At 38.8% G+C, this 288358-nt stretch overlaps 9 protein-coding genes and 4 long non-coding RNA genes across 15 annotated transcripts; 3 read left to right on the plus strand and 10 right to left on the minus strand.

Annotated features, from left to right (window-relative positions):
• Nucleotides 1-61521: 61521 nt before the first annotated feature.
• On the plus strand, nucleotides 61522-84609 carry ywhaba (tyrosine 3-monooxygenase/tryptophan 5-monooxygenase activation protein, beta polypeptide a). The gene is made up of 7 exons (XM_026167310.2): nucleotides 61522-61689; nucleotides 69920-70080; nucleotides 72258-72398; nucleotides 77779-77902; nucleotides 77998-78161; nucleotides 79513-79608; nucleotides 83901-84609. The coding sequence occupies exons 2-7, from the start codon at nucleotides 69928-69930 to the stop codon at nucleotides 83955-83957; spliced, it is 735 nt and encodes a 244-aa protein (XP_026023095.1). The 5' UTR covers nucleotides 61522-61689; nucleotides 69920-69927; the 3' UTR covers nucleotides 83958-84609.
• Nucleotides 84610-97383: 12774 nt separating this feature from the next.
• On the minus strand, nucleotides 97384-107457 carry tomm34 (translocase of outer mitochondrial membrane 34). The gene is made up of 8 exons (XM_026167312.2): nucleotides 107219-107457; nucleotides 105573-105722; nucleotides 102651-102750; nucleotides 102201-102353; nucleotides 101428-101600; nucleotides 101070-101217; nucleotides 99774-99900; nucleotides 97384-98016 (listed from the first exon to the last, which is right to left on the minus strand). The coding sequence occupies exons 2-8, from the start codon at nucleotides 105700-105702 to the stop codon at nucleotides 97915-97917; spliced, it is 933 nt and encodes a 310-aa protein (XP_026023097.1). The 5' UTR covers nucleotides 105703-105722; nucleotides 107219-107457; the 3' UTR covers nucleotides 97384-97914.
• Nucleotides 107458-109000: 1543 nt separating this feature from the next.
• Nucleotides 109001-123249, minus strand: LOC113022179 (protein-glutamine gamma-glutamyltransferase E-like). 2 transcript variants are annotated; one of them, XM_080301708.1, is made up of 16 exons: nucleotides 123093-123249; nucleotides 120707-120877; nucleotides 117903-118157; nucleotides 117642-117760; nucleotides 117096-117224; nucleotides 116664-116841; nucleotides 115165-115300; nucleotides 114282-114391; nucleotides 113871-113986; nucleotides 113602-113728; nucleotides 112674-112948; nucleotides 112165-112339; nucleotides 111896-112059; nucleotides 110907-111040; nucleotides 110700-110758; nucleotides 109842-109979 (listed from the first exon to the last, which is right to left on the minus strand). In XM_080301708.1, exons 1-15 carry the CDS (start codon nucleotides 123115-123117, stop codon nucleotides 110734-110736), a joined length of 2139 nt encoding a protein of 712 aa, XP_080157834.1. In that variant the 5' UTR covers nucleotides 123118-123249; the 3' UTR covers nucleotides 109842-109979; nucleotides 110700-110733. The 2 variants fall into 2 exon arrangements, with proteins under 2 accessions (XP_026023100.1, XP_080157834.1); XM_026167315.2 differs by lacking the exon at nucleotides 110700-110758 and having other exon boundaries at nucleotides 109001-109979.
• A 6767-nt stretch (nucleotides 123250-130016) lies between these two features.
• LOC145428868 (uncharacterized) lies at nucleotides 130017-131043 on the plus strand. Its single transcript, XR_013909202.1, has 2 exons — nucleotides 130017-130734; nucleotides 130816-131043. It is a non-coding gene; the product is annotated as an uncharacterized LOC145428868 (long non-coding RNA).
• Nucleotides 131044-139153: 8110 nt separating this feature from the next.
• On the minus strand, nucleotides 139154-144185 carry LOC145428869 (uncharacterized). Its single transcript, XM_080301709.1, has 7 exons — nucleotides 143953-144185; nucleotides 143573-143709; nucleotides 143358-143451; nucleotides 142761-143093; nucleotides 142398-142572; nucleotides 142184-142308; nucleotides 139154-141985 (listed from the first exon to the last, which is right to left on the minus strand). The coding sequence occupies exons 2-7, from the start codon at nucleotides 143707-143709 to the stop codon at nucleotides 141659-141661; spliced, it is 1191 nt and encodes a 396-aa protein (XP_080157835.1). The 5' UTR covers nucleotides 143953-144185; the 3' UTR covers nucleotides 139154-141658.
• Nucleotides 144186-144380: 195 nt separating this feature from the next.
• Nucleotides 144381-147096, minus strand: LOC145428872 (uncharacterized). Its single transcript, XR_013909203.1, has 3 exons — nucleotides 146850-147096; nucleotides 144813-144912; nucleotides 144381-144513 (listed from the first exon to the last, which is right to left on the minus strand). It is a non-coding gene; the product is annotated as an uncharacterized LOC145428872 (long non-coding RNA).
• Nucleotides 147097-147171: 75 nt separating this feature from the next.
• Nucleotides 147172-175437, minus strand: LOC113022178 (protein-glutamine gamma-glutamyltransferase E-like). The gene is made up of 27 exons (XM_026167314.2): nucleotides 175402-175437; nucleotides 174946-175218; nucleotides 174554-174653; nucleotides 172840-173016; nucleotides 171278-171532; nucleotides 170995-171131; nucleotides 170773-170901; nucleotides 170025-170202; nucleotides 169244-169379; nucleotides 168342-168368; nucleotides 168194-168276; nucleotides 167908-168046; nucleotides 159842-159963; nucleotides 158445-158615; nucleotides 156783-157037; nucleotides 156523-156641; nucleotides 155550-155678; nucleotides 155126-155303; nucleotides 154703-154838; nucleotides 152492-152601; nucleotides 152245-152360; nucleotides 152004-152130; nucleotides 150036-150181; nucleotides 148977-149151; nucleotides 148672-148835; nucleotides 147953-148086; nucleotides 147172-147480 (listed from the first exon to the last, which is right to left on the minus strand). Exons 1-27 carry the CDS (start codon nucleotides 175435-175437, stop codon nucleotides 147333-147335), a joined length of 3900 nt encoding a protein of 1299 aa, XP_026023099.2. The 3' UTR covers nucleotides 147172-147332.
• A 2482-nt stretch (nucleotides 175438-177919) lies between these two features.
• ccndbp1 (cyclin D-type binding-protein 1) lies at nucleotides 177920-187878 on the minus strand. The gene is made up of 11 exons (XM_080301710.1): nucleotides 187657-187878; nucleotides 185736-185795; nucleotides 185413-185492; nucleotides 185103-185184; nucleotides 183751-183847; nucleotides 182845-182918; nucleotides 181315-181391; nucleotides 180738-180997; nucleotides 180390-180450; nucleotides 178816-178862; nucleotides 177920-178480 (listed from the first exon to the last, which is right to left on the minus strand). Exons 1-11 carry the CDS (start codon nucleotides 187736-187738, stop codon nucleotides 178372-178374), a joined length of 1029 nt encoding a protein of 342 aa, XP_080157836.1. The 5' UTR covers nucleotides 187739-187878; the 3' UTR covers nucleotides 177920-178371.
• An 85-nt stretch (nucleotides 187879-187963) lies between these two features.
• LOC145428871 (H-2 class II histocompatibility antigen, A-U alpha chain-like) lies at nucleotides 187964-194496 on the minus strand. Its single transcript, XM_080301711.1, has 4 exons — nucleotides 194299-194496; nucleotides 191616-191873; nucleotides 189687-189968; nucleotides 187964-188483 (listed from the first exon to the last, which is right to left on the minus strand). The coding sequence occupies exons 1-4, from the start codon at nucleotides 194357-194359 to the stop codon at nucleotides 188362-188364; spliced, it is 723 nt and encodes a 240-aa protein (XP_080157837.1). The 5' UTR covers nucleotides 194360-194496; the 3' UTR covers nucleotides 187964-188361.
• A 14945-nt stretch (nucleotides 194497-209441) lies between these two features.
• Nucleotides 209442-213097, minus strand: LOC145428866 (uncharacterized). Its single transcript, XR_013909200.1, has 2 exons — nucleotides 211858-213097; nucleotides 209442-209767 (listed from the first exon to the last, which is right to left on the minus strand). It is a non-coding gene; the product is annotated as an uncharacterized LOC145428866 (long non-coding RNA).
• A 13567-nt stretch (nucleotides 213098-226664) lies between these two features.
• On the plus strand, nucleotides 226665-260555 carry pmepa1 (prostate transmembrane protein, androgen induced 1). 2 transcript variants are annotated; one of them, XM_026167316.2, is made up of 5 exons: nucleotides 226665-227272; nucleotides 256514-256668; nucleotides 259187-259240; nucleotides 259352-259707; nucleotides 260095-260555. In XM_026167316.2, the coding sequence occupies exons 1-5, from the start codon at nucleotides 227176-227178 to the stop codon at nucleotides 260405-260407; spliced, it is 975 nt and encodes a 324-aa protein (XP_026023101.1). In that variant the 5' UTR covers nucleotides 226665-227175; the 3' UTR covers nucleotides 260408-260555. The 2 variants fall into 2 exon arrangements, with proteins under 2 accessions (XP_026023101.1, XP_026023102.1); XM_026167317.2 differs by lacking the exon at nucleotides 226665-227272 and adding an exon at nucleotides 253959-254222.
• On the minus strand, nucleotides 229214-232261 carry LOC145428873 (uncharacterized). The gene is made up of 3 exons (XR_013909204.1): nucleotides 232122-232261; nucleotides 229940-230041; nucleotides 229214-229346 (listed from the first exon to the last, which is right to left on the minus strand). It is a non-coding gene; the product is annotated as an uncharacterized LOC145428873 (long non-coding RNA).
• An 18299-nt stretch (nucleotides 260556-278854) lies between the features above and the next one.
• Nucleotides 278855-284281, minus strand: pck1 (phosphoenolpyruvate carboxykinase 1 (soluble)). The gene is made up of 10 exons (XM_026167318.2): nucleotides 284117-284281; nucleotides 283362-283644; nucleotides 282654-282838; nucleotides 282076-282279; nucleotides 281631-281818; nucleotides 281314-281476; nucleotides 280974-281198; nucleotides 280521-280652; nucleotides 280300-280395; nucleotides 278855-280051 (listed from the first exon to the last, which is right to left on the minus strand). Exons 2-10 carry the CDS (start codon nucleotides 283583-283585, stop codon nucleotides 279594-279596), a joined length of 1875 nt encoding a protein of 624 aa, XP_026023103.2. The 5' UTR covers nucleotides 283586-283644; nucleotides 284117-284281; the 3' UTR covers nucleotides 278855-279593.
• Nucleotides 284282-288358: the final 4077 nt, after the last annotated feature.

Consider the following 288358-nt stretch of genomic DNA (forward strand, 5'->3'; position numbering starts at 1 on the left):
CAACTATGAAAACTGCTGTTTATGGTATTTCTTGGAAATTAATTTGATGTTAAAGAAGTTGTAAACTGTTGCACATAAAATAGTCACAAAAACGCAAATGACTGCCCTGCTTTTTATTTACACTCAGCACAACTGAGTAAGAGTAAGAGTTTTTTTGATATTGTGTAACCAAGTAGGCTATATTATCTAAACCTAGCCATGCAGTTTTCATTAGTTACTGTGACTAACTTGTCATGAAGAAGTTGACTATGCAACACTTTAAACCTCTGGGGATCACTTTCAATCACACGACAATTGCATAGGTCAACTATTGGGAGGCAACCTGTCTCCAAAAAAAAATCGCGATTCAGGACTCACAGCAATCACTCTCACCCAAGGTTTGGCTATAATTGCTAATGCTAATAATTGCTGATTTATAAACACAGACAGATTCCCAGATTTGCATCAGAAGGCAACAGCTTGCAGTCTTCACTGATTTATCAGTTATTAGCTTATTATCACAAATGGATTGCAGGATTGAATTGATGAGCAACTTGACTCCATTCGATCACAAACAGGCCACACTGAGAGGAAACTGATTCCATCTTATAGCCGTTTTACTGCATCTCGAGACACCAAAGTTGTTTTGAACACAACAACTTACTATGTCTTATTTCAAAGACAATGCCAATGAGCTGCACTGCAATAGTCACAAAAATGTGGTCATAGTGCAGTCTCAGTCTCTAACCACTGTTTTGCCCGAGTGTGACTGTACCATATATGCCGGACCCTAAACATATAATTTTTTATAACCTCAACTGAACCACATAGTTTTATTACCGAAACCTAATCAAACAGGTTGGGTTTTGTTTTGGGGTTTTTTGATACAGGTGCCCAAACCTAAACGTGTAGCAGTGGCGTTTTCATAAAGTAAGCCAGACAGATCATAGAACAGATGGGTATTCTGTATTTTGACAGTTTCCTGGATGTTGATGAACTCTGTCTGGATATCTTCACCATTCTGCAATGCTTCCTGGCTCGAGAATTGTTGAAAATGACTATAGTGATAATAAAAACAATATATTTACCGTTTCATGACAAGGACTCAAAAGAAAGGAACTGTTTAAGAGCTGTAAAAGAAGCAAAACCACACTAAACACCTCAGTACTGTGTATTAATAGCCTCCTTTGGGCGACTGTTATTATTTTGCAGAAAAATGTTTCCTGTCACTATTATGTGGATCAGTATGACTGCTGCAGATTGTAAAAGCTAAGCTAACTTTAAAAACATTAGAATCATATTCTGTAATATTTGTTTGTATGACAGGTTTGTAGTTTTTCCCAGAAGGACTTCGTACAGCTAAAAAACAAAAAAGAAAATAATAACAACAACAACAAAAAACCTATTCCGAAATACATGAAGGTCCACACACAGCACAGCATGTTCTATGTGCTTTGGACAAATTTAAAAGGGAACTTTGCACAAACTAAATGTATGGAGAAACTACAAGAATGTATCATGCAATGGCAAAAGTATGCAACTATGTACTTTCTGGGCATATACATACTTTTTTTAAATTTCAGAATGGGTTATTGTTTCTATGCTTCTAATAGGCTAATGTTAATATAAGATTGGAGTAATATCTCTGCAAGTTGGTCTTGACAGTGCTTAATTAAATTCTATTTCCCTTCTTGCATTTTCATGTGTATACGACTGGAAAATCCCAGTTCCAAAAAACACATGCACACCTGTGTATGTGTGATGTGCTATTTTTTATTTTGAAATTACAACTGTTAACAGTTAACTGAGTTATCTATAGGGACTGAAAATAATTATCAAAATTTAATGCTGTTTTTTACATTTTTTCTGTAGAGATCTCTAGACAGTGCTTTCACAAGCTTCCTTATTGTGGCTATCCTGTTAGCATAGATTTCATTGCTGTTGTCCTCCACATTTTATTTATTACATTAGTTTGCCAATATGTCAATAAGACATGCAATCTGTCCAGCTGAAGTCACCTGAAGAATCAATTGCACTGACAATAAATGTTTAATGTGAACAATTTAAATATTGTTTTTTTTCTCCACATGTAAATTAAAATTGGACAGGCTACAATTGACAGACATGTCTAAAACACTAATGAAATGAGCCCTTTCGGAGCTTGTAGAGTTTTTAAACGAATCCATTCAAAGGAGACAGGGACAAAAACCAATCTAAAGATATTGGATACTAAAGTGCAACCTATGGGAGGGAAAAATACATTGCACTTAATGATGCTACAAATAAAGAGTTTATTGTGGAAAAACAGCAACAAGAATGTTTTTCACGTAGCATGAAGTAAAAAGACAGCATGAAGCTCCAATATAAAGGTGAGCATTCACATCTGCCAGGCGAAAATTGAAATGGACAGGTCAGTCGATATCAACCAGATCCAAACCCCTTGTATGGGCTTTCTTTTTTTAAATCTTTTTTTTTATTTTTGTTCCTCTCGCTGTGTTTTCTTCCTGCTTTTGTCCTTGTTTTATTCCTCCTTCTTTTTCATCTGTCCCTTCACTCTGCCCGTCTTTGTCTCCATACTGTGCACCTTTTCCCTCTTCCTGTGCAGCAGAAAGACAAAGGAAGGAGGCAATAGGATGTGAAATCCATGTTGCTTCACAGAGCTCCATTCATCTCTGTGCTCCTATAGTTAAAAGCCATAGGGGACACACACCCATAATGAAAACAAACAACACACTGCAGTGACTGAGTCACACAAGTACACAACTCCACAAAGGCAAAATGTGGTGAGTCATCTTTTTTATGTGTAGAAACATAAAAAACTGAAACGATACACAGATGTGCACACAAACACGAATACAGTACATACACACATGCAGCCAGTGGCTGGCAGAAATGATCAAGTTGTTTATGCAAAAGACACCAGAGTTCATTCCACAATGTCAGTCAGACAAATGACTGGTCAGAGAACAAGGGTCACTAATTTATTACACCACATTCATGAAAATGTCAGAAGTGGCAACTCTGATCCGAACAGCTCCTGTAAACACACTGATTAAAGGAAAAACACCTACTTTCTGGAGAGTAAACTATTTGCTAAAAGTGAATTTCATGCAGTCGGTAAATCTTGGCCGAGTAGATAAACAAACATTACAGTGTCCCGAGTCAACTTATATGTTTTTAGTAAATGTTTGTAGGTCTTTCCAAATAAGGATGATGATTCTTCGCTCATTTTTTTGTACTTTAATCAAATTATATTCTTTGATATATACTTTGATATACTCTTCTTATTCTTCATTGACCTTATTCTTTTGCCAGTGTTTTCTCTAAACATCTATTTCTCAATTTATGATTTCAATAGCAAATAGGCATGCTTCATTTTTCGTATTTATGATCCATCTTTATATCTTTTCAATTCATTCATTCTGTATGGCAAACCTTGGTAAATTACATTTCTGTGATTCATTTAAATACCATCCTCCCTTTTTTTTTTTTCAGGGAAATTCCTGCAAATACAAATGTAACAAGGCCAGCTCCAAAAAAATAAAACATCTGCCCACACTTTTTAGCCTTTTCACAGAGCTGAAAGTGTGCCTCTTTATTAAATCCTGACCATTGTTTTTATAAGTCAACAAACAAACAAACGGTTTTGCACTGGTGCAGGCTGTGGAGGCTGGCCTGGAGTAGGGAAAGAATAGATTTGACTGAAGTCCTGAAACTGTCATGTGGCTATCTGAAGATAGTATGTTGTATTACTTAATTGGATATCATAAAGCATAAACAATCTGTCATGGTCCAGGTGAGTTGGCTGTAGTTCACGCCTTTGAGCGGAGCATTGTCATTGCATCTGCTTGCTCACCTGGCAGTGATCAAGAGCTGTCAACAGACAGTATTTAGGACCAGCGTCCTCATCCAATACCTAATCTCTGTTAGTAACAGGTCTCTCTTTGTGCCTTACTTTTCATCCCTACAATTACTTACCTCTTCTTCCTTGTGCCCTCAGTAGTTCCTGGATTCCATCATGCCCACCACCAACAGCTTGCACCTCTAACTGGACGCTGGCCACCTCTGCTTCCAGTTCTCTGGATCTCACGTCACCTGCCTGCCTTCACTGCTCTGGATCACTGGACACTCACCCGGCCAACAGTATTTTTCCCCCGAAGCTCCCCTCCACTCCGCCTGCCAAGTAAGAGATCAGTTTGAGAATTGCCACTACCTCGTTAGCCTTCTCCCTGCCATGCCTTTAATAATATCTCCTCTCCCTCTGTTCACAGTGCCGCCCGTTCGAGACCTCCATTCTTAAGTAGATTCCCCTTGAGCCTTAGTTGAGCCCTCCATGTCGAGGCACCTTTCCTTGTATCATTGTTTCCTTGTATCATTGAGAACTGTACCCGGCCACCTGTGACTGAATCTGCTCATGAGTCTGCGTCCACACTCTGGTCTCCGGGCCCCAGTGTGACACAATCTACTGATTCTGAGGGGATCCAGTGGGAGGCACTCTTTGATTTTTAGCTGCTGATGTCATAATACTGTTGGTCAGTTTGTGTGAACTTATTTTCACATTAGGAAAAGCTGGCATGTGCAGTTTTGCATTGTAACTCTCTCCAAATTCAACTTGTTTATTTTAACTTAAATTTAACTTTGTTTATTTAGCCAAGACATGCCAGAAAAATAGAGAGTCAAATTACTGTGGTAAGTGATCATAAACAACCTCACCAACCCTGTATTAAACTTTTTTTTTCACTGCATTTTTTCAGGTCTTCATTCATGTTTTCATTCTCATCAGTCACTTCTCACTTTATAAAGGCCTCTTTACTGTAAGATGTCTCTGTCCTTGTGTGCTCTGCTGAGTGTATTGTGTCCAGTGAAGTGCACTGGTATCATGTTGACAAGCACTCGGCAGCTCGCTGTGAGCATGCTGTCCAAGCACGCCTTATCACAGGAGCATTGACCTTTTACTACGAGTACCTGCCTCAGCGTCTGTGCCCGCCTTTTTCATGTCAGTGCCTGTCTCTCTGCCTCCCTGCCTTTTCCCTCCATCTGCTCCTCTGTCAGACCCTCTGCCTTCCTTTCTGCATTTCTATTTGTTTGCAGCTATCATCAGCTGTGTTTACTTGTATCACTTTGAGTTAAGATGTATATACATGCAAATAGCTTTACTATTCTTAGTATTATTATGTTTTTTTTAAATATCACTATCTTGTCTAAAACAAATTATCAAATTATCTGAGAAGACCAAGTTAAAGAAACATTTATAAAAAGAATGACTCAATTTGATTTCAGCTGGACTTTGCTATAATGAAATAATCAAAGATCAGGCTACATCCAGACATATTTTATTCTGGGGGATTTTTGGCTTTTCTATGAGTTTTTGCCTTCCGTCCACACACAAACAGCATTTTGGATCACTGAAAACTGAGTTTTAAAATTTAACTTCTGCCAGGGTGAAGATTTAACTGCATTTAGTCTCACAACATCAAAGGTATGGGCAGTTATGGTACATGAACTGATTCATATACAGAGCATTTCTAGCCTGTTTCAGTACTCAGGGTGGTTTAAGGCGTCATCTCTATCTGTTGCTTTGGCATGCTCTTGTGAACGAGATCATCCATCCATCCATCCATTTTCCTCCGCTTTGTCCGGGGCCGGGTCGCGGGGGCAGCAGCCTAAGCAAAGAGGCCCAGACCTCCCTCTCCCCAGCCACCTCCTCCAGCTTATCCGGGGGAATACCAAGGCATTCCCAGGCCAGCCGAGAGATATAATCTCTCCAGCGTGTCCTGGGTCTGCCCCGGGGCCTCCTCCCGGTGGGACATGCCTGGAACACCTCACCCAGGAGGCGCCCAGGGGGCATCCTTGTCAGATGCCCGAACCACCTCAGCTGGCTCCTTTCGATGTGGAGCAGCAGCTGCTCTACTCTGAGCCCCTCCCGGATGGCCGAACTTCTCACCCTATCTCTAAGGGAGAGGCCAGCCACCCTTCGGAGGAAGCTCATTTCTGCCGCTTGTATCCGCGATCTCGTTCTTTCGGTCACTACCCACAGCTCGTGGCCATAGGTGAGGGTAGGGACGTAGATCGACCGGTAAATTGAGAGCTTCGCTTTTACACTCAGCTCCCTCTTCACCACGACGGACCGGTGCAGCGTCCGCATTACTGCAGCTGCAGCCCCAATCCGTCTGTCGATCTCCGGCTCCCTTCTCCCATCACTCGCGAACAAGACCCCGAGATACTTGAACTCCTCCACTTGGGGCAGGAACTCATCCCCGACCCGGAGTGGGCACTCCACCCTTTTTTCCGGCTGAGAACCATGGCCTCAGATTTGGAGGTGCTGATCCTCATTCCCGCTGCTTCACACTCGGCTGCGAACCGTTCCAGTGCGAGCTGGAGGCCCTCACCCGATGAAGCCAACAGAACCACATCATCTGCAAAAATCAGAGATGAGATTCTGAGGCCACCAAAGCGAAAGCCCTCCGCCACTTGGCTGCGCCTAGAAATCCTGTCCATAAAAATTATGAACAGAACCGGAGACAAAGGGCAGCCCTGGCGGAGCCCATCACCCACCGGGAACGAGTCCGACTTATTGGCAGCAATGCGAACCAAGCTCTTGCAACGGTTGTATAGGGATCTAATGGCCCGTAGCAATGGGCCAGACACCCCATATTCCCGCAACACCTCCCACAGGACACCCCGAGGGACACGGTCGAATGCCTTCTCTAAGTCCCAAATGTCCAAATGAACGAGATCATTGTTTGCATTTTCATATAGATTCAGATCATTTTCAAAAACTAACTTGGAAAATCCCAGTTTTAAAAATTACCATTGTATGTGTGGATGTAACCATTTTTTGTTAAATAATAAAATTGTAAAATGTATTATTTAAAAAAAAAAACGTGTTAATATCTTGGAACTAGAGAAGCGCACAGTCAAAGACCATGTCCTGAGCAAAAAATCCAAAACCTGGTTTGTTGTTAATAAATTTATCCACACTTCCCTTCTGTCAGAAATATTCTCTGTCCACCTTTGATACATATATACAACATAAACATTAGAATTTTTCATTTCTTTTCCATAGGCACCAGTACTGGTCAGATTTCTCAATTTCTACTCTGGTTAAGAAAGAACATACAAAAGTACTAAAGATACCATGGGCCAATGAAAAGACTTCATAATCCACCCTGACTGAACCTTGACCTGGACAATGTGATCTTATTAGGGCATGAAGGTCACATCCATCCCCACTGCTTGGCTGCATGCCCGACCCAACCAGGACGTTGCCAAGGCAACTGCGAGTTGCAGCAACCACGTCAGGATCAGCTGACAGTGATGTGAGATGACAAGACCACCCTGAGAGGAAGAGAGACTGAATGAAAAAGGGAAAATCTTTAAACAAAAAATTGAGCAGATGATGACAATACCTATCGGCGTATATTCATAATGTCATGCTGCAAGATGAGAGAAAAGCTGATGGGAAAAGATGGAACTGGAGGGAGAGAGAGACAGGAGACGAGAGATGAAAAATCACAGGAAGGGTCTTGTTATTGTTCTAATTGGTTATTTTAAAAGTGCTCCATAATAATACTTTCTCAGTGGATATTAACACTGAAATGTTTAAAAGTTATGCAAACCAGGATTAAAACCCTTCTATTCTTTTTATGATTTTGTTCGTTTCTCTGTCACACATTCACATTTAGGTATCTTGCTCCACATGTAAACGCAAGATTATACCAAGTTTCCCTCATTTTACTGACTAACTTTTACTGATTAAGCTTGGGAATATCATCATCAGGAATGCTTCTTTACATTACGGGAATTAACAGTTAAACAGGACAGGACGTTTGCGGGTGGTACTTTGGAGAATTGTACCATGAGACATGCAACAAACATATGAAAACAGGAACTTCCAAAACTTGGACTTGCTGCAGAGTTGAACCCAATAATTTCAGTGGTTAAACGAGCAGCTGCTGCAAGAAATTCACAGATGAGTCACAGATGCGAACGCTGATGTTTTTTTCTTTTTTTGTCCCCATGGAAATTCTCCAGTTTTACTTTAATTTAAAGCTTTGTAAATTTGGTTCTCAAACCTGCCTTTTGAGAACCTGTGAAATGGTTCTCAAAAGGCATCTGGTCAGTGGGAACGAGAATGCCTCGTGGCAGTTCAGAAAACATTCTTGAAATTTAATCTATTGATCCATGTTCAAGGACACAAATACAACTACTTCTAGTTTTAAAGGGCACAAATGCCCATCTTAAGAGAATCGCAGCTTTTTCCCGTGTTCATGGGTGGCATACAAGTGAAGTCAACGATTGGTTTGTCTAGTCCTAAGTTATGAAGTCTAATACTGATTGCTTTTGTCTTTGCCTTTGTACTGTTTTGAAACTGGATTTGAAGCACAAAGGGCTTATCTGACTGGAAAATTGAGATTAGTCCACCCTAGGATCATAGCACTAAAAGCAATGGTGGAGGTCTTAAACAGTAGGAAAAACTGTAAAACGTATGAAAATACAATTAAAAGTCAAAAATCTACATCCTCCTTCCCATTTTTTAAAGCTGTCCAGTGGGCCAGATTGGGGTTTTTTCTCGGTCCACCCTGATTTAAGGCATCAGTCATGCAGGCCTGTCAGCAGTCATCTGGCAACCAATAAACGCAAAAGAAAAATATGTAATCCCTGGCTGGTTGCTAATGGGTTTTGGCTGTTGCTGTTGAATCGATTGCTAAAGACCCATTAATTCCTAGAGACCAGCCAATAACCCCCTGGTAACCAACTACTATAGTCCATGTTCAGTTGGCGAATGGTTGTTGCTCGTCACTAGCAAGAAATTGGTCACAAAGAGGTACAGTGCTGCACTGAAAACCTCTTTACAATTGCACTGATCACCAGTAGTTTGTATGTAAGAATTCATGACCAACTCACAGAGCAATAGTAAAAGTCAAGCCTTTTGAAAATGTGTTGATTGCACTGGTATGGGAATGCTTAGAATTTAAAGGGAAACAGGCTCCATTTCCACTTTGAGTGAGATTTTTCCAAATTTAAAAAAAGCTTGGAGAGTAAATGGCAAGTATTTGTAGACGGGTTGCACCTTCCGAATCAGAATCAGAATCAGAATCAGAAAGGGGTTTATTGCCAAATGTTGAGCAGGTTTACAACATTAGGAAATTGCTGCGGTGCTTCAGTGCAAACATAGTGTCATAAATAGCACTTAAATAGACATGAAAAAATAAAAGTAGGGATAAGAATTAAAAGTGCTACGTAGAAAGATATGTGCATGAGATATACATGAGATATATACATGAGAATAAGAATTAAGAGTGCTACGTTGAAAGATATATACATGAGTGCAGATGGTGATCAGTGCCAATCATGGAATGATGCAGTGAACACAGCATAGGGTCATGTGTTAGTGGCGGGAACAGTCATAAGGTTGTTGTTCATGTGTCCAACAGCAGAGGGGAAGAAACTGTTCTTATGGCGAGGGTTCTGGTGCGAATGGACCGGAGCCTCCTCCCTGAGGGGAGCAGGTCAAACAGACTGTGTCCAGGGTGAGAAGGGTCAGCTGAGATCCGAGCTGCACGCCGCAATGTCCTGGAGGTGTACAGGTCCTGCAGAGATGGGAGTCTGCAGCCAATCACCTTCTCAGCAGAGCGCACAACACGCTGCAGTCTCTGTTTGTCCCTGATAGTGGCTCCAGCGTACCACACGGTGATGGAGGAGGTGAGGATGGACTCGATGATTGCAGTGTAGAACTGCATCATCGTCTGTGTTGGCAGGTTGAATTTCTTCAGCTGCCTCAGGAAGTACATCCTCTGCTGGGCTTTCTTAATGACGGAGGTGATGGTGGGCTCCCACTTCAGGTCCTGGGTGATGGTGGTACCCAGGAAGCGGAATGAGTCCACAGAGGTGATGGGGGTGTCAGTCAGGATGATGGGGGGGAGTGGGGCTGTGTGCTTCCTGAAGTCCACAATAATCTCCACTGTCTTCTGGGCATTCAGCACCAGGTTGTTGTGGCTGCACCAGGACACCAGACGTTCAACCTCCCTCCTGTAGGCAGACTCATCCCCGTCCGAGATGAGTCCAATAACGGTGGTGTCATCTGCAAACTTGATTAGCTTGACAGACTGGTGGGTGGAGGTGCAGCAGTTGGTGTACAGGGAGAAGAGCAGAGGAGAAAGAACACAGCCCTGAGGGGAGCCGGTGCTGATGGTCCGGGAGTCCGAGACATTCTTTCCCAGCCTCACATGCTGCTTCCTGTCCGTCAGGAAGTCAGTGATCCACCGGCAGATGGGATCAGGCACATTCATCTGGGAAAGCTTGCTTCGGAGATGGTCTGGAAGGATGGTGTTGAAGGCAGAGCTGAAGTCCACAAACAGGATCCTGGCGTAGGTTCCTGGGGAGTCCAGATGCTGCAGGATGAAGTGTAGGGCCATGTTGATGGCGTCGTCTACAGACCTGTTGGCTCTATATGCAAACTGCAGGGGGTCCAGGAGGGGGGCCGTGAGGGTCCTGAGATGGGAGAGAACTAGGCGCTCAAATGACTTCATGACCACAGATGTCAGAGCCACGGGTCTGTAGTCATTTAGTCCAGTGATTCTAGGTTTCTTTCCATGCACACTTTGGACAGCAGCAGAAATTTGCTAGCAACCAAAGCAATCACAAGGAGGTTTTTGGACCATCAACCTCTTTGTCATCAATTACACCTAATGACAGCCAGCAACCTGTAGCAACCACTTGCCAACCGGCTGGAAAATATACGTCTTTTCTGCAACCAGCCAGTCACCGGGTAAATTCTGGTTCCTAGGCCTGTGCGACTGAGACCGTCTCTGCCTCCTCAAATGTGTTCCCAACTCTGCCAAAACTCACTAAATATCTTCGAAATTGGTCGCAAGACAACTTCAACTCTTTTGTCTTATTCAAAAACATCATCAACAGCAATCATCACTACATTCTTCCGCAGTGCATTTTTTGAGGACAATTTTTTGTTTGTTTTTTTTTGCAAAAACACATTTAGTGTGTTTATACATTAACAAACAATTTTGCATCTGAAAAATTGAGAATTTTGTGTAAAAGCATTATAAATATAAATTGTTTTTTAACTATTTTATTTTTGCTTTTGTGAAAACACATAATGTTTGACCTGTTAACACATCTTACAATCTAGAAGAAAGTGCAAATACTGCAAATGGGTATTACTGCTTTGCAACATACATATCTTGTTGGCCTACAAAAAGACACACAGTCACCTTCAGGTCCAGTAGTTAGACCTAGGGCATACCGTAGTGGAGACTTTACCTGTATGGACAGGAATGGACTTTGACTGTGCCCCTTCTTTTAAAGTTTATGGATTAAAAGAACAACATGTGAGCTATGAGAATCTGGGTGACACACACACACACACACACACACACACACACATGCACTGACGTCAGTCTGTCGGTCTTGCTGTGTCCCTGGGGTTCATCCACGAAGAGACAGAAGGCCTCGCAGTGAGCGGTAAAGACCTCCACTGAGCTGCTGCCGTGAGCGTGTGTGTCTTTGTGTGTGTCTGTGATAATGAGAATTCACGAGTGTGAGACAAAGATCCGCAGAAGGCTGTGTTTATCCTTCTCTTCCTGTCACACCATGCTTGTCTGTGTGTGTGTGTGTGTGTGTGTGTGTGTGTGTGTGTGTGTGTGTGTGTGTGTGTGTGTGTGTGTGTTCATGCGCAGGCAAAGGGAAGAGAGATAAAGATGTTACATAACCGTGTCATGATGGATCACCAGGTAGTACTCTGTTCATGTGTGCGTACCTTTGTTATTGTAAGCTCAAAGGGGGGCAAATACATCTACATGCTCAGAAAGTAAAACCACACTACTGTCCTCCATTACATCAGAAAGCCCAGGCTTCAGTTTTACAGGCATTTATTTTAATCTCAGGATTTTTCAGTATTTCCTCATGACGTTAAAAACAATAGGCTGAAACACTTATTCTGGTGTATTTATTTTGTTAGCATGAAAGGTTTTGGATAATCATCAACATAATCAGTATTATGTTGATCAGTAATCTGTATGTTGATTATGATCCTCTTCACCTTTTACTAAATGTCCACTTTTAATAAATAAGCAAGAGCATAAATGCAAATAAATAATTTTAAACCAAATTACTCCTTTGAAAACACACTCTTTGTGAGATGAGAATTGAGAACTTAACTCTAACAGTCCTCTCTCTGTCCACCGTATTCTCCATCTATTCCATGCACGTTTTTTCTTTTTCCTTGAAGCTGTTTCCAAAAGAAAGTCAGTCCCCATCGACTCATCTGTTAAAATAACTAACATTATAATTTAAAATAGCATCTTTACAAACTGGTGCAAAACTCTTTATAGAGTTTCCCCCTTTAGTAGGTCAAAAGAGTGTAATTTAGGGTATGGACACTTTGATAGACAGGCTGCTGGAGCCAATCAGCATCTGCAAGCCTTCACCTCTGCTTATTGGAGTCAACTCTTTAAATTGATTTTCTTTGTGAAGTAAAGTTCTGCTATTTTGTAAGCATTGCACCCATTCAGTTTATGGGTGCAGATCGCTAACCATGCTAGTGTTATCTGATCATTTAGCACTCCATCCTCCAAATATGGTAAATTTGTCTTTGCCAACTCTAATAATGAAATTCATCTCTTGTATTGTTTGGAGTAGAACTTATTCCTGCTGATGTTAATCCAGTACCATTGTGTAAGAGCAGCATTCTTTTATATGATGAATAAAAAAATAACCTGCGTGTACAAGATAATAAACTGCTCCTACAATTTTTATTTAATAAACTAATTGTTCCCACAACATCGCTCAATAGATTTAAAATAACTTTTGTGTCCACAACTGCAAATTCATCAAGTCGATAATTAAATACAGTATTGCCAGTATTGTCGATACTGATACTTTTATCCTTTAAAGGCAGCTTATGTAGTGGAAAGCAGTGTGTCATGATTTATGAGATTAACAATCATCAATTTGTAAATTCTGAACATATTTTAATGACCACTAAACTGTGACTTTTTAAGTTTTTACTGTATTTCGAAACAGTGTGTTTTGGGGACCTAGAATGTAAATGTGCCTGTCTCTAAATCACTTTGGGTCAGCTTCTGCTGTTTAAATGTTTTGTAGGCTATTGTTAGAGATTTACAGTTAACAAACAAATAAAATCGATGCGACTGTCATCACAGACAGTTTTCATAGTGCATGTTTGAGGGTTTTTTTTCCATTTCTAAAACAATAAATAAATAAAATTAACACAATTCAGTGGGCTACATACTGAATTTATTATTAATATCAATGCTGGCACTGGTATCAATACTATTGATATTTGGATCAATCTGACCCCCTCTATTCTACACACACACACACAGAGACAATAATAAACCAGAGAGAAAATGAGAGAATATGACTGAGTTATGGAGAATCTGTAAATTGTGTTATCACTGCATCTTTGATGGAGCATTGAACCATGGGAGCTGAGCAGCTTTGTACCAGCATGTGATGTGTGCAGCTGTTTGTCGCGTGTGTGTGTGTGTCCCAGTGGGTGTGCAAAAATAGAGGTGACACTGATTTGTCTTTGAGGATAAGGCATTCCTTCCCACATGGCTGTATCTTTATTTCTCATCCCTCGTCTCTAACCTTTACATTTCCTGTTTTTAATCTCTCCTTCTTCCTCTCCTTTTTTCCTTTCCCCTTCCTCTCTCCCACCTACATATTCTTACCTTTTCTTCCACTAATATCTTTGTGACTCTTGTCTTCCTCATTCCATCTTATCCCTCATCACAATAAAAGTGATGTGTTCAATCTCACAAAAACATGAGATGGGTAATTTGGCTATGAGTCCAAACAAAATGGCCCCTCCTGGGTGTGATGTACCTCCCTGTGAAACCGGAGATTGACGCAGGAGTTAGCAACAGCAGGATGGCAAATCAATTGTTAATCAGTCCGGGCGGGGAGGCCGTTGTGGGTAATGGGAAAGGCAAAGGGTGGGGATTGTTCAGAAGCGTGTGATTACTGTATTGATTTAGTTCAAGGGAAGGAAGAGAAATTAGAGTTTTTAATGGATGATGGAGATTATGTTGTAGCTACTGGTAATTGACTGTTCACTTGGGGCAGCATCCCATCATTATCCAGGCAAATTTACCACTTTGGCTCAGCACACACAGTGCCTTGAAAAATCATCTGCCACCTTCCTGATTACTTAGTTTTTACATATTTGTCAGATTTCAACTTTTAAGGCCGTTAGCGTAATTTTAATATCAGACAAAGAAAATCAGAGTAAATAAGTAATCCTGTTTTAAATGATGATTTTATTGATTATGAACACACACACACCCCTCCCCCAGATATATCTAAACCCTACTTGGCTGTAAAAAAGTAATTGCCCTACAAACCTAATAACTGCTTGTGGCACCCTCAGCAATAAGAACTGCAATCAAGGTGTTTGTGATAACTGGCAATGGGTATTTCAGATTGATGTGGAGGAATTTTGGCCCACTCTTTGCAGATTGTTATTAATTCAGCCATATTTGAGGGTTTTCAAGCATGGATGAACTTTATTTTAAAGCAATTCTAAACCATCACAATCTAATTTGAGTCTGAACTTTGACCTAACCACTGGAAGTTTTGATTTTTTTGTGTTTTGGGTAATTTCCTGCTGCATGATCAAAGTGCACTTGAGCTTCAGGACACAAACTGATGGCCGGACATTCTCCTTCGGGATTTTCTGGTAGAGGGCAGAATTCCTGGTTCCACCAATTACAGCAAGTCATTCAGTGTGCTGAAACCGTAAAGCAGCCCCAGACCATCCCACTACCACCACCATGTTTGACTGCTGGTATGATGTTCTTTTTATGAAATGCTGGTGTTAGTTTTAACAGGGCCTGAACTTTCTTGAAAGTTTAGGCAGTAGCCGCATTGATACCAATATGTAAAGCACCAAAAGTTTTTGAAGCCGTATGTCTTAATCCAGATGTTCTCTGAGCAGCCCTTGTTAGCCTCCATGAGGCTTAAAAGGGCTGCCAAAGTAATCTGCATTTAATAAGACAGTTGTGTTTTTAACATGTTTCAATGCTTTGTATCTTGTTCGATTTAATGTCAACAATCCCCTAAAAACAGTCAGTGATCACTGTCAGCTTCTCACGGTTTTTATTACCGCTAATCAGTTTAAAGCTCAGTTTTTAAACCCTTACGATGTAACTAGCCCAGCCCATGCAGCAGCAGTATATTAATGACTAACCTTGTATTGTGGATGGATTATCTCGGTGGTTCTCCTGACTGACGCTTGGTCCGTTTACAGCATTGGTCCCCAGCCCCCGGGCCTCGGACCAGTACCGGTCCGTGAGTCGTTTGGTACCGGGCCGCGAGAGTTGAGGCTCAGGTGTGAAATGTATAGTTTTCAGGGGTTTTATCGGTTTTCAGCGTTATTTTGTTATCGTTTTTATCGTTTACTCGGTTTTCCTGGGTCTTTTCACGTGTGTTATGAATAAATTTTCTTTTTTTCGGTACCGGTACTAGTTTTATTTTGTTGTATTTATCCGCGACACCTTAAAGGCCGGTCCATGAAAATATTGTCGGGCATAAACCGGTCCGTGGCGCAAAAAAGGTTGGAGACCGCTGGTTTACAGGATCCTACCATGCGATTGCATTTGCCCCTAACCATTGGAAACCCTCATATTAACTTTTATCAAGTGGAAAAAAGTCCTCCCTACGTTAGCATTCGTCCTCCAGCTTTACTGTTTATGTTATGCTAACATGGCTTGTCGCACTAGCGATCACGTAGCACTTCATTACATACCAGCTAGCCCAGCTTCAGTAACCCTACAAACGTCACTGCTGTTTACATTCCTGTCGTCATTTATGTTGGAAGTGATAGCAGAGCTGTACGTTTTCATTTGATAAATTGATAGATTGAAGCTAGCGAGGTAAATCCCTGCTAACGTCTAACTCAGTTAAATGTCATAAATTCCATTTTCATGGATGCCTGGATGTTAAACTTAATTGTTACACCTGGCAGAGCAGCCACACTGATCATTTTATTACAGATGAACAAATTTAGTCAGTTTTTAAACTCTGAGTAATGCTGCAGTGATCATTTGACTTTTGCAGCAGAGTTTGGGCCCAGACATGGCTAATAACATCAGACTCAAAGACGGATAGTGCTGGTCTACCAATTCGTAACCAGGTCACTAATAGGCAAGTTAATTAATACGCTTGCTACACTTTAAAAAACAACACAGGTTAGCTGAACGAAAGCACCTATACTACCGACAACCAATACACGTCATCGTCCCAGAATGCATTGTGTGCGAAAAAACATGGCTGCTCCGACGGATCCAAAATAGTTTTAAACAACAAAGATTTAATAAATAACAAAATTTTTTAGTTATTCTAAAGTATGTTTTTAGTGGAGATAATTTGTTTTTTTGTTTTTTTTGTTTTTTTTTTTTGTTTTTGTTTTTTTGCCTGTCCCATTTGGTTCTTTAGCCATCAGAATTGTTGTCTGAAGACCAACAAGGATACCCAATGGATTTACTTTGCCAAATGGATCATCGTGGCATTGCCGTATTGGTCCATTTGGTCGATCTTTGTTTTTATTATTTATTATATTTTATTTTCAGATGTTACAGACGGGACAGACATGAGTGAGGGATAGGAAAGGGAGAAAGAAAGAGGAAGGAAAGGAAAAACAGAAGGGGAGAGGGACAGTGAGAAAGGGGGGGAGAAAAAAAATAAAAATCTCCTGGATCACCTGTTGAGAGAAGAATAGAAAACAAGCAGAAAAAAAAAACAAAGCAACATACTAAACACAACACCATCGCATTAATCTAGCTAAGTGTAAACAGCAGTAAATACTAAATATTCAATGTTGTTGTGCAGCACGCAGGACAGATGTGCTTCGAAGTAGCAGCCAAGAAAGGTGTAATTTGGGTCTACGAGCAGTGAACACCCGTGTGCATACCTGTGTGGATCCGCGCGCTTGCATTCCAAAGGTTTCTCCATGTAATGATCTGCTAGGGAGTGTGTGGGGGCCACAGCCCCGTCCTCCGGGGTGTGAAGCGGGTATGGAGGAGATCAAAACTCCAGACATCCAGAGGCCCCCAGAACACAAGAGACCATGGAAGACCAACAGAGGGGCAGCCGCGCCACTGTTCCAGTAAGAGCTGAGGAGAGTCCCCGATGAGGGCTCACTCAGCAGCCGCGGAGCAGAAGCCAGGGGGAGTTGCAGTGACGCGCCCATGAGCTCCGCCGGCCCCCAGCTGTGCCTGAGTGACCGAGCCCCAGGCCGAGAGGCCGGGGGCACCCAACCTCCGAAGGGGCCCAAGCGAGCCCTAGGCTCCAGGCCCCGATAAGCAGCCGCCAAGGAGTGAGCCGGTGTGTACCTGGACGCCCACCCCCAGACACAAAGAACCACCAACGCACCGACACCTGAGGGAGTCCGCCACTGGCAGGGGAAGTGGTGGTGGGCGGAGATAGGCCTAGTGGAGATAATTTGTAACATATTTAGAGTAACTTGCCATAATAGTCGGGGTTCCCTTTAACATGTTTTGGGGTTTTTTTCAACATTCTTTGCATTGTATTCAACTTCAGCACTTTCTCAGTGTTTTTTCTATTTGCTGGTATTATGGTGACCACTCAGGGCCTCTATAAAGTAGGTTTGAATAGCTTGTTCCCTTAATAAATGAAATCACAGTTTTAGAACTAAATTTGTTTTTACTTGGGTTACCTTACTACTATTAAAATTTGTTTGATGATCTGAAACATTTAGATGTAATTGTAAAAGAAAAAAAAACCCTGGGAAACCAGGAAGGGGTCAAATGCTTTTATGTGTGCGATATACAGCAAAAATTGTTGCAGATGAAAATTCTTAGGAGCTGAGTTGATCCATTGGTCCAGGCTAGCTGTTAGATTTGATGCCTGCTTAAATTTTCCCCTCAGGTTTCCAATGACTTTCCTCTAGTGACAACCTGAATTGCTCATTCATTCTGTTGAATAAATTAACATCTACTAGCAACATTTGGAAAATTTAGATATTTGTAGGTTCCAAGTTGATGAGTTTTCCTCTAGCACTAGCCTGTAGTCATTCTCCAGGTGTCAATTAATGCTGTTTCATGAAAGCCACTTCTGTGCATCATTTATGCACAACATGTCCTTTGGCAGTGGAGCTTGACTTGAAGGGTTATGCCATAGTGAGGTCTGTCTCACAACTTGTCATTTTTCACCATGCAGGGTAATTGTTGTGAAGCACTATATTTTACCCTAAACCAACGTCTTTGTTATTATTAGTGCCTAAATATAACCACCAAGTAAAAGTTAAAGTAGAAAGTGAGTACAAGAATCAACAAATCAGAAAATGAACAAGAAATCCCACCCAGATGCCATCAACAGTCTTCAGGATGACAAAACTGTGGTGTATTACACAGGCTGTGGACATCTTTAAAATGAGAAAGTTAACTCTCGCTGGCAAATTCTCCCTGCACAACACAAACTGATGCACAAGAGCAAATTGTCTGCAAAGGAAAGAGACATGTGGCATCTAAGAAAAATGGAGCTAGTTGTATTTCATCCCAGAATGAAACACAATGCTAATACTTCAATGAGCTCACCTGCTTTTAGTGAACTAGCGCAATGATCATTAGATTGCCTGTTAAACACAATCACATCCATCTCAGGATGATTCTTCTGACTCTTTTGACTTGAATTTTGAGACTTTTCTTCCACTCTCCTCATCGGGTCAGATGATGGCAAACTGTTGCCTCAGAGAAATGCAAGTATTGTTCTCTATGTACTATCTGATGCATTTTGTTTAATGTATGCACTTTAGCTATCAATTCCAAAATGCAATGTGCTGTTTACACAGTAAAAATATACACAGAGCTTACCTGGCGATATGGCTATCAGTGATTATTCAAAATCATAATCATTAATAAATGGGCCAAATTTCAATCTACTGCTACAGAGTTAACTAATGACTTAGCATCATATGGGGAACAATTAAAAAAAAATCCTTAAGCTATCATCTGCTGAACCAGTCTCTTGGGGCAACAGCTAACATTTTCAAGGTTGAATTGATAATATATTCTGTTGTTGCATTGCGGCTATGAGTTTGTTTCCTTTCCATCGGTCAGTGTCTGATTAATGAACTTTTTCCCCAAGTGGCTCATGAGATATGAAATCTTTGTTACGGTGTCAAGATTGCATTTCAATCAAATGTGTTTCTCTTTTGCTCTCCACATTGACTGTTTGTAGGGAACCAAAGTCACCATGATCACAATTTACAAAACCTGCTTGAACTACAAATAGACTACAATCAGAAACCCAAAGAAACTGTCTGATACTCAAAATCCACTATCAAGTCCCCAAAAGTAAAAAGGTAGCACCAGCATAAAACATCAGGAAAACAGCTGACAAAGTTCAGTCTCACCAATATGTAATATAATTTGGCAATGCTAATGTTTCGGCCATGTAGCACTCTGACCAAAATCAACTGGTGAAACCTTATTTAGCAACTGTTTCTCTTGAGTTTTGTGTGGAGTTCATTTGGGTGAATGTACTTGGAAAGCACATTTTCTTGAGAGACTGAATTACCAGAAATCCTGTCCCTTTTGAGCTTTCCTCACTATTGAAGTCTCACACCATATATTTATTAAAGGGATAATCTAAACAAAACAAAAAAAAAAGCCCTTCATCATCTGTATGCCCAGTGACAAAGGAAAGTGAGATCACTGGCCCCTGGAGGACTCTAGATGTCATCTCTGACCAAGGATGTCAAGTGCCATTTGCCATCATCCTCTGTTTTTTTGGTTATGTAGCTGTGTTTGCAGGCCAAATGTGTATGGCACAGTTCCATGCTGGCCAGATGTTGCAGCAGCTGGGCACAGTCCATCCTATCAAAGGTCCTGGACATGTCAGCCAGCAGCACCCTCACCATTGTTTGCTGTCGCCAGTAACCAGAGTAGTGACCCTTCAGCACCTCTAATGTGTTTATTTGTTAAACTCAAACACATCTTTGTTGTGTAGCCATGTTTGTGCCTTAATAGAGAATATATGAGATGGTTTACGTGGGTATTTGACTGCCCATGTCAGTGGGTGTACATGTGTATTTGGAAATGTTAGTAAATAGTTCTGGTCTTCCTTTCTGCGCACAGAATACCAATCAGACATTCTCAAGAGACTGCAGGTTCAATTCCTCCTTCCAGCCTTTTATCTACTCCATCACTCACTGTGTGTACCTGTGTGTGTGTGTTTTCCGAGGTATGTTAATAACGATATTGTGTCTCTGCAAGTGTATGTATGCATCCAAAGGCAAGGGAAAAAGAAGAATAGCAGGATAAAGAGTAAATGGAAGAAAACAGTGCAAGTGAAAAACAGAACGGTAAAGAAAGACTTGAGTAGGAACGTGAGATAGCAAAAAGAAGAGTTGCTTCTAAAGAGTAATGGGTTCTCACATTTCCATTAAGAGTTGTTTTTCAAGCCATCCAAAAATTGCCTTTATGGTTTCTTCTATAGATCGACCCAAACTGAAAATCTTGTAAAATAATTTAGTGATGCTGTGTGACTCAAACTGAAATCTTTAGAGTATGAGTGCAGCATTGCAAACACATACAGTTTTAGATTAGTTTACCAAGTTAAGGTTAGCAGTGCTACAGCAGCAGTCCTTTTTACCTGCAGGTTAACATTTGGATATTTGTGCAGCACAGTGATTACATGCCAGTTTTCTCTGACACAACCAACACAGAAGCACCGATTTTCTATATCAAAATACTGCAGAACTGTGCTGGTTAGCGCTGGTTAGCACAGCTGTCACCTATCTTACTTTTCACCTTTCACAACTAACAATCACAGGGAGACATGCCGCCAATGTTCTAGTGATGCAGAACTGCTGACTGCTGTTATGGTTCAATTTAAACAAATGAATAATTCATTTAAATGACCAGTATTTCCAACACTGACTACTGATTTAATCATCTAGTCAACTATTTGCAGACACACGCAAAGATTTTCATCAATAATATGTGAAATGGTCAGTTGAATTTGTACACTGAATAAAAAGTACATCATGTTCAGGGTTTGTACATACATGCTGAATCTCTGCCTCTGTGTATGTAATTATTTCACAAAATGTCAAAGAACTACATTTGGCGAGAGCAGCCGGTTCCCTCTGTGAATAACTAATGCCATCACCACTCACCACGGGTGCTGCTCAGCTAGGCTCTTACACAAACACATAAGCTGCACTGACTGTAGAAAAAGGTGCAATACTGCCTAAAAACTTAATGTAAGACAACAGCACAAACAGACGATGTAATTCATTCCTGTCATCAGCAGATGAAATTTAGTTTAGTTTATCCAGTTTGAAACCAAAACAAAGTAATCAGCCCACATACTTAAGTATAAACTTCATTAAAGTGTTGACTTTAATTAACAACAAAAATCAGAGATTTTGCTGATGAGACATAGACTGAAATGTTAAGTTAGCGAGTAGCCTACTACTGTTACAGTAACATTTTATTAGCATAAGCATTTAATATTAGCCATTGCAAACAATGGCCACTTTCCAAACACAATAGTAGTTTTTTCTGTACCATGCCTCCTTCTTCTTCAACAAGTAAAAAAAAACCTAGAACATTGCCAATAATATGTAATTTTTTGCAGTTCCTCACGATCTTCGTGTATTTGACATTCTGCATTTCTATTGGTTGCGCAAATGTTCATCACACTGTGCCACAGACACGAGTACTATGGCACAGAATTATACTCGCTAAGTAATGCAATAAATACACATGCTCAGTAACACATTTACACAAATGGACTTTGCACTACTACACATCCATCTGAAACTGATGTCTATCTTTTATCAACAATGTGCGATCCACACACCTGGCTTTGTATTTCCAGCATCTTGTTAGCATAGTTGTTAACCTCTGCCTGTGTCTCTTGTTCTGTGACCAGTCCCATGAAAATGAAAAGCTACACCTGATTTAAATGTGGCCATTCTCAGCACCAAGGTAATTTTCTCTATATTCCTGAACAATTTTCAGCACCATTACTATTTTTACATTGCTCACTGAAAGGCCTCTCATATGCCCTTGCACTGTAGCTCTGAAGGAGAACGCTGGATGTCCTCCAGTGTGTCAAAAAGACGACCTCAACTTGTTTTTCATTTTTGGAAAAAGAACAAAGTTGCAGGGAGTTTAATGTAGCGAGTGCAAAGATTGTGTTAATGTGACAAGAAACATCTGGATTTTCAATGCAGTGAGCTAGCATGCTGGCACCGGCCACAACTTCTATCACTTCCACCAATGACACTTAGGACATTATAGCAGAACACTGCTATAATATACTATAATGTACTGTACAGCCTCACCATGCAAAACTTATAAAGAGTAACATGAAACAATTGAACACAAACTTTTTCTTGGTGGGAAATCAAATAAATGTAAACCATGTTAATATATTAATATATACAATTAATATATTAATTGTAACAAAACTGTTTTGGCCGTTTTGTGCTTTTGCTACTACATTGTACATTCTAATTCCGTTGTTTTCATTCTAATTCTGTTTTTTGTTTTAAACTTCCATTGTTTTCATTCAAATTCTGTTGTTTTGGGTCAAATTCTGTTCTGTTGATTCTAATTCCGTTGTTTTCATTCCAACTCTGTTCTGTACATTCTAATTCTGTTGTTTTAATTTAAACTCTGTTCTGTTCATTCTAATTCTGTTGTTTTCATTCAAATTCCATTGTTTTGATTCAAATTCTGTTCTGTTCATTCTAATTCTGTTGTTTTCATTCAAACTCTGTTCTGTTCATTCTAATTCTGTTGTTTTCATTCAAATTCCATTGTTTTGATTCAAATTCTGTTCTGTACATTCTATTTCTGTTGTTTTCATTCAAACTCTTTTCTGTACATTCTAATTCTGTTGTTTTCATTCAAATTCCATTGTTTTGATTCAAATTCTGTTCTGTACATTCTAATTCTGTTGTTTTCATTCAAACTCTGTTCTGTTCATTCTAATTCTGTTGTTTTCATTCAAATTCCATTGTTTTGATTCAAATTCTGTTCTGTACATTCTAATTCCGTTGTTTTCATTCTAATTCTGTTGTTTGTTTTAAACTTCCATTGTTTTCATTCAAATTCTGTTGTTTTCATTCAAATTCCATTGTTTTGGTTCAAATTCTGTTCTGTACATTCTAATTCCGTTGTTTTCGTTCTAATTCTGTTGTTTGTTTTAAACTTCCATTGTTTTCATTCAAATTCTGTTGTTTTCATTCAAATTCTGTTGTTTTCATTCAAATTCCATTGTTTTCATTCTAATTCTGTTGTTTTCATTCAAATTCCATTGTTTTCATTCAAATTCTGTTCTGTACATTCTAATTCCGTTGTTTTCATTCAAACTCTGTTCTATACATTCAAATTCTGTTGTTTTCATTCAAATTCCATTGTTTTCATTCAAATTCTGTTGTTTTCATTCAAATTCCATTGTTTTGGTTCAAATTCTGTTCTGTACATTCTAATTCCGTTGTTTTCATTCAAACTCTGTTCTGTACATTCAAATTCTGTTGTTTTCATTCAAATTCCATTGTTTTCATTCAAATTCTGTTCTGTTCATTCTAATTCTGTTGTTTTCATTCTAATTCCGTTGTTTTCATTCAAACTCTGTTCTGTACATTCAAATTCTGTTGTTTTCATTCAAATTCCGTTGTTTTCATTCAAACTCTGTTCTGTTCATTCTAATTCTGTTGTTTTCATTCTAATTCCGTTGTTTTCATTCAAACTCTGTTCTGTACATTCAAATTCTGTTGTTTTCATTCAAATTCCATTGTTTTCATTCAAACTCTGTTCTGTTCATTCTAATTCTGTTGTTTTCATTCAAACTCTGTTCTGTACATTCTAATTCTGTTGTTTTAATTTAAATTCTGTTCTGTTCATTCTAATTCTGTTGTTTTCATTCAAATTCCATTGTTTTGATTCAAATTCTGTTCTGTACATTCTATTTCTGTTGTTTTCATTCAAACTCTTTTCTGTACATTCTAATTCTGTTGTTTTCATTCAAATTCCATTGTTTTGATTCAAATTCTGTTCTGTACATTCTAATTCTGTTGTTTTCATTCAAACTCTGTTCTGTTCATTCTAATTCTGTTGTTTTCATTCAAATTCCATTGTTTTGATTCAAATTCTGTTCTGTACATTCTAATTCCGTTGTTTTCATTCTAATTCTGTTGTTTGTTTTAAACTTCCATTGTTTTCATTCAAATTCTGTTGTTTTCATTCAAATTCCATTGTTTTGGTTCAAATTCTGTTCTGTACATTCTAATTCCGTTGTTTTCATTCTAATTCTGTTGTTTGTTTTAAACTTCCATTGTTTTCATTCAAATTCTGTTGTTTTCATTCAAATTCTGTTCTGTTCATTCTAATTCTGTTGTTTTCATTCAAATTCCATTGTTTTCATTCAAATTCTGTTCTGTACATTCTAATTCCGTTGTTTTCATTCAAACTCTGTTCTGTACATTCAAATTCTGTTGTTTTCATTCAAATTCCATTGTTTTCATTCTAATTCTGTTGTTTTCATTCAAATTCCACTGTTTTGGTTCAAATTCTGTTCTGTACATTCTAATTCCGTTGTTTTCATTCAAACTCTGTTCTGTACATTCAAATTCTGTTGTTTTCATTCAAATTCCATTGTTTTCATTCAAATTCTGTTCTGTTCATTCTAATTCTGTTGTTTTCATTCAAACTCTGTTCTGTACATTCTAATTCTGTTGTTTTAATTTAAATTCTGTTCTGTTCATTCTAATTCTGTTGTTTTCATTCAAATTCCATTGTTTTGATTCAAATTCTGTTCTGTACATTCTATTTCTGTTGTTTTCATTCAAACTCTTTTCTGTACATTCTAATTCTGTTGTTTTCATTCAAATTCCATTGTTTTGATTCAAATTATGTTCTGTACATTCTAATTCTGTTGTTTTCATTCAAACTCTGTTCTGTTCATTCTAATTCTGTTGTTTTCATTCAAATTCCATTGTTTTGATTCAAATTCTGTTCTGTACATTCTAATTCCGTTGTTTTCATTCTAATTCTGTTGTTTGTTTTAAACTTCCATTGTTTTCATTCAAATTCTGTTGTTTTCATTCAAATTCCATTGTTTTGGTTCAAATTCTGTTCTGTACATTCTAATTCAGTTGTTTTCATTCTAATTCTGTTGTTTGTTTTAAACTTCCATTGTTTTCATTCAAATTCTGTTGTTTTCATTCAAATTCCATTGTTTTCATTCAAATTCTGTTCTGTTCATTCTAATTCTGTTTTCATTCAAATTCCATTGTTTTCATTCAAATTCTGTTCTGTACATTCTAATTCCGTTGTTTTCATTCAAACTCTGTTCTATACATTCAAATTCTGTTGTTTTCATTCAAATTCCATTGTTTTCATTCAAATTCTGTTGTTTTCATTCAAATTTCATTGTTTTGGTTCAAATTCTGTTCTGTACATTCTAATTCCGTTGTTTTCATTCAAACTCTGTTCTGTACATTCAAATTCTGTTATTTTCATTCAAATTCCATTGTTTTCATTCAAATTCTGTTCTGTTCATTCTAATTCTGTTGTTTTCATTCTAATTCCGTTGTTTTCATTCAAACTCTGTTCTGTACATTCAAATTCTGTTGTTTTCATTCAAATTCCGTTGTTTTCATTCAAACTCTGTTCTGTTCATTCTAATTCTGTTGTTTTCATTCTAATTCCGTTGTTTTCATTCAAACTCTGTTCTGTACATTCAAATTCTGTTGTTTTCATTCAAATTCCATTGTTTTCATTCAAACTCTGTTCTGTTCATTCTAATTCTGTTGTTTTCATTCTAACTCTGTTCTGTACATTTTAATTCTGTTGTTTTAATTTAAATTCTGTTCTGTTCATTCTAATTCTGTTGTTTTCATTCAAATTCCATTGTTTTGATTCAAATTCTGTTCTGTACATTCTATTTCTGTTGTTTTCATTCAAACTCTTTTCTGTACATTCTAATTCTGTTGTTTTCATTCAAATTCCATTGTTTTGATTCAAATTCTGTTCTGTACATTCTAATTCTGTTGTTTTCATTCAAACTCTGTTCTGTTCATTCTAATTCTGTTGTTTTCATTCAAATTCCATTGTTTTGATTCAAATTCTGTTCTGTACATTCTAATTCCGTTGTTTTCATTCTAATTCTGTTGTTTGTTTTAAACTTCCATTGTTTTCATTCAAATTCTGTTGTTTTCATTCAAATTCCATTGTTTTGGTTCAAATTCTGTTCTGTACATTCTAATTCCGTTGTTTTCATTCTAATTCTGTTGTTTGTTTTAAACTTCCATTGTTTTCATTCAAATTCTGTTGTTTTCTTTCAAATTCTGTTCTGTTCATTCTAATTCTGTTGTTTTCATTCAAATTCCATTGTTTTCATTCAAATTCTGTTCTGTACATTCTAATTCCGTTGTTTTCATTCAAACTCTGTTCTGTACATTCAAATTCTGTTGTTTTCATTCAAATTCCATTGTTTTCATTCTAATTCTGTTGTTTTCATTCAAATTCCATTGTTTTGGTTCAAATTCTGTTCTGTACATTCTAATTCCGTTGTTTTCATTCAAACTCTGTTCTGTACATTCAAATTCTGTTGTTTTCATTCAAATTCCATTGTTTTCATTCAAATTCTGTTCTGTTCATTCTAATTCTGTTGTTTTCATTCAAACTCTGTTCTGTACATTCTAATTCTGTTGTTTTAATTTAAATTCTGTTCTGTTCATTCTAATTCTGTTGTTTTCATTCAAATTCCATTGTTTTGATTCAAATTCTGTTCTGTACATTCTATTTCTGTTGTTTTCATTCAAACTCTTTTCTGTACATTCTAATTCTGTTGTTTTCATTCAAATTCCATTGTTTTGATTCAAATTCTGTTCTGTACATTCTAATTCTGTTGTTTTCATTCAAACTCTGTTCTGTTCATTCTAATTCTGTTGTTTTCATTCAAATTCCATTGTTTTGATTCAAATTCTGTTCTGTACATTCTAATTCCGTTGTTTTCATTCTAATTCTGTTGTTTGTTTTAAACTTCCATTGTTTTCATTCAAATTCTGTTGTTTTCATTCAAATTCCATTGTTTTGGTTCAAATTCTGTTCTGTACATTCTAATTCCGTTGTTTTCATTCTAATTCTGTTGTTTGTTTTAAACTTCCATTGTTTTCATTCAAATTCTGTTGTTTTCATTCAAATTCCATTGTTTTCATTCAAATTCTGTTCTGTTCATTCTAATTCTGTTGTTTTCATTCAAATTCCATTGTTTTGGTTCAAATTCTGTTCTGTACATTCTAATTCCGTTGTTTTCATTCAAACTCTGTTCTGTACATTCAAATTCTGTTGTTTTCATTCAAATTCCATTGTTTTCATTCAAATTCTGTTGTTTTCATTCAAATTCCATTGTTTTGGTTCAAATTCTGTTCTGTACATTCTAATTCCGTTGTTTTCATTCAAACTCTGTTCTGTACATTCAAATTCTGTTGTTTTCATTCAAATTCCATTGTTTTCATTCAAATTCTGTTCTGTTCATTCTAATTCTGTTGTTTTCATTCTAATTCCGTTGTTTTCATTCAAACTCTGTTCTGTACATTCAAATTCTGTTGTTTTCATTCAAATTCCATTGTTTTCATTCAAACTCTGTTCTGTTCATTCTAATTCTGTTGTTTTCATTCTAATTCCGTTGTTTTCATTCAAACTCTGTTCTGTACATTCAAATTCTGTTGTTTTCATTCAAATTCCATTGTTTTCATTCAAACTCTGTTCTGTTCATTCTAATTCTGTTGTTTTCATTCAAACTCTGTTCTGTACATTCTAATTCTGTTGTTTTAATTTAAATTCTGTTCTGTTCATTCTAATTCTGTTGTTTTCATTCAAATTCCATTGTTTTGATTCAAATTCTGTTCTGTACATTCTATTTCTGTTGTTTTCATTCAAACTCTGTTCTGTTCATTCTAATTCTGTTGTTTTCATTCAAATTCCATTGTTTTGATTCAAATTCTGTTCTGTACATTCTAATTCCGTTGTTTTCATTCTAATTCTGTTGTTTGTTTTAAACTTCCATTGTTTTCATTCAAATTCTTTTGTTTTCATTCAAATTCCATTGTTTTGGTTCAAATTCTGTTCTGTACATTCTAATTCCGTTGTTTTCATTCTAATTCTGTTGTTTGTTTTAAACTTCCATTGTTTTCATTCAAATTCTGTTGTTTTCATTCAAATTCTGTTCTGTTCATTCTAATTCTGTTGTTTTCATTCAAATTCCATTGTTTTCATTCAAATTCTGTTCTGTACATTCTAATTCCGTTGTTTTCATTCAAACTCTGTTCTGTACATTCAAATTCTGTTGTTTTCATTCAAATTCCATTGTTTTCATTCTAATTCTGTTGTTTTCATTCAAATTCCATTGTTTTGGTTCAAATTCTGTTCTGTACATTCTAATTCCGTTGTTTTCATTCTAATTCTGTTGTTTGTTTTAAACTTCCATTGTTTTCATTCAAATTCTGTTGTTTTCATTCAAATTCTGTTCTGTTCATTCTAATTCTGTTGTTTTCATTCAAATTCCATTGTTTTCATTCAAATTCTGTTCTGTACATTCTAATTCCGTTGTTTTCATTCAAACTCTGTTCTGTACATTCAAATTCTGTTGTTTTCATTCAAATTCCATTGTTTTCATTCTAATTCTGTTGTTTTCATTCAAATTCCATTGTTTTGGTTCAAATTCTGTTCTGTACATTCTAATTCCGTTGTTTTCATTCAAACTCTGTTCTGTACATTCAAATTCTGTTGTTTTCATTCAAATTCCATTGTTTTCATTCAAATTCTGTTCTGTTCATTCTAATTCTGTTGTTTTCATTCTAATTCCGTTGTTTTCATTCAAACTCTGTTCTGTACATTCAAATTCTGTGTTTTCATTCAAATTCCATTGTTTTCATTCAAACTCTGTTCTGTACATTCTAATTCTGTTGTTTTCATTCAAACTCTTTTCTGTTCATTCTAATTCTGTTGTTTTCATTCAAATTCCATTGTTTTGATTCAAATTCTGTTCTGTTCATTCTAATTCCATTGTTTTCATTCAAACTCTGTTCTGTACATTCTAATTCTGTTGTTTTCATTCAAACTCTGTTCTGTTCATTCTAATTCTCTTTTTTCATTCAAATTCCATTGTTTTGATTCAAATTCTGTTCTGTTCATTCTAATTCTGTTGTTTTCATTCAAACTCTGTTCTGTACATTCTATTCATTTCATTCTAATTCTACTCTTTTTGTTAAAATTCTGTTGTTTTCATTAAAATTCCGTCGTTTTCATGTTAATTCCGTTGTTTTCATTCTAATTCTGTTGTTTGTTTTAAACTTCCATTGTTTTCATTCAAATTCTGTTGTTTTCATTCAAATTTGCTACTCATTATTCAAAAATGAAAATAAAATGTCTTAGCATAAAATAAGCAGAATTATTCTTATATTTTAACTCACATTTATGATCAGATACAATACATTAGAATTAATAAATCATACCACATTAAATGATCAGAAACAAAAAGAAATCTGCCAATTTCCTGTTAGGTCATTATTATTTTCACTCTGAGCTCATCTGATCCTCTAAAGAGGGTGAAAACATAACAGCAAGCAAACATGACACCTCCTATGTGGCAGCTTGTAACGGCCCACACATCGAATGTCTGACATCACTGAGACGCCATCAAAGGCTATGATGCGCAAACATGGCTGTTGTAAAAAATGTGTGAGAGAGACATTAAAAAAAATAGCAAGATTGTGTGTTGCCTCTTTTCAGTCAATAGGAGACAGAGGAGACGCAGGCACAGATGGAGTAGAGAAAGAGAGCACCGTTTGTTTGCTTTGTTGGTACGTGACAGGATGCGCTTTTTTCTTTTGTATATTTGGCAAACATTAAATACCAACAGACTTTATCAGAGCTAAAAATTCAGCCTGGTGAGTAAAATGTGCAACAGCAAGGAAGTCTAAAGATAAGTCTTCTTTTGGTAAACAGTCCTTTTAAGGTTGTGGAGCGAGTGGCATCAGCGCTCCCTTCACAGGTTTGGTTACCTGTAATGGGAACATGTTAAGCAGTTTATCATGTCAGTAACATTTTGTGAAGTGTTATGTGTTTACTGCTAAACAGTTTACTGTTTACTGCTTAGCCCTCCTGCTAAGTTTGGACCACTCCAAGTCTCATTATGACTCCTTGCATTTGTAGATTTGACATGGGACAGCTGCTTCTCTCTATCAATACTTTGACACTTTAATTTTATTTTGGAGAAGAGGGCCAAGTCACAGGGAGCCTATTCTGGCAGATGGGGCAGATTTGATGCTTTTTGTGTAGCCAAAGAACTTTGATGAGCAGCGTGTGAGTAAATGTTCTCCCTCATAAACCACGAAAATTCACAAAATTCATGGTGCGTAACTCTGTGAATGTCAAAACACAACAAGCATGCTCCTGGTACAATTACAGTCTTTTATGTCACTCATTGGTTAGTGAAATCCCATTTAGTATTTTGGAACTGAACATTTTGACTGTTAGTTAGTGTTAGTGTTCGGGTAGAGTGGCCCTGACTAGGAAGTCAAGGGACACTGCCCACTCATGTGGTGGCAACTTTAATAGCAGCCAAAACTGTTCATGTTGAAACATTTTTATGTGCACAAGAGAGCTGGTCAGACTGATTAATTAACTTTGCTTTGGATACAAGAGATTAAGTAGGCAAGTTATTTGCATAATGTATTTGTTATAAACTGTTTCATAATGAAATAGAAATGCTGTTTATAAAGAGTATTGGGATGTGAAGATAAGAAGCAGAAAAGTGTGTCAGCCTCTCTGGTGCTTGGCAGACTTGTGCATTGTCTGTTGGTCTAATTCTGTAGCTGGCAAAGGATACAAACAGATTTTCTCTCCTGAACCCAGCAAATACCGACTGGATCCACACACAAAGTCACTTAGTCACCTTTGTGCAAAAATAAAAAGAGAGAAACTTACAAAAAATGGACAACTTGCACAATGTTCAAACACTGAGAAGTGATATTTTGTACAAAATTATCTGAATACACATCACACGATAACTCAGTGTGTAAGAGTGTCTAGGCATGCACGCACCAACGCACGTTTTCAACCTGATCCACTCACATGTCAGTGCAACCATCATTAATTAACAGATGTTCCAGGTGGAGTACAATGTGTGTGTTTCTCTGTGTATATATGTGTGTGTGTGTCCTTTTGTTCAGTTAATGAGTCTGTCTACTGTACTGCAGGTACAAAGGGACAGCAGGTCCTATAGGGGCAGAGGAACATACCTTCTTGTCAAGGACACAGATGCTACCCAGCTGTTCCACTTATGTTGGAACACGAGCACGCACACACACGCACACACACGCACACAAACAAACTGTTAAAGCCTTTTTTTCTTGTCCTTTTTTTCAACTTTTACCATGTCATGGAGCAGATGACCTGTCCAGTGATCTTTTGATGCAAAATCCATACTCAGAACAGCATGTGACCAATAGTGGGAATTTTACTACTAATGACTAACACGCCAGTCTTGAATTGCCAAGAACTGTGACTGAAATGAAGCGACTGAAATGTGCCACTTACCTCAGACAGGTTTTTTTAGTAACTGAAGGAAGGCCATTATATTCATCAAATGAAAAATACAGAAAATCACAATGTCTTACTAACTTATAAGGCAGGGGGGACAAGCATTTTTTTTTTCTACTCAAGTGAAGATGTGATTACAATTTATACAACCAGATATCAAGAGGTCGAAACATCTCACCCGGGAAAGCGAGACATACATCAGTGGTGCTGAATCAGCAGTAGTGGAAAATGCTCAGGTTCCTCCAGTTTAAGGCTTGATTACTACAAGCTGGATGATAGATCTCCAGGTCCAGCAGCCCTACATACGCAAGGTGCACTCGAAATTAGTAAATGAAATATGCATTGTTTTACATATTATATTATGTTCGATAAGAAACAACTGCATTTACAATGACACTGGCACACACAACCATTCATATACTTTAATCTGAACAACCCTAATGGGGAGATGGAGCTAGTCATCCAGGGAACGCAATTTGTAAAGATCTTTCTTTACACTCGGGGTCAACTTGGCAGCGATTTCTGCTGCTAAGTCGACCCCAAGTGTAATATTTGTATTCTTTTAATGATCTTGTTGGTTGGCCCAAGAGGGATTCCTGTTGTCTGGTCAGCACAAAGCCTCTATGCTACACTACCCAGGCCTGCGCCCTGAAGAGATCACTCCTATCTCACCACCAGATGAGAGCATGATACCAAAGAATGTCAGGAGTACTTATGGAAAAGACTGTCATGCTGAATTAAAACCATACTGATTTTGATTTTCCAAGACCACCATGCCTTGAAGATGCCTACTGCACCTCGAGCCCTAATAGCTACTAAAGGTTGTTTTTTTTTTACTAAAGTGTTAAACTACTAAAGGTAGTTTTCTAATAAAGGTTTTGTTACTGATCAGTAAGCCCATTCTTTTTACCAAATGTCCTTTGGTGTTGGTGTTTTGACTCTTCAGTTGTAACAGTAGTAAGACTAATGTCACAGGATCATTTGCCTTCACATGGTTAATGTGCAGGATTAATGTTGTTAACATCCATTAACAGCAACGTTGCCTGAACCTAACCAAATAGTTTTGATAAAAAATAACCATCCAAATAATGTTTATAGGTACACTGCATATTATTTATTAATAATATCGCCCACCTAATGTTCATAGATGATTATGAGTTAGATGGTTAATAATTGATAGATGGTTATCAGTTATTAACCAATTAGCAAACTTTAAAAAAGTGAAGTACAGAAGTACCAGAAGTAGTTATTATAATTAGTATTGGCCATACCAGATTATAAATTGGTCACAGTCTCACTTAGCATCACACCTTGTGAACAACTTCCTTCTTCATTTGGATCACTCCTTTGCACATACAATACAATTCCACTTGCACATACTTACAGACCTCAGATTTGTGCTGAGAGAAAACTTCGGCGTCAAACTGACCCAAAATATTATGGAAAAAGCATTTGTTTCCAGTGGAAGAGTTCACATCTGCACAAACCTAAAGGAAGCACATGAGAAAGGAGTATGACAAAGACCATCCTTTATTTTTTGTCAATAAGTAGCGTAGCAGTAACATTACATCATCAATTGATTTTCATGATTAACTTACCTGTGTCTTGTAAAAGTTCATTTGCACCAATGACACTTTGTGAATTGAAGTGGCACAGGGTGGAGTTAGGACATGTGGAGTAGACAAAAGATACAATAAAAGGAGAAAACAAAGCAGAGAAAGACCCAGAGCAGCATGATTTGTGTGTGTGTGTTAGAAGCATTACTGTGATCTAGTGTCCCTAACACAACATAAATCTGTAAAGTTGGTTTCGGCTTAATGTATTTCCCGCCAAACACACAGGCGCTTGCACACAGGGCTGCGGGATGAATCTGTGTGAAGCACAGAATGAGCAGGTTGGACAGCAGATGACTGATGATCTCTGGGAGCTTACAGAGGCTCAGAGCCACACTGTGCTGTGTAGCTGTGTGATTCAGGTACCGAATGTGAGGGAGCAAGAAGAGCGCAGACGCCTTTAACATCACAATGAGACATTGTCATGGTGACGGCTCCATCGTAACGTTTCTACATGTTTTGGGCCATCTCCCATGCATGCCTGTTTCTAATATTTTCTGTAATTTCAGGCCCAGTTATTCCATCATTCCCCATTCACTGCATTTTAGCCAGACAGCACACCTGTCCCTCATTCCTGTCAGTCACTTAGTTCCCTGCCAGAGTGTATGATGAACCATCATGGCATTCCAGCCTTTAACGATGTTTGACTGCTTACTGTCTGTCTAATTTTAGTCATGGTAGCAGTATAGCTACTGTAAGATCTATCAGTACAGACCATAGGCTGTATATAATTAGTTCCATATGTTTCCAGTAAATTATGCATTATTATTTTTTGTAGTTTTGCTTCCAGATACCCCCACAGTGGATTTCAAATCAAGCAATTAAGCTGTGATTGAAGTGCAGACTTTCAGCTTAATTCAAGGGGATTAAGAAAATTATTACATTATTTGTTTAGGTTTTACATCTCAGGGATCGTTTACACCGACATCTTTTGGAAATGGAAGGTACAGGTACCCAAAGCTAACTTGTCAAGCACAAAGTTGGCCTGACCTAAAGCATAGCCTGCTTTATCATCCTTTTTGACTTTTGTTAGGTTCTCATTTGTGATTGTGTTTCAAAATGACTAAACACCTATCAGATTTTCACTTTAGTGTTAAACCAAAGCATTCGGGGCGATTGTGGCTCAAGAGTTAGGAGTTCGCCTTGTAATCGGAAGGTTGCCGGTTTGAGCCCCGGCTCGGACAGTCTCGGTCGTTGTGTCCTTGGGCAAGACACTTCACCCGTTGCCTACTGGTGGTGGTTAGAGGGCCCGGTGGCGCCAGTGTCCGGCAGCCTCGCCTCTGTCAGTGCTCCCCAGGGTGGCTGTGGCTACAATGTAGCTTGCCATCACCAGTGTGAGAATGTGTGTGTGAATGGGTGGATGACTGCATATGTAAAGCGCTTTGGGATCCTTAGGGACTATTAAAAGCGCTATATAAATAAAGGCCATTTACCATTTGAATCATCAAAATGTGAAAAATTTAAAAAAAACAAAGATCATAAACTTGGTAAATCTTGTACCCACGAAGCTGATGTTAAAATTTCATCCCACAGAAGCTTAAAGAATAAGTTCAGATAGATTTATTAATTTTAGAAGTTTTTCTCTCCACTTCACTTAAGTATAGAAAGCTTACACCTAAATAATTCATCACCATCATCCTTTCAGGATACAATATTCCTCCTACTCTGGCTTAGTCAAAGAATTTGCTTTCACCGCGGACAGGCTGAGAGCCAAAAGATTCAGCAAAGAATCATAAACAGAAATCTCTCTCACCACCTTTGTGTCACTGAGTTTTGTAAAACTACATTTGCTGAATAAAAACCCAAAATACTCACTCATTCTTACTGTCTGTTTAAATATTTTAATTGACAAACAAGGCAGAATGAACCCTTTCCTGAAACAAAAGCTTCAAAAGAGCAAAAGGGGAAAGATAGGAGGTAGTTGAGGGCTTTGTTATTACTAACTGGTGGTTTGGTGTAGTCGCTGACACTAATTAGCAAGGGTTGACAAAAGGCCACGGCTTGGGTTAACATACATCATCTTACAGCTTTAAAAAATATTTTACAAAGCTTCAATTCCCGGGCTGTCAGGTTGGCGGGGACGAGGTCCACCTGATCTAAAGGTGATGACACCACTGAACATTTGACATGCACTTATTAACACAAACATTAAGTTTTAAGTTTAATCATAGTTCATAGCAAGAGCTTGCACAAGTTACTCAAGGGCCTTGTCTCCCACCGGGCAACTTCCAGTTTCTTATCCTCAGATAATCCCTTTAATCGTAAAATCTTTTACATTTTTGCAAAGCATCGAGCTCAGGTTTTAACACTTCTCTGAAGTCGCTCTCTAGTATCCACCGCTCCTTTATGTCAGTGCTTCTTTGTGAATATAAAACATGATCTCTGCAGAGGAGAATCATCCCCCAGTGGGTGAAACAGTGCAGGTGGCTTCGGCACCACACCACAAATAACTCGCAGGTCGTTGTCGTTTGTTGGCGTGACATTTTCATCGTAAAGGTTAGATGTTGCAGATGTTGTAGGATGCATTCGTCTCATAGCTCTTCTCTCTGCTCTCCTGTGTTCTTGTGGTAATGCTTTTCATTCCAGTGTGATTTGTGAGATGTGGCAGTGGCGATAAGACTTGAATTATGTCTCCGGTTGTCCTCGCTTCGATTGAAAATGGTTTTCATAATGCTGTTGTCATTATTTGTTTAAATCTTTGATCTTTGCTGTAGTCCACATGTACAAGTTATGTAATGCTGATAGAAGACAGCCAGACTATGCATCATTTGACCTGTTACCTAATGTGTCCTGGAGTGAAGCATTGTCACAATATATGTCCTGGACAAGGACACAACAAGTACAGTATTAAACAAATCCTATACTTTGTCTGAATTCTTTAAATGATTCAGCATTAAGGAATTATGGAAACTCAGTCGTCTAGTTTATTTTAACACCTTGAAATAATTTTCAAGTAAAATAGTATCATACATAAGTATAAATTTGCAGCTAAGGAAATACCTAAAGTACAAGTACCTCAGTACTGTGCAAACTGGATATTTTTCAGTCTAAACAAAAGGTTGCAGTCTGTGGAACTGCTGCCTCAGGATTTTGATCATGAGGTATTTCTAATTTTGGACAAGCAGCTCTAGCCCATTAAAATCTTTTGTGCCTGCAGGCGGCTTCTCTCTGAGATGGATTACTCTGTGAGGTACGCTGCAGTTTACATGCCTTCACGCAGATATTCAAAAGTTTTAACCGAGTTGTGCTCCTGAATATGCTGTTATTTTGTTTGAGGTGTCAGAATGGACTTTAATGCAAAGTTATATCTTATGGAATAAACTCCATATGCTTTTAACAGTCATACTAGAAAAACTAGCACTGATGCAGGTGTGACAGCTGAAGACTCCTAAGGACACAGTAAATGGTTTATCACTGGGAAAAATCTTTTTTTTTTTATATGGCTGAATATCATACATTTACCTCGAGAGGGTTTTAAATCTTTACAATATCCTATGTCCTTAGATTCTTGATTCAAATAGGGACAAAATTATATTATGTAAATTTCCAGATTCATATGTTTTTCATGGACTCTACTAAAGTAGGTTTGCATGATTCAGAGTTTTTAAAACATCTTTATTGTATCTTGTACTGAGCCTTGATGCAGACCGTCAGTTTAGCCTGTGTCTGAAACAAAATGTTTTAGCTCGTCTTCCTTTAAAATCTCTCTCCGGCTGCACCATATAAACACAAATATAACAGAGATATCCTCTCCTCTCTCAACGTACAGGTCTAGGAGCAAAAACCATTGCCTGAAGCCTTGCTCAAGGGTTAAACACTATGTTTTGCAATTTTGGCTGTGTGAAATTGAAATAAACATTCACCATTGTAAATAATGTACATGAAAGGATACAAGAATAAAGAATGATAGAGAACAAATATTAATATTCTGACTTGTCGCTTGTTTGTTTCTATGTGCTTGTCAGTGATGAGTGTAACCATAAAATGAACCACACTGCAGAAACACTAGTAATGATAATAAAAACTTTTAAAAAACAACACATTAAAGTATCAAAAGTGCTCATTAGGTAGTGTCCCCTTTGGTTTTATTTCTGTGTATACAAATATTAGCTATTTGAGATATAATTACACTATCAAGCATTTCAATTATGTAGCCAGGTTACGTTCATCATATATTAGTTTGGAAAGAAAAGCAGTTATTCCTCAAACAAATCTAAGTCAGGTTACACTGAACTTTAAGTTGGGTTGTCAGTAAAGATTCTTAGAAGTCTTGAAGTAAACATGAGTATGTGTGTGCCAGGATGACCTCATGAAGTGCAGCAGTCAATTCCTTTTAGGACGTTTTAGCCTAGTTTGGAGAAAAAGTGGGGCGCGGCCTCAGACAGCATTTATATAGAAACTAGAACTGAGACTCACAATTACTGCTGCTTCTTCCCCTCTCTATCTCTGACTGTGTCCCTTCATCTTTTTCCGTTCTTCAGAATCTCCTCCCTCTGTCCACATATTTGGCCATCATTTTGTCTAATGTGCTTGAGAAAGTGATTTATGTTTATGAATCGAGCTAAAAGTGCAAGGATAGATTATTTGGAAGATGTGAACACGATTTATGGAGATCTGAATCAGACAAACAAGAAATTTAACTCTGGTTCAGCTTGCTCTCTTCGTGCAAAAGTAAGAAACATTTTGTTAAATAGGCAGTATATAAACCCACAACACAAGCCTGTAGTGGAGCCTGTACAGTGTACCATAGGGTGTACTGGTGTGTGTAAGTAGGGAGTTTTTTATCTTTTTCTCTTCACAGGAAGACTAGAGTGAAGATGGAAGATGAGCTAGGAGCCAGACCAAGTGAAGTAAATACAGGAGAGCCAAGCCTAAGCTGCGGCTCCTCCCAAACTTTTTAACCAGTCCTATCATGTTCGTACCATCATATAAAAACTCACCCTTTGTGGCACCCTTTGTCTGGTTTGATGGACAGAGGAAGATCCATGACGCCGTGTTAACTTGAACCGTCATCCGTTTAATACATTTTGAAAACGTATAATTTGAGTTTTTTATCTTCTCTCAAAAAAACCACCACAAACAAAAAGGCTTTAGTAGTCACTTGAGCTATAAGGATAAGCAAAAAAAGATAAGCGGGAGAGAATGGATGGATGGATGGATGGATGGATGGATGGATGGATGGATGGATGGATGGATGGATGGATGGATGGATGGATGGATGGATGGATGGGTGGATGGATGGATGGATGGATGGATGGATGGATGGATGGATGGATGGGTGGATAAATGAGTGCCTTGGTCAAGTATCAACATTTCTCCAAGACTGTTTCACGGGAAGTTCAGTTCACTTTCTTGCATTGAGTGTCCATTGTGAGCACTTGAAAGGACTCATTAACTCTTCATGCGCTGGGACATTCTTTTAGATTGGTCAGTTTAGCTTTGTTTAATATTCTTAGGCAGACATATAAGGAGGAGACATGGCACGCAAATAATCCTGAATGAGGCCTGCCCTCAAAGAGGTTATCAATCTGATTATCTAGATCTTAACTGTGTGAGCCTGCACATATCCCCCTCCTTGTTGTTGTAAAGCTTTGAGCTTTTTCTTGGATCGGTTTATGTCACGGTTCTGGGTCCGTTGGACCCAGTATTTTGAGTTTATTATGTTTTGGTTTATTTCTGCTTCATGGATTGTTTTCTTCTCGTAGTGATGATGATGATTATTATTTCTTGTTTCTGTTTATCCGTGCTTAAGGATTTGTTCTCAGTTATATCTCACGTTTAGTTTAGTTCAGATTCCATGTGTCATTCTGTCTGTCTCTTAGTGTAAAGTCTGCATGCTTGTTTAGTAATTCATGTTTCCTGTTTTATTGTGAAAGTCTTTGTCTTATGTTAGTGTGTGCAGCTTAGCTCCCCCGTCTCGTTAGCCCTGATCTCTCCCAGCTGTGTCTCCCTCCTGTTGCCGATTCCCCCGTTACTACCCTGTGTATATAAGCCCTGTGTTTTCCCATGCTCAGTGTCGCGTCGTACCCTCAGAATTGTGCCTGTGTGTCCTTGGTCTCAGTGTTCCATCCTCACTCCATGTTTGTTTTTCTGCCAGCAATAAAGCTGAGGTTTTTTTGAGTTTCAATTCTGTGTTCGAGTCCTGCATTTGGATCCTCATCTCTGCCTGCCCGCACACAGAGCCCTGACAGTTTATCCATACCATGTCATTTTTTTCAGGGCTCTCAGCTGATCAGATCCAATTTGTAACTTGTAGCTAACTAACTTGCTTTTCATCCTTATTTTCAGGCAAAGTCAACAAACTCTTCAAACTTTTGTTCTTGAATTTGAGGAACTCTGTACATGTAGTCCAGCTTTTTGTGGAGATGTACATATAGTTTTTATCCTGCATTGACCCTCTTTGCGTTTAGAGCCCAGAAGGCTGAAACTGAAAAAAATAAGAACTAAAACTGTCCTTTAAATGTGTATTTCATGGATGTATAATCCATCGGATTCTCCTTTGTGTTAATGATAGAGTATTGACAAGTCTGTTAACTTACATAATCTGCATTTTTTTACAATATAATACAATATAATGTATGTAAAATAAATAAACTTTCCATTTACTTTTTTTTATTACCACATAATGAATTTTACCAATTGCCATTTATATACAAGATCATTTCTAACACTGTAACATTTATTGAATAGATTTTGTAATTTTCACATAGTAATGCTCTAAATGCCTCAAAAAGAAAAACTGTTATAAGATATTTTTTTAAAGCCACTAAAAAAGTGAGGCTTCATTTGCTTGTCCTCATTTGGTATTACTGGGGGGTTTTCAGAGGCCATGGGGCATAACTGAAGGAGGGTCACCTTTAGTTTTTAGCCCTGACCTTGGAACAAACGTCCCTGCAAGGAAGATAAGGAAAAAATAGTTTCTATCTGCTATTAAAATATGATACTGGCTGAAGCTTTTTCACACATGAAGAACTGGGTCAAGTTTAAAATGAACATAAGAGTGGGCACAAGTGCTTTGAGCTAAATGCTAACATGTTCACACTTATAAAGCAAATATGCTGTTGCTAGCAGTGCTCAACTTGCTGATTTACACAAAACAAAAAGTACAGCTGAGGCTGATGGTGATAGTAGACTTCTGAAAATTATGGCAAAGTAAACAAAATAAATGGAGGTGAAATAAATGTAGTTGCCCTCAATAATGACCCATATGCATGGCTTCATGCACAAATCAATGAGTCATCAATATTTTGTCAGGTACAGTTGGAGTTTATCCCAGCTGTCACAGTATAAAAGTCAAGCTACAATCAATCCAACACAGCAAGACACACGGCCACACACTCTCACATCCATACCAACTGCCAATTAAGAAAAAGCATGCCTTTAAGCTTCATCAGTTTCCTTCCAAACAGACAGGAGATAAAAGCTACACTGAGAGTGGCTCCTGCTTTGCTTTGAGGTCAGTGCTATCCTCCATCTTATATATGCATATATATATATGTTTAATATGTTATCATAATCACAATAACGATAACTGTGAACAATAAGAAGAAAAAGAAGAATGACTTCACTAACACAAAGTATAGGCTACTTTTACTACCTCGACCCTGTCACTAGCTGGTGCTTGGGGGAGCATGTACCCTTAAACTACCTGTAGGTTGCTTGGAAAAGCAGAGTAAATTTTTTTTTGCCCTGGGAAGTAGTCAAATCATAACTCCCACACAATCTTTAGATGACTGTCCCACTGCTCCGTATGCTCCTCATCTCAGGGGTCCATTGTGTTTTCTGCTGAATCAACAGGATATCGGCTCTATATTCTGATTTCCCAGAAGGCCACTGACACTGTTTTGATATTAAGAATCTCGCCATGACATATTTTGTAGGGAAGCGGTCGCAGAACCTGAATATTGCTTTATTTAGTCATCACTTAGAGACGCTGTGAATTCTATAAACACAGGAATGCAAATTAAGGCCTACAAGACTGAGATTTTCATGTTTACCTTATAAGGTCTAAAAACTGTGCCAAGCAGTAGCTAAGTAAGACCTTTTTCCCTGCTGTAACTGAATTAGTTGAAATAGCCTACGTGGCTTTCACAAAGTATATGAATTTTGCAGAAACCATAAGCTGTGGACCTGTTTTAATTTTACCTAAGGTATAAGAGATGCGAGAAGTTTTTTTATCTCTCTTTTGTCACACAAGAGTTCCAGAGTCTCAGATGTGCTGAAGACTTTTTATTGTCTGAAGTAATCATCAAAGCTTTTTCTTCTGCAGCTGATGTAGACCATTAGATTGCAACAGTACCTTCAGTTTATATAAACAAAGTTATTGTGCCAAGTATGCTTTTTGGTGTAGTTGGATTGTGTTCAGCACCAATGTTTTCTTTCTATTTCATAAATTATTCATTTTACATAAGACAAATAATATGGCTACAAAGAGCATAAACTAGGTCCAGGACTTTGACACCACTGGCCTTTTTTTGTGTAGTATTCCTCATATTATACTATAAACTGATAGTGACACAAATGGATTGCCCCTGAAATAAGTATAGCACATCAAATGTCCCCGGCCCTGGGACAAGTCTGTTTACAGCCAGTGTTTAAATGATAGAACCAGCTTCAGCTTAGCTTGCTCAAAGCCAGTGTTGCATGTATTTCCAGTAAGTAATTCCAACATAACATTTTGCTGTAAAGATATCGCATATTTTCAGCAATGCAGTAATGTAACACGTTCCTGTAAATGGTAAATGGCCTGTATTTGTATAGTGCTTTACTAGTCCCCAAGGACCCCAAAGCGCTTTACACATCCAGTCATCCATCCATTGGTGATGGCAAGCTACATTGTAGCCACAGCCACCCTGGGGCGCACTGACAGAGACGAGGCTGCCGGACACTGGCGCCACCGGGCCCTCTGATCACCACCAGTAGGCAACGGATGAAGTGTCTTGCCCAAGGACACAACGAGCGAGACTGTCCAAGCCGGGGCTTGAACCAGCAACCTTCCGATTACAAGGCGAACGCCCAACTCTTGAGCCACAATTGCTCGCTGTACTAAATTCAGTTATTATTAATTGATAATTAATTGCTTTAACTCAGCTCCATATGTCCAAAAGGAAACATGACCTTTGGACACACTAGATCTGTTTACTTCCTGCCTGCTTTTCACCAGTGGAAAACTAACCTGCTAGGACCTCTCAGTACCATACCCAGCTGTAAACATGCCCAAACAACTAGAGTAAGACTCAGTATCATCTCTTAATTACTTTACTGTTCTTGTTCGTGGAGGACCCTTGGCTCGATACTAGCCTCTTGTTCATTTTACACTGGTAACTATAACAGAATCATGTTATGGTTGCATATTAAAAAAAGCATATTAAAAATATATTTTTACACAATATATGTTGGATATATTTTGCACAATGAGTTGCTGAGGTGAATGCTGTGAAGAAAGTGAAACTTCATGTAGACATTGTATAAGTAACACAATGTCATTGAATTCAGCCATTTTTACTGCACGTTTTTTTCTTTGTGGTGATTATTTTTTTTATTTTAAAGAGTAGCTAAGAGTGCTGTGAACTATGGATGCAGAATAAAATGGAAAACAAGGTATGATGTGACTGTTTCAAGGCTGATCGACATTCATTCAAGACTGAAACTGGTTAACTAACTGGTTAAGTTGGAAGTTAATAGAAAAAAATATTATAGCTTGTAGTCACACAGGCTTAGACACCTATCAACCACTGGTTGCTAGGGAAAAACAGCCTTATTATGTCCACCTACTATGTGGGATTATCTACATGTTGACAGCAGCAAACTTTATAAAGAGTGTTTTAATAACCCTGCTGCTCTGGTCTGAAGGGCACTTCTGTAAGAAGAAAAAAAGAACATTTCTCCTCAGAAAACAAAGGAAAGTGCTTAATTTTTGAACTAATTTCAAATCGCATTTATTCTTTCCCTGGTAATAAGAATTTTCGCCTGGACTTTTATTTATTAAAAAACCTATCAGATCTCTTATGTTCCTGTCATGATAATATACATATTTATATTATATAAAATGATTAGAATTATTCCTGCATTGATGGTGATTCTGGCCTATTTACTTAGTGTATATAATTAAGCTTTTAATAAAAAAAATTTTACCTACCCCGTGGTTTTGTGATTTATGTGAAGCAGCTGTTCGAACACTGCTGTGCCCCTTTGGAAATAATTAATTCTATCTATCTTTGTATTTTCATACCCTTGTCAGAAACAGAGAAGTTTTCCTGCACATGGATCTTGTTCATTTTGCCCACTGATATCTGTCATTTTAACCATGTTATCCACAAACACATAAATATCACCACCACAATCACCCTCCTGTGGGTGCTTTAATATCCTGCCCTGTTTTTTGTGTACAGCCAGTCCCAAAATAAACAGGGACCTGCTGCTTGTTTGACTCATCTACTGGGAAATAACAAGTTTTGTGGTGCCAGAAAGCTGAGCTGCAATTCAAGCACAAGTTGCGTGTTTTCTTTTGTCTTTTGTTTGTTTACATACATGTAGAATGAATGCATGTAATCCATATAAACACATGCACCAAGAAATGTACAATGGCATCACATGAATGCTCATGTAAGCAAGCACAAACTATTTCCACATAAAAATACTGCAGAAAGATGAGCACAAGAAATGCTTTCTCAATGACAGCAGGGTCGTGTGGGGCTAGTGTTAGATGCAAAGAGAGTTTATTATGCACATAAACATACAGTGTATGCACAAGTACACACTTCAGCACCTTGAGTCATCAAAGAAGTAATAAGCATCCAAAACACAACAGGAATTGCACTAATCCCCTGTTCTCCATGCTCTATAAATAACTGTTCTGTTCTTTTTAATCTGAGGAAGCAAGCAGGAGCCATGAAAAGAGGCAGGCTCCTCAAAGGATGGCGCCTGCATCACTGGAACGACTGCTCAATTCCTGCATTCTTTAAATTTTTACATAAGCACACTATCATTGCTACCCATGTTCAGGTTTTTGGATGTGTTTGCACATGAGACCATTGTGTGCTTTGAGCAAAGAGGAATAGGCCATTATCTCAGTTTTAAATGCTAACATTCGAATACCCAATTCATGCTTCAGACCAGACCGGTTTCCCTAACTCAAGTTACGTATTATTTCCTCAAGCAAGATGAATCATTGAGTCAAGATCAAGTCTTAAGCCCAAAGTTCTTATTTTTTCATTTCTCAGTATTACTGTCATTAAAAGCTGCCCATGAGTGAAGATAGCTTGATACAGCACTTATGCAAAACATGGTTCTTATCAGCTAAAAGCTGTACATAGTTTTTATTTTTCCTTTAGCTGGTAAAGTATACCTAAGAGTAGTAGTACCTACATATGTATTCATTAACACATTCATTATTTTTATTCATTAAAATTCAAAGAACCGTATCCAGTTTAAATGTGGCTAATTTCCTCTCCTTAGGTACATGAGGTACATACTGCCTCATATGAATAACAATGTAATCACCTCCCTATAAGCTGAAGTTTTGGCAGTTTGCTGGTCTGCAGAATTCCAGTGTATGTTAACACAATGCCAAGAAAGAAAGCAGCAATGATCTTAGTATGTTAAAGTTTTTAACAGAACACTTGGAATGAGATGGAATAACTATAACCTTTTTGGGTTCTGTTTTGCAATGTTGCATTTACATTTCTGGATCAGTGTCCTTTGAACGCACAAGACGAGGGCCTCTTGTCATCAAGTCAACCATAAATTCCTCCATATACCAAAGTATACAGAAGAGTCAAATCTGAGGCCATATTTCAGGAAGCTAGAGTTGCCCAACTTTGGGACGTTTAACAGGATTGATTGAAAGCACAGCGGCAAATCTATAACAGAAAAAGAATCAGGATGTTGCAATGACCTGGTCAAAGTCCGCACCTCAATCTCATTCAAATGCTGTGACAGCACCATAAAAGAGGTGTGCATAAACAGAAACTGAAAATCTAAATGAACTGAAGCAACATTGTAAAGTAGAGTGGACCAGAAGTCATCTCCGGATGTGAGCGACTGATAAGTATTATAGAAAGTGGTTATTTTAAGTTATTTCTGCTAAAGCTGGTTGTACAATACGAGCTACTGAATGATGGGGTGTACGCTGGAAAGTGCACCAGAGATGGGCAGTAACGCGTTACTTGTAACGCGTTACTGTAATCTGATTACTTTTTTCAAGTAACGAGTAAAGTAAGGGATTACTATTGCAAAATCGGTAATTAGATTACCGTTACTTTCCCGTAGGAACGCTGCGTTACTGCGTTACTAAAACCGTGATTTTTTTTGCGAGAATGTCTCATGACAGTGACGTAAGCAAGTGCGACGTTGGTGACAGCAGCTGTGTGCAGATCAACAATGGATAATATATCGAGTGCGGGAGAGAGTATGAGCGTGCAGCGTTTAAAGTGTGGAAGTACTGACCTTACTTTGAGTTTGATTCCATAAAAAGTGACAAAAACATTAGCGTCCATCGTGCGTGGGAAGAAAACTTCTTTTTACAGCGAAAAAAACCCCTAAACTTCCGAGCAAGCACCGAGTAGCTACGACGTGATGGGAAACTCACAGAGACACTCGCGCGGATTCTTCAACTGACCGCAGCACACCTACACCAGGGTAACCCTCCGCCTACCCTGCTCCTGCTTTACAGGTGAAAATAGAGCAAAAGGACCGCTGAGTCTTTGACTTTATTTATTTTCTGCTGTGTTTTACTTGCATCTGTTTGAAAGAGTGAGTGAAAACACAAAAAATATTTTATTTTATGTGCTGGAATGTGTAGAAAATAGGTTTAAATGTTAAACTAATTTATTCAAGTCAGAGAATGTTGCATATAATTAAATGTTTTGCTTGATGCATAAAGTTAAAAGATTAAAACTGATAAAACAAGTTAAAAAAAGAGACTTTTCCATTTGATTACATTTTGTATGATGGATTATGTAGAAAAAGTAGAATTGGGCTGAAAGATCTATCACTTTATCACCTCTTCAGGTTGTAAATCGTGTTTTTAAAAAGTAACTAAGTAACTAAGTAACTAAGTAATTAATTACTTTTGAAAATAAGTAATCAGTAAAGTAACGGGATTACTTTTTGGGGGGAGTAATCAGTAATTAGTTACTGATTACTTTTTTCAAGTAACTTGACCAACACTGAAGTGCACAGGGTCACCGGTGACTAATCGGTGCACTGATCAGCATATGTAATAATGAGAGTGGCAGCATGCTGAGAGGAGGACAGACGGGTAAAAAGTCAGCTGTGTGAATAGAAAGCAGAACATTATGTTGCATTGTGATATGCAGGACACACATGCTGCATTATACCACTCCGAGGTGACCTCTTCATTACACGTCCCACCTTCTCTGACTACCTCCAGAGTGAAAAAGTTTAACTCTTGCGCATAAATTTCATAAATTGCGCATTTTCCTCTGCTGAAAATTCACAAACCGTCACCTATTACTGACCTATCATAGAGTAAACCGGAAAGCCAGATCATCCAAAACAGAAAACTATTTTTGTGTGTTTTAAACAGATCATAATTAGAAGCAAACCAGTTAGAAAAACTGTGTCTGAATTATGTTGAGGAATGTTTTGCAGAAATAGTACCTCCCACCTTGCAAAATAAACACCACACCATCAGTGAATCTCTGCAAACACCTCGGTATCTGACAGATACCTCTAAATATGTTCCAACACAAATAGATGCAGGTAATGTAAAATAAATTTGGTTTGGATCTGAATAGTTTAAAAAAATTCTCTAAATCGAGCTTAATTGGCGAACATCTATCAAACATTTAATGCCTAACGTCTATCACAAAAACTTTGACAGACTGCGAATAACTCAAATGCAGAGACAGTGTTTGGTTTTTTTAAACTATGAACAAAATCTATACCAATATGCACAACTCATTCCTGATGAAACCGCCATCCATCGTTCTCTGTCAAAGTGAGTGATATCCAGACTGAAGGCTGGATTGTCCAGTTTAACAGGCTCTCTCCTAGGACTTTACCCCAACATGTGATTCAGGTTCTGTTCTGCAGCTGCAGACAGAAAAAGTGAGCTTCCAACGACATATTCAAAACATGTACAGTACGTACCAACGCAAACACAATTTCTTTTTTAAATACACAAATAGAAAATCTGCATGCTACCAAAACTGCATATCTATTTCATTAGCAGTCTTTCTCTAATCATGTTTATGTTTTTTGATTTATCACAGCTTTCCTTCCACAGGATGATGCCAAACCTTACTCTAACAGCAAGACTCTGGGAAGCTGTGAACACAGCTGTCTGATGCTGAGGACTAATTCCAGCACACACCTCTTAAAACTACAGCTTAAATTGAAAATTCAATTTGTTTATAAATAAAGGAAACAAGATATAGCACATTTTAAACTTGCTAGTTTGAAAATTGTAGCGCTTGTAAATATTTCTAAACCTAAGACAGACCCAAACTTATTGTCTCTGCTTTCAGACTGTATGGGAAACTATACTAAGAACCTGGAAAAACATGAAATATAAAAATACAACCAATTTTGTTTCCATAGAGGACAAAAACAGTCCAGTCTTTTTGTTAAAGATGGCAAATCTAGAATCTGCATTTCAATTGGAAATATGTTTCATGCCCAAGCAGATACCTGCAAACTAAATGTTGGATATGTTTTGGTGCACAGCAAAATCTCCAGTGTTAAATTAACACTGGAGAGTGTCTATATGGGTCCACACCTCTGAGTGTTAAATACAACACTGTTGAGTGATTTTCTAACACTGGAAAATAACTCAAAATGTTAGAAATATTCCAGTGTTAGAAAATCAGCACTGCTCAGTGTTAGCCATTGTTAATCTTCAAAACTGACTAGGTTACTTTTAAACATATAACACTGTCAAAAGTGTTAATTTAACACTCAACAGTGTTGTATTTAACACTCAGAGGTGTGGACCCATATATAGACACTCTCCAGTGTTAATTTAACACTGGAGATTTTGCTGTGTGCAAACTGTGAGACAGGCCAAAAAAAGCACTCTATTTATTCATATTAATGTACACATATTGTCATGCTTTTTCGTGACAGAACAAATTTGTAAGTATTTTATTCCATTAGGATGTATATTTTGTGTTTTCAGCATGCATGTTGTGTGGAAATAGATGTGACCAAGAAAACAGAGCTTTGAAAGAAGTGGCAACCAGCGTTGGGTGTAAAGCATTATTGTTATTACACTACTTTAGTTACAAAGTTTTTTCTCTTATCTACACCAGAGGTGGACAGAAAGAAAGAAAGAAATCAAATCAACATGTTTTTTTCTTCCTGAATACAAATGCAATCATCAGCTGATTTTAGTTCATGTGCTCCGAGGACATAAAAGGTGGATTTGTCTGCAACTTTTCAGAAACAGAGATGTGGAGCCCCCCTGCTGGAGCGGGGGGGCTAGGAGGAGGAGTTGGCCGTCTGACTGCGGTCTGGAGTGTGGGGCCTTCCTGCTGCTGCGGATTCGGGGCGGTCTGCCTCCCCCCACCGCAGGGAAAAGGGTAACACCACCTGGGTCTGGGTGCAGTTCCCCCCTCCAGGGGCAAGGGTACCTAGACCCGGTTTGTAGAGTACGCTTGGGGAGTGTGATCGTGTGTACAGCGTCTCTTTATGTCTGTCTCCACGTTGGTTGAGTGTGGAGTAAGTGCATATGAGAGCATGAGGGTGGGAATGGATGTTTGTATCTGTGTGTGCCTGTATGTCTGTGTCTATATGTCAGGTTGGGTGTCAGGCGCCACCTCTCTGGGGACATCTCAGGCCCTCCAAAGTTTGGAGGCCTATCTCCCCCTACTACCACTTCCCCTGCCAGTGGCGGACTCCCTCAGACATCGGTGCGTTGGTGGTTCTTTGTGTCCGGGGATGGGCGTCCGGCTCACTCCTTGGCGGCCGCTTATCGGGGCCTGGAGCCTGGGGCTCGCTCGGGCCACTTCGGAGGTGGGGTGCCCCCGGCCTCTCGGCCTGGGGCTCGGTCACTCAGGCACGGCTGGCTGCCGGCGGAGCTCACGGGCGCGTCACTGCAACTCCCCCTGGCTTCTGCTCCGCGGCTGCTGAGTGAGCCCTCATCTGGGACTCTCCTCAGCTCTTTCTGGGACAGTGGCGCAGCTGCCCCTCTGTTGGTCTTCCTTGGTCTCTTGTGTTCTGGGGGCCTCTGGATGTCTGGAGTTTTGATCTCCTCCATACCTGCTTCATGCCCTGGAGGACGGGGCATGAAGCCCCCCCCCCCCCCCCCCCCCCCACACCCTCTAGCAGATTATTACATGAAGGAACCTGTTAAAAAAAAACAAAAAAAATAAGCGCGTCCATGCTCACAGGTGTACACACGGGTGATCACACCCACAAACTACACCCTTTTTGGCTCCTACCTCAAAGCACACTGTGTTCTGTTGATCTTATGTGCTGCACAATAATGTTTAATATTTAGTATTTACTGTCATATTCCCATATATCATTGTGATGTTGTTTATTCTATTACTCTTGTTCTCTTCTGCTTGTTTTCTTTTTTCTTCCTCAGCAGGTGATCCAGGTGATTGATATATGCATTTTTTTTCTCTGCCCGTTCTGTTGGTTTTTGTCTTTTGCCCTTCTCCCCCGTCCCTCTTCTCAGCTGTTTCTCTTTCCCTCTTTCTTTCTCCCCTTCTTTCCCCCAGTCAAGTCTGTCCCGTATTCAGTAAGTGAAAATAAAATAAACAATAAAAGGTGAATCAAATGGACCATTACGGCAAGGCTGGGATGGTCAATTTGGTAAAGTAAATCCGTTGGGCATCTTTGTTTGCCTTTAGACAACAATTCTGATGGCAAAAGAGCCAAACGGGACAGGCAAAAAAAAAAAAAAAAAGAAACAGAGATGTGGATGCTACTTTTATTATCATTCCACAAAAGGTCAAAAGTGTGATGGTTAAGTGGAAACTGCACCCAGAACAGAAACAGCTGCCAACAGAACTGCTAACAGAAGCATCTGCACAGATAGCATGCTAACACAAAGCTAGCCAAAAACCCAGAGCGACGTTAAAGCTGAGTGAATGCCGAACCCAGCCCAGCAGCCAGAGCCTGAATTTCAGCAGGTATCAAACTGATGAGCAGTCAGTCTTGCAAATGTAGCAAGTAACGAGACAGTAATGTAACAAGTAGTGCAATGTCATACTTTCTTTGAGGAGTAATTAAGCAATGTTATGTATGTAATTACTTCAAAGAAAAGTAATGGTTAATGTGTAATACAACCCCAACACTACTAGCAACCTTGTGTTTAAAACCAAGCCATGATCTTTTTCTGAACCTCACAAAGTCATCTCTAACGCCTAAATCTGACGTTGTTTTTAACGACATATTTCTAATTAATAACATATTTAAAAAGTCATACAAATGATATGTGAAAAGCTGTGACAAGCATGACTCAAATCTGGGTTTCTAGTGTTAGCAGTGAGATGATATATGCCAACCCACTGCTGCTTCTTAAAGTGGACTGTTGGCCTTGGAAACAAAAAGGAAATTTCTGGCACGACTTCACTTACTCCCAAGGTGCATGGAGAAGAACAATAGTCTAAATAAGTTGAAGCTCCAGCAACATTGCATTACTTGACTTTTCCTGAACACTTGGGACTTTGGCTCTTATCTTTGGAACCAGGAAAACAAGAAAGAGGACAGAAACTCATGTGTGTATGTATTTTGACTCAGCAGGGATGATATGAAATGAAAAAAAAAGTTGAGCATCATTATTTGGAAATCAATTCAGAATACATAAGCGCCTTACAGAATTTTATATAAATACATGTCGGCCTGTTGGTAGAAAGGCAATTTCTCCTATGCTGTAGAAAAAGTATACATTGTTGCATAGAAAGCAGCAAATGAAATTTCTGATGTCCAGAATTTTTTGCTGCATGACCCCCAAACCACCAATTAAATGTGTTTACACCAGTGCCCACACAAAACCTACATCCATACCTAAAAGTATAGTCAGAGTTCTACTAATGAACCTCGAGGGTTAAGTAGCCATACAGTCCACTCTGAATACATAAAGGTCAGATAAATAAATATGTCTGATCTGCCTGTCTATATATTTCCTGTCTTGTCTCTGTTCTTTTCACCTTCCACTCCTCAATCATGTCTTTCCTGTTATTTTCAAAAAGCTGTCACCTTAAGACCAAATGGCTTTGAAGCCAAGTGGTGACTCCATTGATTTTCAGTAGATCTTTCTACAGCTTGGAGCCCTGAGCTAGCTTTATAGGACTTCATAACATATTTATAAAACTCTGTCAGATTGATTGAAGACCAGCGAGACTGGACTCCATCAATGGAAGTCAGCTCTCAGTCACTTTTCTGGATTATAGCCACAGCAGAGGCTGCCTCCAGCTGGAGTAAACCTCGAGATATTTTTTGTGCTATTCACCTTCTTAACCTGATAAGACTTTAAGATCCAATTACAAATGCATATTAAACACCCATTATGCACACAGCATTGTTTTAGATTTAGATTTTACTTTAGATATCAGTTAACAATCTTGGTAATTATTGGGTTATTGGGTTACTGAGAACCTTCACAGACATTGGGTTATTAAGTTTAATTTAATGGACAACTCCACAATTTGATCATATCTTCAGTGTGACCTGAGGTACTGTATGAAAAGCATGTAAAGCTAGTATAAAAAGATTATAGCTGGAAATGGTTTTATATGCTCCGTTTAAGTGGTTTTGTTGGTTATGACTTAAATAATTAAGTGACCTGAAAAGAAAGCCAAGCAGTCTTTTTTCGTGTCTCCAAGGTTAACTGAAGATCCCTAACACACAAACACAAATACACAAACTGCACTGCAAAGAAAATACAGAGTAGAGTGTGAAACAGTGAACATCTACCATTTAAGTAAATTACAGCTGATAATTTTATTTTAACTTTTTGTCTCCATGGGCTAACAAATCTTCAAAGAGACATATTGTATGCAAAATCTTAATGGGAATGTTGTTAGAATAAATTAAAAAGTAAGCGTTTGATTTTAGTTTCAGTATATGATTTCAGCTGTTAATAAGTCCACCAAAACATTAAATGGAAAAGATAGAATAGAATACGGTAGAATAGAATAGAATCTGTCTGTGCCTCCTGAATTCTATTATAAGTTCTTTTGTTTGAAGAACATTGAGTTTCATATTATTTTCTGAGGACCAGTGAGACAAGTTATCTACCTTTCTCTTGTACCCTGTCTCATCATCTGGCCATGTTTTAATGACTTGGGTGCATGGAGGAGTTTGTTTCCTGAGGAGGGTGTAGGCAAGGATGAGGAGCAGAGAGAGGTGGTCAGTTTGAGGGGTATCACTCTATAGGCATGCTTGATGTTGCTGTATACATGGTCCAGTGTCCTGTCCCCCCTGTAAGGACACTTAGCATGTTGGTGGAACTTGGGGAGTACAGATTTCAAACGTGTCTTATTAAAGTCCCCAGCAACAATATGGACACCCTCCAGGGTTCTCTCTGCTGGTTACTGATAATAAGCTGGATGTGGTTCAGAGCTCAGCTGAGCTAACGTTAGCATTGGGGAGGATGCAAACAATGGTAACTATGGCTGCCGTTAGCTCGCGGGGTAGATCAAAGGGCCTGAATCAGTCATTCCCAATGCGTAATATACCAACAATTTGTCACGTCCCGAAGCGTTCCATGAGAACGCGGAAGGTGACCTTCTGCGTTCCTATGCTACGTGCCAGATTGTGGATGAAATCAAATAGAATGACGCTCCCGCAGTAACACACGTTCCAGCCGTGTTTTCCAGCCCTAACCCTAACCTTATCCCTAACCTTAACCACCACCTTAATCGTGTTAAATAGTGTTTTCCAAAGCAATTTCAGTAAAATAAATTTACATGTGTAGATTAATTCCAAATGGTTCTCATTTTTCCGAAGTCGTAACATAGGGACGTGTTGGGTGGCTGAAAGCGTAATATACCTACGGTTTGTCACCTAGTCTAAAATGTTGCACTTTGGGAGTGAGAACGTGTTGCGTTGGCCTGCACTGAATGAACATGGCTTCTAAGTTCGGTGAGCAGTGATGGTCTGTAATTCTTTACCTTACAATATAAAGTGCCTTGAAACAACTATTGTGATTCGGCATCTATAAATAAAATTGAAATCGATCGAATTGAACTTACATAAACATACTCTAAAATAAAATGAGAGAAGATGAGAAAGCAATACTTCCACACATGACACAAGCCCTTGTCTCCATGGATGAACGTGCTATGCCTTATAAGACATAATTATAAGTCACAGTGATTTGTGCTTGATCCCCAGGGATCAATAAAGTATTCTGATTCTGATTCTGATTCTAAAAGAAGGCTGCTTTTAAGGGGACAAACAGGAGGGAGAATGATATGGCAGTATTTTGGAGAATGGCTTATTATCCTCTGCCGGATAATGAGCCCAAACACACCTCAAGGCTTTATATTGGCAAGTAATGCTGGAATAACATGAGTACCAAGAGCAGCCTGAGACTGCATACCTATGCCAAATCCAACAATTACCTCCACAGCATTCATGAAACAAGTCATGCATGTTGTGGAGCTAATCAGGATCCAGATATCCTTCAGGATCCTGAATAATTTTCTTACGAACATCAAAATAATGTCTCCCAGACTGACTTAATAAGTTAATGACTTCTAATTTGGGCTGAGCTATACCTATGTAGACTTTTACATCATTGTAAATATATCCAAAACCTTTTGAGCAATACTAATAAGAAACAGCAAAGAAAACATTGGACAAGCAAACTAGACCAACTACCTAACTACCTAGAGAAGGTTATTTAAGTTAAAAAACAAACAAATGTAAAATATATCCACTAGTGGTCTTAAATACATAAGATTAATTCTGACAAGTTTACCAAAGTATGCTACATCCAATTTCAAGGGATTTCTTATGGTACACATTTATATTTTGAACACATTTATAATGTAAATTAAGGTCTTTTGTCTAAGTTTTCAAAAATGAAAGTTACCCTCTTGGTTGAAGTTATTAGTTCTCCTAAAACGCAGCATCTTAAAACAGGAACTGCCTCATTTCGAAACAGACGGTGGATGAGTGGATTTCATTCAGACCTGCCTTTCCAAAATGAATATAGAACATGTTAAAAGACTTCCTGCGGAGGATGATGATGATCTAAATTTAATACGCTTTTAGGTCACAGCAAACTGCTTAAGCTGTCAGGGAAATGACAACCAGAACACATATTTAGTATCTGTAGGTGTTTGACAAAAGCTTATTTGAAAGTTCATTTCCTGAACAACCACTTCTGTGGAAAATATATAATAGATGGATAGAAACAAACTCCTTAGCGATGAATTTTAAATGTATTTGCATTCACAGATATTTTGGGTGAATACATAGCAGCCGTTACCCTAATGTGGTATAGATTACATCAGTAGAATACGAGCAAAGAAAAAAGCATAATACAGTACAGCATAAAGTTGGACTTTTTTTTCTCAAATGACGCAAGAAAATGCCTTGAAAATTATTCGATGTCTTACATAAATTTTTATGAAAGCTGCTATTTTTTTACGTACCTGTAGATTCCACTGCATTTGACTCAATTTTAATTGCCTGGTCTTATTTTTCTCTCTGGCACTTTTTTAATTTTCAATTTTGTAAATGTCTGAAGAAGAAATGATGGTATGATAACCAGCATTTTCTTTGTAAGAGAACAGACCATGAAGAAGAAACTCCACTGATCAGGCTGAATCAAAATAAAACTACCAAGAGTCTTTACTGTCATCTAGTGGCTGCTACCATGACCTACAACACATGAAGGCAGTAAGAATTAATTCGCCCTCAGTCTTGAAATGTAAGCAAACAAACCTCTTGAGATTTGTTGTTTCATTTTATCCCATTTAATTAAAAGCTGCTGCTTGGCTGGTATTGTTTCCACCTGATAAGTTTCATTAAAAAGTGCTGATGCAGACACTGACTTAGAAATAACATAAAGGTGCACGCAAAGCGCTGTTACATCAGCCATTAGCAGAACAGAAGAATATCTGATAGTAGGACTTTTTTTTTAACTAAGCTTTGAGAAACTTTTTTTTCTCCTTCTGTTATACATTGTTTTATAACAAGTCTTAGGGAAGTGTTGCCCAACTTTGCCTTCAGTCATACTCTATGACATAATTGTACATAGTTCCTTTAAATCATTACAGATATTTATAGCATACTTAGAAAGTGCAGTAAGTACATCTGATGTATGCAAATCCAAGAACTGATGATTTATAATATTTATAATTCATCTTTTTTTATTAACAGGAAGAGGTGGCATATGCATATTCAAAAAGATGGCTGAGAAAAAAGAAGTGGATTTAGAATTTTCCCCTAGTTTAGTGTTTTGTGTTTTCTTTTGTGTATCCCACAACAAATAGGTGGAGAAAGGGGAAAACTGAGACATTAAAAAAACATTAAAAAGCAGAAAATGAAATGCCAGATAGGCAGAAATGGTCTGACCTCTTACTTTTTGTATCCCTCCCAAAGTTCAAACAAAGCCTATCCCCATGACTACCAATAACAAGTATATTTAACTAGTGTGTGAACATATAATGTGTTCAAAGATGGGTGTGGTTTTATCAGATTGTTTTTTCTGTTGGGGAACTAAGAAAGGTAGCCCAACACACACTGATTAGGAATTGGAATAAAAGAACTCTTCCGCATATAAAGTTTACATACACTCGTCATGCACATGAACATCATGAATGATTTCTTTAAACTGTTCTCTTTCCAGGGTGGGATGATCATACAGCATACATCTTTAATAACTTTAATAAAATCAGCACACAAGTTTGGATTTATTTTGGATTTTCTCTAATCTACACACAATCAAAATGACACATACAGGCTCAAATATTTGCATACACGTCTAATAATATTTGGTTAAATGTTTCTTAGCAAGTTGTGCCTTGCTAAGACGTTTTTGTAGTCATAAACAATCTTGTGGCATAATTCTGGTTGGATATTTGACCATTCTTCTTGGCACTGAGAATGTGTACAAATTTTCAATAGGCTTTGGTAGCGCCATTCTAATGTTAGCCCACTTTATCGATTTTGGAAAACAGTTTTAATCTGTGTTTGGCCTCATTGTCCTGTAGGAACACCCACTGGCATCCAAATTTCAACCATCTAGCTGTTGATTTAAGGTGAAGTTGAATAATTTGGACATAAAAGGCCTTCTTCAGTATTCCATACACTTTGTGGAACATACCATTACCGCTGGCAGCAAAACAGTCACAGTCCCAGAGCATGACGCTACCACCGCCATGCTACCACCGCCTGACAGTTGAAACCCTCACCTTTATCTAGTTCTCTTGTCATTATGGCCAAATAACTCAATCTTTGCCTTGCGTGACAATGAAACTTCTCCAGAAGTCCAGAAATCCAGAAGAATTTGGGGTTAGTCTGCCTTGTTCATTATTCCATCCACTCTGTACCAGTACCGCTGGTATCAAAACAACCCTAAAGAACGCTGCTGTTGGTAGTGGTAGCATCGCTCTTGGTACAGTGTTCTTAGGTTTGACAGCCTCACCCTTACAAACACACCTGCTCTCATTTTGGGCAGATAGCTCAACCTTTGTTTCCTCAGAGTGTAAAACCTTTCTCCTGAAAGCATTTCATGGTCATATTAAGGACCCCACATCTGGCAATTCTTGAGTAGAGTCTTAGGAATAATGTTACCAAGTTGGTAAGGCAATTTCTGTAAAGTTGATTTAAAAAATGTCACTCTACATTTCCAAGATATCCAGTTGCTCCTCCAGAATGATGGTGTTCAGTTCCACCTGCCTACTCCTGAATAATTATTTAGTGCATCCAGACAATACCAAAGGCACAAAATCAACACGTCCACACTGCAAATACTCTGAAAAAACACAAATACAAATTCCTGGCAGCAAGACAAACGCAGAAATAGAGGCAGAGTGACTGCACACAGAAATCCCCAATGCAACTATGAAGCAGCATGTTTGAATTGACATACAGTTAGCTGGGTGGGCTATTGATCTGAATATTGATCGACTGAAGGGTGTGGTGCTCCACTACTGCTGTGCTTTTGGCCAGACACTCATTATGGTAATATTAAGGAGTAAATCATTGTCATGCAGCCAAAAAAGTATATTAGAAAGGGCTCCACTGCTGATATGTGAACTTTATTTATATATTTATATCTTAAATCTGTTTCCAGATGTTTGACTCAAGGCCAAAATTCTTGATTCATTTAACAAATTAAAAGGCATGACCGAAAACCTCCGTGAAAGTTTAATGTAATTCAGAACTTCAAACAATCAAAGCCTTGTTTCCCAATCTTTTGAAATTCTGCAATAATTATGTATAAAGCGCTGATCTTTCTACCTGCTTTTATTGAAAAAGTATTTGTTTTATACTTACGTTTTACTGCAGAAACCTTGAAACACCATGGACAAAACTTTGAAACAACACTTTAGGAAATAAGGCTTGCAAAATTGTCTTTGAATATATTTTTTAATGTTCTTACATATGATGTTCTCTGTAATATTCTTCTGTTTTCTGCTTATAATCTTATATTTCTTTTAATGTGAACTGATTCTTTATTGGTATTTATTATCCACATCTGATCTGCATCTTTTTCTGTTTTAACTGTTTTTGTTTTTATAAATGTGCTATATCAATACATTTTTTAAGCATAGCATCTGTCCCTGCAGTTGATGTTTGATCAACTCAAACTACAGAAACATACAAAAATAAATGTCTTATGTGTTTACACCATTTTACTGGGTCTTTTAATACCTCTTTTAATAGAACAGTGGGAGCTGAGGGTTCAAGATGAAAAGAGGGCTCTAGTTCCTTTGTCCGTTCTGATCCTTTCCTGAGGCCAAGGGAACGTGAGATGCAGGAGGGCAGGCAGGTGTGGTTCCAGAGGTTTGTCTTTGAGTTGGGATTGCAAGACCGAGCAGACCAGTGTTGGAAAGCCAAGTGAGTAAACAGGTGAGTTGCAAATTGTGGACCAAGGCCGAGAAGAACTCGAGACAGAGAGACAGCACAACAAGTGCAAGGGACAACTAGATGCTGCAGTGCAACCATGGGGATCCAATTTACCTCTGCAGGCTCAAGCTGATCCTTCAATGCTGCTCCTTGATTGACGGAGGATAAAAAAACATTTGAGTTTGGTAAGAGGCAAGAACCTGACTCCGCCCAAAGGGAGGAGCCCAACTCAACCTGGACCCAGAGAAAACGCTCCTTCAACCAAGACCCTCATCCTGGACCATGACATACTTGTAACTTGATGGCTTAAATGATTGGCAAACTCATTAACTCATAAACTTTCTGTATGCCAAACTCCAGAAGCTTAGTAATTAGAAGAAAATTAAGATGTCTAAAAACTCTCTGTATGAATATCTTTTTACAAAATAATATAAGTCAGTTGAAATTCTTAACACTTTATCAACTAGATTACAAGAGCTGCTGGTTCTCTTTACAATTATTTTATTATTATTATTATTATTTTGCCTCCTCATTTGGACAAAGGGCACTGTAAAAAAATAAATAAATCCATTGTATATTTGAAGTAAGTTACTGGGAGTCCGAGTGCTGTTTCCAGCAACTTGCTAGTTTCATTTACCATAGATATCATAATGCATTACACTATGTATGATAATACAAAAACATTTTAATTTACTATATTTTCACTATATTTTATGTTACTATATTGTATTGTCATTATAATATTATTAAATTAATATTAAATCATTTAGCCTATAACCATATTCTAAATTAAAATGTCTAAGCAATATGTATAGTAGAACTTTTAGCAAAGCTGTTAGGAAGATGACAGCATCCTTGGCTCAAACTCATAAATGACAGCTGCAGTAAAAGTTTGCAGGCATATTAAAGATTCCCAGAGAAAAATTCATCCTGACTAAAGTAATGACCTGACTTCTTATCTGGCTCCTCAGGCAGGTTAAAATGTTTTTGACAGACACAAAATTGGCTGTAGTTCCCAGACACCTAGTATCGCAGTAATTTTGCTACTTTTCTAACATTTTTAATGTCTCAGCAATAACAGCTCCCAAATTTGGGATCTGAGTAAATATCAATAAAATGTCAGCTAAAATTGCATGAAACATGATGCAGACATTGATGAATGTCGTTCTACATTAGTTTCCAATTTCTTTATTTTAGCATTTGAATTCTGCTCTCCCCAGCATGAACTGTATACCATGAGCCTGATCAGGAAAATAACTGCAAAGCACCAGATCTGTTACATGCAGATATTACAGTTATGCACATCCAAGCTGTAGTTGTCAGTGATGATGTCACATATTGATGATTCACACTCTATGAAACATCAGTTTACTGCTGACTAATAGTTTATTGGTCTCAAGCACTAGGGAACCAGTCTGCTGTCAATAAATATTTTTTCCATTAAAACAAAAAAACAAAAAAACATGTATTTTGTTAAGCTGATCAAAGATCGTTTCACCATTTATACTGGAAATGCAGTTCTTAAACACTTTTTACAAAAGTGAAATGATTACTATCCAAAATTAAGGACTAAGGTAAAATGTATGTAGTATATAATGTGAATCATTTTTTGATTCATATTCTATTTGTTTTTTCTGTAAGCAGATGCTTGTACCAGCTGGTAAACATATTTATGTCTTCTTTAATGGCTGCTTTGGGCATCTTAACATGGGACTGTGTGGGTATTAATAGAGAAACTGTAGTTCAGCTTGGTAGTCTGTTGGTCATTCGTGGGAAGCTAAAAATTGCCTGTCAACCTGAATAAAGCATCAGTTGTCAGATGGGGGCATAGTGCTCAATATGTATGCTCACTGGGATAGTCTTACATGTGCTGATGTTGGTCTGTTAGCAGTTCACGGAGAAGAGCAAAGTTACAATTGTTGTTATAATTGTTAACAAACATGTTCATCAAATAATACAAGCAGTAAACGATAATAACAGAATATAAAAACAATACGCTCCATATAATACTTCAATCTGCAATAATTGCTATATATTCTATATAAACAATATATTATATAGAATATATAGTGATCTTGACATCTTGACATACTTCAATCTGTAATAATCACTATATTTTCTATATAATATATTGTTTATATATGCAGATTGAAGTATTATGTGGAGCCAAACTGTGCTTATAAAGCATTTATCAGATAACTTGAATGGCAACTTTAAGGGGTTAAAATAAGCTTTTTGAAAAAGATAAACTGGAATACTAAACCGTCGCTGATGTTACTTTACTTTATTACCATTACTTCAAAAAATTAATCACCTCTCATTTCTACCAATTTTGTTGCTTTTTCAAATGCAATGTTGTTTATTATTCCAAGTAAATTATAGTGAATTTGTTTTTTTTGTTTTTTTTAATAGTTTTGTTTGATACAGTTAAAGTGTATATTGGTCCAGTTAATCTTGAGATCCTTTCCATGGTTGTTAACAGAATTCTTCCAAAAACTGAATTATTCCTTTGAAATCAGCTATTCAATTTTTTGGGATTATTTTGTAAAATAGAATAACTGTTACTGTTTGCTCTATCAATTTTATTTTTACCGATAGTGGAATTAAGGTTTGCTTTTAATCATGGAATCTCACTTATTTTTCAAATTTAAATGTCGACCCAATATGTCTGAAAAAAAAAACTGATATGGCTTATAAAGATTTGGATATCTGATCAGAAATGATTAAAAACAATGCTGTATTATCTGCTAACTATGAGAAAAATAACCTGATTTGAATGCGTGTGGCTATTAACAGAACTGTATTTTGTGGAACTTGTGCATTGGTTTCATTTTTCAGTTTCACCTTCCTTGGGTTTGATGGGCCATATGTTGATCCTTTGAGACAGTTTATTGACTGGTGATAGAGGTTAAGCCATCAATGAATGAATGAAGAAGATATTGAAGACATATAGCCTTCATCTTGACATTTTTTATATATATTGCGGATAAAATATATAGTAAAAGTAGATGAACAGTATACCTGATGATCTACTGCTGTGTGGGTGGTGTACTGAAAGAAACAGGACTCCTTGTTACAAAGTATAAATGCTTGAAAATAATAAAAATAAATAAATAAATCAGTGTAACCCACACAGAGCTGTGTCAGCTGACACGACGGCGAACTCAGATACGACAGCAGCAGCCTCAGGGAGACAGTTGCCACGGAGACCGACGCACGTCATCCTGTAGCGGTTGCCATGGCCCTCCTGACGTCAAAGCCCCTCGCAAGATGCTTAGGAAACCCCCTGGCGCGGTTGCCGTGGATACTGGCGGGGGGAGGGGTGGGGTTAAGAGGAAGCGGAAGTGTCAGAGCAGGCGGAAGTGGTACTGCCCTGAATACCCTGAGCAGCGAGCGGAGGACGGCTTGACAAACTCACATCGTTGAGAGAATAAAATCGGGATTCCTAGTACATCTTAAATGTGAGTTCACCAGCATATTACTCGATTATCGTCTTATAGACAGTGTAAACACAGTCTTTCGTGGAGAGGAGCAGTCCGAGTGGTAGCCCCATTGCCTGCCTCTGCGGCGGAAGGTGCCTATTGTGGTCTGGGGCTGGGGGCGAGGGTTTAGGCCGAGAATGTGGCCGGATAACGAGAAATAATCCATAAAACACATATGAGCGGTTGCCTCTGCTCTCTATGCAGTTATTATACCACTGATCTTTAATTTTGAAGGCCCAGAATGAGATCGATGCATGCGCGATCCGCGGTCCCGTGAAAGGGGGGGAAGCGGCACCAAGTTTGGCCATTTTGACAGCTTAGCAACCCCAGCCGTCGCGAGAGCTCAGACATTTTAGCAGTCAGTGCTAGCTACATGGCGCCGCGGCTAGCGACAAACTAAACCGCAGACGCTATCTGCCATATGACGATCGTAATATCTGGCCTCATTATTCGCAGCATGGACTGGAAAAGACATCGCGATTATGGATTGTCTTTAAACGAACTCCGTCATGCCGTAGTGAAACGATATGGAAGCTAACCCACCCTCCATATTCCTTGGGAGTCTCCCCTCAAATTCGACTTAATTTCAAGATCTTTCGATTTTATGTAGCTCGATTAGGATAGTGAAGACATAGAACTAATTAAACATTAAACTACGTAGATTATTTGGCTACCGGTTTTGGTGTAACCTCGTCGGCGTTCAGACTGAACTGGGTCAGATCCCCTTAGCGGGCTAGGCTAACCATTAAAGCCAGTAAGCAGCCGTACTGTTTAGCTTCCATGCTAGCTGGCGGTAATCTAGCTCTCCATCTTAAAATTCCGCAGGGGAATGCGACAAGGAGGGCGTAACTGCTAGCAGGCCGACTCAGCGCTGTTACCTCAGTATTCGTGCCCCGAGGCCGTTTTTAAAAACGTCCGTGTCAGACTCTTTTTGTCGAGATTATGGATTTTACTCGGTTGGGCGTGTGTCGGTCCAAAGCTGAAGATGGTGTCCCTCGATTTTTTTTATTTTTTATTTTTTTAACGATAATTGTTTAGCTAGGTGGTTCAATAACAGCACGGCAAATGCAAAGCACGTTGGTCGTGTGCCAGACGATTGTAGCTTGGACTGAGTTGGATCAATGTCAAGCCGATGTGTAGCTCGCTATGGCGGTAAAGCAATGCGTCATTAATGCGCTTGTAATCGCGACCAGCGGCATTTTACCTAATGCTAAGTGCTAACTCGTGCTAATATGTCATAACACAGCTGTGTGAATTACGATGCACGATAGACCTGGCAATTAAATTGAGGCGGAGCCCCGTTTTAGTGTTTGTAGGTAATGCAAGCCATTACATAATATCTATCCTTTGTATATATAAAAAATAATAATAATGACACGCCTTGTTAGGTAGGAGTATCGTTTCTACACACAATCAAACAGTAATGAACCATGTTTGACACACCTGGTACAGAAATGATCCTCACATCTTCCTAAACAAGAACAAAAATTGTCCTATTTTTTATATTATTTTTAATTAATTGGTTTTAATAAAATGTCTATAATATCAGACATTGTATCCAGTTCCCATGACAATCGCTACAAAACCCAAGTTGTTTTCAGAACCCTACATTCTTAACAGAATCAAATCATTTCAATGTTATATCTTAAATTCTACTATTAGTATTTTAGTTTTATCAGTGTTATTGGAGAGTACAGTGAAGATTAAACAGGAGTGGAGGAAGACATCAGCAAAGGGTCTTGGATTGGACACGAACCTGGGTCCTGGGATATGGTTGCCTGCTCAAACCACTGAGCAAAACTGGTGTCTTGAATCAAATTTTGATGAATTATGAAGTTAACATTACTTTTGTTAATATGCATTATGTTCGAAACACATTAAACAAAATAATAGCCAGGAACCAATACTGCAGTCTGTGTCCTGGTGTCTCATCAAAAAAATAAAGTTGCTTTCCTGTGGTGCGTGTTAATACAAGTACATCAGCATCTGGCACCTGAATAGGAGATTTGGTAATGATAGGTGGTGGTGGTGGGGGACTTCACCCTGCCAAACACTGTCACCACCTAAATCATGTGTTTCTGTGACCACCATCAGTGATGAACATTAATTCATCAGTTTTATATATCAATTATGATTTTGGTTTTGTGATAATTAGGATAAAAAAAAAATTCTGCTATGAGGCTCTTGTTTTGTCTTTTATTATAAATCAAAAACAAGTTTGACCTTGTTTGCTTTTTGCCCCACCCTAAAACCCTAAAATCACTGTTTAGATCAAATTCAGCCAAGAAGACTGGGTGACCATCGAGATGATATGAAAGTTCTAAAACGTTTGTGCAGGTGAACCTTTTGTTGTATGCAGGGTTTGACTCTCTAAACTTGTAAGCTTTTGCCAGCATGCTATCGAATTGTCGGTTTGTCATCGACTTCAACTCGCCGTCGCTCCACAAACCATGAAAGTCCTCAGAATCCACTGCAGCCTTGGCTACCTCTTCCTGTGTACAATCTCAGGCGTGTAGACACTACAGCCTGGAGGTGACTGGTGTTCAGCTTCCCACGAGATGATCCTGTGTCCCTGACATTGTTAACCTTTTTATAAAAATTATAATTATATTTAAAGTTGCACAAATCCTGTTATAAATGAATGATTTCTGTTATAAATAACTATTAGACAATTAAGATTATAGTAAGAGTATAGTTAACTCAAATATTCATGATTATTATTTTTTGCCTTAATACGGCAACCCTGTCAGGACCCACTCTGCAAAATGTTGCAGCTCCTTTGGCTTAACTTTTGAATGCCATTTGAATACATATTTTTATTAAAAACATTCAAAGTTTTTTGTATGGATTTCACACTTAAAACACCAGTCGTCATATATTCTGATGTTGGTTAAAGTGGGATTTGCCAATGTAAAACAATTATACAATTATATTACCCATGTGTCAGCCTCGACAAAACGCTGGTGAATCTAGAGGGATCACATTTTTCCTTCAACAAGTGTCCTGATAATGGACTGAATGGGTTTCTGAATTTATAATGATCATAATGGTCTCACTTTTTTTTTTTTTTTTTTTTTTTTTTTTTTTTTGGAAAACTAATGGAACTGTGCTCAGCATCAGCAGATAATTGATTTCTGCTTGTTAGCCTTTGAATTGGCGCTCGATACGTGCTGTTGGTGCGCTCCCTGTCAAGAGGCCTTTAATTACTCAGCAGAAGAATAGGAGTGGCCGTTTAGTTGTGAATGAATAGCTGAAGGTTTGTTAGATTTGTCCGCTCTCCTGCTGTGACGTTTAGAGGTACTCATTCCTTTCATATTTTCACAGTAGTTGTTGTAAAGATAAGAATCTGGTATTGAATTTTCTTTTAAATCATCCCTATAGATTATATTATACATTTCCTAGATACTGTATTTAGGCTTTAAGTGTGTTTTTTGGCAGATGCCTTTCATTTATTAACAAATACCAATTTTCAGACTGGCAGTTATGATTGCTTACAACTAAAATACAAGTGTTAGCGCCTCACGCTAGTCATTTTTTAAAATATTATTATTTATTACAGTTTGTAAGTTTAATAGGAAACAAATTGACTTACTGTTTGGTTGACTAATAAACATAAAATACCTTTTTTTTTTTTTTTTTTTTTCCTGGAATCTGAGCTCCATTCAACAAAAAAAAATGCTAACAAAAACCTAAAATGCTTCCTTATGCATAATTGTTTGTGCTTATTCTTAAACATAAACAATTAAAATGACTGAGTGTGCAAAGAAATCTGCATATTGATCGGAGTGAATTAAATTAGGGAAAGCGTTAAAGCAACTAAACCACTTAAATGTAGAAGTAAAAGAGGGCTATTTGTTTCCACAAATGCCTCAGCACCCTCTGGTGGCAGTGAGGTAAACTGTTACATGTTTTTAATATCATAGATTAAGATTTGAAAAAAGTACACAGAATGTTGCCCCAACTGGGTTATTTTCTTTCTTTCTTGCTATTTTTTTTTTTTTTTTTTTATATAAAGAAAATACTTATTAGTAGAAGACAACCTCAAGTGTCCTTTGCTGTGACAACACACTGTTCTTAAAACAATGTCATTCCTCATGTGAAAAGAGAACTAGTAAGGCAGGCTACCTGGAACTTTGAAGGCGCTACTTGTTTAGATTGCTGAGATAGCTTCTGTGTACACAGTGTCCTCTATTGTCATGTGCTTTACCAGTCGCAGTTCAGCAGTAGGGTTGGCCTGAAGAAGTGAGAGTCACTGCTGGGGAAAAAACCAAAATGACATAATACCTTGTACCACTGGAAGAACTGCTAAAATCACTGTACCAAAAATGTCTGTATTTTATGGCTTAATTCTAAAGCTAATAGACATTTTTGGACACATTTGCATATATATGGCCAAAGAATTCTCAAGAATTTATTTTTTTTTTCTTTTGGTTACACATTTCAAAACTAACTAGAAAAAGCCAGTTAAAATAAATGAGAAATACTATACCTAGGCATTTATCAAAGGAGGAAAGATTCAAAATTAAACAACATATTTTTGTATGTGACTATGTGAACCTGTTGGAGAATAGCGGTTAATTTAAAGGTTAAATCTGAGTTAAATGTTTTCAGTCAATGAGGTTTGAACCAGGTGTGGGGGCCCAGTTTTGCGTCAGTAATGAGCGTCTTTCAAAGTCTGATCTTCACAACATATTATTGGAAGGATATATAATTCCCCGTACAAGATGCATGTAGCCTCGATGTCACCCAGCAGTCAGTGAAGCCTTGAGCTAAGCGTTTTTGAAACCAAATCTTGGGATCGAGGGGTAGATGTGAAATTGGTTGCGTGACCTTTTCATGAATCACAAGGTAGGCGAGCTCTAAGGTGCCCTGCCTTGTCTTCCTTTTTGACACCAGTGGGGATGGTAATTTGCAAAATTGATATTATCCTGTTTTAGAATGGTCTTGTAGCTAGTGATTGAGAATCTAAACTCATCGGGAAAGTTTTTATTGAAGTCACTGATCTGGCAAGCTGAAAGGTCAGTTACCCATGAGCGTGTACACAACTGGACTTCTTTTTGCAGCTGGACCAGTCGCCTCCTGCTGGTCATTAGAAGGAATTCAGGTTAAAGGAACTTTATCTTTGGGTGCTTTTTTTCAAACCCAGGATTTATATTTATATATTCCATAAGATTATTATAAAAAGAAATCGAGCATCGTTAGAAGTACTCTGATTGTTAGGAGCATGAGACACTGAGTTTAATAGACGTCAGAAACGAACAAAGACTAGCTTCTAGTCTACCAAAGTCGTCGTCTTGTTTTGTTCACCAGAAGACTTCACAGAAGAAAGCTGAACAACAATGCTTTGCACTTTTCCTCATTGGGATGCATTGAGGAAGCTACTTCTGCCCAAAAACTGCTCTGTTGCTGTCTAAGAGTTTGCTAAAGCCCCCGTGGATGAACCACAAAGACTTGTTTTTTTTATTTCTTTTTTTTGTTTAGGTTTTTTTTTTTTTTTTGACTATTGAGAGACAGAGAAGAAGGAACATAAAAACGTAACCTGTAAAAGTAGGGCTGCCACAAACGATTATTTTGATAGTCGACTAGTCACCTATTATTTTTGCGATTAGTCGACTAATCAGATCATGCGTCTATTGGACGTAAAACTACAGCTTATTGCACCAGCAGCATCTGCTCTTATATAACTATCATTAGCTTACAGCTTGAACTGTTTAAGGTATGTGCTAACTAAAAATAAAGACAAGATGATAGTTTATTAAACTTTTAATGAAATTTGCAGATTGTCTCGAAGTTTAATAAACTCGGCCGTCTGTTCTTTCTATGTAAAATGACAGGACACTGGACTAAATTCTCTATCATTTCACACTTCTGTTTAATCAGTTCTCTGTTTGACATTTATTCAGCTGTGTAAAAACTTGCGTAACGTTAGTCTCAGCCAAACCAATTTACTGAGGAACAAATAAAACTCTGAAAAAGCCAAACAATAACATTTTTAAATTATCTGAGCAACTTATATATCACGTTTAACCTGAAGTGAAAGACCTCGGGGGTTTGAAAATGATGTGCCGGGAGTTCGCTGTTCTCGCCGGCTCTAGTGAGCCTCTAGCTATCGAGCTGGTGGATAACAGACGTCTCCGAAAAAGTCGGAGCACCTTTGCAAATATGTGATGTCTTGATAAACCGAGCAGAAGTTTGCACAGCTACATTCTCGCCTGAAAATATGTTAACAGTTTATTTTGTGACCCAGAAAGAGTAATAAGAGTAATATTAAAACTAAGCAGCTGCCGCCATTGTTGAAAACTGGAATTGGCTGAGCCGTGCTATGAATTCTGGGATAGGTTGGGCCACGAAGGATAAACCCGACCCATCCTTCAAATCTGGGGACGCATTTGGGGGAGTCTTCGAATTTGGACAGGCTTCGCCGCGTCGCTGTAATGTAATTGGCCTACAAATGCGGCCTCCGAAGGATGCGGCCGCTAAATTAAATCCTAATGGAACAATGAGTTTTCAATTGGAACAGAGGAATCTGAGGAAATCTGTCCACAAACAGGAATTGGGTCTTCCAGCAGGACCACCCCCAAAGCACAAGGTATCCTATGCCCTCCCCGTCCAAAAAAAAAAGTCAGAGCTGTTGTGTTAAGTATTTGAAGCATACAGTTAGTGTATGGAAACCCACTAACAACCCAGCATTGGCGCTACTTTACACAGGAATGTCTTTTTTACCGCACAAAAACCGGTGTTACTCGTGAAATGGAACTGTCTTGGGAGAATTGCTTTTGACCAGAAGAAAGAATTCAAAAATATGTCCACGCACGCTTAAAACAAATCTCCTAGAATGGTAATCTCTATCTGATGAATAAACTGTGGCAGTTACCAGAAAATTACTAACCACAGAAACATGCCACAGTTTGAGAATGTTGGGGAGAAATAGGATCTGTGCTGATTTGAAATGTTGATCGACAGTTCCAGACTGAAATCGGTGCCAAAACTGTGTCGACTAGAAGTCGACTCGACAGGCCGAATTGTTGACAGCAAGGCCTAATTGTATCTTCAGTGAGTCATTGTTGGAAAAACACATGAAAAAGTCCAAGTGAGTGCTAAAAATGTTTTATAGGCACCAGATCTAAAGATACTTTACAACCTGCTCTTTAATTTAAAATCTGAGCAGTTGACATAAAAGCCAGTGTTAAGCAGAAAACAGCTCAGAATAACCGAATAAATTCAGATGTCTGTTTTTGTGGCCTGCTTTCATCTTTGATATTGAATTAATGACAGTAATTCTCTTATTAGACTAGAACTTGGTTCAGAATGAATTTGAAACCATTTTAATGATGTGTTAATGACATCAGATCTGTCAAAAAATAACTTGTAAATCTCAGATTTGGTTTTATTTATGGTGGGAAATGTGAGAGAAGTACAGTAAATAAAAGTCCTCTGCTTGTGGCATTTATCATAGCTCATATTTTCTTTGCCCTCCATAGGGAAACCCTCTTTCACAGCGAGGTGAGAGGTCAGGTAAGCTCCAAGGATGCTAAAACTGAAAAGAGAGGTAGTTTTGAATTTCCCTCTGGTAGATAACTGCTGACGGAGCTAAAACTGTAGCAGCTAAGGCTGCTTTGTGTATAAATGTGTTTGTACATTTTACTGTTGCCGTGATGGTGTAGTCGTGTTTTCCTTAGCAGTTTAAATGTGTAATGGTTAAGTGCTTAAAGCTCATTGTGGCAAATCCAAAGTGTGATGGTGTAGATATAAAAGGCGATGATGTGGCCTACTTAGACCTACAGATTCATCTGGAGAGTAGAGCAGCCCTCGGGGATGAAATAACGGGGAGCAGCCATTTCGCTGCAATTGAGGTTTTGACATTTTATGAGACATTTTATTAAGTCTTTGCCAGTATATCCAACACTCTCGTATGTGACGTTAGGATGCGCTAAGTGCGATGATGTGGATTCTCTTTGCTAGTGGGTTGACCAGCTTTTTACACGTTCCTGTTTTCTTGCAAAGTGGCACCTGCAAGTGCAGTATTCTAGCTATCACATCTGCTATTTCTTTCAGCTTCTTCGATATGTTCTGCTCTTATTAAAAGCGCTGATTTCCACACCTGTTTCTCACAAGCTCTCTATCTCTGTATAGTTTCGCTGCCCATTTCTGGTCATAGATGAAGAGCTGCAGCGGTGAAGTCCTAACTCTGGTCTCCTTCTTCTTGCAGTCTAAAAGATGGATAAGAGCGACCTGGTGCAGAAAGCCAAGCTGGCAGAGCAGGCCGAGCGCTATGACGACATGGCGGCTGCCATGAAGGCTGTGACAGAGCAGGGCGCAGAGCTCAGCAACGAGGAGCGCAACCTGCTCTCTGTCGCCTACAAGAACGTGGTATGCTATCAGTCTTATCATTTGTGCGTGGGTCGTTTTGATATTCTTCTTCTCCCCGCAAACCTGTAGATCCGTGACTCCCAAAGTGTCGGCCACGGCCCCCTGGTGAGCTGTGAAAGTATTACGGGTGGGCCGTGAGAGGTCATTTACAATGAGTATACTATTATAAATTCAGCTAACTGAAAGGTTGATACGATTTTGCTCTTATTATTGATAGGAAAATGTCACTTTAAAAATAGCTTTATTTTTTTGGATCCCCCTTATTATTACAGAGGTTGCAAACCTGCCACTGCCCATCATCAGTGGTGACCTGTGATTTCAATGAAAAGCTAGATGACTATAGGAATGATTAATGGTTTTCCTTTTTATCCTTATCACTTATCTATGCTGGATAAGCATAGGAAATTGAGAATTTAACAGTGTATATGCTGAGATTTGTTTTCACTGGCAACACTGTTGGATTACAAGTATATTTGATCTGCTCCTGCTCTGCAGTGAAAATGAAAATTAATATTTTGTCAAAATTCTTCAAAATTTGATCTTTTGATAGTAAAGGTTTGTAGCTAAAAGCCCAGATGTACTCCTGACCATGAGGCTTGTTCACTTCAAATTTCAATTTTTATTTATTTTTTTGTTATTTATTCTCCTACGACTCACAGTTCAAATAATAGCCTTGGTCTTTCCAAGTTATATGATATATGGTGTTGAGTAATCACCAAAATACTGTACTGACCAAATTAATTGTGATTGTAACTGCGATATTCAAAACTAAAATGCCGATAATAATGGATTAATTTGACAGATTGTATCATTTTCTGGAGACATTACACTCGTAGTGTTAATGAATTCTTTTGAAGTAAAAATCTGTCATCTTTTGCAAAAGGAACCATAAAATTCTGTGTTATGACTTTATAGAGGAGTCTCTTTGTTCTCATGTTTAGTTTGTCACCACAGCACATTATACAAGGAAAGTGTTCTTTGACCCCATATGATCTTAAAAGCAGAAAGAGCGCTTTCACAGCTCAGCGATAACAATACATTTATAGCACCTATGTCAGCTATAAACGAGTCCCTCCCTTCAGTCCTCTGTTTTTAAATCATTCTCAGAGATTTATTTGGAAACCTTTACTGTAAAAGTTTTGGGTGGCCGAATATTTTTGAAGTTCAGCATAGCCATAGTGTAGTCCATCTTGGCACGAATCAGTCACTAAAATGCCAACTCGTTCAGCTCTAAGACTGTTCTTAGCTGTGCATTTTACATTTAGTGGTTTTTATTTTTTTTCTGTAAAGATTTTGAAGTTTGAAGCACAAATTATGTAAGAACAGCCAGAGGCTTTCCTGCACTGCCGCTCTGTTTATCATTGGGGTTTTTCTTAAAGCTTGCCTGCACCAAGTAGTACACAGTTCAGTTGATTTTGCCTGCTTCAACAGCAACTGCAGCAAAGTGGATAGTATATATGTGTTTAGTTCGGACGTAGGAAATAAAACACTGCAGTTCAGACTGGTTTCGTCTGGTTTTGCAGTTAATTTTGTGAACTGTTATTCAGTGACAGACTTGGAAAAAAGATATTAATTAATAAAACGATACAAGACAATGAAGGTGGGATAAATGGAAATGAAAAGCAAAAAAGAAAAAGCAGTATTATTAGCATTATTCATCTAATTTATTTTCAGTAATCTCATTTCAGCTCATCAGTTTTGATGCTGTGATTAAAAAGACTTGTGATTTCTAACATTTTAGAATGACATTAATGACTTTGTGCCCTGATGATTTGTTGCAGCTGTTGATGTCCAACTATGTACCAAAACTATCCAAAATCAACCCTGAATATTTGCATTTTTAATCATGGTTACTCAGATGCCCGCATCAGTTGATGGGCAATCAGCATCTGCTTCAGATTCAGCATACTCTGTGCAGATATCAGCCTGTGCTGCAGCCTGATAGTCACTTCTTCAGAAGAGCAAATACACGCCACAATGTGCAGATTGAAACCCAACATATCAAGAAAATGCACAGGCATCTGTTATGTATGGTAATGCTTTAATCAAAGGTGCATTGTGGCCCCGAATAAACCTTAGATATACTTAAATTCATTCTCATTTAGTTGTAGATCAGATGCAGTAAGATGCTGTTTTTTAATGTGACTCCTTCTGGTTTGCATTGTCTTTGCTAATAGGTGGGGGCACGCCGTTCATCCTGGCGCGTCATCTCCAGCATCGAGCAGAAGACGGAGGGGAACGAGAAGAAACAGCAGATGGCCCGTGATTACCGCGTGAAGATCGAGGGTGAACTTCAAGAAATCTGCAATGACGTGCTGGTATGAACAAGAGTGGGGCAGAGAGGAGGAGGGTGGGGGACGAGGAGTTGTGAAGGAACAGTGAAAGAAAGGAGAAAATGGATGGTTGTGATGATAGAAGGAACGGCAATACTTAAGAGAAGGCAGAAGATGGTGAAGGAAGGCACACTGTAGTTGATCCCTTCTGGCTGTCACATGGTGCTACTTGTGGAGATGGTACCGGTAATAACGTAGCTGGCAGCTGTTGAGAGAGCTGCCAAACAAAGCTTTAATTTTCTTCTCGGTTTTTTGCTTTGCTGCCCCACTTGGCACATTTGATTAATTTTATTTGTGTTCACTTTTCTATAGAAGAAGCTGTGCACGCGCACGTGTGCTCCAAAGGGGGGATGGTGTGGGCAGATTAAGCTGTGTATTACCCCCCCATTGTTCTTAAGATGACACAGCTTGCCCATTTAGCAGTGCTGTTAATACTGCAGTGCCAAGTGACAGTAACCGTGCGTACTCCCAGCAAATTAATATTGAGCGGTAACCCCATTGACTAGACACCCTTCTTGAATCTCACATGGACTTTGTTCTTGCACAAGATTATTTTTATGATCTTGTGTGAAAAAGTTATGCATAAATGTTTAGCCAGGCAGCTTCATATCAGTTACTGCGTGTTTCTTTCTTCTGAAACTCTTGACCACTGCGCAAAGACATCATGGTCCTGCACAATCCCAGGGAGCTATGCAAAGTGTTTCTCAGATAAAGTACTTGCAAGTAATCGTGGTAAAATGCCTTATGAACGTTCACGACAAGAATGAAGGTCATTAGTGTGCTAATTTAATGCTGTAGGGTTGTGCCACATCATATCGTACATGATAATACCGGTACAAATTTTTACGTGACATAAAAAGGCTATATAGCACTATCATTGCTATAACAATGCCTTGAGTTTACAGTCCCTCGAGTTCAACGACGAGACAAGCCCAAGCATGTCTAAAAGCAAGAGTTGTGTATCAGTTTCTGATGATGCTTTTTTTTAAGGTACTACATGTACTTTTTACCACTTCCAGCAAACCACCACACTTTGCCAAGTATGGAGGAAATGTTTCGCCGCTTGAGGCAAAATTCCGTCAAGCTAAATATTCAAACAGTTATGTGATACTTCAAATTTCCAGGGAAAACACTAACTGCTTACTTTTGTGCTTACATTTGACTTATGCTGTATCATTGGATGTAATGCTGTGTCACTACTAGTGCACTTGAATACTGCCCGTTTCAGTAGAGTCACTCTTCCAATGAGCAAGTGTGCTTTTATACAGCAGTTACCTGTATATGTTAGGGGTGCAACGATACAGAAAATTCACGGTTCGGTTCGATACTTTGGTGTCACGGTTCGATTTTTTTTTTCGATACAAAAAATGTTCATGCCTTTTTAGTCATTTATTAAAATTATAAATATATATTTTAATTCAAAAGTACAGTTTTTAAATGTAATGTTGCTGAAACAAATATAAATATCTGATTGAGAAATCACTCATCTTTGGAAAAGAGAGTTTATTACAGAGAAATGGCTCTTTCCAAAATAAAAGCTATACTATACGCTTCTTCTGGGCTATATTCTCAGCAGCATATTAAACATATCAGGTCCCCATAAGGAGAATCATGTGCTAACGGCTGTCTAAATGACTCGGGTAAAGTTTGTAGCATGCGTGCTTGTTGTTTTTGTCTGCTTCCGCTTGTCTTTGCACTAGGATGATGTCGGTGTAAATGTGCAGTCATATTCGTTGTGTTCCCACTAGTGCTGTCAGCGTTAATCTGAAATGACGTTAACGCCACAACACGGCAAATCTCCGTTAACGAGCTACCGCGGATCACCCCGTGCGTGGGGCTGGATGGCGTCAACACCTTAACCAGCAAACTGCACTAACGCAGTAGTTCCCACCAATGTAATTGAGCATTGCGTGGCACATCCGACATACTGTTTTACTTTTGTCCATGGCGCGCTTACCTTCAGGGTCATACTTCACACGAAGACCAAAATAGTTCCAAACGCCAGATCTGAATGAGGGTGGGGGAGGTTCAATTTGCCATGTTGCAACGAGCTTAGCTTCTGTCTTGCTAGTTTGTGCTGCGCTCAGTGGATCTGCGCTCGACAGTGCAGCCTAGGCGGAGTAGGCGAACGCAGATCCACTGAGCTCTCAACACAGACAGCATCGTCAGAAGAAAAGTTGATAAAATAAATAAAAAATTTTAGTATTGTTCGATACATATGCGTACTGAACCGAAAGCACTGTATTGAACGGTTCGATATCGATACATGTATCGTTGCACCCCTAGTATACATGCAGGAAATCTTCCTCGTGATAATGTCAATGAATACAATTACCGAATTCTGGGTCATTTTGGTTCAAAACCATCAAGCTGAACGATGTGAATCAGTTGAACGACAGTCCATATGGTGCCTGTAAAAGAGCAAACACAGAAGATACTTTTGGCTGCTCCCAGCAGGTAGCTCCACATGTTTGATTTGGCAGTTTTTACACTGGATGCCCTTCCTGATGTAACACCAGAGGGATTTGTTTCCTCCCAGCATCTTTTACTTTTTAGGCAAACGAACTGGAATAACATTTATTAATTTATCTATTTTTTTCAAGTTACGGCTTGTCCCACTTCTTAAATATAATTTATAACAACCAAAGTGCATATAATAACAAAAGTGACCTGTGAAATTGTACCAAACAGAATCAACCCAATATACTGGGTATAAGCCAACTGCTGATGTTGTTTCAGCAGCCCAGAGTGAGTTATGTTTCCATCACACTCCAACCTCATAATTTATTGTTAGTGCAGACTTCAGATAAAGGATGGCTGAAGGAAAATACAGTAATTGTGTCTGAACCTGAAGTGACCTCATAGGCTTCAAGTATCCTCATTTGTTTTCATTTTCAAACACTTGGAACGTTAATACTTTTGCCTCAACTGGAAAGTACTTTCGGTGAAGCTTCCTGTATAAATAAAGGCCTTACTCAGCTGTTCAAGTGTCACTTTAAAGGAGCTGTTAAAGTGTTGTGAGAAATTACAGTTGTTTTTTGTTTTTAAACACTTGTAGCAATAAATATGACTTAGGCCTCACTGTCAGGTCCTGACAAGGCTAGAACATAAATTGCTCAAGGTCAAAGCAGCTCAAATTTTTTAGCGCATGAGCAGACTTCTAATAATATCTTCAAGGTCAAACCATCTTCAAGCCTCCGCAGTGATGTGGTGCTGTAGGAATGATGGGAGAAAAGGATGGGTAGAGACATGCTGTCCTTAAAGCAGCAGGAAGCTTGGAAGGGGAGAGCTTTGATGCATCCACGGGATGGAAAAATATGTCAGTAACCCTGACCTAGAACAGCGTACCACTGGATCATCATATCGCATCATATTGGCTCTCCAAGAGTAGTGTTTTGTTGTAAGCTGAAATATGAATTCTGCATTTTAAAATTAGGTGTATTTGTTGCTAAAATAAAACGTAGGTAACCTGATTTAGCAACTGCTGTGGGGAGTGGACGGGCGTGCTGCAAACTTGAAATGCGGAATAGACGGAGCACTCGCTAACCTTGTGCAAAGTCATCAATAGCCAAAGGCTTGCCAAAAATTACATGTTGTTCTTCATTTTGTTTTTGATGCTGAACTTATCCACAGTCACTGCTCAGTTTTAGTTGGAGCGCCAGAAGAAAAACACTTACTGGAAAATCAGCTTATTTATTTATTTTTTTTAAATTCAGTTTTGTGACTTTTTTTTTCCTTTTACAGGAACTACTTAAAAGAGGCAAATCATTCTTTAGTTGCTCTGTCATCTCGAAGTTATCAGCTCAGGATCACATGTAGGCATTTCCTCGCTGTATTCGCTCAGAAGTCAAAGCGCCGAGTGCAAGTGACTAAAGTTAAAATGGCTACCGCCCCTATATCATGTCTACATGACATTCCCAGGACAGGTTACTGGAGTCAGCAGATTAAAACAGAATCATTGTAATCACTGAAACAAAGCTGACCTCAGTGAGGAAGAGGCTCTGGGGTAAAGTGAGAGCTATCACATGGTCAGAGTAAAACCCTTCTTTAAACGATCAGATGAGGACAGCAACAGCGGTATGAACCGTGACACACATGCTTGAAGTTGGTGTCACCCCGGCAGCAAACCTGGCTTTCTCTTCTTTTCAGACAAAGAACACATTAATAAGCAGGTGGCCCAAGGCACTGGGACACGGCTTTATTTCTTTCGCACAGAGGAGTCTTATATATGTGATAATACAGAAAACACAATTAATTACACCCACCATGCCCATATCTAGCTCCACTTTTTTTTTTTTTCTCATGCTTTAGTAGAATGGCTTCGCAGGATTTCCAGCTCAAAATAATCCCCATCCGTGTTACCCTCATTTCATCCTCTTCTTTTTGACTCCAGCTGGTCTAGCTCTCCTCCTCCTGATTCTGATTGGCTTCTCCTCATAAATAGGTTTGAACATCAGGTGGGCGGGGCTTCTGTACTCACTACCAGAGTGGTGGCGATCGTATGAGGGTGGGAGATTGCCGCTTTTATTGAGATCACACAGAGGCGAGAGGAAAAAACCGAAGTGAAGTTGAGCATTTGGCTCACATGATTACTTGTCCAAACACTGACCTCATCATGGAAACTTTGAGCACTTTGAACATTCGCATTTGTAGCAGTACAGTATATGACAGCTAGTGGGGAAAAACATCATAGCTCAGTAATATACCATGCATATTAAGGAATAGCAGTGTTCTTAAAATAAATCTACTGGATAAAAATGAGCGAAAGTACGGGTGTTGAGAGAAGTAGACCTTTTGATGTATTCAGACAAGTCAAACTTTTTAAAGGCTTTACAGTTTTCAAACATTAGCAGTAATTTTTAACTAAAAAGAGAAGCTGTCTTCAACAGAAAATCTATCTACACACACACCTGGAATGGTGGGATCAGCAGAAGCACAGGTAGCCATCAGGAAATGGTCAGATACAGTTACCAGTAATCCTGCATTTGAAAGGTGTGGATGGGGGTAGTGAATTTCTAAAGCTATTCGACAAGCACGTGTAAAGAAGCGTCTGGCAGCTTGATGCTGTTAGTGATTGCCAAAGGACTGCCTCCATCCATTATTTAAATGTGTAGGATGGGAGAGTCAATTAAATGAGTGTAATTGAGGTTCGGGTGTTTACTCTTTAGCTGTTGGTAATGGTGTTTGTATTCATCACATGTTTGGCTTTAGCAAAGGCCGTAATGCAAATAGACTGAGAAATATTAGCAAAACCCTCTGTGTTCAAGGTGTTTGTTTACTTTCCACTCGTGTGTCTTTATGTAATACTCAACCTGTAATGTCTAAGTGCAAAATGGAAAAAAAACTTGTCATCTGTCTGTTTCAGAGCCTGCTCGACAAATTCCTCATTCCCAACGCATCTCAAGCGGAGAGCAAGGTGTTCTACCTCAAAATGAAAGGAGACTACTTTAGATACCTGTCAGAGGTGGCCTCTGGGGACTCAAAGAAGAGTAAGTAGTCTGAACGAACCTCTGATATATTTAAATGGGAAAGATTGTTTACCTTTTCACACAGCACGTGATAACTGGTCATTTGTGTTGTGAAGATACGGTGGAGAACTCTCAGATGGCCTACCAGGATGCCTTCGACATCAGCAAGAAGGAAATGCAGCCAACACACCCCATCCGGCTGGGCCTAGCCCTCAACTTCTCCGTCTTCTACTACGAAATCCTCAACTCGCCCGAGCAGGCCTGCTCTTTGGCTAAGCAGGTTGGTCTTTAACACTTTATTTACTCATGTACGATGGCTGAATTTGCATTTTTGCCGTTTTTATTGAAATGCAGATTAGACAGGTGGTCCTTCCTCCACTGAACAGTCTGTCATTTAACAGTCATAAGACACATGGAGTCTCACCAGCTCCTGAGCTCTTCCTCCCAGACAAATACAGCCATTTACTGCTAAAACCAAATTTTGCTCTATATACCACTGTTATTTTGAAAACTAATAATCAGGATGCAGTTGAAATGCAGATTATCAGCTGATTTAATTCACAGTTGAAGAATTGGGGGCTAAAATATGGAACCAATGACTCCATCAGCACTGGGTTTCCTCTTTTATGATCCTTTTCGGGCCTTTACTCTCAGTCAGCCATTTACACAGTATTCCCCTTCTTTCTCCTGAGTTGCTTTTGAAGTATGCTTTGGGTCATTGTCCACCCATTGTGTATTGCTTAGCACACAACAGTCAAACTTTGCTGCATTGGGCTGAATCTGAGCAGAAGGTCTAGCGTCCAAGTGTGCGATCGTTCAGAATGTGGATTCTTCTCTTTCCGCCTGTGGTACAGGTTATCTCTGCTTCACTCGTCTGCACTCTTCCAGAACTTGCCTGGCTTTTTTAGGTTTGCTTGGGTCGGACTGACACAATTTAATCAAACGCTGAGCATGAGGCTCCATGCAGACGCCCACAGCAGACTTCAAGTGAACTTTAAATAACAAAAACAACCACTCGTCCACGATATCTGCGGCTGGGTGTGTGCTTCCTGTACTCTACAGGGCAATGGTCTACAAACCTCTGTATTTTCTCCTTTGTGGTCTTTTCCTTATTTTTTTGACTGGGATAATGAAATGTCTACCTTCTGGAGAGTTTTCTATAGTTGGCTTTTTGGTATGAAAGGTGTTTTTTGCTATTGAAATGATTGAAACGATCCTGTGATCATCCACCATGGTTGTGATCAGTTTCTTTACATTTGTGTCCCAGCTATCTTTCAGTGGATTTGTTTATTTTGACAGCTGCTTTCAGCACGTTGTTGGTTCATAGCAACAGCTTCCAAATATCACAATTGGCAACTGCAGATGTTTTACTTGCTTAATGGATCAAAGAAGCATCAGAGAAATGGCTCACACCTGTCCATGAAACACCGTTGAGTCAAGTTCAATTTGGTCCAGTGCGATTTATTGGAGCTAATATTAAAGAGCTGTCCTCAATTTGGATATGCTATATCTTTCATATAGCTGTAATTCATACATGTTTTTTTGGGGGGGGTTTTTGTTTTGTTTTTTAAGCTTGTCTCAGTGAAAACAAGTTTTCAGAAGGAAATTAACCAGTGAACTTCTCCCTGCAGGCTTTCGATGAGGCAATCGCCGAGCTCGACACCTTGAACGAGGACTCGTACAAAGACAGCACGCTGATCATGCAGCTACTAAGGGACAACCTCACTGTGAGTATACCTGTGAACAGGTGTCGTTACTGAAACTCGATGAGTTTCAGGATTAGAATTAGAAATAATTAAAGGTCTCTTAGAGGAGAGTGGCACAACTTGTAATTGTTGAGTGTAAAACATAAATGCGATGTGATTCACAGACACTGTTATATCGGGTTTCCTGTTGGGTATGGTTGGGACAAAACTCTGCTAAAGCTCAAGAATGCAAATCAGAGTTCACATCAGTGTTTCAACTCCAGCTGCCATTAAATCCTGTTTCACATTTTTTTTTATGTGTTGGCCAACAACCGAGCACACAGCACCGATATGCAGCTTGCAGCCACTTGCCAAGGTTTTGCTCTACTCTCTTTTCTTCTGCCAGGATCCGATGGCGAAGAACAACAGTGTCGATGACTGATTCATCATATTACCATGATCACAGACTCACAGGCTGCATTAATTTAATGCTACCTGCCAGCAGGATACTGATGATTAGAAGAATATGTTGAGTGGAATTGTTTTTCATTCATATGCAGCAACGTTTACACATTGCTGACTGTTGCACATCAGCCAGCAAATTTAAGTCTTTAAGCTTGGCCGTCTAGAATCCACAAATAAAAATGCTGAAGTATATTTGTGTGCACAATACACATACTACAGCATTGCTTGTTCTCTTTTAAACTTATAAGAGTCACGCTTACCAGGGATGCACCAATCAAGTGTTTGTAGTTCCGATCTGATACGCTGGCTGGATCGCCTGCTACAGCCTCTTCCTCACAGTTAGGAAAACGGATAATTAACACTGGTATTGATTGTACCTCTTCTTATTTTTAACACGGAACCAGGCTCCCCTTGAACAAGTAAATTTACTAAGTTTTTGTTTGTTTGGTCTTTTTTTTTTTTTTTTTTTTTAATTTAAATTGAGCAAATGAATAAATGAGACCAAGCCACAGGATAAATAGAGGAGCATAGAGCTGGTTGGATGAATTGGCTCTCTATCACAGATATCCGGTCCAGTTTTTGTGTTTGTATCTGATCAGTGCATCGCTAATCCGGCATTTCTGCCCACTCTGTGTTTTAAGTGATATACCAATCAGCCACAACATTAAAACTACCTGCTACCTATTGTTTAGGGCTGCTTCGTGCCACTAAAACAACTCTGAACCATTGGAACATGGACATGAGGTTGTCCTGCGGTATCTGAGAGGTTGGCAGCTTATCCTCTGGGTCCTGTGGGTCGGGCGGTGGGGTCTCCGTAGATCCGGGTTTGTTCTAGTTCATCCTGAAGATGCTTAGTGGAACTGGACTCTCTCTTTGTCGTGTTCCTCGGGCAGTTTTTGCTGCTTCTTCTCCTTCTCCTCCTCTTGTCAGAGTACCCTTTCCATGAGAGGTGTGCTTGGTCTGCAGTAATATTTAGGTGGGTAAGTGCCTATCAGCGTCATTCTGAGATGAATGCCAGGACCCAAGGTTTTCCCAGAACAAGGATTAGTGGGAAATGAGACTTTGTGGCTTTAATATTGTGGCTGGTTAGTGTACAACCAAATTTTTATTTCAAAGGATTATTTTTAGGATTCAATAGTTGCAGAAATATCCAAAAATAATTGTAAATCTGCAATTGAAGGAAATGGGTTAAAAATAAAAGAAATAAACGATAAGGATGAGATCAAAATATATATGAAAACAAAATCAAATGGTGTCATGTATGTTGATCTGAGCTGTTATTTATTTATTTTATTTTATTTTTTCTTAAATACTGGGCCTTGGTTCAGACCACAGCTGTCGAACTCCAGGCCTCGAGGGTTGGTGTCCTGCAGGTTTTAGATGTGTCCTTGATCCAACACGGCTGATTCAAAAAGCTAAATTACCTCCTCAGTATGTCTTGAGGTTCTCCAGAAGCCTGGTAATGAACTAATCATTTGATTCAGGTGTGTTGACCCAGGGTGAGATCTAAAACCTGCAGGACACCAGCCCTCAAGGCCTGGAGGTCGACACCCCTGGTTCAGACCTTCAGTTCATTTTCTGTCTAAAACAAGCTGCTTTAGCTCCTCTCTTTAAGTTAAAGTTTTTCCAATTGTCTGCCCCATGCAAACAGAAGGTGAGCTTCTGTGTTACTAGCCAGAGATGGTTCAAGGTTCTTTATTTGTCACATGCATAGTTATACAAGTATAACACACAGTGAAATGTAGATGTGTGCCTCAGAGCAGTGTTTCCCAACCTTTTGAAGCCACGGCACATATTTGACATTACAAAAATCACACGGTACACCACCAAACAAAGATGCCACAGAAAGCATATTCATAATTTTCCCCGTGTACCAGGTATAGTGGACTTGGCTTGACATGTCCCCAGTATCCTTTTTTTTTTTTTTTTTTTTTTTTTTGGTTTTGTTTTGTGGACCACTACTCAGGCTATGGCCTTCATCTGGGCTAAATTTCTTCCAGGACCCGGGTACTTTCTCTTTTCAAATATTTATCTGTTGCTGTTAAGCGCTGCGTTCACAGCATGACTATTATGTCATTTGTTCTCCGTCGTCTTGTTTTGCTGGCAGTTGGCAACCCACTTAGGCTACGTTCACACTGGAGGCGAAAGCGCATCAAATCAGATTTTTTTTTTTTTGACCCTATGCGACCCATATCCGATCATGCTATGACAGTGTGAACGGCACAAATCCGATATTTTCAAATCCGATTTGGGTCACTTTCGTATGTGGTACTGAATCCGATACATACCCGATGTTTTAGAAAGAGACTGCTGTTTGAACGGTCAAGTTGCATTAAATCCGTCTTTTACATCACTGACACAAGACAGACGCTAATTATCAGCACTGGAGAAGACATCACGAACGCTTCCTGGCCATCCAGTGTAGATGTCAGTGAAACTGTTGGGAAGACAACGTGAACATTTTATTTGTACTGTATAATCTGCAGATTCTGACAGAAATCTGCAACTATCCTTTGAAGCACCGCTCCTCTCTTAAACAGCAATAAGGATAATTATTAGTTTATCTACATTATTATGTAAATAACAAAATAACTTAAGCAAAAATTGGGAAACGTGAAGTCCGAAGTCTTTATATTAAGGGCCATCAGTCAAACAATACTGTTTACTCTGGGTCTAAACAGAGCGCGTTGTGTGTTACATCTTCTTTCGCGCATGCGGGCCACTTTGAGCGTCCACACTGGAGGACGTTTGCTGTCGCATTTTATTTGCAGTGTGAACGAGCAGACAAAAAAAATCGGATTTGATCAAAAAATCGGAATTGAGCATCAAGACCTGCAGTGTGAACGTATCCTTAGCAGATCGTTGTACTGCCCTCTAGAGGAAGAATGTAATTGTTCTGCCCGTTACTCACGCTGATCGCTTAGAGTACTAATCAGGTGGAACCAAATAATCTTCCACAGCACACCTCATCATTTTCAAGTGGTTGGGAAACACTGCCTCAGATGATCCGATAACGGGTATCCACTCTCTTCGACATCAGTACAGATCTCCAAGAGAACCACTCTGAGTGTTTATAGCAGCCTGGCGCCTGAGCTTTTTCTTTATAGGGATTACTCTTACATACCAAACCTCGTTATTTGAAACGCTGGCCATGTTTAATTAGAAGATTCACCATTTATATTTATCACAAAGGGAAAACCACCTCAAAGGTCACCCTTTAAGTTTGGGAGTGGCTCTTTCATTATCAATTGGTCATCAACTCGTTGCAGCTGGTGTTAGTGCATTTTTAAGCACCTCAAGTGTACTTGAATGAGCCCTAATACTGTGGTTCTTTCAAGAAGCTACAATTAAGTGTAATAATAGAACAATTCTTGGCAGCCACAAAACTCAGAAGTAAATGTTTTTGCCTTCAGTAAAGAATGCTGTTCTTTATGACTCTGTTTTTGCCCTTGAACTGTTATTATCATGAGGGGAGCTTGACACAGGGATTTCTAAAACCGTAATAATGACAAAAAGATTGCACTGAATAGATTCCTGCTCCTGAGCTGCACCGAATCAGGACTTGTACGTTTCCCCCTTGCAGATCTGTGTATTTATATGTAGCAGCTATTCTGCTGCAGTATATTCACTCCTGGTTGTTGAAAAGCTTTCTGGGAAGTGGAGTTGGAGTGAACTGGACTGGAGGAGAAATGGTGAAAATAAAAGCAGATGAAGATGGACTACCAAAAATATCTCGACAGCATCACGAAACACTTGTTAGAGATGCTCACGCTGAGTGTTTGAAGATGCTCAAACCTTCTTTTGTACCTCGCAGTCTGGAAGACGACACTGAAAGATGTCTCTCTCTCTCTTTCTCTCTCTCTCTGCAGCTGTGGACATCGGAAAACCAGGGAGATGAGGGTGAGGCCGGCGATGGAGAGAACTAGAGCGCACTTCACTGTTAACCCATCCCCACACTCTTCTTCCTCTTCCTCCTCCTCCTTTTATCTCTCTTCCTCTTTCTTCTCTACTTCCTCCTCTTCGTACACATAAACGACCCGTTCATTCCCTCGTCCCACTTTTTCAGTCCCAGCCTCCCGACTTCCCTTCTGTATAACCAACAGCATGAATAGTACCTGCCCTTCAGACAAATATTAAAAACAGATATGAGAGGAGGACCCCCCCAGAAAACTACTCTTTCACCCCCACCATTTAATCCATCCCTGTCACCCTCCCTCGATCACGGCACTCCATTGCAGGCCAGCAACTAAAAACCACTGGCCAGTCTAGTCTTATAGCACGCGGGGAGGGTTTTTATCCAGAACCACCAAATAAATTAACGTCTCCTAGAGTCGACATTCGCCTCTTATCTTTCTTTCTTCATTCCACTCTTCCCCTCACTTCCTCCTTCCTAACATCTCAGTCCCTTCCCTCCTGACCCCCACTCCTCTCTCTAGCGAGTTAATGCATTTATATAGTTGTCCATTCCTTCTGTTTTGGCTTTTCTTAGTGTACTGGCAAAAAATGGCTGGTTTTATTCCACTTTAAACAAAAACAAACAAACAAAGGTTATTAAACTGTCCATTTATTTTCAACAAACACTGTGATTGCTTAGTTTTTCCTCCACCTTGCCACCAAGAGCCCTTGTTTGATGGCAAAATCGATATTGAGCTGGGATTGGGGGGGGTGGGAGTGGCGGGTTGGGGGGAGGGAGTGGGAGTGGGTTGTGTGTGTGTTTCGGGCAGCAGTGAAATTCTGCTGAGGTTTATACAGAAGGGTCCTCCTTACAAGGCTGTATTGTGACACTGACGAGTCTAAAGAGGGGGAAAAAACCCCAAATCAAAAGCGCCTCACCTGCCGCATAATCAAACACTCACCTGCTTTTGTTTCTCTATTTAACAATCCCTGCACTGGGCTTCAAAGAAAAATGATTTGGATAATGATTAAAAGCAAAAGCACATACATTCCACCTTCACGTTTGACTCAATTTAGGATATTTTCCACCGCAAAATGGGACGACCCCAACCCACCCTCCACCTGCTCCTGAAATCCACCTCCTGTCGGGTGCTGTTGAACATCGAGTACTACTGTCCCCCCCCTCGGTTATAAACATGTTCATTTATCTTTGCAAATGCTTGTTTTTTTTCTTTGTCTTTTTAATTACTTTTGTGTGTTTGTATAACAAATCAAACTAATCTTTGTGGTTTTTGGAGACTGTAAAATTGTAAAACATTTTTAGAGCTTAACTGTAAATCTGTCTTTTGGAAAACAGAACGGTTTTGTGGATCTTGTTCGTTGAACACATGCTTGCAGAGAACTTTTGAAGCCGTTGCAGTCAGCTGCTCTTTCACGCTTGGGCTTTTTTTTTTTTTCCCTCTCCTTTCACCCAGTCACTTTTTTGTTTAGTTTTTTTGGTACTTATCCCCTCACACCATCCCCGTCCCAGACCCCTCGCTTCCCTCTGCGCCCTCCTCACTGCTTGCACGGGCAAGTTCAGACAAGTTCTCACTTGCTGCTGAATAGTGTGATCAACCAGCAAGAATGCACGCTTTCATTTATCGCAGTACAAATCTGCTGCCGCAGAAATTGTGCACTCTGTGGACCGACACTTAAACTCACTGCTTCCTCATTTCTTACCTGATCGTTCCAGGTGAGCTGCAGAGGAAAAAAATATCAGTAAGATGGACCTAAAAATACAAATCGGACTTGATTGTGAAATTCTGCTAACAACATGCAAAAATATTTGGCCTTTTTAAGCTCGAAACTAAAATGAGACTTGTTAGAGATGTAAACAAAGGAAGCATTGTTTTTAAATGTCACCTGTGGTGCAGTTAGAGTCCACAACAGGTGCACGTGTGGGAGGGAGAACACGTAGTTCGGACCAGTTTTGCTAAGCATGCGTATATATGCCGAGGCAATCTAAAGATCTGTCCACTGCATCAAAAGGAGGCAACGCTCAATCAGCAACTTACGGTACATTTTCTAGCTCATTTTCCAATCTCACTCCTGGTTTTCTTTTCTGGCAAACGTTTCCTCCCAGTTTTTGCAGTCCAATATCAATATACTGTTCGCGCTCTGAAGCAAGGCAAACCCCCACAATTGACCCCCGTTTTTAGACTGAGATGTGATGAAATATAGGCGGACGTCAGCTAACCAGAAATCCTGTTTTTGTTTTGTTGGTAGCGCTGCCCCCCCGCCCCCCGCGCTCAGTGTCACAATAACCTTGTCATCAACCATCTCGACATTCCACTCTGTAGGTGTAGAGAAGTCATACGTCTCAATGTTTTTGTTTTACTTTACTTTGCTGGGGACACATGTTTTCATGCACTGATGTTTAAAAGGTTGGAAAAGCAGGAAAAAAAAACAACCCAGTTCCTCCCTCCTGCCGCTCTTTTTCTCGTTAGCTGAACAAAAAGGCAGTTATTCTACGCTTTTTAAGGAAAAAAATGATCCCATGCAGTAGTGAATGTGGCACCGAGCCTGTCTGTATATCTGGTATCTGAAATCATTTTGTTTTTACTGACCAGTATTCTGCTTAAAATAAAAAAAAGGAAAAAAAAAATAACCCAAAAAATAACAACAACAAAAAAAGTTTGCTTCTGTGACGGTTTTATTGCTTAGCAGCGCACGTGGTTGTGAAAATTTAGAGTTAGCTTCAGGACACCTATAAAAATGAGAAAATGACAAAAAAAGAAGAAAAAAAAAAAAAAAACACCCTTCGATACCCCCCCACCCCACACCCCTCCCTGGTTATTGACGTAATAATAGATTTGTGTATGTCTTTTAAAAAAAAAAAAATTCCAACTCTAGTTTCACCTTACATGTTATAAACAGGACAAAATGTAAAAGACGATTTAAAGTGAAATAAAGGTTTTATCAGTTCGAATCGGCCCTCTTCTGTTTATTATCACCAATGGCCACATGGTTTTTGTTTGTTTTGGGGGTTTTTTTGTTTGTGGAGTTTTCTGATTAAAGATGAACGCCGTCCAAGATGTCACATCTGGGAGTTAGTGACAGCCAAAGTCAGAAACGAGTTTTAAAGCACAGTTGAGGCAAAAATGCAAATATTCAGCAGTACAGCAGGAGCTCGCTGTATTCTTCTGCTTTTAGAACGGTCGTTTGTAAAATAAGGAAGCATCAGATGTTTGCTGTCTTTATGAGGTCCGAGTAACTATAGTTGGAACTTCTGCCTCTGATGTTTTTCTCTTCCCTCTACCTTCAGCCATAAAGGTTTTTCTTTGGTGTGTTTAGATATCAACGGATTTGCATTTTATCAGAAAGAAACGTCAGCTCAACGTGGCTTTGATTAAATTGTGGACATTAAGCATCACACCTTTACAAACTCTTATCGAGTATCCAGATCCAGAGACTCAATCCATGCATGGCTTGAAGGGAATTTTCATCAGCATCAGACTTTTTATATTCAATTTATATTATTTCTCGTGTAGTGGTTCACTTCCTTTATAATTTTGCTTTGTATACATGCAGAACATAATATGACGTAACAAAACTCCACTTCTGTGCATCCCTTACAGTCATCTGAATGATTACCACAGCCTGATGTAGCCACTGTGTTGAACTGGGCATTTTGAAGCCTCAGTGTTGGGATTTTGGAACCAGAAGTCGCCATGTTTAGTTTATTTCAAGGCTATTTAGCAAGCTGCATCGTTACCCTGTGAAGGTAGGATGTGAAGACACAAGTCAGCTTTTTTGGCTAAAAAACAGACTCGTAAAACACTAGAATTTCACTCGGAGACTGAAGCACAAGGTGAGTCATAATTTTAGTCAGATAACCAATTAAAAATGCTCCAGAGGTCTCCGACAGCTCACACGAATAGGTTACATTTGGTTCTATGAAAATGATGAAGGGGAGGCCTCTCAGATACTGATGACTTACAGCTGTCTGTGTCAGGACACTTGTAAGGAAAAGTAGCCCCACCCCTAACCCCAATATCCAGGTGCATGAGTTATTGAAAACATTGATGACTGGGGCTGTACTTTCCATGGAAACCAGAATCACTTTGTACCAGCTGGCAAACATCTTTTTTTTTCCCCCCATGTGTGTGACGTGTGTGTGTGTGTTTGAGATAAGCGGATGGATGTTGTTGTTTTTTTTTAAATTTGCTCTTCACTGAATATTTATGGTAACCTCTGAACACTGAGTTGTAGGGATTTAATCAATCGGTCTATGAGAATGGGGGGGAAAAACCTTACCAGATTAAATTGCCAAATCTCGTGATTAAGATGTTCTTCTATGTATCATTCACTCAGGCCTATTATGACATCTTGCATGTCTGCACGACACACTGTATAGCCTCTTTTACATCAGAACCATGATCCTTCAACTTAACTTTCACTTTGTGAAGTGGAGGAGCTCGGAGGGAGCTGGGTGGGGCAGGAGAGAAGTGAAGATGTCTGTCCAGAAAAGACTTCCAGGGAGTAATCTAAGGATGTTTTCACATATGTACTATTTAGCAGTGGCGTGTCCAGCGGGGTGGACACCCCCCCAACCAGACTGGCCACCCCAGGTGCCACCCCAAAGGCAAAACAATAAAATTCAATCAAATATCAAATGTACGATTATGTTTTCACGGTGAAGCTCAGATATCCGAGTGTAAGTGAATGCAGCATTGGCTTCTGCGCTATGTGCATCAAGTTAGCAAAGGTAGGAGAGCCAAGCACGAAAGACGGCACTGCACGAAACAATTTTTCGGTGAAAGAAAATGAGGACAGAATAAATGTCCCGGTAAGTAATATTAAGTTTGTTGAGTTTAGTAAACTAAGGTGAAATTAGAATACCAAGGAAAAAATTACACTTAAAGAATTATTGCAGCCGTCGAATATTTCAGACAGTATGCTACTGAGGGCAGCTAACATAAGAGTTATGAGTTATAAGATATAATCTAAGTCGTAACATTGCTGTATGGAGCTGCAGATTTGGTTGCAGGTTAACATAGCTGGACTGGCCATCGGGCATACCGGGCATATGCCCGGTGACTTATTTTTTATTTTTTTTTGTAATGGCATGAACAATGAGAGGTGGTGGATTGGCCAGATGCAGGTCGATGTGTAAAAATAACTCAGTTGTTTGATGGTGTCTATGGCGGGGCTTCCACAGAGGCCAGCAGGTGGATGAGGGAAGGGGAGGCAGGAGGAGAGCCCCGAGGCGGCCACCAGTCCGAGTGTCAGGTGAACTGAACTTCAGGTAAGAAGTTATGACCTGCAGTCTATCTGGGTCAGATATAAACCAAGTTTAGGTGGAGTTTATTTTTGTTGTGCTGACTTTTTACTGTCAGTTACAATAACTCGTACTGCGTTCTAGCCAGCTTGACGGAGTTTTTATACAGCTGGGTGGGTGCTATGATGTTACTGATAGTGAACTTCTCTCATTCTCCCCCCTCCCTCTCCTGTTGCTACTTCAATCATGAAACTGATCAATGATCAGCTGATCGGCTTTTTTCTCTTGTTTATTTATCGCCCACTTTGCGCCAGAAAGGAAACCAGCAGATGTCGCGCTAAACAACAGCAGCACGTTTAAGCTTGATCAGCTTTTGTTAGAATTTATTTAATATTAATTTCTAGTATCAGCTGATGTTGGCTGGAGCCACAGCTGTAAACCTGCTGGTCATGATGTCGGTTTGGTTATGTGGTGAGAGGGAAACATGAAGATGAAACCAGGAGATGTCCTTACTGGATCATCAGAGCTGAACAGATGATGGAGAAACAGGTTTACCTTTTAGGTGACATGGATGAGTTGAAGGGAAGTTATGAACTGTTTCTGAGAGACAAATAACACCAGGATCCTTTTTTATGTAGCTGACAGCTGGTAACTGTGCAGGGGCGGGTCTAGGAAAGTTTTGCCAGGGGGGGCCAGGTAGGGCATTAACAGGCAAAAGGGGGGCACAAAGAAATACCTTTCTTTCTTATTCTCATTTAAAATGTCTCGCTTTTATTAAATAATTATCTAAATCTTACAACCAAAGTTTTTATCTGATGTAAAATGTATAGAAATCATACATATACCAACAAGACGGTGTACATATGGAAAAGATATATATAAATTTTATAAAGTTTGTATCTGTCTTGTGTGAAACTTATATGAAAAGCATACAAGAGTAAAAACAGATATAAGATCCCTTGAAAGATTATATAATGAATCTTGTATGTTTTGGATACTAAAACAACATATGAAAGTAATAAGAAAGTGGCCACTTTCATGAGTAAATCATGTAAGTTTTTACTATTTCTTTTCCATATGGGACTGTCACAACAGCATTTGTTTTCATTCAAAGGCTTTATGGCTTTAATACCTGGTGGGCCGGTCTGTAGTCAAAATGCCCGATTTTCTGTCCCAGTCCAGCCCTGCAGGTTAATACTGGCAGTGTCACCATGCCAGCTGACTGTATTTCATCATCAGCCAGTGTTGTTCTTGATCAATATTACCAAAGTTTACCATAAGGCAGCATAGAAAGTATTTACTTGCTTTCAGGTTTCATTCAAATGTTAGTCTTTTCAGTTGTTTCCCCACTTTTTTCCTGTTTCAAAATCACCAGTTTGTGAGAAGATTATCTTCTTTTTTTTAACAGGCAGATAAAGTTTTACATTGGAATTGGCTAATTTGTCAATTGTTTGTTACAAATGTTCGTATTTTAATATTCAAAAATGTTTTTCCCAAAACATATGTGCACTATATGTCAGTAAAAATACTATGCAAATATTGCTGTCCTTGAATACTGAGTAAACACTGACAAAGCACTGATTGTATCTCTTGTACTTTATCAACACAGTATCTAAAAACTTTGCACCATAGTGGTTAAAATCTCATTCGAATAAGAGTTAAAAGCGCATTCGGTTATTAGGTTTATAGGGTTATTGAATTATGGTTAACGGTTGGTAGGTCTGTGAAGGTTCTCAGTCATCCAGGTCATCGTAGTCAAAGGAGCTTGCAAGCTCCTTTGATTAACGGTTGGTAGAATTTTTTTAAACTTTATCTGCCAATTACATCTGCCACCCTTCTCCAAATCTGTGCCCCTACCTGGCCCCCCCAACAAAAATGTTCTAGACACGCCACTGCTATTTAGGTGCTTATAATTGATCTCTGCTTGGTTTTTGCTGTGGGATTAGTTAATTTGTGCAAATGCCATCACAATATCTGGGTCAACCGCTCGGACTACAGAGCTACATCTCCAGAGAGTTTATTCTATGGTGAGAACATGATTCAAGCTCAATCTGACCTGACTACCAGGTGTACACTGCAATCTTCCTGTAAGCTGGTATGCTTTGCATTCTGCAGCAGAGTAAACAAACTATAGCAACTATCCTGGTGCATTTAGTTTGCTGGAAATGGTCTCCAAATAAATATAAATCTTAAAGGAAAATGTTCTTGTTACCACCCTTTTTCATGTGTTTACATTGTTATATAAGATGAATGTTCTCACGTGGTTTGGATGAGGCCACCCTTGGAGTTTCGTTTAAGAAAAAAAAAAAAAAGCTACAAGTTTGCAGATCCATCAGCTGATTCAGATCGAATGAGCAATGGGTGTTAAAAGACCTTGATCAAACAAACCTGCCTCTCCCTGAACCTGGATCTGCAGGTTTCTTCTGGTTAAAATTTAGTTTTTCCTTCCCACTGTTGCCAAGTGCTTGCTCAACAGTGGTTGATTGAAGGTGCCTTGAAGGAGCTGCTGTCATGATTTGGCGCTATGTAAATAAAACTACTGAATTGAATAGATGTACAATGTTGGTACAGGATCAACATTTCACCTGGCCAGTCACGTCTAAGCGTTCAGGTAGCATTACCCAAGAAGCTATTAAGAACTTTCACTAGGAAACTAACATGACTAGCCTAAATTTGGCTAACAAGAAAACGATGATACAATTTTTTTTTTTTTTTTTTTTTGTATAAATTAATAAAGAAAACATCTGAAATGCTTACCAGAAGAGTTTTATATAAACAAAGGGGTTTTTCCCCTCCACATTCCAAGATATGACCGTTGATCCTGGACCAACATTATGAGGATGATGGAGCCTCAACACCAACACGGGGATATCAAATAGACCAGTATAGACTACATAAAGCACATGACATCACTTTGAAATGTTTATAAATTTCACATCGGTCTCACTGTTTGAAATGTATTCTAAAACTTTTTGAATTGGAAAAGACTGCAAACGTAGCACCTCCACTTTATACACTGAAACAGCCATCTATCTGGAAAACTTTACTATTGTTATAGTTGCCATATAAGTGGGTTTGCAGTTATAGTAAAGGAATAAACAACCATCACTTTTAAAAAGGTTTGACTTGAGTGTGAAATTACATCAGTGGAAAAAGTTTAAATGTTTGAACCAATGGGAAGGGGGGAGAGGGTTTGCTTCAGGCAGCTGGTTTCCAAGAAAAATGGAGAGCCAACAGAATCTAAAGGCACCTCTGCTACAAACAACTATTTAAAGCCGGAGGAATTTTACCCTCCAGTATCCCCTGAAGTGAATATTACTGTGATGGAGGACCACGCTGGTCCCAAGTCACGTCAGTTTGAGGCATTTGCTTCAGCCCCAGTAACGCCCAGAGCCACTGCTCTAAGAGCTGATGAAATCTGCAACCGTTTCCAAGCCGTCTGAGGGGAAATAATCTACTCCTCCAGTGCTCACACAGCATCAAAGTACAAAACAATGCACCAAATATGAGAGTTACCTAAAATATCCTGTGAAAGACGGACAGGATGGCGATGGAGTGGTTAGAACTGGTTTGAACCCCTGCTGGGGCCTTTCTCTGTGGAGTTGCATGTGTGGTTTTCCTCCAGGTACTCCGATTTCATCCTGCAGCCCAAGGACATCTATGCTAGGCTAGGTTCACTGATGATCCTAAACGGATTCATCACAGATGTGAAGAAGATAAAGTGATATGTGAACTTGTGACTCTGAAATATCTGACTATATGAACATGACGCAGGTTCAGATACACTTGTATTTAATTTTAACATGTTTTTATATATGTTTTTTCAGGACTGACTATGGCAGCAGTGATCTTTTGAAATGCAGATTTAGCTAAAAATGTCAATATTAAGTAGAGGATGGATCATCGGGTGTGCAGCTCAGAGTCTGCACTACCTCTAAACACCCCCTGAATATATCGGGCTCTGGCTGCTCGAGTCTTTCGTATTTTTATCTGTTTGAGCTCGTTTTTGCTCTCCGAGTGTTGAATCCACTTTGATGTGCTGTCTTTCTGAATATTTTATTGTGCGCACACTCAGCGGGGTGAGAGATTGAGTGGTGTGAATGTAGATGATAGTTAACTGCTACTTGAGCATTGTACATCTATTAATTAAGGGCTATGCAGGATTTCTGGATCTTTCTTTGTGTACAGGAGATATTAGACCATTAGTTTTGTGCCCAGAACTATGTAATTTGGTAAAACTGAAACTGAATTACTGAAGTTAGTTAGTCAAGCTGAGCATAATGAGACACATTAGGAGGTAAAGAGGTGTTAAAGGTTACGTCAGGCCTGATGAAGAACGGTTTTGTCTGTGAACCTTATTTTTTTTATTGACTGCATTGCAAAATGCCAACCTGTTTTTCTTTTTGTTTTTTTTATCTGTAGTTCACAGGAAACACTATTAGATTTGACAGATACTTTCTTTTTCTTTTAGAAAACTAGTTGAGAGGAAAGACAAGCTGCTGTAGTTCTTTGTAAGTGCTTTACAGTTAAGTGAAGTTGTTGGCTTCTCTCCTGCCTGACTGAACTGGACCGGATCTGGGGAAGGAGTCATGTCTGAGTGTGCTGCCAACAAAAACAGCACTTATCTCAATTTCTTGGTTGCACTTTCGATTTGAGGCTGACTTGTGTGTACAGATGAGGAGGAAAACCTCCAAACATAACAAATGGAATTCGATGTTTTCATTTGACTATAAAATATGCTAATCTTTATGTAAAAAAAAAATAAATAAATAAAAAAAGCTATGCTGATGATTTCTGACAATATTTTCACGGACCGGCCTTTAAGTTGTTGCAGATAAATAATTTATGCATAACACACGGGAAAAGACCCAGGGAAACAGCGTTAACGATAAAAACGATTAAAAAAAATAACGATAAAAACTGGTAAACACCCTGAAAACTATACATTTCACACTCGAGCCTCAACTCTCGCGGCCCGGTATCAAACGACTCAGGGACCGGCCCGGGGGTTGGGGACCACTGAATTTAATGACTCTGAAAGTGGTATGGTTGTTGGTGCCAGACAGCCTGGTGTGAATACTTCAGAAGGTTCTGATCTTCCCAGAGTTTCCCACATAAAGAAGAGAAAGTATCCAGTGCATCATGGGAAGCCTCTCAGCAGTCTAGGCCTATTATAGCATAACTAAGGGATGGTTCAGGATAAGCTGATCCAGCCTGTAACTATTGGAATCAGTTTTTTAAATAAAGGGAAGTTTTAAGACTAATCTTAAAAGCAGAGCGAGTGTCTGTCTTCTGAATTCAAACTGGGAGCTGGTTCCACAAAAGAGGTGCCTTAAAGCTTTTTGCGCTGTCTCCCATTTTGCGTCTGAAAGCTCTAGGAACCACATGTAAGCCACCAGTCTGAGAGCGAAGTGTTTGGTCAGGATAATATGGTACTATGAGGTCTTTAAGATGGGATGGGGCCTTATTATTCAAGATTTTGTAGGCAAGAAAGATTTTAAGTTTAATAATTCGTGTCATATTGAAAAAAGATTGCACAAAGCCATCCAGATTTTAAAAAAATTATTTCTTCTTGCTGTTTATGTTACATAGACACAAGCAAATCCATGTGTAGTTGTGTATAAATCAATGAGACGATCAAATCCTACAGTAAGTATGACGCTGTATGCAGCACCTGGTCAGCTTAGCAAATTGGGGGAAACTGTAAACCTGTGTCACTTGTGTCATTTGTCTTTTTTAGAAGCAGCAACACCAACACATATACAAAATAAGGTATCTTAGCACTTAAAGGGGTAAGCTAATAACTACCAAGCTAGTAGGGGTGTAGTTAGTTTGTCTTACTTTCATCTGATGCTCTGCCAAGTGATCAAGTGCTGTCATATTTTATTTTAAAGACTAAAAGAAGGTAGAGCATGCTCAATCTTTTTTTCCCCTCAAATTTATTTGCAGTTAAAACAGAAGCAAGTGACAAAACTAAAATAACAAACTGCAAAAACAACAGTGAGATAAAACAAAGGATCAAGCATAGATGTGCTTCAAAGTTTCCCTGAATGAATAACTTGATATACATGTGGAGGTGCTGTCACTGAAACAAAAAACATGATTTTAGCTTCAGCAGATGAAAGATGGACACAGGCACTTTAGTCAGGATGGAGATGCTAAGCTACAGCAAGTTAATAAATTTTACTCTATCTACAATGAAATAGAAAGTTCACAGAATGAGGCAATACTTTGTACATAAGGACCCGTGTGAGGACACTACTACTTGGTTCACATACTGCATATGTCAAGAGAAGGGGAACAAGTCGACGTTCCGAAGCTAAAGTACCAAGCCAACCTCTCTCACTTGGGACAGAGAGAAATGAAATGAAGCAAAGTAGTAAGAATGTGGTGTCCAATAGGTGACAGAGATAATATATGCAGATAACCAGAGAAGGACTCCGCTCTTAGTTATAATTTGAACCATAAACAGACTGCACAAGTCTTACAACCTGGAAATGAGTTGGTATGTTTTATTTCCACTTCACTTGCCTTAAAGTCAGTGCATTTTTTGTTTGTTTTTTTAAATGTATTATCTTATTTATTCTTTTTTAGATGTTCAAAAAAGGTCTGCGGTTAACAGATTTTCATACTTTGTTCAGTTAAGCTTTTCTTGAGTCGTCACCATCGAAGCCTTCATGGTTTCAAAAATCCAGTAAGACTCGTCCATCAAACAGCCCGTTCAACAAGTCTTTCATTGGCTTGTAAAAAATGTGCAAGGAGGTGACGGCCACCTGAGAATTTCTACGCTCTCACATGCCCCATAACAGCCTAGTGGTGTGACGTTAAAGTTAGAAGCAACCTTGGTGAGGTTTGTTTATAGCAAGCGAGTCAAACATGGGTCCAACACACCCATTACATGTCAGGTGACAGTTCGATCAATAACAACTACATTTTTATCAATAAAACGTACTGCTGAGATACCAGCATGGATCAAAAGCAGTGAACTAAAATACTATCGTTAAAACTGATGGCTCATTAAAACAGTGGAACATTTACAGACTTCACATCTTTAGCAGGTCAGCTAATGTAATTTATCAGTGGCTCTCGACCACTGCAGGTCAAATTGCGCCATATGTGGCCCTTTAACTACAATGAGTTGAACACCCTTGGTTTGTGTCCTAACATTAACATTTTACAGCTCGCAACTGCTTATTCTTAAAGCACAAACATATCATGAATTTTTAAAGATCATCATTCTGTACAAAACGTACAGGTATTACAAAATTTTACTCCCCACTGAGCCTACTTCCTGGGAAAGTCTGAATCACGTTTTGGCTGAAGGAACCGGGGCAGTACGAACTTCTGGGCTGGCCTACAAAAACAAAAAGGCAATTCTTTTGTTGACATCAAAATCTGCAGCATCACTACACCTTCCTACATCGGAGTAATTAAGAAGAAATGCCAAAGAAACGTTTTCCTTTATTCCAGGAAATTAAATCCAAAGCATACATACTGTAGTGATATGCTGCAAAAGGCTTGCTACTTGAACTCTCACACAAACAGCTCTGCAGGCATATGACTGCCTCACAAGTTAACTAGATCAGACTCTACTGAGGAAATCTATGCAAGCTATCCTATATGGCATGGACATTATAAATATCAAAGGACCTAGAAACAGAAACATGTACTCCAAACATGGGATAAATAAGTACACTACCTGAGAGTAAAAACATCTGAATTGGCTGTTACCTTGAAACTTAACGTCTATGATCACCAGTGTTTACAGAAGCTTTGTGATTTAACTCTAAAGTGGGCTTCTCAACAGCAACTGATTTCTAAGGAAAAACTCTTTCAGTTTCTGTCAAAACTTTTGGGATTCATCAAACTTTAAGATAATATTTTATCCATGGTTACCTAAAAGACCTCAGCCTGCTAATATGAAGGCATTTTTTTGCCTTCCTCATGCCATTTATGGCCATGTAGTGGTACCATGACACTCAAGCTCCGATAGTAAGCGCCAACCCTACCCACAGAGCCACCCTCTTTGCTATTCCTGTAGTCTCTCAGATTTCTATGTCATGTCTGATTCAACTTGGCTTATTTTTTGGAGAATTCAGCTGCATCTCAGATTTTGCATCAGCAAAGTAAACTTGTTGACTGACCTGTTTCACAGGGTTTGAATATGATCATAGTTTTTTGTCTTGGAAAAGTCCTTAGGTGCATACCCTTGAGGTAAATTTATTTGTCAAAACATACATTAACATCAAATTTAAGTTCTGGCACCCAGCAGGAGCGTCACGTTAGCTGACTGCCTGCTCAAGTTTTACAAATGACGATGGTAAACGTTTATTCTCAGAACCAGGTTGAGGTGTGTGAGTAAAATAAATAACCATAAATACTGGATGATTGGAAACTGACAAGCTAAAAGTGGTAAAAGAAATATTTCCAAGGCTGCTTCATTCCTATTCCAACATCATTTCTAAGTATCCAGAGCTGATGTGGTTTTCTACAAGCACCTTGAGACCAACTTCATGTCTGTTCAAGTGAGAGTAAACACATCAAACAGGAATTCAGTGAAGGAGTTTTGGGAAACACGGGCCTGGTCTTGGACTCACAGACAGTAGAATCATGTCACTGTTCTGCTATTTTCCACCAACTGATTCTTATAAAAAAAGATGACTTTGGCTTCTTGCACTCAGAGCAGTGACACATCCTTACTGCTGCCTCTAGTCCCTGACCTGTCCTCATTTCTTCTTCTGCACTTCCTGCAGGAGCTTCAAGGCGGCCGAGTTCTTTGGTTCCACTTTCAGCAGAGTGTTCAGATCGTCCACGCAGGCTCTGACGTCCTGCAGGGGAGAAGGCAAAAAGTTTCAGAGATTAAAAATGAAACAATGCTGACAAGGTCAGAGAAACTGAAAGTAAAAACACCCCAGTAGAACAGAGTCAGTGACCAATATCTGCATAAAAACAATCAACACAGTTCAGAACAATGCAATTTAATCCACAGTTGACGTATGTGCTTTCTCACAAGGTGAACTTGAACATTTTTAAAAACAAACCAGCTTGGAACTAACAAGTAAATAATAATGTCTCTTGCCCGCTGCCTTATAGTTTGCATATATTTTGCTATTTAGTTTTAAATTTTCATTCATCTGAGAAAACAACTCAATCAGTTTACTTTGAGAAGATCCCCTTGCCATTATTTTGATAGGACCTGAGCATCAACTGAACTTTCTGTTTCATGTTTCCCTGTGAACAGTCTGATCAGATTGCTGTTGTTGTGGCAGTCTCGACTGTCATCCTGTGACGGGTCAGGGTCTGATTCCACCACGTTGGACTGCATCAGGCAACAGTAGTCCTTGTTCTGTTCTGGACATCTATTTGGAAGTCTTGAGGCTCACAGACCAGATTCAGAGCAGAACAAGGACGACTGCCTTTGGGTTCAGTCAAAGACAGTAGAGGATGAGGAAGAAGTTGATAACTATCCCATTACTTTTTGTCACAAAGCATATGTGCTTTATTATTTATTTATATATTCACAAATTCAATCTATTTCTATGGGAAACACTAAACATGGGTAAACAAGTGACACTAATCACATAATGAAGGCTCTCTTGTGTTTAAATACACCTCTGTTTAGCTACCATTTAATATTAAAACGGGATTACAGTCACACTTATGACTGTAAGTGTGACTGTAATCCCACATGACAAAATAAATGTTCAAACTGATTTTTTTCTAAATTCCATCTCAAAGTAGATCAAGATACAAAACGTCACCCAGCAAAAAAACTAGTCATTTCCTTTAGTACTTTGTGACAAGGAAAAAAAATGCCGTCCAAAACGATGAAAAAACGAGTTCCTCTCTGCACAACCAGCTGAATGATTTAAAGCCCACAACTAAGACAGGAACAGCTGGTACTAGGTGGTTAGCATTGACTGAGCTTTAAAAAAAAAAAAAAGAGTGAACGAGTGACTAGTGCCCTAGTCTGGGTAACCGGTAGACAATGCCTTCTTGTTTCTTCTCTATCTGAAATAACTACTATTTTTATTCACATCTTTAGGTGACCTGATCTTGAACCCAGCTGAGATAGTGCTAGCTATGATCAATGATGTAGTATTGAGATTCACAATCACAGGAAAAGAAGAACATGAATAAAGAAAATACATGATAAATCTTTGTTTATTTTGCACCCCCGCCCCCTCTTTTTGTTTTCTTGCGCTGGCAGGTTATCTGTTACTCAAGGCAATGGAAGAGGAGACACTGATAATTGGATGTCTAGATAAAAATCACGTTGAACAATATGAGGTGGAAATGAAGAATCGACTCTCTTCGTGTCTTTTTGACAACTCAAACCTCCAAACACTGACTTGAGCTTTTCACTGCATGTAGCTGTGAGTGCCGAGCTTACTGTCTCTTCTGTGTGTTTTGACTACTAATGAGGAGAGACTGTCAGGGGAAACGCTGGTAATTATCAAGGCAGGAAATGCTTTTTATTTTGTCGCTTAGCTTGAAAACCTGCAGACACTTTTGAAACTAACGTCTGATTGCGCTGTGTGGGAATCAGAAGCTGGAGCGCGGTGATGAAGACTCGTGCTCTTACCTTGAGTTCCTTGTGAGCCTGAGCCCTCCTGTAGAGAGCCTTGACATTGTTGCTGTCAATCACCAGCGCCTCGTCACAGTCTCTGATGGCGTCTCTGTACTGCTTCACTGACAGGTAGCACAGCGCCCTAATCACACAACACACAGTAAACCACATTTAAAACATCTGGGCGCATCTTTATTTATTTGAAGGTCCAGTCAAACAATAATGTTGCCATGATGTATTAATTGTCAATCTAAAATGCTTCACTACATGTATAACACTCTGTGATCAGAGCACTCCAAAATGGATGAATCTGAATTTGTATTTATTTTCAGGTTCTTCAAGATTATTCATTTTTTTGTCTAAGCTTTTATTTGACTGACACACCTAAAACGTTACCTTTAAATGCTTTCTAGCCTCTTCATTTGTTCATTTTTTACTGAAATATTTTTAAATGTGAACTCCATTTCAACGAACTCTTTAAATAATATCCAGCTAAAGTGTTTTTTGTTTACTTTTTAATTTATATTTATCTTAGTCCAGGGCCATCATGTGATTCAGACTGATTCTTTACCATTCATTGTCAGAAATCCACATTAAGGATCCTCCAAAGAAAATATAACAAGCTAAGGGGCCGAATTCATGTCACAGTGCGGCAGAGAAATAGAGTCCCGGCATTTCTTTAATATTTTTTTTTGTGTTTGTTATTGTTTTCTAGTGCTACTGTGTTATGTTTACTCATGTCAAAAAGTCAGGAAAGACTTAAGTGTAAAGTAATATCTGTGTACTGAGCTAATGATTTTAGCATTTTTGTCCAGTCACGCAGAAAAACATGACTCATCTACTGTGCAACAGCAGTTAGTCCATATAAGCTACAGCTTGCAAATTTCCATCAGCCACTAAAAAACAGGCTTAATAGGCAATGGGCATTACACAGAAACTGCCCAACATAGTACAAATGCCTCCTGATTAAATAAAGCAACTGAATATTAAAGCAGAGAAAAGTTATCAAAACAAAAATCTTAAAATGTATATTATGAATACCATGTCATCTTTAAAGTTTTCATAGGTATGCAAATCCCTTTAACACAGTTTCAACGATATTGAAATCATCCACCTTTGTGAACATATTACTATTCTTATATAGTCAGGTTTTTTATAACTGCCAAAGCTATATTTAGCTAAATCTGTAGGAGTCTTTATTTTATAAACAAACAAAAACAGGACCAAATAATATATGATGGTTGATATATTCGTTGGAGCAATATTAAATACAACACTGCAGAGACACAGATGTTGATGATCAAGGCTCACCGGTTGGTGTAGGTGGTGACTTCTGTAGGGTTGTGTTTGAGGCTCTGGCTGTACTTCTCTATGGCCTTCTTGTGCTCTCCTTTCTTCACCAGGGCATTGCCTTCTTCTTTTAAGGCCTGAGCTTTCTTTATCTCTTTATCACTGGGAGCTGAGGAGAAGGTAAGGAAAAGGTGGGGGGCATAAAAAAGAGAGTTTGAATATGATAATGCTGCTCCGTCTCTAAGTAACTTTTAAAAAAATCCAATGAATGGTTATGTTTTCATGAAGCTGGTCAACTCTTTGACACTAACAAGGAACTCAGTCAATTCAAATCAATAACATAATTTTAAATAACATAATTTTTCATAAATCTATGTACCAGGTTTTTTTGTTTGCGTTGTGCCATTCTGCTGAGGTGTTGGACTTTGTTGGGTGACATTGCCTGCAGACTTTTGGGCAAGTTTTTCCTTCACAGACAGAGGAACTGTGGGAATGGGAGGAAGCTTTTCTCTCCATGACGGACCGTCTGTCTCTGTGAGTGCCTTTGTCATCCTGAGAAACAGTACAACAGTGACAAGAATGTGAACAGAGAAGAAGCTGAAAAACAAACTTTTTGTGCTTCTGCCCACAAGTTCAGGTTCTGTTCTTGAACTATGGAACCAAGGAGTCAACACTTTTACTTTTAGAGATACTGTGAAGACACTTCTGTTAATGTATTTACAAATACTCATGTGTAGGTCTAATGTCAGGTCTGTGTATTTTCATTATGGTTTCATAATCTCTTTCTTGGGGACGGGGGATTACAGAACAGTGTTTAAAACCTACAACAGACCAAGAAGATGCATAAACCATCTGTTTTTTTAAACCTCCTAAAACAGATATTTCTGTACTGATATTTCTGCAAAACTGTAAATTGTAAAGTGTAAACTGGTTAGATTTGTTTATTTCGATCTGGAAAATCAAACTCGGAAACAACTGTGATTGGTCTACTTGGCAGTAACATGCCATACAAACACAATATGTTGATATTGTTCACAGTGCGATTGGAAAGGCTCGTATTAAGGTACTGCAGCTATAGAAACTCAGAGATGGTGAATATTATATTGTAAGCTAAAATATAACCATCACTCAGCTAGCTAACAGACAACATACCTGTTGGTGCCATCGTGAGCTGCTGCTATGTTGCAGTCAATCTGTAGAGCAGTTTTGTAGTCTACGTAAGCTTGCCTATAACGCTCCAGAGCTTCGGAGGCAGCAGCACGACGAAGCAGAGACTTCACATTGAACTGGGATAACTCCAGAGACCTGAAAGAAAACATGTTAAAATCATAATTTAGATAATATTTTGATAATGAACAGGCTGAAAATGGACGTATCGTCATTAAAAATTTAACAATAAGTTTAATGGACAAAACTACAGAAGTCAATATACAGAACAGAACAAAACATTGCTTTTATTTCATGTACTTGAGCGTCTCCCTTATGTTACATTACCAAAGGTTGGATGTTCTCACACAATCAAACACCCCAAATAAGAAAATCAGGGTGTAAGATCTGAGGAAAGAAAGATGCATGAAATCCAAATTGCAACATCACACTCACATATTGCAGTCTTTCACACATTCCCCACAGTTGCCATCCTTCAGGTAGCTGGCTGCACGGTTTGAATACAAAATGGACAAATCCTCTGGATTCCTTTTACCTTAACAGGAAGAAAACGATGTGTTTAAGAGCAGATCGTCAAACAACAAATAACCCTATTAATCTGAAGACATGTGCAACTGTTAGAAAGAAAACATTCATTAAATGACCAGAAAACACAAATCACACAACACAGCATTGTAGTGTTGTCAAGCACATTGTAAAATATTTTTAAGTCTTAAGTCTCTACTTATTGCAACATGGCATCAATTCTCAAAAACTGCTTTGCTGTTCCCTGATGCTACAATAGCCATGTTAGAAACTGCGACTAGCGAGGAAGATGAGGGATTTGATACAATTTAATGTTGCACTCAATTCTTATAGCATTTTGCCTGTACTGTAATACTAAATACTAATTGCAGTACTAATTGCACTTATGTGTGCAGCTCTGCACACATAAGTGGAGGAAGCAGATAGAGAGACTACCTAGACTGAGTATATTCACTTGGGATGTCAGTGTACACACACTGATTTTCCCCAAAGAGGTTTTAGTCAGAGCCAATGGAAAGGAAGAAGAAAATAAAAGAGCACTGGTTTTACATTCATATGGGTTTCATTTTATTGTTTAAGACCTTTTTTACTAAATATCTTCTGCTGCTCCCTTATTCACAAGGGGTCACCAGAGCAGGTAGCTTTGCATATTTGTTTTGGCAGAGTTTTATGCCAAAAGCCCTTCCTAATATAAACCCACAAGCAAACTGTCTCTTGCCAGCGCAATAGCGCAAACTCTGCAGTATTGCACTATGGAGCCACTAGGACAATTTTTTGTATGTCAGTTTAAAAAAGAAGAAGAAGAAAAATGTAGGGATGGGAATTAAGAACCAGTAATAGGTTCCCAATAATTCAATTCCTTGGAATTGTTGGTCTGCTTGCCTATCGATCCTGCTTATCTGTGTGCTGGAGGAGGAAAATAGCGGTTCAGTCTACAGCATGTACTTATTTTTATTGCACAAAAGGATGAGAGTGCAAACTACATCCAACACAGAAACAACTGCATTATGTTGCTAATACAACTTTGGCCCTTTGCAAGCATACTAACACTAAGCTAGCCAAGGACCCAGAGTGATGTTAAAGCTGAGTAAATACCAACCCCTGAACTCAAACCCTGAACTTCAACAGGTAAAAAACGGATGAGCAGTCAGGCTGCAGCCTCCGTTTCTACTTCTATTTTTATGGAGAAACACAAAAGTAATGTAATGTTTCTACAGTAGAATCATAATCACTGTGAAGTAGGGCTGCCACGATTTGTCGACTAGTCACGATTACGTCGACTATCAAAATCGTCGACGACTGATTTAATAGTCGATGCGTCGTTTGAAGCTTTGTAAGATCACAAAAGACGCAGGAATAAGTGGCAGGATTTAAGAGTGTAATAACGGACTGAAACAGAAGATGGCAGCATTGCATGTACAAGGATGTCAGCTACCGTTAAACCCCGAAGAAGAAGAAGCAGCTGTGTCCCAGCGCAGTTTCCAACAATGGCGGCAGCTAGTTAGTTTTAATGTTACTCTTATTATTCTTTCTGGGTCACAAAATAAACGTTTAACATATTTTCAGGCGAGAATGTAGCTGTGTAAACCTCAAATATCTGCTCAGTTTATCAGGACACCACATATTTTCAAAAGCGCTCCGACGTTTTCGGAGACATCTGTTACCCACTAGCTCGTTAGCGAGCCGGGGGCTAGGCTCACTAGCGCCGTGAGAACACCGGACTCCCCGCAAATCGTTTTCAAACCCACCGCCGTCTTTCGCTACTCAGGTTAAATATATATGAGTCACTTAGATAACTTAAAATGTTATTGTTTGGCTTTTTTTTTTTTAGTATTTTATTTGTTCCTGAGTAAATCGGTTTGGCTGAGATTAAAGGTATAGTTTTTACACAGCTGAATAAACGTCAAGCAGACAACTGATTATCAGAAGTGTGAGATGCTCCAGAATATACTCCAGTGTCCTGTTATATTTTAGATAGCAAGGAGTTTATTAAACTTCACCGAAACAATCTGCAAATTTCATTAAAATTTAATAAACTATCATCTTGTCTTTATTTTTAGTTAGCACCTTAAAAGCTTAAAGCTGTAAGCTAATGATAGTTATATAAGAGCAGATGCTGCTGGTGCCAATGGATGATGATCTGATTAGTCGACTAATCGCAAAAATAATCGGTGACTAGTCGACTATCAAAATAATCGTTTGTGGCAGCCCTACTGTGAAGTCTTCTTGTGCTAGTTTTCATCTTTGCTTTGTGTTCATAACTGAATACTAAGAGAAAGACTGTATGTGTGTCAGCATTAGGATTGGGGTTTTTGTTGAGGAACAGGAATGTGCCAGTAGGTTTATACTGTTAACTGGTAACTATCAGGTAATTTTACAGTAGTGAAATGTTAAAGTAATGAAGGTTATGAGCAAAGAATACTTCACTACTTCCTCTTGGGAGTAGTGAAGTACTACATTACAAAGTACTGCATTTCTTTTAAGAAAAGTGTTCTGTGTAATATATCTTTTGAGTAACAACCTCAATACTGATCAACAAAGAGGGGAAATACCTCCAGCATGCACACACATTTGACCACCACATGCAATTAATCTGCATGAATTTAATGTTTTTGGATATGCTGCTTAATGATGGTGGTGAGTCTCAAAGGAGCCAGTGAGAACCGAATGAGAAGACAACATGAACCTCTAATGGAATTGGAACCACTAAATTGATCAATTTTCATCCCTAGGAAAATGCAGATTTATATCAAATAAGGTCACAGGAACATAAAACGTACTTCACACTCATTTCTCGGTGAAGTGTATGCACGCTCAGGTTATAATACTTACTGTTCTTCTCCAGCGCTTTGATTGCCTGGCTGTAGAGATTTGTGGCTTCGCCATATTGGCCTGTCTTGAAACATTCATTGCCAGCTTGTTTCAGCTCAGCCCAGGACTTGGACTTCTGTTTTGGTGGCATGTCTTCTTGCTGGCTCCTACCTAGAATGATACAGTAATGGTTGGTTTATATGTGGATTAAAACATCAGACAACTCAAATGTAACTGAAATGACTCATCAATAAAATACTGGATTTCTATTCATACAAAGGAATAATGTGGACCTCGCCACCTCTGTGTGGTGGCTGAATGAGGCACGTGTTTCTACAACAATTTTGTAAAGAAAGAAATTGATATATTAGTTGTTACACACAGCTTTGTTTATGTGTCAGTCAAGAGAAGCTTGTATCTATATTTTTTGTCAAAGATGCTTCTTCATTGTTTTTTTATTTTTATTTTGTTACTGTATTCACCAGTGTTGGTCTGAAACGGACAATTAACCTGAAAAATGTGTGAAATTATTTTGACAATTAGTTCATCATTTTTTAAGTAAAACTAGAGGGAAAAAAATACTTTTTTAGAGATTTTAGTTTCTCAAAGAGGATTTTCTCCATTCAAAACTAGACAATTGTCTTCGGCTTTTGTTTTGTGCTGTAGAGAAACTGAAACAAAATGTCACAACAAGCCATATACTGAAAGTAATCACTACTTATAAAGTATATATTTTATCATCACTTCAATATAAAAAATTGTACCATAAGCACACCATGAGACTGCCTGATTAACACTAAATCACAAGAGTAATTTTAATTACCAACACTATATAGTCACATTCAGATGCAGGCAATTTTAGATTGACTAACAAGAATATATATCAAATAGCTTTGCTTAGTGCACAGAGGCTTATTTTTGTTTGAGGCCACTGGCAGGGCTGTAAATTAAAGAATTTTCCAAATCTGGAATTAATATAAAATATCTTGTCTAATCTTAAAAAAAAATTTCAATTAGTTACACTGTACAACAATTAAACAATTAAGTTGAAGTCATTTTTTTCTTGCAGTGGTGCTTTATGTTCTCTTCCACATGCCTTTACTTTTTAACCAATTAATTAATTAACATGGTGTCCACAAAAATGTATAGAGTGAAATCCTGCACCCAGCTCTGACATATAACATATGTCATATGACATATAACCACAAACCAATAAAAATACTTTCCACTTTCAGCTTCTGTAGCCTTACTACAACAACAACAACAATAATAATAATAATACTGAGATTTGATGGCAGCTAATAGTTTGCACTCACATATACCACAGGCTTAACTTAAATCAGTTAAACCTCAGGTTAAAAACCCCACACCAAATTAACAAACCTGCTCATCTAACTGTAAGCTAATCTGGTACCTAGCCGCTAACAGTTACACAGTCATATTCTGTTCATGACATTTTCTCCAAACCATTACTTAAATCCTACTTTCAAAAAGAGCCACAACTGAATCTTGTTTCCTCGAGATTTTGCTTAAAAACGCGTCTTACTCCCACTCTTTCTATGCGTTAACTCGCTAGCTAAGTAATGCTAACTCGTGTGGGTTTTGAATGGTGTTTTATGGCAGCTAACATAGCGTAGCATAGCTTTGCTACTATTAGCATGTCTTACCGGCTGCTCAGTCTGAGAGATCACAACGAGGAAGTTCCCCTCTTCACAAACTATCTGTTGCCCTTATGAACGTTGCTAATAATGGCATTACTCAGTGCATGTATGTTGTCCCGGTGGCTGAGACCCACACTCTGCCTGGGTAGAGTTTAGTACAGGGGGAGGTATATGGAACTTGCCGGCAGTCTCTAGTAACTTCTCAGTTTGCGATATCGGTTTCGCTTCGTTTTAACGTTGTGTTCAAGTACTGTGGTCAGTGTAGGACTTTCACCTGCATGGCGCGCCCTCTGGTGACCATCTGATCAAAGTGTGTTCAGAGACCAGAAACCACAAATGACTCACTGGTTGAGTTTTCAGCAGTAATCGCCACAATAATTTTAACTTTATAAGATAATACATGCAGATTTTTTTATATATGCTTCAGCTTTTGATCGCGAAGCTATAATAAAGCGCAGCTCGTTTTACTTTCGTGGTGAAAAGTCCTTTGCACTATCCTTTCTGTATCTTGAACGCCTCATGAGATAGGGAGAAGCAGTTGTTCGGTTTCTATTTAGAGAGCAAATTGTGTTTCGACATAAATCTCGCGATGGTACATCGTGTCCTATTTAAATCTAAATTTATTTATTTATTTTTATTTTTGGAATCTAGTTTGACGAGTACAATTTAAATGTACAAACATGAGTTCCTATTAGAGTTAGAAACCTTGTAAACGGAGTTGAGAAAATATATGCAAAAGAAGTACTTATAGTCTGAGACTCAGGCAAAATGTAAAAAAGAATTTTAAAAAAATTGCTCAGTTTTGAATGTTTACAGTGTGCCTTTGATGTTTGGGCCGGTTGGGGTCTCTGTGTGCATGTTTTCTTTGTGCTCAGGATCTTGATCCTAATTCTAGCCAATATAGAAACCATCTAATAGATTACATCAGTCTCAAGACAGCCTCTGCCACCACATTAGATCAATCCCTCTGGGCTCCTTTGATCGGCTCCATCACCTAGCGGGGGTGGGGGGTCGTGGTTTGGTCCCGCTTTCGCCATTGTGGTTGATGTGGAGGTTGGGACGGGCTTAGGGCGTCTGGAGAATCCCTAGGGACGTTATCCCTGGAGGGCTTAACCCAGGGGTTGTAGTCATAACCTGGTTAGTGGCTCTGGTTGCTCTTAGAGGGTGTTCTAAGAGCAATCGTGGCTCAAGAGTTGTTGAGTTGTTGTACAAGTTCGCCTTGTAATCGGAAGGTTGCCGGTTCGAGCCCCAGCTCGGACAGTCTCAGTCGTTGTGTCCTTGGGCAAGACACTTCACCCGTTGCCTACTGGTGGTGGTCAGAGGGCCCGGTGGTGCCAGTGTCCTCTGTCAGTGCGCCCCAGGGTGGCTGTGGCTACAACATAGCTTGCCATCACCAGTGTGGCAGGCTTGGGGTTCGGGGGTGCTTCGCCTCCGTGCTAGGGCTCTGGCTGGGCCTTGGGTATAGAGTTTGTTTGGGGAGTGTGATTGTGTGTACAGTGTCCATGTATGTCTATCCTTACGTTGGGTTAGTGCTGAGTATTTGTATATGTGTGCATGAGGGTGGGAATGCATGTTTGTGTCTGTGCCTGTTTGTCCGTGTCTATATATGTCAGGTCGGGTCTTAAACTCCACCTCTCTGGGAACTCCCAGGCCCTCCAAAGGCCTATATCCCCTGTGAGTGACAGTTGTAGTGTGTAAGAACACTCAGGTCTCTCTTGAAAAATACAAATTATTAGTATGACAGAAAGGCCAGAAGCATTATTAATAAAAACAAAAATGTTAACCATCTTCCAATAAACATTTTATTTGTATAGTCATAAAAAATGTACAAAATCTACAGTGCAAATAAAACACATGAGTATAGGCCAGTTTACTTCTCAACCACAGGGAGGCACTTTAACACCTTCTCATCAACAGGCCAGAGGAATTTATGCAAACACAAGGAAATCTTACTGTGTCGTACCATTCGTAAACACTATGAAGAGCTCCAGTTCATTTAGCAGATGCAAATCTGACAGGCAAGCGTTTGAAAATATTACTGTTCTGCTGTGATTGCCATGTGCTTGCTTGTAGCTTCCTTCAGGAGCAGGAATAAGCTTGCAGGAACACTAACCAATACATATTTTAAGAGTAGTTAATAAAGCTCAGAGTCTGAGATAAAACACACAGTGAGAATACAGGTGTCTGTTTTTCAGTTTGCTGTTTGTACAACAGGTTTAGCTACATTCTTAATAATATGTAAACATTCATTTTCACAAGAGCATCAGCTGAGCGTTTGTACCTAAAGTGGCCGTAACAGCTTAAAATATGTAGTAGTGTCAGCTTTTGTGTCAGAATACATCGTGACAGTGAATGCGGCAGTTATATGAAACATCAGTGCAGCACTTTCTGTCCAGAAGCACAAACTTGTTTTTTCTTCTGAAAATCAGCGAATGAAAGAAAGGAAAAATACATAGAAAACTATTATCTCTTATCCCACAAAGGTTGCTTTTTAAAGCAACCTCAAAAGTTTATATATATATATATATATATATATATATATATATATATATATATACACACACAGAGTTGTGTAAAAATGAATGAATGAATGAAAAGCCTGAAATAAACTGGTAGGTTTTATGGTAGAACATCAAAAGTGCAGGTGCACTTGAGGTCTCTGAAGGAGGAGCAGTCAAAGTCAGCCATGAGAGTTTTCTTTCCGGTCTTCTTGGGAAAAAAGGGCAACTGGATACGTATCCTGTTGCTTGGCCTCAGATTTGGAAGTCTGTGGGAAACATAAGAGTAATACAGAACTGTTAAGGTTGATGTTTAGTTTGTGGATTTGACATAACATTTTATACACAGTAACAACTCGCTAGAAGCCTGTTGAAAAGACAACTTTGCCAGACATCCAAATAATGTTGAGATATGGTAAAATCTGAAAACTTCAGACTGCGGAAAAGACTTTTACAAAGAGATGACCCTCTTATCATTATTCCTTCAAGGGATTTTGCTGGGGCTACGTTCTTTAGAAAGTCCTGAGGCCTGTACTATGAAGCAGGATTTGGGCTTATTCAGGTAACGTCAGAGCTAACACTTGTTTTTCAGCGTTATAAAGGTGGTTTGCTTCTCACTGTTGTTTATAGTTATGTAACTTATGCTGCAGACCTAAACCGCTCCAGAGCAGGTTTTTATCAATATTAGAGAGACAAGCAACCCATTTGTACTTGTGAAATCAAATTTGGGTGGCTGTAGCTCAGGTGGTAGAGCAGGTCATCTACTGATCGGAAGGTTGGTGGTTCGATTCCCGGCTTCCCCTAGTCTGCATGCCAAATATCCTTGGGCAAGATACTAACCCGAAATTGCTCTCCGATGCATTCATCGGAGTATGAATGTGTGTGAATGTCAGTTGTGCTTGTGCGAATGGGTGAATGCACAAGTTGTGTAAAGCGCTTTGAGTGCTCAGAAGAGTGGAAAAGCGCTATATAAGAACCAGTCCATTTACAATTCTGTTTTTATATTTAATCTTCATGTTACTCTCAGACCCTTAAACACTTCCAGAGGCTGCAGGAGAAAGAATAAAAATTAAATTCTAGATTTTCCTGTCTTAATGATAGAGCATTGACCCATTCACTCACACAGTCAGTATTTTTACTGCCTTTCCCTCTTGGCTCAAAATAAATAATTAAGGTAGCAGATCTTTCACACATACATGCATGTTTCCTCCCCATCCACTAGACCACTTCCAGAGATAGTCAGAGTGCAGTCCGTCAGCATCTTGTTGATTGGGTTCATGAAAACTACTTCAGCAACTGTCCTTTGGTTCAGTCTCACTGGACCATTAACCTGAAAAACAAAAATCTCACTGTTTACTTATTAGTCAGTAAAACAATGTAAAAATCTTTGCATGTCCAGTTTTGATTCCAACCTGCTTGAAAATATAAACTACAAATTATACCTTCAGTTTATCCAGCCTCTTTTTTTACCATTAGCAATGCATGAAAAATAAACATGATAGCCCACATCATATAAAATTACAGATACAGGAGTCACATTTCAATCCTTAATGGACAAACACAAAATTTGGTATAGAGACCAAAGCTGCTGAAGATGAACTGTATAAATAGGAACTGACTCATCATCTATATAGGTCAGGCTCAGTTTGAGCTATACCAACTTATAGCTAGTTATTTTATTTATTTGTTTTGTGCTACTTTAGCAAGCTTTTATGCATCTAACGCACTTGTGAACAAAAACAACAACAAAAAAACAAAAAGAAACATGTCAGCTGAAGCATTATTTGCTCAAAGTCCTCCTTTGGCCAAGAACAGCCTGAATAGATGCTGGCATAGTTGCAGACTTTAGTTTTATATATATATATATATATATATATATATATATATATATATATACACATGCATACACATAGACACATATACATACATATATACACACACACATATATATATATATATATATATATATATATATATATATTAGAAATTATATTCTATATTTATTTAAAGGCATATAACATAGTTAAATATAATTATATTATAAGAGTATTTAGAGGAGTATGTATATATTAAGTATAATATATTATTTTATCAACAATCAACAGCAGTCAGCTAATGTGACAGTTACTTCGAACAAAGCAACATAATGATTAAGGAGACACAGAGATGGTAGTTTTTTACTCACTGTGATGGACATAGGAGGATTCAACAGAATGACATCATTCACTGCTAGGTATACATTTCCTGGCTCCAGCTTATCTGTGACTACAGCTGAAATCTTCATGCTGTCAGAGCCTACCATGTGTTTGTGGTACACCAAGAAGGGGACCAAGATAGGAATGGACAGATCTGGAGCAGACAGAGGGAGTGAGAGACAATTATAGTTGTTGCAGTCCCCCCACCAGGACAAATAAATAAAAACACTTGTGAGAAACTCCTCAGCAATTTACCCACCTTTCCCAGGCTGCAGTGTCTCTTCATTTGTCTCAGTCTGGATGTTTTCAAACGGTGAGCCATTGTATCTCATGGCCTGGACGCTGATATTGATGGACACAGGCCTGGCAGTGCGGCTCACACTGTTCAGCACCAGCTTCAGACTCACGTCCTGACCGTCCATTGGCTTGGATACCTGCAGCACCACAAATTCAATTCAATTTTATTTATACAGCGCCAAATCACAACAACAGTTGCCTCAATGCCTAAAGTACTGTTGGGATTTACGCAGGCGGCACAGTGAGGAGAAACTCAGATTTTTGACACTGACCCTGTTCGTATGTATTTCTGGGAGTTCTTATTTTTTTGTTAATAGAAAAAATGTTAACAGTGGAAAAAAGGTCACTGCTACATTCGTAAAAAGTAGACAGAAATTCACACAACAAAGATAAAGGTAAATACTAAAATATATTTAAGATCTACTTGAATAGCTCTAAAAATAAAAACATATATAAGGAACTGAGATGTACCTCTTCAATTCGCATGGATATTTGTGGAAGTGGAAGGATGCTGTCATTTGTATTATTTGTAGTCTCTGTGTTGTTCCCTCCCCTCCCTCCATTCCCAGTTCCATTTGTTGTTCCTCCATTCCCAGTTCCATTTGTTGTTCCTCCAATCCCAGTTCCACTTGTTGTTCCTCCATTCTGGATTGGATTATTTGTCCCTCTATTGTTCTTTTCCTCTTCATCTCTGGAGTAATCTCTGGTGAGGGCATATCTAAATACAGTTCTCTCCTCATTAGACCCTGTAAGAGTGGAAAGTTTTAGAGTGAGAGTGAAAATTAATTTTGTTAAAGAATTTCTACTATGTCTTGACCAAAAGGTTTTATTTAACCTTCTTATTAGTATCAGAAAACAGAGAACACAGTCACCAAACCCATTTTTATTTGTAATCTCTTTGCAGATCGCTAGTGAACCGTTAAAACAAGGTTTATATAGTTTTTTTTTTAACCGAATACTATCTGTCATTCAAAGAACCAAAGACAGCCTAACTTAGCACAATGGACTGTATATAAAAAGGCGGATGCAACATCCTGTTCTGTTCATGAATTTTAATTTTTGTTGCCATGATGCCAGGTCTCTCTTGGAAATTAGATTTTTAATCTCAATGAGATTTTTTACCTGGATAAATAAAGGACAATTTTTTTTTTTACACTACCACTCTGTTGATCTGTGACCTTAATTAACATTTTGGTCTCACATGCTCATTTCAGGATTTATGTGACACATCAAAATGCTCATTTTATAAATAGGGGTGGTATAACAGTGGTAACTTCTGACTGACAAATCATTACCAGTGTCATGTCCCTTGTGAGATCTACTTTCATAATATCAGGATGGTAAAGAACAAAATTCTCCATTTAAGTCTTCAAGAAACACGTCTTTTAGGTGAACCCACCTTCCTTGTACTTGTAGCTGTCTGTGATGTCCAGCCTTGTGTTGGAGCCAACAGCCTTGGTGGAGATATTCTGTCCGATTCTCTTGGTGTCAGAGAAAATATTCACCATTGTGCCATCAGCTTTACACTGCCAGGACACAAAGAAAGAAACACGATAGAAACCAAAATTTGAAATAATAAATATTGCTATTATACTAAAGGCTGCTCCTCTTTTGGTGCTGCTAACTATGTTATTTGTGGATTTATATAGTACAGCTCTGTTCACTAACCAGCCAGTCAATGCAGTCAGCATTGACCATAGCATAAACAAATGGGGCATCATATTTTAGATCGGTTTCTCCATTCAGGATGGCTTTGACTGAGGCTGGACCGCAGCAGTATGCACCTGCAAAAGGACAAGCAAGAAAAGCCATCAGATGAACATTAAATAAAGAAACATGCTTTACTAATACAGAGTAGTTTTTATTCTAACTTCATGGCACTAAATATGGAACTTTCTAACCATGGAGCTGCCATCACTAACAGCACTAGATGAAAAGAAATCACACAATCGAATATCACATTCAAAAACAATACTTAAAAATTGTTGGTATATTTACTGGCAAAAAATGAATAGTTAAAGTAGGAAAAGAAAAGTCATTAGACAAAGGAAGAAAATCTGAGGAGACAAGAGTTCATACCATCGCTCTTCTCCTGTGGCGTTGGATCCAGAACTTGCCAGCCGTCATATTTACCATCTTTTCCCAGGTCAGTTCGCCTCATCCAGCACTCTAACCAGACATGATAGTTCCTGAAACATAAACATGACACAAAATTCGGATGTTGGAGTCAGTGGAAACACAACAGTGGCTTTAAAAACTCGAGAACATGGCAAAGAAGGCTGGGTGATTCACTTCAATTCAATTGAATTGTATTTATATAGCACCAAATCACAACAACAGTTGAATCAAGGAACTTTATATTGTAAGGTAAACACCCAACCCTACCCTAAGCTTGAGAAATGGCACCATAAATCACACTAAGGACATTCTTTCTATTGACAGATTAAAAGCTTCCAGACAAAGTCACCACTCCCAAAGCACACAAGACATACTTTGTAAAACCACAGTCAAGATTAAAAGCCTTTTAGACTTTTGGACACAATTTCATTTGTCCTCTTTTATGCAGTCTGACATATCAAGAACAAGATGGTGGTTGAGTACTAATAAAACAGAAAAAAACAGCAAAACCTTTTGAAAGTCAACCCTGTAGCTCTATAGCGTTTCTGGTGTTTGTTTTTCCAAAACCACTGAAAATTGGATAAATTATAGTTTGTTGTATATAGTGCCTCTCTGTTTTTTAAATTAACCTTATTTAGTTCTGTGAGAAATTAAGACTGTACAATGCTCAGGGAAACTCTCTCTCTCCCTCTGTGTGTGTGTGTGTGTGTGTGTGTGTGTGTGTGTGTGTGTGTGTGTGTGTACAAAGGAACTGTTCAACTCTTTACCACAGAATTTAGTTCTGATCTGTATCTCTCTCTGTTTGCTTTCTCAATATAAGCCATATGAGCTTGTGTCATCTTACCAGACACTGTCCTTGGTCTCTTTCTCTCTCACTCCATAGTCAGCATGGTACACATCAATGATCAGATTCTTGTTGCTGTCGTGAGCTGACTGGTAATTGGTGACCACACGGCATGGGATGCCCAGCAGACGCATTACTGGAAATACAAACATTAAAAAAACAGATTTTTTAAAAATGTGATATTTGTCAAATTGTACATTAGTTTAGCATCTTATTGTTAAATGTTGTTGCACTGGCCTAGTGATGGAAAGTTATAAGGAAAAGACAAATCAGTAAACCACTAAAGCTATGGCTCACCAGACTTTTAGTGTAATCCTATATTAACACTAGAAAATTGGCAATTGTAAACAAACTTGAGACTTTGGTACATATACCTTGCTAGGACCCTTTTGCCTCCACAATTGCCTTTATTCTTCATACATATATTCAACAAAATGACAGAGACATTCCTCAGAAATTCAGAACTGTTCTAATCGACGGTGGTCATATAGCAAGGGACATGGTCAGTGGCTACCCTCAGGTAGGCTGTGGCATTTAAATGATGCTCAGTTGGTAAATTGGACAAAGTCTGCAAAGAAAATATCCCAGACACCATCGCTCCACAAGTACCAGGCAGAACCGTTGATACAAATGAGGACAGATGTCATATCGCATGTGTTTCAGGTTTAATTAATATTCCTTGATTTATTGTTGCTCATGGGTCTAGTTCTCTTTATGGTTTTCTGCTTATGTTATACTTATAGTTTCTACACTTTAGGTCTCTGCATAGTTGTATTGTAGTGAGTGGTTATTTGAGTTATTTTTTCCCTGTTATTAGCTTGAAGCCATTATCCTCTGACGGCTATCAACAAGAAGGCATTTTCACCCAGAGAACTGCTGCTTATTGAGTTTCTCTTTTAAGGACTTTAAACCTTAGAAATGTTTGTGAAAAAACATTCCAGTAGATCAGCAGTTTTTGAAATACTCAGACCAGCCGACTGGTAGGATCAACCACGTAACATTTAAAGTCACTTAAATGTGAAGGTTCTCAGTCATCCAGGTGATACAACCTTTCTCCCCAATTCTGATGCAGTTTGAACTTTAGCAGGTCTTCCTTACCATGTCCATCCAGCCATCCTTTCTCCTTTGCTTATCTGATTCAGGGTCGCAGGGGGGCTGGAGCCTACCCCACCTGCCATAGAGTGAGAGGCAGGGTACACCCTGTGAAGGTTGCCAGTCTATCGCAGAGCACCTTCGCCATGTCTATAGGCCATTAAGTTTTTGAGTTGTTGCCCTGTGATTGGCTGATTAAATATTTGGATGAATAAAAAGGTATACCCAGCAAAGTTGATAATGTATGTAAACTAAAGCACCTGCAATATAAGGCAGCTTATTTCTTATTTCTCATTTCACTTGCCTAAACACATACTGTATATATAACAGATATTTAGGTATGTATTCATATTACCCACCTAAATAGATACTGTATGTAAGTGAGGACTTGCAGAGTTAGCCAGTACCTGAACACATCACTCCTGCAAATACCCAGCACTGTCCATATTTGACTGGGTGGCAGCCGATGTTATACCAACGCTTGAGGATGGGATAGCTGCCAGACCAGTGAGAGGGTATAGTTCCACCCCAGAATGGAGCTGACCACCGTCCCTCCAGGACACCACAGTCATCCATACTGTTGATCTGGAGCAAAACAGGAAAACAAAGGTGAGTGAGTGAGTGAGCTTTGGCTCCCCTCAAAATTACTATAAAGCATTAATTAACAAAAGGTTTTGTTAATTAATGCTTTATAGTAATGCTTTATAATTAATGTGTTATTTTGTTTATGATGCCTTTTAAACGTTATGTAAAATGCTTTAAATTACCTTCTTGGTGAAACTTGCAGTGCAAATACAGTACATCTGTCCAAAACACATGTATATACATAAATATCCTACCATGGCGCTGACCACACGGCTGACGTAGATGGGGTTACAGCGAGCAGAAACGTCATTAGCTGCATTTGCCAGGTGTTTGGGGTTGACATCCAACATCTTAAGACAAATCTTCATCATGTCCTCTTCAAACTAGACAGGAAGAGAGCAGCTTATCTTAAACTACAGTGCTGTAGGTTATTCGTACTTAATGGCAGAGTCAAAAATAATCGAAGCATTTACATTAACTAATTAATTCTAAAGTAAAATATTAACTTGAAGCAGCTAATATCTAAAAATGTCACTACTCTATACTTCATAATAGCATGTTAATAATGATCTACAGTAGTCTCACACCATATAAATATATGTCTCTCCGATTAAGGAGTTACACCTACAAGCCATTAACAGTGACCATCTTTTTTGCGCCTCTACCATACTGAACAATAGAACTCTTAGAATAAAAGACTGATTGGTAAAAACATGATTAATGTGGTACTTTTCGGTTTTGATTTATCAAACCTAGAATCACAAATCCACTAAGCCTACACAGTGTGTGTGTGTTTGTACCTGCCCAAAGTCCCAGTTAATAGATGTGATGTAGTTCCCACTTCCTTTGTAGATTATACCACGTTCATTCATCACAAACTCCTGTCTCTCTTTCTCATCCTGCATAAACACTGAATCATCTACAGAGGCGGGAATAGGGATAACCACATGAGACAGACGGATTAATGGATGGATAATAGTGGTTTTAAGGAAAACAACAGCAACAGATGAACAGTGCTGGAGAGCCTGGAAAACAGGTCGGCAGATAGAAAGATAACTTACCAGAACACCAGGGATTGAAGAGCACAACCAGTTCTGCCAACAACGTTTCCTCATCCCTATGTCTGGCGGTTAAGTTGTACTTTCCGATTGGAGTGTCAGCTGGGGGGGTAATGGTCAAATTCAAGGAGCCTGTTGGTGGGTTGGATCCCTTCTCTAGCTCCACTTTCCACACTGCCTTTGCTGATGGCGAACGCTGGATTCTGTCTGGCATACCAAAGCATGACTTTGTTCCCAGGTCCTCAGATGGATTTTCTCCTGCAGAGAGGATTCACAGAGATCATAGATGTGACAATACAGTACCAACAATACAATACTCTGTAACTACAGAGTGTACATGAAAGACAGACATCATTAACCAGTGTGAGTTACACCTGAATCATTTCCAGTAGTCAACACAGGGCAAATGACAAAATTTTACTGCATGAAAATGTTCCCAAACACACTGTCAATGCAGAAAAAGTATATCTTCATAGAAAAACACATAATAGAACAAAATTAATAGACTGTCCCATTTTGATGGAGAATAGAATAAATGACAGCCAACCTTTAAAAAACAATCATTGAAAGCTACTTAAAACTACAAGAAGGCTTGCCTAATAGAGTTCAGGCTGCATCGAGGAACAGAGGTGGCCATACCGAATACTGATTTTCAAACTCAGAATTGTAAAAATTTTCATTTCATTGCTGTATTTCCCAGGAGTGGCTCAAGACTTTTTCACAGTACCCAATGCTCATTTTGAATTTGATTGCAACAGAAGGCTGAAAGATAGTTTAAAAGACAAACAGTGGTCATATCCAACTGTGCTAACTGGCAAAACACCTTTAAGTAAAGCTTAGTTTATTTAGCCTTTCACTTATGTGTCATGTCTGGCTTTTTCCTCACCCTTTCAATTTTTGCCACACCCTCATGGGTTTCACCTGATATTATTTCTCCTGATTGCCCAATTAGTTGTTTTTTTTAAATTCCATCAGCTCATTAGTAAAACCTGCTTTTTGTTGGGAATACCTGATTCTGGTTCCTGTGTTTGGGTCCTCTTTTTAAACTACACTTAACCACATGTAGCTGTTATTTATTATTTAAATTTATATTTTGTATTGATTTTCACAAAATTCTTCATATGTATCCATACAGATCTTTCAAAAATGTTAATGTCAATAATAAAAATAACAGCAACAAAAAAACCAAGAAAACAAAAGTAAGCAAACATAAACAAACTCCTGTTGATACATGGAAATCAATATTCAAACATCTCTTTTATTTACTATAAAGTGTCACAACTGCAAACTAAATATTTAAATTTAAAAAATATAAATTCAAATTATATAAACCAAACATGCACAGTTTGCAGCTATCAATTCCTCAGACTGACTTTCTCCTGGATCAAAACCTTTCCAAAGCTCAAAAAGGGTGCCTTCAATGGGCTTGGAGGTTTTTGCTTTGAGTCCCAACTAGGGCTGTCAGCGTTAATCGCGTTAAAATGACGTTAACGCCAAATCCACATTAACACAGCATATCCCCATTAACGAGTTAACGTGGATCACCCTCTGTGTGGGGCTGCCAGTGTTGGGAAGGTTACTATTAAAATGTATTCCACTACAGATTACAGAATACATGCCCCAAAATGTATTTTGTAACGTATTCCTTTACATTACTCAATGAGAGTAACGTATTCTAAATACTTTGGATTTCTTAATATATTATCATGCTTTTTACAACTACATGAATGTACTATTGCTGTGTGATTTATTACTATTACTGAAGGTTACTCGCCATACCAATAGCAACTAGATTTTTAAATCTTAATATAAAATGAGTAACAGTAGGGTGGACATTAGGTAAGGCTGCGCTTTTTGCAACGATCTCGTATAGAAAACTGTTTTTCGTGTATATAAAACAGGTCCTCTGGCTAATACGTCAGGTTCCGTGTCGAGTTCATAGCCGAAAACTAGCTTTACTTTGTTGTCTGGGTCGACTTTGCTAGCGAGAGACAGAGAGAGGCGTTGAAAGGCCGCTCCAACGGAACTTGTTGTTTCGGAGGAAAACACGAACACAGAGTAGAGTAGAGTCTTAATAACTTACTTACAACTGGCCAATACTGCCCATGAAGCTACATTGTTTAGGCCTATGCCTGTAACACTGTGCCTATTGCCTTTATATTAAATAATTTTTGAACAATAATTAAAAAAAATATTTCGTCACATCATTATAGCAAGTAGAGGTGACATGGGCCGCGAGATTGAGACACAGACATTAGAGCCTTTTAATGCGTGTTTTGTTTGGGTTTCCACTGGCGTGGAATTACCAAGGACAGAGAGGGCATAGCCTAACATATGAAACAGGAAAAGACCGCCGTGTAATCCATTTATTTCAACAGAGTAACACTACCTTTTTAAACGGTAACTGTAACAGAATACAGTTACTCATATTTTGTATTTTAAATACGCAACGCTTGTACATGTATTCCGTTACTCGCCAACACTGCGCTAATACGTTAATCAAGCTACCCGCGCTAACCCGTTGACGCAGTCCAGCCCAACACAAAGGGTGATCCGCATTAACCCGTTAACGGAGATATGCCGAGTTAACGTGGTGTTGGCATTAATTGACGGTGATTAACGGTGACAGCCCTAGTCAACAGCTTTGGGTCAGTAAATGTTTGTTCAGCGCCCATCAAACAGCATCTTCTGTACACTTTGGACATATTTTTTATTATAAGGATTTAACTTGGGAGGGTTTACATACAATATGTTTGCATTTTTTACAAAAAAACAAACAAAAAAACATCATTTAATGGTGGACCAACCTGTTACTGCTGTAAAGGTGAGCGGGTAAAGATTGGGGTTGAACGGCTGTGTCAGTTCAACTTTCACGGTGAACCGCTGGCCTCGCCTCACAATCAGCTGATCCTTTGAGATTTTTTTGGTGCCATGTTCTGTGTTGTTTGTCTCACAGTTGAGATTCACTCCTTTAAAAACTGCAAGAAATGTAAAATAAAATATAGAAATGTTAACTGTGAACAAAAATATCTGAAAGTCAGGTCACAAAGTGAAGTCTTTATTTTAATAAACTTATTTTTAATGGCATGACACTTTAAAAAACAAACAAACAAAAAAGAAAAGAAAAAGACCAATATCTGTCATCTCCTGATACATTTTAACTTGGTTTCCTGGAAAGATTTGCAACTGAAGGATGCAAAAGGCTTTAAGCTTGCTACACCGATACCTTCTCCATGCTAAAATAGATGAAGATTTTAGTGACCTCGATTCACCTCAAAAAACTGCCTCAGCTTGTCAAAAGTCTCAATTCTATCTAGCAATTTGGTGACAGGAACCCAGGGCAAGGCAGGGTGGAGATAAAACTATTTAAACACTGTCATGAGAGTCATCCAAACGTCACAAAGTTGAAGTTACATGTCAGGAAAAATATGCATGGATTGGGCATGCCTCAACAGGGCAGAATCAGTGATGAACACAATGCTCGTGTCTCGACCAAACCCCAACAGCATGGTAATAAAAACAAAACAAAACACAAACCTCACATTTAAGGCCTACGGGTATGTTCAGGAGAACAGGTGAATCCATAGAAAAGCACTGCACTGACAAGTAACATGGAAAACTGAGACACAATTCATAAAAACACTTAAGCACAAAATAGTGAGGTTTGGAGAGACTATCTTAACACTTTGTCTTTTTCTATATTGATATGAGAAGTACTTTTCACAGTCAAACTTTTAATTTTAATGTTAGGAAACAAGATTGAACAGGTTCTCAGTGTGTTTGAAATGAAAAGTGAATTTATAACTTTTTGTTAGGAGAGATGAAGTTTTTTAGATTTCGTGGTGGGTGAGTTTGGTTTGGGTGTGTGTGAGGGAGGGAAAAATGCACACACCTGCTTTCATATTGTAGTTAACTGTCTACATTTTGTCACTATTACTCACATTTTTAACAAGGGTGTACAGTAAGAAAAAACCCCCAAAACTATAAACTTTCTTTAGATTTATTAAACTTATAAATCTATAGCATGTAGAGTTCTCCCCTTGGGTAGATAAATTTATACACATTTTTTTTTACTAAACATACATGAAGGTTGGCCTGAAATACACACTGAAACACCTGAGAGAGGGAATGCATTTAAGGGACCTCTCCTTAATATCTATAGAAAGTTTTGGCTGTCTGTGACATTAAAGTCAGTCTGTGAACACTTTCTAAATATTTTCACATACATTTTTTTTGCAGTGCCTACAAGTTTGCATAAGTTCATATTTATATTTCTAACACAGTCTCGTTGATATCTTAAAATTTTAGATCTTTAATTCAGTTTCCAGAGCTGCTAAATGTTACTTTGTTCCTTCTAGAATCTCAGTTGCCTTAAATCTGTCTGCACTGCACAATTGAAACCCACAAAGACGATGTGTTTATCTTTTGATAGTTCTAAAACAATCTGATGGAGGGTGTCACATATTGGAGGTGGTCCTGGATGGGAGGCAAAACATCACGCGCACTAATATTTTGATATTTATGATTATTTATAGATGCCTTCCGAATAAAAAAAACAAACATAACCACAACAATCTAATATATGATTCAAAAACAACTGCTCTTACGTCGATGTAATGGGCACTTGAGTACGAAACTCAAACTGATTATGGGGGCATCGATCAAATTTAGAAGGTGTTCCAGATTTCCTGAACTAAATTTTCTGCCAAACTGGCCTGAATCTGAAACTTTGGATTAACTTCAACTTGCAAAACATATATTTGAATTTCCAGGCTGACACATGATGACCACAGGCATGTTGTCGTGTATGTAAAGAGAATAAACTGCAAAAATCCTGTTTAATGTGTCAATGTGAGCTTTTCACACAACATTCTCTGGCATGTACTTTCTGAAGACTGTTGTTGTAAGGCATTCATTTCTATTTGCCAGCACCTGCAAGTAAGATTTCTAGAAACTGGGAGAACTGAGGTCATGCAAACTAAGTGTATAACACGATTTTATTTTAACTCTATAAAAACTTTGAAATAGGTGCAAACTTTTCTAAAACTCTTGTCAAATGCCAAGACTATTGACAAGACTATTTAACTGTTATTATTTAAATTAAACAATTTAATTTAAATCAGAATACATTAAGCCCTTAAAGATATGATGATAAACTTCAGTTAATATATGTCTAAAAGTTAATGTACTTACTTGACTGTTTGGTCTCCGATGTCATCTTTCTAGACTTTCCACAGCAGTTCAGGTACAATGAGAAGCTCTCTGGCTGGGACTCAGCACCACACTGACAGGTGGTTGAGCCCTGATTTATTTTAAACCAGCTGTCACACCCAGTTTACATTACACAAACTAGATGAACCATTTCCTCCCTGTTCAAAAAGCCACCCACACAAACACACACATAGGATAATATGATGCTGCAGTGCATTACATTCTGTTTCCTTTGAATTATTAGCGCGTTTCTGAATATCCTAAGTGTATTTTATAGTGCTATCTAATTTGTGTAAATAATAAGTCTGGATAAGGCAACATGCTGATCCAGGTTTTTTTTCGCTAGTTCCATCTCTAATTAAATACAACAGATTGTTCATTTTCTAAATGATGATTCTAATTAGAGTCTAAAAGGAGTATGAATTTTAGTGATATGCAACTGAGAGATTGGTTATTAAGCCTAGTTTCAGAAAGCTAAGATAACTGTGTTTTTCTGGACAAGGCTTCAAAATTGGGACTTCATAAAATCAGGTGACATGACAGTGGCATTAATTTGACTAATGGCTGTTCTTTTTTTTATTTTAATTTTTTTAAATTTATTTTATTTTCACTTACTGAATATGGGACAGACTTGACTGGGGGAAAGAAGGGGAGAAAGAAAGAGGGAAAGAGAAACAGCTGAGAAGAGGGACGGGGGAGAAGGGCAAAAACCAAAAACCAACAGAATGAGCAGAAATAGAAAAAAAAAAAGAAAAAAAGAAAAAAAATGCATATATCAATCACCTGGATCACCTGCTGAGAAAGAAAAAAGAAAACAAGCAGAAGAGAACAAGAGTAATAGAATAAACAACATCACGATGATAAATGGGAATATGACAGTAAATACTAAATGTTAAACATTATTGTGCAGCACATAACATCAACAGGACACAGTGTGCTTTGAGGTAGGAGCCAAAAAGGGTGTAGTTTGTGGGTGTGATCACCCGTGTGTACACCTGTGAGCATGGACGCGTTTGTTTTTTGTTTTTTAAAAGGTTCCTTCATGTAATGATCTGCTAGAGGGTGTGGGGGGGCCACAGCCCCGTCCTCCAGGGCATGAAGCAGGTATGGAGGAGATCAAAACTCCAGACATCCAGAGGCCCCCAGAACACAAGAGACCATGGAAGACCAACAGAGGGGCAGCCGCGCCACTGTCCCAGAAAGAGCTGAGGAGAGTCCCAGATGAGCAGAAGCCAGGGGGAGTTGCAGTGACGCGCCCGTGAGCTCCGCCGGCAGCCAGCCGTGCCTGAGTGACCGAGCCTAATGGCTGTTCTACAGTAATTATACTATTTTGTGCGCACACCTCCTCCATGAAACTTAAGCCGATGACGAACTAAATAAATGAAAACCTTGAACACCCTGGGAATGCTTTTCAGGTCAGGTCTTGGCATGCAGTTTACTTTCATGGTTGAATGTAGTTGTGCATGAGAAAGACGTAACTGAAACATGTAACACTGATTATGCAATAAAATTGCTTAATATTGTATGATGTCAGACTATTTAGTAATTTCTTTGGTTTATGTTTTGTCTCTTGAATCATCAAAAAGGTGTCTGTGCTGAAACTGCGTATGGATTGAAAGTTGGGGTGGGTTCACTTTCCACTGCTTAGAGAGTTAGTCCAACCCTGAAAGAGCTCACTGTACTGATTTTCATTTGGCATTCAGTAAGAATCCATTCTGGACTGTGAACCATACTTATTTTCCTGGGAATAAGAGATGGAAAAGTACATTTATGTTTCACTGAAGCGTAGTTTTCACATTCACTAATAACTGAAAAGATCTCTGGCTTTATCCCTCGAGTTCTGGAAGAGCATCCAGTGTAAAATACAATCAAATGCAAAGCTATCCACTGTGGCAAAGTCTTGTGACTAAGGGAGCATAAATATGCTTCAATTCCAGTAAGAATTGGTGTATCTGCTCCAGTGTTGGTCAAGTTACTTGAAAAAAGTAATCAGTAACTAATTACTGATTACTCCCCCCAAAAAGTAATCCCGTTACTTTACTGATTACTTATTTTCAAAAGTAATTAATTACTTAGTTACTTAGTTACTTAGTTACTTTTTAAAAACACGATTTACAACCTGAAGAGGTGATAAAGTGATAGATCTTTCAGCCCAATTCTACTTTTTCTACATAATCCATCATACAAAATGTAATCAAATGGAAAAGTCTCTTTTTTTAACTTGTTTTATCAGTTTTAATCTTTTAACTTTATGCATCAAGCAAAACATTTAATTATATGCAACATTCTCTGACTTGAATAAATTAGTTTAACATTTAAACCTATTTTCTACACATTCCAGCACATAAAATAAAATATTTTTTGTGTTTTCACTCACTCTTTCAAACAGATGCAAGTAAAACACAGCAGAAAATAAATAAAGTCAAAGACTCAGCGGTCCTTTTGCTCTATTTTCACCTGTAAAGCAGGAGCAGGGTAGGCGGAGGGTTACCCTGGTGTAGGTGTGCTGCGGTCAGTTGAAGAATCCGCGCGAGTGTCTCTGTGAGTTTCCCATCACGTCGTAGCTACTCGGTGCTTGCTCGGAAGTTTAGGGGTTTTTTTCGCTGTAAAAAGAAGTTTTCTTCCCACGCACGATGGACGCTAATGTTTTTGTCACTTTTTATGGAATCAAACTCAAAGTAAGGTCAGTACTTCCACACTTTAAACGCTGCACGCTCATACTCTCTCCTGCACTCGATATATTATCCATTGTTGATCTGCACACAGCTGCTGTCACCAACCTCGCACTTGCTTACGTCACTGTCATGAGACATTCTCGCAAAAATAATCACGGTTTTAGTAACGCAGTAACGCAGCGTTCCTACGGGAAAGTAACGGTAATCTAATTACCGATTTTGCAATAGTAATCCCTTACTTTACTCGTTACTTGAAAAAAGTAATCAGATTACAGTAACGCGTTACGCCCATCTCTGATCTGCTCTAGACCATGTTGATGTTTTTATTCACATCCTGTTCCAAGTTTTAGTCCCCATTATTGTGGCAATGATTTAGGACTCACACAGAAAAACAAAAGAAATAAATGCCAATAACATTTTATTCATTATACAGGTTTTGCAATCTATGCTTTTCCACATCTTACATGTCAGGTTAGATCTGCCACTACCAGTGATGGGAATTACAGCGTTACAAGAAACGGCGTTACTTTTTTTCAGTAACGAGTAGAGATGGCACGATACCACTTTTTTATGTCCGATACCGATACCGATATCATAAATTTGGATATCTGCCGATACCGATATGAATCCGATATAGTGTTTTTTAATCAACAAAACTGTTTTTTAAAATATCTTGCTGCATTTTGCAAGTCTGCAAGTTCATACTCAAGTTTAAAACAACAACTACACTAAAGCTATTCTGTTATACCTGTATACAAAAAAAATATTTCATAGTTCAGCAATACTGATCAATCTAATAAACTTAGACCTACACCATTCTCCCTATTCTGGTATTTTAAAGAGTACTTAGCGTAAATATTAAGCAACCTAACTAATAGGGTTCCAACTCCCAGCAACAACAAAAATAAATAAATAAAAAATAGGGAACCACCCCTCACACTCCACCTCATGATGCTTAATCGACGTAATCAACCTTAATTTGATGCAGTGTGAAAAAAAATGCACAGAAATCAATTATTTTTCAAGAAATATTAAATAGATTCAACATCTTTCTTCAACAAAATTGCAGACTGCACAGATGGTACCTTCCCAAAGGAAAAAGTACTATAGCTTACTAGGGTATATATATTAGACTTAATAGTCACTATATACAGTAATTGACTTCTATTCGTTTTACATCAAATTAAAACTTTGGGTGTCAGATAATTATTTATTAAAAGCTAGACATTTTAAATGAGAATAAGAAAGAAAAGTATGTCTTTGTGCCCCCTTTTCCCAGTTAATGCCCCATCGGCCCCCCTGGCTAAACTTTGCTAGATCCGCCCCTGCACAGTTACCAGCGTGTAGAAAAAGATCCTGGTGTAGAAAGAAATATTAAATAAATTCTAACAACAGCTTATCAAGCTTAAACGTGCTGCTGTTGTTCAGCCGCTGGTTTCCTCTTTCTGGTGCAAAGTGGGCCAAAAACAAACAAGAGAGACTCGCTACAGAAAAGCCGATCAGCTGATCGTTTAAGCAGTTTCACGATTGAAGTAGCAGCCGGAGAGCGAGAGGCAGTCGCTCGTTAAGCTTAACGTGGGAATGCTTTACAAACATTCAGAGATGGACTTACACACTTGCTTTACTTCTCTCGGGATAACTTTGTCGGAGATGAAATGCCAGGTTGCTAGCTCCAAATGCTATCCAGACCACTGACAGGTCCCGCATGCCACAGCCGCTCTATCACGTGATGCATACTGCTCCGACGTGCTAACCTGAGGTGAGTTACGGCGTGTTGCAAGTTTTGTGAGGTGCTTTCGTGATATTTAATGGATCGGATTACATTTTTTATTTTTCTCCGATATCCGATCCAGTAATTTAGGTCAGTATCGGACCGATACCGATACGTAATATCGGATCGGTCCATCTCTAGTAACGAGTAATCTAACTAATTATTATTCCTATCGTTACAACGGTATCGTTACAATGCCGTTACCAAGAAAATGCGGTCGTGTTACTATTTTTCAAGAAACAGACGGTTGAAGCTGTGTTCAGTTTACGCACCTTATATCAGTTGCACGGAAGTAACTGACTACGTAAGTAATCTGGGCGCTACAACTTTAAGCTGTGCGCGCTCCCGCGGATGGAAATCACTTTCTGCCAGACAATCACTTTCTAGCACAACACCCAGAGCTAAGGGGGCAAAACAATGGCTTGAGTGCTGCTGTTTGGCTGAGGAACAATAAAGTAGTCGTGGTAAGCCAATCACTTCAAGATGACAAAGCAACAAGGTGATATATACCAGTTTTTAAATTGTGTTGATAGGCCACGTAAAACCAGAGTCATGATAAACAATATATACCCGTGTTTTCCTCAATAGTTTCATCACGTTTACTGTCTAAGGACAGCGCTAGCAAGCACTCTCTGCTTATGACCAAACCCCCCTCCCCAGCCCTTTCGTGTTGGTGGAAAAATGCACCATGTTGACCAATCAAAAAATAATATGGCAACATGACATTTGGTTGTTTAGGAAGAGGGGGAAGTTTTAGGAGTGACGGCAAGAGAGAGAGTGAGAGAGAGCAGAAAGAGAGAGAGAGCGAGTTTTGAGATGTGAGAGATTTGTGAGGTTTAGCATGTTTGGAGTGTGTAGTTAATGTGTTGTCTTGTGTAGTTAGTGTGTAGTGTTGTGGATAGTTTTGTGTTGTGTGTCAAAACAATGAGGCGACTGCTGTCTGCAGGTGTCAGGCTGTGATGTTCTCCTTTATAGTGGACAGAAATTATTTTTTGGAGTGGCACAAATAATTTTTGTGGCATCTTATTGAATGCAGAACAGCTGATTGTTCTGTAAATAGTTTGAAATGATTATTTTAAAAAGGGTAAAAGGTAAATGGCTGCAAATAACTTTGTTTGCAAAACCTGTGCATATGATTTTAAAATTGGCAATTTATATTTGCATTTAAAGTTATGAAATATAATTCATTAAACATGTTTGTGGTTGTTACAGCATAAAATATAACTTTTTCTACTCAAATTTTATGCTTTTTGTCTAATTTTAGATCAATTGTGTTAATACAGTATGTCAAAATGAAAACATAACTATAAATTCAGACACGTGAGATTGTGCTGAAAAGGATGATACCAAACAAAGCAAAGTAAATAGTTTTTAACAGTGAAATGTGGAGGGAAAATCAAAAGTAGTGAAAAATGGCCTATTATACCCTGGACCCCAGAGGGTTAAAAAAAAAGTTTTTTAAGTAACGCAATAGTTACTTTTCAAGTAATTAATTACTTTTAGAGTCTTGTAACTCAATTACTAACTCAGTTACTTCTTTGAAGAAGTAACTAGTAACTATAATTAATTACTTTTTCAAAGTAACTTGCCCAACACTGGCCACTACACAGGAGACAGTGAGACAGCTTACATAGTCTTTAAATGTTCTACCTGAACTGTTCTTTGTTTTTGACATGAAATGAAAGTGTTTCCTTCGGTTTTCTTGATGTTGACCTTCTCATTGTATCTGTGTCAAATTTTAATGCACTTATCTGAAATACTAACACAACCATTTCTGAGGCAGACTCTGTATATGTATTTGAATCAGGCTGTCATACTGTGCTTCTTATCTGTACTGATTAAATGAGATCTATGACATGTTTTTGTACGCAGCTTACATTGTGTTTTTCTCACACAAAATAATCCATGTAAGGACTCATAATTCTTAATTATTTTTCTATGGGCACACATTGTGTTTCAAAATTAATCTGAAACTGTTTGTTGTCCAGTTCCAGCCTGAGAACATTTTTCTTTTATATCACACATAGAAAGAAACCACATTGCCCAACACTGACATGAATAAGGCATGTTCATGTTTAATGCAACGTGGAAAGATAAGATCAGGTTTTGAGATACTCCACCCACCTGTTTCTCAACATTCTCCAACACACCCAAGGGAAGCTTCGTTCCTCTTCTTCACAAATGATTCCAGTGATATCTGTTTGGCACTTCCATTTTTCTTTTGTTCGTAAACCTCCAATTTTTCACTGGTTTTACATGGTCAACGTAAAATTTCCAAGTACAGATTATTTTGACTTTCATGTCCATGAACTTTTTATGTAGTTTTACAACTTTAATTTTTTAAGGAGACTTATAATGCCAGCATACTCACTGTCACTGTCAGAAGAAAGTTTAATTAAGCATTAGAAATTAACTAAATTGGCTGTTTTAAACCGAGGACAAACTAGGGAATTGCACCAAGGTCCACAATATGATAAATAAGGATTATTTTAAACTGTTCAGCTATGCTAGCAGAGCACAAGAATTCAAAAAATGAATTTGAAATTAGCATAACAAGTCCCTTTGAAAGTGTAATTTCAATACATTTCATTTGTTGTTTAGTAAAAATCAAACCTGACTTGTGCTTTATACTTGGGGAGTTTTATTATTATTATTCATAAGTATATTTTGGAAATCTTAAGTTAAGAACATTCCTTTCTTACTGCAAAGAAATGCAAAAGTCACATTCAAATTACATTTTTTTTGTTTTGTTTTGAGCGTAACTCTGTCAGATTGGGCAATTGTAAAGTCATAAAAACATGCCATTTCATGACTGAGAGATAAGACAGACTATATGCAGCTTCTTTATCAAACTTTGTTTCACAAAGTACATCAGGAGGAAGGGCAAGCTAGCAATTACAGGAAAGGAAATAAATGGACAACAACAACAGAGGCAGTGTGAATGGCATAAGTTTTAGAGTTTCTGTCACGGTCAGGGGATCAGCAGGCCGCTGACTAGTAGTGTTCTCTCTCTCTCTTGCTCTCTCTCTCGCTCTCTCGCCAGGGTGGAACTCATGGCGGGTTCACGCCCTCGGCCCACGCCCCTCTGAAGAGGAAACACCTGGGCCTCATCAGTGCAGCCAGCCTTTAAGCCAGGGAGTGGCTTCTACTCATCGCTGGATCGTTGTGTGTGACTCGCGTCAGTGCAGCCCAGCTCTGAGCAAGTTCTCTTTCGTTTCCCTGCGCAAAACCCCTAACGTGTGTTTCCTTCTGTACATAGATCCCCTGGACCCGACCCTGCATTCCCTGAGTGGATTCCTGTTTTTTTGTGAGTGTTTGGAGAGAGACTGGTCACGATAGGAGAGAGTCAGAAGAGGAGCAAGTGTCTTTTCCCTACCTGGAATTTCCCGGAGCCTTTTCCCTGTCACTGCTTTGTATATAGCACTACCCCTGCACTATTTGTATATACACCTGGTGGAACTGTAATAAATACCAACAGTGCCTCTGAGTCCTGCGTGTGAGTCCTCAAGCGTTTCACCTAATTGCCAACTGAATCCTCTGTGATCATAACAGTTAATCTCATGAAATTCAATTCAATTTATTTATATAGTCGCCTCAAGGCGCTTTATATTGTACAGTAGATCCTACAATAATAAATACAGAGAAAAACCCAACAATCATATGACCCCCTATGTGCAAGCACTGTGGCAACAGTGGGAAGGAAAAACTCCCTTTTAACAGGAAGAAACCTCCGGGAGAACCAAATGGGCATGACCATCATGAAAGACTCAAAAAGACAAAAATCCTTTCATTATGACACAGCATATAAGGTGAAAATGAACTATTGTGTATGATTTTTTTTTGGAGATCAAAATCCAAAGTGACACCATACGTTGTTGAATTTGGGCTATAATCAGGCTGATGTCGTGCTGTCTGAACCTTAAGCATGTAACTTGAGGGTAAAACTCTTAGGGAGGTGCACCAAACTGTCGTGTTTAACTAAATGATACATTATTTTTTGCATGTAGATCACTGACTCTGTAACTCTTTTACCTTATTTAAGCTGCCTTGCTGAAAAAGCTACATCCTTGTGTACATGCCAGCACATTTCATATAAATTGCACAAGCAGTCCAACAACACAGGCCTGGGAACAGCATGACACTTTCATGGGTAGTTGAGTGTGGCGGGGTATGGTCTGCGGTGCCGGTGCAGAGGAGGCGGACGCACCTGAGCTGCTGATCTGGTCCTGGCTGACACCTCCGCCACCCCGAAGGCGTGGGAGTGGAGGAGGTCCAGACACAACACGAAACTAAGTTGCGAACCGTCCTACCATTGTGAATATTAGCTAGAAAAATACTCTGACGAGTAAAATTAAGTGCCACACGGGTCATTTCCCCCCGTTAAAGTATGCTTGTAGGTCACATTCACAAAGGTAGCATGGTTTGGCAATAAATTTTACATATCAGAGTATTTCTCTAGCTAATATTCACAAATACAGGACGGTTCGCCACTTAATTTTGTGTTGTGCGCATGCGCAGAAACAACGGGTAGGATGGTTTGATGGTTGGTGGGACAGCTTGATAGGTAGGGTGTTTTGTCAGGTGCTCGCTACCTGGAGGAGGGCGGTGGAGCAACCACCTGACAAAACACCCTACCTATCAAGCTGTCCCACTTGTTGTTACTGCGCATGCGCACAACTCAAAACGGCCATGTTTTCGGTGTTAATAGCACACACCTATTATTTGATCCTACTCCAATCTCGTGCATGTGAAAAACAGTTAGTATTATATGTTTTACTTCTTTATTACAGTTTTCCTTAAGCTGTTGTCAATTTGTTAACTTTTCAAGCTAGTATGCATTTTGGTTTTTGTGCTGTTGAGACAACGCCGGTCTCTGTGATTCTTTTGGTCCTGGTAGAGATCACGCTGAGATGTTTCCATATTTTACACAATCCTTTTATTACCCATTATTCTTACAGATGCATTTGGAGATCAGCACACTGCATTCCTATGCAGTCCTATGCTAAAGGCTGTTCTAAAGAACTCCACACAACAGTTACAGTATAACCTCTGGTCCCCCCCAACCCCCTACAGTAAACACCCCCGCAATGGAAATACACTAGTACAGTGGCCAAGGGTGCTGACACCCTGACTCCCATCTCCTTTTAAGGTAGTGTCCGTTTGCCCTTTGTCTGCCCCTCACCCTCAGTAACTCTTGCTTCCTGCCCTGAGGGTGGGGGTTGATTGTCCTCCTGCCCTGCACCCCAGTTCTTTGTTCCCATTCCAGGCCCATTTTCTATTTTGTATTCTTACACCCATTAACCGCAATATTATAATGTTGCAAGCAATCACAAACTATATTCTCTTTAACTCTGATGTATATTAAGAAATCTATTCTCACCAGTGCAAAAATACTCCAATTTGGAGTCTCAGTTGAAGTCATATTTGAAGTCTTGATTTAGTACTTCTAAACTTCTGTAAACTGGCGTACAGTGTAAACCTTGTCAATTAATGTTAGTCCTCCTGCCTAAATAAATACCTACCTATAGATATGTACAATGGAGGCATAAACCACGTAAGGTAGTATATTCTGATAAGACAGCACGGATTGGTAGACATGACTATAAATTTACGCTACGGTAGGATGTTTTGACAAAGTAGGACGTTTTCCGCCTGAGCTGGAGGTCGGGGTGCTGGAGGGACTGGCCGTGTGCTGTAGGTAGCATGGTTTGGCACTTAATTTTACCCGTAAGAGTGTGTTTCTAGCTCTTATTAACATAGGTAGGATGATTTGCCACTGAATTTTAGCTGTTAAAATATGCTTGTAGGTCACATTCACAAAGGTAGGACGGTTTTGCACTTTATTTCGTGTTGTGCGCATGCATAGAAGCAACAGGTAGGATGGTTTGGCAGGTGGGATGGATTCCCAGTACACCTGCCACCCGTTGAGCTGCCTATGAGCCCCGGCTCACGGCCATAATTGCTGCACTCCTGCCAATTGCCACACTGGTGGCCCACAGACCAGCTCCGGAACCGCTGCTTCACATGCGGAACCTGGACCCACCTCATCACTAGCGCCGCTGTATACGTGGGTGGTCACCTAAACAGAAACCTGTCACTAGGCCAGGGGCTGGCCACAGTCGGGTGATGGGGGTATGTGGCGGGCCGTGGTCTGTGGTTGGCACTGCAGACGGACACACCTGAGCGGCATCTGCAATCATGCCCTGCTTAAAGTCTGAACTTGGTTCTGCTGTAATTGTTGTTGTTGGTAATGTGTTTGGCTGCGAGCTGCAAAGGTGTAGCCAATTGTAAAACAGCAACCGTAAAAATAAAGTGTGTGTGAAAAGCATTGCCATGTGGTCAAGTCTGCTGTGGTTCTGTTACATCGAGTTACAACCTGAATAAGTTGACACTCATCTTAAATGTACCAATATGCACAAACATCTGGAGATTTTATAAAAGACAACATATATATTATAAAAGACCTTTTAAAACATCTGTATTAGATAAAGAAGCATAAAAATACTGTCTCTAACTGTTACAAAGTTAGTGCTGTTTAGTTCTTTTTATTTCTTGACCTCCTAGTCTACATCTACCCAGGGCAGATTTACTGATATCAGCCAAGTCATCGAGTTGGGACACGTTCTGAGGTGTGTTGAAGTCACTGTTGCATTTGACAGCTGACGTAAATTTCTTCATCATCTAAATGTCTTCATCACCCCCTTGCACGCACCATTTACCTGTCCATCCTTCTCTCACAGGGCATGTGTTTTGTGTAAAGTTGGAGTTTGACTCCCTGACTGACTCCCTTTTATCAGCCAGCTTCAATTGCACTTTTTGGCACTTTGGTATTCATATAATTTTTCTAAAAAATGAAATAGAACAAAATTGACAATAATCTCTGTTGGTCTGTTTGAAATAAAGGCCTGCTTGTAAAAAGTGAAGCCAATATAAAATTCACAGTGTATGTGTGTGTATACCTGTTCAATTTCAAAACTCAAACCTCTGATTAAAAAAAAACACCATTACTGCTGCCTTATTATCTGCGGAACATCAATACACTTGTATTAAAACCTTGTAAAGCTTGGTCATTAGTTATTGTTAAGCTCTGACCCTCTTGGACAGTGTATCCTGTTCTTGTCCTGTCTTTCTTCCCTCACTCCCAAACCGTCATGGCAGATGGCTGCCCCTCCCTGAGCCTGGTTGTGCCAGAGATTTCTTTTTATTAGAAGGGAGACTGTTGAGGTTTTATCTGGTTTATATCTATCTTTGTAGGGTCTTTACCTTAGAATATCATGTGCCTTGAGGAAACTGTTGCTGCGATTTGTCATTTTATGAATAAAATTGAATCAAATTTTATTTTGTGTTTTTAGCTAAATGACGAAATTTTTTTGGCCACTTAATTATGATGTCAAAATCTATGGGTAAAACATACCTTTATTTGTTTTCATGTTTAATTTCAGCTTCATTTCTGTCTTAATTTCTGTTCATTTTGTGCTTTCAATCTACTTTAAAGGAAATAAAAAAAAAAAATCTTCAAAAAAGACAGGAAAGACTTCACCAATAATGGGAGTATCTTTTTTTATTTTTTATTTTTTTACATTTCTGCCATCTTGTGGCCACAGTCGAGAGCTCTTTTTTTTTTTTTTTTTTTTTTTTTTTGCCTGTCCCGTTTGGCTCTTTTGCCATCAGAATTGTTGTCTAAAGGCAAAGAAATATGCCCAACGGATTTACTTTACCAAATTGACCATCCCAGCCTTGCCATAATGGTCCATTTGATTCACCTTTTATTGTTTATTCGTTTATTGGGCAGCACGGTGGCACGGTGGTTAGCACTGTTGCCGCACAGCAAGAAGGTCCTGAGTTCAATTCCACCATCAGGCCAGGGTCTTTCTGTGTGGAGTTTGCATGTTCTCCCCGTGTTTGCGTGGGTTCTCTCCGGGTACTCTGGCTTCCTCCCACCGTCCAAAGACATGCAGCTTGTGGGGATAGGTTAATTGATTAATCCAAATTGTCACTAGGTGTGAATGTGCGAGTGAATGTGAGTGTGAATGGTTGTCTGTCCCTATATGTTAGCCCTGCGACAGACTGGCGACCTGTCCAGGGTGTACCCCGCCTTTCGCCCTATGACAGCTGGGATAGGCTCCAGCGCCCCCCGCGACCCAGAAAAGGATAAGTGGAAGCGGATGGATGGATGGATGGAATACGGGACAGACTTGACTGGGGGAAAGAAGGGGAGAAAGAAAGAGGGAAAGAGAAACAGCTGAGAAGAGGGATGGGGGAGAAGGGCAAAAAACAAAAACCAACAGAATGGGCAGCAAAAAAAAAAAAAGCATATATCAATCACCTGGATCACCTGTTGAGAAAGAAAAAAGAAAACAAGCAGAAGAGAACAAGAGTAATAGAATAAGCAACATCACAATGATATATGGGAATATGACAGTAAATACTAAATATTAAACATTATTGTGCCCCGTCCTCCAGGGCATGAAGCAGGTATGGAGGAGATCAAAACTCCAGACATCCAGAGGCCCCCAGAACACAAGAGACCAAGGAAGACCAACATAGGGGCAGCCGCGCCACTGTCCCAGAAAGAGCTGAGGAGAGTCCCAGATGAGGGCTCACTCAGCAGCCGTGGAGCAGAAGCCAGGGGGAGTTGAGTACACAGTCGAGAGCTCTAATTGTTTTTTTGCTGCAGCTATCTCTGTTTTACAGGCATGTCAGTCTCCGATAACCAAAGATGGAAATGGGCAAGCAGAGACGCCAGCAGCTTTTTCTGGTAGTTTTTATAAGCACATTGTGAATAAAGCTCTAACCTTTGACTGTGAGCTCCACCCATTTTTATGACATCCTCCACAATGAGGTGCATCTCACGTGTCGGCACAGAGGCAGGCCTGAGACGCGGAGAGAACAGAAGGTGAAAACCGCCGCGAACTGAAGTTATAATGCTGGAAAAAAACAAGGTTTATTTCAAATCAATTCACAAATGGAGACACAATCAATTTTGACTGCATCAAGTAAAAATGATTGTTTCTGCACATATGTTTTTTATTTATTTATTAGTTTTAAACTATCAAATTAAATCACAATTTTATCCTTTGAAATTAGACAAGATGACCCCACAGACACAGAAACGTCATTCTGGTCACTCCCAGTGAAAACCTTAACATTTTCAGCTCTGCCACCTCCACCTCGGCCTCCTGTCTTTTTGTTTGGGCCACTGTCTTGAAACCATACATCATAGCAATTTTCATTTTCCCTATTGATGATATCCTTCTGTCACAAAACACACCTCACACTTGTTTCCACCCACTCCATTTTATAATGGGCTTTTAAATTGTTTTTTTTTTTTTAATTAAAGCCCTGCTAATTGTTATCTGGTGGAAGGTCAGACAATTAGCCAACCACTACTTTAGACATTATGAAATGTCAGAATTTCTTAAAATAATTAGATAAAGAACATACTTTGGATTTTTCCCAGTAAATAGTGGCATTGTAAGGTTATTCCTTCTGTATGTTTTTTAACTTTTTTTGTATTAAAACTTTGTCCATTTTGACTTTTCATATTCCAGCTGTACATTCTTTTAAAAGCAAATCTTTGCATTTCCTGAACAAATATATTGTCAGTTGTTTTTCTTCACAAATCTGACTCTGAAACACACTGTATGGTCTGAGTAACACTGCGGTCTAATGTCTCCTTTAGGCCACTGAGGGATGATGACAACACCAGTGCAGAATTTGTATCTGATGTCCCAGTAACAGCTTACAATGTGCAGTGGTGTCAGCTTTTATTTCAGTGTATGTGGTAGTAGTGATGACATATAATACAAAATGTGACATTTATATAAAACATCAGTGCTGTACTTTCTGTACAAGTTCGTGGTGCAGATATGTGACTAACAATGGTGTAACTATGCAAACAATTTAAGTAAAGTAATGGTGGTAACAATAACCAAATGATAATAAATAAAATGTTCTTTACTTATGACTGAACAAAAGTAAATGTAGAGTGACGCAAACAGACACGTTATTCTGTATCATAATTCTTTTTATGACACACCTGTTCTCTTGTGTCCCAAACAACAAATAATAATAATGGATTGGATTTATATAGCGCTTTTTAAGGCACCCAAAGCACTTTACAATGCCATTATTCATTCTCTCTCACATTGGTGGAGGAAAGCTACAGTTGTAGCCACAGCTGTCCTGGGGCAGACTGACAGAAGTGAGGCTGCTATATTGCGCCATCGGCCCCTCTGGCCAACGCCAGTAGGGTAAAGTGTCTTGCCCAAGGACACAACGACCAGGACAGAGAGCCCGGGGATTGAACCGGTGACCTTCCACTTACAGATACGCTTCCCAACCCCCTGAGCCACGGTCGTCCTTTATAATAATAAGAAACATTATTAGCACAAGGAGACTGTAAACTGAATGATACTGAGCATGAATGATTACAAACAAACAGCAAAGAAAGAATGAGTTGTGTTGGTGTGATCGACTTCTTGTTACGAATCTGGGTCGTTTGACCCAGCGTTTTGAGTTTTAGTTTATTTTTGATGTTCATGGTTTATGTTTAAGTTCATTAGGTTATCTAAGTTCATTTGTTTATTAGATTCCTCTTGTGTCTTCTACCCCTGTCAAGTTTGTATTGTCATGTCTGCGTCTCACGTTGCCTCTTTTATTTTGAAGGTCCATGTCCTACGTCAGTGTAGTCAGCTTTGCTTCCTTTTTCTCGTTAGTGTCAGCTGTTTCCCCATGTGTTTCCACTTCCCCTAATCACCCTTGTGTGTATTTAGTCTGTGTGTTTCTGTTCGTCCTTTGTCAGGTCGTCTGTTGTTCACGTCATGTTTCATGTCCAGGTTGTTCTTGTTTGTTTAGTTCTCCCAGTTTAGGTTAATGTTAGTTTTGCTTCAGTTAGCCTTGCTCTTTGTTTGTACATTTCTTACCAGCCTCATTAAACGGCTCGCTTTTTGTTAATACCCAAGTTTTGGTTCCACGTTCCTTTTGTGTCTGCATTTTGGGTCCTCTTTACAAATTCCTACAGTCTACACAGCAAAATCTCCAGTGTTAATTCAACTCCTATAGTGTTAAAGTTAACACTTTTCCAGTGTTTATATAATTCTCACTGGTTTAGAGTTAAAGTAACACTTTGCAAAGTGTTATTATTTTAACTCCATTGTAGTGTTAAAAATATAACACCCATAGTGTTAAAATTTCACTCTGTATGGTGTGAAGTGTCTTCACTCAGAGTGTAACTACCTAACATTTATAGTGTTGTTTTAGGACACTGATAAGTGTTCACTTTTACACTGGCTTGGGTTAACTCTTTTCACTGAGGGTGTTACTACACAACAACTATGGTGTTATTTATGACACTTTTAAGTGTTTATTTTCACACTGGATTGTGTTGACTGTTTTCACTTAGAGTGTTATTCTGTAACTTTTACAGTGTTATTTTGGCACTTTAAAGTGACATATATGAGCTTTTAAATACTAGTCTGTATTAATTGTCTGAATACAAAAATGCATTAAAGTGCAATTACTGTATGACTACTGTGTTACATTCAGTGAAAGTCCTTGTTAAGTCCCTTTACAGGATAAAAGGAGAAAACATAAAATTGGTCACATAAGAATTTTAATAAATATTAAATTCCAAGCACCATACAGCATACGTTCACAACAAAAATAATGGCACAATGTACAGACCATCATCATCACCATAAGCACTTTGCAAATCAAAGGGCTTGTATATTTCAATACAGTCTGCTTTAACAACATCTTTTTCATCCGTTTCAAACACTTTATAAGCATGGCAATGTTCACTGAAATTTTCAACCACAAGCTTCTGAACTATGAAGTAGGTGTGACTATTGACCAAAACTATTGTTTTTATTCTGCAAAACACCGGCATCTCATGTTCAGAACCACAACAAATGACCAATCCTGTTCTGTACTCAGTCCCATTAATGTTAACCCAATTAGCAGAGAAAGCCTCTTCTGCAACAGCAGGCAAGCCTAGGGAGATCATTTCACTATTTTCCTCACTATCAACATCAAATGATTTCAAGGGCCCATACTCAACATGGCTTAAAGGACATGTCTCCCACTTGTATGCTATGGATGTTTGATGTTTTTTGGCAAGTGACACTGTGATGTTCTTAAAGTTCTTAAGGGTGTCTTTGAATACCCTATGTTTAGCCTCACCTCTCATGCTCCATACATGCAATAATGGCCCAATTTTTCTGATGCAAGTTGGGTAGTGCAACATAAAGTGGTGTTTGGGAATCATGTTCCTACCTGGATACAACAATTTGAACAAGTCATGATGTTCCATTGTTAAATGTTTTAGAAGCACAGTCATGCCATGTGTAACAGATGGAGAGAATATGATGTTAATTATTTGCAACAATAGCAATAGCATAGTCCAGTTCTGATTTCCTTCTGGCACAATATCACCAAAAATTAAAGGAATGTTTCTTATCAGACAAAGAGTCTGAATGGAGTTAAGACCTATACTATTACCACTACTGTCTAAGTTCACCCTTGTTGGACGATTTTTGCTCTCCAAGTAGCCATAGTCAAAAGCATAGATCCGTGACAAAAGAGCAGGTTTCGGCAGAAAATTGTCTGACAGATATTCCAACAGTAACTTTATCTCATATTGTGCTACCCCTTCGAGAATATCATGCATAATGTCCAAGGAAAAGTTCTGGCAAACATGAAAGAATTGAAGAGTGTTCAGTGTAGAATTCTTTCTTAAGCCAAACACATGTAGCTTTTGAGGATCAGATTGCAACTCACTGCAGTGCATTTCAAAAAGTTCTTTCCCTCGTAAGATGATCTTTGGATCATCCTCAGTATACACACTCTGTGCATCCTGTTTTGCAATTAAACACAAACGACAAAAGTAACGTCCACTGAAAGACTCAACAAAACCCAAAATTGAGTGCATCCCCAAGTTGTCCCCAGTTATCTGACATATAGTGCCATGGACCTTTTCAGATGAGAAGGGTAAATCAATGCCATGGCTCTCCAAAAACTTTATGTCATCAATCAGAGGCTGTAAAATAGGATCAAAGCCGTATTTTTTCACATCTTCTGCATGAAACAATGCAACCAAATGAATGTTCATCAATGCAGAATTTAACTTTGGAGGCAGATTTCTGAGGACAAAATAGATTGCACCAACTTTGTGAACACCACGTTTGGAACCAAGTGGATTAGCAGTCTCAAAGTCATCATAATAAAGCTGAATTTGCAAAGAAGTCTGTGGTTTTGAAAACAATGGATGAGACTTATAGTAACTGCCATCACAAAAGTCTTCATATCTGTCTTCTTTTGATACACATGGTTTAGCAAGCAGCTCGCAAATATAAGAATTGCGACATATAAATTTGATTGTTTCCAAAATTGGAATGTACACAAAAGTGTCTTTTACTGGTACCTGGTCATAAGTGCCTGATTTTTTATTTAACCTTGTATCATAGCGTATTCCTAAAGTCTTTTCCACTGGATCCACAATTCCCCATTTTTCACGGAAATATGACTTTCTTTTAGCTTCAGTGTCGAACTTCTCAACTGGATTGTCAAAAGTCTCAAGACATTTTTCCACTGGAGATCTAACAGGATTTTCTGTTGGCACAACGTTCAGTACTTTATGTTTAAACTCACAGTGCAGTCCATCAGCAAAATCTTCCAAATCACAAACAAGTGATGACACAAAACTATTTGCCAAACCACTACCATTGAGTTTACCAATAATTTTAGTGCAAATTGCTTCAGAATTTTTTTTAATTCTTTGACCTGACCCATTGTTTTCAGAACACCCAACCTCTAGGCTCTGAGTAACACTTGTTCCTGCAACTGCTATGTCTGTATCTTGTAATCTGTCAAAATCAGCTTGAAATGACTCTGAGGGTTCTGCATCACCACTTTGACAACAATCTTCATCATGAACACTATTTAAATGTTTTTTTAAACCAGAATATGTAGTGAACTGACGGCTGCAACCATCTTGTGAACAAGCCAACTTAAATTTGGTGCTTGGATAAAAACTGTGACCTAGTCGCAAATGACTTATCAAAGCCTGACTGGTGCTATGCAGAGTTTGACAGATAAAACATTTAAACATGGTTCTCATTCAACATTTTGGCACGCAACTCACGAACACGTGGTGACTCATCTGTTGAGGTGGCATCAATGTTGAATATGGTGGTCTGCACAAAACTGTAGAGATGAACCAGTGACTCGTCGTAAGATAAGTTGAACACGTAGTGGGATTTGAAAAGTTCATCAAAAGCACTGAGTGAGCTGGTGGCTTGGCAGGGGATGAGCTGTTTGTCCACTGCGATGTAGAAGGTGTCAATGCTGTTCTGGGTTCGACCAACAGCGAGGATGTATGGTTGTTTACCATCTCTTGCTTGCAAGTGTTCATCAATGCTGCAGCATGACTAAAAACAAATGAGATATTGACATATAGGCCTAGCTTATACTTGCTGAGTATGAACCATTCATTCAGTTTGACATTATGTGCCTTGCTAACTTATTACAAAATACTAAGACACATACTTCATGGAGAGGAAAACTAAAAAGTGCAAAAACTGAAAAAGTGTTTTGTAGGATTTTAAAAAGTGAGACAACATATTTACCTTGTGAAAGTGCACCATTTTGTGTGCTGCATCAGTTGGACTTATTTTGGTTCTCCTCTTTCGTCCAGCTGTGGGTGGCAAAAGTTGAAGGAGTAGCAGCAGAGAGGCCATGTCACTGTCCCAGTCTGTGTATGGTTGAATTTATAAAACAATTTCAAAATGACAGGTAAAAATAAATATTATTAAAATCAAACAAGCATGGTGCGACGCCTACCATTTATATCACTCTCTGTTGGTTTCTCAGCAGCTTTTATCAAACGACACAGGTCAGTTGACTGAGTCAGCTGTTTGGCTTCTTTAATAACCTTTGGCTTGAATGACATGTCCCACTTCTCAAGCAACTTGGTGGCTGTTTCAGCACCAAACAGCAGCAGGAAGTCTTGATTGACCTGTTCATCATACACACAGGACATAAAGACAGTGCTCAACATTGTTTACATTGCAATGTGATTTTGACCAATATGGGATATAGCCTGACTGGGATGACCAATGATCACATCTTTTACTGTTGCCATCCACATCAGCAAAACAAAAAAAAAAGGATTAACAGTTGAAAATATCAAGTGATTTGACTTACTAGTCCTTTGACATCCAAAAAGCGTGGAAATGTTTTGAAGACATCTGCAGTTCTTTGTGGATCATGCACCAGATCCTGGCGATGTTGGAAAGTCATTTTCATCTTCTGAAATACACTTGCTTCATCAGGAGAGTGAACAAGAAATGAGATGGCCTCCTTGCAGGCATCTCCATCAAGTTGCTGAGGCAATGTGGTTGCTAATCTTCTGCGCTTAGGCCCTTGTTCTTGATGCACTGGGACTTCCTTCACTGGCCGTTTGGTTGTAGACCTGGACATGGTTTTGAGGCGCCACGCTATATATCCAGTGCCTTTCACTCCGTCGTAGAAATGCTCCTGTCACATTTAAACATAGATGAAAAATAAACATCAAATGCGATCTTACAGACTTTGCAGATTCAGCAAAAAGAAACCCAAGGACTATTATCATGTAACAGGTGCAATACATGTTAAACAACATCCACAATTTCAATACAGTTTTATGACAATAGTTATTACGAAAGAGGAATTAAGATTTTTCTTTTAAATCATTTAGCTGATGTAATTATTCCATGATGAAAACTAAATAATGTGCTGTTTTACAATCACTGCATGACTTACATAGCCGTTTGGAGAAAATGGATCCTTCAATGAGGGAAAGAGTGTAATTATTCCAAGGGCATATTTCTCCTTTTGCTTACGGGAGGGAATTCTGCTATAGAGGAAATACAATTGACAATGTTAAATCAGAAGTATGTGTCTTTACTGCAGTATACATTACAAGAATATTCCATATGGCCCATCTTTACTTTTTTATTAGGTACTATTACTCTTACCCATGTCTCTCAGTCATATCACTTGCCAATATGTTAACAAGCTGCCGCCGGGTGCGGTGGCTCAGTGAATTTTCGGCATTGTATTCTTCAAGAATTTCCTCTCCACCAGGTTTCCTAGTCAAGGCATTTTTAACCATCTGCTCATATAAAAGGGAAAATAATAACAATAAAAACTTGTTTGTCAGTAAAGGTGAAAGTTTAGAGGAATGTCAACAAACCTGTGAAAGACATATCTAGCAAGAAGCACTAACTTCTACTAACATTTTTTCATACAGGGCAAGTTGGGAACCACCATGTTTTGAATTTCAATTTGTATAACAATCTACAGTATAAATGGTGTCAACTCAAAAATACAAAAGACATTTTCTGTTCTCAATTACCTCTTTTGCAGCCTCTGACACACAAACATTTGGTGCAGAACTGTCTTTGCTGGATCTACTGCGGCCTGCAGGAATGCCCTTTTCCCTGAGGTCACTGTCACTTGATGAAAGTGATATAGTGTCCGTGAGGGAAGATAATGTATCCGAGGAGGATGGTGTGGAATGAGCTAAAGGACAAAAATCTTTGGGAGAGATGATTTGGTTAACTTTCTTTAGGCTACTCCACAATGCCATTAATAACACAATTTCAATGTTCATGTTCAGACAACATTCTATACATATATGACCCAGCCCTGTCCACTGTCATGTATATTGCATGAAGACAGGTCAATGTCATCTGCATCAAGAGCAAAAGAACTTGGCTCTACATTGAGTGGGCTATACTCTGAAAATTTAAGTTATGATAACATTTACCTTCATTTGAAATCTTTTCACGTATTGTCAGGCATAGGTCTGGTTGGGCCTCCAGTAACTCCAGAAAAATGTCTTCTTCGACAGCTGTGTCAGTTTCATCGAAAATATCAAGGTCAGCAGCATCCGGAAGTCCAAACTTGGTTTTGGCTTTACAAAAAGATAAGCATAATGTCACCTAAAACGCCTGAAAAACTTTTTTAAAAACTAATTTTGACTTTTTTATTTAGCTAATATTTATTAACAGCTGTTTTACCTGTCTTTAAAATGGTTAAATTAGACAAGTCTGCAGCAACAATATAGGCCTAGGCCTACTGCTCTGTACTGTTTTTAATGTCACACATTAAAATAAAATGTGTTAACATTTAATTCGGTTTTTAAATAGATGAGATGCAAACATGATGAACTGATACATGTGCAACAAATTTTGTTCTGCCAGGTTATCTTACCTTCACTGATGAATTCTAGATAAGTGAATCCTGCGTGCAATTTAATGTACTTCTTTACATTGAGGTATTTCACTTTCAGCAACATGTCTTACAACAGCACCTGGTGGAGAGAAGGGGGCACAGAATATTTTTTACCATATATTTAAACCATAGCTTAAGTGGCAACAAATCCGGACAACTTTAAGAAAATATTAGGCTATACATTGTGTGATGATCTGTGAAGGGGTGACAGACCACTTCAACCCCAGGAACATAATTTGGCTTCCCCCTGCGCACTAAAATAGCTGAACTTGGGTACACAGAAATAGCATTCAATGAATTATCCACCCATCCACATGTTTATAAGACGACAACGGCGATCTTCTCGTCTGCACGCAGGCTAGATACTTAGTTCTGCTATGTTGCGAGTAAATCGCTGTAGCCTACTTGGGGAAAAGCATCTCTGTTTAAACCATGTCAGGATGATAATCCACATAAAATTTCCTGTTGAACGCACACCTGCCTTCATCACGCTTTCACTTATGACAACAAATATCCCTTATACTGTAAATTAATGAGTGCAAGTCTTACATTTATATCGGGAGTTTCTGACACATGCACAGCCGTCTGGCTAGTTGCTACTTTGTGGTGGTTGTTTTGTGACACGACATGCTAGGATTATCAGTGGAGGCGACGTCAACGACCCTCAGTCGTTATACCGCTTTGTCTTAAACACTGGATGGTAGCCTATTTCACTAAAACTGTAGAAAAGGGGAAAATGTTCCCTTAGATTAGGCCTACTACAACATAGGGCTGCTCGATTATGGCAAAAATGATAATCACGATTATTTTCACTGAAATTGAGATCTCGATTATTTGACGATATTTATTTAACAATAACAATGTATTGAATAATGACTTTAAAGATTGTCAAAAAATAATATAAAATAGTGTGCAAATACTGATAACAGTGCAAATGTTTGCAATATAAAAAATAAAGGAAAAATGTAAACATCTATGTTTAGTGAACGTTGCAGTGTTGCTCTGTGGTGCAGCTACAACACTGTAGCAAAGTTTACACACTATGTCTACTTGATCCACGTCTGACTCCGCGAACCCATAATGTTTCCACACCACTGAAGTTTTTTTTACCTCTCTTTTCAACCAACGGCAGTCACTCTCCTCTCCAAATAACTTCTGCTTAGCTTTCCGAGCTTCCCTCGGGTCCTCTTAATTGTTGTGACACGTGTTCGAAATGCAGAGAGGTGCGCTCGATTTGCCACACGGAGCAGCGCGAGAGTAAAGCACGAGGGAGGGGCTAATAATCGGCTCAGTCATTTTTAATGATCGTTGAAAGCCCAGATCGTAATCGTGATTAAAATTCGATTAATTGAGCAGCCCTACTACAACATGTATGATATATCCTAACCGTTAGCAAGCAACCCATGCACAAACGCAGCGCGCCTTGCTTGGTCACTAACATCTAACAGAATTCCATAACCCCCTGCCACTTCAAAGATTTGTAGGCTAGGCTACTGCTAAACTCGCTGGTAGCACGTGTAATTAGCCTATCTTGACGCTTTCCAAAACTTGACTTGAACGTCTCCATGTGATTGTTTAGTTCACTTTTAAATAGGATATTTCTGAGGCGAATGTTCGCTTCCCTTAAAAGCAGTGGGCTAAACGCATTTGTCTTAGCTGCCAGCTAGGCTACCACAAATTCAAATTTTAACATTACATTTAACATATCCAGAGGATAGCTAACTCCTCCCTCGTTTCATTTAATAAGCATTGAACACTGGAAAGCATTTCTCTTATGACATTAGAACTAACTAGAATTGAGAATTATATTAAGCACGCATTTATTTTCGCTGCAATATTAACTTGTTATAGAGGATAGTTTAGCTACCTAAGCTAACGAATCCCATCTCTTACCGCAGATGAATACACTCCACATTAGGAAAATATTGCATGCTTCTGATAAATAATGTTATAGGCTAGTTAGTTACAATATTTAATAATGATAAAATAACATAGGTCTTGTTGTATAGTTCTTACCTGAACAACCTCCTCGATCTTGACAGCAAACTTCTGGCGGACTCCTCATGCCCATGAGCGCGAAAAACCCGGATGTGGAAATCAACTCCAAATGAGTGTTATAGTATTGACTCTTTGAAATAACTCCGGCTACAGAGCTTTTTCAGCACCGTTAGTGTTACTGTAACTCTCAAACCAACACTTTTCAACTCGAAATTTTTAACACCAGTAATTTTAACTCACATCAACACTTCGGATTTTGCTGTGTACCTCCACCAGACTGTGACACTTTTTTTTTTTCTTGACACTTCTAAAGTACACAAAAAATGACCCAAACATCCACAAGGTTTTGACAGTTTATTTGGCAAAATTATGCAATCACTTACTGACCCTTTACCAAATTGTGTAAAAATAAAATGTCTACATCAAGCTTTTTTTTTTAAATTTTTTTAATTTTATTTACTGACTAAAATTACACAGCTTCTACCCTGTGATTCTGAGGAATTATGGTTGGACATTGACAGTACAGGTGCACTTGAGGTCTCTGAAGGAGGAGCAGTCAAAGTCAGCCAGGACGGTCTTCTTGCCAGTCTTCTTGGGAAGTAAGAAAAACGTAACACGAAACCTGTGGCTTGGTTTCAGGTCTGGAAGTCTGAGGGAAACATAAGAGTAAAACAGAACAGTTAAGGTTAATGTTTAATTTGTGAGACCGGATTGGTAAAAGCTTGTGTTCCTAGAACTGTGACGACAGGAGAAAGCTGCAAGATGGGCCAAGGAGGTGAGCAGAAGTTTCTCCACTGGAATTTTGCTGTCCTGATTTCAATGGCCCATCCACTGTTTTACTCCACTGTTTTACACACCATTACAGAAATCTCAGGGACTGCTGAGCACTGTAGTCAGTGGCTAGATAAAGGGGAAAGACCCCAGCTGAGCCCCGAGACGTTAGGGACCCACACCCAGGTGTGATCAGCTTCTAGTGAGCCTGTGTCATTTCAGGTGGTGTGAAGACGGAAATAATGCCATTGCTACATGGAGGAAAAACTGGTGCACACAACACTTGTTGTGTAAAACTGTACACAAGCATTTAGAATCCAGATAAGTTTAAATTATGCACACACGCTTACATGCAATTTTGCTCTCCGTCCACGAGACCACTTCCAGAAATAGTCAGAGTGCAATCTGTCAGTGTCTTGTTGACTGGGTTCATGAAAACCACTTCAGCAGTTGTGCTTTGGTTCACGCTTGCCAGACTGGGAGTCTAAAAGACAAAGATTTTACAGTTCAAAAACTTTTGCATATGCAATATTTTTCCCAACCAAAAATTAGAAACCACAACACGTATATCACTTTCAGTTTATGCAACTTCTGCTATAAATATGACAGCCCACATCATACAACACCACAGATACAGGAGGTGCATGTTTTATACACAGTCATGCACATAGAAAAACACTCACTCTCTGACCATCGCGCATGATATCAGATAAAGGTTTGGGCACACTCACGTGTTCCATCCCGAAGGACAAATATGAAATTTGGTATACATTAAAGACTGCCAACTGTAATAATGTGACCTAACTCCTCATGTAGCAATCAGTTTCAGTTTAACTGTACCAGCTCCATGACCAATTACTTTTAAATACAAGACATGTCAACTGGCAGCGATGGTGCTTTTTGTTTTGTGCTAATTTAGCAAGTCTTTATTTCATTTCACATAATTATATTTATCATTAAAACAAGTACAGCAGGAGATAACAACAGCTGTGAGCTAATGTGTCAGTTGTTCTTCGAACAAAGCTACAGAATGATTACAGAGTGAGAGAGATGGTAGTTTTTTACTCACTGTGATGGAGATTGGAGGATCCAACAGAATGACATCATTCACTGCTAGGTAGACATTTTTCGGCTCCAGCTTATCTGTGACCATAGCTGAAATCTTCATGCTGTCAGAGTCCACCATGTGCTCATGGTACACCAAGAAGGGGACCAAGATAGGGATGGACAGATCTGGAGCAGACAGAGGGAGAGAATTATAGTTGTTGCAGTCTCTCATATGACCTGATCTCTCAATCTGTCTTTGAGGTATCTCTAATCTAAGAATAAACCCCACCCCACAAAAAACACTTCAGTCCTATTCAATTGACTCACCTTTCCCAGGCAGCAGTGTCTCTTCCTTTACCTCACTCTGGATGTTTTCAACCGGTGAGCCATTGTATCTCATGGCCTGGACGCTGATATTGATGGACACAGGCATGGCAGTGCTGCTCTCACTGTTCAGCACCAGCTTCAGACTCACGTCCTGACCGTCCTTTGGCTTGGATACCTGCAGCACCACAAATAGAGGAATAAGGTACAATTCCCTGTGCACCAGGTTTATTATGCACAATTCCTTAAAATATGATTAAAAAGATATGCTTAAAACAACAGCTTGTGAGATTTGAGTTTTCTTAATTTAGATAAGCACTTTGCTTTTAGGTAACAACGGTAATGGTCATCTCTTTTGAATAAGTTGTGGTTTTTGGGTGGTTTTTTGTTAAAATTGATTTACAGTAGAGACCATTAAGCACAGCCTTTGCTAGCCTTTGCTAATTTCAGCCAGTGGCTATAAACTATGAGTGATTTGTAATTAGACAGTATTCAGTGTGCTTCATGCACAAGATATAGTTAAAATGTAACGTTTTCATTCTCATTAAAGCACATACAGTAAAGACGAATGCAATCCTTAGTTCCAACAAAAACATTTGGCCCAATCACCACCACAGTTGTTAACATTAATGCTATTTGTGGGCCTCCTGATGACATTTCAAAAGAAAACTTGTCAGATGATGATCCTGCAAACAGCCAATCCACCAGTTATTCATCTAACTGGCTGCTCAGCTAGAGCAGGACAAGTGTGCTAAAATGGTCATACTGTAGACACTTGAGTATAGAACTGCATATAAGAGATAACACATTTCACATTGACAGTGCTTTTTTCAGTCCTTTTTATGGTTTTATGGGGTCTGGTGGATTGGATGAGCTTTTATTCATTAACTGTTTTGGTTAAATTATTAAAATTAATTTAAAAAGGCAACAGAGGTAACTTTTTGTTACATTTGTAATAATAAATTTTTTTAGAAAATCCAGACACCAAGTAAGTACTAAAATATATTTAAGATTCACTTAAATAGAAAAATAAAGAGATACAACAGGAACTCTGTGATGTACCTCTTTAAATTGGATGTTTATTTTTGGCTGTGGAACGATGCCCCCAGGAGATGTTCCATTGGTACTGTTTGTGGCCCCTTCATTGCCCATTGTCTCCTTATTTCTGGAGAGGGCATATTTAAATACGGTTCTCTCCTTCTCAGTGCCTGTGGGGATTGAAAATGTTGTTGAGTTCAAGATTCACAAATTAATTTTTATCAAATAATATCAAATGTTCAGACCATAATGAAATGAACCTTCTCATTACTGATGAAGTTTATTACATCTTCATCTGCAATATATTTTGCAAATTCCTATTACTCCATTAGGTTTATATAGTTGAATTTTGAAATTCCCAATAATACAAAATGTGACATAAATTATGAAATAATTCACAGAAATAACTTTAATCTGTCAAAAGTAATAATAAATAAAAAATTCCATAAATCTTAACCAATGAAAGTCAGACATTGCTTTTCAACCATGCTTCAACTGAATTATTTAAAAAATAAATGCATGAAACAGGCCTGGACAAAAATGATGGTACCCCTAGAAAAGAATGAAAATAATGTGACCAAAGGGACATGTATGTTAATCCAAAGTGTGTTCACTAATCAGCATCACAGGTGTCCACAATCTTGTAATCAGTCAGTGGGCCTATATATAGGACTCCAGGTAGTCACTGTGTTGTTTGGTGATATGGTGTGTACCACACTCAACATGGACCAGAGGAAGCAAAGGAAAGAGTTGTCTCAGGAGATTAGAAAGAAAATAATGTTAAAGGTAAAGGCTACAAGACCATCTCCAAGCAGCTAGATATTCCTGTGACTACAGTTGTACATGCCATTCAGCAATTTAAGATCCATGGGACTGTAGCCAACCTCCCTGGATGTGGCCACAGGAGGAAAATTGATGACAAATCAAAGAGACGGATAATTCGCATGGTAACAAAAGCCCAGAAAGACTTCTAAAAAGATCCAAGCTAAGATTCATTCTCAAAGAACATCAGTGTCAGATCGCACCATCTGTTGTTGTTTGAGCCGAAGTAGGCTACATGGGAGATGACCAAGGAGGACACCATGGTTGAAAACAAATCATAAAAAAGCCAGACTGGAATATGTCAAGTTTCTGGGAGAATGTCCTGTGGACAGATGAGACAAAAATTTAACTTTTTGCCAAGGCACATCAGCTCTATGTTCACAGACGGAAAAATGAAGCATATCAAGAAAAGAACACTGTCCCAACTTTGAAACATGGGGGAGGCTCGGTTATGTTCTGGGACTGCTTTGCTGCATCTGGCACAGGGTGTCTCGAATCTGTGCAGGGTACAATGAAATCTCAAGACTACTCGATTCTAGAGAGAAATGTGCTGGCCAGTGTCAGAAAGCTCACAGGTCATGGGTCTTACAACAGGACAATGACCAAAAACACACAAAAATGGCTAAGGGGAAAGCATTGGACTATTTTAAAGTGGCCTTCTATGAGCCCTGACCTCAATCCTATTGAGCACCTTTGAAAGGAGCTGAAACATGCAGTCTGGAAAAGGCGTCGTTCAAACTGGAAACAACTGGAGCAGTTTGCTCATGAGGAGTGGGCCAAAATACCTGCTGAGAGGTGCAGAAGTCTCATTGACAGTTACAGGAATCGTTTGATTGCAGTGATTGCCTCAAAAGGTTGTGCAACAAAATATTAAGCTGTGGGTACTATCATTTTTGTGTCCAGGCCTGTTTCATGCATTTTTTTTTTTTAATAAGTCAGTTGAAGCATACTTGAAAAGCAATGTCTGACTTTCATTGGTTAAGATATATAGAATTTTTATTTATTACTTCTTTTGTCAGATTAAAGTTCTTTCTGTGACCATTGTGAGTTTTTCTTTCATTGACTGAAGGGTACCAACAATTTTGTCCACGTGTGTATAGTTTCATAATATCAGGATGGCAATGGACGAAATGGTCAGCTCAAATCTTTGAGTTTGTCAGCTGAACTCACCTTCCTTGTACTTGTACTTGTCTGTGATGTCCAGCCTCGTGTTGGAGCCAACAGTCTTGGTGGAGATATTCTGTCCGACTGACTTGGTGTCAGAGAGCATTTTCGTCATTGTGCCATCAGCTTTACACTGAACACAAAAAAACTATTTAGAACACAAAACTAGACATAAAACATTTCTGCCAAAGACTTCCTTCTAAATGGGATATTCATGTATTCATAGAGTCGAGCTATGTATACTAACCAGCCAGTCAATGCAGTCCGCATTGACCTCAGCAAAGACAAATGGGACATCATATTTGAGATCAGTTTCTCCATCCAAGATGGCTTTGACTGGGGCTGGACCGCAGCAGTATACACCTGCATATGTAGAGCAGCTCATTCAGACAAAGTGTTCAAACGCAATACTTAGAAATTTATCTTATATTTACTATCAATAAATTAAAGTAATAAAACAAAGGAAGAAACAGTTTAGACAAGAAATTTCATACCGTCACTCTTTTCCTGTGGTGTTGGATCCACAACTTGCCACCCGTCATATTTTCCATCCTTTGCCAGGTCAGTTCGGGTCATCCAGCACTCTAACCAGACGTGGAAGTTCCTTAAACAGATACAGAACACAACATTCTGATGTTGGAGTGAGTGGAAACTCAACACTGGATTTAGAAAGTCCAGAACAGTCAACAGAGCTGGACTAAGTGACAGCATAAGGAAATTAAAGTGGTTGATCAAAAACTGGGGGGTTGTTGATGATTTTGACAAATTAATTTAAACATGGACAATTACAAAGAAAGAATAATATACCATCTTCAGCTGCACCAAAGAGTAAAACAGTTAAATGTGAATTATAAAATATTAGGGCTCTCTCTTATAAGTCCTTTTTATTAAATGATTTAATAACTGACAACATATTAATTTGTTCTGCCTTACTGAAACCTGGTTACAACAGGTTATATCATGTTAGCTTAAATGAGTCCACACCCCCTCCATCCCACTGTCAGAAACTTGAAACACAGGATGAGGAGGTAGAGTGACAACAATCTTCTACTTTTCTACTTCAATCTATTAATCAAATTAATCATAGACTTAGATGGAGTTTTAATTCATTTTGAAAGCCTAACTCTTGGCCTAGTCCACCATAACGGAAAAAATCAAAAGTCAGTTTTATGTTACTATCGATCTTCCTCCCGCCATCCTCCAGATATCATGGGAGGCCCCTGCAATAGCCTAGACCTACTGCAGCGTAACTAAGAGAGGATTCAGGGCCACCTGGTCCTTCCCTAACTACATGCTTAATAAAAAAGAAATGGTTTAAGTCTAATCTTAAAAATAGAGATGGTGTCTGTCTCCCAGTTCCAAACTAGGAACTGGTTTCACAGAACAGGGGCCTGAAAGCTGAGGACTCCCATTCTACTTTTAAATATTCCAGGAACCACAAGTAAATCAGCAGTGCAAAGTACAAATTAAATGAAAAGCCAGACCCTCCCCAGCCAAGACTCACAGACTTCATAGGTCCCTCAAACTGCCAGGCCTCTGGCTGAGGACCCGAGGTAAAGGACAAACAAATCTCACATGCAGGGTGAGTGGGGAAAAAAAAAAAAAAAATCTATATATCTATATATATATTAGGGGTGCAACGATACTCATATCGATATTGAACCGTTCAATACAGTGCTTTCGGTTCAGTACGCATATGTATCGAACAATACTAAATTTTAAATTAATTTTATCAACTTTTCTTCTGACGATGCTGTCTGTGTTGAGAGCTCAGTGGATCTGCGTTTGACTACTCTGTCTAGGCTGCACTGTCGAGCGCAGATCCACTGAGGCGCAGGTAAGCTAGCAAGACAGAAGCTAAGCTCTCCTTGCAACATGGCAAATTGAACCTCCCCCATCCTCATTCAGATCTGGCCTTTGGAACTATTTTGGTCTTCATGTGAAGTATGACCCTGAAGGTAAGCGCGTCATGGACAAAAGTAAAACAGTATGTCGGATGTGCCACGCAATGCTCAATTACATTGGTGGGAACTACTGCGTTAGCGCAGTTAGCTCGTTAACATGTTGACGCCGTCCAGCTGAAGCACGGGGCGATCCGTGGTAGCTCGTTAACGGAGATTTGCTGTGTTGTGGCGTTAACATCATTTCAGATCAACGCTGACAGCACTAGTGGGAACACAACAAATATGACTGCACATTTACACCGACATCATCCTAGTGCAAAGACAAGTGGAAGCAGACAAAAACAACAAGCACGCATGCTATAAACTTTACCTGAGTCATTTAGACAGCCTTTAGCACGTGATTCTCCTTATGGGGACCTGATATGTTTCATATGCTGCTGAGAATATACCCCAGAAGAAGCGTATAGTATAGCTTTTATTTTGGAAAGAGTCATTTCTCTGTAATAAACTCTCCAGTAATTTCTCGATCAGATAGATTTATTATTTTATTACTTTGTTGTTTCAGCAACATTAAATTTAAAAACTGTACTTTTGAGTTAAAATATATATTTATAATTTTAATAAATGACAAATTAAAAAGGCATGAACATTTTTTTGTATCGAAAAAATATCAAACCGTGACACCAAAGTATCGAACCGAACCGTGAATTTTGTGTATGTTGCACCCCTAATATATAGAGATAGATAGATAGATAGATAGATAGATAGATAGATAGATAGATAGATAGATAGATGTCTTACCAGACACTGTCCTTGGTCTCTTTCTCTCTCACTCCATAGTCAGCATGGTACACATCAATGGTGAGATTCTTGTTATTGTCATGAGCTGACTGGAAGTTGGTGATCACACGGCATGGGATGCCCAACAGACGCATTACTGGATCCCAAAAAACAAAGAAAACAGCCAAAAAAAGAAAAGAAGTGAATGAAGCATTTGTCAAATTGTACATTAGATTTTATTGTTAAATATCATTATTCTTAATGCTATGCCACTAGCTGGCCCAGTGATAGAAAGTTGTAAGTAAGGAAAAGACAGATGAGACCCCTGCATATCAGTAATATTATGAACTTCCAGAGAACATCTAGTATTATCCTACATTAGTACTTTGGTCTAGAAAATTGGCGGTTGTACTGTGAGTAAGGACTTGCAGAGTTAGTAAGTACCTGAACACATCACGCCAGCAAATACCCAGCACTGTCCATATTTGACTGATTGGCAGTTCATGTCATACCAGTGCTTGAGGATGGGATAGCTGCCAGACCAGTGAGTGGGTTCATTCCCACCCGAGTATGGACCTGACCACCGTCCCTCCACGACGCCATAGTCATCATTACTGTTGATCTGGAAGCAAAAAAGGAAAACAAAGTTCTCCTTCTTATATTGTGATTTATACAAGTGAGCTATGGTTTCCCTCAAAATGGTTATAAAACATTGATTAACAAAATGCCATAAACCATTCCTTCCTACATGTTACCTTGATTCCTTTTATATTTAAAGTATAATCCTTTAAATCACCCTTTTGCAGAAATGTTCTTTGCAAATAAAATACATCTGTACAGAACAGATGTATATTCATAAATATCCTACCATGGCGCTGACCACACGACTGACGTAGATGGGGTTACAGCGAGCAGAAACATCATTGGCTGCATTTGCCAGGTGTTTGGGGTTGACATCCAAGATCTTCAGACAAATCTTCACCATGTCTTCTTCAAACTGGGCAGGAAGAGAGCAGCTTATCTTAAACTACAGTGGTGTAAGTCATTCATACTTCATAGCAGAGCAAGTCTATTCATACTTATCGTCAAAAATTATCTACAGTAGTGTCAGATTGTATCTATGTGACTCACTGAGTCATTCTGTGTGAGTACATTCTTAAAATTTACCTGCAAGCAATTAGCAAACATAAATATATTTTTGCTTATGCAAAGGTTGATGGTGGTTACATCTTCTTTCTCTTGTGTTAAACATTTATCAAGAATCTTAAATTATTCTAGATACTGTATACACCCCTTTAAATTAACCAGTTTTATTTTGCTTTATAGAAGATAAAATATTATAGTGGTGTGAAGACAATGGTGTTTAAACCCTTAAAATAAAATATGCAGTAGCAATAAAATTTTAGCATTATTCAGTAGCTACCATTTTGAAAGATAAGATTGTGCCTTTTTAATATGGTGCTATTTGGTGTCTATTTATTAAACTCAGTGTCAAAAATCTAATAAACCTACACAAAGTGTGTTTGTATGTGTGTACTGGTTTTTCCTATCTTGGTGTAGACCAAAATCTAAAATGTACCATACTTGTGGGGCCCAACCAAAACCCAAGTCCCCATGAGTTTGAAGGCATTTTTCAGACTCAAAATGTGGTTTTAGTGTCAGGGTTACAATTGGGTTATGGTTAGGTTTAGGGGAAGGGTTAGGGTTAGGCATTCATTTTTGATGGTTAGGATTAGGGTAAGCGGCTAGGGAAAGCATTATGTCAATGAGACAACACCCGACATATGTATGTGTGTGTGTGTGTGTGTGTGTGTGTGCGCGCGCGCGTGTGTGGTGTATACCTGCCCAAAGTCCCAGGGAACAGATCTGATGTAGTTCTCACTTCCACTATAGATTATACCATGTTCATTCAACACATACTCCTGTCTCTGTGCCTCATCAGAGAGAGACACTGAATCATCTACAGTAAAAAGGACAGGGATAAATACTTAAGACATAAAGATCAATGGATAGTGTTTTTAAGGAAAACAACAGCAACAGATGAACAGTGTTGATGGACAGTTAGGCAAACTGGCAGCAGACAGAAAGATAACAAACCTACCAGGGCACCAGGGATTGAAGAGCACTACCAGAGTTGCCAACAAGGTTTCCTCGTTCCTATATCTGGCAGTTAAGTTGTACTTTCCGATTGGAGCGTCAGCTGGAGGGGTAATGGTCAAATTCAAGGAACCCGTTAGTGGGTAAGATCTCTTCTCAAGCTCCACCTTCCATACCGCCTTCGCTGACGGCGAACGGCTGATTTTGTCTGGAATACCAAAGCGTGACTTTGTCCCCAGGTTCTCGGATGGATGTTTTCCTGTTGAGAGGATTCACAGAGGTAATAGGTAACTAGAGATAAACAATACAATACAATCAAACCGTTTTAACCACCAAAGATGGACATTATGAAAACTATCCTTCTTAAACCCGCATTAATTCTAATGACCAGCAGGTGGTGACTGTTTAAAAAAGTGCAGTTGCAAAGAAGACTATGAGAAAACAGCAGTAAGTAAGCACTTTAATGGTTTATGGTCGCAGTCCCTATTTTCAAATTTTACTGAATGCAACATCATGTTCCTGTTACAACGTTGTTCTTCATTATCATCAGAAACAATGCTCTATGAGTGACAAGTCACTAGTGCAGGTGTGTGTCGTGTTTCTCAGTCCTTTTCCTTGACATGTCAGTCAGGTCAAGGCTTTAAAACACCACTGTCTATAAACTGGTGGAAACTGTCACACCAACTGGATCCATCTTTAACTTACCGTCTATGGTCCCTGACAGGACCTTCCATGTCCAAAAAAAGAATTTAATAAACATAAATCAGTACCTTAAAGATGCATCATTACTATTTTTTTAAATTATGCATTAAAAGGGGAAATGGGTTCAAAGTTGAGCACAGTCCAAGAATAAATCTATGGAGCTATAAATGAGCATTATAGGTTACCATTTGAAAGTTTAGCCATGTTTACTAAGATATTGACCACATATACATGTACAACACAGAACAAGTAAATGTGTCTCATTATAGACTTGCACCTCTCACTCTATGACAGCTGGGGTAAATATTAACTTTCAAACTTGTTAGAATTTGCATTATGTACTGTACTTCCATGCACATTTCAATCATGCCAGTCACTGCCTCCCTTTTTAATTTCATGCCAACAAAGACATTGCAACCAATGACTGAAAGCAAAAGAAAAACTCTGGTCACATCCAACTGTGCTAGTAGGTGAAAGCCTTTAAGAAGTAAAGCTTAGTTTATTTACAACAGAGCCTTTCCCCTTTGTGTTATGTCTAGCTTTCTCCTCACCCTTTCAATTGTCTGCTCCACCCTCATTGCTGTCACCTGACATAATTTCTCTTAATCTCTCTTTCTATTAATAAATATAAAACCTGCTCTCTGTTTGAAATATCTGGCTCCTGTGTTTAAGAGCTCTTTTTAAACTACACTAACACGCATGTATCTTTCATTTTTAATGGGTTTCACAAAGGTCTTGATAGACATCCATATTAAGAATTCCGAAACATTAATATTGCTGATAAAACAGAGAAAAAGAAGAAAATAGAGAAAACAGAAACAAGAAAAAAAACCCTCATAAAACACTGTTGATACATGGAAATCAATTTTCAAACAGTTCTTTTATTACTTCAATAAACAAAATCTATTAAAAGAAAGTTATATGCAATTTAAAAAACATCTTCATTGTATAACTACAGACCAACCTGTTTCTGCAGTGATGGTGAGCGGGTAAAGGTCAGGGTTGAAAGGTTGCGTCAGTTCAACTTTCACAGTGAACGGCTGACCTCTCCTCACAATCAGCTGATCCTTTGAGAGTTTTTTGGTGTGGTGTTCAGTGTTGTTGATCTCATAGTTGAGACCGACTCCTTTAAAAACTGGAAAAAATAAAAATATAACTGAAACAGACAAAATCAAAAGAATTGTGGCTAGTTTTCCAGGATACTGGAACCTTCATCCTGTTAATGTCTTTTGTGTGTGTCTGTGTGTGTTTTCCTTTCCCTTTTCTCTCCATATGTTTGCCTTAAATGTCAAATTAACTATTCCACACTTAAGGACTAAAGCCCACAGTGGTGATATGTTTACTCCATCTTTTCAAACTGTCAAGAATTGCACCTTTACTTTGACAAAGTTTACTTGCTGAGTTCAAATCTGAAAACCCCTTTCCTCCAACATGTCCTACTTTTTAGTTATGATGTTGATGCAAGAATTGGACAATTAGGATGACTGAACAGAAACAGCAACACATTTCAGCATTTAAGAAGTAAGTTTGGTCTTGAGATAAGAAAAGCCAGATGTTTCATTCTAAGGTTATTTATAGATGTCTGCTCAAGAAATGGATAAATGTAAGCACAATAATTTAATGGAGCTCAGAAGGTAAAGCAGGTCATCTAATCGGAGAGTTAGTGATTCAATCCCTGGCTGCTTCAGTCTGCCTGCCAAAGAACATTGGACAAGATTAAACCCCTAGTTGTTCTCTGATGTCTCCGTCAGAGTATAAATATTAGACAGAAAGTACTGAGGCATAAAAAAGTGCTTGTGTAATGTGTGTGAATGAGGCATGCTGTATAAAAATCAATCTGGCATACTGGTATTTAAACTGACTTGAACCTGGACCTAATTTTGTTTTACAGAACATATTTTGGATTTTCACGGTTGTGAGATAATGACCACAGGCACGCCGTTAGCTTTGTCTGGGTTTTGTTTTTTATTGTGATAAAGTTGAGCATATCACAAAAAAATCTTCACTTGCTTTAATCCAATGCATTTTTATTCCCCAGAAGCTTTTTTAAAGAAACTGCAAAGGTGACTGAAGTCATATCATCTATAAGCATTTTATGATATTGTATTTAATTTACCAGATAAAAACTGACACAGATGCAACCTTTTCTAAAAATCTCTTTTTTATTTTGCTTTTGCTTCTAACAAACCATGTGATATAATATTATGTAAATACATTTTATTATGTAAATAATACATCTTGTGTTAAAAAGAAAATGTAAATAACAATACATTCTTCATGCATACAATATATATAAGGTACGATATATTGTAAATGATGGTAAAATTCAGTTAATGTACATTCAAAAGTTGCTGTACTTACTTGACCGTCTGGTCTCCGATGACATCTTTCTAGACTTTCTGCAGCAGTTTAAGTACAGCGAGAAGCTCTCTGGAAGGCGCTGACCAGCACACTGACAGGATACGCTGAACCATGGTGGATTTTAAACCAACTCCTACACCCATCCCCATTTCACAAACTAGATTAACCAGCTAGACTAGCCATTTCCTGGTTGTTCAAAAGCTGCTTGCGCGTGCGCACGCATGCACACACACGCGCACACACACACACACACACACACACACACACACACACACACACACACACACACACACACACACACACACACAGGGTAAAGAATCTTACCAAAACCTGGATCGACTCCAGAAATTAATAACTTTTAAGCAAGATCAAACCGCACCCCTGGCAAAAAATAAATAAATCAAATTCCATTTAGCAATCAAAACTGAACCCATTGCATGACCTCACTGTCAGAGGTGTCATTATGGATCTGACGGTAATTTGTGGATTCCAGTTTGTGACTGCTAATGTGATTTAACCTGCAACGCATCCAAGCATCACACAATGAGCACAAACCTGGATTAGAACTTTACATGCTGCTTTATTTACTCTAAGTACAATATGCATCAGTTTAAAATAAATACTTGCTGATAATTCACAGGTAATTTAGTATAATACATTGCACTAATTATGTATGGAGGGTTTCATCCCAAGTCAAGCATCTTGTGACTGTATGTTAAGCAGAAGGAAGGAGGCCGGGAATAGTGAGTGCCAGAATCCCTATCAAGAATGAGACAACAAACATCCATAAGTACGTCAGAAAGAACTGATCACGTGCTTAGTGAATACATCAGGCAGCAGAAACCCAAGAAAGAAGATGAGCGAGAAGAAGAACCATTATGGATGGATAGATTGCATATACCAGATAGAAGAAGGGTGGAAGATGCTATCAAGTATGGCATTCATGGAATGCCATAACCAAGTAGCCGGCACAGTACAATGGAACATCTGTGCCAAGTATAGACTGGAAGTCCCAAGGTCAAAATGGCATACTAGGGTGGGTTGAGAATGTCCAAGCTAAGATCTTGTGGGTCTTCCAGATTCAGATGAACAAACTGGTAATGGCTAACCAATGAGAAATAGTAGTTGTGGACAGGCACAGGAAGATGGCCATAGGGACAGATGTAGCTATACCAAGTAATAGCAACATCAGGAAAAAGGAACATGAAAAGCTGAGAGAGGTGCTTGAGAAAATATGGAGGGTGAAGGCAACAGTGGTCCAGCAGTTTCCAGGAATGACATCTGAGATCTCTTTCCAGAAGAGGGCAGGATTAGGAATTAAAAATATATTGTGCAGGACTCTAAATTTGGGATTAAAAAATAATAGTCTACATCTATCTATATGGATAACTATCTATATATTCAACTATCTATATATTGTCTCTCTTACTTTTAGGCTTTCACTATGATACACAGGCTTCCTCAAGGGTGTTCTTGACTTGGTTAGATGTTTTTCTTAACCATGGAAATAATTCAGCATGCACTCTAGTTGTCTTACGTGGTCTTTCAAGCCTTTTGGTGTTGCTGAGGTAGTAAATACCATTAACTTGTTTTAACAACTGATTTGGGCAATTCTAAAGTTTCTGCTGTCTCTTTGTTAGATTTATTTGTGTTTTTCAGTCTGATCACCTCCATCACTTGCACTAACATCTCTTTGGGCCTCTTATTTAAAATTTAATTTGAATTACAGCAAAGAGCTTGCCGTGTTAGTCCATTTGATTTACCTTTGTTATCATTATTTATTTATTGATTTACTTTATTTTAAGCTATTGCAGACAGGACAGACATGACAGAGGGATAGGAAAGGGAGAAAGAAAGAAAGGGAGAGAAGACACAAAAAAAAAATCAGCTGGATTTAAATGAAAAGCAAAAAGAAAGTAGCACAATATACACAACACCACAGCAATAACCTAGATAAGTGTAAGTAACAGTAAATACTAAATATTGAATTTTATTGTGCAGCACGTAAGACCGACAGCACACAATGTGTGTGAGCGCGCTTGTATTCAGAAGGTTTCTCTATGTAACGATCGGCTGGAGGGAGTGGGGAGCCGTAGCCCTGCCCCCCAGAGTATGAAGCAGACACGGAGGAGATCCAGGCGTTTTTCGACGTTACAATCAGTATGTAAGCACACAGGTTTTAAAAATCACAAACTGTAATCCATAAAATGCAGTCTGGTCCATAATTATACTTTTGGTAGTGAGTTCATACAATGGGTTTGGTTTTTTTGTTAGCAGGATTACTCAAAACAATAGATGGATTTAGATGACAATCTTTGCAAAAGGTGGAGTTTGATCAAGTTTAAAAGTGATTAACTTCACCAGAGTAGGAACCAGGAAGCTTTGGGAAGACTATTTACCAATATAAAGAGAGTGACTGTGTTTGTGGGTGCTGCATCCTGGAACCTTTGGGCTTGGCAGAGCACGCAGCTGTAAGTGATGTGGCTTCCTGTAGAAGCAACAAGAAAAAAAATCATTAAAAGTTCTACAAAGGTGCATAACTTTCCATTTATCATTATCCTGAGATAACACCTTTTTGACGACGAGAATAAAAAACAAAAGAAAAAAAGCAGTTTGTTGTGAGCTTGGGCTTGAAGTAGCAGTTTACAGTTAGTTAGCACTGTGGATACGATCGAACTCGCTCACATATTTCGCTGAGGGAGACATCAACTGGACTGAATATGTTGAAAGACTGAGAGACTTTTTCTTAGCAAATGAATTCTTGATGAGGGGAAGGAAAGGCCAGTTCTTCTCAGTTCAGAACAAGGAAGTACAAGTTGATATGTAACCTAACTATGTCTTGGAATTGAATCAGCTTCAAAGATCTGGTAACACTGGTTCAAAATCATCGCTGCCTCATGGATTGATGAGGCAGTGTTGCTAATCCAACTTCATGCTCACTGTGTGATGTTTGCAGGCGTTTACTCTGTTTAAATGATGTTACAAGTAGTCTGTACATTTTTAAGTAAGCACACAGGTTTTAAAAATCACAAACTGTAATCCACAAATTGCAGTCATGTCCATAATCACACCTCAGTTAAGCCAGGGCCGTGCCAGCTCCAATCAACATCATGATAATCATGGTTCCCAATAGCTAGATGTCTTCAACGTCCTCCATTGAGAGTGTTGCCAGACACATAACCTGCTACTTCTCCCAGTTGTCCATCGTGTATCCAGCAACAAATGTCAATTGCGTTAAGAGACCAATTGATCAAATCCATAATTTCGTGATTTAGAGAACAAGACGGAGAGAGTTTCTGAGAGTTAGACAAGACTAGACAAGGACAAGAGAAGCCAAACAGGAGAGCCACACGAGAGTTATTCAGGCAGCTAATTGTGATTAGTGTGCAACGACTTATGAGATGAATTTGCGAATTCTGAACACATTTTAATCACCACTATATCACTGATGAATGTTACTTTTAACAATAATTAATTAACTCAACAAAACATACCTTTCAGCTTTTCATGTGTTTTGAAACTGGGTTTTTGGAGACCTGGAATGTAAATAATATAACTTTGATAAAATATGGCAACTTTGTGTTGTGCTGGGAATTTTTGACCATTCTTCCAGAAGCACATTTGTGAGGTCAGACACTGATGTTGGACCAGAATGCCTGCCTCACAAGTTCTACTCTAATCCAAAACTGTAGTATTGGGTTGATGTCAGGACTAATACAAGCCAAACTTGCTCATCCATGTCTTTAAGGACCTTACTGTGTGCACTGGTGTCCAGCCGTGCTGGAAAAGGAAGGGACCATCCAAACTGTGGCAGGTCATTTCATAACCACAAGGAATTTGATATGAAATGAAATTGTTGCACGATATCGTCCAAAATGTCTTGGTATGCTGAAGAATTATAAGTTCATTTTGACCGGAACTAAGAGGGCGATCCTAACTCCCTGCTCTACCACACTTTACACTTGGCACAAAGCAGTCAGACAAGTACCCATCTCCTGACAACTGCCAAACCCAGACTCATCCATTGGATTGCAAAATAGAGAAACAGGATTTGTCACTCCAGAGAACACTGAGTCCATTGGTGGCATGTTAATTTTTATATCTGTGGCCATGGAAGTGATTGGAAGACTTGAATTCAATGATTTGAATATATGATTAAATAGATTTGACAATATGGTGTATTTTGGACCATTTCTCACAAGAGGTCTCAGTTTTGAAGGGTGCCTCCTCCAGACTTCATGTTTCAGCTCCTTCCATAGATGTTTAACAGGATTTAAATTAGGGCTCATAAAATGCCACTTCAGAATAGTCCAATGTTTTACTCTAAGCCACATAATCCATGTAAGGACTCCTCCCTCTTAATTGTTTTTCTGCGTGCACACATTTTTTTTATATGTACCCCACCCACATAGACACATAAACCCATCATTCCTCACATAGGCACCAAAGGAAAAAAAAATAGGAAACAACAACAACAGAAACACTCCTAAATGCACAGATACGCTAGCTGTCCTGCTGAATGAGGGCTTTGGCTTTCTGCAGGTTGTGATCGACTGCATCATCTACAAACTGAATCCAGGTCAGCTTTGACTCCACTCACACATGACTGGATCTGGAAGGGTTGTGACAATGATAAACAATTTATTTTCATATCACTTATAGAAAGAAACCACCGTGCCAAACATGGACATGAACTAATAATATTCAGGTTTAATCTAACCCAGAAAAATGCAACAGAAAATGATCAGGTATGATCAGATGTTCAGATGCTCCACCCACGTGTTTTTGAATGCTTACTCTGGACTGCACATACAGCACCTGCCGATTGTTCTCTGACCTGCATTAGTTGAATTTCATCTTCTTTCATCATTGAGTACGTTGCTGAATGTGTGCTGGCCCTCAGGTTGTTGTTTGTTCTTTCTTTCTTTCTTTCTTTCTTTCTTTCTTTCTTTCTTTCTTTCTTTCTTTCTTTCTTTCTTTCTTTCTTTCTTTCTTTTTTTAAATCTAATTCACACATATTTCTAATTAAATGTGGAATATTTGATTGGTTTTGATGAAACAGGTTATGATAATGATACACACAGGTGTGGTTAAACTGGGAGAACAACATCGCCACCTGCCTTTTTAACTGTAATACTGCTACAGCTGCTGCCACAATTGAATGTAAAGACATGTTGACATGCTGAAGCATACCAAGCATAAGTTTATTTTGACCAGAACTAAGAGGGTGATCCTAACTCCCTGCTCTACCACACTTTACACTTGGCACAAAGCAGTCAGACGAGTACCCTTCTCCGACAACTGCCAAACCCAGACTTGTCCATTGGATTGCAAAATGGAGAAACAGGATTTGTCACTCCAGAGCAGTGGCGGTCCCAGCCTGTTTGGCGCCCTGGGCGAGCGTCAAAGGTGTGAGCCTTTTTTGACGTTACACTGTGCGCCACGTTATTGTTTCGGTGAAATGAATTTCTACAATACTGTTACTGTTAATTGTACTCTCTGCAGTGTTTAAATGCTTACATATACACACAGTTACTGTCCCTCCACACATACGACTCGGTTCTGCTTCTATGTCCCATCCTTGTTTACTATTTCCCACCGAGGCTTCTAGACTTCTGATTGGCCAACATTTCTGCACGGTTAGGAATATATCGCCACCTGTTGCTTTGGCATGTTCCTAGCAGCGTTTTCCTTCATTTCTGCGTTTACGTGTGGACGGGATTGTTTCTTTTAAACGAAAACGGAAAATCTCCGTTTTCAAAAATACCCGTGTAGCCCAAGGTGTATTTCTAGGATTTCGCACAACCCAGGATTCAAATCATGAATAGATAATGGGCTTGGATTCAGATATCTACTGATACCAGTGTTAAATAATAAAGCTGTACTTGAATGTGAGGTAAAAACTGGAAATCAATCTATTTATGTAAGGCAACATCAGTTTAGGCATAAACATAGCTTTCTTAATTTTTTGCAATATAATTGGACAAATAAATACATTCAAGAATATTATTCACTGCATTTGTATAGTATAAGTTTAGTATAAAATTAGAAATGACTTTACTGCAGTACAGACTTCTTAGCTGTTCCCTTTATGTGTTATTACAGCGGATCATCTGCCTCCATCTAACCCTATCGCCAGCATCCTCCTCTGTCACACCAACCGTCTACATGTCTAATTATATGGTCTAAATGGTCTAATTTTATATGTAGATTGAATTTTTTCCTCTTGCTTTAGTCAATTTATCAATCATACTGAAGAAGCTTTATATATACTTGAACCTGTCTGACTTATTGAACCTTTCATGACATCTCCATATTTTACAACTAATAAAAGGAAATTTTAAATAGTTGTAATTCTGTGTTTGAACAATTGTAATATCATTTACTCATTTTAATGGCTTCAAAATAAAATCCAATCAAAATTTGTTGTACCAGAACTTGAAATTATCAGAACTGGTTATTATGAATTATCAATTCATAAAAAAGTACTTTTGGCCCATGTGATTGCTCTTAAATCTTCACTTAAATTAAATTAATTAGTTAGTTTTTTTTCTTAATGATCAAAATGTTATGTTTACTTGTAAAGATTGTTTCAGTGTATTTTGATCACATAAACAATATACAGAAAGTTATTTAGGAGAATAAAATACTACACAAAATAAAGAATTTATTTATTTATTTATTGCTGTTCTAGGTGTGCTTCCATCTTGGTCAGGTCTCTCTTGAAAAAGAGATTTCAATTTAGTGTCCACATTTTAAGAGAGAAATGACAACTAATACTCATTTTATTTATATATTCGGGGAGGGGGGAGGATCTACGCAGTGCAAATAGAACAGACTGGTGTAGTTCTTCAGTTTACTTCTCAGCCACAGGGAGGCACCTAATAAACACTTAAGAGCTCCAGTTCCTTTGGGAGATGACAAGCCTGTCTGACAGCAAATATTACTGTTGTATTGTTGCAGTGTGTGTGTGTGTGTGTGTGTGTGTGTGTGTGTGTGTGTGTGTGTGTGTGTGTGTGTCTGTCTGTCTGTCTGTCTGTTTTTCAGTTTGCTGTCTGTATATCAGGTTTAGCCACATTCTTTATGTTATGCAAACTTTAGTTTTGACATTAGCATTGCTGTAAGTAACAGCTTAAAACAGTAGTGTGAGCTTTTATAACAGTGTACATGGTGCCAATGATGACATATAATACAAATAAATTAGACATTTTTGTGAAACAGCAATGATGCACTTTCTGTCCAGAAGCACAAGCCTGTGGTGCGAGGTCACACCTGAACAGATCTGCATCCAACAGTGCTTTAACCATTAATGCAATTAAACAAAACAAACAAAAACAGTGATTATAATAAACCAGTAATAGTATAATTAGTGCTTTTTACACATGAAACACAACAACAGCTGTCTAAAGGCACTTTACATTATAAGGTAAAGACCCCACAATGATACAGACAATTTAACACAGTAGTCTGTTTGGATAGACTCCCTTTTGGAGCCAGTCTCAAAAAAGTTTCTTCTGGAAAATCACTAAATGAAAGTAAAGAAAAAAACATCTCTTATTAATCTCTTATCACATTGCTTTTTAAAGCTACTAAAGTATTTTTAGAGTTACTTTTTACGGATTTACTCATTGAAATTGAAATGTCCCATCCTTAATGGATAAACATGGACACTGGTGGACATTAAAACACTAAATACCCAATTACATTCAAATGCACGTCCATCAGGAGTGACACATTTTTTTGTTTTTGTTTATAAGCCTTTATCCTTCTAACACATGAGAAGATGATGATCGCGTCAGAGTAAATTCTGCTTCTCATCAATACATTCTCATTGGGAAAAATTAACATACCAAATATAGTTATTTATGTATTATTTGCTTAAAGTACTGCTAAACCCAAGAACAGCCTCAAGCAGCTGCTGGCATAACTGTAGACTTTTACTTTATATTTCTGTATATTATATTATATATTTATCTTTATATTTAGCATTAAACCAAGTAAAACAGGAGATACCAGCAGCAATGAGCTTATGTGACAGCTATGTGATGGAGATTGGAGGATCCAACAGAATGACATCATTCACTGCTAGGTACACATTTTTCGGCTCCAGCTTATCTGTGACCATAGCTGAAATCTTCATGCTCTCACAGTCCACCATGTGCTCATGGTACACCAAGAAGGGGAATAAAAAAGGGATGGACAGATCTGGGGCAGATAGAGAGAGAGGTTCATAATTGTTGCTGTGTCTCATATGACCTACAGATGGATTCATTTTCACGTTTCACTGTCAATCTGGTATTGAGCTATGTCTAGTCTAAGAATTAAACAAAGTACTTGTGTCCAGAGACCCACCTTTCCCAGGCAGCAGTGTCCCTTCCTTCACCTCACTCTGGATGTTTTCAACCGGTGAGCCATTGTATCTCATGGCCTGGACGCTGATTTTGATGGACACAGGCCTGGCAGTGCTGCTCTCACTGTTCAGCACCAGCTTCAGACTCACGTCCTGACCGTCCTTTGGCTTGGATACCTGCAGCACCACAAATAGTGTAATAAGGTATGAGTTCTTGTGTACCAGGTGTAATATGCATCATGTTTAGCTTCAGATTTTTTAGATTTTTTGTAGGTAATGTCCATTGTTTGTTTTTTTTCCAAAAATTAAAGTCCGACTAAGTTGTGTGTGTGTGTGTGTGTGTGTGTGTGTGTGTGTGTGTGTGTGTGTGTGTGTGTGTGTGTGTGTGTGTGTGTGTGTGTTTTTGTTTATTCAAACTGCATTTAATATAAAGAGCATGAAACACAGCTAGTTTATAGCCTTTGGCTATTAATGGTCTGGGGTTCATAATCAGACTGTGATCAGTGTGTTTCATGCCTTTTGTATGCACAAGAAAAAATTACAAAATACAGTTTTACCATCACAGCTGTTAGCAAGGTTTGATGTCATCTTCAGCTGCAGTACAGCTCATATCCAGTTTACTTTTATTGTTTCATACAGTGTGTGTGTTTACATTACTCAGACATGAAAAGCTCTACTTTAAAGTATAAAAAGCGATTGATGATTTTATTTCCTAAGAGTCAAACATGACTGTATGATTCTCAAACTACATATATGAGGGAGAACATTTCAAACTGACATGGTGGATTGGATGAGCTTTTATTCGTTAACTGATTTGGTTAACTTATTCAAAATAAAGTAAAAAAGGTCTATGTCTAACAGTTAGACATAAAATTCACACTTTGAGAGAAAAGTAAATATTAAAATACTAATGAAGTGATACAACAGGAACTCTGAAATGTGTGTGTGTGTGTGTGTGTGTGTGTGTGTGTGTGTGTGTGTGTGTGTGTGTGTGTGTGTGTGTGTGTGTGTGTGTGTGTGTGTATAAGCCATATGAGCTTGTGTCATCTTACCAGACACTGTCCTTGGTCTCGTTCTCTCTGACCCCATAGTCAGCATGGTACACATCAATGATCAGATTCTTGTTGCTGTCATGAGCTGACTGATAGTTGGTGACCACACGGCATGGGATGCCCAACAGACGCATTACTGGAACCACAAACACAAAGAAAAAAAAGTCAATGAGAAATTTCTCAAATTGCACATTAGTTTTTCATTTTATTTTTAAATGTTGTTGTTCTTATTGTTAAGCCACTAGCTGGGGTTGCACTCCCCCAGTGATGGAAAGTGTCAGGAAAAGACAGATGACAGAACCACATATAACCACATGTGGTTATTTTAGTTGTTTTTGTACTCCAATTTGCACTAAGCACTGCGGCCATTCTCTTCTGACCTCTTAAAACAGGGCATTTTCTCCCAGAAACTGGTGCTCACTGGATATTATCTGTTTTGCTGACCATTTTCTATAAAACAGAGATGTTTGTGTGTGAAAATCCCAATAGATCAGCAGTTTGTGGGATACTCAAACCAGCGATTCTGGCATCATCAACCATCTCACTTCAAGTCATCATCTTTCCTTCCTCATTCTGATGATTCATTTTGAACTACCATGTCTGCTTTTCTATGTCTGCATGCCTAAATCAATTTAGTTGCTGCCATGTGATTGGCTGCTTAGATATCTGCATTAACGAACAGTCTATCAGATGTACCCAGCAAAGTAACCGTTTAGTGCATGTAGAACTAGAACCCTGTCCGGCCATAATGGAGTTTGTGTTACTGAGCATGTATATATACCTGAACACATCACGCCAGCAAATACCCAGCACTGTCCATATTTGACTGGGTGGCAGCCGATGTTGTGCCAGCGCTTCAGGATGTGATAGCTGCCAGACCAGTGAGAGGGTTCATCCCCACCCCAAAATGGACCTGCCCACCGTCCCCCCAGGAAGCCATATTCATCTCCACTGTTGATCTGGAAGAAAAAAGGAATGCAAAGTTCTCTCTCATAATGTGATTTATACATGTGAGCATTGTCCCCTCTCAAAATGACTGTGAACCATTAGTTAACAGCAAGCTATATTTCCTATATAATGAAAACAGGACCATTTATGTTTGTTGGCTTCTTTGGCCAGCTCTCAATTTGTCGTATAAATAATACTGGAAGAGCTGTTCTTCTGGTTTGCCAAGCTGCTCACCGTAAAATAAACTAATGAATGAAAAAATTAAAATGTACTTCCAACAACTTGTTATAAATTATGTCAAAATATATAAATTAGGGAAAAATACATACATCTTCCTTCCTTCTTATTTATCCCTTCTATCTTCACATCTTACTTATTTTCTTCCTTCCTTTAATTTACTCTACTTCTAACTCCCTTTTTCATTTTTCATTTCCTTCCTTCTTTCTATACTTTTTAATTATTCCTTCATTTTATATTGCGTTCGTATTTTACCCTAATGCCTTATATTTTATGTTAAACACTTCAAATCACCTTCTTGCAGAAATGTTCTAGGCAAATGACACACGGAGCATATATCCTACCATGGCGCTGACCACACGGCTGAGATAGATGGGGTTACAGTGAGCAGAAGCATCCTTAGCTGGGTTTTCCAGGTGCTTTGGGTTGACATCTAAGATCTTCAGACAAATCTTTGCCATGTCCTCTTCAAACTGGACAGGAAGAGAGCAGCTTATCTTAAACTGCAGGGTTGTAGGTTATTACATAGAAGATTATTATCATGATTTTAAAAAAAATATTTATACCTGCCCAAAGTCCCAGTGAATAGATATGAGGTAGTCTCCACTTCCTTTGTAGATTATGCCATGTTCATTCATCACATACTCCTGTGTCTCTGCCTCATCACAGATAGACACTGAATCATCTAAAGAGAGACAGGGATCTGGGTAAAAACATGAGACAAGCAGATCAGTGATTGGTAGTTGTTGTTTTTTTTGGGTTTTTTTTAATGAAAACCCATCAACAGATGAACAGTGTTGATGGACAGTTAGTCAAACAGGTGGGCAGACAAAAAGATAACAAACCTACCAGGACACCAGGGATTGAAGAGCACTACCAGATTTGCCAACAGTGTTTCCTCGTCCCTATATCTGGTAGTTAAGTTGTACTCTCCGATTGGAGCGTCAGCTGGAGGGGTAATGGTCAAATTTAAGGAGCCTGTTAGTGGATAGGATCTCTTCTCCAGCTCCACCTTCCACACTGCCTCTGCTGACGGTGAACGCTGGATTTTGTCAGGGATACCAAAGCATGACTTTGTCCCGAGGTCCTCAGATGGATTTTCTCCTGTAGAGAGGATTCACAGAGATCAATAACATAACAATACAATACCTTCAAGCTACTAATTTTAACCAAAGAGTCTACATGAAAGATGTAAAGAAGAAAAACTGAGTTATATCTGCATTATTTCTAATGGCCAGCAGGGGGCAACTGCTTAAAAAAAAGTGGAGTTGCAAAGAACAGTATAAGAAAACAGCAATAAGTAAACACTTTTCTAATGAGTTTATACTCTCAGTTCCTATGTTCAAGTTTTACTGAATCCAACAAAATGTTCCTGTTATACGTTTTTTCTTCATTATCGTCAAAAACAATGATAAGCTAGATATGTTTGAGGGTGGATCTGCTCTGTGATTGACAAGTCCCTATTAGAAAAGTACGGTTCCTCAGTCAGTTCCCTTGACATGTTAGACAAATCAGGGCTTTAAAACAGTGGTCCATAAACTGGTCAAAGATGTCACACCGGCCGGGTCCAACAAGCAGCCTGGGATCATCTTGAGAGAGAACAGAACAAAAGGCAGCCAAAACCCAAAGAAGAGGTTTGAATGCTCTTCAGAAAACCTGGAAAACTAATATTGAAGACTATTTACAGAAATTTAATGAAAGCTTGCCGTAGAGAGTTCAGGCTTCATTGAGGAATGGAGCTGGAACCTGATGCCAGCAAAAGACTGAAAGGTGTGTACCCAAAAAAAGAAAATCAACTGTCATATCCAACTGTGCTAGTTGGCAAACGCCTTTAAGTAAAGCTTAGATTACTTATAAAAGAGCCTTTCCCTTACGTGTCACATCTGGGATTTTCCTCACCCTTATAGTCTGCCCCACCCTTATTGGTTTCACCTGTTTTTATTATTCTTGATCTTTATTTATTTTTCTCTTTTTTAATTCGATCATCTCATTAATAAAACCCACTTTCTGCTTGGAATACCTGATTCTGGTTTTGTGTATTTGAATCCTCTTTTTAAAGTATACTATACTACACGCAGCCTGTGAGCAAGCACTTTTGTAACAGTGGGAAGGAAAAACTCCCTTTTAACAGGAAGAAACCTCCAGCAGAACCAGGCTCAGGAAGGGGCAGCTATCTTTATTAGGGGAGGAAGACGAGTCAAAGACACTTTGAATTAACAATTCATTCTAATAAATCAATTGTTAATTCAACATTATAAATTAAACATCCATGGTTTCTGTCAGTTATTCAGAATGACAGGGTGTTAGTCTTAGGCATGTGTTCAATGATAAAAAGAAAATTTCCTTTCTCAGCATGGTTATACGCTTTTGAAAAAGTCTAATAAAAATGGACTATTTAATAACATACAAACCTGTCACTGCAGTGATGGTGAGTGGGTAAAAGTCAGGCTTGAAAGGTTCTGTCAGTTCAACTTTGACGGTGAACGGCTGGCCTCGCCTCACAATCAGCTCCTCCTTTGAGATTTTTTTGGTGTGATGTTCAGTGTTGTTGGTCTCACAGTTGAGATTCACTCCTTTAAAAACTGAGACTTAAAATAAAAATAAAAATTATACAAACTTTAGTTTTGTGCCTCAAAAGGGCAGGGTAACAAATAAACACAATGCTCGTGTGTGATGTAAGCTCTCTGGAGAACTGCATAAAGAAGTCTGCCAATCCTCAGCTGCATTTGTGAATTTTGTAACTGCACAAAAATGATCATCATGTAGCTCTAACCAAAACTGGTTAGTGTCATATCCAGAGGTTGTCTTTTGAAAATAGATGTATGAGTGCTGCCAGGCGTGGAGGATCAGCCTGATGGCTGTCGTCCATGAAGAAAGCCTCTTCTAAAGATAATGCACAAGAAGGCCCGCAAACAGTTTGCTGAAGACAAGCAGACTAAGGGCATGGATTACTCGAACCACGTCCTGTGGTTTGATGAGACCAAGATAAACTTTTTTGGTTCAGATGGTGTCAGGGGTGTGTGGCGGCAACTAGGTGAGGAGTACAAAGACAAGTGTGTCTTGCCTACAGTCAAGCATGGTGGTGGGTTGTCATTGTTTGGGGCTGCATGACTGCTGCTGGCACTGGGGAGCTACAGTTAATTGAGGGAACCATGAATGCAAGCATGCACTGTGGGGGGGGGGGGGGGGATCACAGTCCCCATCATAAAAAACTATGGTGGGGACTGTATATTGGGCCACATTAGTGCAATGTATTATACTAATATACCTGTGAATTATCAATGAGTAATTGTTTTAAACTAATGCATATTGTACTTTAATCAACAAGAGTCTAGATACTGCATAAACATCTAATCAAGTGTTTGTGCCCACTGTGTGATGCTTCCAGGCATTTCCTCATTTTAAATCACATGAGTAATCACAAACTGTAATCCACAAGTTACAGTCAGGTCTAATAATCACACCTCTTGTAGTGAAGTCATGCAGTGGGTTTGGTTTTTTCTTTGTTAGCAGGATTACTCAAAAAATAGATGGATTTATTTATTTTAATTTTTTTGCAAGAGGTGAAGTTTGATCTAGCTTAAAAGTGATTAACCTCTGCAGTTCATCCAGATTTGGATCCATTTTTGGCAAGATTCTTTACTATTGTGAGAATTGGACATGTAATCTAATATCTTTATAAAAACAAACTGAACCACAGTTAAAATTGGGAAACTCCTTATAAAGTTCTCAAGAAAATATTAACAACACGTCCAGATTCAGATATTTGACTCTTGCACTTTTACCTACAGACCGTGGATAATGGACAGAACAACATAAAAAACTATAATCTGTGTCTTTCATCCCTCAGTTTAGTCTGCAGTTTAATATCAATTCTATGTTTATAGCACCATTTCACAATAACAGGCATCACCAAGTACATTGTGAGGTACAGACCTTACAGCAGGGATGTCAAACTCATTTTACATTGTGGGCCAGCCCACTTTGATCTTAAATGGGCACAGCAGTGAAACTCTTCTTTATGTTGGTAACTAAAGTAGTTATGCATTTAATCACCGAGACATTTTAATATAAGAAAAATAAGAAAAATCGCGGGGGCAGCAGCCGAACTAGAAAAGCCCAGACCTCGCTCTCCCTCGCAACCTCCTCCAGCTTGTCCAAGAGAAGACCGAGGTGTTTCCAGGCCAGCCGAAAGCGTGTCCTTTGTCTGCCACGGAGCCAACTCCTGGTGGGACATGCCCAGAACACCTCATGCAGGAGGCGCCCAGGAAACATCCTCGTCAGATGCCTGACCCACCTCAACTGGCTCTTTTCAATGTAGAGGAGTAGCGTCTCCTCTCTGAGTCCCTCCCAGATAGCTGAACTCCCCCTATCTCCAAGGGAGAGGCCAGCCACCCTTCGGAGAAACCTCATTTCCGGCACTTGTGTCCGCAATCACGTTCTTTCGGTCAAAGCTTATAATCATAGTTTAGGTTGGAGTCGTAGATCAACCAGTAAATCAAGAGCTTTGCATTTACACTCAGCTCTCTCTTGACCACAACGGACCAGTGCATCACCAATCCATCTATGGTTCTCCTGCTCCTCTCACTCATGAACAAGACCCCAAGATTCTTAAACTCCGTCACTTGGGTCAGTAACTCGTCCCTGACTGGCAGTGGGCACTCAGCCCTTTTCTGGCTGAGGACAATGGCCTCAGACTTGAAGGTACTGGTGCTGATTCTGATTCTCACCGCTTTACACTCGGCTGCAAACCCCTCCAGTGCGAGCTGGAACCCACCACCTGATGATGCCTACAGAACCACATCATCCACCAAAAGCAGAGGTGAGACCACCCAAGTGGACAAACAGAATCAGTGACAAAGGGCAGCCTTGAAGGAATCCAGTCCCACCTGGAATGAGTCCAACTTATTGCCAGCTATGCAGACCAAGCCCTTTCAAGCCCCATCCATCTCCCATAGAACACCCTGACAGACATGGTCAAATCCCTTCTCCAAGTCCACAAAACACATGTGGACATGCAGACTTGATTTTACACAATTTTATTTCCTATTTGGTTTTTGCACTATGAAAAAAGACTAATTTGACTTTAGACATACTGTACAATCTGGACAAAAATAATTGTCATAAATTTGTACTTAAATTTATGTGACTATTACATATATTATTTTTTACAATATTAAATCAACATCTAGTTACATTTAAACTACATTTACATTGGTTAGTTTAAAGATACCTTTCAGTTCGAGGTAACTTTAAATTTACAAAAAACCTTTGTTTCAGGTCACAAAAACATTATAGCCCCCTACAGATGAAGCAGATGGCACATGTTATCGTGAACCATATATTTCACATCTTTCTTAGTGTTACCAACTCTTGAGGGCAATATCAGGCTCCTTAGCCGCTAAATTCTCCACAGTGTTCACCAGTTACTGGTGCTGAGCAGACAAACCCAATATGACAGCAGTAAAAGTATGACAATTCATTAAAGTTGAAGCTAGACAGACAAAGACAAAGTAAACAAACAAAGTAAAGTTAAGACTCCTGTTTCAGGAAATACATTGATCCATGAACTAAAAAGTGTAAAATCTGGTATGCTTTAGAGTTTTAGTGATATGCAATTTGCATGTTGCTCATTAAACCTGGTTTCAAAAGCTAAGATGGTGATAGCCACAATGTTCAGCATGAGGCTGGTTGCATAACAGTGTCACTTTTCCCTCTGAAATGACTAACAACTACTTTCTGCATTAATTAGGGTAGACAAACCCTTACTTCCAATCGGTGCCCACACCCTGCATTTCACAGAAAACAATTACGGAACCTGTTAGAGGTCTACTGTTGTTTTACTTCCAAGAACTGAGACCTTTCAAATGTGAGACAGGTAACTTTGAGTCTTTGTTCCTCAAAATTTGTGTCCAGTGGTTGTCCAGTAAACTAAAGCTTTACTTATTAAATACTATCTGTGGTTCTCCATCTGGTTCATTAATGTTAATCCCCTTTCTACAGAGAAACTGGGTTGTAACCGCTGTAAACAATCATGTGGAATCTAAGCTAATAGAAAATTGAAAAAAATTAAAACCTTGAACACCCTGGCACTGCTTGTGTCATGTCTTAGCATGCAGTTCAGCTTCTTAGTTGGTGAATGTAGTCACGCATGAATAGGATGCAATTAGCATGAATCATCTAAAGCTGACTAACCAATAATATTGCCTAATGTTGTATCAGACTATCCCATCTCTTTTTTGGTTCATGTTGACTGACTCAGGCTTTTCACGAAGACCTCAGTTGCTGATATTGGCCAGACACACAGCTCTACGGAGAGTCATGCTAGTTCCAGACTTCTTCCATCTACAGATGATGGAGGCCACTGTGGTTGTTGGGGCTGTCAGTCCCGTAGTAATTTGGATTTCATGGCTTGGTTTGTTCTCTGATATGCAGTGTCAGGTATGGGATCTTTTATAGACAAGTTCCAAATCCTGTCCAGTCAACTGAATTGCCCACAGGTCGATTACCGAAGCTGAAGAGACGTCAGACAGATGATCAGTGGAAAAAGGGTGCACCTGAGCTCAATGCTGCCAACTGTGTCATGGCAAAGGCTGTGAAAACTCATGTTATACTATTTATTTATTTAAAATTTATTTGCAAGAATTTCAAGCAAACTTTTTATGACTTTGTAATTACGGAGTATTGTGAATTTAACTCATTTTGAAATGAGGCTGTAACATGATGAAATATAGGAACAAGTAAAGCATTGTGACTATCAGATGCACTGTACAAATAATCCCTGAGATCCAAAAACTCTGCTCTGAAGGCTGAGGGTGAATAGAGGGGCTACACAAAAACCCAATATATGTCCCCTTAACCCCTAGTGTATCATGTTTCAAACACACAGATTTTCTGTGAGTTTTTGAGACTTCTACATCATCAGTGTGATTTTTGTCATGTATGGAAATTAAAATTAACTTAAAAAAAAAAAAAAGTCAGATGGTCCAGTCTGCATTTTTACAAAAAGTGTAATTTTCCTCCAATTATTTTATATTTTAGGCTTTAAGGAGATATATGGATTATTTAGTTATTCCAGTACTGTCAACTAAAAATAAAAAAATCAGTTAAACTGTATCTTTTAAAAGTTTAATATCAGAACATTCCACTTGTCGTTCAATAAGGACCTGGGCTGTGAACCATACCTATATTTCTGTGAATAAGAGGGAAAATTGCTAGATGACGACAGTACAAAGCTTCACGGGACTTCGCACACCAGTTGGTGGCGTAACAGTGGCATTTTCCCCCTAAAGGGACTCACATCTACTTTCTGCATAATTTTGGTAGACACACCTTTCTACAGTGAGAAAAGTAACCTTTCGTTTCCCAGTGTTTGTGCGCTCTGCTTTCAGACCTTATCCACTTGTGGATAAGTGCATTCACGTTTTTTCTTAGCCAACTGTATCCCTAAGATCTCATCAAAACAAGTAACTTGACACATGCATAACCTTATTTTTGGGCAAAGTCACCAAACATTTTAATAGCATTTTAACTTAAATTTGATCTGTAATTCTTCAGACTGTTTTATGTCTCTGTGACCATCAACATGAAAGTTATATTTCATTCCCCATTCTTTCAGGTAGAGGATTCAAAAAGAGTGATTTTGTTTTATTTTGCTTACATAATCTGTTGATGAAGCTGTTCTTTCATTTTAACAGAACTGAAAATGCTGTTTATTTGAGTAAGTGAGATCTATGACATGTTATTTTATGCAGATTACATTGTGTTCTCACAAAAAACAGTGTAAGAAGTCCCACCTCTTAATTATTTTTTTCTTTTGCACACATTTATACTTGTTTCAAAATCCATAGCATTTTTATACCCCCCCCCCCCAAAAAAAAAAACAACAACAACAAAAAAACCCAAAACAAAACAACAGAAACACGCGTAACTGCACAGATACACTAGCTTTCCTGCTGAATGAGGTCTTTGGCTTTCTGCAGGTTGTGATCGATGGCTCCATCTAAGAACTGAACCCAGGTCAGTTCTGACTCCCCACACACGTGACTGGACCTGAACAATGATAAACAGAGTCAATAAAAGAGCATTTTCCTCTCACATCACTCATAGAAAGAAACCAGATTGTCCAACATTGATGTGAACAAGTCATGTTCAGTGTTCATGCAACCCGAAAAGATGTAACACAACATGATCAGATAAGATCAGATTCTCAGAAACTCCACCCACCTCTTTCTCAACATTCTCTAACACACCCAACTACTTTCCCCGAGGGAAACTGGTTGACAAATTAGACCAGGCACAATCTGCTTTCCAGTTTTATTTTCATGTTATGTTGTAGTGTCACTTAATGTCTAAGAACATTTTGTTTTGACTGTAGTGACTCTTACCTGATGATTTCCAGAACTTTCTTTAGAAGTGCTGCTAATTTACACACCTGTTGAGAAAAAAAAACAATGTCTTTATTCAGGTTCTACGTTTATATATCATGAAGAGAGAAAGAAATTATTTTATCTCCTGCTGAATTTTTAAGTTTGCCAACTTACAAAAGAACATAGAGACTCTCGGCTGCCTTTGGATCATCAACAAGCTCCTTTCATATAGTTTTCGACTGATCCATCACCTTTTTCAAGATCATCCTTACCCCATGAAGCAAGATTACTTTATAACTTTATGTAATGTGTTTTTTCTTCTATATTTCTCATTCTCATCATTCTGTCTCTCTTTATTAAAATGAAACTACCCTAAAAATGAAAGACTGTTCATTTGTTTGTAAGTAAGCAAACTTAGAAATTCAGTAGAGGATCAAATAAATAATTCCCCAACTGTATAAATTCAGACTTGAGTCCCCTCTAAACACTCTGTTTCATAACATGTTTTTTTGGATCAATACGAGATTGGACATCCTTAATATCGTCATCTCAGGCACACAGCTCTGACTCTAATCACAGAAGTCCCACTCATCTACTGTCCAAACCTTTTATTTGCAAAATGTGGCCAATCAGAAGAAAGTTGCGATAAAAGCAGTCATAAAATAAAACGATTTGTTTTTAAACAGAGGATGATCTGAGAGGCTACACCACAGCCCATAATATGATAAATAAAGATTATAACAGGCCCATTTAAAAGTGTAGTTCCAATACATTTAATTTGCTGTTTAGTAAAAATACAGTCTGAGCTGTGTTCAATACTTTGGAAAAAGAGTGGGAACTGAGAAAATTCAGAAGCACAAATATACTTTTTAGGAAAGTCAAGAATATTCCTTCTTGACCACAAAGAAATGCTCATGCCCTGTTTATATTAACATTTCTTTGTTTGCTCTCAGTGTTAGCTTGTGCAACTGCAGAGTCATAAAATGATCGCTTTTCATGATTGTCAGACATAACAGATTAAATGCTGCTCCCTTATACGTCAAACTTTCTTTCACAAAATGCATGAGGTCATCAGGAGGGAGGGGCAAGCTAGCAATTTTTAGAAAACTGTGTAAGCGGGCAACAGTGGACAAATGGTAGTTTCTCCTACCCATTTACAGCAGTACATATCAGAGCAGGTGGGGGGGGATTTTCAGTTGTTTGGCTCCCTGCGATTCTTTACATTATCTATATGCTGTCTTGTGAAAAAGCAAGGCAGTGAAACAGCGATCAACTGAAGTTAAAAGCTTTTCTGTGCACATCTGACTCCACTCCCCTGCACTCTTGTCACTTTACATACCAGCACAGTTCACATAAATTACACAAGCAGATCAACACCACAGGCCTGGAAACAGCATGACACTCTGAGCAATGATGTTACAACCCGAAGTAAGCTGACTCTAACCAAATATTTGGAGATTTTATAAAAGGTCCACATTTAAAAAATGAAACACTCAGATCACTCAGCTTTTTCAGGTGGCTGACTTTGTGAACTTTTGATCAGAGCTGTAACCAAAACGTTCTTAATCCCATTGGATGAAAGTGTGTCTTACATTGGTTTCGACGCCATTATAATCCATGGGGGGGTAGAGACAAAGGGCCAGATCATCAACGCTAAGGAGAAAAGACAACCAACGACAAAGGTGAGTCTGCATGACTGTGACATCATTAAAACTTGCACCTTAATTATGACCCCAAACACACATTTTGATTTGCATAAAAACTATGGAAAGCATTATTAATTATATAACATATAAGAACGTCTGCATTAGCCAAAGAAGTATAAGCATCCAGGGTCTAACTGTTAGAAATTTTGTGCTGTTTAGTTCTTTTTGTTTCTACTAGTGTGAAGTCTTGACCCCTGTGTGTGTGTGTGTGTATGTTTGTATGCATGTGCCTACCCAGGGCTGATTTCTTTGCTGATATCAGCCAAGTCGTCAAGCTGTGACACGTTCTGGGGAGTGCTGAAGTCACCGTTGGATTTGACAGCTGATTTAAGTTTCCTCAGACAAGCTGCTGCTGCTTTTATCAGTCCCTGGCACGCACCAATCACCTGCCGATCGTTCTCTGACCAGTACATATCCTGGTTGCCTCGGGGTTCATCTCCGTCCTGGTCATCATCGAGTACGTCGTTGAATGGGTCTTCACCCTCAGCTAATGCCTGATGGGATTTGATAGGCAACATATTTTTGCCATTACAGTTCTTATGAGAGGTGAAACTAGACCAAAACCATACCAGAATATAAACATATTCAATTTTGCTGTAAAGTTGGAGTCTATGGGGACTGACTTTCTTTCATCAGCCAGCTTCAAGTGCACTTTCTGGCACTGCTGGCTTTATTATTATAAAAAAATACACAAAGAAAACTTCTAAAACTGAACGAATAATAATAATAATAATAATGATAATAATAATGTTGAAATAAAGGCCTAGTTATAAACACCAGAGCAAATATGAAATTCACAGTGTGTGTATACCTGTTCAATTTCCTCTATGGCATCTTTCACAACTCGAACCTCACACAACAGAACCACGACCACTGCTGCCTTATTATCTAGAGAAGATCAATACACCCATTATTAAAACCTTGTAAAACTTTGAGCAAAATTACCAGTTAAAGACTAGAATCCTATATCAATATTTAAAGTTTTCTTATTTTGTGTATCAGCTAAAACACTCATCTGACGGCAGATTTTTTGATCACTTAACTGTGACGCTAAAAATTTGTGGATAAATGTACTTTCTCTGTTTTAATGTTTCTAACAATCCAAAAATGAATATAAATGGATATAAATGGATATAAATGGATAAAATTCACACCTGTTCTTTATTAAATGTAGACATTTTGGTTTTGATGAAATAGCTTATGGCACTGATACACAGACTGGGAGTTAGACTGGGAGAAAAACATCCCCACCTGCAGGCTTAATGGTAATACTGCTATTGCTGTCATAATCAATGTAAAGGCATATAAAGCATTATCAAAGTAAAGATATCTCCTGCTTCTAATATTAACATGTAACTTCAAAGCAGTGGCGTTCCGTCAGGCCAAGCACATAAAACACACAAAAGTAAAGAAATCTCTGTCCTTTTATGTCACAGTGCTGTCATGAAGCCGTCTTGTGGCCACAGCTGGCTATCACCGCTTAAAGCTCCACTTGTTTCATAATCATAGGAAACTGCAGCTGTCTCCATTTTATTAGTTTATCTGTCTCAATTAACAATGACTGGAGCCGATTGGCCACCTTTTCTCTGGTGGTTTGCACATATGCATTGTGGATAAACCTCAGATCTTTGACAGCGGTCACTGGGTCCACTTTCACTGCTCTGGGATCAGTTACAATCTGCACGCCCTGTGGAAACAACTAGCATTGGCAAGTAGACAGGTTCCTGGCATTTATCATCATAGTTTCCTCTTGCTAACCAGCTTGGCCAACATGTTTGATATAGAGATAGAGAAGATGAAGAGTGAAAAAACTGTTAATAATGCCTTTAGTACATTAGATAGGACAGCTGACCATGATGGAGAAAGGCAGACATCTCTGACTATATCTAGTCTAAAAAAACAAGCAAAACAACCAGGTGCTGGCTCAGCTAGCACTGTATACTTAAAAAAAACCCCAACTTGTAGGGTTGTGTTTCCGAGCTCATGAACAACAGTTTGTTTTTGTTTTTTCTGCAATATGTGGTCCTCACAAGACAGCCACGACATGCTTCATAAAATATGATGCTGAACATTAAACTTAAATATGAAATATTTTAAATAAGCTCAACCTTAAAGATAAGCAGCAATAATACTAATCAGTTTAACAGTGACGTGGAACACTTTTCTGCAGAATACTTATTTTTACTTTGATACTTCATGCATAATTTTTCCAAATTTATAGTGTTTCATTGCTTCTTTTCCTAAAACCCCACTGTTTCAAAGTATCATAAAACAACTCCCTGAAAGGCTGGAGTTAAACATCATTTTACTGGTTTGTTTTGTTTTGTCTTTGTCAACGGACCTTTTGACAACTGAGGGAACTGGTCGCAGGCAGACCACACTCCTCCTGTTGACATCAGCTGTTCCTGGCTGAGGCTGGAATAAAGTGTTGGAAAGAGAACGAGGAAGAAGATGATAAATTAAGAAGAAAATAAAACAGAAAGGGGAATATAAAGAAAATACCTTACAACTTACAGTTTAAGCCGCTAATCAAACGCGGCTTAAACATGTTAACGCTGTCATCACAATTAACGCGATTAACAATTAATCCACCTGGAGCGCAGACTGACTCAAAATCCCTGAAATGTCTCTGTCACAGCATTTCAGGCAGTTTGTCCTAGCTTTGTCGATTCTGCACTCCAGATGGGTCTGCACTAACACCGAGTAACCCCTTACACGGGTGCATTAACGCATTAATGCGGAGAGCACTCATTTTTTTAATCACGGGATTTCCCCAAGTCCTATTTTGGTGCTACCTGTTGATTCTAAAAATTATATTTTTTACCCATTAAATGTTCAGAAATGACAGAAACATGACAGATTTCTGAAAAATATGGTCGTACAAACTCAGTACCATTACTACATCTGAACCATGTAGTCACCAGCCAGGAGAGATCCGGTTAAATCTCACTGTGAAATAGATCGTTTAATTCACCTTAAAACTCATGTCCTTACATAAGTAACTGTAATATGCAGAATTTGTTTATTTTGCCTGGTGTGATTTTTATATTCTGACAGATTTCTATCATGGAGGAACGTAAACCATTGCAAACAAATAACACCAACAAACAACAAAATGTCGGCATCGATGCAAGCCTTATGCTATTTTCTTTACCTTGTTGTTTACCTTGTAATCATTGAAAGACAAAATTAAAATTTCCCAATTTCCCAGGTCCCACATGTAAAACTCTGGGTTTGGTGTCCATACCTTTCTACAGGTGAGCTCATTATGACCTCTACCAGTTGTGCAACTCCCTCTAGAACCTCGACAGTAGCATCTCTGACCAGTCGGCGCAGAGCCAGCCCTGAGACACCGAGAGAACAGAAGGTCAAAACACTCTGACACTGAAGTCGCAATAAAGGTACAGATCTACATGTATTTCAAATCAACTCACAACACAATAAATGTTGACAGCATCAGCATCAAGAAAGTTACAATGACTGTTTCTGTACATAAGTTTTATTTTTTAGTTCGCAACCACTGAATCACACTTGTTCTATTCAAACCAAATGTGAAGTGAAGTATTTGTGCCATGTGATCACACAGAAATGGCTGTAAGTTCAAAAATGATGTTACTATTACTTAATTCCAGTCTCTGGTTGTACTTTGGAGGTTGCAGTGGCTAAAAGCGGTGAATAAGTGGGTAAGGACGCATCAATCTTCTCCAGTCCGATTCAGACACCTCAGCTTCAGATACCTACTGATACCAGTGTTAAATTATCAAGCTGTACACTTGAATGTAAATGGCCTGTATTTGTATAGCGCTTTACACTACATTCAGTCATTCACACACACACTCACATTCACACACCACTCTAGGAAAAGACTAGAAATCAATCTGTATACTTAAGGCAATATCAGGTTAAACCTAAACTATTCTTTCCTAAATTTGTCAAATATAATGTGACACATAAATGTATCCACGAATACAGTTTGCTTCATTTATATTGCATGATTTTAGTAGTAAAATAACAAAAATATATATTTATGCTATTTATTTGTGAGACTTTAACACTGAGCTAAAGTGTGAATACTGCTGTTGCTACATTGGATATACTTTCTTTTTCCCCCCTCTCACTTTGTCTCACTGTGAGTGGAACAGAGATGCACAGTGTGTCCTTAAAAAGTCTGAGGAAACAAGACAAATAGAAGACGAGTTTGCCTAAGAGAGTTCAGGCTGTGCTAAAGAATAAGAGGGGTCATACCAAATACTGACTTTGATGCTTGTTAGAATTATACGAACTGTTTTTGCCTCATTAACTGTATTGCAGTCTATAATTGCACATTTCAATAAGTTGTTCCTATTTTCCAAAAAAAATAGGGTGAGTGAAGACTTCTGTTAGTACTACCGTAGTAAACACAGAAGCGCGTCGCACTGAAGTAAATAGATAAGCCCACAGACGGGCACTTGCTCTGGCTTTTGGAGTCTGGATTAGATTGACAAATGTATTGCGATATTCTGGCATTGTGAAATGGTCCAAAAACCTGAATGCAGTGCAACATATTCACCTCGCTCGTCTGAATACAACATAACTATTCTGCTGTTCACAGGGTTTTACCTTGGCTCTTAGGTAGCCAGTAATACACTGTGGACAGTGTGAGGATGCTCTTCATGATGGACTCTGCCAGCTTCTCTCCATCCTGGAGATTGTGGAGGAAAAACAGACAGAAAACAAATGATGTAATGGTCTTTAGAAGGTTTATGTGGAAATTCAAGACCCTGAGATACATGACAATAATTTATGGCTCCAAGTAAGAGCTCAGCTCACATCATCATCATCATTTCTTATTTTTACACTATACCAGACTTCAAAACAATCTGTTTATCAGCTCAGTGAGAAACCTTCATGATTACAGAAATAATATGACCTGTTGTGATGGCAGAGGAGGTTTGGAGAAGGCCAGGCTGAGTTTAGTGGCTTCCTGGGACACTGCCTTCACTGCCTGATCTGTTGACACAGACAGTTGCATCATGTAACAACAAGACCATGAAGGAAGGAATTCTCCTAATGCTTCTTTTCTTTTCTTTTTTTTTAAATATCAAATGAGTCATTGCAAAAACATTATAAAAACGATGCAAATACATTTCTCACAAAACATTCACTGTAACGAGACATGAACATCATCCAGTTGTCAAAGGATGTTCAAAAGTCTAGGAGCTGAAACAGCAGCAAGAGATCATGATACTCAACTCAAAGTGTCCCAGAAGTTGGAGAGGTTGAATGCTCCATCGGACTCGTTTGATTCTCCATCTGCGAAGGAAAAAAAATGTTCTAAATTCTTGGTTCTAGTTCTTAAGCTAAACTGCAGAGGAGTCTTCTTCTTTTGGCTGCTCCGTCGATCATCTGTCTCCATCTCATCCTGTCCCTGCATGCTCTTCTGTCATACCAAACCTTGGCATGTCTTCCTTCACTACATCCATGAATCTTCTCTGTGGTCCTTTTCTCCTGCCTGGCAGCTCCATATACAACACCCTTTGCCTAGGATATTCCATATCCCTCCTCTGCACATGTTCAAAGCATCTCTGCCTTGCCTCTCTAACTTTGTGCTGCTCAGTCTGATCTGTCCATCTGATGTACTTATTTCTAATCTTGTCCATACTGATAACTCCAAAGAAATTCTTAAACTCTGCCACCTCCAGCTCCACCTCCTGTTTTTTCCCCACTTTAGTCCCACTGTCTCCAACCCATACATCATAGAAGTTCAAACTACGATCTTGTAAACCTCCCCTTTCACTCTTGCTGCTCTCCCTCTGTCAAAAGATCACCCATGACACCTCATCTCCAGCCTGCTGGAAATCTCTTCTTGTGCACTGTCTGTTGTTTTGGATGGTTGACCCCCAGGCCTACTCATCTAACCTTCACTACCTTTACTCCTTGCAACTTCACTGTTATCAAAGTGCAGAGAATTATTTTCAGTACAAACAATTATTAAAATAATTTATTCTTTAAATAATCTAATTTCAACTTCTGAAAAAGGAGAATTAGCTTCTATTGCTGTTTAAAATCACTGTGAAATGGATAAGTGGTCAGAAAATAGGATTTAAAGACAACTCCATGGCACAAAAAATATTTCTTTCTTACAATCTTTATTATTTAAGGGTTTCTTGGGTTAAAGCTGTCAGTTTTGATCAGACTCATCTTCTCAAGTGTTAACAGAAGTCAGTGCATTTCTGTGTCGTTTCTGGACATTACTTTGGAGAAAAAAAACAAACATATTTGGGCTTTTATATACTGGGTTTTCTTCAGAGGGAAGACCAAAACCTCCCATGTACAGAAAAACACGGACCTCATACTAAATAATTAATAAACTAGATTGAAAAATTCAATAATTAAATGATCAACTACAATTAGCTAGCCACTGCTTTGGACATAATGAAATGTCTGAATATTTTGATGACGACAACAAAGTAGGTGTTTTGGATTTATGGCAGTAACTAAAGGGCCACTTAGGGCTGAGTGGCGCTTTAGTTCCTGTCTGTATGTTTGTCTTGATAAACATTTTTTTTTTTCGTATTAAAATGTCTGATATTGTCCATTTTGTCATTTTCGTATTTCAGATTTACACTTTTGTAAAAGCAAACCTTTAAGTATTCTTATGTCCTGCACAAGCAGTTGTTTTTGTTCACAAAACTGACTCATGAAACACACTCCATCTACCGAGTAACACTGATGTCTAATGTCACATTTAGGTCAGTTAAGATGAGGACAAGATAATATAACTGAAAAAGCAAGACAAAAAGCCCCAACCTCCATTTTCTACAAGACCTGGGAATACAAACCTGAATAAAAGCGAACATGAATTAGCAGCTAAATGTAGCTGGGTCACGTAATAAAGTGCCAAATGTCTTTATCGCTGTATGTTACATTAGTTAAATCCCCGTCTTTGTCTGCTAACAAACAGCAGTCAAACTCGTTAACTGCTGCTAAACTCACGAATCGAGTTTAACAAACAGTTAAACTCGTAAATCTACAACAGTTAACAATAAAGTTTATACCAATGTTAGCACATATTTTAGCACATATATTAGCACGTTTAGCTAGCTTGACATAAGCTTTTATGGTTAAGCAGTTTCATTTGTGACAACACAGACAGATAATGTGGCGCAGTTACCTCTGACTCGGTCTCGGATACAGTTGATGGAGTTAACCAGATTCCGCAAAGCCACTTTTCCACCACAACTATCAGCACTCATGTCGCCAGAGTTTGTGGATCGTGTTACATGCGTGTTGTGGAACTACATAAGAGGAGCCCGTTGATAGGGGGACAAAAATAAATGAAACAACGGCGCCGCCGCCTGCTTACCCGGCTGCCATTCAGCCAGGAGTGCAGCAGAGGGCGCCAACGAGCTAGTCTTCAAAAACTATTAAACAAGCCCGCATACCTACCTCAAACCAAACAAACAAAGACATTACAACTCTTTAGTTCACAGTTGTGCAAGATGTTTGCTTTATTTATTTATAAATTCTTAGCAGGGATGAATTATTCTACACAAATTATTTTGTAGGTCTGTGTGCTATACAGCCATACACTGTTGTATAACAACCCCAGTAATTATCTATTTATTAAAAATCAAAGTATATTAACACCACATCGTCAAGTGAAAAACAATACAAATTGTAAGTACACATTAAACACATTAAGTAAACAAACTGTCATTTATCATTAATGCAGTGATATAGAGAGGTTATCTGTAAGCACAAGAATCTGGATGTTTTTTGATGTGTTTTACTTGTACATATAAAACCAGTTAATCAGAGTATTAAAGATCGAATGATTAACGTTAATTTAATTATTTCAATCTCAAATTTGAAGACATTAATTTGGCTGCTTGATGAAAAAGAAGACTCCGGTCCCGAATCCCATCAGGCACAAAACGACACTCACACCGAAAAACACGGCTGCAGGGCTCACTCTGCTCCTCTTATTTTCCTTCAACTCTGAAAATAAAAAAATAAAAAAAAAATTTATTTGTGTATTTTGAAAATGACTGAAAATTGCATCTGTTTATGTCTAAAAAGGCCTTCTTGTAATAATTCTATGACTGTTGTTATTTAAGGTAAACATAGGAAGCCAGATGACTTTTTTAAATATAGAGTCTGCAAAGGAGGCATTTATCACAATAAACAGATATCTGTGCAAGACTGCAAAGAATCTGTTAGCAAAGCTTTTAATGTTTCTAAACTGCATTCAAGCAGGCTTTGGTTGTATGCAGGTAAAGGTGTGAAAAAAGGATTATGCTTCAGTCAAGAAAACACTGGTTTTCATGTGAAAGCTACTCAGTTTTTCTTTAGCCTTTAAAATTTTACCTACATTTGTTAACAGTTACCAGCACAGAGAACAGGAAATCATTTCCTAGCCCAAAAGCCCCTAATATTGGCATGTTGCACATGTCATCAACCAAAGCCAAACATATTTTTTGCTTGAGGCACGCTTGGACTCATTGTAGTTTTCTCCTAAGTTGTAAGTGCTGCAACTCTGCATCAGCGCTGGTGTGGAATAAGAAGAAGTCAAATGAAAAAAATCACAGAGATTTTTTCTTTGTATGTTTTAAAAATTTCTTCAGGGTTCCTTGTTTTTTTTTTAAACTGTTGCACCTCTTCCCTCTATCTAAGCTGGATATTTCTGAGCTCCAGCATTAACATGACCGAACCCTCTCATAGATCCATGCCTCCAACCAAGAACGAGGTTTACAAAAACCATATTACAATACAAATCAAGTGAATTGTGATATCACTTTTGACATGTGCAACTGCTTAGAAGGATGACAATAGGAAGCATAAATTAAATATAAGACATCAGACGGTAGATGGAGGGTTCCCCGATTCACAGAACATGAATGTTAGGAGGCTGCTTTTTGCTTCAAACAGCTTTATTTTAGTTGCTAATCTAGGATGTATGAAAGCGATAATGTTGCAGACCTTACATGTAAAAAGAAAAATGTAATCTAACACAGTATTGGTATTGCTGGAGGGTTTCTACAATTGGTATCATCACCTGATTGTCTACTGGGGAGAATTTCAAGAGTCCTTGGCTTATTCATAAAAACAGTTCAGTTCAGTTTAATTCAATTTTATTTATGAAGTGCCAAATCACAACAGCAGTTACTTCAGGCACTTTATATTATAAGGTAATAATCCTACCCCAGCTCTTGCTGATAGGCACTTGCGCAGCTTGATGCTCCACCATGCAGATATAATAGTCTCCAGGTTTTGGAGTGAACAGAAGCGTAGAAATCATGTGGAATGTCCCATCACGATTGTGACGATAACGTAAGTTTGCCACGCCCTCTGTGAGCTCCACTCCATTCTTGGTCCATGTGAAGTTGATGGTGGGTGGGTAGAAGTGGTTGGCCACACAAAAGAGTGTGTTCATCACACTAGCCTCCCCCTCATACCGGGTATAGATGTAGATGTCAGGAGGATCTGGTCAAAGAGGGACACATTTCATACTTTTAGAGCAAAATCCCCCCCAAGAAATATTACCTTGATAGAATTAAGAATATATAACAAATTCACAGATTTAAAATGTAAGACATTGACAGAGACATTTAAGCATCTAAAAAAAATGAAAATTGTATTTTCTTTTGCATTTTTTTTTTTTTTGCCAAACATTGTTGGTGCCGGAGGTTATTTTAATATTTAAACGAGACTATTACCATAAAAAAAAACTGCAAATGTGCCAGTAGAAGCCAGAGGGGCTCCTAATGGGACTGTAGCATTTTTAAATGAGTTGCTTCTCTGTCATCATCTTTCTGCAGGTTACATGTTCATCACAAAGTTATAGCAGTTAACTAAACCAAAACTAACAACTAAAACTAGGCACAAAAAACACTCAAAAATTAAAATATAAGCCAGGCTTCTGATTTAAAAATATGATAAAAGAAAAACTAAATACTTTGTTTACAAACCAACCAAAAAATAAATAAATAAATATATGAGAATTTTGATGTGAGGAGGCCTTATTGATACGTTTATTAATTTCAAGGCTGAACCATGAAATAATTGCCAGAAAATTCTGAGTGTTTATTGAGCCTTCTGATGAGAAACAAATATTAATTTGCATATGAGAGTTTTCACTTGTGTCATATTTGCTACATCAGGCAGTTTTTTGAACATTTATTCCTTAAAATTATATTGTGTAATTAACTCGTAAAGTAAATAAAGGTACTAAATATAAAAAGGTAATAAATAAAGATGGGAACCGACTGCTTTTTCACTGGAAAGTTCATACGCTATGGCAGACAGACTGCAAAAGTAAAGCTTATATGGAAACAATCTAAACATTAATGGTGTCATTATTCTGTAGACATTACGTTGTGCAGTCAGCGGAGTAATAACAAAGCTAAAATGCTCTATTGACAGTTTAATTTAATCTGTGCTGAGAAGCAGAATGAGATATCCAGCAGTGCATGGTTATAATTCACAGACATAATGGGCTGGATTGAAAAGAAATGATTTGTACCTGTGCTGACCTCCAGAATATTTTCTCATTGCCACTTGACCCTCTTTGAGCTTTGTTTTTCATCATCACCAACTATGCTGCACTTTCATTTGAGAGAAACTCCAAACACTAAAATAACAGTCTACAGAGTCAGGCAGCTATTCTCTGTGAGTTTGCCACACGAAATGACACCACACACATTGCATTTGTTCATCTTATCTATAATTTCTAAGAAAATGCTGGCATAAGCAGAAGAGTTCAGTTTATGGAAGGAGACTGCCTTAGAGTAGTTTAGAAAGGCCACTGTAACACAAGTTTCAAGCTAATTTAATAGTATATAATTACTTTTCAAAGGTGATTCTGTCTCAATATATTTTGTCAAGCCAGAGAGAAGGTCACTGATTAGCTGTGTAATTAAGGCTCCACCAGTCTAGCACCTGCCTGGAGCACTTAGTTTCAAAGCAGCTTGTGTAAGTAAGTCACAGAAAAGAGATATTTTAAACCCGGTATGTGCTCTCTTAATTCTTTCTGGTTACATCTGCTTTCAGTTGGATCAACAGTGTTCTTTCTTCCCCTCGATCAGGCTGAGCTAAACGAATGCTCGCAATGAAGTGTGCCAAGATCAGTACCTCGCCGTAGGGGAGCGCCGGGATCAGCATTTTTTGCTTTACCCAAAACGCTGTGACAGTGTGCAGTGCTGGCTTTGGCGAGTTCATAAGCCATTTTCTGGATGTCTTTTGCAGGTTGTGGCAAGTGAGGTAACACCCACACTACCTCTTTCTTGTTGAAATCGGCATATGCAACCACGTCGTCGTCAACAACAACGTCCACCCGCACATCATCAGATTCATAGCATCCATAGATGTAATGGAAGTTGTGGGACTGTGCTGAAAAGAAGAAGGTGCAAAATGAATACATGATGGAAGCAGTTCAAACATTCTACACACTGATTTCCCCGACCTTAACTGCAGCCAACAGGCTGGTAGGGGGTGTAGCTCTTCTACTCAGTATATTCTAGTTTGAAATAAAAGAGTAGTTTTTATTGTTGTTAATTAATGAATTACTGTCTAACTGGCTAATTTAAGTCAACTCTATGTCAAGTGAGGACACAACACTTTTCTTCTAGAGTTGTTTTGTATTCACTCGTTCTTTAGGTTTAGGCACTAAAATCGTTGCGTTTACCAAATCACTGTGTCTTTGCTTGAACTACCATATTTACTGAGCACTTCACAGGTGTCCATATGTGATTAGCTGGGAATGATAGACCTCACTCACTTTTAGCAAACCCTGGTTAGCTGTATTCCCCTGTTTCCAGCTCGTCTTATCTTCACTTAGGCTAACAGCCTCCAATCTGCTTAATCTGCTGCTGTCTCTTTCACGCTGCTCCAATTGCAGCTACTTGAACACAGAGCAGAATACCTGTTCAGTCAGTCATATTAATTTCACCTGAATCTGCTGACAAAATACCTTTCCATGTCTCCTTTATTACGCTATAGGACAGTACCCTTTAATCTTTAAATGTATGCACTTTAAAGTTTCAGAGCTCTAATGAGCCATCACATTATAAATACACTTAGCACAGTGAGTGCACTCAGCACTAAAATAAATATATTAACTTGAATTAAAATGTTTATTTTACCACTCTGTGCACTAAATCAGCTGATTATTAATTTTCTGTAGCATTAATTGCCTGTCTTATTTGCAACAGTGTTGCATTTTACCATTACATTGTTATGTTGTTCATCACCATTTTCTCATCATTATCTGACAGTGTCTATGGTTGGGGCAGATCAGCGTAGGCTGCACTCACAACGATCAATTTTTGTAAGGAAAGAGTCATGCGACGTGTCAAACACCCCTTTTCATGAGTATGCACAGAACCTGAAGCAGAAAGCAGAAAGCTAAGGAACACTGTCATGGCACACATTATCTCCAGTTGGGGTTTTAGGTTTGGTCAAGCCACTAATGCATACAGAGCTTGGCTGTGCTGCACTTTCTTCACAGTACAACCCCTCAGGCTACCGGCATGCACTCCAATATGCTGACATAAACAGAAACCAGAAGCCTGTTATCATTTGGTAAAATTGAGGCATTTGTTTTATTTCAAACTTTAAACTCAAACAGCATTTTTCACATTTTTTTTTAAAGGTGAAAATATATAACGATTCCATTATGACAGTTATTCTAACCTTTCAACTTGAGCCAGGTAGACATATTGTTTGGCTGACGTTGTGTGCAAATACTGGCCTGACACAGATATACATGGATATAAGTGCTGATATGATAAATTGCTAATGTTTTTTTTTTTTTTTTTGCAGAACACAATGCACAAAAACATCAAAAACATCACATTTTATCTAGCACATTTCACCTTAGTGTCTGCAGGTAACTAAATATGTAACAGAAGTGAACAGAAAGTGGTGTTGTGCCTAACTCTGTCTTCATTTACCATTTCATGATAAAGTGCTAATAAGCTTAGGAAATCATACCAATGATTCTGTCATTTTGCCTCTGTACACCACCACAGTGAAGATGTCACTGAAGCGCAGACTTTCAGAATAAATTCAGGGCTTTACAAAAAGAGTAGCATTAGCTGTTCGGGAATTACACCCTTTTTTTATACAAAGGCCTCCATTTTTATTTAGTTATGGGCCTGGTTATGGTTGTTAGGTGAGTTGGTAGCATCTGTATTGTGAGAGGTACAAACACAATACAGAATTTTAATCCCCTAAAATCCTCTTTAAAAATTCCAGAATTTCAGGCGCTACTTCCAGCCAGCTATGTAATGCAATAAAAACTGTTGAATGTCACATTGCTAAATGTCATTTAAATGTACAAAAGATTATTTTTGTAAGCACAAAGCAAATGTAAGAATTGGAGTCGACATCTTGATCTAACAGTTTGTAATTTTGTCAATTTTAAAACATCAAATTTAACTAGCACTGGCTGAGCTCAGATTACAACAAGACATTCCAAACTACTCGCATTTTACCATGTGACTGGTGTTCAGCAAACATTTCCTGAGAAAGACATATTTAAATTCAAGTTCTTGTTTTTTCTTCCTCTTGTATTCTCACCTACTGTAGCACAGCTCTATAACTAAAGTAGACTGATGTTGTTGTTGTTTTTACCTTTTGTAATCCTTTACTAACTGTGGCTGTTAAAACATGTTTCATGATGACCACCTATACAGCAATACCTGCAACTTAAACAACAAACATCTACACTAAGTCATTTTTAATTCTGCAGGATACTTCCACTTTCTCATAGCTGAGCTACTCACAAAAAGCCAAGTGACAGTCGTAGCCTTACTTGGTATATATCCACAAGCAGCTCCAGCACTTAAAATCAGTGCAATCACAGAAAGAGCCATCCCTGTTAAAAGGCTTGTATCTCAGCAGCAGCTCCAAAGATAAACAGCACGGTGTGCAGCAGCCAAGCAGAAAGGATTACACCTCTGTATTTGGGTAGAACAGGAAGTTATGGGCAAGCTCTGTAGAGGGCTGAAAAGAGTCAAATTAGAAGTGAAACTACAGCCAAGCTGTCACATTTTGTTTCAAGCGTTATAAGAATTATGCTTGTTTTTTGGCAGTTATATCCATCCATCCATCCATCCATCCATCCATCCATCCATCCATCCATCCATCCATCCATCCATCCATATAGATAGATAGATAGATAGATAGATAGATAGATAGATAGATAGATAGATAGATAGATAGATAGATAGATAGATACATGTATTGTGATTGTGTATTTTTCTTATTTCTAATTGTTTTGTTGTATTTATTGTAGCTACACCGGATAACTATATGTTATTGCTATATTCTAGATGGGTATTAGCTGAACTCAGGAGGTTAAAGCTTCCTCCTTTGGATGCTAATCATGAGGACTGCAGGTGTTTCTTGTTGGCAGATATTGATTTCGTCTGGCTTCCTCTTCCTCCTCGGACAGTCGTTCTCATACTGTTTCTTGCCTGGCCTCTGTCACTTGTCAAAAAGAGTTAACATCCCCTTGGTCTCTATTTTGTTTTACATGAAAGAGTGACAATCACAATCTCTTTTAATCTTCCCCCTAAATTTATTTGTGTTTTCATTTTCAAAATGAAAAATGTTCAGATAGGGCGTCGTTGTGCAGTCACCTGTCATTTCTCATCGTGTGAGTCTCATTAACTGTCAGGTTTACGATCTCAGGTCAGCTGCACTGAAATCTCAGCAGTCTGGATCTTATCGGCTCTCAGTTTTGTGAAGTCATAAAACCACAGTCCCTGTATTGTTCACAAACTCCCTTCTTATTTCTCTTAGTGTTTAAAGTTCTTCCAGTAGTTATAACAATTGCAACAGGAGAAGTTAAAAAATGCTGTTGGATGCTGTAGATGATTGATGGTTCTGGGGAAAGAAAGTTTATGCAGTACACCAAAAAGACCACTCAGAAGCAACAGGCACGTGGGTCTTTTTGAAAGGTTTGGATTTTTAAAAAAAAATAGATACTTATGTAAATGTTAATCCGAGGTATCAGGTTCAAAAAATAATGTTCTCAGCAGAGTAGAAAATAAGAGAGTTGAGTTAATGGGAAAAAAAAATGTCTACGGTTGTAGTTTTAGTTTTAGTCATATCCATATCAGATATCATGATAGAAAAGCAGTTTATTAGAGAATGCTGCTTTGTATGCTCAGTCACAGATGTGTTCAGCGTGCCCACATGTAATAGACTCTCAGACTGAGCTCACATAAGGTTACATGTTTATGAATCATCTTAATCTGATCATTTTACAGCAGTGGTGTCACAATAGATTCTATTGTGTGAGTGCGGGAAGAAAGCATTTCCATGGACACTACTTGTTTTGTTCAGCTGTTGGAATTTTTAATGTCATAGGAGTGTCTGAAAGCTTTATCGTGTTGCAAACTTGAAGCAGAGGTGATTTATTGCAGTTTGTTTGATACCTATCACTAACTGGATGGCAGCTGGAAGGTATTGTGTTTCTCAAATACACAAAGCAACATTGTGACAGAAGTAGATTGTTAACATTATCTTATAAGCCACACTACGGAGAAATATTTACCCTAAAAGGAGCATTATTTGATAATACCAAGCACCAACTTCATGAAAATCTCCCACAGATTTCCAGTCAGATTTGAGTGCAATGGTGATATTTTTGTCATGAATCACTGTGCAGCAGGCAGAAGTTGGACCCAAAATGCAGGACTCAGACTCAGGGGATGAATTCAAAATCACAGCTTTATTTGCTGGTCACAGAAAACGAGCATACAAAACTAAACTAAACTAAACTGGGAAAATATAAACTCACACTTTGCAGAGAGGCACACCAGAAAACACACAGCTTGAGGGACAACACGACACTGACTCAGAGAAACACAGGGTTTAAATACAATGGGAAGTAACGAGGGGAATGAGACACAGAAGGAAAGCACAGCTGGGAGAAACCAGAACTGACGAGACAAGGGAGCAAAGTAGGATACACTCACATGAGACACAGACCTTCAAAGTAAAACAGGAATTAGCACAAATGCAAACTAGACTAGGGGAGACAGAGCAACTAAGAAACACAGAGGGCAGCTACCAAATACTCAGAACTAAGCAGAATACAAGAAAACCAAACTAAGACACTACACTAAAGAATAAGCTGGGACAACAAAGAGAACTAAGAACATAATACAAAAAAACTCAGAAGCACAAGAAACTCAAAACACTGGGTCACTGACCCAGGACCGTGACAATTTTTGTTTCCTAGCCAGGAACTGCTTTACAATTTCCACAGAACTAGTAACAGAGATTTATTGTGTTTATTACTTCATTCATGTACTGCCTGTCATTAACAAGAAGTCAATATCATTGGCTCTAAACAGTAAAAAAAACATTATTCCTCGGCGTTGTCATATCTTTCCAGTCATGTTGGACTCATGGTTGACTTAACCTTACACTGACTACAGCCCAAAAACAGTATTACCTTAATGTATTGAGATTTGGAGCACACAGTTCACGTTAGAAATGTATTGTGCCTTTTATTGCAAAGTTTAGAGATATATTTCACATACAAATGCAGAATTCCAGTTTGTCACACCTATGAAACAAACGAGATTTCATATTACACAAATGAACCGCTAGCTACAGTAATTTAAAAAACTAAGCAAATAAGGAAGTAGTATCTACATTCTCATTTAATGAGGCATATAGGAGATTAAATGGTTGGATAAGCAAAACTTACTTGTAACCAATTCTTAATGCATAGCATTAGCACAAATGCATTTTACATCATGAGCCAGACCAGTGAAACAGCCCTTTCTGTCACTGTAAAGAAATTTAGTTACATGTTTAGTCCTTAAAATATCTGAATGTAAGACAAATAATTGCGATTTTAGCAGGAAATTTCCAGTTTAGCTGAATCCCCTTCAGTTATTCTTCCTGACCAAGACTCACTCAGAGATGGACCCACTTGGTTATAGTATTCCCAGAGTATTTTAATGTATTTATTGTAATATTAATATTTGGAGTCCCTAAAATTGCTATGCAAATTACTCCAGTGGATAATATGAATAAAAGAACTTTTCCATCATTTATTTGTTTAAATTACTTTGTTGTGTTATGAAAGACCATGTGGAAAGTCTATCGGTAAAAAAAAAAAAAAGTTGTAAAACTTTAAAACTGAAAATACAGTTTAAAGTCAAAACATATGTCTTTCCAAAGCTGTCCAGTGGGGCCAGATTGGAGTCTTTGACAGGTCAATCCTGGGTCCCAGGATTCTGGTCGTTTGGACAAGAGAAGTGTAGTCAGATGATAACAAAAAGAGGTAAAGTAGTCAGAGCTGAGGGGATCGAACTACCAGAATGTGTGTGTGAATGTGTGTGTGTGAATGGGTGGATGATTGTGTATAGTGTAAAGCGCTTTGGGGGTCCTTAGGACCAAGTAAAGTGCTATACAAATACAGACCATTTACCATTTACCAGAAGGCAACATTGCAGACATAGAGAACAGCTGGGGATCCCACATGGGAACCATGAAGAGGCCGCTAGAAAAGCTGCAACCACCAAGTACCTGCAGAGGGTCAGGCAAGTCTTGAGTAGTCAGCTGAACGGTAAGAACACGATCCGGGCTATCAACACCTACGCCCTGCCCGTGATCAGGTACCCTGCTGGGATAATAAGCTGGCCAAAGGAGGAGATAGAAGCCACTGATATCAAGACCAGGAAGCTCCTGACCATGCATGGAGGGTTTCACCCCAAGTCCAGCACCCCGAGGCTGTACGCTAAGTGGAAGGAAGGAGCCAGGGACTGGTGAGTGTTAGCACCACAGTCCAGGATGAGACAATAAACATTCACGGATACATCAGGAAGATGGCCCCAACTGACAGCGTGCTCAGTGAATACCTCAGGCAGCAGAAACACAAGAAAGAGGAAGACGAGGAACCATCATGGAAGGACAGGCCCCTGCACGGTATGTACCACCGGCAGATAGAGGAGGTGGCTGACATCCAGAAATCCTACCAGTGGCTGGACAAAGCTGGACTGAAAGACAGCACAGAGGCACTAATCATGGCAGCACAAGAACAAGCTCTGAGCACAAGATCCATAGAGGCTGGGGTCTATCACACCAGGCAAGACCCCAGGCAGGTGCAGGCTGTGTAAAGATGCCCCAGAGACAATCCAGCACATAACAGCAGGGTGCAAGATGCTAGCAGGCAGGGCATACATGGAATGCCATAACCAAGTGCCCGGCACAGTATACAGAAACATCTGTGCTGAATATGGCCTGGAAGTCCCGAGGTCAAAATGGGAGACACCCCCAAGAGAATGACCGGGCCAAGATCCTCTGAGACTTACAGATACAGATGGACAAAGTGGTGGTGGCTAACCAACTGGACATCGTTGTGGTAGACAAACAGAAGAAAACAGCCGTAGTGATAGATGCAGTTCCGAATGACAGCAACATCAGAAAGAAGGAAATACCAAGGGCTCAGAGAAGAGCTTGAGAAAATGTGGAGGGTGAAGGTAACAGTGGTCTCAGTGGGGTAATCGGAGCACTAGGTGCGGTGACTCCCAAACTAGGTGAGTGGCTCCAGCAGATCCGAGGAACAACATTGGAGATCTCTGTCCAGAAGAGCGCAGTCCTGGGAACAGCTAAGATACTGCGCAGGACCCTCAAGCTCCCAGGCCCCTGGTAGAGGACCCGAGCTTGAAGGATAAACCGCCCACAGGGGCGTGCTGGGTGTTTTTTTTTTATATATACAGTGGGGCAAAAAAGTATTTAGTGCAAAGTGCAAGTTCCCCCACCTAAAATGATGACAGAGGTCAGTAATTTGCACCAGAGGTACACTTCAACTCTTTGGTCTTGGCCCCCTCGGCGGAAGGGGCTACATGAATAGGATGAGGGACCTATGGATATATATATATATATATATATATATATATATACACACACAGAAAATCCATGGCAAACAGCCCTTTGCCCATGCCTTTGAAAACACTTTTCATTTACTGATTACAAGTTCATCACATTTCCTTTGACAAAATGTATGTTTAAAAAAATTGCAACAGAGCTGAGCACAAACAAGGACATTCAGATTCATCACAGTCAAAAACTGCTGGCTTATGCTCAAACTACAGCTTCGTGACTAAATAACTAGCAACAACACTGCTTCCCTTAGTGGTATGTGTTATTTAAAAAACAAAAAAGCAAAAACAATATTCCATGGCTTTTAGACAAATAGTTCATTTTCATTGTTTTTTAAGAGCCTGTTTTATATTCATACACAGACTGCATATTAATCTAGTTATAAAAGTTGTCCAGATGTCCGGACTTTCCAAAAGAAGCCTCTTAAACCTCACTCCAAATTGCTAGCAAAGTGATCATCATAAAAATAGAAGTGCAAGACCACACACTCACACGCATACGTCAGAAAATCAACCAGTCTAGACCGTAGGGAACAGAGCTAATGAAGGTACTCCATACTATCAATCTGCAGTTTTGCAAAGTCTGTCTGCATGTGTGTTATACACTTTAGTCTTTTTATTGCCGCTTTTCTAGCCTCCCTCCCCCTTTCTTTCATCTGTCTTTCTCTATTCCTTCTCTCTCAATCTCCCTCCTTCACTCAGTCTGCTTTATGTGTCAGACAGCTTTCCTTCGAGTTCAGCAGATGAAAAAAGGCAAATCATTTTATCACCAGTTTTTTTCCTTCTCTTCTGTCTCATTTCCTTTTTCGTCTCTCTTTTTTCTGCTGCTCCCTCCATCGCTCTCTCTCCATTTCCCTCTCTCAGGTGTGATCTGTGTGGGGAGTCACTGTCTAGACAACCGATTATACCGAATAATGAGGGAGAGGGAGGGAGGAGGGGATAGATGGAGCATTAAATGGGAGAGGGAGAGAGAGAGAGGGAGGAAGATGAGAAGGAAGAGGCAGAGTGCCAGACAGAAAGAGAGAAGTGTAAAGGAGAGGAAAAGTAGGAGGAAATGCAATAGACAAGGGACTGCAGGTAAGAAAAAATTGGAAGGAAGCATAAACAAGAAAGGAAACAAGAAGTGAAGAGAAAAAGTAAAGAACAAATGCAATAGGAAAAAGGTTTAAAGAAAACAAAAATATGGTATAAAGGAGAAAGGAAAGACAGGGTTGAATTCAAGCAAAGAAAGAAAGATTAAATGAATGAGCCAAAAAAAGACTAAAGGGAACATATCACACACACACACACACGCACGCACGCACGCACACACGCACGCACGCACGCACGCACGCACGCACGCACACACACACACACACACACACACACACACACACACACACACACACACACACACACACACACACACACCATTGAGCCAGAGCAGAGACACAGTCTGATCTGCTGTGTTAGAAAACCCTATCAGTCACACAGGCTTTACTCATTTTGTGCATGTGTGTGTGTGTGTCTTAGCTTTGCAATGAGTAATCAACGAGTCCAAAAAACCTCCCAGACACACACACACACACACACACACACACACACACACACACTATAATAGGCTTATCCAGCGCTGCAGTTTCAGTCCTTAAAATGGGACTTTTTTCTTTGCTGTTTAGGATGAAAGAATATTCTGTATCTGCTAAAACAATATTGACTTCTGAAGAAACCTTCCTACGCTTGTGTGTGTGAGAGAGAGACTGTCAATTTTAATTTTGTCTATACACATAACTGAAATAAGGAAAAAAATATATATATATATACGTGAGACAGGGAGGCAGACAGTGAGACAGTCTGCATCGCAGTTTATGAGTCTTAGGATGGACAGGATGAAGCAGACATTTCTTTTGGGGGTTTAAGGCCTTGTGTGAGAAAAAATATAACCATCATTTCAATTAGTCCTCTCTGTTGCAGTGGGAACCCCAATACAAAAAAAAAACCCTGATAAAAAAGTTGAAAAGTTGAAGCAACTTTTGTCGCAATGCGGTTCAAATAATCCCCTGCTGACTGACTTTACATTGGGCTGATGTTATGAATATAAAACTCAGGTTTATAGGGCCTGGGCGATATGAAACAGAAGATATACATGTAAAAACTGATTACAGAAAAAAATTATTCTTTGTAGCTGGAGGATTAATCAATCTATAGGAAAATGTTTGCAGGGGATATTTTGTTGCAGTACTACAAGTGGCCACTTGGAAAGAAATTAAGCAAGGCTGAGTTGTCACACCTCTAAAAACTCACAGAAATTGATAGATATGGACAAGAGTGCATGAGCATGACTGTCTCCAAAGAGACAACTGAGAGTGGCCTCAGGTCAGCTGACTGCCAAAGGTTAAAGGACTTACAGACTAATTTATGGTGCATGAAGCACAGTCAGAACATTTAGAGACTATGCCTGTTAAAATGTAAAAGCATACCCAATTAATCAGTGGCTGCTATCCTCTCTATAGCAGTCTCCTTGTGGAAGGTTCACAGTACTCCTGCTATGGTTGGATAAATCCCTTTAAATTCATAGGGGCACATGCTGGATCTTGTGTAAAAAAGGGACAACCCTTCAACTTGAACCCATCAAGGAAAACGTTGCAAGCAGACAAATCAGCTGAGCATCAAGAGAATGACAAACTCAAGAATTCTGGTTGTTTCTTCAGACACGTCAGAATATTAAACTCAAACTTAGTGTTTCCAGTCTGATGCAAAGTCTCAAATGCTTTGATCACATTCCTGGCCCTATATGCACCCTCTCCAAGCTTACAGGCTATGAGGTCATTCACTACAGACTCCTGTCTGGTGATGCTGGAACAAAACCCTTGTCACCAGTGATGCCTCTTAACATGAAAGTTAGGTCAGCTTAAACCCAAATATGATATTACCTGCAAGCGTTAGGTTGAAGAAACATGTTAGTGGAAAAAGGCGAGAACAGGTCTATTAAAGGAAGCAGGATTGTTGGCAGCAGCTCCAGGAGACTATCGGGTATGACTTTTTTATAGACGCAGTCTCTACTGATTGCAACTAATACTATATAAAATATAAATACAATATATAATTGATTTAGGCTTAACACATTAGACTTTTTTCCTGTGTATGATTAATAGCTATCAGGCAGTCAGACAACTGTATTACAATGTAAGTTGTATATATGAAAGACAGGCAATCCAAGTGGCATTTCTTTTTATTTATAGAGAAAAGTAGCAAGATAGACGGACAGGAAATTGAAAGGCATCAAATCTGTCACACTGTAACAAGATTAGCCTGATTATACAATGACACCATTAAATCTACCACACACGTCTGAACACACAGACACACACTGAATTAGAGACCCTCTGTGTTGTTTGTGCTTGGATAACTTGAATGCCTGATATGTCTGTCCAAAAATGATTTGTGTATGTGAAGTCTTCTTATACAGTGTGTGTGTATTTGTGTCTCGGTGTGACCTGATTTTAATTTTCATGGTGTGTGTGTGTTTGTGTGTGCGTGTGTGTGGGAAGATCGACTGCTTGTTTTTTAGTCTTTTAATTCATGTCGCCGGCCTTGCCTCTGCTCACATTGTATTTCTGCCATTCACCGGAGACACCACCGCAAAATGGCGGCTTCACAGATTTTTTTTTTTTAAATCCGAATGCACACACCCTCACATCCTTTTGTGTCCTCCTACGATAAACATACATCTGGTAATTTTCTAAATGCTTATCCAGCTAGGGTCGTGGTGGAGCTGGAGCCTTTCCCAGCTCAAAGCGTTAACCACTGAGACCACTACAAAGGATAAAAATGCAAGATTAACACGATTAATGCAGCTTTAATAATTTGTTAATAAAGACCAAGAAGTGTTCACTTAAAGTAACAAAACAAACACAACATGTCTCAAGTTTAATGCCAGGGTGCTTTTACAATTAGTTTGCATCCACATTGACCATTAGTCAGTTTACTGCCAGTAATCACAGCAAAGTATTTCATCATTTGATCATAATGTTCTCCCTTACATCAAAATATAATAATTATTAAATGTTAAGGTTTTAAGAGGAAATAAAAAGCTGCTACATCACAAGCTAAACACAATTATTGCTATGTATTGGGGCAGCTGTTTAAGCTATCATACTATTGATTGATTGAGCATGACAAACACCGGCAGGGAGTAGATACAGTCAGACTAGAACGTTAGTGCTGGAAAGAGTTCTTTAAGTTAGTGTCAGATATGGTATGGAAGTAGAAGGTGGTGAAACAGGTTAAAATTTCGAAATTAATTAAGGAAAGTTTAGTGGAGAAACAATCTCAGTGCTCAGCAAGACAGGCCCAGTTGTGAATGGGTTCTGGCAAAAAGTGTGAAATTGATTTTTAAAGCAACATTCATGCAGGTCTAGAGACTGGTCAGTGACCCTCTGGTAGCCATGTATTGCCAGGGAAAAGCAATTATTCTGTGACTGGTTGGTGAGTGATTTCTATGGGTTACTGGAAGTCACTGGTATAAAACTGGTCAGACAGACATATATGTTGCTATACCGAAAGCCTCCTTGCAATTGCTTTGGTTGCTAGCAAGTTGATATAATCAAGAGTAGTTTGCATGGTAGCAGTAAACCACAACTTTTACTTTGGAGATGAACACTTTCCAGTTTCACTATTGCTCAGTGATTAGTTGTGGAATATTTTCAGTCTTCTATGCAAATTATGTGCGACTGTGGAAATCTGCTAAAAACCAAAGCAATCACAGGGAGGTTTTTGCTGCAGCACACTCTTTCCTACAGATTTTATCTGGTGAAAGCCAGCAACCTCTCACCAAGCTTAAACACAAAGAAGGAAATATTTAGTTTGGTGACGTCTCTGAGCAAATCTCAGTTTCATGAGGTTTTCATTCTTTAATTTTATTGGTTTGCTGGTTGGGCTTCAGCATTCTTAATTTGAGAACGTTTGCTTTAAACACAAATATTAAATACTGCACCTATAAGTATAAACCTTTGATTTCAGAGGAATTTGTAGTGGAATTTGTATTCTGTCCATTTAATGCAGGTAAGTCCACCAATATCTCCCTTTTAGTTTTGGTTTGTACTGATCCCTGAAAAAAATGTCAGCTAAATTCTCCACTATCTGTATTAGTTGGTTACTAACTGCACAGCTCAATTTAAAACCAATTTAAGCCACAGAAGCAGGTGTTGGCAGTTCATCTTGTAATCAGAAGGTTGCCGGTTCGAGCCCCAGCTTGGACAGTCTCAGTTGTTGTGTCCTTGGGCAAGACACTTCACCTGTTGCCTACTGGTGGTGGTCAGAGGGCCCGGTGGTGCCAGTGTCTGGCAGCCTCACCTCTGTCAGTGCGCCCCAGGGTGGCTGTGGCTACAATGTAGCTTGCCATCACCAGTGTGTGTGTGAATGACTGAATGTAGTGTGAAGCGCTTTGGGGTCCTTAGGCCATTTACCATAATTCTGTTTGGAATTAGATAAAATATTATAAGAGCCAGCATTCACCGTGACATTGTTTTTACACCGTGGTGTTTTAAACATTATTAATATAAACATACTGATTAGAGCCACTTCAATATAACGAAACATCTTCTGATTTGCAAATGCACAAGTTCAGAACATTTTTTTATCTTTTTTTTTGTCTTTTTCAGGTTACAATCAAGCCTGCTCATACATGCAGAACATTTCAGTGAAAAATAAAGCCTTATTGCTCATTTTAATTTCACTGTGGGTTTTAAAGGTTTGCTGAGGGATTTTATTTTTGTCGATTTGTTCCACTGAGAATAATAATAGAAAACCGTTTTTGTTGGGCTCTTCAGTCTGACTTGACCCATATTTACCCCTCTGTGTACTTGGCTCCTCAATCTTGTGGTTGTCTCTGTCTGGTCTTCAAAACACAGCCATGCAAATGTCTCTAAACAACACATATATATGTTTCCTTGAATACAGCGTAGAGGAACATGCTTGAGGCTTCAGAGGTTAAGAAAAGTGCAGAATATAGTGATATAAGATTGTTAAGCTTGTGTGTGATTTTAGTGTCTTTTTTTTCCATGGGATTTCTCTCTACCCTCCCCATCTAATGCCTGTTTCCCTCATGCACCCTTTCTCTCTTTGTTTACAACACAATCTTTTCTCGACAGAGGACATTTTTAATAGTCTACTGCGTCTAGCCTCAAACAGAAGTGGGGGAGTAGGGGGTGGGCGAGCGAGCGAGCGAGCAAGGAAAAGATGAGTGTAGACAGAGGGAAGAGAGACAGGGAAGCAAAGGTGGGGGGCAGAGAGAAAGACAGACCGAGGGTGAGATAATGAGATAGAAAAAGGATGAGAGAGGGAGAGAGGTGGATTTGTTATTCTTGCAGGGTGTTGCACAGAGACACAGACAGACATTACCTCACACAGCTGCGGCAGTGAGAAGAGAGGGTGACACTGTGTGTGTGCAGCCAGACGGGAATCTGTTTATAATATCCTGGAGCACAGATTTTAGTCAAATGTCAAGCTTTTATCGAATGTATTTTTCACAGAGCAGAAGAAAAAGATTATTCCAGTTTATTCAATATTGGTTTTATTTATATGGCTCTGCCCTTTTCATATCTATCAGTTATGATTGAAATTTTACCATTCTGCCCTCTTTAAAAACCAGAAGGGAGCATTTACCTACAAGGCTGATAAATCCTGACTTTGCGAGGACAATTTGTTTTGCATGCATAATAAGTGGCTGTTATAGTAATAGATTTTGAACTAATGAGTTTCGCCAAAAACTAAAATTAAAAGGGCAATAAAATGTAGTCAGAAAAAAGTAAATGATTCAATTATGCTATCACTTTAAAAAATCTTCAACTTTGTCCTTCTTTAACCAAATGGATTAGTCAAAATATGACTTCACGGTACACAACTTTCGTACCTGGAGGCTGGCTGGCCTGTACAGTCTTATGGATGCTCAAATCAGATGTTTTGGCTAAATTCTGGTTTTTTTATGAGCTTCTAACTGATACCATTTAGCTTTGGTTGGCCAATTGTAGTTTCAGCATCGCATAGGTGCACTACTGGTGTTGAAGAAACCAGTTTGAGACGATCTGAGGTTTGTAATAAAGCAGATTATCTTAGTGGAACCAGCCATCAGAAGAAGGTTATACTGAGGTCATAAACGGGTGGACATGGTCAGCAAAACAATGGCAGGCCGTGGAATTTGAAAGATGTTTGAGGAGTTTAAAGTATCTCCCATTTTTCTAATCTTCTATTGTCCAACTTTGGTAAGTGAAGGAAAATTATACCTGAATTATTTTTAGCTGACAGAAGCAACATCAGACACGGTCTAATGCTACTATAACTTATATGCTTGCAGGTCCTTGTCAGTGATTGGTTCTTGTGGACATGTGCCATGTGACTGTGCAAGCAAAGACACTCCCTCCGATCCCTCCCTCTGGCACACACATCTTGAAATGTTGACATGTACATGCTGGACAACAACACATTTCAGTGCTGTGCCATGGGAGGAGGAACACATCACCGTATTTACATAAAAAAAACCCATAGAACAATGCAGGCTTGAGATCTACAAAAAACGGACTTGAACCTTCAGATTTGATGACTCTAAAGGCATGATGACTTATACAAACAAAAGCAAAAAAAAAAGAACATGCCTTACATTGTGTAGGTCCCCTTTGTCCAACCAAACACCCCTGACTCATTAGGAAATGGACACGTTATTTTGAGCGTGTCCTCAGGTGTCTGGCAACAGAAAGTACAACCCACAGGAAGATTTGTGTCTTGTGGGTTGCGGGCTTGGTCATCCAAGAATAGGTCTCATTCTAACCCTTCTTGTGAATGCTTGATAATACTACAAAGTTTGAAGGCTGGGTTGATACCTCTGATTTTGTCCTCAAGCTAATCCTCAGAAGTTTTTGGATTGTAGCAGGGAACCTTGCCCTGCAGAGGCAGGCTGCAGCCACTGGCAAGTGCCATTGAGCACAGCCTACAACAATATTTAGATAGGTGGTGCATGCCAAAGTCAAACTTCATAAACACAGAACCCTGGTATCTCAGCAGAACATTGCATTGTATAAATATTACCACTATTGTTCACATCAGCCCTCTGAGGCTGGGTGCCATTGGCTGTTGGTAAAAAAAAGTTGTCAAAGCCACATCCACTCCCACCAGCATGGGTACATTTCTCTCACTAATACATGCCTATGGTACAGTATTGTTTGGTCTGTTTGCTCCATTGTTAGGTGATTGCTAGTCAAGCCATCACAATATGTCTTGAATAAAGACTGTGTTGCGGATTTAAAATAGATGTTATTGTTGTGTTATTAGCAGCATAAATGCTGCAAATAGCCAGTTGGTAGGTGGTTACTAGGCAGTATGATGACATAATATTAGCTGATATAGATGAGAACCTTCAGGGGCCTCAGATGAACCTGTGTGCCAAGTTTGATTGTCCTCCTACTAAGATTTTGTGTAATGTAATATTCACTGTTTTTGGCTTAGGCATCAACTTATTCTGCATTGTAAACTACAAGTTTGATGAACATGTAGATGACATAAGCTTAGTGGATTTTTTGTCTCAAACCATAATTGTGAGCTGTTATAGACTCCACTTCTCCCTCTAAATCTCAAACAATAATTTGATCATGGGCACGGATTTCTACCCAAAGATTTGTCAGAATTTCACCATTCATACAAATACTTTGATCAGCAGTGAACATGATGTGGATGACCTTCTTCTTATTAGCTTGCACTCAAGTATTCTGGACTCTATAGTCCCAGTCAGCTTTAGAAAATTGAAGCCCTTCACACTTCGTTGGTTGAATGAGGACTAAAGACATCAAAAGAATGAATGCAGAAATGGCTGAGAGAAAGTGGAAAAAGGAGAAAGTAAATGCTTTTGTCTCTGCTTTTAAGAACCTTATGTTCACCTACCAGCTGAAATTCAAGGAAGTGAGCAACACCTATCTTTCATGACTGATCATCAACCATGGTCACAATCCCGGAAGTTTTTAATTCAATAAAATCCATCACTGATACTCTTTAAGTTCTTTAATTTTAAGTGAGGCCCATCTCCATCCAGCTGTAAGGCCCATCTCCAAACTGCCATTTTTATCCCAAATTTTAGGGAAAAAAACCCCATGGCCGGCCACTCAGCCACAGTGGCCACTGACAATCACATCTTTGAAAAATTTCAGTCTGGGTTTTGCTCACATCATAGGACTGATACTGCTCTGGTCAAGGGCTCAAATTATCTGCTGCTCACTGCTGACTCTAAGCTGTTCATTGACTAAATTCTGCTTGATCTTAGCTCAGCTTTTGATATATAACAATAGCTTAATCAACTATTTAAAACCAGTGTTGGTGATATGGTGCTGGGATGGGTTTATCTTTCTAATAAGTCATTTTCTAAGGACTGGTGATGCCTCATCTTCTCATAGTCATCTTGCTTGTGTGGTCCCCCGGGATCTTTCTTACTTCTGAGACATGGTTCAGATTTTTATTGCTATGCAGGTGATACACAATTCTATGTTCCATTAAAACCTGGTACTGCTGATAATGCACACATTAGGTCTTGTCTGGAAGAAGTTCCGATCTGGATATCTAAAACTTTCATTAAACAGAATGACTCCAAAACTGAAAAACGTATCATTATTATCATTATTTTAGATTTTAAATTATTGTTTTTTAAATTCCACTGTATTTATGTTCGATTAAATATTTCCTAGTGGTTTCTTTTATTATTGTTTAGCACTTTGTATTGAAAAGTATACATACAAATAAAGTAAAAAGTATTTTGGTGTACTTTATCTCTGTTTGTCAAGGTGAAAAATAAATATAGTTCATTTATTCCTGCCTTGCTTTTGAGAGGCAGCAGTCATTACAGTCTTATCAGTCATATATTAGGAGAGTTTATGACAGACATTTGGATATTGATTTTCTACTAAGTACTTACTAGTAAGTAAGTTCTTCTCATTGTTAATCCAAAGTGCAAAAGAACGCAGTTTGGGTTTCTTTCATAAAGGTGTAATGCAACAAGACGGTACCACCTGTCAGAAAGCAGACACACCAATCAGCTTAATATTTATTAATGTTATGGATTTATATAGCAAGTACTAAACTATTGGACTGTCATGGACTGCAATGGCAGACCGTGGAGTTGCAGTGAGAAGGAGGCCCCAAAATGCAGGACTCTTACAATGAGCAGTAAATTTATTGAGAGTGAGGTGATGAAGAACAACTATATACAATCCCAGCACTGTGGCCCCCGTGGCAATTCTCCCAGAATCCCACACAGTGCGAGTGTCCATGAGTGTACAAGCTGAAAACAGCAACTCCAAAAACTCCAATTTCCGACCCGTGGCTCTGCTCCAAAGAAACACACTCCGCTCCCAACTCCTAGTGAACACACAAAACACAAAATGGTGACTAAGCAATCCCTTCCAAAGCGAGGTTTTCAAACTATAGCTATCAGTCAGTGTTGGGGAGTAACGGAATACATGTACCGCCGTTACGTATTTAAAATACAAAATGCGAGTAACTGTATTCCGTTACAGTTACCGTTTAAAAAGGTGGTATTCAGAATACAGTTACTATGCTGAAATAAAGGGCTTACATGGCAGTATTTTCCTGTATCATATGTTCAGCTATGCCCTCTCTATTTTTGGTTTCCACACCCCAAGCAAAACACGCATTAAAAGGCTCTAATGCCTGTGTCTCAATCCCGCGGCCCATGTCACCCCTACTTGCGGCCTGCATAATGATGTGAAGAAATATTTTTAAAAAGTTATTCACAAAAATTATTTAATATGAGTGTTACAGGCATAGTCCCAAAGAATGTAGCCTCATGGGCAGTGTAGTCTGTGCTGCAGGGAGAATGGACTGCCATACCCGTTATGTGTCTGTGAGCGCCAGGGAGGAAGAGAGTCGAAAAGTAAGAGATGTCACTGAGCAGAAGTGGGAGATGGAAGCATGTAAATATAATAATAACCACTGCAGCCAAAAAGAATATCTGACGAGTCCAGTTGTAAGTAAGCTATTAAGACTCGACTGTACACTGTGTTCATGTTTTCCTCCGAAACAATAAGTTCCGTTGGAGCAGCCTTTCAACGCCTCTCTCTGTCTCTCGCTAGCAAAGTTCACCCAGACAACAAAGTAAAGCTAGTTTTTGGCTACGAGCCCGACACGAACCCGACGTATTAGCCAGAGGTCCCTTTACTACAATTCGGACTTCGGAGCCGCGGACCTGTTTTCTATACGCGTGGAATAGTTTTCAATACGAGATCGCTGCAAAAAGTGCAGCCTTACCTAATGTCCACCCTACTGTTACTTATTTTATATTAAGATTTAAATCTAGTTGGTATTGGTATGGCAGGTATCCTTCGGTAATAGTAATAATTCACACAGCAATAGTACATTCATGTAGTTGTAAAAAGCATGATAATATAATAGGTAATCCAAAGTATTCCGAATATGTTACTCTTATTGAGTAACGTAACGGAATACGTTACAAAATACATTTTGGGGCATGTATTCTGTATTGTGTAATGGAATACATTTTAAAAGTAACTTTCCCAACACTGATCATGGTTGTACTGACGAGTTTGACTTTAGGAACTAGTGCTGACTGGAGCTCAGCCACACTCTTAAATGGGGCGCTCTTAACGAGGCCATCAGCTGGCAAGGGTGGCAGCTTCCAGCGCGCCGGGAACACTTCTGAGTCACAATCCCTCGGCGACCCAAAACATCCAGGAGTGCGAACGTAAATGACACACACAGGGAGAAAAAGGAGAGAGAACAACCAAAATACTGCACACGGAAAAATAAACATGAACATAGAAATACATGAGTTCTGGGTCCCTAGATCCAGGCCATGACATGGACTCAATACAATTTTTTATTTTTTATTTTATTTTATGATGCCCTATAGATGTCTTGTCCATTCATCCATCAATCCATATGTGTCTTAGTAAGAAGTAATTACTGAACTTTTTAGTGTACTTTATCTGACAGCTGCTCTTACTAGCTGCTTTAAAGATTTAAAATCCATAATATGTAATGTTAATGATACCTTGCCATTATAATATATTAAAAGCATGGTGATATAATAAAAATTACTTCACCACATTCAGCTGTAACAATAAAAAGGCATTTACATATTATTTCATGAGTCAAAAGAATCTAAAGGAGAAAAAAACAAAAACACTCAGTGATATTGGTGATGATTTTGCTGTTAGAATTTACACGTTACTAGTTTTCTCACTCATAGCAACAAGTTACCTTTTTAAAAAAAATTATCATTATTTTTCACTGTACCTGAAACAAAGTACCTGGAAATATTACTTACGTAAATGATATCAACCAATGCATGTAAAACACTTTAGCCATAACTATAAAACCTGACCTGAAATCCAGTTCCTACTGTGGTTTTAACCTTAAACCCTAATCCAAAACTAAACCCTTGTAGACGTCAACATTTATTCCCTTACGTTTTGTTCTCCAGTGGATATTTGATTCCCATAAAGGTAGAAGCCCAAGAATACACACACCCATAAACACACACACTTACACAAAATGCAGGCACGGAAGAGTGGGATTGCTCAAGCCTGCTGCTTTTCAGTACAGGGCTAAAGTCAGATTAGTGCTAGTCTGTCTGTCTGCTTTCACAGAGAAACACAGTTAATCCCTGTTTAATCCCACCTGCAATGGGATTGGCCACCGCCTAAGACTCTGACGGCTATTACCTCAAACACAGGCGTAAGACTGAGACTTCTGTACACCTGGGCCAAGAGACATAAGCAGATGTAGGGAAAGAGGGATGTAAAAATGTTTATCTTTGTCTTGGATATCCTTTGTTTGTCACATTTGCCAGTGATGCATGAATTTTTAAAGAAGCAAAGAAGCAAGAAGATAAGTTGACAGAAAATTGCAAAGTGAAGGATTTGGATGGGGTAAAGAAAAGACATAGGGAGCCCAAAAAAAAAAAAGAAAAGAAAAGAAAAGAAGGAGGCAACAGGAAAATTACTAGTATGCATTATATCTTTAATATAACAGTTTGAACTTTGACAGGGGATATTTACTTGTGCCCCTGTAGGTGGTACCTAATGAAGTCTTAATTGACCTCTTAAAACAGGTACAGAAGGGAAGGGATCCATTTATTTGTAATTATTCATACATTTGGAAGTGACATTTTTATACCTTTGAAAATGGCATTTATATAGCACTTTTCCTGTTCTATTGACCACTCTAGTCTTTATCTAATGTCTGCTGAGAACAAAGGCATACAGAACTTTATTACTGTGAGACAGCAGTACTAACCACTGCATTATTGTGGTGCTAATCAGAATGTGTTCAGGGAACGACCCAGTAAAACCCTTAAAATTAAGAATAACATTACTAGTTTTACTATTTTGGCCAAGCACAGTCACTTAATGTACCTTTCTAAGGACCACTTTATTACTGATATGTTGTACTGGATGTTGATTTTTATTAACTACACCTAGGAGTGTACATTCGTGTAATTTCACTTGTAAGGAGAGAAATGGACTGGCAGTCCATGGACAGCCCCTGCAGAGAGCATCTGCTGTCGATGGAGGCAGTATACAAAGTATGTGGTACAACCGGTCTGTGGGCTGTTTTTACTTGTGCTATTGGTGGTTGTTCAGTCAGCAGTGGAGAAAAGAAACTAAAACAAAGAAAGAACTGAAGTGAAACCAATTGTTAAAAACAATGACGATTGTTCAACGCAGTTACAGTCTGTGTTTTTCATACTGTATTTTTTTTTTTAATCTTTGATATTATTTTCATGGTTCTTTCATTCCTGGTTAACTCTGCTGTCACTCCCTTCCCTATTCTGACCCACTTGTAAACCAATCAGCATTAGATGACAAATGTCATCCATGTTCAGCAATGTGTAATTGGGATTTTGGAGAACTGCATGGAGGCTCGTTTGCAGAACGTGCAGGCAATATTTTAGCTTTCAATAAAAAAATTTATTGAGATGCTAGTTTAATGGCTCTCAACGTTTTCCCCTCCAATAGTCCAATAAGCCATTTTACAGTTTAAAAACAAAAATGGAAAAACTATTTAATAAGTTGGTTCTAAGTTGGAACCACAAGCTTAAAGAAAACAGGAGTATTATTTTAGCTGTTAAGCTAATACCCATCCACATGATACATTATTGTTGTATGTGAACGATATGGAATCGTGTTTTTAGTGTAGAAAGTGTATAAATTGTGGTCACGGCATCTAGCCATCGCTACAAAAGAAGAGCAAGCATAAAGACAGTAACATCAGCAATACAGTTTATCACACAGTGTGTCTATTTATTTCCCAGGGACTGAAAAGAATATGAGATAATGTCATTCTGAGAAGGAGACAGATGTAAGAAAGACAGAACAAGAGAGATAAAACAGAGATTTTTTGGGAAGATAAGGAACCCTCATTAACATTTGATATAATGGAAATTAAAGCTATCTGTGCTAACTGTGGTGAAGTCTATGGTAATGCATTGTGCTGTACTGGTGTAGAGTAACTATGGTGTTCATGGTCAGTGTGAGGTTACATTGAGGGAACCTTTACACTTTCTAGGTGTTGAAAATCAGTTATTATAATTCATGTAACATCTGCTCATATCTTGCTGAATTCAGTTGTGTAAACCCAGAAATAGAGAGATTAGATTAGATTAGATTAGCTAGAACTTTATTAATCCCTCGGGTGGGTTCCTCTGGGAAATTCGATTTCCAAAAAAGCACAGCACCGAATAGCAGTGAATCTCAGAGCAGTAGCATCACCACAGCTCAGTTAACAGCCTGTACACAAAATCTAGATGTGCTCACAATATTGTAACTTGTTCCTGAGTGATCATTTTCCCCACACTGCACCACTGCATCTGATCTTAGGGTTCTCCTATTTACTAATTTTCCCTTTCTGTTGTGGAGGAAGAGTCACTCATCTACAACAGCAAATAGCTCTATTTAAAAAATCCCTTTCTTTGTCTTTGTTTGAGTTCTGTATAACAGATGTTCAAGGTGTGTGAGTTCAGTAGAATTACAATTTAAGATTAAATAAAATTTGTATTCCCATGTGTTTATAAAAACGAATGAGGAGGGGTTTTTTTTTAATCTGGTAGAAAACAGCTAAAATAAAGGGAATAGTAGCTAAGGATCACAAAACCCAGTGTAGTAGTTAAGAACATTTAATATATTTACAATAAAAACAAACTCAGTGCATTAAAAAGAACAACAAATGCTGAAATGGCCACTGAAGTTCTGTCTAAATTATCCTTTTCTGTGGCTGCTTCTAGTACAAATCCTCTTCCAATGGTTTTTACCTATGATATACCACAAGGTTCTGTTTTGGGGCTCTAACTATTTATGTTATATCTGTTCCCTCTTCAGCAAATTTTGAGAACCTTTAAGGACATTTCTCATCATTGCTACAGTACGCAGATGACATTCAGTTATGTATTTCTTTTAAATCCCAAGATGTTTATTAGCCTCAGAGCCCGCATAGGTGCTTAGACCCTGTTAAACTTTGACTGGCTGACAACTTTCTCCAACTTAATAAAGAAAAAAGTCAGTCTTTCTTTGTGCTTTGGACAGATTTCTGCCTACGGTAATGAAAATGGAAACTCTGAACTGGAATTTGTTATTCATGTCTTTATTAAATCACATCTGGATTACCGTAGTTCATTATTCGATGGCCTAAACAAAATCTTGAAATATTTGCAGATTGTCTGATGAAGGTTTCTCATATGTCACACTGTTTCTGACTCAACTGTATTGGCTCCCCATTAAATTCAGAGTGCACATTAAGTAACCAACATTTAACTTGAAAAGAATGCAATAAGAAGACTCAAGTGCATGGCAAAAAGACAACCAAAGTAAACAACACAAGTGAAAACAACACAATTGAAACCAATGTGGATGGGGAGCAGGGAAAGGCACAACAGTAGGAATTAAAACCAAAATGTTACACTGGACAGTAACCCTCAAAGTAAAACAGGACTTAACCAAAAAACAAATTACACTAACACATAAAGAATAACACCAAACATGAAGATAGACAAGGGACACAGAAAAAACAAACACTTGTTAGTGGAGAAAGGAGACAGGTGAAAAATATTATTAACAATGGCTCAGTTGCATTACATATCACGAGAAAACCGGACAGCAAGCCTGACTACACAATAACAAGACCCTGAAACTGGTTCAGCTACAGGAAATGCAGTAATGTTAGCTGTATCCCTCCTTACGTGCCAAACTATCTGCTGTCAAAAAATGTGGTCTCCACAGTTTTAGAAACAGCTAAAAAAGCTCCAGGCTTTTTAAGCAAGCAGATATTCAACAACCAAGCCACATTCACATTTTCATTTTCTATACTAATTTCAAAAAAGAATAATCTTTAAGAAGAAATGCAATACAGCTCAAATGATTTAATGAATATATATCAATTAGGAAAGTGTTCAAATAGAACCTGAAATTTAATTTATTGTTCAAAACTGATTCATTGCTTAGAATTTGAAGCGCTTATCGGGGGGGGGGGGGGGTGGTGTTTGTTATAGTAATATATCAAATGATTTTTGGTGGAAAAATTACATTGAAAATAGAGAAAATGCCAACTAAACAAAATGTGAAGAGCAGCAGAACTACCCAAGGAATTATACAGTTTATTAACTAAAGCTATTTAGAAAAGGTAAGTCTACAATTTTTTTTAACTGGATTTAGTTATAAAAATAATATGAATAGTATAAATATTGTTAAATATTGGCACTTATTCACATGCCTCATATATAAACAATAGCAGAGGTTTTGTACTGAACATTAGTCAGTTAAAAGGTAATTTCCAGAACCGCACTTCTCTAAACATTTGTTGATAAAGAAGAATCCAAATTACTTTGGGGGGTGAGCATTATGATGTTTTTGCCGTGTAACCACTGAAGAGCAGCCACCCTTCTGCAATTACTCTACAATAATTGAATCTGGGTGGTGATAGCTCCCTGACACATACATTGCCTGAACATGCCTTCACAGCAGTCAGGATGAAAAAAAATGCAGTGGGTTTGCCAAAAAGGATTAAATGACAGAACAGAATCAATGGGAATATACAGTTGTGGTCAAAAGCTAACATACACTCATTATAGTCATGAATGTCATGGTATTTTGATGCTTTTAAGGATTCCTTTGAACTGTTCTTTTTCCAGGGTGGAATGATTGTATAGAATATATCTTTAATGATATTACAAAACAAGAATTGGGTGCACAAGTTTGACTATATTTTGGCTTTTCACTAAGCCAAACATGGTCAAATATATACATACAACCCCAAATACACTGCTCAAAAAATAATTAAGGAACACATCAGATTTTAATGGGGAAAAAGTCCATACTGATATGGACTGGGCAACATGTTAGGAATGAAAGGATGCTGCATCGTTTGATGGAAATGATAATTATCAATTATCATGCTTATCACTAACTTCTCATTCATGGTTGACTACAGCTGGCAGTTTCTCTTTCCCAGTATTAAAACACCAATAATCAGAACAATGGGAAAGTCCAAGAAATTCAGTGAAAGTCTAAGCAGGAGAACTGCCGTTTTACAAAAGCTGGGGAGGTCTGCTGGAACTATTTCTAAACAACTGCAGATTCCATAGTCATAAGTTAAAAAAATGTATTTAAAATTGTTGGATGTTTCAGCACTTTGCCTAGGTCTGGAAAAAAAATCGCTGGAAATCGTTGAAACAATAATTCCACTGTCCAGAGTTAAGTAAAGAGAATTTGACATTTTCATGGACTGAGAACGTGAAATAGGCCTTCCCACCAAAGAACACTATCAACTGTTAACCATGTTAGTGGTAGCATCATGCTCTGGGGCTCTTTTCTTGCCAGTGGTACTGGTACATTGCACAAAGTAGGTGGAATAATGAAGAAGGACTACCTTCAGGCAACACTGGAGACATTGAGGACAGCTACAAGTACCTGGGAAATCCGCAGGCAATTGGGAACAATGAATAGGCCATTAGGAAAGCCACAAGCACCAAATACCTGCAGAGAATATGCACTGCATGTACTAAGTCAGTTGAATGGGAAGAACAACATCAAAGTAGTCAACAGCCTTGGCCTGCTGGTTGTCAATTATCCCACTGGGAGAATCAGCTGGCGAAAGGAGGACTTAGAAGGCACTGATATCACAACAAGGAAGCTCCTTGTCTCAATATCAGTTATATATTGAGACTTGGGAGTGAAACCACAACTCCAGCACCCTTAGGCTGTATGCTAAGCAGAAGAAATGTGGCAGAGAACTACTGATTGTCACAACCACTGCTCATGATGAAAGAACAAAGACCCACGTGTAAATCAGGAGAAGATGGCCACAACTGATGATGTACTAATGGAACACCATTACCAAATGGATCCAAGCTAGAAGGATAAAGACCCCCCACAGGGCCAAGTGTATGTTTGGACACACCTTCTCAGTTAATGATTTTTCTTTATTTTCATGTCTATTTACATTGTAGTTTCTCACTGAAGGCATCAAAACTATGAATGAACACATATGGAATTATGATTATTTGATTACTTCTTTGCACACTCTTGGCATTCTCTCGATGAGCTTAATGAAGTAGTCACTTGAAATGGTTTTCCTATAGTCTTGAAGGAGTTCTCAGAGATGCTGAGCACTTGTTGGCTCTTTTGCCTTCACTCTGCGGTCCATCTCATCCCAAACCATCTTGTAATTAAGCCAGTTTCATCTTAGTGCTTGATGGTTTTTGTGACTGCACTTGGGGACGCGTTTAAAGCTTTTCTGGACTGACTGACCTTCAGTCCTTAAAGTAATGATGGACTGTCATTTCTCTTTACTTAGCTGATTGGTTCTTGCCATAATATCAATTCTAACAGTTGTCAAATAGGGCTGTCAGCTGTATACCAACCTGACTTCTGCACAACACATCTAATGGTCCCAACTCCATTAAGAGGGAAAGAAATTTCACAGATGAACCCTGACAAGGCACACCTGTGAAGTGAAAACCATTTCAGGTGGTATAAGTAACTGAACTACTTCATTCATGATGCAAATTTGTGCAAGAATCACTGAGAAAATGGAGAATATCTGTGTCCATCTCACCCAATACCGTGTACCCTCTTCTGGCACACCAACTTCTGGCATATCCTCCTTCACCATATCCATGAATCTGTTTATACCTTTTTCCTCTAAACACAGCTCAATATACCTTTGCCCAGTCTATCAGCTAGCCCTCTTCTGTGCATGTCCAAACCATCCCACTCTTGCTTCTGAGCAGTTTAGAGGCAAGAATTTGAACTTTTCAACTAATCGAACTACAGATCACAATTTAATCTGCAAACTTCATATTCCACCAAGACTTCTGCCTGAACTAATTTGTCAACCTATTCTTCACCAGGGCAAACAAGAACGAGCTATGAGTCAATTCCTGATGTAACCCTATCTTAACCTACCTCTAACAACTTCCATACGTTTATGGAATGGTTCATCAGCTTTTTCCCTCTGTAGTTACTGCAGCTCTGCACATCACCCTAGTTCTTGAAAATCTATACCAGTACACGTCTTCATTCCTCATACATCCACTTCTTACTTCTGTTACAAAATGTGGTTCAAATGATACTATCCTCTCTTCTATACATCGCCATACCTTTGCAGGTAACTGCTTTTCCAGTCTTCATCCTCTTCACATCCTCTTTACCTTACTTCCTCATTATTAATAAGCCTCCGTACTTCTTTATTCACTAACTTGCCTGTCCTAATCTCTCTCCCATTTTCTTAATTCATTAGCTCCTCAAAGTACTCTGTCTATTGTCTCAACAGGCTCTTTCCATTTGTTAGTACATCTTCATCTCTATCCTTAATCACCCTGACCCATTGCACGTCCTTTCCAGCTCAATCTCTCTGACCAGTCAATCAGTGTAAGTCTTTTTCTTCTCCCTCTTTCAGACTATCCAACTTTTTCTTTGCCAGGCACTTCCTTTGGATACTTACCTGTACTTCATCATTTCACCACCAAGTCTCCTTTTCATCCTTCCTCTGCCAGTGTTTTCTTGGTAGTTTACCACTTCAGTTGTGCTTTCCTAGGCATCTGGGATTATCACCCAAAGCCTGTCTCAAAACTCTTTGAAGTCACTACTACATTCATTCTTCTTTACATTTACCATTTAATCCTCTATCTTCATTCATTTCCTTCTCCTGATTTCCAAAGTCATCCTACAGATCACATCCTACTTGTTGCTGCCTAGCTGCACTCTCCTGTCTTTCAAATGGCACCTTCTGCATAAGGTTTCTACATATAAGAGTGTAGAAAGTTTCCAACTTTCTACACTCTTATATGTCACCCTATGTTCCTCCTTCTTTTTGAAGTACATTTTCACAACAGCTATTTCCAACATTTTGCTAAAATCCCCATCCGTCTGTCCTTCTGCATTTCTCTCATTAACACCAGACTTACCCAGCATCTCCTCATCGCCTTTGTTCCCTCCATCTACATGTTCACTGAAGTGTGCTTCAGTGATCACTCTCTACCCCTTGGAGAGACACTCTTCACAACATTCAATTCACTCCAGAATTCCTTTGTCTCTTCTAACTGACGTTCAACTTGCCATATGCACTGACAACATTCAATATCGCTGCTTTGATATCCAGCTTCAAACTCATGTTGCCACTTGGCATTCCTTTCACCTCAATAGGATTCTTCACATAGACTTCCTTCAAGATTACCCCCACCCCATTTCTCTTCCTGTCTACACCATCATAGCACAACTTGAATCCACATCCAGTGTTCCAGGCCTTGGTTACCTTTCACCTTGGTCTCCTGCCCACACAATAAATCTAAGTTTCTTCTTTGTATCATATCAGCCAACCCTCACTCTTTAACCAGTCATAGTCCTTACATCTCACCTACAAGGTCGTACTCTCAGCCCCAAATTCATGCCTTTCCTTCTCTCTGTATGCCTCAGAAAATGACTTCTCCTTCTCTGTGGTTGTTGGTGATTGAGTTGGTTGTTGCCAACCTGGGTCTTGACTGATCCATATGCAAATCGCATTCATTATAATCTGCATGTTTGATTTTATGCTGTATGTCTTTCCTGACTCAACCCTCCCATTTGGGACTGGCAGGGGTACACTGGCTTACGACTGATTCAAGGATAAAAAAAAATCAAAAATCAAAACTGACTTGCACAACGCATTTTTATCCTATGGAATCACAGGACTCAGCCAGCAGTTTTCTCAAATGCTGGCTGCAGCACACTATAATACACAAGGCATCTTTTAGCACTAGATCCCTGATGTGCTAGACTAGGCGAAATTGGGCACTGAGTGAGAGTTGTTCTAGTTTAGATAACTGCATGGTCCACATTAAGATGTTGAAGTGGTGGTGGTGGTATAGGTATAGGTGTTTGCAAGAATATCAGTCATAAGACCATGGTTCATTTCCTATTAGGCATTCTGCCCCCACTTTCACAACAGTAACCGTCCATGCTGGGAGTGACAGACTTGTTATGTTACTCAAAGCCTAAGAACATGAGGTTTGACAAAGGTGCATTAGTTGACACCTCAGGAATGAGAATAGGCTGAACTTGAAGCACAAACCAGTTTACATGCAATCTTGTTTGTGATAATCCCAAAGGCTTATGGTTTCTACCTCCTTTGTCCATCTTGACAACCCAGATTAAGGTGTCCATATCAGTGTGCAACTGTGTGCAAACAGCAAATACATCTCTTTAAACATAAAATCTCATTCTACTGCATGTCTCACAGTGGATTAAATAAATGCTGCCATAAAAACTTGTAAACTTCTGTAACAGTAAAGAAAAAAGTGTGCTGCAGTGTGCAGTGTTTTTTTCATCAGATAAGCCAACCCCAAGGATGTGTTACTCAAGCTAACCTTCCTGGATTGTATTTCATCTTCTCGCCAGTCACTGAAACAACATGCCCCTACCAGTGCAGCCCCTGCCTTTAATACAGAGCCATTTTCTGTCTGAGCACCAGTGATAAATAGATACACTCACTCTTTAGAGAGAGTCAGGCGAGCAGGAAAAGAGCAAGTCCTTAACCAAATGATTCACCCACTTCAGTCTTCAAAGAAAGGCTACGATACAGAGAGAAAAAGAGAGAGACAGGAAAAATGACCACACCTGTTGTCCGTTTTGGTGACTCAGCCCCCTCAGACGGTAAATTGACTCACCGCCAGCTCGATTATCACTGTCTCAGTCTGCTGCATGTGTCAGGGCCTTCGACAGGAAACACAGACAAAAACAGGAGCTGCGTATTGGGCTAGGAGACTTCCAGTAAACAACCAGCATGTCACTGGCAGATTTTTATTTATAAGCCACTGTGACAAATTTCTTTCATATCTTTCATTTCACAGAGCTCATTTTCCAGTCCCAGTTTTAGATGCCAAGACACAATTATACTGTCAATTGCTGTTATACTAAGAGAGATGGTAGAAAAAAAGCTTTATGATTTAGGTTGCATCTTGTTGCAAGAGAGTTTGTAGAGGGAAGTTAAATTAAGAGCTCAAAGCACTTCTCAGCTCATGCAAATAGCTTCTTTAATAATCTTCCATGTGTGTATGCCATTTTGTCTTTCTTAATACTGACAAATGTTTTGTGACTATATTTGGGCTTTCCCAAATTGCCACCTGGCTTTTTAATGTTAATGTCTGTGTGCTGGATGTTGTGTTGTTACTTTTGAAACTTGCAGCCATTTTGATAACTGGTTTGGGAATTATTTCATAATAAAAATATATGAACTCATTGAACACTTACAGATCCTTAATTTTCAGTCCACTTTAGGTCAGACAATGAAAACACATTCACGCAACAGCACTCGTTCTCTAAAATACACAGTCAGCTGCCTGATATTTGTTTGATTGATTGTTAGCACTGTTGCCTCACAGCAAGACGGTCCTGAGTTCAAGTCCACCATCAGGCCGGGTCTTTCTATTTGGAGTTTGCATGTTCTCCCTGTGTTTGCGTGGGTTATCTCCGGGTACTCTGGCTTCCTCCCACAGTCCAAAGACATGGAGTTAGTGGGGATAGGTTAACTGGAAACTCTAAATTGCCCTTAGGTGTGAATGCAGGAGTGAATGTGAGTGCAAGTGGTTGTCTGTGTCTATATGTTAGCCCTGTGACAAACTGGCGACCTGTCCAGGGTGTACCCTGCCTCTCGCCCTAAGACAACTGGGATAGGCTCTAGTTATGGCAGCAATAGCACTAAGGTTTAATTTGAATTCTTTAAAGCTTATTGTCTTTATGCAGATTATTTGTACTGTTATAACAGTACAAAAAAATTAAAAATTTTCTTAAAGCAATTTGAGTCAAATTGCTTTGCTCTTTCCATTCATACAACATGACTTAGTCCCATCTCTGTGCAGCCTTGCCGCTAGTCTTCAGCAGGGGGCAGCAGAGGCCCTACACACTTTTTAACATGGCACATCTAGTTTATTGGCTGGACAGTGATGCTCTGTAATCCTATCAGATTTGATTTAATTAGATGGATAGACTGACCTGGTTTTAGTTTATTATCTAATTTAAGTTGCTTTTCAGTGTCAATATGACACAAAGGATAGTGAGACTGTTTAATTGAATACAGTCCCATATCATATCATGTTAAACATGTTAAAAATCAGTTTACACAAATTACAATGAAAGGGGCACTCCTTTGGGGTGTTTGAGGTATTGAAATTTTGTATATTTCCCTTTTTACTTTACCTTGATTATCTATTATAAATTATGATAGTTTCTCTAATTTGGCTGAGATGACCAATTATTAAGTTAGCTATGATCTCATCTACAAATACATCTTCCGTGCCATTTTCTATCAAGAAGTAGAAAACTTAAATAATTCAACATTTCCAGCATTTTACCACCTGTTTTCCGTTTCAGAGCTTTGGAAAAATGCTGCCTCCTGCTCTGTTCATCTCACTGCTCATATTCACAGCAAACTGTAACATGTTTTAATCTATACATTTTTTGCTGTATTTTTTTTCCTCCTTCAGTTTTTTTTCCCTCTGTACATATTGAGCAATGTATTTTGGGTGATTAAGTTTTTTCTGTCTACATGATTAGGGCTTTGGGGAGTCCAGCTGGGCAATAAAACCACTTTAACATGCAGCTATAAACTTCAGCAGGCGTAATTAGACGCAGTTGACTCAGATGAGACATGCTGTTACAGTCTAGCCTCATTGGTCCCTGGGGCCTGTCAGTCATGGGGGCTGACGTAATGCTGTCTGGCTCTGTCGATCTGCTGCAACACTAATATTCAACATTTTGAATCAACTCTTATTGGACTTTTGGAATGATGAACATTATAAAGGTTATATATATATATGTGTGTGTGTATATTGATGCACATGCAGTTATATTCCTAATGGGATTTTGCCTGCATGTCAGTTAGGTGAGCTCAAATTTTGGCAACACAGTGTTAAAAAAAAACAGCTTTAAATGGTGTGGGTTTGTGTATTTGTCATTTACAGCTTTACTGAAGTTCATTTTACCCGTATTTTGCCTGTTTCATTAGCGAGAGAAACAGAATGAGGGTAGAAAAACAAGCAGACACAAGAAAGGCTGGAAAGCTGCTGCAGAATCTTTTGAATTTCAGCTGCTGTGGTTTGACATTGAGGGCTAACTCGCTGCTTTTAAAATGAAGTTTGTCCTACAATCACACACTATCTAAAAAAGCTGCAAAAAAGACAGAAATAATGGATCATGAATATTCCTGCTTTTATCTGTTATTGAAATTACTATATCATATCATGTTTCTCTATTTTAATAACATGCATGGAAAACTGTTATTTATCCAAAATTACATTTCTTGATGCATCAACTGATGAAGTTAAAAGTTGATATGTAAGTGATTATGTCTGTTATAAATCCTCAAAATGTGCTTATGATTCTTTTAAAATTAAAGGGCAGGTTTTCATATCGAAATGCTTATATTGCTGGTAACTGTAATACTTGTATCTTTTTTTTTTTTTTACAAAGTTCTGCTTTAAGCACTGAATGTAAACTGTATAAACTGAGGATTTACTCTGTTCATTTAAACCAGTTTACTGATCTATCCTCAGTCATTTACTTAGTCATTTAGCTTCAGTTCATATCCACATGTAAGTTACCTGCTACTGTATGTCACACCTGTACCATGAAAGGCATTAATCACGTCTTGACACATCACGTCTTACTCGACATAAGGCAGTTTTACCTTCATTTAACTTTAGATCAGTTTAAAATAAGGATAACAAGACAACACAGGTATATGGCAGTGGAATCAATTTCAAGGAGATTTCAACTGCATCACAGTCTTCATCAGTGGATAATTCACAGACTACCATGTATGCTAAGTGGGGCCTTAGTCACATATCGACACATATTTAAGTCTGTTAAAAACTCTGGTAATTGGACTTCAAGTTGTTTGTTTTTGTCAGTGCATTGAATTTTACATTCTGTGAATTTGCAAGCACAAATCAGTAATTCAGTAGGACAAATTATGCAACTTCAGTAGCTTGAATAATTGGCACTCTGCTTATTATCTGTGGCCATAAATTGGTGCACGGTTTTAGAATTGTGTCACTTGACTCAGGGGACGCATGTTGCACACATCCGAGAGCACAAATTAGTCATTTGTACACATGATTTAATTCAAAAGCAGAAATGATGTAATCTGGGAGCACAAATGTGTATGCACAGTCCTCAAGAGTAAATATTAAGTAATTTGCTGGTACATTTTTTAAACATATTGCACATATTTGTAAGGCAGGTTTATCTGTATTGCTCCATTCAGACACAAAGCCATTAAAAGTTCTTTGCAGAGGCAAATAATAAAAAACCCGCAAAAAAAACAGAAAACTGCAGAAAAAAAATAAAAAAGTTCAGATGATAGCAGACGTGATCCTTTTCTCATTTATTTCCAAATGGTAAAGTTTTAAACTCCCAGTTTTCTCAGGTGTTCTGGAAGTTTATTCCACTGCCGAGCAGTATGAAAACTAGAAGTTTGGTTTTTTTATGCTGATCCTGATGGCGAGAGGCTTCAAGAAACATAATATCATCTAAGGCACAAGCAAAATCAAGATGCATCTGGGCCTGAGTCCGTTTAGTACTCTGTAACCGGATTTTAAAATCTAGCCTTTGAAATGCAGAAAGCTGTGTGTTATGGAGCACAGACTACACTAATATGTTCTACTTATTTGGTGTTAGTGAGGATTCAGGCTGCTGTATTTGCATGCAAAAGCACCCAATAGTCTAACCTGCTGAGAATGAAAACCTTGGAAATGTTTTCTGCATAGTTTTAGTAGCAACATTTTTTCCTTGATACCTGCACTTCCATAATGAAAAATGAAAGAAAAAAAAAAGGTTCCATGCAACATTATTTAAGTGACCAACCCTGTGACGAAAAGTTATTTTGAATGGCTGTCTGCTTGTTTTTCCTCGTATATAAGTCAGTGTTCTTAATCAAAGCAGTTTAAAATATGAACAAAATCACATTTATTTAGACAATCACCCTGGTCTGTTAGTTTCTGCTCATTGTCATAATTAAATATAGATGAACAAGTGACTGTGTAATATTTTAATGAAGAACAAATTACAATGAATCCATCACAGTCAAGCTGTTTTCTCTTTTTTATCCTTTGTTTCTGCTGTGAGTCTGATTTAAGAAAAAAGAAGTCTTGCAGATATTTTTTATACTCAAGAATATTTAGATTGTTGCAGCTGTGTATGTCAAATTACTGCTTGGGCAACTCATCTAACAATTGACAATAAAAGCAAAGCATATAATGCTGAAAAATCACAACTTTAATTTACATAGCGTACATACATTTCCATTATCTTAATATTTAAAAGAAAAAAGTTGCACAAGAAGTCGACATATACATGGTGGGAAACATCTTTATGATTAAAAATCATGACAATGACGCGCATAAATGTACAAAATAGAACCCCTTGGTACATTTAAACCACATAAAAATGACAATAAAATGGATCAGTAAAAAAAGATATTTATGATTACAGTATTCATAATATGAAATAAGGGTCATGTGATTCTGCAAGGTTTGCCTCTCTGAGGAAGGCAAATGTGTGATCTTTGCTTTATCTGTGGTTTCCTCCCTGCCTGTACGACCTGGCAGATGAGCCAGAGCGAGGGAGAGAGCGAGGGAGAGCGAGAGAAATCCCTAGAGACAGACTGAGAGAGAGAGAGAGAGAGAGAGAGAGAGAGAGAGAGAGAGGGGGACAGACAGACAGGACCAGACAGACTCCCTCAGCAGTTTAGTCGCCGGTCACTCGGCGCAAAACGCGGATCCTCTAAAGCTGATTTGTTGTAAGGGACTGAAAGTAGCTGAAGTACATTTTTACAACGTTGAAACTACATTTAAAGGCTGCAGCGATACTTCAGCGGCACGCAGATAGATAGATAGATAGATAGATAGATAGATAGATAGATAGATAGATAGATAGATAGATAGATAGATAGATAGATAGATAGATAGATAGATAGATAGATAGATAGATAGATAGATAGATAGATAGATAGATTTTCGTGGAAGAGGAGGAGAAACCTCAGAGAGGAGGAGGAGAGAACCGAGACAGGAGGAGGACCGGAGGGAAAGGAGAGGAGATTGGAGAGAGAGCAGAGAAAAAAGGAGGATTTTTTGGAGGGGAGTTTGTTGTGAGATTTTTATTTTATTTTTTTTAGTCTCCTCTCTCTCTTCCGGTCGCCTCTCCTCCTCCACTCGTCCTCTCTGTCCCGGAGTATTTATGTCTGATTTTAGGAGCATTTAAATGTTAAACTTGATGGGTGTTTTAAACGCCACCGCCGCCAATGTCTCCTGTACTTGTAACTGCAAGCGCTACACCTCCCTCCAGAGCATGGAAATCAGTGAGTAATGACTTTTTTCTGCCTCTACCTCGCTCACTTTTTCCTTTCAAGTGTCTTAAAAATGCGTCTGTGAAGCTTCGCTGCAGGTACTCGGAAGAGTTTCTGTTTCCCTCTGCTCTTTCCACATTATTTCTTTTATTTAAACGACTGGAGTTAAGTCTTCCGTTCTGAGTCAGTTTAGAATCTGCTGTTAGTTTTAATATGTGTCATGGTACTCCCTGCAATTATTAACTGTGGTGAATATTACGTTACCCCTTCTCCTTTTCTAATAACGCCTCATTTTGAACTTAAACCAAAAACCTCAGGCTTCCCCATCTCTTCCTGAAGACTCGGAATGAAAAAGCTCTTCTGTTTGGTTTAATTTATATCACATCATGGCTGTTTCGAGCTGTTTTCTTCGCCATGTCAGCTAACTTTGACAGTTTGGGGTTGCTGTGTTTTTTTTTTGGTCGACTTTCTGAGCCGTTGGCGTTTTCTGTCTGCTTTTGAACTTAACGCTCAGCTGACTTGGGTTTCAGAGAAAACCTGCTCCTTCATTTTGGATTTTGACGGTGAAAGTAAGACTTAAAGTGCGACGAAACTGTCAGGACGTTACCTTGGGGGGACACTGAAAGCTGATGCCCTAGGAATACCTGGGTTTGATCGGTGACAAAGCAGGGGAGTTGGAAGTTTTGTCGTCGCTTCGTCATTCGAGCAAAGCCAGACGGCTGTCTAGCCGCCCGTCTGTGTGCGCGCGTGTGAGAGTGCGCGCGCGTGTGTTTATGTGTGTGGCCGTATCCGGGAAATCCCTGTGTTCCACTGCGTGTGTTTATATTGGCGTATACTTTGTGTCGGAATCTTTGTGTGCTGTTTGGTCTAGCAAGACAGTAAAGCAGCAGCGGTCCCTGCCTGTGTAGATATATATAAAATGTGTTCTTACTATTGCGTCGTAATATTGGAGTTATTAATGACTTAACTGCCCTGTCCATGGGACCCTTCGCCTAGCTGGATCTGACTCCCTGATTCATGTTTGACGACGGTGATTTAGGTCTTTTTAGCTGAGTAAAACTCACAGTCCCAGTATATTTAAATAAAATAAATCGCAGACATGATAACACTGGATCATAGTTCCTGATGCATGAGTATGATCTATAGTTTTTAAATCTTCAAAATATGTAACTAAACCTTTAAAAGAAATGCCATGGATCACAAAGTACAGTATTTGCACAGAAAATATAGAGTACACTGTAGTGCAATCTGTGCTTCATTAAAGTACTTGAGTGAAGTTATGGGGTTCTTCCAGCTGGGGACACCTACTATTAAAACTGCAAACAATCATAATGTTGTGAGGTCATTTAAGACATGAAAGCTGTGTGTGTGTGCATGTGTGTGTCACTCAGACAGCTTCAGACGCAGTTTAGGTTGTTGAAGAAGACAGTGCACACACAGACACTGCAAACAATTTAAGCCTATTGAGGTTTTTTAATGTGACGTCATGCACATGTTGCTCGATATTGGTCTGCCATATTGGATGTGATCCAACTGTCAGTTGCTGAGGGAAAATGTTTTTGTTCCCAAGTGGATGGCATTGGTTCTTGGAGGTTTCTGGCTCTCACTAGGTGAAATTGGTAGCTAAGAAGGCTGGGAATACTGATTTTTCCCTCACGACCAGTGATTACCAGATAGTCATGGACCAATCACCAAGTCTGTATTGGGTGTTATTTACTTACCCTTACCCTATATTATCACAATGATTGTCACAAGTAAAGCAATATATCTCTCTTAATCATGTTTGAGGTTCCAGCAGCAGTTTCAGATAGATGGCCTTTTCCTTTTCCACAGCACCTTTAATGTCTTTTGCTTCACCACTTATCCAAATCTTGTCATGTATGACGAATTAAACATTTAAGATCTAGGGCAAACAAATCTTTGCAGTTTTGCAGGTTTAAACAAGCAAGCTACACACAGAGCGCTTATCTCCACCAAGGTCAGTTTCAAAGAAAATGTTCTGCATTTGTACCAAAACTGAACAGCCTCCATCTTTGCTCATGTTCCACCTCTCCATCAGGTTTCATCAAATTCGGCTTGTGTAATCCTGCTGACACACACAGAAGCCACAGACAACATCTGCATCAACAGACAATAAAAACGAGTTATAGTGAAGAACCAGACAAAGTATAAATCACATCAGTGAAATGGTTATTGATGAAATGATTAAGCATTTGCAAGTTCACCTTCATAATTGGGAAGATGTATTTGTAACAATTGTAAAAATGATTACTTTTAGTTTTCATTCAGTAGATAAATCATACATCCTCTAAAGTGCCAGAAATAGTGATAAAAAGCCAGACGTGACATTATTAGAAGTCTTATTTGATCTGATAAATAGATCAAAACTAAAAGATATTTATTCGCAATCACATCTGCAGAGCTTAATCCAAATGAGCGATTAGATGATGACGTGATTTGCTGCCTTTTAAAAACTGAAAAGCCTTTTGAGCAATGTGTGAGAGACCTAAACTGAAGCATTAATAAAAAGGCTTAATTTCTCCTGAAAGTGATTTTTCTGGATGGTTGAAGCAATATTTTAACAAGTTTTGTGTTTTTCTCATTTAAAATTTAGAAGCCATGATAATGGAGAACGGTGACTAATGTATTTTGTGCAGAAATGGTTCATGATGGTGTCACCTGTCATTTTTCCATGCTGCCATGTTGAGATGACATAAGTCCCAAGCAGATGCTGTCAGACCAGGTTTCCCAACAATAATCCATATTGAATATACTTTGATTCTGTAAATGCATGATAAATAAAGTTATGTGCAATGCCTTGAAAACATACAAATGGTATACTTGTGACAGTTAGAAAGGTCAGTGTGTCAGTGGCCTCAATGGAGTTACTTTTGTGATGTATAGATTTCAGCAGTATAGTGTAGAAAGTTGTGCACTTACCAAGAAATAACATTTGCTTCATATGCTGCACTTTGCAGATATTTACAATTTATTCTTAATGCACAAAACACCCAAGTTATTCCACAATGCGTGCCTGACAGACAGCTAGACACTCTAATGACATATCCCCTTCCAGCTAGCTCTCATGCTACATAGCTAAGATGACACGATGTGTTCCCTCAACTTTCTGGCTGTTATTATGGTTAGACATATATGAAACACTCCAAACAGCAAGTTTTAGTACAAAATGTAATGTGTGATGGTAGATTTCAGTGCTGGTTCATTCCCAGTGACAGCTAGCTAGCAGCTCTTTAGCAGGTATTACTTGATATAGCATTGTTTGTTGTTTAAGCAGGTAAAAACGTTAAGTGTAAGAAGTATAAGCAGACTATTGTAAATATCAGCAAAATACGGCAGCTAGCATGACAAGCGCATTAAAATGTTCAATCACCAGTTTGGGTTGGTGCACAACTTGACAAAGCACTGTAGTGCCGATCCAAGCTGTAGAAATGCAATAGCTGTAAGTCACATGAAATGTTTTGGTAATATAAATAGGATTTTTTTATTCTTAGAACCAGTCTGCGATCGAAATCTCCCAACTAGAATTCCAAGAAAGTAAGTCCATGTAAGCATGTAGTAATGTTGATAGGGGTTATGGCAATCAAGCCATGTGATAACCATAGTTGCCTCAACTTGTAACAGAGAGGCAAGATAAGAATGCAGACAGAGGCGCATACTCAATTCTTCTGTCTGAAAACAGACGTGATGTTTAGTCTGGAGGACAGGAGGAGGGAAACAGATAAACCAAAGAGGCAGACAGTGAAGAGTACTGAGCAGACTAGAGAGACAGCGGAGAGAGAAGTTAGCAAGAAGAAAATGTCAAAACTTTGGAAAAAGCAAATACGGTGTCTGTAAAAGAAAACGACAGAGGAAGTGAAGGAGAAATAAGAGGAAAAAAGAACGGAACAAAAGACATTCTGGTGAATTTTAGATTGCGTAGGAGTTGACAGACTGAAACTAACGATGCGTTGGCTTTTATTAAAAAACCAAAAACAATATCACATTTAAGCTTGTTCAGCTTTACTGGGCAGTAAGCACCGGAGTGTGACAGGAAAGATGAAAAGCACAGTAGAACAAAGTAAAAGATAATCCCCGTTATGCACTTGATGCGGTGATCAAAGGATGACATGATAGAAAAAGGAGGGGTTCCCTAAATTTTTTACCTCTGAAGATCTTAAAAATAGATCTGAAGAAGAAAGCACAGATTTCATAGCAGACACCTGACATATCTGTTGCTGCATATATTAAGGCTGCCTGGTTCAGTTCACCTCTAAAAAAAACTAAAAAAAAAACCCCATCTTTAGTCATTTCACTTGAGCGGTATAAATCAGAAAGTTTCAGCTTTATCTGTCCAAGTTTTTATATCTCTTTCTGAGATTTATAAAAGACGTTAACATGGTTGTGTTAATTTTGCATTAACCAACACAAATGGTGCATCTAACTAGCAGATAATTAAAATAGTATTTCTTATAGACACTTTGAGACGACCACTGAAAATGAAATTAAGTGAAAAGCAGCTCTCCTAGCTGAGTTCTAAAGACATAATGCATCTCAAACCAATTTGGCATCCCATACCGTGTACCTTCAAAGCTGGATTTGAAGCATTTAAACACTTTTAAGTCACTGAATTTAGATAAAAGCATTCATCTGAGATTTGTGAAAGAGCTGCAGATCCTCTGAGTCACCTCAGATTATCATTTATCTGTCTCGCTTCCTCTCATACGCATCCTTCCTTTGTCTCACAAGTTGTAATTGTAGGGTTTTGTGTACCTGTGCAGTCACACACACACATATGCAAAAACACATCTGTTCTGAGCAGCAGATATTGATAGTCAAAGCACATGACATCAGCATTACTCACAGACTAGCCGTGTGTATGTGGAGAGGGGGAGTGAAGTCATCGCTGGTATCAGCTTGTAAGAATCATTTCCTACCAGTAGCTCAGTTTCGCTATTCATTTGTTACTACATGTCTGGCTGCCTTAACATCAACACGTCCTCAGTCTGACTCTATAGCTGACATAAATGTTATCAATAGTGTGTGTCGAAGTATGTGTGAGTTCAGCTGGAGGGTAGGAGTGTGGGTTTTTTGGTTAACGAATTTGAGAAAAACAGTCATAGAGTTCCTGAGTGGAGAGGAGGATGACGCCAACGTTGGCAGGAGGAAGGACACAATGTGACCACGCATCATGTTCAGTCACAAGGTTGATCCTTGCAACAACCCTTATTTGATCACATTGTACTTTAACCTCTTAGCATCCACCAGATCGCCAGTGAACCTTTTAGTGTTAGGGTTAAATTCCCAACAACGCTTCATAAGGAAATGTTGTTCATCTGGTCGGAGATAAGAGGAGTTGAAATGCATGAAAGACAGTCAATTTCCAAGATGACATCTTCTGCTTTTTGAAACTATGCTTGTTTAGCATGTTGCTAAAATGCAAGCTAATGTGGTTTGCTGGTGACTTCTTGGCTGTTAACAGGTTCATTGAAGACAGTTCTTGATTTTTTGTTCTTGCATTTAGCAGTGAATTACCTCTACTAAATCTGGTAATGAAACAATGACAACTTGTAATACTAACAGGCTTTAGCTTTCAATATTTGTTCCCTCTACTAACTGTAAGGGTGGCAACATAAGTAATATACAATCTGAAAATCATCAAGACATATTTGCTCCTTTATTTACAGTTATAAATGTCTACACACTAGATCAGACTCTGAACAATATGATTTATAAGCCCACTATACCCATTTTCAGCTCCATATTTTTAATATAATATTCTTTTCAATCCAGTTCAATTTTATTTATGTAGCATTAAATCACAACAACAGCTGCCCTTAGGTGCTTGAAATTGAAAGGATAGCAGAGAGAAACCCCAGAACAATCAGACGTCCCCGTATGAGCAAACACTTGGCGACAGTGAGAAGAAGAAACTCCCTTTTAACAGGAAGAACCAGGCTCAGGGAAGAGCAGCCATCTGCTGTGACTGGTTGGAGGAGACGGCAGGGAGGGAGATAGATGAATAGATTTTCTAAACAAATGAGATTATCATTCTTGGTTTTAGCTTTTTCCCTTTTCTTAAAGCTGACTCTCTGATTGCCCAATCGTATATGAAAGATATGGCCAGCAGGTGAATGGGATTTCAATGTATATGACATTTTCACTTTCAGTGACATCATACAGAGCCATGAGTGGAAGAAATAACTGAAACAGGGTGTTTTAACTTTTGCTGACAGGGATTCCTTGAACAGTTTAATTGAAAATGCTTGTAACAGAGTTGTATGGCAGAAAACAAGGAGCCTAATAGGTCCACTTAAATAAAACATTAGTCCAGAGTCCTGTCTTGTCACATTAAAATGATACGGAAGAGGGAGATAATTTCACTAGACTAGCCTAACTATTTAATTGATTTACACTTTCCTGCATTTTAAACAACATATTTTTTCTTAAGGAATTAAATATATGAAGTTTGTGTTGTAAACCAGTAAAAGTGATGACTCTGATTAACCTTAACCACAACCAAAAGAATCCAGTTTTCACTCGTAATTCTGTGACAAGAACATTACTCTCTCCTGATCTTAGTTTGGATAATTGCACCTACTTGCACCAAATTCAACAAGAATACATGTAAGTTTTATGTATAGCGTGACAATCTCACATCTAAAATTCATCCCGTCGTTCTGTCGCTATCATGTGTCACGCTGTTAAAATGAAAGTCCCTCCCACATCCTGTTTGGGCTGCAGCTTCCATGTGGCCCAAGACATGATGTGCATTAAAAAACAGGAAAAAAAGCTTCCCTTTTTTTCTCCCATTTCTGCTTTTGACAGATTATTTTTGGCACGAAAGTACATCCTGAGGCAACCTGCATGGAAATCTGTCTTTGATTGTTTTACTGTAAACTGTGGTAGCAACACAGGAATGACGCATAACGCTCCTTTTGACATATCTGTCACCTTTATATTGGCACATTGTTTGGGGGCTGTTGACTGATTATTTCTTCAGAATAATTAAACAGTGTATTATTTCAGGGAAAGGGTTTCAGCAAAGTGCTGAAAATAGAGTTAAATTCTTTCTTCCTTTCTCACTCACTCAGTGAATCATGGAAATTAAATGACTGAGTCTGTTCTGGCTGGCCTCCTAGACTTATTATGTAAACCGCTCTGTCTGGCTGTCTCAGTCCTCTGTGTGAGTGTGCATGTGTGCGCACGCGTTCACATGTGTTAGTCTGCGTTTGTCTGTTAATTTCCTCCCTGTGTGACAGTGTATTTCTGTGTGAGCAGTCAGTTGAGGGGGGATTGAGAAAGAAAAAACAATATAAACAATAATGTTCCTTATTGGACTTTTCTCGCAGCTAAAGAAGATGGGTTGGCGTGGATCAAATTCTGCCTTTTGTGTTTCATTTTTCTGTGACTGACAGCTGGCATCGTCCCAGAAACAGAATCGCTTTAATCCCGTGTACGATATACAGATAGTAATTTGTCTTCAAAAGAATTACCACAAAAAGTTGGCACATCTGCTTCCCCTTTGTTCAGTTTCCGATAACGCACGACTCCTGAGTAACTGGGTTCAGTGTCTTGCTTAAGGGCACAAGAATAGCATTTCCTATTTACTGCGAATTGGTGAGAAATTGCCTCTTTCCAACGTTTCTCACCTCCTTGCTTGTTTCATCCTTGATTTTTCCATTTCACCTCCTGTCTTGTATTCAATTTCATGCATTTTTTAAAATTCTAGTGGCGGATATGTCAAATTGATTCATTTTCATTAGTGGTTTTTAACAGAGATCAACCATATTTGTATATTTAATATTTATGATATTTAATCATTTGAGGAATAGCCGATGCCCTTTATCAGTTTCTTTTTTGTATTGTTTTTTATTGTTGTTTTTTTTTAATTTAGTTCCTTTTTTGTTCCCTAGAAGCAGAAAAAGTCTTTTTCATTTAAAAATTTTTCAGGTTTCCATCACATTATCCTTGAAAATTCAGTCAGAGCAAAATGTATGTGACCCAACAACAATATCAGTTACTGACAAAGTTAAATGAGGGTTTTCAGAGATGTTAGAGAGACGCATTGCTCTCAATGAAGTATGGACTGAAATCTATGGGAGGTAAATGGACTGGTGTTTTTATAGTGCTTGCCTACTCTTGCTGAGCACTCAAAGCCCTAAAACACTACAAACCACATTTACCCATTCAAACATCATTCATTTCTATCACTTTAAACACTTACCTATCACACTCACACCATCAATGGATGCATCAGGGGCAATTTGGGGCTTAGTATCTTACCCAAGGACTTGAGGAGATGGTGATCAAACCACTGACCCTTATATTAGTAGACTACTTGCTCTACCTCCCAAGCTGCAACTATATAGGTATCAGGCAGCTTTAACCTCCGGTCAGTTATACTTTGACAGTCTTTTCACAGTAGATATATATATACTTATATTTTGCAAAGTCAATACTAATACCGAGCCTTTTGTAATTTAAAAACCTGCATAAGTAGAGGTTCCTTAGTTGGTGATGGTTCTTTGAAGAACCAGAGAACGTTTAAAAAATTTGAAACAAGTTTTCCAAGAGAAGATAGCGAGAGTTGCCACTAGAAGATGAGTATCAGCCTGCATACTTAATTTCTAATGCAAGAAACGTCCAAATGTGCCTTTTTTTTCCATAGTGGGTGAAAGACCGAAAGTTGAGGCACACAACAATGTGTGCTGCTGGTAAAGTTTCTGGGCAGCCTTTCCTCATAACAGCCATCCCTCAAGAGTCTCTCCATCTAAAGCAATGCATTATCGGGGGCTGTAACATCTTTTTACTGAATTTTAAATGTGAAAATGTGATGCTGTAATCTTATTATAATGCATATATGTGCGCCCTGTCTTCTCTTTAATGGGTGAAGCAGTCTGAATAAAACATTCAAAAACTGTAAAATAATTTGGTTTATATGTTGGTTGGTTTATATCATATATTTTATGTTTATTTCAGCATCTCCTTGTGGGAACGTTGTTATGGTCTCTGTTTCCGTTTGTTTCACGTAACGTTAAACATATATATCATCCGTAGGTAAATTAAGAGTCACCAAAAAGAAAGCTTTTGCTTGCGTAGGGTCGAGGATGTATATATATGCATATACACACAAATAAATATGTTTAAAGTAAACATAGTCAGGTTTTACTTTTAAATAATTTTTCTTTTCTTAAAAATTGAATTTTGACTAAGTAGACAAAAAACATTATTAATTCAACAATTACTGGATTAAATAACACACAGTTGCAGATTTAAAGTGTTTTTTTCCTTCATTCTTTGTTTAAATCCTTTCGTTCCTTTTTATTCAGCCTCTCAGCTGTTCATTGTTTCTCGGTCTAGACACCAACAACACACACACAGCTCGAAAAAGTCATCAGCATGTTCTCATCATGCATATATGTAGATGCATGCAGTGTGTGTGTGTGTCTAGGGGTTCTGGGTCAGCTTTGGGGAGTTTGTGTTTGTGTGAGTGTGTGCTTTTTGCATATTATCTGCATACCAGTCAGCATTCAGCTGAGCCTCTTGTAGGCTGTTGGACCCATATTGTCCCATTAATTAGTCTGAAGTCAGAGCCAGCCCTATATGTCTGTCTCTCAGTGTGAATAAATCCATACAGAGACTGTCTGAGGTCCAAGAGGCTGGCTCTATAAATAAAGGCAATGACTGTCTGCCTGCTGTAGGCATAGACTCGCACACAGTAATGTGGAAAAGATTGTCTCTTGTTTTTCGTTAATTACGCTGAGGACGAAAAATAAACCTTTATGACTGTCTGGTCTAAATACTTCAATTGTTGTGTGTCAGTGTAGTTTAAAAAAAAGACTGTTTTCTTATTAATTAGTCTGGGACAGAGGAAGTTGCTAACGTTAATGTCTGATTACGTGTTGAGAAGAAATTAAAGTGTCCCTTGGCTTTTGTTAATTGGTCTGAGTCATAATTTGTCTGTCTGGTCTTTTAAGAGCGTGGTGTCACCTGCTAATGTGGAACAGGTCATGAACGCAGGCTTGTCTGCTGAAAAGAAAATTTAAATTATTATTATTTTATATCTTTAAGAGTTTGTGTTTTTGTCACCTCTGTACGCATATGATTGGATGTCTACATGGAATTTAAACGTGATGTCATGTAGAGACTATTCTGAGTGACACGTCAGTAGTTTCATAAGTAAATTGGTGAATCGTTTTCCTTTGTTTTCTCAATTACAAAGTTTCTCCAATTGAATCTGTTCATACTTAAGATCAATGTTTATTTAGTCATTTAGAATCGCACCCCTATGGCATTAATATGGAATCTCTGGTGTTAAATGAATTAGAGTGATACTCAGAATGAAAGTCATCAAAACTGTAGTTTATGAGTCATCTTGTTTAATTAACATTTAGCAATATTTTTGCCTTAAAAGGTTAGTAACTCTCCTGATGGACCATCGGCTTTTTCACATTAACCTAACTTGAAGAAACATGAAAGTAGTTGAGTGATTTCAGACGTTGTGGGAAGAAATATCAAGATTATGTTTAAGTTATGTCAAAGGCCTCCATGAGTAATTCAGTTTGCAGATTTTCATTAGACATTCGGATATTCAGATGTATGCAAATGTTTGCTGTGTCAATGGTGGCATTTTTGCATTTGAAACCAATGTCGTGCTGCATCTGCTGGGAGGCAGTGGGTGAAGTGAAACAGTCTGAGTATCTTTAAGGGTAAAGGTCAAGGGTCAGGTCAGGAGAAGGCAGGGAGGAGGAGGGGTGAAAGGTTCATTGTCACAGCAGAGGGGGTTGGTTTTGGTTGTTTGTGTGCCTTCTCCCATAATATTTCTCCTCACTAACTATATTATGTTAATGAATTCAGTTTTATGTTCCTTGTTTGTTTTTTTTAAGTGCAGATATATTTATGAGACCTTTGATGACTGATTGATTTGTTTCTGTCCACCTGCTGACAAAGCTACCAGTAAATATAACAACTGGACATATTGATGCTGACTGCAGGAAGCCACAGATCAATATAGATAGCCAAGTCTCAGCACAGGGTTGGAGCAGGCTCCAAAAATGAAAAATCTGCATGCTGAAATCAAAAAATTAGAACAAACGAGCGTTTTAAACACACATTTTTTTGACGTCCTTGTCTAAGAAAATATTTGAAACTGCAGTGCTCAATGAAATTATTGCTTAAAATTTAAGGTTAGAAGTCTAAACCATGAGTGTCAAATGCCCAGCCAGCCAGAAGATCCAAAACAACCCACTGGATGGTTTTTCAATGTCTGAAAATTTCAGTGAAGCAGGTCTTAACTTTTGAACTTTTCTCTGGGTTTTTGAAAAAGGAAGCACTGTGCTGACAGTGTCTAAGAATGAATCATGTCGTGAAAGTCTTTCATACTGTATCATTCAAGCCAGATGTCTGAATCATCACCAGTTTTACAGCCTTCTTACTGACAAAGACCTTACGTGTGGCCTGCCCTACCACACCAAAGCAAAGTTGTTAAGCCAGGTAGGCAAAGTGTTTATTTGATTTATGACAGTAGCCTTTGTGGTGACAGTAGCCTGAGTGAATATGGAAGACGGACACATATTATTGAGATTCCACATACTTTTCTGAAGACATCTCAGACTTGAAATGAATGGCTCATATGAAGTCAGAGTGTCTTCTAAAACAAATGGAAAAATTTAGACAGTGTTTTTTTCATTGCTATTTTTCCTTGATTCACTGATCTAGCCCACTTGAGATTAAATTGGGCTGTATGTGGTTCATGAAAGAGTCAAGACTAAACTTGGATGATTGTCAACTACTGGAGAGCATCTTACAAAAAAGACAAAAGCATAGATGATTTTCACCAAATGTGAAAAAAGAATTTGAGTTACGTAAGTCACCACATACGTATTTTGGCCTTTTGTGTGGATATACCTTACATTATGTTCGGAAGCAATCCGTGATGTAGATTTCACACAAAGACGTTTTGTGCGACATTTACGATGATTTGTCAACCAATCAGCTGCCCTCACTGCTAGACAGAGTCTAGACAATGGACACTTCAGTGTACAAAGCACACACATACACTCCCATTCCCCCCACCCACGCGACACAGACGCTCATGACCGTGGGCTTGACCCCTGTGCGCACACACACTCAGACTTCCAGAGAGAACGCGTCTGCCTCCTTTGCCCTCTGGCTCACAGGAAACAGCTGGGACCACGTCATTTGCATCCTCAAACACACACACACACACACACACACACACACACACACACACACACACACACACACACACAGAATGCCACCGTGACTCCTCCTAGCTGTTTATATTGCTAATAATTATCATTACATATTCAACCATTCAAACACATAGACACAAACCAAGCTCCACCTAAACGCCAAGTAACCCCCTCACTCTCTGACTGTCACAAACGCACATACATTTACACACGTACACACTGAGTGGATTTCAGTGTGTCTAGACAGAGCAGCAGGCTAGAAAAGCACACAGACAGCCCCTGTACTCCGCTTCAGATGCACATTAAGGATGTGATTCTAATGGTTTTAGGGCTAAAAGGTGAGAAAATAAAAGCCCACATGCACATCAAAACAAAGTTATATTACAATCATGCTCTTGCACTGTGGCCAAGTCTACATCCCCACTAAGCTGGCTCAGTCGGAAAACACATCTTTTCCTTTCCACTGTGGCCTTTTGTTCACATTCGATGGTGTTTTTCAAAGCCCAAAGCAGATCTCCTGGTCTACAGAGCAGCTAAACATGTAAATGTTGGCCTCAGATTTTTGATCATTGGAAAAATCGAAAAGTTGATCATGGGGAAAAGTATGCAACCTAAGCCTGCTTATGGTGGAATCTATTCGCTTTTTTAGAAAGGGGTTATAAGGAGTAAGGGGTTTACCTTTAAACTAATGTGCTCTGAGAATAGAATAGAACTAAACTTACTGTTGGTCAAACAAACAAGCAGCCTCAGTGCTCTTCAGTCAGTTTTTTATAGCTATGTCTGCACTACTACAGACTGCAGAAAGAAAAAGAGCTTTAAATGGCTGGAGACTTCACAGAGTGCATTTCAATGCATTTAAATATTTAATGTTTAAACTGTAAAAAAACAAGCAGAGGAAAAAGTGAATTTCGAACACAAACATATCCCCAAATAAATAATGATGCAAATAACGGTGCAATGGTTTGCTAACATCCTATGATCAAGGGTGTGTTCAGGGGGTCACATAGGGTGGCACTGGCCCATCTCAAAAATTTCACCACTTTGCAAAAGAGTTCAATGTAAAACAAATTTCAGGCTCCTTTGCAGCACTAATTTTCACTTAATGCTGTTTGTATAAGGGCGCGCAGACCTGCACATTAACATGAAGACTCTGCCTAATGTTTCTCCAAATTTCTGCTCAGTGTTTATTTCTGATAAAATATTATGATAATGGCATTGCATTATATAGATTCTTCAAAACTATATAAGATGAAAACGCTGTAGGAGAATTTTTCAGCAGAAGAAGAAAGCTTTTTGAAATTTTATTTTTGGTCAGATTTAGCAAATATTTGACTGTTTCATGTTTCTGTATTTGCAGTTTTTATGTCTCGGCAACAATAAAGGTAATAATACTACTTCGAATGCTATCGAGATGAGCTGTTGAGATGGCTGTCGAGTTTTAAGACTTGCTTTTGGAAGGACTTAGATAGTTCTGCTGCCCACAAGTGGCAGAAAAATCTGTGAACGGAGCTTCCAGCATCTGTGGTGTCTCAGCCTGACAGCTGTTTTTGTTTTACGTAAACATACCAAATTTTAGTCCATTAAAGTCTTTGTGACGGCCTTGATTGTGCTCTTCATGTAAGCATGGGGACCACAAGACTTGATGATGATGGGTAGGAATGAGAAAACAGGAAATTTAAAAGAAAACAACATGTTGCCTTCATCGGATGTACATGTCTGATGAAGGTTTGTTCTTTTTACTATTTTTAGCCATGACTCAGTGTCCAGCCGCTCCATGGCATCAGACTTAAATTTGTATTTGGCTACCCCACACAAAGTCCACAAGACCTTTTGGAGTCAGTTGAAGTGAAAATTCAACTTGAAAGGTTTAAGGAACTTCTTAGAAGTTGTTTTTTTGTTTGTCTCCTAAATGCACCACAGTATGGAAGGAGTCTTCTTACAGGAGACAAACTTTGAAATAGCTAGTTTCTTTAAAAAAGACAAACAATTCCCATCACACCTGCACTGACAGATTCTTGGCTACATCAGAAACACGATCGCTGCTCACATTGTGTCCACTAGCTTCCCACACCTTCCTCAGTGAGGAGACGGTAGACTTTGCCAGCTGGCATGCACAGCTTAATGTGAGGCCCATATCATTTTGTGCTCTGGAGGCATGGAGCCAGTTTCCCAGCTTGTTTGCCATCCATCCATTAAGCTTTCACAACACACACCCTCTTATGGTAAACATTTCTGACCCTGATGATACGGAGAAACATCAACAGCATTAAAACACTGTCGGCTGTAAGTACAGGGAAAATATCATTGCTCTCTCGCAGACAGATTTCCACGTGTATGTTGGGTTTTTGCCAGATGTCTTTTGCAATAAACGTTAGAGTTCTACATGTCTACCACAAAATATTCAGACGGTAAAATATTTTCACCCTTTATTCCCCCCCACCCCCCGCTCCTGCTCATTCTTTCCTTTTTATACTTTCCATGCAGTTCTTTGTTTCAGCTTTGTTGCAGTCATGCTGTTTGGGTTTCTGCAGAAAATTGTTTTGTCTAAACTAGAGGTTATCTCATCTCTAGCACACAGACACATACACACACGCAAAGGCACAAAAGCAAAGGCGTGTTGATTCATGTGGAGGATAAAGAAAGGACATGAGCTGATTAGAGGTGAGTCTTTAAGAAAGAAAGTGCCCTCTCAGAGCCAGGTGTTTTTGAACGTTTTAGCCACCGGGCTCTGAGAGTGCACTTTCTTTCTTAAAGACTCACCTCTAATCAGCTCTCGTGAGGCAGGTGAGGCTTCGGTTTCTTGCTCAACGGCACCTGAATAATAAAGGAAGCATTCAGGTGTTCACTTGTTGCTATTGTTGGATTGCAGTTTATAAAGAGAGTGAGGGTGGCGGTGTTGGTCAAGGGAGGGTAAGAATGTGTTTAGTCATCAAATGGTTCAGTATTTCCTTAATGGAGCATGTTAATGTAAACAGAGATCATCAAATGTAGCATTTACATTATTATTCCACCATCATCATAGGTATTGGCATCTGTTACAATTCTTCAATGAAATAAAAGGAGCGACTGCCTGGGAGGGGAATTGCTACTAACTTAAGAAAATTAGCAAAATGTGTGTTAGGATAGGCTTTCTGGTTTTTAATACAACCACAAATAGTCTGGTTGCACTTCAAAACCACAAAAAAGTCTTAGAAGATACTAAGGAAAATAGTACAACTTTTCCAAATGACTTATTCTTGAAGCATAGATCGTGAAACCTTAAACTTCAACAGGTTGCTGTTTTTGAAATGACAGCGTTTGCTTATTATGTTTTTTAAATTCTAAAAGCAAACCAAATATGTTTGGAATTTGGACTTCGTCGCTATGATCCTGAGCAGATAAATGAGTAAAGCGCCAAATCACAACAACAGTCGCCTCAAGGCGCTTTTTATTGTAAGGTAGACCCTACAATAGTAAAATTGTTCATTATTGAGAAAAAAAAATATAATGAAAGTTAGAATTAAGAGCCTTCTGAGCAAACCTACTCCTTATTTCGAGTCTTTGTTTGGCCTCCACCTCTTCAGCTGTTAGTGTGTAACTTGTAACTGCGTAACAGGTGTGTCGTTTTTAAAAGAGATTAATTATGAACACAGCTTCCTAGCAAGTCTTTAAAAGAAAGAGCTGTAAAATTTGTGAATTCATCAATACAAGTGATCTATTTTAGATTATGTTTAGTCATCCAATTCATCACTGATATCAAAATATTTAATAGTAGAGCTTTTAGTGGGGATTGGTACTTGAATCACATGGCATCCAGTCTGAGCACAACAGATTTTCGTGCACAGTAAATCATTAACATCGTTCTCAGTGTTTGCTTGTGTTCCGCACACACTCACTGTAGCCGCAGACAGAAGTGCTTTTAATTCATTAACCATTGTTTATTAATGTGGAATTGATTTTCCCATGCAGACACACAAAAACGCACACAGGGTCAGACAGACATTGTTTTGTCTAGCCAGGTGTGTGTGTGCGCGTGTGTGTGTGTGTGTGTGTGCATGAAAGGACTGGCTGAGCGAGTTTTGATTTGGCAGCTGGAGACGAATGCCTGGCTCACACACACACACACACATACATATATTTGCCTCGTTTTGCAGGCTTGATCGCAAACTCATTACCTCTATAACTGCTTTTAGCTTATCTTAGGCACACACACCTGCAGAACACAACAGGTTTGTCCTTGAATATTTATTACACTAAATTCATACCTCCTTAGTGACCCTTTATCACTGAAACACCACTAATTTTTCTCAGTATTATTTCTTTTATATTCTTCTAAATGCATAAAAATTCACTATTAGTGGGCTATTGTGATACATTTAATGCTATGAGTCATTTTTAACAAGTTTTTGGAGCATGGCTTAAAACAGTTCTCTATTGAGGATACGCAAGTAAAATAATTTATAACTGTTTTGTCAGATAAAAGCAAACTTTTGGTTTCTTTCAGCTTTTGGACGTAGCTCAAAATGTCTTAGATGTTAGAAACCCATTTAGTGACTTAGCACACTTACAAATTCTTGCTCACTAAAGTGACCGACTAAGATTAAACTAATAGTAGCTGGAAAAAATCAGTAACATCTCATCAAAATTTAAAAAAAAAATCAGCCCAATTTCCCCAATCCATGTATACAGGATGCATCTTAATACTACTTAGAGTAGAGAGTTGGGTGTTCGTCTTGTAATTGGAAGGTTGCCGGTTCCAGACCCGGCTCGGACAGTCTCGGTCGTTGTGTCCTTGGGCAAGACACTTCACCTGCCGCCTACTGGTGTTGGCCAGAAGGGCCGATGGCGCGATATGGCAGCCTTGCTTCTGTCAGTCTGCCCCAGGGCAGCTGTGGCTACAACTGTAGCTGCCTCCACCAGTGTGTGAATGTGAGAGTGAATGAATAGTGGAATTGTAAAGTGCTTTGAGGGGTCCCGAAAAACGCTATATAAATGCAATCTATTATTATTACTTAATGCATTAAATCGTGACATTGAAATTCATTATTAACATTAATTTAAATCAAACAACAGGAAATTAATCAACGACTGTTTGGATAATTGATAAAGTCATTTCTGGCCAATAACATGAAACATTTGACAGATCTGTGCCAGTTTTTACATTAACGGAATTTCTTTATTCTTCAAACTGTTAATCAGACACCGCTAGACATTTGACAATGCTGTCTGGAGTCTAGGAAAATGTGACAGCGATTCTTTTTCTAATGTTTTATAGAACAAATATTTGGTTAATAAGCAGAAATAATCTCAGAAGAGTCATTAGCTGGAGCTATGAAAGAAATATCGTGCACTGGCACATTTATCATATTGAATCACGTCCTCTTGTGATAAGTTATCAACACACTGGTGCCAAATACTTAACGTTTTTATTAAAGCATTCAGGAGATCTAAACGGGCTACCCTGCCAGTCTTAGGTCACTTAAAGACTCCTTATGGTGGAGCGTATAAAATGAATGAGGGTAAAGTGAAGAGAGGGGTGTCACTGTACTGTGATGTGTTACTGTAAACAACCTAATGTAATAATATCATATTGAAAACTGATCCTTGGCTCTCAGCCCCTAGTGTATGCCAGTTATAATATGCATGATATCCGTACTGTTCTTTTATGACAGAAATAATAATTGTGTATACTAAAATGAAATCGTGATTATTTAACTATTGGCTTTACAAACACACACATTCATTAACAGGGGACGTGGTGGGAACACTGGGTTATCATGTTGAAAGCTGGGCCCAGACTGTGGGTCCAAGTGAGGCCTGTGGCTCGGCACAGATGTGGAGAGTGAGGGAGAGCTGTCCTGACGTGAAGTGGGCCTGGCAAGAGACCATTAGCAATGTGGAGAGGCAACTGTAGGCAATCATTAATGATCCAACCATTAATGAGCCCTCTGCAGGTTTATCCATGCAAAGTGTGTTTCAACTTTTTAATTCCCACTAGAAAGATTTTGTTGATCAAAGGCTGATTTTCAGTTATTTGAAATAGAGTTGAACCAGTAACTGATTTTTTTAAAGAAGGTCAAAAAGTGCACAGCTACAAAGAAAAGAGGAGCGCTGAATTTTTAAAAAATGAATGAGGGACAATAATTATTTTATCCATGTAAGCTTGTAGATGTAGAATACAGAAAAGACTAGTCATGCACAAAAGTAAATGTAACAATATAACAGTAAAGGTTGGTGTAATTTTGCTGTAATAGTACTGCTAAAGGGCACTTTGGCAAAAATTTGCCACTGCTGACAGAAGGAATTGAACCAGTAACTTTGTTAGCTAACCTGATGACCTGTAAATGTGTGTCTGTGTGCGCGCAGCCACTGATTGCACGCTGCTAATGATTATTATTATGTCTAGTGTCACTTTGGATCAGGTCCACTATAAACACACACACACGAATGTGACCTGCCCCGTGACTTTCTTGTCTCTTTCTCATTCAAATGAACACCGTGTGTGTTTGTGAACGAAGGTCTATCTGTGTGCGTGCGCGTCTGCGTGTGCGGGGGTGCGAGACGACAGGGGTAGTCTAGCTCCTTCTGGCTAGAATTATAATGAGCAACACACACATACACTCGCGCGCGCACACACAAACACAGAGCCAGACAAGCAGCTGATAATGAGGTTTGATTTTCATATGTTTCAGACAGAATGCTCTGCAGGTCAGCTAGTACACAGAGGAGCAGTGTGTGTGTGTGTGTGTGTGTGTGTGTGTGTGTGTGTGTGAGAACACTGAGTGAATGATTTCCGGTCTCCTTGTTGGACTTTACATACTGTCACTTTTTCCATTGTTAACATTGATGGCTTTGCGTGTCCAGTACAGCACGAGGTGTGTTGTTTGCATTTGTCAGTGCCTTGTTTCCATTTCGCTGATGTTTCTGATGTCAGCACAGCAGGGATTCTATTAAATTTTTATTCATTTCCTTTATCATCCCACAGCTCAGCCAGACTCCTGCAAACCAGAAAAAACAAATATTCTTAAGACATGCAGAAACATAACTGTAACTGTGTGGTCAGGATAATGTCTTTTATACAGTTTTACATTTTTTACTGTAATAATTTTGGTGAAAACAGTGCAATTGCTATAACAGAATTAAAGATAAAAAATGAGTTATTTCTGTAAAACCTTTGGACAACAGATGCCAAACACAAGACAACTATAATAAATACCGCCCACATGCTGATGAGAGCTAGTCAAACAAACAGCATGGTTATATCTTTTTAATAGCAACTTCAAAACATGGCCAACTTCAGAAAACAGACATACGCATACATATCACAGAGAGTAAAACAAAGTCAAGCCAAAAAGCAAATTATTTACAATTACAAAAATGCATTAGTGGTATTGAAATTGCATTTTTTTAAAATAAAATGTAAGTAAGCTAATGTACAGTACTGTAGCTCAGTATATTCACCACCTGTCACGAAAGTAATTCTTCTTCCAGTATTTTTACAAGAAACCTCAAAAAGCTGTGAACTCGTAGAACTTTAATCAGCTGTGTTGCAATTGTTTTAGGTGAAAACAGCATAAAACATGAAAGCACCAAACTTACTGATTAGTGCGACCTGCTCAATGAGACGTTTCAGTACTATAGCTTTTAATGCTATCCAAACACATTTACTTTTTTCTAATAATAATCCTTATTATTATTATTCAGTTTTATTAAAGTTGTCATTGGTTTTTGTTAAAAAACAAAGACTTTTGTATTTTATCATTCGTATTTAAAAAAAACTGAGTCAAATGTGTTATTAGGGTGGACTCTGAAAGGTCATTAAAGTCTGAAGGTCAAAGTGTCAAAGGTCACAGCACCTGTATTGTATTGGTGAGAGCTGGCAGCATGCTTTATGTGTTTCATGGTCAGGATATTTAGTTTACTCAGAGTCAGTGACCTACTCTCTGCTAGAGTTAGCATAGCTAGCGTTCCAGATGGGACTTGCAATTTAACATGGGAGTTCCCTGGATTAACACTCTAAATTTAGACTAATGCTTCTCTGTCCTTCTTCCACTCCAGCACTCATCTATTCCATACACCCAGTTCTTACACCTATTACATATCCTCCAGTTCTACTTTATTTTGTCTTGTTGTAAAATGTCTGCACTGAACATTTAGATAAGGTGGTTACTTACGTGGTGAAATAATGCTCTTTATCACAATGGCAGTGATGGCTGTTTTGTTTTTTTCCCTTATCCATTTAGTTTTAAAATTTGATATATAGACTGTGATATCGGTATTTGTTTTATTATTATTATTACAGTACAGTGGTTTGACATAGTTAACCTCTGTACTGATTTGCATGCATTCATTTTTTTTGTTTTTACAGGGAAAGAATCTCCATTTGAGATGGATTCAGATACATATGTCAGCACATTTTGCTTGCTGTTACCTCTAACTTCTTCCTGGGTTCAAACCTGGGCAGGGCCTTTCACTCATTTGCACCTTCTCTCCGTACTTGCACGTATTTCTCTGGGAGCTCCGGTTTCTTCCACCATCTAAAACAATGCCCTAGCCAGCAGGATCTGGTCCTCATTTGCAAAGTAGGCTTTGGGTAATGTAAAATTACACACTGTGCAAGTGGATCATGTAAAGTTACAGTTCTGGTTTTACATTTTGTTAATCATCTGTTACACTCGCAATCGTCACACTTTTGGGCTTTAAAATGCTTCAGTCGGTGAGTCTATTGACAACTTTACTGTCTAGTATTTCAATACATCAACTGTCAAATTCCTGTACTTTACACTGCAGCAGAGGTCCTTAGCTAATGTTCCTGCTCTCATTAAAGTCTGTGTGTGTGGGTGTGTGTGTGCTCGGTTTAAGTAACACATGACTGCGTGTCGTCCCAAACAAGACGTGATGAGAGAGAAGTTTCCTTTTTCAGAGCAAAGACTAATGAAAGATGAGAATCAGAAATGGGATGACGGTTAGAGAAAGATGAGGAAGGATGATAACTTACCCCTTCAAACATGCACACACTCACACACACACACACACACACACACACACACACACACACACACACACACACACACACACACACACACACACACACACACATTTCTGTCTCTATTTTCCCACTGTTGAATCAAGCAGTGGGAGTTTTATGGACCAAAGTTCCCACACTTGTTGGCTGCACCATGACTATGACTTCCAAAGTCAATGGGAAGAGACAGTGTGTATCATTTTGTGTGTCTTTCTTGTATGTATGTGTGGGTGTTTGTGCAAACCTCCCTTACACACACACACACACACACACACACACACACACACACACACACACACACACACACACACACATATACCACCACCCATTGCCCCCTATAGCCTTTCTCATGGAAATTGGCAGGCAAAATTGTGTGAACCTATGACCTATAACTCTGCCTCTCACACTCACACACATATAGGAGCTTGCACAAACACTCTCTCTCTCACACACACACACACATACACACACACACACACAGCTGTCTGTGCTATTTCTGACTACCCAGACTGTCGAGTCATCTGAGGACTGAGAAAGGGGGGAGGAATTAGCGAGCTCTTTTCTCTCTCTTCTTCCCTTTCTCCCTTTCTACTCTTTTCATCATTGATTTTTTTTTACATTTTCTTTTCTGGTTGCCTTCCTTCCTCCCTTTTTAAGCTTTTCAACCTCATATTTTCCATCTCCTTTGCTAATATATTTCATGTCCTGCCTTCTTTTCTGCCTCCCTTCACATTCCCTGCTTTGCACTCTTCAACTTCTTCCCTTCCACTCCCTCCTTCCTTCCCACCATATTTTCTTCCTCCCTGTCTTCCTTTCTCCTACCACCCCTCCCTCAATTCTCCTGCCCTCCCCACTCTCTCTCTCTGTCTGCACTCTCAGAGCCATCTGACTCGGCAATGACCGCTTGTGACCTTTAGTTGAATGCAGGAGGAGGAGGAGAAGGAGGCAGATAGACTGAGAGCAGGCAGCGGATGACAAATGAGCTAATTGCTTTAGATTAACCATGGAGTGTCTGCCTGCCTGCCAGGCTTACGGCCTCCTCCTGTCTAGACAACACCACAGAGGGAGGGAAGCGATCAGCAATCTCTCTCATGCAACAATTCTGAGAAGTGAAAATGTTTCTTTAGCATTGCACAAGGAAAATTAAAGGAACTTCAAACGGCTATTTAGAATTGTTCTTCCTTGAAGATAAGGCACTGGGAAGACACAGGTCTGAACCTTGATCTTTCAAAAAGAAAATATGCTAAATTTTAGTGCAACACTGTAAATCCTGCATAATTCAACCTGACACCATTTTTTTTGTTTCAGTCCTGATAAACCAGAAAGCACCACAGACTTTCTGTTTAGTCTCTAAGCTGATGTAAGCTGTGCAATCAGACTCAGGATGAAATGAGAGATGTCAGGCTTTTATTTTGATGATCAGTTTTTACACAAACCATCTTTTTCTGAGATTATCTTTAATATGCTGCAAATTCTTTTTGGCATAATCAAATTCATAAAAACAAAAAATGAAATGTAACTCTCAACTGTTTTAAGTTCAGTCATAAAGTCAAACTTTGACTTCTTCAACTTTTCAGTTTTTTATCACTTTGAAAATATATGCACGTTTTAAAATCGTGCACTAATTTTCAGTGTCTGATCGCTACAATGTTGCAATGAAGCATAGCTAATAGGCCTAGAATAGCAAGACGTGCTGCTGCAGAAGCCTTGAGGCAAATAACAGCAAAACAACTAATGGAGACGAGTTGGAGATGCTTTTATTGCATTAAAATGATTAAAACAATTACACAATACAATTATATATTAGAAGGCATCTGTCATAGATTAAGGAAAGACGGCAGCTATGATAAACTCAAATGGCGTCATTAGAAAAAATATTCCTGCATAAAAGATAAGGGGTCATAAATGAATCCTCTCAGTTATTTTGGTTGCTTGTCTAATCTGGCTGAAGGTTAAGCACCTGCACTGATTCAATTAGTCAGTCAACTGAAGATAATTTGAAACTGGATGAGCCATTTAAGTCATTTTTAATCACCATCACACATGTGACAATTTTTTTAGTAAACTGCAGATTAGAACAAACAGGTGAGCTGAAAATATCGCCTTAACTATTCAAGGATTAAATAAAAATTATTTTGCACAATACAGTTGCACCCCAGATGGCTAATGAATTAGTAAGAGATTTTTTTAGACTCCATTTGTGTGAAATACAATGAAGGTTAGGGGTAGAGAAGTCGTCTTTTGGATCACAGTCCACTGTCCATTATTTAAAGACAAAAAATAAAAGAGTTTGATGAAGTCAACAAGGGTAGCAGTGTCTTTTGAAATTTATCTGGGGCAGAGGGATTTCTTTGACTTATAACCTTAGCAATTGTCAAAGCAGCGTGGGCTGAGGCTTAATAAACCCATGAATGCGGTTTTCTGTTTGCATTTGGCACAAATACTCGGCGGTGCACATTTTTGTCTGCCAGGAAGAAATCAAATACACTAAAGCTTGATCATTGTTTGCCTATTTGTTTTATATTTCTTTTCTTGTCTCTTTGAATGCACACATATGAGCATGTAGCTGAGATTTTGGAGCCTCTGCGGTTTGCACAAACCTGCTTTTTGTAGCATACCACAGACACAGTGTTATTATGTATCTTCGCTGGAGCATGTTTTAGCCTCAAGGATGTTTTTCAGTGGTGCATCTGCACAACACATTTGCTTTAAAAATAATTTTGGCATACCAAAAAGGCTTCTGCGATTGAAAGAGAAGAGAAATAAGGATGAAGAATAAGATGACAGAGAGAAAAGAGAAGAAGAGGGAATGGGGAAAATGAGGTGGAATGGCTGCGCATTTTAAATCTCCACAGGGTGGGGGAAAAACATGCCCTAAATTCTGCAAAAAATAAAATAAAATCTCTCTGCAAAATTGTGCACCTTAAAATGAGCGGCATAAGTGGATTAAAACACAGTTAGCATGCAGAATGGAAGGAGTGAGCTAAACGCAGCATTATTGACACTGGAGAGAAAAGAGAGAATCAAAATAAGAGCAGAAAAGAAAGGGAAGGGAGGAGAGCTGCTGGCCGACCTGCTGGCCTCGCAGTTTTGGGAGCTCTGTGTTCAAGGGAATTGACAGAGTATGTGTTTATAGCAATAGTAGGAATTTTTTATTGAATGATGACGCATCAATTTGCAAAAGCCGAAAGGAAACAGGATAACAAACATTAAAACGTCAGCGAAAGGCACTCCAGAGTGGCTCAAACTTGTGCCTGTAAATGCAGCTTTCAAACATTCGGTCCACGGGCCAGAACCCCTGGTGTGTCGATGCCAAAATATTACAAGGGTGTGGAAATATCTGGAAGCTTAAAAGTATTTTTTTTTTTATCTCTACAAGTTGTCTAAACTGTAAAAAAGTAAAAAAAAAAACAAAAACAAATCTGTAGTTCCAAAATACTTGTAGATCTACTTTAATCTATCACTTATAGTCTGCTCTTCATGTGTTTTGTAAAGAATGGTTTAATAAATGTGGTTTTACTTATTTAGACTAAAAGCAACGGAGAAGGTGGACATGTTTACTTCTTATTATTAATATTGTTAATTTAATATGCATGGGTTTTGCTGTTGGGGCCCACTTTACATCAGATTTGGCTATATATGTACTTTTACCAAAATGAGTCAAACAAGCCTAGTGTCACTACAAAGCTATAAATATGTCAATAGAAGTGCTATAAATATAATATTAAGATGACCAGTTTTGAGATATCCAGTAGGAAGCAAACAACTAAATTAGCACATAAAAAAAGGTGTGTAAGTGCCAGAATGCAACAGTATGGCTTTATGTGCTAAATCCACTTTTAATTTTTGAACAATGTTGCCATGAAATGTTCAAACCTCGGACAGAAAGGAGAAAAAAAAGGACTGAAAGGAAGGACGGAAAGATATCAAAGGGAGAAATTAAGGGACGTACTGTAGCAGACATGGGAGGAAAGGAACACAGACACCCACATGAGCAAACATAAACAGACTAAAATTATTATCTGTAAACAGTCACATTGCCTGTTAAAGCGAACTGTTGTTATTGTCAAAGGCAAAAAAGGAACAGAGAGGCACTTAAACATACAGCGATGCCAGTCTCGCCATCTGTGTGAAGCCACCCAGACTGTGTGTGTGTGTGTGCGCGTGTCTGTGGGCTCACTGCCTGCTGACAGCTTGTTCTTTCAGCTGGTGCTAAACTCCCACAACTTTTCTTTCCCTCCCTTTCCTTTCCCTTCGCAACATACCGTACACAGCACAGTGGCCTCTTTGGTAACTATAAACCTTCCAAGCCGTCTTTTCTGCATTCACAACGTCAACAGGAACTCTGACGTTATGTAACAGGGCTGCATGGTAGTGCAGTGGTTAGCAATGTCACCTCATACCAAGAACGATCCTGGGTTCGGACCAACCTGGCTTTCCGAGTTCACCCTGTGGATGTGTGGGTTACATCCAGGTGCTCTGGTTTCTGCCCAAAGAACTTAGAGACAGAGAGAAGATGCAGACGTGACAGTAGCTGATCTTCTGTGATGGACCGAAAAACCACGACTGTACATGTGGGTCCAATCCACTTGAATCCACTTATGTAATTAGGCCCCACAACCCCTGACATTGGCTGGTAATTTAAAAAAAAAAAATTATTATAACATTTTCCAAGTAATATGAGGGAAAAGGGGCTTCATTAGTGTGAGGTTAAATATTCTCATGGTTTGCCTTTTGCTTAGTTTTCTTAGCATTTTGGATAAAAGTGTTATTTTGTGGGAGACAACATATTGGGCTTTGTCCTGGAGGGATGGTGTTGCCTTACAGCTAAATTTAGGTCTGGATATTTATGGACGGTGACACAATTTTCCATATTTTGCATCTGTACACCAGCAAAAATAGATTTGAGAGTCAAAGAGGGATGAATTACAACATTTGCAGGGAATCATTTCATACACGATCTCTTCATATAATATTTAAAAAGCTGCGCTCTTGTTCTTGACCCCTGCCGCACCATACCGTGCCATGACAGACCATACCAGACCACAACGATCCTTTCAATGATGAAGCAGTCAGTACTAACTATTGTATTCTGCTTGTAAGAGTTTAATTGCCTCAGTGTTTGAATGTCCTAATGAGCAGAGAAGTTCAAACTTCAAACTCAACTCCCCCTCCCTTCTCCATGTCTCTCTCTCTATCTCATCATTATTCTCTCCATCCCACTGACCCATCTGTCTCCTCTCCCAGACGCTCCCACCACTCCCCCTCTTTTTCTCTCCCCTCTCCCTCTGTCTCTTTCTCTGCCTCCCCTCCTCCCTCACACTGACCCCTTTTGTTCACAGCTATTGGGTTTTGGTGGCGAGGGAGGGCAGAAGAAAGGGTCTGGTCAGCTGTTTCCTCGATATGTGCGCCTGTGTGTGTCTGGACAGTGTGGGAATGTGTGTGAGAAAAAGTTGCAGACAAAGCTTACTCCAGGCTCAGAGTGTGTGTGACGGCCGGTGAGGACACACATGGTGTTGGAGCATCCACGGGATATGAAGCTTGGAAAGTTTTGTTTTACTTTCTTTTATTTTTGTTGTTTTGGTTTAGCGTTGGTTTCTTCCTTTTCCATCAGTAGCAGATCTTCGGGATCTGTCCTCTGGAAATCAACCTTTTTTTTTGTGAGGCTTGTTGAGTGACGAGACTATGCAACCTTCATCACAGAGTCACAACCATGACAACTGTGTTCAGACACAGTTGTGCGGTGAGTTTCTTATCTGAGATGAAAAGATGGATGTTATCAGATTCCTTTGTATGCACTAGAGTCTGATTTATTTTTAAGCAAGCACGCTTTAGTCTTTAAGTTCATTTTTCCTTTTAAATGCATGCGAATCAGCATATTTTCAGATAGTTGTAGATAGTTACATATGTATATATCTAAATTGTCAATTAAAGTTTTTCTTACATGTGGGAGTTTGCAGGTTTACTATGTGCGTCACTGCATATTAAAAATCTTGGAAATTTGGACAGTTGGTCAAGTGAAATGGCATTTAAATGCATCATCTCAGCCAACTTTGGGTTATCTTGTTGTGGAAATCCTTTTAATCCCAGGAAGTCTGCAGCTGCAAGTCTTACAGAAGTTTGTCCTAAGTGGTCTTCTGACCACGTTCCCTGAAGTTCTTTGGGGTCCTCTTGTGTATATAGACCAGCGGTCCCCAACCCATGGGCCTCGGACCAGTACCGGTCCGTGAGTCGTTTGGTGCCGGGCCGCGATAGTTGAGGCTCAGGTGTGAAATGTATGGTTTTCAGGGTTTTTTATCGGTTTTCAGCGTTATTTTGTTATCGTTTTTATCGTTAACTCGGTTTTCCTGGGTCTTTTCAGGTGTGTTATGAATAAATCTTCTTTTTTTTCGGTACCGGTACTAGTTTCATTTTGTTGTATTTATCCGCCACACCTTAAGCCCGGTCCGTGAAAATAATGTCGGGCATAAACCAGTCCGTGGTGCAAAAAAGGTTGGGGACCGCTGATATAGACCATACGTGCTAAGCATAAGTGCCTAACAGAAGGGGAAGAATGATGCTTTTAATCATGGTTCAAATAAAATGTTCGATTTGTTTTGTTAAAAAACTGGTGCTTAGTTCCCAGAAACTAGTATATGTTTTAACTTTGGCTGTTCACTTCTATTGATTCTTTAAAACTCTGCTTCTCTATCAAACAGTTCTGCGCATCTCTGAAACTTTCTTTTTTTGCTTTAATATGTCAGTGTAGCCTGTGAGCTAATATAAATAAATGTGATAAAAAGTAATACGTGAATGAATCCAGCGATACAGGAGTCATCTGACTCTATACTTCTTCATCTTCTGTGATGGTTTACTGGTAAGAGGAACTCAAGACTGTGAGAACCGGTGTGGACTGTGAGAAAAACAGAATGCAGTGTGTGTGGGCAGGGGGTGTGCGGGGGAGGGTTGGTTTGTTGTCTGCTAGTTACTTTATGCTCTTGTGTCTGACTTGGCCCTGACCTCTGCCTGCTCCCTGTGAAAAAAACAAAACAAAAACAAAGTGTGAGAAAAAAGCCTCCGTTTCTGTGTGTGTGGATAATGGCAGTGCTGATGATGGGGGAGGTGGAGCAGGGTTAAGGGGTATTTAAAGCAGGCTGTCTCTCAACAAAGGTGGCCCTGTCTGTCAGCCTGGCCTCGGCTGGCTGTGTGTGTGTGTGTGTGTGTGTGTGTGTGTGTGTGTGTGTGTGTGTGTGTGTGTGTGTGTGTGTGTGTGTGAAACACCCTGACCTGACATGAAGACTATATCTTTCTCTGTTTTTTCTTCTAATAACATCAATTATACCAGCCTGCTTTAAATGTGTGTTTTTGTATTTGTTGAAGTCATTTTTAACCACGAATTTGATGAAGCACTCCAAGTAGTACTAAAAAACCAAAAAAGATGATGAACTCATATATTTTACACAGTAATTATTGGGTATATGTTGCAATACTGTTTTATGTACTTTAGCTCTCTCCATGTTGTTTGACCTCAACTACCAACATCCCCAATGATTAAATGGACAATACTATTTTTCAAATCCAGCCATGAGTTATTTTGTTATTATTATCATTAGTATTTCAGTTGAATAACTAAATCAGGATGTACAACAGTGTTTTGTTTCTGTGAAAGCCCTGAACTTTTGAAATGTGTATTTTTTGTTGCTTGGAATGAAACTAGAGAGCCGTGATCTGTTATTGCCCTAAAACGTAATAAGAGGATGGTGATTATGTTATCTGAGGCAACTATACAGGGGATGAGGCCTTTGGCCATCTAAAAAGTCTCTGACAATGATTGAATTTTCCAATAAATAAATAAATAGAAATATTAGATCTTCAAATATAATGCAAAATAGGCAGATGTCATCATACACTTTTCATGTCCTTGCAAGGCCTGACCTAACGGTGTTAATGTGACTGTACCATCATCAGGGTTATTGTACAAAGAGCCACAGAGGACTGTTTTCTGCTTTCTTGAGACTCGTACTTATGTCAGTCTTTGTTTCTCTGTCACTGCAGCCCAGCTGGAGTTCGTCCAGATTCTGGTGATCGTAATAGTCATGATGGTGATGGTGGTGGTCATCACCTGTCTTCTCAACCACTACCGCCTATCAGCACGCTCCCTTCTCTCCAGGCACACCCCTACACGCAGGAGACACCTGCCACTGGCCAACGTAAGTCAGACTTATGCCAGGACTGCATGATGATGTGTTGCCCAAGCTATGCACTTACAGTAGCTCATTCATTATGTGTGCAAGACTTTTTATTCAGTTGGGTTTACATACATGTTGCTGCTAAAAAGGTAACACAGTTCTGACACACCGAGCAAAGAAGAGAAAATGTATTTTAACGCCTGTAGTTCACTGTTTTCTTTCATTTCAAAGAAATTCATTTTATTCAACCTCAATACACCAAAATGTGCACTTGTATCCAGACTATAGAATAGAATAGAATAGAATAGAATAGAATAGAATAGAATAGAATAGCCCTTTATTGTCATTGTACATGTACAATGAAATTATGGGTGCTTTGTGCAGGAATTAAATATAAATGATAAGACAGGAGGAATAAATAACAAGCAGGAGAAACATTTACAAAACAGTAGAAAGGCAGACATTGGAGAACAAAGTGCTTGAAAGTAGTGCAAAGGGCTCGGTCAGAGTATAGAGTCCATGTGTGAGTCGCCTGAGTGATGAGAGTTACTCAGACCATGGCTCAGATTGGTGAGATGAGTGACAACTTTGCTTACCTACTGCATCACTACACCGCTCATTTTTCCATAGTGCCTTTACATAGCTTAAACATACACGTGTTTCTGTGTCAGAGACAGATAAAGTCGGTTTGAATATGTGGAGCAAACAGAAAATGAAAAGTTGTAAATGGTGGCAGATATTATGTAAGATGCATGAATTCATTAATTGAAGAAATAAAATAGCACAGTCTGTTTAAGACATGGAATAAAGTTAGTGTCTCGACAGGTGAAATTTTATTTTCCAGTAAAGCTATCCAACTTTGCAAGGTTATGAACAAGATATATGTAGGAAGAAAGAGAGAGAGAGAGAGTTAAAGAAATACATGAAAAATGAACGAAATGATTTATAAAGACAAATAGATAAAACATATAACAAACCCCTCAACCACGCTGACCTTTTATAGTTACAGTCATTCATCTTTATAAACAGACTTCCTGGAGGAAGTTAGCATCTGTTTCAGACAGTTTCACAATAAAAGCAGTTTCAGAGGCGTGCCAACTGGCCGCATGTGATCACAGTGATTAAACTGTGCTGCAGGCTAACGCTAACGCACTGACTCATTTCTTCATTAAGGGCCATGGCGACTTGCCGATGTCTATTTGAAGAACACGCACCGACTTACACCTGAGGCTTCCTCAAACATATGACTTCACTAGTGCTGCCTGAATCACCTTCCACTGAATCACTGTCTGTGTGTGTATCTGTGTGGCTTCAGTTTCAGTTTAAAATATGAGTAAAGAATGAAGCACAAACATGCACATACACACACACATAGAGCTCCTTATAAGCTCAGGGGAGTCATAGTGTCCTAGTTAATTTGGATTAGCAAACAGACATGGTGACACACATGCAGCCAGACAAGCAGGCAAGAAAACTGTCACCAGAGAGAGTATATATTTTTTTTTTACAAAAGTTGGAAAAGTTCCTCTCAGACTTTTTTTTAAAGAAGCAAAGAACTACTTTTGTCTTCTCCTCACTACAAGCGGTGACACCGAAGGCATCGAGACACCCTCTAAAAATCAGCTTGAGCTCAAAGTATTGTTCAGTCCATTATAGATTCATGTACACTCTTAATTTCAACGTTTTAAGTCATACTTGTGTTGGGCAATGTTGTACCAAACTATATGTGCTGCTGATTTTAAATGAGCACAGAAAATTTTTTTACTTTGTTAACTGAATGTGAAGCTTACAGTGTCAAATTATGCACATACATTACACAATACAGCTCATATATTAACTGTAGGAAAAGGTCAAACACAGGTAAAAGGTACAACGTTTTACTGGAGAAGACAGTATTAGGCAGTATAACCTAGATTTAAAAATACTTTAATAGCAGGAATCATAGTTAGCTTCACACTTTTGCACAGACAGGTTTATATAAACAGAGTCCTCTAATAAATAACACGCACTCATCCATCCGTCCATCCAGTAAAGTTTGAGCAAACAATAAGAAGTGTATCAGTACCAAGTCTCATGTTCTATGTTTGGGGAAAGGCGATCGCAGTGGAAAGTCTTTGTGACAGTGTTTAAAACAAGAACTAATATATGACAGGAAGTTACAACCACTCATCTCTAAAAATTACACAGCGGTGTTAAAATCATTATTAGCAGCAGTGTATATTCCCGTTCTAGTATCTATGTCTTAACCAGCTCAATTTTATTGAAATTTGAACTATTACAAATCAGAGGAATAAATTATACTTTTAAATAGTGCTAAATGTGGTTTGAGGTCAGCCAGCAGATTAGTGGCTAATGCGCCAACCACAAGACCTGCTTCCCTGCCTACTGAGTGTTTACACCATGCAGACATTCTCATGCTCTTCTTCTCCACATTTTCTTTTGCTTACTGCTGTTCTTTGCTAATAGAGATGCAAACTGCGAAAAAATTAAAGAATTATTTTTATTATTTAATTACATAAATTGACTTTTTTGCACACAGGAGGGAAGTCTGTGGTCCTCTGAGGGAACAGGCACAAACAGTGGTCTAAATGAGGTGAGTGCTGCTTCAACCAGTGGTGGTCTTCGAGTTTGATTTAGTACAAAATTCATTTAAACCAACATTAGTTAGAGGCACAGCAGTAATTAAATATCTCTCCTCACACAGCACCAGGTGTATAACACCCACCCCCCGGAGAGAGGGGGCTCTTCCTATATACAGCGGGAAGTACAGCACAGCCACTCCCAGCCTCCGCTGCAGCCCCAGCGCTTCCAGCACACATACGCCCCGAGTCGCTTTCAGCCAACTTATCCCTACCTGCCTCAGAGCCTCATCGATCTTCCCCCCACCATCTCCCTCTCAGATGGAGAGGAGCCCCCGCCGTACCAGGGGCCCTGCACCCTGCAGCTCAGAGACCCCGAGCAGCAGATGGAGCTGAACCGCGAGTCGGTCAGAGCGCCACCCAACCGAACAGTATTCGACTCCCACCCTCTCGATCCATCCAACTCCTGTCTGCAGGCCAGGTAACAATGAGCAAGTCTGTGGTCCGTTATTGTGTTTTGGATCACTCACTTGTCGTTGTGTTGACTAATTCCTGTGTTAAGGATTTTTATCAGAGACTTATCCAGCTTATAAAAGGCGTCATAGAAATGTTTATGTTCTTTGTACCGACTTTGTACTAACTGTGACTAGATGTACTGCACAGTAAAGGAGAAAGAGACTAAGAGCTTTAGACATCCTCTCTTCACAGCCTAATGTTTAATTATGTTTCATTTTCTGTAATTATGATGCATTATAAGGTTTTAAATGCAGAAATTTGATTAGCTGAAAACCTACAACAAATCATTTTTTATCTGCCATCATCTTGTCTTCATCAGTGTTATTTATTCATTCATTTATTTTGCTCTCAGACTGCAGGCCCCCCCTCCAAGTGTCCATTCAGGCATCAGTGTGTTGGAAGCCCAGGAGGCTTTGTCCAGGCATCAGAAGCAGGGCTCTCGAGTGGAAGGAGCTCCTCCAGCCTACAGCGAGGTGATTGGGCACTACTACCACCCAACATCTGTAACCTCCAGCCATAACAATCGGACTGTGATATCCTCACAAGCACCACCTGCCTCCCTCATACAAGGCCTGCTCCGACCTCCGCATCAACAGCAAGGAAGTGTGGACAACAGGAACACAAGGAATACAAAGGAGAAATCCCAGAAACCCCAGCAGGTGTGACAGTGCTGCTCTCTGCTTCCAGTGAGAAAACCGGGATTACATCTGCTCACCACTGGAGTAATGACCAGTGGAGAATGATGAAAAGTCACGAAGTTGTTAAAATCCACTCTGAAGGGTTTAAGAGCTGGTTAGTTTTAGTTGTTGCAGGTCAGTTTTGCAGTTTCCCCACTGGCTTCTCTGGGTAAGATAACCCAGAACCACATTGCTCCTGCAGAGCACAGTCGCATGAACATCTGGCACATCCTGTTCTGCAGCTTCCTACTTCATGTCTTCTGATGAACCATTGATGTCAGAAAAGAGAGATTTAGAAGGGAATGAGATGGAAGCAGATGATTCTTTCCCTTAACAAGTCCTCCTCATCTCTCTTCTGTCAGACTGATGTGCGTAATCACCTTTCACAATGAATATTTACTTGGTCTGTTTTTTCCGTTGAACTTTTTCTTTATCTTATTCACACATCCATGAAAATTCCTATCCAAGCAAATGGCGAAATGTTACAATCTTTTTGGTTCTTCCATTTGTAGGATTTCTTTTTTTTAAATGTGATAATCCCCCACCACCACGCTGCTTCTGTCCATTTAGTCCATATTCAAAACTCCACTTCTGCACCAGGCTTTAGCCACATCGCTGGGACATTTTAGCACACTCGCTTATTCCGCGAGTTGTAGCACAAGGCTAAAAGTTCTGCCTTACATTTCCTAAGCGATGCAGGAGTTGCCACTGAAATGGTTGTTTCTTTTTTTTCCTTTTTAAAAAAAATGTATGTTCTTTTTTTTAAAGAACGCTTGCACAAAGTTCAAGACTGTTCACCGGAAAAAAGAATAATCCGCAATATGATCGAAAAGAGACAGAAAGTAGGGAAAGTTTGGGTATTTTTCTATACTTGATGGATTCCTATGAGTACATTTTTTGTGTTGCTTTTGTTAAGTGTTTTTTTTTTTTTATTTGTTGTCTAGTTTTAGAAAAAAAAGATACAAACATCAGTAATCGGTTGGGGTGCCAACTTTTCACCTTTTGCAACGTACATGTTGACGTGTATATACGTCACACATGGAGCATATATACAGACACATGTATGCAAACCTAGAGTGAAAAGCACGAATTTAAAGTTATTTATATAATTGCTGAAAAGAATTGCACTATTTTTTAGTATGCGCCAATGGAACGTTTTTGGGACTTTTATTTTGAAGGAGCTCTGTCTATTGCGGCATAAAAACAAGAGAGAAGCAAGAACATGGTGAGTGAGGCTCAGACCGAGCGGTGCACAGCAGCTGCTATCATGATAAATGTAAGGGGAGGTTCTGACTTTGGCCCAACGGACTCGGATTAACCGTTACTGTACCATTGATAAAAATGAATAAATAATCGTTGGTTTATGCAAATGTCTGAGTCCCACGAGCCAGCCACAAGTCAGCATCCAACCTGTGGGTCCAATCAGAAAGTCTTAACTCTCTCTCATCCTATTGGCCGAATCATTAGCCAATCCCAAAGCTGGCTATTACTACCTCGACTAAACAAGCGAAGCACATTAGAGTTTATTCATGTTAACCAGACACAACAAATGTCTGGACTAATCGAGACAGTCTAATGTAACAATAGATGTTAACTAGAGTAGGATGTCGTAGACTTAGTTTTTAATCCTGTTCTTTTATTTGAATGTCAGATATTTTTATTCATTGGATGAGAAGAGAGAAAACAAACCAATGACACCCCCCTTGTAGTGTATTACTCAGGAAGGAAGCCAGTCGCCCAGCAGGTCCTGAATATCTGATGCACTGACTGTGCACCACTTTGGTCACCCATACACCCAAAAGACCAAATTTTCTGGTCACGTACCTCTGGTTCCTTTGAATTATAGATTCTCTCCCACGTTTTCAACCCATGTATACACTCTGCTCTCTAAGTTTTTCTCTCTTGCAGGCCACTCTGAGCACTTTATTGCACCAGGAAAGAGACAACAATCTTCTGTCAGCCAGCGCCGACCAACCAACCAATAAAGCTTAAACACAACGGTAGAACCTTTTAGGTTTTTAGATTCAGATTTAGATTCTCCAACTACTAGTGATGCGCTTTTAAAGAGATGCAAAGAGTTGTGGACCAAAGCTTTTAACATTTACTGGAATAAAAAACAACTTTATTTATCATTTTGAGATTGAAGAACTTTAAGACATACAGACTTTAAATCCTCAACTATCCTTCCACAGGTCTCCATAAAACCAGCTGAACATGTGCTTTAACAAATATATTCTATAATTAGGAGAAATTTTTTAATTTTCTTGTTTATAAACTCATTCTTTTAAGCTTTGGACTCAAACTCTTTGAGTGTTGAATGCAGCACAAGGCTGGTTGTTGAAACTAGACACACTGAAGTGTTGAAAAGTGGCACGAGTGTTAATAGCAGCCCGTCTTGTGTCATCTCATTAAGAGTGCAGAATTAATAGAGTTGCATTAGGTAGCTGATTGAGCTACTTGATCACTATTTGTAGTTTTTGTATTTAAAGCTGCTGCTTGATCCAGACAAAATCAGCGCCCTCTAGTGTCCAGCCTTTATGCAACAGCGCCCTCTTCAGGGACTGAACCAAACTGTAGCCAAATCTCCTGAGAGACAGTCTGAAGGCTAAAACAATACATTTTATAATCTCATATGGTGAATCTTTCAGTTTTTGTCTGTACTTTCCTTCCATGGTGAGTCACAGCAGCATCTATCAACTATCGAATTCAATCTGCTGAACTTGTTCCCCAGTATAAACCTTGTTTACAGGGACAGTTTGGCCCAAAGGTAAATTTATGTATTTTCCCAATTTTTTTGTATTCATTCCTATCCAACTGGATTGTGTTGAACTGGTGTGTGAATTGCCCAGTTCTGGAGAAATCAGCTACAGCGATGCCTGTGTTCTCTTTAATATAATGTAAGTAAATGGCAATTTCTGCTTGGGGTGTTTAAAGTGCCAAAATGTGAAAAAGACGGCAGCAGTTTCTCTTTCCAGAAATTGTGACCTGTTTATTCAAAAAATAAAAAATTTAAAAATCCACAAACCTTACAGTGAGCCATTTCATGCAGGAACTCTTTAGTTCGTACCGATCCGCAATTTTGAAAAATGTCCATGTGCAGAAGAAAGCAACCATGTGCGTGTGATGAAAGGCTCTTGCTGGTGGGAGATTGAATGGATGTCCCTCATTTGACCTGTAACATCAGGTAGCTGCACAGGTGCGAGGGTGTCTTTTGGTTTGAAGAAGATATTTCCTGCATGAAACTGCTCACAAAAATGTTGGTGGATGTTTTTTGATTAACAGCTTCACAATTTTTGAAAGAGGCATTGCTGCAGAATATTTCAGATGTAATTTTTGGTGCTTTGAGCTCTTCATAGTAAATGCCATTCAGTTCTATTCCATTAAATAGAACGGTGACATTTCCACATCCAAAAACTTCAAAAATGAGTGTCTCACAAAAAAACCCCATAGAAAACTGTGTAAATTTGATATTAATGTAAATTCTTATTTAAGTTGCTGGATACAAACTAAACATTTACAGCTTGATAGATGGATTGGATGTGTTTATGCTAGTCTTGTTTCTTGTCATTTTATCATCGCAATGATGCAGTCTTGTGTTCTATAGCAAACTATAACATTTCAAATCATAAAACAGATTGAAAAGACTCTTCTAACTGATTAGAAAAGTCTTTGATGATGTTAGAAAGATCTTCAAAATATCTTGTAGCATTACTCGGCAAACTACTAAATCTGAAAACACTGAATTCCTCTCAAAAAGTAAAGACAAAAAGTGAGAAAAAAGATTCGCCCTCCCATCATCTTTTAAGTCTGTAGCTCTCTGTAGCCCCAAAAGAAAGATGATTGGCTCATTTAAAAAAAAATTATTGTAATAATAATAATAATAATCTTTGATCTTGTAATGAGGTTAGCAGCCTGGTTCTCAGTCCTAAGGTACTTTGAACTATTTTTCTGTTTCATACTTGTTTTTGAACAGAGTTGTTTCCTTAAATGGTTTCCTTTCCTGCACCAGAGGGCTTGCAGCGGGTATGAGAAGGCTGGCCAGGCTCTGACCACAAATATTAGTGATAGGAACTTAAAAAATGTATAAGGAAGTTGGAAAAATGTGTAGAATCAATCTCTTATTTCAGGGGAAAACCCGGGCTGGCTGACAATACAAAATAAGACAGGAGGAGAAAGAGGGAAAAGTCATTTGGAGGCTGACAGGAAGAACAGATCACACATTTCTACACAGCTGCTAATACCCTAGCGCTGCCTACATCTAAAGACTGGTGTGTTTACATGCAGTTGTACTTGTTCACCAGTGTTTGTGAGCTTTTCTTTAACTCTCAATTCTATTTATTTATGTTTCTTTTTAAAATTCAGTTCGATTTGAGTCACATAAAAGAGAGATATTAAACCAATCAATGCTCAGATCACATAGTTTTTGTTGCTTTAATCCATCGTGGAGATACTGAAAGTGTTAGGAGATCACTGTATGTGTGTGCGTGCGTGTGTGCAATTAATGTACACCCACCTGCCCTGGGAAAGACCTCCAGCTGTCTAGACAAAAACTAAACACATAAAGGCACACACAGAGCAGACTAAACAAACTCACCGAAGAACCAAACGCCTCACACACACACAGACACACACACACACACAATAAACACACACGCACACACACTGAGGTTTTTGTTATTGCGGACCACACAAGGTAGCAAAAACATTTATTTCACACACCTTGATTGCCTCTCCCCTCCCTCTCCCTCTTCCTGTCTGAACGAGCTCTTCCTGTTCCCTAGAGATGGCCGCTGTCCAATGACAGAGCTCCTTTCAGAACCGGCCCTCGCTGCCGCTGGGTCAGCGGTCTTTGAGTCTCCTTGGAAACGTTCGTTGTTTGTTATTGTTGCTATGTCGTACAAGTGTGCCTGCCTGCGCTGAGACGGGCAAAATGTGAGTGGCTAGTTTGGGCTGTCAATCATCCCAGGCCACACTGTCTCAGATGATGACGATGAATAGATGATGGTGATGAGATTGTTGCTGTTGGTGATGATGATGATGGTGATGAAGATAGATGTTTTTGGTAGTGACACCGCAAAGATCGTTGCAATACACCTACTATTTGCCTTTTTGATTATATTAGTCATATTTTAACGTAGTGTGCTAAATGTCAGTTTTTTTTTTATTGTTGTTGTTGTTGTTGTTGTTGTTGTTGTTGCTGATGATGTTTATTCACTTGAGAACAAAAAGATTTAACTTCAATTCAAAAGTTCATATCATTAAAAAATGTGTTTGTTTGTTTTTTTTCATTTGTAAACATCGAGAGTGTAAAACTACCTAACACACAAAAACTGCAGATTTCTGGGGAGGATGTGTAAATACAAGAAAATGTACTTCTGCTTTTAAGTGCCCTTTTTTAAAGTTTAAAGTTGTCAGTGTGCAGCTGTCTGAAGAGCAAATCGGTGCGATTGGTGCGGGGATCGACGCCACAGATCCCCATCAACATCCCTTGAGATGAGCTTATGTTAAAGCTAGCTAAAGTTCCCTTTTATTGGAACCTTTTTGAGCACATTTGTATCACGCACTTATAAGTTCCAAGTATAAATCTTCATGTAAGCACCTAGTCCTCGTAACCCACTAATCATTGCGTCTCCTTACTCGACCCAGTGTCTAGATGTGTGCCTTCTGGTGTCCAGCATGATCGGAGACTTACACTTAAAAAAATCCTTTACTGTTGCCTTTCAACGTAAAACCTCGGACAGCACAAAATCTTAACACGTTACAGCCGTGACGTATGGAAGCCCAGTCAGGCCAAGAAAAAAAAATGGAGGGGAAAAAAAACAGTCAGTGTTTCTAAGCTAAAATGGACCAAAAGTCCTTAAAATACTACAAACAAATAACATGTGGAAAAGCAGATATCTGCAAATCCTGTGTGGTTGCTTCTATTGTTTTTATGTTATCATTCCAACTTCTCTTCCCTTTTCTTTTTCCTGGTAAAGCTGGACTTCTATAATCACGACATTAGAAGCTAAATTTGTGAAAACAAATTACTGTTGCTATTGCTGCTCTATATGTTTGGAACTATAACTAAAAACAGCTGAAATTAATGCTTTTCTTCAGAAATTTAATGAGACGCAGTATTTGCTTTTAACATTTCTGACTGCTTGCAAAGAATCACACACCACACAGTCCAGATTCATATGTGACATTATTTAAGACATCTCCAAAGACGAAACCACTGTAAAGAAAAAAACGTTCAGTCAAGCTTGAACTTTTTGTTTTCGATTTTGGGGAAAAATCTTTTTTTTTCCCTCCAGTTTTTGCTACATGTTTGATCAGTTTTAAAAGAAAGGATGATTTAAGTAACACAAGTAGACTGGCGGACGGCATACAAGCAAACCATTTTCTCCCTTCATATTTCTGTATCATCGCATTTTTCTCTGCTTGCTCTGCTCTTTTAATCAGCGCTGTGTGGCGCCTTTCCTCTGACAATGTCGAAGAAAAAGTATACAAAAGCACTCTTGTTCGCAGTTATGTTATGTGTTCATATTTAAATAAGCCTCTGTATCTTACACCGCAGTGACTATTGTAGAAGTCTTCCACCTGTCCTTGAGTTTTATCCTGCAAGCATGTAAACTGTGGGGCTTGTACAATAGACCAGTTTGTTCTGGTAAGGATTCCTACGTGCAGCTGGTGCAGATGTTTTAGAAAAGCATGATAAAATGCTGCGATTGTGTCCAGGGAAGTAAAACTGCACACAAGTAATCAGCAGCTTTGGAGTGAAATCTTCACTCAGGACCAGATGTCAGATAAAAATGTGGGAACTCCGATCTGTTCTCTGCAATGCTGGGTTTCCCATCACTCAAACGTAGCACCGGGTTCATAAAAAGAATGAACATGGAGCTGAGGGTTTAACTTCAATCTGTTATCTGTCACAGCATGGCTCATGCACTTATATAGAGGCCTGCTTATTCTCAGTGATAATAACTGCTTATTTGTGTATTAAGACAGTTTATTTTAATTTATATTGGATGGTCTATGTGTTGCTGGGTTTGCTATGTTGTTATTTTCTTTTCTGTTACAAACACAAGACAATGGTTTATTGTTGTTGTCACAGAACATGAATCAGACACATTTCAGTTAGCCTTCGATTTAAAAAAACAAATAAAAAGTTTTATAAATTCACCCGAGTCTCGTCTGCTTATTTATTTTGTATTTAGTAATTGTTGGAGGCTTTCCTTTTTTTGTTTTTGCAAGAAAGGAGCCTTTGACACACATTCATTCATCCACCACATAGACACACACACACATGCGCAGACACTTTGTACACATACAAGATTTGGTTTGTATGCACATTTCAAAAAGCTGCTGGTACATCCCTTAGATTAGCTCCTGTTCCATGCTGATGTGATAGCATCATGCAGCAGATCTGTTGACTGTACTTTGATTCAGGCTGAAGCATTGATCTGACAGAAGGTACTCTGCAACATGGATGATTGGTTTTGTGATATTTAAACTCAAATATGACCCTACTGTCATCATGTGGCATCCAAATTATCATAACTTTTAAATGTTGTGTGACTCTTGAAACACATTTTATTTTCATCTGCAGAGTTAAGTTGCTGTAAATATTTATCCAGCAGATGGCGCACTTGAATTAGAGTTCAAGGCTCAATGGCCACATCATGGTTATGATTGTTAGATTTACTTCATTTCTAGTTATTAGTGTTTAACGGGTCAGTGTTCACTGATCTGGTCCACCAGGGAGACTCAGGCCTTTTGATTGTGTTGTTTGTATTTGTTGAAAATACATGAAAGCACAGAAAGGAGGAAGTGTGTCAGACTTTTTGTAAAAATGTTATTTTTTGGACTTTGCATATTAGTAAAAACGTGAGATACTCTGAACATGCTGTGTCTGCTGCATGATGGCACTGTGAAAATATGTTGTAAATAAAATGCCTGTGCAGGTTTTAAGACAGTTTAACGGTTGGGTTTCCTCACTTTGGTGCTCTGCTGTTTTACATTCACTATCCTTGCTATTAAGGTTTTCATTTGGGTCTTTTAAATTAAGCTGCAGAAAGCGCCCTGAGTGTTTTGGCTGGAAATGTGTTTGTCTGTTTTCAGTTTTTAAAAAGTACCAGTGTCAGGATCACCAAAGCCAGGAAGGCCTGATGGCGGATGAGAATTCCCTGCGGAAGACCACCTTGCCTGTTGAGGTGGCTCCGACGGGCCTTTTGCACTCTCCATTATAAAGAAAACAAAAACATGACAAAACAAGTAAACAAACAAAATATGCATTCATTCCTCAAATTAACTTGAGCCCCTAAATTAACTTGAAGGCTCAAAATGAACATTTTTGTCATTGCCATCTTGATGTTTTAAAACCAAATGCACAACTGAATATCTTTTTGCAACCTGAAAAGTGATCCTTGCTGACCAATAGAAAGAATGCAGTTTTAAGGCATCCACCATGCATGGTTAGACTATAAACATTTGTAATTATTTACAATGTCATCAATTATTCAGACATTTATGTAATACAAGTAGCAATAACACACATTCAGAAACGCCTGTCTACAAGTAAGACACGCTTTGAGACTTGATCTCAAAAACTGTGAGACTTGACATGAACATATCTGTATTTACATGCTTCACCTGTGCATGTTTGAAATTAATTTAAAAAAATGTTTGGATAAAACATTTCAAAAAATTTTTATTTAAATTGTGTAATGTGAAACCACTGCAGAGGTACCTTAAATCTGCATTCATTTCTGTTAGGCCCTGTTAGTACTCTTGTGGCATTGTGTATTAACTGAAGGCTTTTAGAACAGCAAGATAGGAAGGGGTTACAATTGTCCAGCCTTTTCCAATGTCACTCTTGGACAGGATGTTTCTAAGTTTTTGAACATTGCTCTAATGATAGAAAGCAATCTTACATATTTCCTTGAAGGACATATCCTGGTCAAAACTGATGAGAAAATACTCCTCACAGTTTTACTGACGAATAAGGTAATGTCATCTAGGGTGAGCATTTGGTTGGACACCATGTTTCTAAGATTTCATGGCCAAATACAATAACCTAGACTGATTTGATGCTTGAATTTATCTGAATTTAATTAAGACCCACTTGGTCTTGTTGTTTGAAAGCCTAACTTAGATGCACAGGAGGACTTGAGACTTGATTGGGTGAGGCTAAAATGAGGGTAAACTTGAAAATGCACTAAACTTGTCACAGTCGACATTAAAGGCTCAGCTCTGCCCTTTGATCTGTGGCTGTCAGCTGTCAGCCTCTTGATCATTGAGTGACTTCCAGCCTGATGAACCTGAACCAGTTACTGAACAGATTCCAATGACTCAACAACTTACATTAGATTACACTCTTTTCTGTTCCTGCCAAGTTTCTACATCAGCTCTCACCTCATACTGCAGGGTCATCCATTCTCCTATCTCTCTTTCTCTTTCTACTATCTGTCTTGCTACACACTTGGCAGTCAGCCTACTGAACAAACACTATTCAGTTTGTTTTATGGCCTACGAGAGCAGAAAAAGGTTGAATGAGTTACAGGTGCATCGTAAAATGAAGATGGAACAATGAATGAGGTGATGAAGAAATGAGGGTTGACTACTGAAAGTCATTCCAGGGATCATGTAAGGATCATTTGAGTGAATTCACAAAACTATTTTCTCCTTTCTTCTTTCGTCGTTTATAGCAAGTCATTTAAAAAACATCAAAGATCAATTTCTGACAGGAGGCATAAATTTATTTTTGATCTTTCTCCTGTTTTTTCTTTTTTCCCTATGGTACAACTTGTCGAACGAGGGTGGAAAAAGCAGCAGAGTTGCAGTGATGTGAAAAAGGGAAAAGCTGCACTATATTCTTATACCAACTTATTTGAACTTATTTAGGCACTTTAACACCTCAACAAAGAAACTTTGAAATCTGTGTGCAGAATTTAGCAGAAGGGAGTTCAAGTTGTCAACTTTGCCTTGGCATCCTCTCGTTTATGTTCAAAAGACTAATGTAGCTTATTAAATGTAGCTTATTTGCTACAAGGTCTGATGTCGATGTCGATGTCGAGGTGTGGAGATGCTCTTCTGTGTATCCTGGTTTTTACAAGTGGTTAGATAGCATCTACAGATGCTGTCAATGCAGAAATTAACTACTGAATTCACTATAAAGGACCACTGAAAAGAATTAAAGCTGTCACAAATTATGAGGCTTAAAAGACATCCTTGGGTCTGAGGGTTAAAGAAATGACTCACACACAATGCCTGGAAGGCATGAACTGAAATTTAAAGTACTGTACTGTAAAACATGATATCTTGAACCAAGAAAACAGCATTTGAATACCTTATCGTCATCCATCTAAGCAAATCAAATTTTCATGATGGAGTCTACAAATGAAACTGGGGAGGTATTGTGGGCAGATGTTGCATGCGAACTGGACATTTCAGCAAAACGTAGAGTCATCGGAATTCCCTGTGAGCACGGACCAATCACTGCGCAGAGGCATTCCTGCTGACGTCTAACAGAGAGGGTGAGTGGCCCAGCAGTGATGTCACTGTGTCATCTGTGCAGCCACCAAACAAGAACACACACAAAACTGATAAGGCCTCACCTCCGCTCTGATGCTGCTACTTGTCATTGTGTAACTGTATTTTTTGTCACTCTGGCTCAGTTTCTATCACATTTTTAATGTTTTCTATTTGGTATATCCATTAACATTGGACAATTGATAAATATTTTTATTGTTATTTATATTTTATATACAGATCCTGTGGTTAAAAAGGGAAGTTTAATTCTGTTTTTCAAAACCTAATATTTTCACTAAATCTTTTTAGCAGACACTTACTGGAGGGAAAATCCTGTGTGTGTGTGTGTGTGTGTGTGTGTGTGTGTGTGTGTGTGTGTGTGTGTGTGTGTGTGTGTGTGTTTTCATATCCTTGAGGGGACATCTAATTGATATAATGCTTTCACTAGCTGTTCACCCTAACCCTATCTATAACTCTATGACTACTGCAACCCTGACACTAAAGCCACATTTTGAGTCTCAAAAATGTCTTCAAACTAGCGGGGATGTGGATTTTGTCCCCATAAGGATTGTTATTCCCCACAAGTATAGTAAACTTTCAATTGTTTCATCCCCACAAAGATATAAAAACATAGCATGGGCACACACCCGACTGTGTGTTTGTGTGCTTGCAGCAATCAGTTCAACGGAGCTATTTATGTCTTGTTTTTGGACATGTATGGAGCTTGTCAGTACAGAGGAATAAGGTAAAAACTTCCAGCAGGTGAACTGAACAGAACTGATCCTCATTATGACATATTAGCTAGAAAGACAATTAATGTGAATATCACTATGACACTAACCACCACCCCACATTTGATTGCACACGAAGTCTACTGACATCGGCCTCTCCCAGCAGGACAGTGTGCCCTGACACACTATAAATAAATAAATAAATAAATACGTAAGTACTCCTTAGTGAATTTTCGGACCTGGCAATTTTTTCCTGAGCCTGGTTCTGCCAGAGGTTTCTTCCTGTTAAAAGGGAGTTTTTCCTTCCCACTGTCACCAAAGTGCTTGTTCATGGGGGTCATATGATTGGTTTGTTGGGTTTTTCTCTGTATGTATAATTATAGGGTCTACCTTACAATGTAAAGTGCCTTGAGGTGACTGTTGTTGTGATTTGGCGCTTTATATAAATAAAATTGAATTGAAATGAATTTAATACTGCTTTTCACTACCATATACATTTACCTTATTCTGTGAACTTCATCTGCCCACATCCATCAGTGAGCCTAAAATATGTTGTTGGCTTGTGGAGAGAAAATGAAAAGTGAAACCCAGAACCTTCATGAACCTTCTTGATGGGAGGTGACAGGGTTAGGCATCATTCCATCATGAAACCCAGTGAGTCTAACTGTGGGTCTTAGTTCAGATGTGAAGCAAAGTTTCAAACTCTTTTCTTTGTTTTTCTTTTTGTGTCTGCAGTGAAGTTGAAACACTGACAATAAGCTAGCCCTCCATAGCAGACTGTTAGTGGCTCATCCACAGTCTCCTGGAGAATCTCAGCTGGCTTTTACTTCACATTTACAGCATCGTCTATTCTCCTCTGTTTGTGTCACCTGGCAAAATTTTGTGTCAGTCTGCGTCTTTGCAGAACTTTATTTATTCATGCCATGCAAAAACTCTGCAAGCTGCAGGTTTAAAGTTAACAAACCAAACAACAAACAACTCTGACTACAAATTTAATATGCACTGTAAAGTTTTTTAACATATCAGCAAACTATGTGGAACATTTTTCATCATGAAATGCATTTTAAATCTGTCATATTTACACATTTAATTAACCAGGGAGACCAAAGAGAAAACCAAACGTTTCAATGTACATCAGAGTTGATATTTGCACAAAATAGCTTGAGGCTTGGGGCAACCGTGGCTCAGGGGGTTGGGAAGCGCATCTGTAACCAGAAGGTCGCCGGTTCGATCCCTGGGCTCTCTGTCCTGGTCGTTGTGTCCTTGGGCAAGACACTTTACCCTACCGCCTACTGGTGTTGGCCAGAGGGGCCGATGGTGCGATATGGCAGCCTCGCCTCTGTCATAATATTAAAATAATATTAATTTAACTCATTCACTGCCAGCCATTGGCAGTGAATGAGTTAAACCCATTGACTCATACACTGCAATTGACGGCTATAGACGTCAATGGCAGTGAATGAGTTAAAAGCATGGACATGGATAGGCCACAATAATGCACTTTATAGATGTAAAAATAGCTTCCATAGTCTAGAACATTAGATAAGAGCTTTGCTCAAAAACAGATTGAGACATACAGTCGAAGTCTGGTGTCCTGGTGCAGCCACAACAACCTGGTGCTGAATGCCCAGAAGACAGTGGAGATTATTGTGGACTTCAGGAAGCACACAGCCCCACTCCCCCCCATCATCCTGACTGACACCCCCATCACCTCTGTGGACTCATTCCGCTTCCTGGGTACCACCATCACCCAGGACCTGAAGTGGGAGCCCACCATCACCTCCGTCATCAAGAAAGCCCAGCAGAGGATGTACTTCCTGAGGCAGCTGAAGAAATTCAACCTGCCAACACGGACGATGATGCAATTCTACACCGCAATCATCGAGTCCATCCTCACCTCCTCCATCACCGTGTGGTACGCTGGAGCCACTATCAGGGACAAACAGAGACTGCAGCGTGTTGTGCGCTCTGCTGAGAAGGTGATTGGCTGCAGACTCCCATCTTTGCAGGACCTGTACACCTCCAGGACATTGCGGCGTGCAGCTCGGATCTCAGCTGACCCTTCTCACCCTGGACACAGTCTGTTTGACCTGCTCCCCTCAGGCAGGAGGCTCCGGTCCATTCGCACCAGAACCTCTCGCCATAAGAACAGTTTCTTCCCCTCTGCTGTTGGACACATGAACAATAACCATATGACTGTTCCCGCTACTAACACATGACCCTACGCTGTGTTCACTGCATCATTCCATGATTGGCACTGATCACCACCTGCACTCATGTATATATCTTTCAACGTAGCATTCTTAATTCTTATTCTCATGTATATATCTCATGTATAGCTCATGCACATATCTTTCTACGTAGCACTTTTAATTCTTATCCTTACTTTTATTTTTTCATGTCTATTTAAGTGCTATTTATGACACTATGTTTGCACTGAAGCACCGCAGCAATTTCCTAATGTTGTAAACCTGCTCAACATTTGGCAATAAACCCCTTTCTGATTCTGATTCTGATTCTGATTCGGAAGTATGCCTCTGTGTGGTTTCGAGGTAATTATTTCCTCAGATTAGACTGCTGAAAAAACAGAATATACAACTTGTCCGGTCCTGGCAGAACTTAAGGAATAAATCATTGTCTCAAAGAAGATGAATCGCTAACAACACAATCAGACAAACAATCCTGTTTATGCCAAAATTATGTTACATAAGATGTTTTTGTGCATGGTGCAGAACTTTTTTTCCAATTGAAAAACATGGCTGAGTTCACTGTAAGGTAACGAAACTGACACTTTCCTTAAACCTCATATAATACAAAATATAAAACAATTTCAAGAAAAAAAGGCAGGTTTATAAGAATGAGTGTGAAAGTGATTTTAATGGGGAAAAAAAGCTGCACTTCAATATTAATAAAAAAATAACTGCAATGCAACATCCATTTGGTATCTTTTGTGAATCCCTCACAGCTCGCATAAACATTTTGGATTCTGCTTTGGACACTGAAAGAGTAAAATGCTAAATTATCATCTAACACTTGCATGCCTGGTTGACAATGTGGAGTCATAAACTGAAGGGGTTCAACACACAGACACTAGAATTTAGTTCACCAAAACTGAGCCTTTGACCTGTGGCAGTTCACTATATGAACTGTCAGATAACCGACACATTCAGGCGATCAATCAGTGATTTGATTTTGTGGTGGCTAAGCCTATTAGATACATCAGCTACTAACTATCCCTTTTGGTGCCAGCCTCGAGTGATCATTATAAAAACTGCAGTAATTAGCATTTCTGCATTGTCGTGATTTCTGCCCGTTGAGGTTGCTGGTTGTGTTATTACCAGGTCCTGGTGCAGGAACATTGTAGGCCAAAAGAGTAAATAGTCATGTGTCTGTTAACCTGTGTGTCCTGTGTACATTTGTTGTACATTTACAGGAGTTGTATGGACTTCACATCCAATCATCCTGCAGTTAGTTAGCTGGATTCTGATGGGAATTCTTTATGGAAACTTGTTGTTTCTTCTTTAGATAATAACACCTTGATTTAACTTAAAAAGTGAATTGAAGTGGTGCTAATCTTTTTAGCAGTAAACTTTAACAATCTGTATGATTTAATTGAACTGCAGCCTGAATAAAAATGTTTACCTGTTTACCTGCAAATCCACTTTGGTTGCTGGAAATGCTACAACAAAAACTTTCCCCAGTAACCTATTTTGTGTTTATTTAATGTCTAAGTGCTCATACGTGGAGATAAGTGGGACATTTTGCAATGACTCTTCTGGATGATCTGTCACTGATTATGAGTCTTTACTGGTTAACCAGCCTCTGGTGGAAAACGTATTTCTGTTACTTGTCTCTTTATGTTCTTAGAAACATTATTTCAGTCAAAGATAGTGTCAAAAACAAGTTAGTGATGATTAACTACAGTTCATGTCATTATCTTCATATCTTACACAACAGCTCCAGTGTACCATGGGACAAAAACATTTGAGATGATGATGATGATGATGAGATAGCCTTTATTTGTCAGTTGCAGGTCTTTTGCCCACACAGCCACAGTCCAGGCAACCTGATTGCGGTACAGATTGTCTTGTTGTCTACATGATGTTTTGCATGTAGCAACATTCGTGTTAAAAACAGGATTAGCTTGCTTTTTGTGAGGTCATAGCAAGAGACTGACTATAGTCGGGGGTGCACATAAGTGGTCCGCAGGTGCGCATTCACTGTCAAAATAAAAGACGCGCAACAAGTTGCAACGCGCGTTTGCGTACATAAGATTTTCTGGAGGAGGACAGACATTTGTTTAGAACTCTTAAAGATGTCGAAGAAGCAAGCTCCTTTACACAGCCTCCAAATAAATGTCAGAAGGAGTCCGAACCTCAAAAGAAGCGCATATTCTCGGAAAAGTGGTTGCAGGAGGTGAGCTGGCTTCAAACAAATGATGAACGCAGAGAGATGTGGTGCAGAATATGCCGTGAAAATCCCACTCTAGCGGACAAAAACAGTGCCTTTTATATGTACGCAAACGCGCGTTGCAACTTCTTATCTGGTGCGCGTCTTTTATTTTGACAGCGAATGCGCACCTGCGGACCACTTATGTGCACCCCTGACTATAGTGTATACAGTGGGCTATATTATGTAACTGTGTCTGTAACTGTGATAAAGCACTGTGTAAAACACACGATACCAATATAAAATCAGCAACTGAATTTAAGCTTTTTTTTATTTGACTACAGAAATTCTAAAAAGAAAAAAAAGAAAGAAAAAAAAGCAGATGTTCAGATACCCCCCTGTGAGTAGCACTTGGTGATGGTGGGGAAGAAGAATCCCATTGTCATGGTTCCGAGTCATTTGACCCCGCATTTTGGGTTTTCTTGTGTTTTTGTCATTTTGTATCATGATTTATGTTTAAGATAAGATAAGACACCAAGACAAGACATGCAAGACATAAATGTAACAATTCAACCACTACTATTACTATGTAAGTAATAGATATCTATGAGTATAGAAATGTACACGCACACACACACGTACTAACTAAATATACATATGTATGTACCTGCACACGTCCATACATATAAAAAGGTGCATTATGCATGAAGTGTGTGATGTCCACAATGTCCAGTGACTCATGATGTCATGACTGAGGAGTTATAGAGTCTAACTGCTGTTGGGATGAATGATCTGTGAAAGCACTCCTTCCTGCAGCGAGGGTGTTTCTGTTTGTGACTAAAGGAGCTGCTCAGCACACTAACAGGCTCATGCAGAGGCTGATGTGGGTTGTTCATGATGGGTGTCATCCTCCTCTCACCCACAGCCTTCACAGACTCCAGAGGACATCCCAGCACGGAGCTAGACCTCCACACCAGTTTGTCAGTCCTGCTGACACTCATTCATCAGGCTCAAGAAAAGAGCAGCACAGAGAGACCACAAACAATACACAACTGCATACAGAACAGACAAAAATTAATGACATGACACAGTGGCATATACATTGAAAAGAGTGGGGGGGAAAAAATTTGCTCAACACATCATTGGAAGTCACCAACAGCCTGAGCTTTGGCAGCTAAAACTAAATGCTACTACAGGGTCACCTGTCATGTTTACATATTTTAATCCTAACCTTAACTGAAAAGAGACAAAAAAAAAAAATCAGGATTAAATATCATTGGATTTAGTTGAACAATAAAACAAGGACCTTCTTGTAAGTATCCTCGACCAGCTGATCTACAGTGGAGGGAAATACATATTGATTCCAAATTGAACTCATTGTTTTAGCCACTTAGAATTCTGTGGTAGGTTTATTTTAATAGTAAATGATAGAATGTCAACAAAATATTCAGGATTAGAGATGTAAGAGTTACAAATGAATGCTAATTTATGTAAGATAAATAATTCTTTGATCTTGTACTGACCAGCATGAACTGAAACAAAAGTAAACTGTTCAATAAAAGTTTAATTGGCAGCAACTTCAGCATTAACAGCCAACACTGACAGTTAATTGCACCAGTTCTATGAATAGCACCCAGAACCTCTGACCTGTTTACATCTTGAATGCTGCAAAAACAAAAAGCCACCTAAGAATATCGGCAAGAAGACTGCTAAACTTCACACACTCTTATAGTCTAATAGACATATCCACAAGAAGCATAGTAAAAAAAAACAAAAAAACAATCATATCTGTTGGTCTGATTAATCACAAATGCAACAAAGATGAAATTACTATCAATAATAATTAGTGTGGGGCAACTTGCAAGATTTCCTCTGTTGTTATAGATATCAGAGCAGCTCTGAGGACAGTTACCAAGAAAAATATTTGTAATACATTGTGCTGTGATGGTTTGAAATCCCGGAGGACCCATGTTCAGGCCTTGAGAGAGTGTGATGTGGTAGACGAGGCCAAAATTGAGCAATTTTTGCATCAATTTACTGGTTGCATTTGCTGAAGATGACACAGAGAATACTATCCCAAAACAAGGAGATGGAAACTTTAGGCTTTGGGAATGTGTTTGTGCCAGAAGAACAGGGTGACTGCATGACATTAATCACTCAGCCAAGGACTGAAAGTGACTCATGAATAGGTCTTCCAGCAAGACAATAACCCAAATCATACAGGAAGAAGTACAGTAAAGTCATGGAGCACCTTAACCACTGTCTGGGTCTTAGTCCAACAGAAAACCTATAGAGAGAAATGAAGCTCTGTGGTTTCCAAGCAACAACCTTTGAACTAAAAGATTATGAGAAGATCTGAAAAGAGGAGAGGTAGATGTATGCAAACCGCAGGACAAACTGCATGAAATATTTGACAGCTTTGCTTGCCAAGAAAGAGTATTCCACCAAGTTTAAAGTCTTATTTTAAATAGCAGTGTCAAAGATGCATTATATAATTATGTTTTCTTTGTTTTGGCATTCTTAGTATTTGAAAGACTGATTTCAGATATTTTAGCACAAACTAAGACTATTTTTAGATTATTGCTGTTTACAGATATATAGATACATGTAGTTTAGTTGAAGTTTAGTTTTGACTTTTAACTCAATTAAATGCTCATTATTTATTCCTAGCAGGTGTATATGACGTGATGGAGGTGTTGTATCAGCTTGATATAATAATGCTTGATTTTATTCTTTTCAACACTTACAAAATAAAACAATAATAACAAAACCAGATCCGTGAAAAATGAAACAGAACGACGAGTAAGTTTAAATACTTTTATTGTTGTTTCACCTCATTGGGGGCTTAGATTACAACACAAGAGAACCAGGTGATACTAAGTCAGTATAAAAATAAATTAAGGCAAAAATAATACAAAATTCCCTTTTGTGAGACCTGAGCTAACGTAGACTCTGTCTCTGTCATATAATTCGATACGACAATGACAGTAAGATGTGCATTCACAATAAGTTATTATTAAATAGAAGACTTCTGACAATAGGACAATACATTGGAACAACAGAAGAAAAAATATTGCTACTACAAATGAAGATGAAGATGCATGGAAATGTAGCAGTCGTTACTGATATTATCTCGCTGAGATAGTTCTAATGAGCATGGTCAGGAAGGTTTATCTTTACTATTCCTACAGTTTCCTGATTTACATTCTCCATGATTTGCATGGATTTTTTGTAATGAACAGCCCAAGCAGATTATAGAATGTCACAGTGGTAATAACCAAATGCTGTAAGGAAAACTGCTCATTTTCTTAAGGATATAAAGGCCTTACTATAAATTAAGACTACGTCAAAGAGATAATCTAGCTATTCATACTATGTTCTATGATTTTAAGATGTTGTTTCCCAGTTACTTAATTTAATTTCCAGAATGTCTTACATGTTATTCTATTATTGCCAACACTGTAGTCTAGAATTACAGACAAATAGTCTGGAGAATTAACCCTACAATTGTTTACAGCTGCTAACATGTGGCTTTTTCCTCTTCACATTTGCTTCACCCTCTGCTGCAGGAGAGCCAGTTGCTGGGCTACCTCATTGGGCAGGTCAGCGTTCACCTGTGTGGTGAAGTATTTCCTGATCTCATCCACCTCCCTCTGCCAGAATTCCTGATCCAGGGAGAACAGCTCATCCAGGTCCACATGTCCCTGAAGGCCCTGGAGATTTAGGGAGTCTCTACAAGGCAGGTAGCCCACTGCTGATGGCATGGCGCCCTCCTCGCCATTCACCCGTCTGAACATCCAGTCCAGAACGCGGATATTTTCACCAAACCCGGGCCAAAGAAAGCCGGCAGTGGGGCTCTTGCGGAACCAGTTGACATGGAAGATCTTAGGAAGCTTGGCACCGGGGCGATCAGCCATGCTCAGCCAGTGAGAGAGATACTGGCCAAAGTTGTAGCCAAAGAAGGGGCGCATAGCGAAGGGGTCATGCATTATTACTTTGCCTGGAAGAAAAAGTAATTAGAGAGTTGTCAGTACACTGTATGTTAACGTGAATGACATTCATGTGTTATTTGTTGTCATTCAAGAATTCTGAAAGTGGTTTTTTCTTTGCAGAATTTCAGATTAAATTGTCGCTAGTCTAAAACAATTTGTAGAATATTAGGCAAAAGTCAAAATGATCATCTAAGAAACTCCTTAAACATCCACTGATTGTCTTTCATACCAAAAAAGGACACTATCGTATGCTGACCTTTGTGTTCGGCTGCAGCAGTGGCCTCTGACCTCATGGCAGCGCCAACAAACACACCATGCTGCCAGTCAAAAGCTTCATACACAAGGGGAACACCTGAAAATAAGCAGATTCATTATCCAGTTATTTTCTGAGAAGTATTTATGTATTATTTTTATTTCATGTATTTAATCAAAGGGCAACTGGTGTATTCATTTCCATCTTTTGTAGTCTCTTCTCACCTTCTGGTCTACGCCCACCAAAAATGATGGCCTCTATTGGCACTCCCTCTGGAGACTCCCACTGTGGGTCAATAATGGGACACTGTCTTGCCGGAGTGCAAAAACGAGAATTGGGATGAGCACAGGGCTCGCCTACGAAGAAGAAGAAGAAAAAAGAAAGAAACTAAGAACTTTTTACTTTTATGACACTCACACACTTCTTCTCAGTTTTAAAGTATATGATCTTTCTGTTATTTATCCCTATTTTTTATAATATAATCTTGTACTCTGAAATTATTTGGGTCTAACAATTAAAGATTAAAAGCTTTTTTTCTTGTTACGAGACATTTGAAAATTGCTTTCGTTACACTTCTGTTTCCACCTTAAATACTGGTTTTAAATCTTAGACATCTTGTAGTCTTGCTTCTTTTTCTTCTTTTGTGAGCTGTTGCTTAAAATCAAAGAGCTGCTTACCATCTTCTGAGCGCCAAGGTTTGTTCTTCCAGGATGTGATGGTAACTCCCTCGGGCAGTGACTGGTCCATTCCCTCCCAGTACACACCACCGTCACTTGTCTCTGCAACATTTGTGAATATGGTGTTCTTGATGATTGTTGCCATTGCATTGGGGTTGGTCTTGGCTGAGGTGCCGGGTGCAACGCCAAAAAAGCCATTCTCTGGGTTAATGGCTCTGAGGTTTCCTACAACCAGGGTGAACACACAAATTAGAAATGTTAAAGTCCGCTGTACTGGATTTATGACATTTTTGACATTTGTACATCCTTGAAGACCTTTAAAAAGACATCCTTCCTTTACCTTGGTCATCAAACTTCATCCATGCAATGTCATCTCCCACACATTCAACCTTCCAACCAGGCAGCGTGGGGCAGAGCATGGCCAGGTTTGTTTTTCCACAGGCGCTGGGGAAGGCTGCTGCCATGTACTTCTTCTCTCCAGCAGGGTTGGTGACGCCCAGGATCTGAACACAGGAAATATTTGAGATAAGATAAGATAAAACTTTATTAATCCCTCGGGTGGGTTCCTCTGGGAAATTCGGAAATTTAGTTTGATGAAAATGAACAGAATGTGGATGAATCCAAAATTTAAGTGACAGTCTCATTTTCATTTCTTACCAGCATATGTTCGGCCAGCCAGCCTTCCTCTTTAGCAATGCGTGAGGCAATGCGAAGGGCAAAACACTTCTTTCCCAGCAAAGAGTTTCCTCCGTAACCACTTCCAAATGAGATAATTTGTCGGCGGTCTGGGATGTGAGCGACTAGTGTCAGCTCAGGGTTGCAGGGCCAGTTATTCACCAGAGGCTCTGAAAGACAAATTAGTACATTTGTTCATTTCAGTGGTCTATTAGCAGTTTTGTGGCAAAAGCGCTATTGTGTAACTAAAATATAAGTGAAAATATTATTGAGCAACAGTAATCAGAGGAGTAACTGATTCATACTCATAGTAAAACAGTAGCAATATCCAGTAGTCCTCCATATTGCTACTGTGCCCCCCCCCCCCCCCCCCCCCCCCCCCCCCCGTATAGCTACAAGAGAATGAGTCGATCAGTTTTTGACATACTTTTGAGTGGCAGAGGACAGCCGACAGAGTGCAGACAGCGGACAAATTCTCCAGTCCCCAGGGCGGTCAGAACAGCTTTCCCCATACGAGTCATCACCCTCATACTGGCCACCACGTAGGGGGAGTCTGTCAGCTGTACTCCAATCTTAGAGAGAGGGGAACCTACTGGACCCATGCTGAAGGGAATCACGTACATGGTCCTACCTGAGGATAGATACAGACAGGGATGTTCTTATTATTATGTTATTTCAATATTATTTTAAGGTTTTTGGTATTTGAGACATTCAGACAGTCAGGAAAAGAAGAAAATTTGCCTCCAGCTCATTTAAACACTTTAAAGGCAGTGTAACTTGTAAAAATAATCTCCGATAGTGTTTCTTCTTTCTAAAAAGTACCTGCTGCACTGTGGATATACTTGTCTAGATTCTCAATGCGGTCCCGGAAAGGGGAAAAAATGTATTCATTTAGTCAGTGAGTGTACTATTGATGAGTGAAAACTTTTGATTTCTCAAGTTTTTCTAGTCCTATATTTGAGTTAAGAACTGATAGCATTTATGAAACACGTTCGTCTCTGGTACCTCTCATGCAGCCGGGGAACCGCTGAGCCATGGCTTTGTCGAACTCTTCTGGGGGCATCCAGCGGCCCAGCTGGCTGATTCCACCTCCTAGTGGAGTGGGCACTGTGTCCTTCTGTTCCTGGGTAACAATAACTGTCTTACTCTCCACACGAGCCACATCCCTCGGGTCCGTTCTGGCCAACCAGCTGCAGGAAGAGGGAGAAGAAAAGGAAGTGCACAAATATTGAAAACTTTAGGACTTTTGTTTTAAATTTTAATTTGTTGTACTTTATTTTAAAGTAGGCAACGATTTTAAAATCTCCTAAAGCAGCCACAAATCAATATAATAATAATCAATATGTCTTCTTGATATCAGCTGGTAAAATTGAATGGTGTGATTGAGCTACCTAGACCTACTGGTTTGTCAAGAAGTAGAAATTTTCCAGGCATGTTTTATATTTAAACAGCTGCTGATGACAGAATGATGTGTGTTGTAATTATCAACAGCAACAACCCTGGGCATCTCCCAGCTGCACCAAAGCACCACTGTCCCAGCTACAAAAACAATCCAAGCTATATTCAAGAAATTTAAAGCTATCGTTAGCAATAATTTCTTCTGTTTTTCAATTTGAAACCCTCACTCACATAAAAAAATAACTAACTAAATAACTAAATAAGTCTCTTAAAAAAAGAAAGCCTTCCATAAACCACTGAGTGTAACAAACATACCAGTTCTCATATTTGGTGAGCTTCTTGATCATCCCCTGTTCCTCCAGCTGGGTCAGGATGGCAAGGTTCTCCTCGTCTGAGCCATCACAGATGTGAATGGACTCTGGCTGGCACAGGGTCATATTGGTCTCCAAAAACTCCCTTACAGCTGGACTGAGGGCACTGAGATCACCCTGCAGGATCCTGGGACCACTCTGGTTCTGGGACGGGATCTGAGGAGGCATGGTGAAGGTTCTGGAGAGAGCGTGAGCTGATAGACTGAGGGGAAAAGGTGACAGGAAGTCTGGAAAGAAAGATTTAAGTGGGGGTGTGAAAAGGAAAGGGGAAAAAGGAAGATGGTAGAAGAATGTTGGAATTGAATAATATGGGTGAATAATATGGTGACAAGGAAGAGGAAAAATATAAAAGGAGGATAAAGTTTCGGAAATAAAGACAAAAATGAGGACAGACCAAGAAGAATGAAAAAAAAAAAAGAATGAAGCAGAAAAATGGTCAAGGTGGAGTAAAATTTGGGATAAAAGAGAGTCATGGGGGGGGAAAAGAATTTTAAAAAAGTCAGTTTTGTGCATACATATTCTCAAAAAAAAAGTGCTCCACTGCTGCAACATCAAGAAATCAAACTCTGGGTGATGCAACAGCATCCTTGTGCAGATACCTCTCATTCTGCAGTGATCCTCACATTACTTTGCCTCATATTATTTTACCCTCCTCACTTTAAACATGAGCCCCACTGAAAAGAAAGAGCAGTAGGTTACCTTCAGTAGTTTGCCTGGAGTGCAGAGCCTTTAGCTTGGTCTCATCTGCTGAGGTGTCCCTGTTGCCTGTTTGCAGGAGAGTTGAGGACTGTTTCTCCTTCTTGGTCAGTTGTATCTCCTATGGAGAGCTTTGTCCTTTTTATACCCTGGGACGTCTCGCAAGACAAGGGAGGGAGTGGGGAGGGGTGGTTTAGAATGGGGGAGGGAGAGGGTGAGGAGGTGTGTCAGGAAGGGTGGTGGTGGTGGGGGGGTGGCCCTTGCGTTAGCTGGGTGAACCTGTTGTTCCCTGCAGATGTGAAAAACACAGTGTGCAACAGGCTGCTGGTGAATCATTACTCAGCAGCAGCACGTAATGTCGTCTTTGAATAACCGGTTCCCTCCGCCGCTGATCGCTGATAGCTGGCTCAGATATGAAAGAGAGGCAGGTAGCTATGCTTTCACTGCTGTGGCTGTCTCTCCCTCTGTCTCTCTTTCTGAGTAACACATGTTTTTGGAGGGAAAACTCAAGGGGAGACTGCCTGGACAAATGCATTTTTCTTTTAGAATGATAACAGTTCGTCTCTTACCATCCAATCAAAAAGAAGGCTGAGACAATAGCACAAGATTTCAATCTTAAAATTCTGAAATAAACAGTAATATATGCTCACATAGTTTTCAGCATTTTGTAGTGTAAAATAGACTTTTGCCCTGAAGCAGCAAAGCAAATCCAATTGATATAGTCTCTGATTCAGGCTGCTGCTGCCAGTGTGGTAACCTCCTGTGACGATTGCAGCAGTTGAACTTTGGCCTACTTTACTCGATGATGTAAGTTCAGGGTTCAGTGTTGCCAGAACTATGTGTGACGGGGGCTCCTTGGCTGGCCTCCTTTTATTGGCTGTCAGGCAAAGGCTTGCCTTTGTGGGATCAATGGTGGGTCACTGGAACATGCGCCCGTGTGCGCAGTTCAGAGGAACTGCTGAATAAAGTCATCGACACTTAATGATAAGAGGTAAAAGCACATGTTGGAGATAAGCTCAAGGCATTTGTAAAAGTTGTAGCAACAGTTAAAGAAGTAATAAAGGCATATGTTTCAGCATAATTTTAATGACTGTCCAATTGCCACATGACAGAACGGCAGCTCTCCATGAGCTGGAGGGTTTTCTTCATTCTGCTACTTAAGACACTGGTATGCTACATGTCTTTAGGAATAAACTGCGTTTTAATGCACCCTCTTTTTCAAGTTAAGTTTACTTTTGAGCTTTAGTAACAAAAAGAGGTTTAAAAACATATGATCAAAACCAGAGTTGCACAAATGAATGCAAATTAAACTAAATTATTCAAAGGTCAAAAGTCGTTATTTGTAAAGGAAGGGAACAAATCTGAAAAATTGTGAAATATCTGAGAAGCAACTGTGACTGTGTAACATGTGGGAAATGGGAGAAGCTTTGTTTTGTTAATAATAATAATATATTCTTTTAAAGTATTGAATATTCTAGTCCATTAGTAATTTTTCAGCTAAGGTTTTCTAATATTTCATTAAAGTGTGGTAAACAACGCAAAATGGACAGATCACAAATCAAAGAAAAATCACTGATATACTTTTACTTATTACTTATTACTTATACATGTGGCAGACGTTTCAAATGATGAGGAGCTATAACAGCTTGTTTCAAACAGAGGATGAACTGAGGGGCTACAGTAAATCATACAAAAAAGCATAAACATATAAATTTGGAAACGATAGGGCGCATTCAAATTAAGGGATGTGGGAAAGTATCAGCAAAGGTCCACTACAAGTACAGTTTCTGGAATTGATTTCTCCAAATCAAATTTCAGTGAGCCCTCATTCCCTATGGATGAGGGCATTATTGTCCTGGAAAAGACCACTCCCATCAGTATAGATGTGTTTGCAAATGTTATTACTCAGAACCACTTTGCATTGATTTGCACAGTTCCTTTCCTGTAAGGCAGGGGTGTCAAACATAAACTGAGATCTACTGTTAAAATTGCACTTCTTTATATTATTTAAAGACATCTCATGTAGTTACACACTGACAGAAAGTAGAGTTTCACTCAGCTTGATTATTCTGAATCCAAAATGAATGATGTTAAAACGACCCAATGGCACATAGGACAACTTTGTACAACAGGTCTCATTATCCTCATTGCCAGCCAGGAGTGAGATTTGGAAAAAAATATTGCATTTTTACTTTAATTTAATATAATCTATGAATTATAACAAAATTTTAGCTTGAAGTAGAAAAACAACATCTCTGAAATGTCTGCATCTGTATTAGACTGACTAACAAAAAGCACCAGAAGGCTCTACAGTAACTGTGCTACAGTTCAAAAAGGTAACAGTTGGTAGGCAATGATATAGCTTGGTCACAGTACAGGGACAAGCTTAATAACAGTGACAATAAGACTGGCTTGGATTGTTTGCAGTGTACACAGGTTCAGCTTGTATAAGTGTGCAGTCTCATAGGAGTCTAATCCTGTGAATAATTAGTAACAGCTTATGAGTCTAAAGCTTGTAAAACCACCTTTAGCACCAATGATTAGAAGTAATAATTTTCTTCATGACTTTAGCAGTCTCTCACAACACTGAATTCTGAAGTTAGTGGGCATTCATTTCTGCACGGCTCTTTTAAGGTCCAGACACAGCATTCTGTTGTAGATTTGCTGGTCTTCTTCGGATTGTTGTCCTAACTAAACATTAGCTGTTGGACAGATGGTCTCAGATTTGATTTTCTGCAATACTTCATGGTTGACTCAATGACCACAAGGGGCTATGATTTCTATGTAGTATGGCTACAGATCTTGCCCCAATCTTCACCTTTTCGCCACCCTACTGACAGATGCTGGTGGTGATACGCTAATATGCTATTATTTTTGTGGCTGTGCATTATGTCCAAACCTGTCCACTTTGATCCAAAAGATATTGTTCCAGAACCTTTGCAAACTGCAGATTGGTAATACATTTAAACAAGATGTATTTGTTTAATATTTGTTAATTTGTAATATTATGAACGTTAACATGACCTGTAAGGTTTGAGGTGTAGCTCTTGGGTTTTTTGCAGTTTGACCATTAAGCATTGCACCATCTGACCTTGATCAGTTAATCAAGCACATTTGATTAGCTCTACAGACCCTATAGAGTCCTGTGAAAAATTATTGCAGCAATTTGTTAAACTAATAAAGTATAATTGTACTTGTACTGGTAGTAGCTCTAGTATTAACCCACTTTCCTCCTACAGAAGGAGTACCATCATCATTGATAGGAAAAGGCAAGTAGTAGTGGTTATAGCAATTGTAGCTAAACTTAGTACTTGTTGTAGTACTGATAGGAGTGGAGTGCTACTTTTAGTGTAGATATTGTCTCTAAATATAACTGAATGCATGATAGTGTTGCAATTAAGGGGGGATATTTTCCTGAACATGGTTTGTGGAGCCAAGTGGACAAATGTCAGTACATCTGAGCAGTTATATAGAAACAGCAGTGAACAGGAGTAACCTCACACAGGGTCCGACTGAAGGTTGAAGACAACAAGATGTAATAAAAAGGAAACTCCTCGACAATGGCCCTTAAAGTTGTGTAACACCTGCAGCTCAAGTGTTTCATGAACAATATGTTCAGTTATTCAAGAACTGTCAGCTGTCATAAAACAAAAATACCCAGAGGATCTTCAACTTTAATGACGCTCATATTATCAGCACAGCTCAAACCGAATGGAATCTGAACAAAACTGCAGCAACGGGATGTAAGTGAATGGAAGCTAATATTGTCAGATCTTAACAAAACTACATTTTGAACTAATTAAACACAACTCTACTGCATAATATGTTTCTCCTGAGTATTTGTTAACATGTTCATGCTGCGAACTTAAAAAAATGATAATGTGTCAGAACTGCTTCCAGCTTGTGCTATGTGCTCCAATAGGTCAAGAAAATCATTTAATGCTGCTTTAACATAATGCAAACAAACATTCATGCATCTTATCTTTTGTATGTGAACAGATGACAGATACTTCTTTAGGATGATAAGTTGTCACCTTGCAACGGGAGCGAAAACTAGTTAATTTACACATCAAGAAATCAATGAGGAACCTGTTTATTCATTTGAAGTGATTTAGGTTTGGGGCTAAATGTTTTCCAGGTCCCTTGTATATATTTGGCTCCTCCTCCATGTTGCCAGATGTTTGCAGTGGGTGATAGGTGCTGCTGCAGGCCTGCAAGTTTGGCATCTTTTATTTCAAAGCTATG

The sequence above is a fragment of the Astatotilapia calliptera genome, chromosome 5 (assembly GCF_964374335.1).
Source record: "Astatotilapia calliptera chromosome 5, fAstCal68.1, whole genome shotgun sequence".
Taxonomy (NCBI): domain Eukaryota; kingdom Metazoa; phylum Chordata; class Actinopteri; order Cichliformes; family Cichlidae; genus Astatotilapia; species Astatotilapia calliptera.

Excerpts from the sequence above, each read along its gene's own strand:
- ywhaba (XM_026167310.2), top strand. The coding sequence starts at position 69,928 with ATGGATAAGAGCGACCTGGTGCAGAAAGCCAAGCTGGCAGAGCAGGCC. Across the intron at positions 72,399-77,778 it reads AAATCTGCAATGACGTGCTG|AGCCTGCTCGACAAATTCCT; the intron begins GTATGAACAAGA and ends TGTCTGTTTCAG. Across the intron at positions 77,903-77,997 it reads CTCTGGGGACTCAAAGAAGA|ATACGGTGGAGAACTCTCAG; the intron begins GTAAGTAGTCTG and ends TGTGTTGTGAAG.
- tomm34 (XM_026167312.2), bottom strand. The coding sequence starts at position 105,702 with ATGCCACCAAAACAGAAGTCCAAGTCCTGGGCTGAGCTGAAACAAGCT. Across the intron at positions 101,218-101,427 it reads AACGCAAACAAAAAAACCTG|CTCCCAGTGATAAAGAGATA; the intron begins GTACATAGATTT and ends CCTTCTCCTCAG. Across the intron at positions 98,017-99,773 it reads AGGCTCACAAGGAACTCAAG|GACGTCAGAGCCTGCGTGGA; the intron begins GTAAGAGCACGA and ends TCTCCCCTGCAG.
- LOC113022179 (XM_026167315.2), bottom strand. The coding sequence starts at position 123,117 with ATGACATCGGAGACCAAACAGTCAA. Across the intron at positions 117,225-117,641 it reads TTAACTGGGACTTTGGGCAG|TTTGAAGAGGACATGATGAA; the intron begins GTACAAACACAC and ends CTTCCTGTCTAG. Across the intron at positions 114,392-115,164 it reads GAGACCAAGGACAGTGTCTG|GAACTATCATGTCTGGTTAG; the intron begins GTAAGATGACAC and ends TTTATGTTTCAG.
- LOC145428869 (XM_080301709.1), bottom strand. The coding sequence starts at position 143,709 with ATGGTTAAAAATGCCTTGACTAGGAAACCTGGTGGAGAGGAAATTCTT. Across the intron at positions 143,452-143,572 it reads GATATGACTGAGAGACATGG|CAGAATTCCCTCCCGTAAGC; the intron begins GTAAGAGTAATA and ends TTTCCTCTATAG. Across the intron at positions 143,094-143,357 it reads CATTTTCTCCAAACGGCTAT|GAGCATTTCTACGACGGAGT; the intron begins GTAAGTCATGCA and ends TAAATGTGACAG.
- LOC113022178 (XM_026167314.2), bottom strand. The coding sequence starts at position 175,437 with ATGTGTTTTGTGGACTTGGAGAAGGGATTTGACCAT. Across the intron at positions 173,017-174,553 it reads AGGTTGCGAGGGAGAGCGAG|TCTCAGTTTTTAAAGGAGTG; the intron begins GTCTGGGCTTTT and ends TTTTATTTTAAG. Across the intron at positions 168,277-168,341 it reads AGCCAAAGGACGGTCAGGAC|CGTCCAGGCCATGAGATACA; the intron begins GTGAGTCTGAAG and ends CATCAAAATCAG.
- ccndbp1 (XM_080301710.1), bottom strand. The coding sequence starts at position 187,738 with ATGAGTGCTGATAGTTGTGGTGGAAAAGTGGCTTTGCGGAATCTGGTT. Across the intron at positions 182,919-183,750 it reads ATGAGCTCACCTGTAGAAAG|CCTCAGCCAGGAACAGCTGA; the intron begins GTATGGACACCA and ends ACTTTATTCCAG. Across the intron at positions 181,392-182,844 it reads GTTCCCTCAGTTGTCAAAAG|ATAATAAGGCAGCAGTGGTC; the intron begins GTCCGTTGACAA and ends GATCTTCTCTAG.
- LOC145428871 (XM_080301711.1), bottom strand. The coding sequence starts at position 194,359 with ATGGCTCTTTCTGTGATTGCACTGATTTTAAGTGCTGGAGCTGCTTGT. Across the intron at positions 191,874-194,298 it reads TGCTTGTGGATATATACCAA|CACAGTCCCACAACTTCCAT; the intron begins GTAAGGCTACGA and ends TCTTCTTTTCAG. Across the intron at positions 188,484-189,686 it reads GCCTATCAGCAAGAGCTGGG|AGTTGAAGGAAAATAAGAGG; the intron begins GTAGGATTATTA and ends TTTTATTTTCAG.
- pmepa1 (XM_026167316.2), top strand. The coding sequence starts at position 227,176 with ATGTTAAACTTGATGGGTGTTTTAAACGCCACCGCCGCCAATGTCTCC. Across the intron at positions 256,669-259,186 it reads GACACCTGCCACTGGCCAAC|GAGGGAAGTCTGTGGTCCTC; the intron begins GTAAGTCAGACT and ends TTTTGCACACAG. Across the intron at positions 259,241-259,351 it reads CAAACAGTGGTCTAAATGAG|CACCAGGTGTATAACACCCA; the intron begins GTGAGTGCTGCT and ends CTCCTCACACAG.
- pck1 (XM_026167318.2), bottom strand. The coding sequence starts at position 283,585 with ATGCCTCCTCAGATCCCGTCCCAGAACCAGAGTGGTCCCAGGATCCTG. Across the intron at positions 281,819-282,075 it reads CTGTCCTCTGCCACTCAAAA|AGCCTCTGGTGAATAACTGG; the intron begins GTATGTCAAAAA and ends TTTGTCTTTCAG. Across the intron at positions 281,199-281,313 it reads GATGAAGTTTGATGACCAAG|GAAACCTCAGAGCCATTAAC; the intron begins GTAAAGGAAGGA and ends CCCTGGTTGTAG.